This window comes from Brachycentrus maculatus, unplaced genomic scaffold, assembly GCF_059751285.1.
Source record: "Brachycentrus maculatus isolate JH-2025_06_01 unplaced genomic scaffold, ASM5975128v1 h1tg000124l, whole genome shotgun sequence".
NCBI classification, from domain to species: Eukaryota; Metazoa; Arthropoda; class Insecta; order Trichoptera; family Brachycentridae; genus Brachycentrus; species Brachycentrus maculatus.
Genome location: NW_028280877.1, coordinates 275,791 through 519,583, shown reverse-complemented (window position 1 = coordinate 519,583; position 243,793 = coordinate 275,791). Strand labels below are relative to the sequence as shown.

At 34.3% G+C, this 243,793-nt stretch overlaps 11 protein-coding genes across 13 annotated transcripts in view; 6 read left to right on the top strand and 5 right to left on the bottom strand.

Moving 5' to 3' along the window:
- Positions 1 to 347: 347 nt before the first annotated feature.
- On the top strand, positions 348 to 29,278 carry defl (Integrator complex subunit 7). Its single transcript, XM_088260106.1, has 18 exons — positions 348 to 528; positions 608 to 1,022; positions 5,641 to 5,887; positions 6,387 to 6,584; positions 7,627 to 7,772; positions 9,317 to 9,455; positions 10,670 to 10,869; positions 13,318 to 13,485; positions 14,229 to 14,430; positions 15,626 to 15,775; positions 16,547 to 16,695; positions 17,430 to 17,527; positions 18,827 to 18,942; positions 19,559 to 19,732; positions 20,427 to 20,531; positions 21,309 to 21,527; positions 23,157 to 23,213; positions 28,152 to 29,278. The coding sequence occupies exons 1-17, from the start codon at positions 438 to 440 to the stop codon at positions 23,211 to 23,213; spliced, it is 2,874 nt and encodes a 957-aa protein (XP_088116232.1). The 5' UTR covers positions 348 to 437; the 3' UTR covers positions 28,152 to 29,278.
- Positions 29,279 to 34,463: 5,185 nt separating this feature from the next.
- Positions 34,464 to 38,294, bottom strand: Vang (Strabismus domain-containing protein Vang). Of its 2 annotated transcripts, none has more exons than XM_088260108.1 (4): positions 38,079 to 38,294; positions 37,802 to 37,957; positions 35,857 to 36,807; positions 34,464 to 35,497 (listed from the first exon to the last, which is right to left on the bottom strand). In XM_088260108.1, exons 2-4 carry the CDS (start codon positions 37,891 to 37,893, stop codon positions 34,909 to 34,911), a joined length of 1,632 nt encoding a protein of 543 aa, XP_088116234.1. In that variant the 5' UTR covers positions 37,894 to 37,957; positions 38,079 to 38,294; the 3' UTR covers positions 34,464 to 34,908. The 2 variants fall into 2 exon arrangements, with proteins under 2 accessions (XP_088116234.1, XP_088116235.1); XM_088260109.1 differs by having other exon boundaries at positions 35,857 to 36,804; positions 38,079 to 38,234.
- A 633-nt stretch (positions 38,295 to 38,927) lies between these two features.
- On the top strand, positions 38,928 to 46,438 carry LOC148309416 (uncharacterized). The gene is made up of 10 exons (XM_088260120.1): positions 38,928 to 39,069; positions 40,287 to 40,367; positions 41,536 to 41,712; positions 42,621 to 42,783; positions 43,216 to 43,399; positions 43,474 to 43,652; positions 44,484 to 44,660; positions 45,111 to 45,323; positions 45,891 to 45,982; positions 46,078 to 46,438. Exons 1-10 carry the CDS (start codon positions 39,029 to 39,031, stop codon positions 46,187 to 46,189), a joined length of 1,419 nt encoding a protein of 472 aa, XP_088116246.1. The 5' UTR covers positions 38,928 to 39,028; the 3' UTR covers positions 46,190 to 46,438.
- Positions 46,439 to 47,013: 575 nt separating this feature from the next.
- LOC148309415 (beta-secretase 1-like) lies at positions 47,014 to 55,683 on the top strand. Its single transcript, XM_088260110.1, has 5 exons — positions 47,014 to 47,619; positions 48,194 to 48,466; positions 50,532 to 50,703; positions 52,126 to 52,592; positions 53,913 to 55,683. Exons 1-5 carry the CDS (start codon positions 47,485 to 47,487, stop codon positions 54,345 to 54,347), a joined length of 1,482 nt encoding a protein of 493 aa, XP_088116236.1. The 5' UTR covers positions 47,014 to 47,484; the 3' UTR covers positions 54,348 to 55,683.
- Positions 55,684 to 69,652: 13,969 nt separating this feature from the next.
- Positions 69,653 to 134,119, bottom strand: LOC148309414 (CD9 antigen-like). 2 transcript variants are annotated; one of them, XM_088260113.1, is made up of 6 exons: positions 133,926 to 134,119; positions 132,875 to 133,047; positions 76,417 to 76,611; positions 75,051 to 75,224; positions 73,698 to 73,952; positions 69,653 to 71,917 (listed from the first exon to the last, which is right to left on the bottom strand). In XM_088260113.1, exons 3-6 carry the CDS (start codon positions 76,609 to 76,611, stop codon positions 71,765 to 71,767), a joined length of 777 nt encoding a protein of 258 aa, XP_088116239.1. In that variant the 5' UTR covers positions 132,875 to 133,047; positions 133,926 to 134,119; the 3' UTR covers positions 69,653 to 71,764. The 2 variants fall into 2 exon arrangements, with proteins under 2 accessions (XP_088116239.1, XP_088116238.1); XM_088260112.1 differs by lacking the exons at positions 132,875 to 133,047; positions 133,926 to 134,119 and adding an exon at positions 121,473 to 121,829.
- On the top strand, positions 121,993 to 136,599 carry Cap-H2 (Chromosome associated protein H2). The gene is made up of 8 exons (XM_088260107.1): positions 121,993 to 122,157; positions 122,300 to 122,435; positions 122,510 to 122,694; positions 124,402 to 125,273; positions 129,534 to 129,578; positions 133,629 to 133,867; positions 135,083 to 135,316; positions 136,365 to 136,599. Exons 1-8 carry the CDS (start codon positions 122,129 to 122,131, stop codon positions 136,467 to 136,469), a joined length of 1,845 nt encoding a protein of 614 aa, XP_088116233.1. The 5' UTR covers positions 121,993 to 122,128; the 3' UTR covers positions 136,470 to 136,599.
- A 14,302-nt stretch (positions 136,600 to 150,901) lies between these two features.
- Positions 150,902 to 151,607, bottom strand: amrt (TM2 domain-containing protein 2 amaretto). Its single transcript, XM_088260114.1, has one exon. The coding sequence runs from the start codon at positions 151,556 to 151,558 to the stop codon at positions 151,016 to 151,018; it is 543 nt and encodes a 180-aa protein (XP_088116240.1). The 5' UTR covers positions 151,559 to 151,607; the 3' UTR covers positions 150,902 to 151,015.
- Positions 151,608 to 153,475: 1,868 nt separating this feature from the next.
- On the top strand, positions 153,476 to 159,446 carry S2P (membrane-bound transcription factor site-2 protease). Its single transcript, XM_088260117.1, has 2 exons — positions 153,476 to 153,646; positions 153,724 to 159,446. The coding sequence occupies exons 1-2, from the start codon at positions 153,572 to 153,574 to the stop codon at positions 155,122 to 155,124; spliced, it is 1,476 nt and encodes a 491-aa protein (XP_088116243.1). The 5' UTR covers positions 153,476 to 153,571; the 3' UTR covers positions 155,125 to 159,446.
- Positions 158,938 to 161,633, bottom strand: LOC148309410 (LYR motif-containing protein 2). The gene is made up of 2 exons (XM_088260118.1): positions 161,451 to 161,633; positions 158,938 to 159,652 (listed from the first exon to the last, which is right to left on the bottom strand). The coding sequence occupies exons 1-2, from the start codon at positions 161,487 to 161,489 to the stop codon at positions 159,434 to 159,436; spliced, it is 258 nt and encodes an 85-aa protein (XP_088116244.1). The 5' UTR covers positions 161,490 to 161,633; the 3' UTR covers positions 158,938 to 159,433.
- A 2,780-nt stretch (positions 161,634 to 164,413) lies between these two features.
- Sobp (Sine oculis-binding protein) lies at positions 164,414 to 229,966 on the top strand. The gene is made up of 3 exons (XM_088260102.1): positions 164,414 to 164,737; positions 212,965 to 213,094; positions 228,166 to 229,966. The coding sequence occupies exons 1-3, from the start codon at positions 164,636 to 164,638 to the stop codon at positions 229,752 to 229,754; spliced, it is 1,821 nt and encodes a 606-aa protein (XP_088116228.1). The 5' UTR covers positions 164,414 to 164,635; the 3' UTR covers positions 229,755 to 229,966.
- A 10,797-nt stretch (positions 229,967 to 240,763) lies between these two features.
- Positions 240,764 to 243,793, bottom strand: part of LOC148309408 (guanine nucleotide-binding protein subunit beta-like protein 1) — a 3,522-nt gene continuing 492 nt past the window's right edge. The window contains exon 2 of the mRNA XM_088260139.1: positions 240,764 to 243,588. Within this exon, the coding sequence (XP_088116265.1) occupies positions 242,785 to 243,588 (804 nt within the window). The 3' untranslated portion in view covers positions 240,764 to 242,784. The remainder of the gene's footprint in view (positions 243,589 to 243,793) is intronic.

The following is a 243,793-nucleotide window of genomic DNA, read 5'->3' as shown; positions in this document are numbered from 1 at the left end:
ACGGGTAATAAAATCCCGACTTGTATATCAACACAATTATGAATTTGTGACCCGCTTCTTAAAATGTAATTTTATTATCATATTTTCAATCAATTAATCTATTTTTGTAGCAAATGAGGTTATAAACATTAGCGTTTTGGCCTTTGTTTTTTTTTTTAATTTAGAATTCCTTATATTTGAAACTTGCTGAAAATTTTGTGTCACACATACTTTCGTTGTTTTCCGAATGGATAATATTTCAAATTCGCAGTTTTTGCACATTTCATACGGGAAAACATTCAAAATTAGCAAGCTAGGTACTAATCTGCCTTCTATGGTCTATGGTAACAATATTCTTTTTTCTGCTTGTCTATTATTATCTGTCAAATTTGAAGCGACGCAGTGTCAGTGTAGCGGTGTTTTGATATTAACTTTACTGTTCATGAACAAAATACACAATGTTTGGTGTCCGTTTAAATTCTTTCAATGACTCGGGAATAAGCGAACCCGAACAGGATGCTAATTCAGCCTTAACGGAACTAGATAAAGGTGAAATTCGTGATCTAACCTCACTTAACTTTTTTCTTCTGATTCATAAATAAACTTATAATTGTGATGATTATTTCAGGATTAAGGTCTGCGAAAGTTGGGGAGCAATGCGAAGCCATCGTGCGCTTTCCCCGGTTGTTCGAGAAGTATCCGTTTCCAATTTTGATCAATTCTTCGTTTTTAAAATTGGCCGATGTTTTTCGTATGGGTAATAATTTTCTGAGGCTTTGGGTGCTTAGAGTGTGCCAGCAAAGTGAGAAGCACTTGGATAAGATATTGAATGTGGATGAATTTGTGAGGAGAGTATTCAGTGTGACCCATTCTAACGACCCGGTCGCGAGAGCTCTTACTTTGAAGACTCTGGGAGCGGTGGCCGCCATCATACCGGAAAAACAACATGTCCACCATGCCATCAGGAGAGGCTTGGATAGCCACGACAGCGTGGAAGTCGAGGCTGCCATTTATTCTGCATCGCAGTTTGCTGCACAATCTAAGTAAGTACTTTTACAGTTTATTTATTTATTTCAAAACATATTACATACATAAATCATATCATCATCATCATCTTCTAAAGGCAGCGCCTTGTTGTGTCAGCCACTTGTCTCTGTCAGTCGCCATCCTCTTGAGCTGTGAATAGGAGGAGACGTCCATGAGCCGCTTCAAATCCTGGAAGTATGAAGTTCTTGGGCGGCCTCTTGTTCGTTTTCCCAAGATTCTTCCTTCGAAGATGTTGCTAAGAAAGGTGCTATGTCTAATTGAGTGCCCTATTAGCTTGGCCTTCCTCTTCAAAATATGATTTATAAGCTCTCTTCTTTCTTTTACGTCCTGCAACACCTTTTCGTTGGATTTCCTTACGACCCATGATGTTTTGGTCATCTTCCTCCAAACCCACATCTCAAATGCTTCAAGCCGGTCTTTTTCGTACTTTTGGATGGTCCAGGTTTCACACCCATACAACAAAACACTCCAAACAAAAACCTTTATGAATCCTTTTCTTACATCAATTTTTAAATGTTTGTTTGATAGGAGGCTGTACTTTTTCATAAAAGTTTGCTTGGCTAGCGTTATCCTCTTTTTTATGTCTAGGTAAATTTATAATGTGTACTTTACTTTTTTATTTACTTTGTTTATTTATAATGTTATTTATTTACTTTGTTTATTTTTATAGTTAATTATTTACTTTGTTTATTTTTATAGTTAATTATTTACTTTGTTTATTTATAATGTGTAATTTACAAAAGTGTATAATGTGTGCAAGGAAAGTGACTTATTGATGAATGTTAGCAAATCTAAGATTATGGTTTTTGAAAGAGAAGAATGCAGATCTGAATGTGAAATATTGGTAAACGGAGAGATTCTGGAACAGGTAGATGATTTCGTGTATTTGGGTAGTATGTTTTCTAGGGATGGAAAGATTGATAAAGATATAGAAAGGAGAGTGAATGCTGGGAACAAAGTGAACGGTGCACTGAAATCAGTTATAGCAAATAAAAACCTATCAGCGGAAGCTAAACTGGCAGTGCACAACGGAGTCCTGGTTCCAACTCTAATGTATGGAAGTGAAACATGGAGTTGGCAAAAGAAGGATGAAAGTAGACTGAATGCAGTCGAAATGCGATCTCTCAGAAGAATGTGTAACAAAACGATGTATGATAGATGTGCGAATAGTGAAATAAGGAAAGAATGCAAAGCTGAGATAAGCATTATCGATAAAATTAAGAAAGGTGTGTTGAGATGGTTTGGACATGTAGAACGAATGAGTGAGGAAAGAACGGTAAAACAAATTTATGAGGCGAATGTTAGCGGGAAAAGAAGCAGAGGAAGACCGAGAAAAACATGGCACGATCAGGTATGCCAAATACTTGAAAGTGGTCAGGTTAGGAGTCGTAACAATCGGCGGGTATGTATGAGGAGATGCATGAACGTGGAAGAGGCGAAGAATGTTTGCAAGGACAGAGTGGTGTGGCGCTCTATTCTCTCTGCCTACCCCTGCGGGGAAGCGGCGTGATGGTTAGTTAGTTAGTTAGGTAAATTTATGTGAATCATATATACATATAATATTCCCGATGAGTAATTTCCATTTCTCAGTTTTTATCAGTTTTGTCCGCCTCCATGGTGTAATGGTCAGCGTGTTTAGCTACCGTGCTGGAGGTTCGGGGTTCGATTCCCAGGCGGGGTGAAAATAAATATTAGTGATTTTACACTGTAATATTTGTTTAATATAACCCTGGATTGGTTCCTGAAGCGCAAGAGTGATCACCTTGCCTTCATGTTAGTAATGATCAAGATAACACTGCGTCAATTCGATGCAGTGCCCTATGCACCATTGGGTGCGGATAAGGGTTATAAGTAAGTAAGTTTTTTTTGTATTTGCTCAATTTACTCACCATTTCCTGCTTGTGAATTTTTCACAAAAATGTAACTGTTGTCGGGAATAGGGAAGGATGCAAGAGAACAAAGATTAACTATTCAATTGAGTTTATTTAATAACAAAATACACATGTTTTTCTAATTGACCGCCCACTGTCGTAGATCACCTTATTCGCTCTGCGCCGCTCTGCTGCTTACCTCTGCTTGCTTACATCCGACGCCCGCAGATGGCGCAATACAATATTTTCATTGCTTAAATCTAACAGTACCTACTACTACTACTACTACTACCATCACGCCGTTTCCCCGCAGGGGTAGGCAGAGAGGATGGAACGCCACACTCTTCTGTCCTGACATACACTCCTAGCCTCCTTCACATCCATACATCTAGTCATACATGCCCTCCGATTACGCAGACTTTTGACACCGCCAGATTTTAGGTTCTGATTGATCTGATCGTGCCAAGTCTTTTTCGGTCGTCCACGTTCTGTTTTCCCTCTCACATTCGCCACATATATTTTCTTTGTCATTCTCTCGCTATCCATTCGCTCCACATGTCCATACCACCGCAAAGAGCTCTTTCTAATCTTTTCAATTATTCCTCGTTCAGCCTTACATTCCTTTCTTATATCATCGTTTTTAATTCTGTCATACAATGATTTTCCACACATTCGTCTGAGGGAGCGCATTTCAACAGCATTCACTCTGCTTTCATCCTTCCTTTGCCAGTTCCATGTTTCGCTTCCATACATTAGTGTCGGTACTAGTACGCCGTTGTGAACCGCTAGCTTGGCTTCCATGGACATATTCTTATTCCCAATCACTCTGTTAAAAGCACCATTTATTCTATTCCCTGCATTCACTCTTCTCTCAATATCCTTATCCACTTTTCCATCCCTTGTGAACATGCTTCCTAGATATAAAAATTCTTGCACCTGTTCTAGGGATTCATTGTGCACGATAATCTTGCATTCTGTCAAATCTTTCTCTCTTTCAAACACCATGACCTTTGACTTACCTTCATTCATTGCCAGATCATTTTCCATACATACATCGTACATTCTTGACACTATTAGTTGCAAGTCCTCCGCGCTGCTCGCTAGCAGTACGGCGTCATCCGCATACAGCAAGCAACTAACAGTTATATTCATCATTTTCGCTCCAACTCCCATACTTTCAATCTCTTTCATACAATGGTCCATATAGAGATTAAACAACCATGGTGACATTACACATCCCTGCTTTACGCCTTTGGATATTGCAAACCATGATGTAATGTCCCCATTCACTCTTATACTAGCTGTGCTGCCCTCGTAGAGGGAAGCAACTGCTGCAAGTACTGCAAGCAACAGTACCTAACTTTAAATATAATAAAACAACAACTATATAGTTTTTTCCGACAAAAATAAATAAATAAATGTGCAGCAAATCGTATGATAGATGTGCAAATGATGATATCAGGAAAGAATGCAAGGCTGAAATAAGCCTTGCATTCTTATAAAATAATAGTAAATAATTATCGATAAAATTAAGAAAGATGTGTTGGGATGGTTTGGGCATGTGAATGGAATGAGTGAAGAAAGGATATATAATAAAAATAAAAACCCTTATCCGCACCCGAATGGTGCATAGGGCACTGTGTCATATAAACGCAGTGTTATCTTGATCGTTTTTACACATCGAAGAAAGGATAGTTTAACAAATTCACGAGGCGAATGTGGTTGGTAATCGAAGCAGAGGAAGACGGAGCAAAACACGGCATGAACAAGTATTTCAAATACTTGAAAACAATCAAGTCATGAGTCGGAATAATCAGCGTGTATATATGACAAGATGGACCCCAAGAATTCTACGATAGAGATCTTAGGAGAACAAAAGAGGTGTCGGAAGACCCCAAAAGAGATGGTCTGACGATATTGTCGCTGTGGGGGTAGAAACTGGCTGCAAGCAGCAACCGACCGAAGGAAATGGAAAGAAGGGGAAGAGGATATAGATCCAGCAGTGGAGGTCAGAAGGTTCATAAAGAAGATGTATAATAAGATGTATGAATGTGGAAGAGGCGAAGATTGATTGCAAAGACAGATTAGTGTCATGTTATTTATTAATGTTTGTCTCCAGAGCTTTGCGATCAAAGCAGAGGAAGACCGAGGAAAACTTGTCACGATTCAAGTATTTCAAATACTTGAAAGTGGCAGGTCAGGAGTCGGTATAATCGGTGTACTTGTATGACTTGTACTTGTACTTGTATGTCTGCCTCCGTGGTGTAATGGTCAGCGTGTTTAGCTACCGTGCTGGAGGTCCCGGGTTCCATTCCCAGGGGGGGAAGTGAAAATAAATATTTGTGATTTAACGCAAATATTTATTTAACATTACCCTGGACTGGTTCCTGACGCGCAAGAGTGATCACCTTGCCTTCATGTAAGTAATGATCGAGATAACACTGCGTCAATTTGATGCAGTGCCCTATGCACCATTAGGTGCGGATAAGGGTTATAACTTGTATGACAAGATGCATGAATGTGGAAGAGGCGAAGATTATGTGCAAAGGCAGATAGGTTACTTTATTAACCACTTCATACTTTTGAATGAGTCACGCTCGCGCGCTAAATGCATTTCAATTTTGAATTTGTTAATTTGTTTTTCGACGATGAATTAGTACAAAATATTGTAGAATAAAACATTTTTTTATAACCTGATTTTTTTAAAAAACCCTAGCATTAAGTGGTTAATGTCTGTCTGCAGGGCGTTCGCGATCTCGATGTGCAACAAGATCTCGGAGATGATCCGCGGGCAGGCGACGCCGGCCGGCATGAAGCTGCGGCTGCTGCCGGCGCTGCGCCACATGCACCACTCGGTGGAGGCCGCGGGGCCCGTGCGCGCGCTGCTCACCGACCTGCTGCCGCGCCTGCCCGCCGCGCCCTTCGTGCGCCTCATGCTGCACACGCTCACGCACCTCGCCGCCTCCACGCTCATACACATCCCCGACCAGGTCATAATCAAATTGGATGATTTATATAGTGCCATTTTCCTAAAATACTCATACATACTCGACGATTATTACGACTCCTGACCCGTCCGCTTTCAAGTATTTGACATACCTGATTGTGCCAAGTTTTCCTCGGTCTTCCTCTGCTTCTTTTTCCAACTACATTCGCTTCATAAATTTGTTTAACCGTCCTTTCCTCACTCATACGTTCCACATGTCAAAACCATCTCAACACACCTTTCTTAATTTTATCGATAATGCTTATTCAAATAATTATACTACGGATGATTACAAAAATTCAAATTCTGGGCCCCGTATCTATTATATTTTATAATGATATTCTCATTTTTATGGGATGGAAAGTTTAAGGGCGCGCTTCACTGTGATTGAATTGGGGAAAAGGAGATTGTGGAAATGATATAGCAAACAAATGCGTTTTTAGTTTATTAACTGTTGTTGTATTGTCATGTCATGACACTGACTATTGTGACCCGTCTCGCAGGTGACGCTGCTGCTGGAGCAGCTGGGCGCGCCGCGGGCGTCGGTGCGGGCCGCGGCCGTGAGCGGGCTGCGGCGCCTGGCGGGCGAGGGGCGCGCCAATCTGTGGCCGCCCGGCGCGCCCGCCACCCTGGCTGGCCGCGCCCTGACGCTCGTGCACTCGGACCCGCACACCCTGGCGCACTGCCTGGGAGTCACGCAGGTAAACTACTGTTGGCGCGACCCTGTTCTAGCTGACTGACTACTGGAACTAACTACCTAACACCCGTCCAACCCTAGTGTATGGAAGTAAAGCGTGGAATCGGCAATAATCTGTATTCTAACTAACTAACTAACCATAACGCCGCTTCTCCGCAGGGGTAGGTTTTACATTGTACATTTTTTTCATCATTAGTATTATTAATTTAAATTCCAAGCTTACATTTTTGTCACTCGTATCTATTACAACAGTATGTGGAGCAGAGGACAAAATATTTTTTTCCAATTAGATTGAAACTGTCTACCTAGATATTTTTTTTTAATTTTGGGGTACCGCGAAAAGTGTTAAACAAGTGTTTTCATTTACAATTTCATCATCTCTTACCACAAAGTGAATGCCGAAACAATAAATAAAATGGTTTGTATTTATATTATTTTTTGACATCTCATCAAAAAAGAAGAAGAATATGGAAGATTGGGCATTTACGGGGCTGACGACCATCATAGGCTGGTTTAAGTAATCACTTAACACACGTGTAACATTTACCAATTCTACCCATTATTGACAACCACACTACTCAAATTCTTGGAAGTTCCATATATATATGAACCAATTTAGAAACCTTGTTCTTGAATCACTAGAACTTCACTAGAGACATCTATTGGTGAGATGTAAAGAAGCTTTTTATTAAGCAGAAACTCTTATATTAGTATGTGAGGTCCGAATCCTGGATTATAATCACACACATGAGAAACGCCAGAAAATACCATTTTCATTTTTATTATTTAAGCTTATAATTTGACCAGATAATTTATTTACATATTCTTCTTCATCTTTGATGAGATGTCAAAAAATAATGTGAAAATAACTCCTGTAATTGGAGATAATCCAGATTTTGTGAACAAGTATTTGGACACACTCAACATGTTGTTGGTTTGTATTTATTTAGATTATCAGTGACAGGGACATCAAAAGCTATTAATTTAAATTCACAGTAAAATCGGGATACGATTTTTCCTACTTCATTCCCATTCTTGTGTTACAGACATTGATGAAGGAGCCACTTGTGGTGCAAGGAAACATGCATCCAGATTCTGCAGTCAGGGAACTGTGCCGCCAGAGCTTGTACAGCAGAAACCTAGAGGTGGCTTCCAAAGCAGCACATATCTTGACTATCATAGCTATTCATTGGTGAGTTCAAAGCACTCGCTACCATTGTTTTCCTCCAGAAAATTCACATCATTTCAAAAATTTACTATCATAGCACTGTTTCCCTGATATGTTTGTTGGACCGATATGGTCAGATGAATGTGCTCCAAAAAAGCAAGAGTAGGAAGACAGTTGCTGACTGATATCAAAGTCCGGATGGTGTCCTATCTGAGGCGTGTGGTTAGAGGAGAGAATTATGAGCTATTCCACCTAATCATAAAAGGCAAAATAGAAAGTTGACGAGGTGTGGGCTGAAGGCAGATCTCCTGGCTCCGGAATATACGAGATTGGACAGGGATCAGGACCGTCTAGGCGCTGTTTAGAACTCCTTCAATCCACAGTGTTTTAACCGGTTCGCTGCCACGGGCGCGTTAACTCGCTCTCCAATTCCGTGCTTGCCAGGCCGGCCATGCAAAATGAGCGCGTAAACGCGGCCTCCTTTGAGCTTGTCGCAAGCCAATATTAAATCCGATTATAATATTTTTTCAAGTAGGATATATAGAGACATCTATTAGAAATATCAAGAAACACTATAATATTTTAATTTACCGATATTACCAAAGTTACAGTAAACTTTCTAAAAGCTTTCACTGATAGTCTCCAATAAAAGGTTACCGACAATTTTTTTTAAATGACCATATTTTTGTGGAATTTTTACATTTATTTTAATAATTTTGTAATCAAAGTTAACATAAATTAATAAATGAATAAACATATTTTATACACAAAGTTACATTCTTATTATACATAAGTAAATGTGTTTTCTGTATCAAGTTAAAAAGTTAACCCTGAATATTAAAAATGTGTTTTTCTGAGTAAACGGCAGCTCAAATGCCACGCGGTATATATATTTGGTAAGTTTTCATAATATCGTTTATAACTATTTATATTATTTTTGACATCTCATCAAAGATGAAGAAGAATATGGAAGTCTGGGCATTTACGGGGCTTACGACCGTCATAGGCTGGTTTAAGTGATCACTTTACACACGTGTAACATTCACATTCACATTCATGAAAATAACTCCTGTAATTGGAGATAATCCAGATTTTGTGAACAAGTATTTGGACACACTCAAAATGTTGTATATAACTATTTACATTTTTTTTAGGTTTTATTTTTTGAAAAAATCACGGCCTGCTAGGCACGGCCATATTAATACCTTCCGGTGTTGAAAGGGTTAAGGATTCTTCTATGGCAGTACCATACACAATACAATCAACCTACATACCGTAGAATGGGGCTACTTGAACTCTGATGTGTTACTTGAGCCCAGTACAAAAAAAACATTTAGATCGTGGTATCGATCGAAGTATGGTGACAATAAGTGTCACCTGTCAGGGAAACAATGAATCATGTCGATACATTCATTATTGTAGACCAAATACAGATTTAATTTTTTCGTTGTACTGGGCTCAAGTAACACATCAAAGATCAAGTACCCCCTTATACGGTACTTTAAAATATTTCTATGATTGACTGCTTATTTTGCTTGGATATTATCAAATTTAGTGTTGTTTTACAGTTACCAAGAATCTCTACCGGTCCATGATATAGAGGAACTGATAGGAAGCCTGGAATCTCTCATCATTCTTCTCGGGCAAGGATCCGACCAGTCAACGGATGACCATTTTCCCCAACTCAAGTTGACTCTTAAATGTGTGGTAAGTACCGTCTATCCAATTATTATTAAATATCACAAAAATCATGATTTAACTTCTTCTCTCCTTCTGTGTTTTTCATCTCAGGTCCTCTTGATGTCAACTATCATCATATCAGCCCGTTGAGGTCCACTGCTGGACATAGGCCTCCCCCTTCCGCCTCCACTCCTTCCGATCCTGCGCCGTCCCCATCCACTGTCTTCCAGCAAACTTCCTGATGTCGTCCACCCATCTCATCGGTGGACGTCCTTGAGGCCTCTGGTTCCTCGGTCTCCACACCAGAACGCGTTTCCTCCATCTGTCGTCGGTCATTCTGGCTATGTGACCGGTCCATTTCCACTTCAGCCAAGCAATTCGCTCTACCACGTCACAGACCTGTGTCTGGCGTCGGATCCGATGTCAACTATCACTTGAGAGTAATTGTCCTAGTTTTTGGCAGCTCTAAAAAGCGCCCCGACTGTTCTGATCCCTGTCCAATCTCATATGTTGGAGCCAGGAGATCTGCCTTCTGCCCACACCTCATGAACCCTCTACATATTAGGTGCAATAGCTCTTACTTCTCTTCTCTAAGCACATACCTTCAGACAGGATACGTTCCGGATTTTGATATTGATGATTTAACTGCTTGTAGTTATTTTTTAGCTCTAATGAATTGTCCGCCTCCATTGTGTAGTAGTTAGCAGGCTAGGGTTCCATGCTGGTGGTCCCAGGTTTGATGCCCATGAGGGTCAAAATAAATATTAGTGATTTTTCAGTCTAATGTTTGTTTAATGTGACCTGGTACCTGAAGCGAAAGGCTGATCACCTTTCCTTTGTGTATTTAACAATCGAGATAACACTACTTCTATATGATGCAGTGCCCTATGCACCATTGGGTGCGGACAAGGGTTAGGAAGAAGAAGCATGAATTGACAAAAATTAAGAAACTTCATTATCTTATTCTTCTGCTTGGTGTAGACCTTGTGGCCTGTTTTTAAGAGGGATTAGGCTCCTGCGATGTCAATTCCCAGGTCTCAATCCATCTCTTTGGTGGTCTGCTTGGGAGTTATCTACCTTAGGTTTGGTTGTGCAGTGCAATGTGGGGGAGTCTGGATGGTTCCATTCTCCTCACATGCGTATACCATTATCTCCTTTATTGCCTTCCCCACCCAACAACATCTTCGATCTAGCATATTTCACTTTTTATTAAACTTCACATTGTTTTTATTTTGTTTCAGGTGCAGATTTGCGAGTGCAGCTCGGAGCAGTGCGCCCGCCTGGTGCACCTCCTCGGCACGGAGCTGGAGTCCAGCACTGGGAAGCGAGGGTCTGCTCTGGCCACCGCACTCGGGGCCATAGGATCTCGCAGGCCACAGCACGTCCGGGCGGTGCTCACCAACGTCATGAGGACCCTCAAGATGCGCTCCAAACTTATGCGGTAAGCTTGAATCAATTTCTCAATAAATTCAAATTATCATATTATTTTATACATCTCAACGCAAATGAAGAAGAATATGGAAGTTTGGGCATTTATAGGGCTTACGACCGTCATAGGCTGGTGTGGTAAAAGTTATCAAACACCCCCCTGCAACAATGATATGGTCATGTATTATTAACAATTTACCTGGGCCGTTGTTTTTCGTGGAAGGAACAATGAACCGAAATTCCTATAAGCAGGTCCTCGAACGAATTTTATTGCCCTTCTACCATACACTCGACCCGACAGAAGGTCCATACACCTTCATGCAGGATGGGGCACCTTGCCACCGGGCTAAATCAATAATAAAAATTTTGTCTAACAAAAATCTGCCTTTGCTCCCCTGGCCTGGAAATTCTCCGGACCTTAATCCTATAGAAAACGTATGGAGCATGTTAAAAAATAAGGTATACTCATTTCCAAATCCGAAGTAGACTGTCTAAAAAAAATATTCAAAAAATTTGGTCAGAAGACGAAGAAATAAAAAACATGATAAAACAGTGCATTTTAAGTATGCCAAAAAGAATTGAGGCAGTTATTTCTGCCAAAGGTGGAAATACTAAATACTAACTATATTTATATGAAAATATATGCATAATTTAAGCGTAATAAAGTGTTCATGTGTAAATAAAATTCAATGTTGTTTTATTCAAGGTTTTCTCCGAGTTATTCCTGTTTGAATTGAGAAATTGCGCGAAATTCTGCGTGGCCCTAATTCATTGAGTAGATACTGTATATATATATGTGATCCAATTTCGAAACATTGTACAAGAATCACTAAAATTTTCACTAGTGACATCTATTGGTGAGACGAAGATAATATGATAAAAACTCCCTATAATTGGAGATAATCCAGATTTGTGAACAAGTATTTGGACAAACTTAAAATGTTGAAAATTCAATTTCATATAAATTTGTGATTTCCTACTCTTGGTTGAATCTTCGCACTTATTTTAAAAAAATATATGTTTTCTTAAATATAGTTTTTTCAAACTTTTTATCCTTCCAATTATTTTTTTGGTTTTCAATTATTGCAATTAACTTCATACCATCATAAAAGATAAAATAGAGGGTCGGAAAGGTGTGGGCAGAAGGCAGATCTCCTGGCTCCGGAATATACGAGATTGGACGAGGATCAGAACCGTTGAGATACTGGTTAGAGCTGACCAAGACAAGAACAATTACCCTCATGTGATAGTCGACACACAAGTTATAGTGACACGCGCAGAAGAATGATTTCATACCTTATATATTGTATACTCACATGCCTCTATGCCTATGTGAGATTCTTTATGTTTAAATATATCGTAGTCGTACAGGAGAAAGTGACCAACTAACAAAACGTAAAATGTTCAGGAGGGCCATTTAAGTAACTTTTGCTTGGCATGAAAATAAACATCACTGCAGTTTGTCATTTTTAACAAGTCAATATATTATACTTCCAAGTTTAAAATCCTTTGGGATTTTTTTCAGGGCAATATTAAGCTAGTAAGATATCAAATAGTCGATGATCACGTTTTTGTAAAAAAAAGCACTTGGTCACTTTCTCCTGTATGACTACGATATATAAGGGATGCAAAGATGAGATGAGCGCTATCAAACACTACAAAAAAGTGTTTTGTGATGGTTTGGACACGTGGAACGAATGAGCAAGGAAATAACAATAAAATAAATATTTAAGGCAAATATAGTTTAAAATAAAAGCAGTGAGGTCTGTAAAATTTCGGCCTGATCGAGTACTTCAAATACTCAAAAATGGGCAGGTCAAGAGGTAGCTTGATATATTGTAGTCGTACAGGAGAAAGTGACCAACTAACAAAACGTAAAATGTTCTGGAAGGCCAATTAAGTCACTTTTGCTTGCCAAGAAAATAAACATCAATGCAGTTAGTCATTTTTACCAAGTCAATATATTATACTTTCAAGTTTAAAATCCTTTAGAATTTTTTCAGGGCAATATTAAGCTAGTAAGATATCAAATAGTCGATGATCACGTTTTTGTAAAAAATGCACTTGGTCACTTTCTCCTGTATGACTACAATATACATGTGTAGATAATTTAAACTTTACTCTAAGGCTTTGGCGTTTTTAAAGAGTTTGTCAATAAGTAAATTTAGGAAGTTATGTAGCATGTTCGTTACTGTAAGCTCTGTCACTTATATTACCTGTACAACAAATATATCCCATTTATGTACGAGAATCTGGAGGGCAAAACTAATCACCTCGCCGGAATAATCGGCAGGTATGTATGAAGAACAAACAATGAATTTTTGCAAAGACAGAGTGGTGTGGTGTTCTATTCTCTCTGCCTACCTCTGCGGTAAGCGGTGTGATGACTACTCAGTTAGTTAAAGTGGAGTAGTTTTACTATTTTATGATAAAAACTTTGTTTTTTATGGTTCCATTTCAGAACTGATGAATCCAACGTTGATGTGGACATAATAGTGTTCTTGTGCACCGTTGTGTTCCAATCTGTGGCCGGATACAGTGTTCCAGAAGAGGTGCTGAATACGGTCAACTCCGCCATCGCTGACACCAACCTCTGGGTGCAGTTCAGGGTCGCCAGGGCTGCTATGAGGTGACTTTGCACATTCAATATTTTAGTTCCAAATTTTTTGTTTGCAAATTAACATAAAAACGGACTCATTCTTAGCTCTTAAAGAGATTGTGACCTGTGTTTCGATGCATTCCGCATCATTTTCAAACACCGTATACGGTGCGAAAACATTGAAAAGCCAAGAAATTTAAAAACAAAAAGAATTTTTGCCAGGATAAATTATTTTATTATAATTTTGTCCGCCTCCGTAGTGTAATGGTCAGCACGCTCGGCTACCGTTCTGGAGGTCCCGGGTTCGATTCCCAAGGGGGGTAAAATAAATATAAGTGATTTTTTCACTGTCATATTTATTCAATATTACCCTGGACTGGTACCTGAAGCGGAGGGCTGATCACCTTTCCTTCATGTGGAAACGATCAAGATAACACTGCGTTTATATTACGCAGTGCCCTATGCACCATTGGGGTGCGGATAAGGGTTTTATTATTTTATTATTATAATTCTTCACACAAGAAAATACCTCTCCAAATAAACGAAATACTAATCACCAAAAACACACTACATAAAACATTCATAGAATCATATGATCAAAAATACGAAAACACATCAAACAAATACCAAGTTTGTCAAAGAAACTTTTAGTGTTTCGCAATAAAGCGCTATAACCGGCTGCCACTATCCTTAAAATCTTCAAATATCAGAAATATATATAAATCTGCTATTCATATGGTATATATGGTACATTGTACTCATCCCCATGGCAGGTACGGGCAGCACGCCGTGGCGGCGGATATCCTGTCGCAGGTGAGCGGGCGCGCGGGCAGCGAGCTGGCGCACCACTGGCTGGGGGCCCTGCAGCTGGTGGCGCGCGCGGAGGCCAGCACGCGGGACTCCTCGCCGCGCCTGCTGCAGCGGGACGTGCGCCACGCCGGCACGCTCTACCACCAGGCCATGGCCGCCCTCAAGGTGACCTGCTACCACTCTTCATACCTTTCATAGTATTTATGGTTTGCGAATCACATACAATTCATTTGTCAATTTATGGGTTATTGCTAACGAAACTTTATTTTGACAAACAACATTTTGAGTGCGTCCAAATACTTGTAATAGTATTTGGACACACTTAAAATGTTGTGAATAAATTAACTGGTCGAATTATAAGCTTAAATAATAAAAATGAAAATGATATTTTCTGGCGTTTCTCATGTGTGTGATTATAATCCAGGATTCGGACCTCACATGCTTATAAAAGAGTTTCTGCTCAATAAAAAAAGCTTCTTTTCATCTCACCAATAGATGTCTCTAATGAAGTTCTAGTGATTCAAGAACAATGTTTCTAAATTGGTTCATATACATGTATAGAACTTCCAAGAGTTTTTAGTAGTGTGGTTGTCAATAATGGGTAGAATTGGTGAATGTTACACGTGTGTAAAGTGATCACTTAAACCAGCCTATGACGGTCTTCAGCCCCGTAAATGCCCAGACTTCCATATCCTTCTTCATCTTTGATGAGATATCAAAAAATAAACTTTATTTTCTCTAAATCCAGGTAACATTTTACGTAAATGATTTTTTTCATAAAACATTGTTTTTGCATTGAAAAAAATAAGTTTTTCTTCGAAATAATTATATGGTTTTGAAAAGAAAAGAGTTATTAAAAAGTAAATAATTAAAAACAATTTATTAAAATATATTTCCCATATATATTCTAAAAAACAAAAAAGTGTCTAATATAAATTCTTTAAAAACATCAAGCTTAAGGTCAAGCCCTGAGTGCGGATCTGCGCATTCTGATTTGAACACTTGAGATCTGGGCCTTATGAATCATGTATTACATACATGCCTCCGTAGTGTAATGGTCAGCACGCTCGGCTACCGTTCTGGAGGTCCCGGGTTCGATTCCCAGGGGGGTCAAATAAATATAAGTGAATTTTTCACTGTAATATTTATTCAATATTACCCTGGACTGGTGGTACCTGAAGCGGAGGGCTGATCACCTTTCCTTCATGTGTAAATGATCAAGATAACACTGCGTTTATATAAAGCAGTACCCTATGCATGGGTGCGGATGAGGGTGTTATTATATTATTTTATTATTATTACATACTATGAACATATAACAATGATACATTTGACATTGATTATTTCTCTGTACTTCCAGGCGGGCTGGTCCGGCGGGCAGTGCTCCCCCTTCCAGTGGGAGTACGTGCGTCTGCGCGGGGAGCTGCTCGGCGCGCTGGGCAGGGTCCTGGCCGTGTGCCGCGCGTACTGCGCGCAACCCCCACCCGCCATCGCCCTGTCTCAAGCCCAAGTAATGCCACATTCCCTATTCAAGATTATTTTCTTTTTTTTTAGGAACAACCCGCAAAGCCTCTACTTTTAGAGGCTTGTCTGAAGGTAGGATAGTAAGGATAGGGAAGGTAAATGTGAAAAACACATAACAAACACTCAGACCAATTGAAAATAAATGTTTCTTGAATTAGCTGTAATTGAAGCTGCGACGCTAGTTTGGCAGTCGAGCGTCTACCCAACTACGCCACGGGGTAAACAGATTGATGTGGCATTCTATTCTCTTTTCCTACCTCTGCAGAGAAGCAGTATGATGATCCCGGCAACTTACACATGAAACAATGTGTGAATTATATGATAAATATGTATATATATATGTATATATATATATGTATATATATATATATATATATATATATATATATATATATATATATATATATATATATATATATATATATATATATATATATATAACATATATATATTAATATATATGAGTTCTGAATGTATGATGAGCTGAAGAGGGTTTCTTATAATAGACCGGATTGGCGAAGGAGGTGTCATTTGGTACTGCAGACCAATCCACAGGATTAAGACCACAGAAGATGAGTTAAAAATAATTGAGTGGTGCGGTTGTCCATCATGGGTAGAATGGTGAATGTTACATATGTGTAAAATGTTCACTCAAACCAGCCTATCATGGGTCGTAAGACCTGTAAATACTCAGGATTCCATATTCTTCTTCGCCTATGTTGATATGTCAAAATAGAACTTTGTCTGTTTTACTTAGACAAGTCGTGATGAGTTCCTCCGCTGTGGCCACATCACCCAGCAGCTTCGCAGAGCAGGAGCTGAACTCCGTACCCTGGCGGAAGGATATTGCAAGCTCTACCAACAGAGCTTCGACGCTGACCCCAATTCTCTGGAGCATCTACAGATGTGAGTGCCTGCTTTTTCTTGCTGTGAAATGCCCATCATGTAACAATTTTTTAATGTTACTGTGAAATACCCATCATGTAACAATATTTTAATGAGAGTGAATGCTGGGAACAAAGTGAATGGTGCACTGAAATCAGTAATAGCAAATAAAAACCTATCAGCGGAAGCTAAACTGGCAGTGCACAACGGAGTCCTGGTTCCAACTCTAATGTATGGAAGTGAAACATGGAGTTGGCAAAAGAAGGATGAAAGTAGACTGAATGCAGTCGAAATGCGATCTCTCAGAAGAATGTGCGACAAAACGATGTATGATAGATGTTCGAATAGTGAAATAAGGAAGGAATGCAAGATAAGCATAATCGATAAAATTAAGAAAGGTGTGTTGAGATGGTTTGGACATTTAGAACAAATGAGTGAAGAAAGAATGGTAAAACAAATTTATGAGGCGAATGTAATTGGAAAAAGGAGCAGAGGAAGACCGAGAAAAACATGGCACGATCAGGTATGCCAAATACTTGAAAGTGGTCAGGTTAGGAGTCATAACAATCGGCGGGTATGTATGAGGAAATGCATGAACGTGGAAGAGGCGAAGAATGTTTGCAAATACAGAATGGTGTGGCGTTCTATTTTCTCTGCCTACCCTTGCGGCGAAGCGCCGTGATGGTTAGTTCGTAATTTTTTTTTACTGTGAAATACCCATCATGTAACTATATTTTGATGTTTTGTGTTGCCAGCTTGCAGCAGATGTGCTCCCTGATGGCACAATCCCTGGAAAGGGTCTCCACTACCAGCCTACAGGATCTGGCTGTTCCGGACTTTATCTACTCTCAAGGTAATATTTATCCATTTTATTTATTTGTTTTACACATTTTTTTACCATACATATTATTACTTGGTCTTGCTGCAACATTTAACGCGATTGCAGTAGTCATTTTATTGTTTGGTAGACCCGTGTATTTACCGTTACAATAATCGAATCTGGATACTACAAACGCATTTATCAATTGACAGGCAGCTTGTTGATGCCAATTGTGATTCTTGTGCATGCTTTTAGGTATCACGTACGCTAACCAAACATTCTAACCCACATGCTCTATAATTGTGACGCATTCGCTCGCAAACAAAGCACATCCTTGGAGGACCTCTACTGGACTCCGAGAAGGTGAAGCTCCTACTACCAAGACAGGTCGTGAGTTACATGACTCACATATGTCTTGGGAGTGAGCTGTAATATAGAGGGAGGTCACAATAGACCTAATATGGTCACAGTGACAAGGGATGGAAGATCCCTTGACCTCAAAAAAGCAACAAAAGAAACATTGTTATCACTACACTGGAGGCCTTGCATAAAAGAATGTGTGTGTTTTAATGAATTTTATTAGAAAATTGCCCGTCATCAGGGCAACTGCATCATTTTAACTGCAAAATATTTCAAAAATTTTTGGATACAATACAGTTTTTCAAATAAAAACAAATGCTTTTGAGTTAATTCATTTAATTTTAATCTAACAGTACAATAAAGTACATTATTAGATTAAAACCAATATTTTTAGCTTTTCCACTTTTTTTATTTGACCAGCGACCGGGTTTCGTCGTTACCGACATCATCAGACTGTCGGTAACGACGAAACCCGGTCGCTGGTCAAATAAAAAAAGTGGAAAAGCTAAAAATATTGGTTTTAATCTAATAATATATTAAAAATGCAATTCCGTCACGAAGTGTCAGTGGATAATATAAATCTATTAAAAAGTACAATATAGTATAAAAGCACTTATTTTCTTTTTATGTTCAAATACTAGACAATGCTTTTTTGATATGACAAATATTTTTGTTATCATTACTAAACGAGTAAAGAAAATAGTACATATTCAGCAAATATTTTAGTTTTAGACTATGTTCGTAGGTCTGAGTGACCTATCATTAATACTATGAAACAATTTCTGGTAGGATGGCCTTGAGTCTAGAATAATATATCTTATTTTCTCTTAAACAAGCAAATTTTAAAACAGAGACATTTAAAAATGTCTAGGGAGAGTATGTCCCATCGGTCCACGTGTTCTTGACAAACAAATCCATTAAAAGATAAATACGTATTTATCTTGACAAAGAATTATCTCAATTGTGTTTTAGATCTGTCCAATTGCTGCCTGGAGTCTCAGCTCTTGATCTCAACCTGCCAAAAGATCAATGAGATATCTGCCAAGATGGTGGAAACCCAGGATATCAAGCCCATTATCACACACAAGGTAAAGGAACCAATAAAAATATGTACAGTGAAACCTCTATCTATCGTTCCTCGAATAATCGTTTTCCCGGATGTGTCGTTTATTTCTTCTACTACTAAAACCCTTATCCGCACACCAATGGTGCATAGGGCACTGTGTCTTATAAACGCAGTGTTATCATGATGGTTGTACACATGAAGGAAAGGTGATCAGCCCTCCGCTTCAGGTACCAGTCCATGGTAATATTATAATATTATAAATATTACAGTGAAAAAATCACATATATTTTATTTTTACCCCCCTTGGGAATCGAACCCGGGACCTCCAGAACGGTAGCCGAGCGTGCTGACCATTACACTACGGAGGCGGACTATTTCTTCCACCCTGAATTTATTTCATACAAAAATAGATCGCATTGATCGTTTCTATCCACCATTTTACCGCATTCATCGTTTGAATTTGATGATTTCATATTGGTTTAACACAGGATTGGTCACGTTTTGTCGCAACTTTGATTAAGATTTCGATAGAATGCAGTAAACAGAACAGATTTGCATTCAAAGGACTTTTTGTGCAATATTGGAAATGTAATATTATGGTGAGGACCTCCACATATGTACATGTGTATGTGTTACAGCAAGTGGAGGGGATATGGCGGCAGTCGGGGCTGATATGCCGCTCGCCGCTGCCGCTGCCGCGCTTCCTGTTCCAGGCGCTGCAGTCCACGAGCGTGCGGCTGGCCGTCAGCCCGCAGCCGCGCGCGCCCCAGGACCACCACTCCGTGCCGCACGGCCATCACCTCACCGTCAAGGTGAGACACTCTCCGTCAATCCTGCACTCCAATACTGATGAGCAACCCTTCCCGTACTGATCATTCAAAAATTACGCGTGATCCGGAGCGGGGTACCATAAGACCCCAGTATGGAAATTGTAGTACGCAGCTCGTAACTCGCCGCCAGCTGGGTTACAGATTCCACGTCCTTTCCAGAGCGCCGCCAAGAGATAAGAGAGAGGCTAGAAATTGGATCAAATGAAAGCGGATTAATCTAATTCTCCCGCTCTCTCTTTGTGGTACTACCACATTTATTAGAGTGAAATAGACAAGATGTCGCTAGCAGACAAAGAAATCCCTCTCTTACCCTTATCCGCACCCCAATAGTGCATAGGGCACTGCATCATAAAAACCCAGTGTTATCTTGATCGTAAACACATGAATGAAAGAGCGATCAGCCCTCCACTTCAGTCCAAGGTAATATTGAATAAATATTATAGTGAAAAAATCACTTATATTTATTTGACCCTTCCTGGTAATCGAACTCGGGACCTCCAGAACGGTAGCCGAGCGTACTGACCATTACACTACAGAGGTGGACAAAAAGAAATATTAAAAAATAAGTATGTAGATCTCACGGTAATACTGACTTATGCTTTTTATCAAAATTAATATTTTGAAACTTTTCACGATTTGAGATTATAAAAATAAGAAAGGTTATATTTTCTGTTAGGTTGAAGGAGTTATCCAAAGCGGACCCAAGGCGGGTCTTTTCAGAACAGCTTCAGCGGTGCAACTGACACTAACAGCTCACTTGCAACGTACCTCGGACGCCAAGGTAACCTACTCTCTTCATAGTTAAACAATATACATACGTCTTTTTTTGCATTTTCGATATCTCAACTTGTATGAAGAAGAATATGGAAATCTGAGTGTTTACAGGGCTTATGACCTGTCATAGGCTGGTTAAATGATCACTTTACACACATGCAACATTCACCAATGTACCCATAGTTGACAACCACACTATGTACTCAAATTTTAAGGTGTTTTCCAGTATTTAAAATAATCCGGTTAGTATCTTGCATACATCCAAATAAAAGCGTCTGCTAAATATTATCTTTTTCAATCCCACCATAAATGGTTCTTGTGAACTCACGCATACATTGTCATAAGAATTATGTTATATGTAGGAGTCCAAAAATAGGAGCAGTGTGGTTGTCAATCATGAGTAGAATGGTGAATGTTGCACGTGTGTAAAGTGACCCCTTAACCACTTAATGGTAGAGTTTTTTTATAAAAAGTTTATCCACTTTTTAAATAAAAAATAACAATTTAAACACATTTAATTTATAATTACGTCTACAATATTTTGTACTAATTTATCGTCAAAAAAGTAATTGTAAAATTCAAAATTGGAATGCATTTTGTGCGTAAGCAAAAAAAAAGTATGAAGCGGTTAACCAGCCTATGATAGATCATAAGCCCTGTAAATACCCAGATTTCCATATTCTTCTTCATCTATCTCAAAATTCTCAGCATTTTGGTGGTGGCTTCTAACAATTTTTAAGCATTACTCAGATTTTAAAATTCATTATGTTAATAATTTGGCCAGGGCGAGCCGGTGGCCCCGTTCCTGACCATCACGGAGCGCGTGAAGCCGGCGCACGACTTCTTCTCGTGCAAGCTGCTGGTGGGGCTGGCGGGGGCCTCCGCTAGCAGCCCCGCGGGCGCAGGCGGGCCGTGCCTCGTGCTGCTGGCCATCGAGGCCGCGCTGCTGGACCAGGCAGGGGCGCTCTGGAGGACCGGCCCCCGACACACGCTCAACATCAAGGTGAGACCAGTCTGATCCGATCAATTATTAAAGTGGAACACCCTAAGGGGAAACTAAGGCGTAACATCCAATCACTTCTCTTAGCGATCTCAACTTGAGATCTTATGAAGCAAGTGTGGGATTTTCCATGGCTGCTGGCTGAACTGAACTCACGTCTTGTGCTTGTTTCTTTCCGTTAAAGGAATTGGTGAAGGTATTTAACCTTACTAACTTGTAGAGCTGGATCCGGCACCGCTCCGCGTCTGGCGGCGCGTCGTTCCTCGACTCTCGGCGGTGGAATTGATAGAGCGGACGTTGTATTTGTCACTTCTAAATGATGATGTTTGATCTAAAGTGCTGCATCGTAAGGGTGTTATCTTTGTGTAAAGTACTGCGTTGTGTTATTGTTGTCTTTCAGTGTCGTGGTTAGGACTTTGTGCCAGCTTGTGAGATAGGGTTGTTCTTTATTATTATTATTTTTTTATGTCCATCGTTTGTTAGGATTGTGATAGGCGTGTATCAAGAAAAAATGTATGTGTATGTGTGTATATATGTATATATATCCGAAATAGTATATGTATATAGATCCGAAATAGTGTCGATGAATAATGGTTGAGTGGAAATACGATGACTGACCATTCTCTGTAAATTTCTTTGCACTGTTCCGTGTCTGTCTGCTGTGCTGGTCGGGGTTGTGGGCGTCTGTGTACCGGCCAACGTCGAGTCGGAATCGGATCTAGCTGACTAATTTAACTAAACACCAATTGCTTTCACTGCCTACACTGGGGTACTTCTAGAAAATTTGGTGATGGACTTACAATCTTGTATTTATTTAGATTGGCAGTGACAGGTATATTGAAAGCTTTTAAATGCAAATTCACAGTAAAATTGGGATACAATTTAAATTGTGTCACATTTTCAATGAATTTCGCAACTTAGTTAAAAAAAAATTGCTTAGCAAGAGCAGATCTGTCAGGAAGCCTAGATGCTTCTGTATCAGATCTGGGCATGCGGTGGGACAGCCAATGATCCAACCAATCACCCGCCGGGAGTACAGTAAGTTCTATATCGACCTCTTCTGCTGTCTCCGTCAACCTTGCATCTCACAAGCTATCGATAGTTTCTATCCCACACGTTGGAATATTGTCATTGAATGTAACAAAATTGAAAATAATGTAAAAAGCACAGACAAAATATATCAAATATGCAGCGTAATTCAAACAACGAATGCGGTAAAATCGTGATAGAGAAACGCTCGATGCGATATATTTTGTTAAAATGGTTAAAAACAAATAAAAATGTATGTAAAAAGAACTCCACCGACAAGACACACAAGGTGGCTTGGTGGGTCTCTGCAAAAAAAATTATATGTTTAAAATTGTTCTTGAAATAAATGTTTACAATTTATGTCCATATAAATTTAAAAAAAAAAAACAAAAATCCAACACAATGAATGCCGTATGCAATATCTAGTGTGGATTCTTATTATTCTTCTTCTTCTTCATACCCTCATCCGCATCCGATGGTGCATAGGGATAACTGGAGAATAGTCATTGCTTTGACCAGGGTCATAAACCTTCAGCAATGAGGAGTAAGACAGAGAAGAATCAAAAACACAAAATCGATACTTCTTTTTTAACATTTTTTCAGGTGTTAGAGGATCCCAGTGCGAAGAATGCGCAGTCACAGGCAGCAAGAAGATTTTAGGTATTATTTTATAACTAACTACATACCTAAATACCTGTATTTACAGGCCTTATGCCCTGTAAATACTTAGACTTCAAAATGTCCTAAGGGGAGAAACTCGAATTTGTGAACAAGGATTTAGACGCACCCAAAAGGTTGTGAATAATTTATTAATTAAATTATTTGTAACTTACTGTTAATATATCTGTTAATGCATCTTTTAAATAATGGTTTTTAACCTCTAAGCTGCTCGATTTCGAGTTTCAAACTTTCCGTCCCGTGCTGGATTATTTTACATTACAATATTTTTGACAAAAAAAAGCATATTTTTGCCTATTTTTTGTAGTGAAACTTTCGGATATCCATCATAGATGTTCACAGTACACAATGCACTTTACTTATTATGTTTTTATGGTGTATTTACACAAAAATATTAACATTTACGGACTCGCGGCCTAAAGTATGGCGGCTGTCGTATCTGCGGAGCACGAGCCGACCGGAAGTATTCACGATAAACTTGATACTAAATTAAAATAATTTTGATATTTTATGACAATCAATCAAAGAGAACTGATTCATCCATGCCTCGAACCAAATTTAAGTGCAAAAAATTATCCATAGGTGTTGATATAAGTACGTAAAGAAAAACGACTATGCATGCGATCCGCAGTCAACGGTACTTCTATAAAAAACGACAATAGATGCGATCCGCAGCTTACGGGTTAAGAAAAAAATATTAACATAATGGATGAAAGAATGTCACGACTGACAAAACAATTCAAAGTACCTACCTTCACAAATATTCTATAAATTGTTTATGGTTTATATCGTAGTCGTACAGGAGAAAGTGACCAACTAACGAAATATAAATAGTTCAGAAGGGCCATTTAAGTCACTTTTGTTTGGCAAGAAAATAAACATCAATGCAGTTTGTCATTTTTAACAAGTCAATATACTATACTTCCAAGTTTAAAATCGCTTTGGGATTTTTTCAGGGCAATATTAAGCTAGTAAGATATCAAATAGTCAATGATCACATTTTGTTAACAAATGCACTTGGTCACTTTCTCCTGTATGACTACGATATACAATAAAAAAATATGTTTAAACACGATTTATTGTTTAGATAATATCATAATAATTTATTAAATACCATGATTTATATTTGAGGCACTTTGTGATTTTCCATTTTATAATTAAAATGTAATTTTGTTTTAAAATCACCTTCTCCTTTTTAAAACAAAGTTACATTTTAATTATATTATTAAATACTATTTATCTACCTTTTTTCCATTATTAACTACATAATATAAATATGAAAAAATACAAAGAGTTATATTTGGGGGGTTTTTGCTACATTCAAATTTGAGAATTTCACTATGTAACCATTTAACAGTTCATCAGCTTCACAGTTTGATTAGCTAGGAAATAATTTGTCATTTTGATGAAATAGTACCCACAATCCACTTCACCTTATCAGCAGTTAGCTCAGGACAGGGGTATCTAACAATTTCTACATTTGGCAAAATCATTTTTATTTATTGCATATTGAATTGCTGATATCGCTCACTCCTTCCAACAACGTCATAAATCAAAAAACTTGATTTTTCAAGAGATTGTTTTTAAAGTTCAAAAATATAATACAATGTATTAAAAATAAATATCAAGCCACTAATTGAACTTTTTACTGTGCAACAGATCTTTTTATGTAAAACCTGAATGTTTTTTCTCCATTTGAAAAATATTATGTATATTTAAAAAAAATAATTAAACAAAACCTTTTCTTCAAAATGCAAAAACAACACTTTCTGCCCTGTAGCGGGTAAATATTAAGTTAAAAATATGCCGCTTTTGCTGGGATATAGTACATTTTCTGCGCATTCCGAAAACATGCACAACTGAAAATCGCCGATATTTGAACAGAATTATCTTCAACTGATCCCTGTTTGCATCCCAATGGTGCATAGGGCACGGCATCAAATTTGGCGTAGTATTAATCTCTTGAAGGCAATATGGTCGATCCTGTGCTTCGGGTATCAGTCCAATTTTATTTTAAATACATTTTTTGTATGTTTACCTCTATGACGAAGTTATTGATACGAGAATATGTATATAAGTCATTGTATTACAGGTCATTGACTGGTTTATGTGATCACTTGACTCGCATTTTCAATATTTTATACATTTCAATTGACAGAAACACTTCAACAAACTTCAGGGTGCCATCTATAGTTGTAAATTGTAAGTTAAGTAATTATAGCAGAGACATTTAAATTATGTATGTGAGATTTTCTTTCTGCATTATTTCATGTATTAGGAAAAAAATTATTAAATTTTCTACTATACCTATGTTTAGACCTGTTATTTCACTAATAATGTTTTCGGTATCTGATTATTTGGTTTACATTTGCCGGATTTTGCCAGATATTTATTTATTGTGATTCCAACATTCCAACCAAAACAGTGAAACAAAAAATAGAAGGAAGTTGATTGTAATTTTATTTTTTTAAAGTAATTTGATTAAATATTTGATCTGTTTTCATGAAGCAGTAGTTAGCACGTTTTGCTTACGATATCATGAGCTGAAGGTCCCAGTTTCAATTCCCAAGAATGGGTTGATTTGTGATTTTTCAATTAAATTCAGTACCCTATGCAACATTGGGTGTAGATAAGGGCCAGAAGAATAATATTTACAACATTTTGAGTGTGTCCAAATACTTGTAAAATAAGTGTTTCTGCTTAATAAAAAGCTTCTTTACATCTCACCAATAGATGTCTCTAGTGATTCAAGAACAAGGTTTCTAAATTGGTTCACAATAATGGGTAGAATTGGTGAATGTTACATGTGTGTAAAGTGATCACTTAAACCAGCCTATGACGGTCGTCAGCCCCGTAAATGCCCAGACTTCCATATTCTTCTTCATCTTTGATGATATGTCAAAAAATAACAGAAGAATAATAATTTGTATCTATCAATTATTTTATTATATCTGAATTCTGGCACATGTATCAGATGTTGACCACCCCTGTCATGGGACACTTCATGAGGTGAGGTAGTATATTTATTTGCAGATATCAAGAATTAATTATATTAACTGTAGGATATCAGGTATGTTGGAGTATCTTATCTCTAATTATATTGCCTGATAACATTTGACTCACTGCACTTACCATCTAATATGCTTAGTTAGCAATCTGAGATCGGATTTCTTACACCCAAGATGGTGACAAACACTTAAAAAATGTCACCTAAAATCGCATTTGTTTACGCCGCGTGTTTTGTTTTGTGTATTTTCTCAGTTAGCGGACAGGATGACAAAATCAACGTCTGTGATACAAATGCTCTCTATGCGTGTGGCTGCGATGAAGTCTCGGCACTTGGTAGCCATTATTTCATCGTCGGGGTGAGGTGTTCCTTCAGAAACATATCGGTTTTAAGCGATGACATGCTATTACCGGAATTCACCGACAGCCTGGACTTGTCAGTGAACGAATTAACCGAGATAAATTACAGTTCGGCGCTAGTCAGTCCGACAATGGCGTTTCTTTCCCTCAACCGAAACAAGATACGAAAAATCGAACCGGGATCGTTCCGAGACCTTCCAAACTTGAAAGAATTAGACTTGACCGAGAACGAGATCACTTTTCTGGAAGCGAACGTCTTTCACGGAGTATATAAGCTGGAAATTTTGCATGTACGGTCAAACAAAATGAAAAAACTCGCAGATCGTGCGTTTCAACATCTGCCCAAACTAGACCAGCTGTCTCTGGATCATAATGACTTGGGAGAATTTCTCGTCGGCGTACCGGACGTATTCTCTCTCGAAGGACTCTCGATCAATCCGAGCATAAGATATTTACATCTCAACTACTTGAACTTGTCTAATTTGCCCCCGGACTACTTCACATCCGCGTACAACATGAGAATGCTACGATTAGCCGGTAATCCTTTGACGCAGCTTCCAAAATTACCGTTTACCCTGGAAGCCCTCGACATATCGGACACTCGAATCGCTTCCCTGTCCGCGAAAGACTTTGTCAATAATCTCGCTCTGAAGGAGCTCTTTTTAAACGATTTAAAAAATTTAACAGAAATTGGAAACCATACGTTTCATCCCTTAAAATCTTTGATGAAGATCGAGTTACAATACTGTAAGAACTTGAAGTCCTTCAGCCCTTATGCGTTTGGCGTAAACACGGTGCACGAGGCGACAGAAGGGTATGATTTTCCGGTGCTGGATATAAGCTTCAAGGGCTCAGGATTGAGGAGCCTGGATGAAAAGCTACTGCCGGTGTTCTCTCGGCTAACCAATTTGGATCTCAGATTCAATCCTTGGAATTGCGACTGCAATTTGAAATGGCTGCTGCAGCTGAATATTAAAGAAAGTGACAAAGATTCTGTCAGGTGAATATTTCATCGTAACAACGTTTTGAGTGTATCCAATTCTCCGCTTAGGAATTATTTTTACATTTTGACATCTCAACATAGATGAAGAAGAATATGGATGTCTGGGTATTAATAGAGCTGCCTAGCTAGAATTAGTTAGACCTGCCATAGGCTGGTCCAACTAATCCTTTTATACACCTGTAATAGTCAGCACGCTCGGCTACCATACTGGAGGTCCTGGGTTCGATTCCCAGGGGGGGGGGGTTAAATAAATATAAGTGATTTTCTCACCCTTAATATTTATTGAATATCACCCTGGACTGGTACCTAAAGGGGAGGGCTGATCACCTTTCCTTCATGTGTTAACGGTCAAGATAACACTGCGTTCATATGATGCAGTGCCCTATGCACCATTGGGGTGCGGATAAGGGTTTGAAGAATGAGGAAGAACATTCACCATTCTACCCCTGTTTCTACCATTCTAAAAATATTTGCAACGTGTTCATTGTAGAAGCTGCAGTTGCTTGAAGCGCTGCTCGGGTGTTGTTTGTTTGATGGTTGTCTCCTTGCAGCTGCAGCCGCCCTCCGGCCATGCGCGGGCTGGCCCTGTGGGGGCTGAGCCCCTCGCTGCTGGAGTGCCGGCACTGGAGCGTGACGCTGGGCGGGCTGACGCGCCTGGCGCTGGTGGCGCTCTGCGTGCTGCTGGCCGGCCTGGCGCTGTGGCTGGTCGCGCTGTGGCCGGCGCCCCCCGACCCGCGCAGCCCCCGCACGCTTCCGGGACCCGACTCCCCCTACTCGAGGATCACCATACGCCCCAACACGGCTGAAGACTTGTGAATAGGACAACTCATTTAGACAATATAAAAAACATTTTTGTTCGTAGTAATCTACGGTTGAAAGTAATCCTTCGATTGCGTATGGGATGATTAACATATTTCGGATAGGTGTTTTTTACGCCTGCAAACCGCTGGCAACGGAATTCGTTAATTGTGTACAGTGGAACCTCGGTATACATCCTTAATCCGTTCCAGATCAAGAGACTTATACCAAATAGGACCTATACCAAGGAAAGTTTCAAACAAATTCAATTAATTATGCAGAAGGCAAAATACCCTTCCCGTCCTTAAGCATCAATCGACTCAACGGGTACATATACCTTTCCCGTCCTTAGGGCGCTTGTGCACTACACGAAATTGTATTGTCCGGCGTGTGTTAATACATCTATTCCGTCATACTTTCCTCATAGATCACTGTGAGGACTAATAAAAGACCACTAAAAACACAAGACAAGGGAGCCGGGTTTAATGTGCGGGATATGTTAATGTTATGTGAAATATTAATTTTTACAATTAAAATTTATTCATGTACATATTATACTTACTAACACATTGTTTGAGGGAAACTCAAAGCGTCTTTTACATACTTATAATATGTAAAAGATGCTTTTAAATACTGTAAGTCTTGATCTTGCTTATAAGCGTTGTATAAAGGTAAGCTTTGGTAGAGCGCAAGACACTAAAAAACATTGTACAGATTGAAATTGGGTTTGCGGTTACTTGTGATTAGTATATGACTTTAATTAGCACACTAATTAGGGCCAGTGTTAATTTTAAAAAATCCGCTCGCAAACAATGTGTTAAGATATTATTATAAACAAGTTTTGATAAGTATTTTTGAAATAAACAGACTGAAATATAAAGTGTTTATTTATTTTCACATTATAAAGGTGTATCACGGAAATTCCAGTAATTAGGGGACATTTTATAAATAAAAGATATGTAATCATTCTTGTATATTTTATTTGTAAATACGCAATATAAAAAGCTACACTTATCCACATTTATTTAGAATATTAGCTTTGGAATATGTTTTTCATAACCTATACAATGATATAATATGTTTGTATATAGCTGCGTCAATCCACCGCGCATTTTAAAATACTATTTATACATAGTGTCATAGGGCGGGTAAATAAAAGTCACATATGACAAAAGGAACCGCCTAAATGTGTCGATAAACATAATTTAGGTTAATTATAAGAGACATTTTTTCTTAGGAATATTAACCATTTTAGTGCCATACATTTTTGACAGCACTAAAATTTGAACTATCTAGAAACGTGATTGATCACTTTTTGTTACTAAAACGGTTAATGGCAAAAAATTCAATTAAGAATGGTTGGCTCTTTACAAACTCAAAATATATCCTAAACAGTATTTGAATTCAGTTGTACCATTTCTTCCCATATTAAAAGTACAAGCCTCGCTTCAGTGAATTAAGTGTCAGAAATGAAGACTCTAAGGGCGATTGTCCACTACCCGGAATTTGACCGTCCGGCAGTCCAGTTTTGAAAAATGAAAATGAATACGACAGTTTAGCGTGATGGAATTTACGCTCAACGTGTTGACGCACCGATCAAGAGCTCCGATCCGAAGAAAGATGGACAAAATCACAAGCCAATCGTCATTTTAAAACGCTAACTGACGTGCCGGACGGTAAAACACGGAATTCCGGGTAGTGGACAAGCGCCCTAAGAAGCATATCTGGCAAGAGTCTACGAGATAGAATAAGAAACACCAGGGTAAGAGAAATATGTCGTCAATTCTCAAATCTGAATGTAAACATGCATGTATATTCAACATGCTCCCATTTAGATTACTATAAAATTATATTCAAATATTACTGATGACTTAAAAAATTTATATCTAAAAATAGTATAATGCTCGCAGTACGGCATTGTATTTATAATATAGAAAGCACTGATAATTTTGAATTCTTTTATTGATATTGTTGATTAACAACGCCTACCTATATCGATTTATGGTTGCGTTTTACATTTTGTGCAAGTTTTATCGGATGAAAAATATCCAAAAAAGGCAGTCTTATAAGGTATTAGTTTATCAACCTAAAAATCATCACACCTCAGATGATAAAATGGTCCATGATCAGATTCAATACATTACAAACTTGACAACACCAGAAAACGATAAACGCAATTATCGAAATCTAAGACTTGTATGAATACAAAGAGATTCTTTTAAAATTATTTCATATGTAGAGTATGTTAAATTCCATGTTATCCCGAATAAAAATACCTCATTGGCAAGATAATTTTTTTCTTGTATTAATTTTAAGAATTTTAAACAGACTTCAATGATATAATATAACTGTATTAAACATTGCTCGAAATATTGTTCTAGAACGGACTGAATTGTGCTACGCTATGGCAAATTTCCACGGCCTTTGTTGTTCCTCAATGCCGCGTTATTATAATACTTGTTTGAAAACAAACATAATCATAATGTTCAGTGCATTAAAAATGTTATTTCTACTGTGAAAACACCCTATTGAGGCAAATGACACGATGATTTGAAGATAAAAAAATTAAAAAGCAAAGATAAATATGTTAAAAATGACATAAGAGAACCAACAACCTACAAAAGGATTAAAATTACCTCCACAACAGATTCACATTCGTATTGTGTAGCAACTAAAAAAGAAAAATAATCTGCGTTGCCACCATTTTCTCATAAACTAGTAAAATATAAGATATCCTTGTCTAACCATTGGTTTTATTATTTATTATAAATATAAACTTTAAGTACAAAATTTTATTAAATAATTACTCTACATACATGTACATCTGTGCTTGAAATTTTCTTAACAATTTAATACCTACGTAAAATAAATAAAATCATATTCTCAAATTTATTCTAACTAATACATAATTATAGCTAGAGATGGAAATTGTGAATCACTTTTCATTGACAGACACACAGCATTTTGTTAGTTTAGAAGTATTTTATGAGGTTAATTGTGAATCCTGGTGTATTTGAAATATATTTTTTTTACACACAAATATTTTAACTGGGATAAGCCGATTTTACGAGTAACTTCCTCATATGTAAATATAGGAAACAATTGTTTTGAGCTATATTGCACTTGGAGATCGAACATCTACATAAGTATGTGAAAATAATATATTTAAAAAACTTATCAACCAAATACTTGCATAAAACAAAAGAGGATTGCATCAAAATATTAAAACTTTTTTTTAAATTGTATTGACATTTTACATTAAAACTCGCCTCCTGCATAAGATGTGTTAAAATTGATTTTAAAAATGTTAAAAATCTTCTGCAAAATCGCATTTTGTGGCTCACGATTTTATACATATGATCGGTCAATATTTAGCCACAATTTTTCATTTTAACATTTATGCAAACAGCTAATGCCAGACAGTCAAAATTCCATCTCTAAAAAAATATAAAATTTCTGTTAATCACTACATACTAAAAATTAAGTCTTAAATTTAAATTATTTTAGTACGGTCACTGGGTAAAGTTAACAAAATCCTTTTTAATTTAAAAAAAATAGTTTTGGTATACAAAGATACCCAAATATAATTATGTTACAATTTACAAATGTAAAATTAAATACGCGTTCAATTAATTAATATAATTTCATATTTAGTTTAATTTTAAGTACATTTTAAATAAACATGTACGGAATTAAGTACACACCTTTTTTATTTAGGAAAAATGAACATTCTCAGTAATAATTGGCAAGTTCCCTTCAGAAAAGTATTGGACGAACCGGGAAATTTGAATCCAATGAGCAAATAACATGAAAATTCATATTAATTTTTTTTAAATGAAGTTTTATACATTTTTACCAGAAAAATTAACAGGCAGATATGATAATTATAATACGTAAGTTATAATACAAAGAAATCACATCTCTTTTGTATTATTTGCGGTAAATAGTGCACGGGGCATTGGATTGATGCTTTAATCAGTCTTGCGGTTCTTCGGCACTTATGATCTTTCTCATAGCAAGCGCAATATAATTTAGAATACTAATGTATTGTTTTTAATATGTATCCATATAAAAGTATTCACAAATACACCTTAATTTCTAAAACACACCCACATTGATATGCAAACATAGTAATATAATATAAGCCTATACACATAGCAGTCACACATGTATATTTAGTTAGTTTTAGGCAATCAACATTTATTAATTTAAAATAAATATTTTTTTGTCGTTGTTAGTAAATAATTGAAATGGAAACCCCAAAAATTGGTGCTTTGAACATAAGTTCGCTTTGTTCACACAAAATGTAAAGATCCTTATTTAATATATTTATAAATATAAAATTAGTTTATTTACAAAATGTATAAATCGTAATATCAAAATTGCAATACCATTGTGCGACATTTAAAAAACTTACAAAATGGCATTTTTAAAAATTGTAAAAATGTAAAATAGGCATTAAAATGTTGCCTGGATTAACCAATTTACTTTGTGACAGGTTTATGTAAAAAATATAAACCAGAGTTTAATTATAAAACTAAAAGAGTTTAATTAAAAAATAATTATAAAAGTTGGCAGCGTGGATATATTGAATTCCTTAATCCACAAAAAGGATAAATCCATCAGCGCATATAAAATATAATAGCTTTGGAGCTAAATGCAAAGAAATTATTTTGTCATCATTTGATGTCCAATACTGTCATAATCATAAATTAATAATGTCATTATGCAAAATAAAATTTGTACTAAATCACTGATCACTGAACTCCCTTTTTCCACGATTTCAAAATAAAATGGTGCAAAAAAAGGGAGAGAAAAGAACATTCATTTAATAATTTATTTTAACATCATCGTTACCTGAAATGCAGATCTGATCACCTTGCCTTTGTGCAATTAATTATCAAGGAAACACTGCATCGATACGATACAGCGCTCTATGCACCATTGAGTGCTGATTAGAATTAAAAGAAACGAGCTAAAATTACACCTTTTTACACATCGCTTACTCCTTTCAAGAACGTCATAAATCAAAAAACTTGATTTTTCAGGAGAGCGTTTTTAAAGTTTAAAAATATAATACAATGTATTAAAAATAAATATCAAGCCACTTATTGAACTTTTTACTGTGCAACAGATATTTTTAGGTAAAACCTGAAGGTTTTTTCTTCATTTGAAAAATATTTAGTATGTTTAAAAAAATAATTAAACAATACCTTTTCTTCAAAATGCAAAAACAACACTTTCTGCCCTGTAGCGGGTAAATATTAAGTTAAAAATATGCCTCTTTTGCTGGGATATAGTACATTTTCTGGGCATTCCGAAAACATGCACAACTGAAAAATGACGATTTTTGATTTATGACGTTCTTGAAAGGAGTGAGCGACATGTTGGACCCCAAATGACGCAATGTTGAATTTTTTTAAATTAATGATATATACGAAATAAAGAATTCTTAACGGGAATTGGGCTTTGATAATAATAATAATAATAAAATATTCTTAAACAGCTACACATTATTAGTTTGTACATAATTTGAACATAAAATAATTCATTTGTACAATTTTTACATAACTCGAAATAATAAAACGAAGAGGGGGAAAAAATTTGGAAATTAAATTGAGGAAGTCTTTTTTTATACCGCAGTCGTTTAAAAAGAAAAGGATATTAAAATAAATTGACATAATTATGCATCATCATTTGTGACAATAAAATAATGGAATGATAAGTGAAATGTGATGAAATACGGAATAAATAATAAAATTACCGTGCAAAATCTTTTGAGTATTTTTGAATGAGTCTCTCTTGGCCTGTGAAATATTGTTAATAATCTCAGATTGATCAGACATTTTGTATTACTACTCGACACAAAAAAATAATAGACAAAAAATCACGAGACATTTAAGAAAAAAATAATACCGTAATTAAGAGATTCTTCGTTAATTATTTATACTAAATCTATGATATGAGATTACAAATCCTTCACTGCTTCCTTAATATCTAGCGTAAAAAATGCACATAAATATAATATGTGGAATAACTCCTTTATGTTTTTTTATAAAACTTCGTTTATTGTTTTGTTTATTTTTAAGTACGTTGTTAATTGTTCTGTAATTTTACTCGCTGATGTTTGATTAGAAAGATCAGTATAGAAAAAACATGGCAAGCGTAGCGGTGTTCAAAGAGCGAGGTAAGGAAAGGGATATGTTTAAGTTTGTCATGTATATGTTAATTATTTAATAAATTGAATCGAGTTTAATTGAATATGATTATACAACAAAATAAACTGCTGAATATTACTCTCAAATTGATTTTCCACCCTACAGTTTATGCATCCTTACACTCGCAATGTTTTCTCTTGAGTAATTAAGAATTTGAAAAGTATAAAAGTGTATTAAAAGCAAATTCCGTACCCGCTCACTTTTTTAATTCAGAATTCCACAATTTAGTCTAGCCACTAAGTTGCGGAACCTTTGGTCAAACAAGGCGATGCGGGAGTACGGGGGGCGAAGGTCAGACGGACGTCTCCGAGTTGAGTCTCAGGACGAACCTCTCCGTGGCGGGGTCCGGTATCTCCTCGGATATGGTCAGCGGAGGCAGGCACCGGACGCTGCAGAGCAAGCAGACGTCGCCCTGCCGGAGCTGGAATATGTGGCCGTCCCTGAGGGGAGAAGTGGGCGGGGCGGATGTTTCGAGCGCCCACGATTGGGGCCCGCGGTTGTGCGGCAAGGCGACCGTGCCTCCGAGGAATGGCTCGAGGAACGCACGCGGCGACAGGTCCCTCGCCAGACAGCACGCCAGGTGGCCGAGTATCGAGTCCACGGAGTGCCTCGGCTGCTGGCGCGTCACTCTCAAGTACTTCTGCAGCGCCCGCGCCAGGGACGGGAACACGGCCTGCGCGGCCTCGTGCGCCTCCATGGGCCGCGCGGCCCCGCTCCCGTTCCCGCAGTTGCGGACTCGCTTGACGTGCGCGAAGGCCTCCTCGGCGGCCGAGAGCAGGCGCGCCCGGCGCTTCCTCACTCGCCTCTCGTACTCGTGCTCTTCGTAAAAGCGCTCGTTGTGGGCGGAATCGCGGCGGCGCGCAGAAGCGGTCAGCACAGATCTGAAATATTAAACAATTGAAATTGTACTTTCAACCAAATTTGGCTAAAGGTCTTAAAGACTTTTAGTTATTACCTATTTGTTTAAAAAATATAAAGCGTAAGCTGACAAAAATTCTCATTTTTTTTAAACAAAGCCTGCTGTATAGATAATGCTCAAATTTATTTTTATTGCAAACCAGGGAGAAATAAAACATATTGATTTTATTCATAAATGAATTGAAGAATGGATGGCTGAAAACAGCACCCGTCTAAATTAGAACAACTTTGGGTAGTTGCAGCCGGCTCAATACGAGGGAATACAGAATATGTTTATTAAATAACTAAATACATACTTTTAAAATAGTAACGAGACACAAACCTGGATTGACCGGATTGCACCGAAGTGCCGTTGGCTCCGTCCACATCGTAAAACTTGAAACTGGACTGCGCTTTCCTCTGCGATTTGGACAGCGGAATCTTCTCCAGGTACGGATTGTACACGGGAAACTCCGCGTAGTACCTCACGAGCAGGGCGGCTGCGGCCGACTGGATGCTGAGCCGACCGAGCGAGAAGGACTTGCTGGCGCCGTCGGGGGAGCGGATCACCTTGACGCAGTAGGCCTGCTGCAGCGGGCGGACCTCCCCGACCAGAGCTGTAGCCACGAGGACGCAGAGCAGCGTGTCGGCGAGCGCGCCGGCGGCGCTGACGTGCTGCCGATACTCCCCGCCGAAGTCTTCCCCTTCGGCAGCGGCGAGATAGAACAGCCAGTGGGTGAATGTGCATAGGGCGAGTAGCAGCAGCAAGGCTACACGGGCCAGGGGCGCCCGCGGGAGTCTCGCGGATGGAGAGCGGAACACGAGCGCCCAGCCGCCTGCCCCGAGAGCGGCGAGTCTACAAGCCAGGCCCGCCAGAGCCCCGCGACACTCGGCTCCGCATTCTCCTAACGCAGCGCGCTCTTGAACCGTAAGAATCGAGACATCCGAAGACCCGAGGATTCCAAGTTTGGGGAGTAAGACCATCACTATTGGGCTGACGAACGCTATGCAGCAGAGAACCAGCGTGACAGCCGTGGCCAGATGCCTCCGACACATGTAGGTCAACCCCTCGCCCTCGTCGGGCGGCCAGATGCTGACGTCCTCCAGGGACTGGGAGTTGTCGGAGGTGTTGCCGGTGATGGCGGTGGTGTTCTCGCCCCAGTTCTCGTCCTGCGGCAGGATCTGCACCTCGATGACCTCCTGCCCGTCGCGCCCGCTCTCCGGGTTGATGTTGACGCTGGTCTGGAAGGGAGCCATCGCGTCGTCGAATTCCTTGTTGCGCGATTTACAGCTTCTGAAACGAGGTTTTATAAAGACGTTTGCGCTAATGAGGATTTTCACAAAACTAATTGTGAAGAAATTTTGATTTTGATTTCTTATATTACAGATTTTTGATCTTAAAGTGAATATTTCTATTATATCGTAGTCGTACAGGAGAAAGCGACCAAGTGCACTTGTTTACAAAAATGTGATCATTGACTATTTGATATCTTACTAGCTTAATATTGCCCTGAAAAAATACCAAAGCGATTTTAAACATCGAAGTATAATATATTGACTTGTTAAAAATGACAAACTGCATTGATGTTTATTTTCTTGCCAAACAAAAGTGACTGGAAATGGCCCTCCTGAACTATTTATATTTCGTTAGTTGGTCACTTTCTCCTGTACGACTACGATATACATTTTAGACTTTTTGAGTATGTCCAAATACTCATTCACAAATCTGGATATACTCGACTTATTACAGGAGTTATTTTCACAGGAGAATTTTAACAGGAGTTATTTTTATATTTTTGACATCTCAACATGGAATAAGATGATGTACCGGGTCACAAGATTGATCAATATATATATAAGAGTTCCAAAAAATTGTAGTGTGGATGTCAATCATGAGTAGATTTAGTGAATGTTACATGTGCGTAAAGTATTTACTTAACCAGCCTTAATGACAGGTCATGAAGCCTGTAAATGCAGACTTCCATATTTTTCTTCATCTATGTTGAGATTTAAAAAATGTAATTTCTTTTATAAACCATGTATATTATTTATAAATAATTAGTTTTAAATTTATGCCAATAAGTTTAATAAAATACGTAACGCTATGTTAAATATAAGAATTATATGGAAATAATACGGATATGGAGTCATAAAACAATCCATACTTTGACAGTAGAGGGGAGGGTTAATGACTCGGCCGTTAGACGTGTTTACAATATATTAATATTTTTTTACAATTCAGGAATTGAAGGAAAGAAGCTGGAATAGTTAATTTAATAAGTAAACACCTGCTACTTCTGTGGGAATGTTGTCTGTCTCTATGTCCGCGAGATCGCCTCGAGCGAGCGCTTAGCTCTGATCTCACAGATTCAGTTTCCATATTCCAAATCACTGGCCCTGGGAACTCGTTCCATTAGGCCGCCCTGTCTATCTCCCGACACTTCCTTTAATTGAAAAAAAACACACCACAAACATAAATCATCCCTTATCAATACAAAAAAAAACTTATTTAAACATCGCGGATCACATGGAAACACGTAAAAAATATACCGGTTTGACACATACCAGAAACTGATCACCTTAAACACATTTTTGACAGGTTTAACTGTTAAATTAAACTCGGAACACTACACAACACGAAAGTTGATAGCGTTTTTAGGTAATATTTAGGATGCGAGACAATGCGAGCGTCTCCCAAAATAATTTAAGCAATTAAATTGCACACGAAATCAAAGCGCATTCCGCATTTACCGTTTTGTTACTAACTTCATATGAAAATATACCTATTTTGTTGGCGGCACTGATCCATTTTTAATTTATAATGTTGGGCACTTTATTTAAGTAGGTACTCTTATAATAATCGATATTATGTTGTACCTTAGTGTTGTAATTGCCATTGTACTTCACAAAATATTAAATCATATTGTAGACTCTCGATTATCCGTGGTATTTTAAGTCCGAATAAAAGTTCTAAAACGATCTACGCAAAAATTACGAAAATTACAAAACATTTTGAATTAATGGATTTTTTTATGTAATATTTTGTAAAAAAATGATATAAATTTACATAAAAAAATAATAATAGCACTGAATCCATGCAGTATTTTTATTTTCACTTCTATGTATTAGGGTAACATATTAAATAAATATCATGAAAATGAAACAAAAATATTGGTTGGTTGGCAAAATATTTCTCCTTAGCCTTCTAACGTACTAAATACAATATTTTTATGTTGACCTGATTGACCATATGCATGGTAGATGAACCACACCACACCACAGACGACACAACAGAGCTCCGTATTACAAAAATGGAGTTCTATCCTCTCTGCCTACCCATCGGATGGCATGGTGAAAGTTACTTAATAGTTCAATACGCGGGTAATTAAAGAAAAGTATAACATAACAACCGTTGCTATGATTACATCAATGTGAAAACTTTCAAACGACACTTCTTGTGTTGTAAAATTATTATATACTATTACAAATTTTCAATAAAAATATCCAGATAAAATATGGGAAGTAATGATATTGCAAGGGATATTTCACAAAAAAGGTTTCTTTTTTTATCTCTCTTATGCTTTTATAGAAATAGTAACTTATGGAATTACTAATGAATCATGAGTACTTATGAATCAATGTAGACATTATATTGTAATTTAAATAATAAATCTAATTGACTATAAAATAGAAACAAATATCTTGCCATTATGTTTTATTGGTACAAACTTCTTTGGTTCTTCACCATCCGTGCTTCTTCAATAAATTCAAAATGATTATTCAGATTCCTGACCATTTCTGCAAATTAGTAAATATCTGATCTCACCAAATTTTTCTGACCCTTCCTCGAAATCTAAACCAAACATCATTTTAACGATTCATCAGTTTTTCTGTTTAAACAACCTTTATTCAAATATAGCCATAAAATAAAATTCTGGTCACAATTTATCAAATAAAAATTTGTATATTTTGAAGAAATTGTTATCTTGAAACATAATCATAAACATTACATTATTTTTGTGTTTCTGTGTCTGAACATTTCATAAATTGTGTTACTTGATTGTATTGCACATTCAGCTAAGATAATTTTTACTTATTCAATCTTCTCAAATTATTTTCAAAATTTTATAGTTTACACTATTTACATATCGCTCACTCCTTTCAAGAACGTCATAAATCAAAAAACTTGATTTTTCAGGAGAATGTAAGTTTAAAAATATAATACAATATATTAAAAATAAATATCAAGCCACTTATTGAACTTTTTACTGTGCAACAGATCTTTTAAGGTGAAACCTGAAGGTTTTTTCTCCATTTGAAAAATATTTAGTATATTTAAAACAATAATTAAACAATACCTTTTCTTCAAAATGCAAAAACAACACTTTCTGCCCTGTAGCGGGTAAATGTTAAGTTAAAAATATGCCGCTTTTGCTGGGATATAGTACATTTTCTGGGCCTTCCTAAAACACTCACAAATGAAAATTGTCGATTTTTGACTGATGACGTTCTTGAAAGGAGTGACCGAAATATAATTATAATGATTGGAAAACTAGAAAAACGCCAAGGACCTGGCAGAAAGCAAACCTTGTGGCTTCGCAACATTTGCGACTGGACCGGGATGAGAGTAGTGGAGGAGTTGTTCCGGAAGATGCAGGACCAAGTCTTTGCCATAGTGATCGCCAACGTCGAGGGATCTAACAAGGCACACGAAGAAGAAGAAGACATACATATTAACATCATTAAATTCTCCTCATTAAATTTTCTTTTTAGATTCCTTGTAAAAAATATTGCTGCAAGGGTAACCCAGGGATTAGAAGCATATGAAGATTCCTTGAGATTAAGGCGGAAAAAGTAATTAAATGTTTTTTTTTATCTATAGCCATTAGTCCATAAGGAGCAACACATATTGAATGGGCGATTTTCAGCAATTTTTTTTTTTAATACTAGACAATCATACTATTCTTATTTTTTGACATCTCATCAAAGATGGAGAAGAATATGGAAGCTGGTTTAAGTGATTACTTAACACACGTGTAACATTTCCCAATTCTACCCATTATTGACAACCACAAATCTTGTTGAAATACTATTCTTGTTGAAATATATAGAAAAATAAATAATAATAAAAAAGATATGAAGAGATATAAGAAATAATGAAGTATTAAACTGTCTATATTTGATTGCATGAAAAACTAACTATCCCTCGTCATATGTTGTTTTGACAAAGTTGTCAAAATTTATCAACTTGTGACCCCTGTCACCGTGAAGTTACTGTGGAGTTTATGAACTCTGTTGACGGATTTCATACTGCAAGCGGGGAACTGACTGCTATGGGAACTTGTACACAATGGTTGTGAGCATTGCGATCAATTTTCCAAAACTATGCGTATGATGCAATATGTTGCCAACTTATCACATTACTTTATTTCGATAAGCGAGTTTCACAAATGGAAATAATGATTGAAATATGTAATTCGTATTTGTGATTTTATTATATAAAGAGAATCTTAAAAATCTTTTTATATATAAAGTATGTTAAATCCGATATTCCTCCTGAGTGAAAATAGCCCATTCGCTATTGTGTATATCTTTCTTCTTCTAAATCTTATCCGCACCCAAAAGTACATAGGGAACTGCATTGTGCTGACATAGTTTATCTTTATTGTCAAATACAATGCAAGGTAATCAATTCTGTGCTTCAACTATCAGTCCAGGGTGATATAATAAAAATAATGTGAAAAATCACTTTATTTTAATCCTTCTGGGAATCGAACCTTGTCCAAACTTGGTCTGCCTCCATAATGTAGTGGTTAACTCGTTTTCTTACCATGCTGGAGGTCTCAGGTTTATGTATTTTTAGGTATGTCTTGATTTTAAAATTATTAATATTACTATTATTAAAATTAAATAATATGTGTTTTCAAATAATGATAGGTTATCATTATCATTATAATTTGCTTATTTAATTTGATGTTTAATATGTTGTTTGACTTTATACATATATCAATTTTATTTTCAGATTAAAATTGTTGTTTGATGAAGAGGATAATGAATTATTTAGAGAGTTGAAGCAACACGAAAAACTAAAAATTGATCTAATCATCCAAATGCAGAAAGATGCTGTGGACGCCATTGAACAGCAGAAAGCTAAAGAAAAAGAGGAATTGATGGCCAAGAAAAAATTGCAGCTAGAACTGTGAGTATTTAAAAAATATAGGAATAAACTGACCTAGAATTATAGTGAAAAGATAACTTGATATATACATGTGTAGATAACTTGAACTTTACTCTTAGGCTTTAGCATTTTTAAACTGTTTTTCAATCAGTACATTTAGGAAGTCATGTAACTTGAGAGGATGGTAGCCTAACTAACTAACTAACCATCACACCGCTGCAGGGGTAGGCAGAGAGAATCGAACGCCACACCACTCTGTCTTTGCAAAAATTCTTCGCTTCTTCTACATTCATGCATCTCCTCATACATACTCGACGATTATTACGACTTCTGACCCGGCCGCTTTTAAGTATTTGACATACCTGATTGTGCCAAGTTTTCCTCGGTCTTCCTCTGCTTTTTTTTTCAAATATGTACATTCGCTTCATAAATTTGTTTAACAGTTCTTTCTTCACTCATACGTTCCACATGTCCAAACCATCTTAACACACCTTTCTTAATTTTATCGATAATTTTTATCTCAGCCTTGCATTCTTTCCTTATTTAATGATTTAATGGTTTTAATTTGATGGAAGCCTTTTACTGTAAAATCTGTCACTTATATTACCTTTACAACAAATATATCCCATATATGTATAAGAATCTGGAAGGCAGAACTAATCACCATGACGGAATAATCGGCGGGAATGTATGAGGAGATGAATATGGAACAAGCGAAGAATTTTTGCAAAGACATAGTGGTGTGGTATTTTATATACCCCTGTGAAGAAATGGCATGATGGTTAGTTAGTTAATTGATAGACTCTCTTATCTGTGTTGAGATAGTATTAAAAATCTTGATGGCAATTATTAGTTGGTGATGAACCATTTACTTATATCTGTGCGCATTGTAAGTTCAAGTTTATTAGAAATATTCTCTATTGTTTCAGAGCCAAGTGTAAAGACATTCAGCCTCTGCTGAGAAAACGCAGAGAGATGGAGACGCAGTACGTCCAACAGCAGCAAATGAAAGAAATACAAAATAAACGAAATCACGAGAGAGAAATTGATAATATGTGGTTTTATATAATGCAGAATGATTCCGAGGCAAAGGTATAATTCAAATACCAACTTGTTCTTTTTTTTTTAATCATTCACAATATACAATATAAATTAACGACAATGTGTCCTAACTGAATTTTTACAATTCTAGTTTAATAAATTATTTATTAGTTTCATTTATGTCTTGCGCCATGCAACTATGGATGATGAGATTGATGACATGATATATAACCTTTCTACCTACTTCCGTTATCCATTTATTGATATCACTTTTATAATAAGTCATAGGAAAAATAGAATAACAGCAAAAGCTAGGATATTCAGGGTTGCATACTCAAACATGTACTAGCTTCTAAGCTGTACATTGCTAATATGTACAGCTCCAAGTCCAAAAAATTGAGAATTAAAAGTGAAAATTTAAGATAAAATTATCTAAAATTGAGAAAACATTAATAATATTTTTTTCTAATTTTTTTTACCAAGCGAATGAAAGAAGAAAAAGAAAAAGCTGAGAGGGTTCAGAAAGAAATGGAGAGAAAGAAGTGCCTCGATGCCCAGGTACAAATAGCCAAAGAGACACAAAGACTGAAGGAGATAAAAGATAAAGAAGAAACAGATAGGATGATAGATGGAGTGAAGAAAAAAACTGAGCAAATAATCTCAACAGGTAATGTTTAGTGAGTGATTCAATTACAATGTATTATTGTAATGAAATACTGACTGGTATAACTGTGCCAACAGCCTCGCAGAAGTGCAACGAAGCCAAAATGTCACTGAAAGAATGCTTAAAACAACAGATCTGCACAAAAGAGGATACTATAAAGAAACAAAAAGAAGAAGAACAAGCCATGGAAAATTCTTTGGCTAAACTTTGTTTACAGAAGCAAGAAGAAGAAATGAGAAAAAAACTTGCAGAGAAGGTTTGTATATTTTCGCCCATTTGCGCCCACATAATGTATAAAGTACCACATTCAATGGACAGTGTTAAATCGATTGTGAATATATGAAAAATCACTCACATTTACTTTGATTTCCCTCCATTTCTCTTTTGATATAGCAATGTTCTTAATCCTGATTTCCTTAACCTGTTCGGGAGTGTGGCCGTACATGGTCGTCCAAACTAAACTTTCCTCAAAGGTGTATGGGCGTACATGAACGGCGTCACTTATAAATAAAGCCTGGTGACATTTATTTCTAAAATGGCATTTGAACTATCATATGTAGTTGTATTTAAACGTCAAAACCACACGGATTATTTTTCTGTTCTACCCATGACATTTTGCTTCAAACAAAGTTTGTGTGACCGTAATGACGCTGTTAAAGAAAGCCCATGAAATAAAGTGCTGAAAATTTTGATATAAATCACGTTTACTGGTGTTAATATTTTTTTCTTCAAGAAAATATGTGACCATGACAGAAAATTATAAAAAGAAAAGAATACTGTATATATAAAAAACTCACTCCCCAGATACAGTTTTGTCCGCAGAATCTCACTCTCGGGCAGGTTAAGGTATGTCATCTGTATATCTTCAAATATATTCTACTCATTTCTCCTAAGTAAACCTAAGTATCTAGTGTAGTGGTTATCATGCTTGGCTTCCGTGCTGAAAATTCCTAGTTTGATTTCCTGGGGCAAAATCTGATCCTTATAATTAAGATCAAGGTAACACTGCACTGATATGACGCAGTGTCCTATACACTATTGGGTATGGTTGAGGGTTAAAAAAAGAAATTATGTTTTTTTTTAACAGGAGCATCAGAAGCGTCAGTTGCAACTTTACGGAATGCACGCAACAGCTATAAAAGCGGAAAGACAAGCGAGGGAAAAGGCAGACGACTTGATGGTTGCGGAAGTAGCTCAAAAACAGATTGAAGAATGTGAAAAGCAAAGAATTCTCATAGCTAGAAAAAGCAAAGCCCTCTTAAACGTAAGTACATTCATTTGTAAAACATATTATTATAAAAAATAACATTGTTTTGTGGATGTCGAAATCTTTGTAAGCACACAAATGCTGGATTTATCTCTCGAGGGATTGTTATCCAGATATATTATAGATGTGATATAAAATCCATTTATACGATGCTTTTAATATATAAAATACAACATTTCTTGTATTGCACATGTTATGTTCAGCTATTTAAAACTAATTAAAGTGGTTTTATTAGTAATAATTTTAAACAATTTTGTGATTTTAATTCTCTTATCCGAAAACAACATATCTATAACCACGGCTTATAAAAAATGGAAAATACTGCTCCACACTATCAAGATGGTATTTTTTTGCCAGCATAATATACATCCTCAATTTATTGATTTGGTCATAATGCATAATTAAATGATAAATTGTCACTTTGAAAAAATGTATAATATGTTGCAGGATGCGTTGAAAGGAAGGGATGCACAAATGGAAGCTAAGAAAAAAGAAGCCGAAGCCGCAGCGAAGAAAGCAGCGGAAGAGATGGAAAATAGAAAGGAAAAGGAGAGACTGCTTGCTGAACAATGGAAAATGGATAAAGAAAAAGATGCCAAAGCGAAGGCTGCTTATAAGCAGTTTTTAGAAGAGCAAATGGAACTGCAAAAAATTGTTAAGGTATCTATTTATGAATTAGTCTATTTTTAAAGTCTTAGTTATTAACTGATCCCCACACCGATTCAATATAATCATGCGCATATGCAGACAAATTTTATGCTAAGGAATGTTGTATTATAAATCTTTCATTTTAAAGTATTGAATAATTTCTAAAGTTGGCCACTTTTGTTTTTCATATCACCTCACGTTTTTTTTTATCTAAATGGGAAAACGTTTATATGGGGTCCTCATATAAAAAAATTGTTGCAAGATTTTCCTCTCGAGGTTGTGGCAATTACTCTTCAATAATAAGCTGTTAGACAAATATGAATATATGATTCCATTCATTGTCTCTTAGGGTTCATGCTTCTCAATTAACTAATGTCATCGGGCCATGGTATGAGCCTCTCATTTAGAGAGGTTCTGTTTTTAAATTATGACGGAAAACTCAAATTAGTAAATATGAAAATACACCCATCAAATGAATACAAAAATGATTTTGGTCTGCGGTATTTAAAAAAAATGTATTCTTATCTTTTTATTGTTTGAAAATTCAAATCTTGTGTAAAAATGTGTTTTTTTTTACAGGAACAAGAGAAAACTAAACTCATTTCAGACTTTAAAAACAATTTGATAAAGGAAAAAGAATTCAATGATAAAATGCTACAACTTATGAAACAGTAAGAAAATTTAATATTTATTTTCAGTGGATGTTTATTTTTATTTTTATAAAATATGACTGTAGGTATTTAATTATTGTTTTATTATTTTTCAGTGAATTCAGTACGGAAGGTGTTCATCCATTTATGAGAGCGTTGAATGCAAAATCACATGTTGAAAAGCAATTTTGTCCCCGTGTGCCTGAAACAGCTTATTTAAAATATTGATTTTTGAAGCTAATAAGAAATTAAATAATACTCCAAAATCGCTTGAAATACTACACCATCAATTTTAAAGCCACTTATTATTGTATTGTTTGTAATGGCTGGTATTATAAAATATGGATATTAGTGTGCATTTTTATTTTTAATTTAAATTATCGACTCGTTTACTGTATTGTGCTGTGATTTTATACAATGTGTGATGTGTTCACATATATATTTTGACACCATTCTTTTAATAAATAATTTTTCTGACCAGGGTGTTAAATACTTTTTATTCTATGGTAACCTTAATCTGCAGTGTTCAAGTTACACAATGTAGGACGAATATGTACAACGGAGTCCTGGTTCCGACCCTAATGTATGGAAGTGAAACATGGAGTTGGCAAAAGAAGGTGAGGAGAGTGAGGAAAGAACGGTAAAACAAATTTATGAGGCGAATTAATTGGAAAAAAGAGCAGAGGAAGACCGAGAAAAACTTGGCACCATCAAGTATGCCAAATTCTTGAAAGTGGTCAGGTTAGGAGTCGAAGTCAATCGACGGGTATGTATGAGGAGATGCATGAACGTGGAAGAGGCGAAGAATGTTTGTAAGGACAGAGTGGTGTGGCGCTCTATTCTCTCTGCCTACCCCTGCGGGAAAGCGGCGTGATGGTTGGTTAGTTAGGACGAATATGAGTATCCAACCCCGAATACCCTAACTGATGGAGTGCCCTATGGACCATTTGGTTGTGAATAGGGATCAAAGCAAGTCCATTTTTGTTATTCATACGTAAAAATGTACATAGTTCTGTGCTATGAAAGTAATTTAAGAAATCAATAAAAAAAGTGTGTTGAAATAATATCGGAACCAATTGTTGTTGTGCAAATCGCTTTTCAACTCAAATTCACTTTTGTCGCATTATTAGTTCCACTCTACTGATCTCTGATTCCTACTTATTTCATAACCCCCCTTTTTTTACCTACCTTTTGAAGTAAATAGATACCTAACGAAAACGGTTTATTCTAATATTCTCTACGAAATAAATATAAAAGAAAATAAAAAGTACATCAACTTTTGTTTTGATATAAATATGTAATTATTTCATGGGTGTAAACAAAAGTATTATTTCTTATATTTAAAATTAAACCTTATAGCTCTTGTGTATTAGAACTATTTTAGTATGAAAAAGAATAATGGTTCGGACAGTTTCTAGCCAGTTATTATTTTTTTTTAAAAACAAACGCAAGTGACATTTACAAAATCGCTAATGGGTTTATTTGTTTTGCAAGCCTAGAAATGCCAGAAAGTGCACAAGAAAATGAAACTAAATTTCGGATTTTTATTTTATTTAGCATATTTTAACCTCTCGGTGTCGTGTGGTTTATACAATTTAGCAGGAAGGCCGGGAGAAGGCTATATTATCGAAGTTGCCATAGGAACTCCTCCACAAAAAGTATGTATGGTTATATTCTAAAGATATATCGAAGGCTCGCGAAAATAATTATTACTTTTTAATTACGTGGGCGCTTCACAAATTTTTTATAACTTTAAAAATGAATTAGTTTTTTCATGACATCACCACATGACTGATTCCGCATAACCAACCTTTTTTGCTTCATTAGAATAAACAAACATAAAAAAATAAGGATACGACTTTGCCTAGAAAAGAATTACGAATCCAAATTTTACTATTGGCTATCCGTGTCCCTTTCACAACTCCGTCGGCGGATGAGACTTTAAATGTTACGATTATTTAAGTAAACAGAAACATTTTTAGAAATTGGCTTTCTCTTGTTCCATATCTCCTTACAAACAGTTCAATGTCTTCATAGACACGGGCAGCGCTAATTTCTATATCTTCTAGGTTACAGTTCAATGTCCTCGTTGACACGGGCAGTTCTAATTTCTATATCATGATTACAGTACAATGTCCTCGTTGACACAGGCAGTACTAATTTCTAAGTCTTGGTTACAGTTCAATGTCCTCGTTGACACAGGCATTGCCAATTTCTATACCTTGGTTACAGTTCAATGTCCTCGTGGATACGGGCAGCACTAACTTCGCGATCGCCGGCGCCCCCCACCCCAACATCGACAAGTACTTTGTGCGGGAGAACTCGTCCAGCAATGCGGAGCTGGGGGAGCAGGTCCAGCTGCTGTACACGCAGGGCCGCTGGTCAGGCGACCTGGCCTCCGACCTCGTGTACTTCCCGACCCTGAACTCCGTCCCGCAGGTCACATGCGACATCACGTGCATCGTGGAGTCGCAGAGCTTCTTCATGAATGGGTCCAATTGGCAGGTATGATGACAAATCCAGCTTGGTCTGTACTTTTTTCAGCGTTTCCTCTCCTTGTTTTAATGGATAAATTTAAATTTATTTAAATTAATCAGTCTCGATGAAGAAGCGGTTAGCTTTGAAACCGATAGACATTATAATTAAGTTATTATAAAATATTTATAGTGATTTTAAAACAAAGTTACATTTTAATTAATATTTATAGTTATTTTAAAACAAAGTGCTTCAAATATAAATTATATTAAAATTTATTGTTTCGGCATTCACTGTGTGGTAAGACATGACGAAATTTTAAATGTAAAACACTCGTTTATTTACCACTTAGTTTTTATTTAGACCTGTGAGATGGAAGCAAACCTTCCGAAACTAGTTGTCATAAAATAAACTCAAGTGGTAAATAAACGAGTGTTTTTCATTTAAAATTTAATAAACTTAACATTGTTTTTTTTTTGTATTTTTAATTTTTATTTAATAAAGTTACATTATTTAATACAATTTCTATACATTTATACATATGGCAAACTTATAATTTTAGTTTCGCTGTGCCTCTCAGAAAATGAGACCTGAGCTCTTGTATTTCAGTATGTCTCGCCGCTCGCTGATAGCGATGATTTTGATTAGTGTATTCTAATATATTGATATTGTACATGTTTATATTGATCTTGTTAAAGGCATTAGCCGTTTTTAAAATAAAATATAATTTAGCATCATAGTATTTTGAATACGTAGGGTAATTTTTAAAAATATTTAGGGTAGAAAAACTTGGCAGGATCATGTATGTCAAGTACTTGAAAGTGGTCGGGTCAGGAGTCGAAATTACTCTTGTGAAAGAGGCGAGGAATGTTTGCAAAGACAGAGTGGTACGGCATTCTATTTTCTCTGCCTACCCCTGTGGAGAAGCGATTGTTAGTTACTTTATAAAATCTTAGTTAAATATATTTGAATATATGGTCAAACAGCCTACGCTACTGGTTCATGTGTGAATGTGACATCTTGGAATGGATTTCATAATTGGAATTTCTTAGCAGTCTGGCGTTCAATTGTTTGAACAACAGTTTTCATACCCATTTTACATTAATTCTTATTCCTAAATGAAATTTTAATCATACTCTAAATCAGTGGTTCTTAACTGGACAACCTCATATTTGTGTGTGCTAGGTTTTTCGACATTAATTGATATTAAAATAAAGAAACGCAAAAGGTTTAGCAATTCGGATGAAGGAATGAGAGATATTATATCAAATATTGGACCTAATATCGCTGAAATTTGTAAAAGCCGACAAGCTCAGATGTCACATTAAATCGTTTCACCGCAAATATTGTAGTTTAACTGGAGTATTTATGTTTTTATGTATTTTTTTTTAAATGAATTAATTTACAACTTGTCTGTAATAAAATAATGTGTTTTATTTTGAGTAAAAGATATCTTTGTAAAACTAACTAACTAACTAACCATCACGCCGCTTCCCCGCAGGGGTAGGCAGAGAGAATAGAGCGCCTCACCACTCTGTCCTTGCAAACATTCTTCGCCTCTTCCACGTTCATGCATCTCCTCATACATACCCGCCGATAGTTATGACTCCTAACCTGATCACTTTCAAGTATTTGGCATACCTGATCGTGCCATATATTTCTCGGTCTTCCTCTGCTTCTTTTCCCACTAACATGTATGTACTTTGTATGTTTTTTTTAATCTATTATTAGATTAAAACCAATATTTTTAGCTTTTCCACTTTTTTATTTGACCAGCGACCGGGTTTCGTCGTTACCGACATCATCAGACTGGTGTGATGTCGGTAACGACGAAACCCGGTCGCTGGTCAAATAAAAAAGTGGAAAAGCTAAAAATATTGGTTTTAATCTAATAATAAATTAAAAATGCAATTCCATCACGAAGTGTCAGTGGATAATATAAATTTTTTTTAATCTTTAGTTTTGGTGTATTGCGCATTTTCCTTGTGATCAAAAGTGCTCCCTGACTTCAAAAAGGTTCAGAACCACTGATACAAACACTTTTAGGCTCCCGGTATTCAATCAATTCATATATTTATGTGTCATTTTAAAACAGGGAATACTCGGCCTCGCTTACCCCACTATAGCGCAGCCGTCGTCCAGCGTGAAGTCCTGGATCGACTCCCTGCAGAGGAAGAACAAAGACAAGACCATCGCGTTCTCTCTCACTCTCTGCGGGTCCAAAACACCAAGAACCAACGAGCACTATGGGTCATTTGAAGTCCTGAGTAAGTAATTTGACATTGTTTATTTATTGGGAAAGATTGAGATTGTTTATTTATTTATTAATTAAGAAAGGTGTGTCGAGATAGTTTGGACATGTAGAACGAATGGGTGAGGAAAGAACGGTAAAACTAATTTATGAGGCGAATGCAATTGGAAAAAGGAGCAGAGGAAGACCGAGAAAAACTTGGCGCGATCAGGTATGCCAAATACTTGAAAGCGGTCAGGTTAGGAGTCGAAACAATCAGCGGATATGTATGAGGAGATGCATGAACGTGGAAGAGGCGAAGAATGTTTGCAAAGACAGAGTGGTGTGGTGTTCTATTCTCTCTGTCTACCCCTGCGGGGAAGCGGCGTGATGGTTGGTTTGTTAGTTAGTTAGTTATTTATTGGGGTTCTCAAACAATGTGAAAATAGGGATCATTGGTATACAATGTAATGAGTCAAGATATTTAACTTAAGTTATATGTGAAAATAGCATACATGTTCGTATTACTGAACTTCATCCAGTATATTTGTAGCGCATTTTGTTTCTACTAGGGTAATTTGTAAAGTAAGGTTACCTATGCTGTCAATGAAGATTTGCAGCGCGTTGTTAGAAATCTGGCAATACTGGCCGACTCATCAACTCCTTCACTCTCTATCCCTGCCGCTCCCGCCACGCTACACCGCTTAGTGCCGGTCTTGCAGTCATCGAAGATAGAGCTTCCTAACACTGTTTCCGCCAGTGGTGTGAGGCTTCTTTATGACAACGCTCGACCTCATGTCTCAAATGAAACTCTAGAACTGCTAACAGATTTAGCTGGAGCGTTTTGCCCCACCCACCCTACAGTCTGGACCTAGCCCCTAGTGATTACCACTTATTCCCAAAATGAAGTCAGGGAAGACGTTATTTGATTTCTCAGGGTAATGGCAGCACAATTTTATGACTTGGTGATACAAAAGTTGGAGCATCGTCTGCAAAAATGGTTAGAAAGAAATGGAGATTATGTTAAAAAATAGAATAAATTTTAAACTTTAAAATTATGTATAATGCCACGGAATACAAAAAATCTGTAAAAATTTTTAAAAATATATGGAACCTTATTTTTGAATGAATTGTACTTCGTGGATTACAATCTGTGCGATGATTGGTTTGCTTCTTTCATGGTCAGTCTCTGTCTCTATTCTCCACACGTCTTTTCAACTCGGCGTTCCGCTACAGCGCATGTCGGAGATAATTTGGTCCATGTAGTTTAAGCGGGGTTGTCCTCTACAGTAGACTACTACAGTTTGTGCCTTCGCACACGCCCTCCGCAATCCTCAGAAGCAGTTCTGGGTGTCTTGTATTATGGCCTATCCATTTGGATCACTGTTGTACTTAGTAAGGATTTAGACTCCCCAGCCCTGCTTAATTTTGTTATTCATTTATTTGCCGCTTATTACAGATAATATGAAAAATCCTTACATCGGAATACAGACAGCTAGAGTCGTGAGAGAATGGTTCTACGAGGTCATCATAACCGCACTTCTGATCGATGGCAACCCCGTCCAGGTGGACTGTCGGAACCTGAACACCATCAAGTCCATAGTGGACAGCGGCACCACCAACATCCGGCTGCCCACCGACGTCTTCGAGGCCCTGGTGAAGGACCTCATCCCGGCCACCAAGAAGGCCAACCTCGCCAGCAGGGAGAGGGAGGCCTCCATACGGAGGCTGTTCTCCCGGGATAACGGGACAGTCAGGATCTCGCAGGGCTACGAGATCCTGGAGTGGTCGCTGCCCGACGACTTCTTCTGGGTGCAGAAGACCGTCTGCTGGCCGGCGCCGCTCAACTGGGACGACATGCCCACCATCAACATAGAGTTGGCCAGCGGACCCGATCAGTATTTCCGCGTCAATTTACCGAGAGCTGTAAGTATTCCTAGATCTTATATTATATATAGCTCAAATTGTTTGAGATATCGAATATACGTAATGCAATTAAGATCCTTCTTCTCATTCATCTTGTTGTAGGCCTTGTGGCCGGTTTTTAAGAGGGATTAGTCTCTTACGATGTCGATTCCCAGCTATCGACCCATATCTTTGGTGGTCTGCCCGGGAATCGTCTACCATGGGGTTGGCCGTACAATACAATACATAGGCAAAAATTAGATTATTTGAATTTCAATAGAAATTACGTATGTACATACTTGGTTATAGACACACACGCAATTCGGATTTTAAGAATGTGCACTGAAATTTTTATCTGGGGTCGATGACTTGCAGTTCACGTTTGACACCCGACCTTTCTTTTGTTTTATCAATTTGATTACAGTAAATCGTCAAGTGTTGATTATAGTTATGGTATTTTGGTTCAATGACCCATTAGCGACTCTTGAATACGGCAAAACTTAGTTTTATGTCACCAAAGACTACGCAAAATGATATTTCTGGTTGCGTCAGGAGTCTCACTATATAAACATGTAAATAGCACTTGCTAACACCATACAAAATTTCTTCTTCTTCTTCTTTTTCTAGATCCTGAGGATCTGTTTGTGCCTCCGCTTGTAGCTCTTGGGATGTTGACTCCCAGCTGTCTTTCCACCTTTTTGGAGGTCTGCCTGGGGGTCTGCGTCCTTCAGGGATTCCTTGAAGGGCGATACGTGGAAGTCTGTCATCTGTCATTCTGTTTACATGATCATTCCAGTATTGCCTTCGTTGTCCTTCCCACCTCACAATATCCTCCGTCTTACACATGCTCCGGATGTTGGTATTTCTTACTCGGTCTCGCAATGTGTTTCCGGTTATGGATCGGAGAGTCTTCATCTCGGAGGTTCGAAGTCGAGATTTACTCTAGAAGTCTCTGCTTTTGCCTCAATCCCATAAGTGGCTATTGGTCGAACACATGTTTAGTATACTAACATGTGTTCGACCAATTTCATTTCACTTTCTATTCTCATGTGTTTGTTCCTCCACACTGAGTTTCTATGTTATAATAGGGTATTTTTACCTTCTGCGCCGGACTCATTTCAAAAGTAGAATAGAAGGAATTATCTAATGTTTTTATATGAATATTATATACCAATCTCTTTATTAACTATTTATAAATAATAATCGAATCCCGTTACCAGCGGTCCGCAGGCGTAAAAAATACCCATCCGAAATGTGTTGATTGGGTTATTTGATTTGGTCGCCCATCACTAGTCAGTATGCCAGACCGGATTTTCTAACATACTTTACTTCTTCTTTCAGTCGTACATCCATCAAGTGTTGGAGAAACCCGACAATCACTACTGCTACAAGTTTTCCATCGAGCCGTCTGAGACGGGTACCACCTTAGGGGTTGCGGCTTTGGAAGGATTCAAGGTCATATTCAACCGAACCGCTCGCACTGTCGGATTTCTGGAATCGGACTGCGGTCCCGAGGTGTCGTTGCAAGGTCCCTACGCCTCCACGGAGTTCTCGGATCTGGAGCTGGGCCTGCTGTCCAGGTGTTCGCACGTGGCTCCTGCGGGAACGAGCATGCTAAACGTAGCGGCGTACGTGGTGTGCGCCGTGCTGGTGCTGATCAGCTTAGTATTTGTGTACTGCTTAGGCCAGTGGCTGAAGAACAAGTACTTCAAGTACCACGTATCGAGCGCCGCCATTTCTATGAGTCACACTAGTCTCATCAATGAGGATTCCTAAGAAGTTATTCTATAAGTGTTGTGATATGATTCTGTGCCGTGTGGCCTCTATCGGAGCTAGCATTCTTCTCGGCAATGCTGTTTTCCTAACTGGTAACTGACACTGGCCAATGTTTTTTTGTGCCTTGGAAGCAAATCTTGATATTCAACCCTAGATCACAGGACTTGTTTCAATGTACCCACATTTAGGACGGGAAAGGTATTTCTACCCGTTCAGTCGATTGATGCTTAAGGACGGGAAGGGTATTTTTACCTTCTGCGCCAGCCTCATTTCAAAGTCAGAAATGAAGGAATTATTTAATGTTTTTATGTAAATATTATGTACCAATCTCTTTGTTAAAGTCTAAACTATAGTACACAATTATAAAATCCCATCGCCAGCGATCTGCAGGCCTAAAAAACACCCGTCTGAAATGTGTTAATACGGAACTAGTAGAATGTACGACAATAAGAAAAACTTAAATTTTCCAACCTTTAAAATATATAAGATAAGTGCAACATGCTTTTTGGGAACTTTAAATAAAAAAAAAATAAAAACAAATATAAAATATCGGTAAAAACTAAAATACACACCAGATGTCACTACATTCTTTATGTGTGTTGCCTCGCTGCTCCCAACAGATTGGATGTCCGTCTTAAATTTTACAAATGTCCCGTAATCTAGGGTTAGTAAATTTGGTGTACTGATCTTAAAAATGACTTACAATTAAAAGCCTTAATTCAAAAATTAAAAAACCAAACTTCGAAAAATGCTTCTAATTTCAAATTAGCAAATTTGAAAATTGTAAATAAATCACTAATTTTTCATATCTAAACAGACGCACAACGATTTTTCTAAAGCAATTCCTATTTTCAATATTCGAAAAACTTTGTTTATTCTCATTAATTCCTTGCATTTTCAATTTTCCCGAATCATCATTTGAATAATCTTAAAATATTTTTCCAATTACATCATAATTCAATTCCAGTTGCTTGAATTTTTGAGCTTTTACTGCAATAAACTCAGTATATAAATAAGTTTTATCAAGAACATTGTCTATAATTTTTATATATGACTGATTTTTTTTATAAAATTAAAATGGCAATTTAAAATATGGTATTTGAAAATAATCACCAAATTACATAGGTATGATTTCGCTCAAAAAGTAATGAAGCAAGGCAAAGGAAGTTATAATACTTACTAAAACATAATACCAATACAATACAATACATAATACATAAGTTTTGGGACCTTTTCTGGCAGTTTATAAATGAATTCCGGGATCTTATTTGTTGAAAAAAGCCCTGCATAATACTATTTTTTAATACATATTGGTTTCAAATAGTTTGTCAAAAAATTACATCTGGGAAAGTCTTTTGTAGTGGCATCTTCACTAGTGTTTTACTAAAATTCAAACATAAATTTATGAAAAAATTTTACAGTTTAAATTTCTTTTAACCTTTTAACCACGTTAACTTTGTTCCTAAGAGACGGCCCGTGCGCGGCGGTATTTCGCCGTTTTTTAAATGATTACTTTTATCATGTATTTAGTTAAGAAACGATTTATTTTCCTAAACAAAAATGTTCAATGGGATTCATTGTGCCTTTTTGGTACTCTGTAATACACGTGTGTCACATTATTCTTGAAATATATCGTAATATAAACAAATTAGATATGTAGTAACATAAATAAATCAAAGCACGCATCGTGTGTCACTCTTACCCACTGGCGATGCGTAGCGTCGAGAGTGAGACAGATATAGGGCATGATTATGGCGCGGACTAATTACCGACCGCAAGAAACATCAGGGATCTGTTCTTTTATTTATCCTTGTGATGTTACAAATTATTAGTCAGATATTTCAACAGATGTCATAAGACCAAGGAATGACGTATTATTTTATCCAAAGTTCCACACCATGAAAAAATCCCTCTAAGTTGAACTGAGGTTGGAAACTTGGAGCAATGTAAAAACACAAACGCTTATGTCAGCCGCGTATGGGGCATGTTTTGTTAGAACACATACGGTTATGCGAGCCGCGTGGATCCGGTTAAGATGGAATTTTTTTTTTTTTTTTTTTTCAAATATGAATATTATATATGTACAATGGCTCTTCACCTGACTGCCACAGTAGCAAAATGCAACATTTAATTAAGATGGGCAAGATATAGTCCGACACATCATATTCAAACTGCTAGCAAAATGGTGTTTAGTACTTTAATTCAATGCATTTTGATGTATTTTAATTCAAGTAGAGCCAAGAGAAGGAAGTAGGTATTGAGAGGCACATAAGTAGCTTCTTGACGCCTCTGCAGGCGATCTTCTACATGTTGGTGGTGTCGCAAATCAGATATACACTCACCACAATGCCATAAAGATGTCACTCCTACTAATATTTTAAACCCCTCGTATATAATATTACTATCTTACTAATTATAAGTTTTAAATATGTTTCTTATTTAAATATGAATATATTCCTACTTATACCAGAATTATTTGTAAAGTTGCATCTTGTAATGATTTATCATTTTGTATTACACAGGTGGATAACTTTATCTTATTATTTTACATAGATGTCTAATTAAGTACATAATTAAACAATATATCACTCACTTCTTTCAACAACGTCATATATCAAAAACTTGATTTGTCAGGAGATCGTTTTTGAGGTTTAAAAATATATTACAATGTATTAAAAATAAATATAAAGCCACTCATTGAACTTTTTACTGTGCAACAGATCTTTTGAGGTTTAAACTAACGGTTTTTTCTCCATTTGAAAAACATTTAGTAAATTTAAAAAAATAATTAAACAATACATTTTCTTCAAAATGCAAAAACTACACTTTCTGCCGTGTAGCGGGTAAATATAATGTTAAAAATATTCCGCTTTTGCTGGGATATAGTACATTTTCTGGGCATTCCGAAAACATAGACAACTGAAAATTGACGATTTTTGATATATTGAACGATGATATTTTGATATATGACGTTGAAAGGAGTGAGCGATATGTTTGTCAACTTTTGAGGTCACACAATGATAGAAATAATATAATCACCTCGTGTTATAGAATATGAAATTTATATCCCATTATTAACTTTTAGTTAAATTATTTAATAATATATCTCTCCTATTCTATTTTTACTACCAAAAAACAGCCAAATATAACTTTTGTTAGTAAAATATTGCATTAAACCAGACCATAGAACACGTAGAATATCGTATTCTGGACGGGGTCTTCAAATGGACCAAAGCAAACTGGAACGCCACTGTAGTTTGTGAGATTCTCATAAATATATAACTCTAGGATAAGATATTACTAACCATTCCAACTCACAATTTGAATGTGCATTTTGATCCCAGATTACAGCATGCCGTTATAACCGCCCTACTTTTGGGTTACTATTAGAAAAGTAGGTAAAAAATCCTCAGTCTTATGATTTCTTAATAATAACTTGCTTACAAAGTACGAGATTTGGAAAAAAAGCAATAGACCCACTTATAACCGTTTTTATATCCTTTGCAAGTCAGAAGTTCTCAACATAAGATATTACTCGATAATTTTTTGTAATAATATTCTATTGAATATTTTTACAAATATATTTTGTATTGAATGTAATATATCAATCAACTTAATCTCAGCATATTCTGCAAATGAGGTAGCCAGCGATATTGAACTTGAACATATTCATATATCAAAAATCGTCAATTTTCAGTTGTGAATGTCCAGAAAAAACGGCATATTTTTAACTTAATATTTACCCGCTACAAGGCAGAAAGTGTTGTTTTTCCATTTTGAAGAAAAGGTATTGTTCAATTATTTTTTTAAATATACTAAATATTTTTCAAATGGAGAAAAAACCATTCAGGTTTTACCTAAAAAGATCTGTTGCACAGTAAAAAGTTTAATAAGTGATTTTTAATACAGTTTATTATATTTTTTAACTTTTAAAACAATCTCCTGAAAAAATAAGTTTTTTTATATATGACGTTGTTGAAAGGAGTGAGCGATATCACAAATGTTTCTGTAGATGTGGGTATACTATTTTGTACCTGAACGTACGGGATACGGCTTGTTGCGTCCGTGCAATAATTAAGCAGATGTATCACATACGTTTGTATTGGGTAGGGTGGTTACGCGGCATCGCTCTATATTTTTTTACTATCAACTCTCTACTTAATAAATAAATTTATGATATTAGATCAAAAATAAATGTATACAAAATTTGACTACTGTAAATCATATTTTAAAATTTGTCATTTGCATAGTTCTTCATACTGTTAATATCTGTTTTTGTTAGTAGATACATCACTAAAATTTGTATCACGATAATCAAATTTTTTGCATATATTTTTTTTTAAATATACTATTTGAATGTAAAGAGTTTATTTTAAAATAAATAGATACATATCTACAGTACATCTGGATGTCCAGTAATCTTTTTTTTCAACAACAAAGAAAAATGTATTGAGTTTTTTGTGATTTCTTTTTCAAAAACAACCTCGGATTTTTCAGTGGCATATTATTTTCCATATTTTTATGCCGTGTTAGTTCATATCATTAACATTCTTAAATTTAAAAAATCATATAAAATCTTTAGGAATATAATAATAAACTATTTTAACAGATTTAAGAATTGAAATTAAATAAGAATAATATATTTTTTTAAATATATGATATTTATTAAAATTCAACAAAAATTCTCAGCGATCCCTACATAAATACCTCCTGATATAAATTTAATTAGTACGTTTTTCAGTTAGCAAGGCCGGAATAAACACTCGTTACTATTTTATATAACAGTGTCAACCCAGCTGATCACTCATTTGGTGCAAGAATAATGTAATTAAACTTTTAGAAATATTACAGGAGATGCCATTCAGACGTTGTAGCAACAGAAATGGCGCCATTTTACTCAATTCTACAATGACACTTTTGCTATCTCACAGCATTTTACCACAAAATCAATTCTGACCATGATTCCCGATGTAAATATAAATAGCCTTCTGCACATTTTGACATATTTAACTTGGTTTTAAAAGAATAAAGTAATTCCGTCATTGTTGCACCAAATAAGCATTGGAAGTCAAAAAGTTACCTATATTGAAATATGTACATATATCCTTTTTTAAATCCTTGTTTACTAGTCATTGTATGAAAATAATTTGAAAGGAAAGATTTCATCTCGAGCCTATTCCATATTTAGTTTGAATTTTATCAAACCTTTTTCAATTGATGTTTTTTACACTTATCGTATTTTTTATTATGTACATATTTTTAAATATTTTTTCCGGGCTTCCAATTTTCTAGGACCACCATTTTTTCTTCCTCTATATAAAACAGAAGTTCGTGAGCAATATTTATTGTGTTCAGATCTATGTACTCAAATGTTGGATTAATAATAAGGGTTTTTTTTTTTGTTTGCTGTCTTTTTAACCTTCTCTTTGTAAATATGCTATGCTCTTTTAAACTTGTTCAGTTTAACCCGATGGTTGCTCTGGCAACCATCGGGTTAAACTGAACGAGACTCTGAACGAGACTCTGGTTAAACTGAACGTCTCTGGACGAGATATCTCGGCAAATGGCGGAGTGCCCGTATGGCCAGAGACGAGATATCTCGGCAAATGGCGGAGTGCCCGTATGGCCAGAGACGAGATATCTCGTCAGTACTTTTGATGACGTATTACTCCGCAGTTTTAACTCATATTGACAATCTGTCAAAAACGGAACATACATTGCCATCAGTTGAAGTTGTCACAAAATATTTTATAAAGTTTTTAAATACTTTTAAGTGATTTATCGGTATCACTTTCAGCTGACAGTTGACAGATGTCATTAGGGCTACCACTCAAACCACTTGAAATATTGATTATTTTAATCGATTGTTTTGAACGCCAGGGGTTTTTATTTTGCTCAATTTTTTTGTGTTTTTCTTATTATTTTAAAATATTCCATTGATAAATAATAGTTGTGTGTTAATATTAAATTTAATAAAAACTTGCGTGTGCGACTTAGTGTGACAACCCTGAAAATTTGAAACTGGTTTAACTTCAAGAATAAAACTCTAACAATCGATGCGGGATATAATATTTGGTAAGTAAATTATAATTCAATAAAAACAACAAAAAAAAAATCTTTAGACAACTTTTTTTTTTCAAAAAAATACTTGGCCTGTTGAGCACTGCGGCGTAATTTATTTGCGGCTATGAAAAGGTTAAAAATATATTAATTCCCTATGACCATTTGATTATAATTGCAATTGTGTTTGAAACATAATTTTTTGGCTTTATCATCCTTTTAATACCATAATCTATTTCTGTTTTTTCGATTCCAAAAATTTAAAGCATTCAATTCTTTATTCTTCCAAAATACATAATATTATCATCAAAATTTGCACAATATATGTTACAATATTTTAATAATTCACCAACATACAACTTTTATTTCTCTCAAACAGTATGATCTTAATGGGTAACTATATTAAAGCAAGGTGGATTCAGTTGCCAGCCCGAGGTACCAACCGCACCAAAAAATACTAGCAGATAAAAGTCGGTTATCACCGACTGTTATATAGCCAATTCAGACCAATATTGGTCGGTTCTTCGGGCCAATATTTCTGTCCAAAATTAAAGTTGATCACATTTGTCATTTTTATAGAATCGCTGAGTGGTCACATTGATGACATTTTGTAGATATATCCTCATGGAATCGCATCTTGGCATCTTTTTTATGTTTTTTTATTTATGTACTACTAAATCTCGACTATTTTTATACTAAACTAGTTAAGTGTATATTAAATTCTAATAAATGTAATAAAATTATATATTATTAAGCTATTTATAATATTTTTCAAATAAAGAGTATTTTGAATATTGACTAACGTAAAAATGTGTACAAAACAGTTCTAATTTGATTATTGAATTTATCTAAAATATACTTCACATTTTTGCTGGAAAGGCAAAAGGTTTTAAATGAATCGTATTAATCAATCAGGGTAACAAATACTTTTTGTATTTGTTTTTTAATTACTTTGGTTTTTGTTTTGAACCTTATTTTTATGATTTTTACGATTTTTTTATGATTTTTACTTCAAATGCACTTTTTTCAATAAGAAATTCTAACAAAATCTTAGTTTTGTTAGTATATTAAAGACATAACTGTCTCTTGTTTAGGACATTCATTACACCAGCATGCAAATAACACTATCACCACACCATAGCCCTTGCTCACACATCTACATAAAATTCAGTCTTTTTTTCAAGTTTTTAAAAAAAATTTAATCTGGAACAAAAAATGTGATGTGTTATTAATCTTTCAACCCACATTTAATAGCCAAAACCTTTTACAAACTTTTTTTGTATCTGGTAATTCTTTTGATTATAATAATTTCTCTTTAAGCCTTTTGACTTTCCAGCGTCAATATTTTCCTCTTTTGTCAACTTTTCATTTCAGAAAATATATTTTGAAAATTCAGTTTTTAACATTTTGATTTATTGTACAGTATGAATATTAATTTATCATATAACGAGTACATAATGTGATTTATTTAAGTGATATTTTTGTGTTGTATAATATGTAATTTATTCATTAGTATATAGTTTGTTATTTTATATGTTCAAGTTGAAGTTTGCTATTTATTCTATTTTATTAATCTGCTTTTGTATTGTTTTGTAAATCCCTTGCTGCAGAGTGTCAGTTGGATTTCCCGATTTTGGATTTTGCTTATCAAGATTTAAATTCTAATATATCATTATAATTCAATATCTCATCTCAAATGATATAAGTCTCTTCCTTCCTTCCATGTTCGCTCCCTAGATGGAGCATATGGCCAACGCGAGATGTCTCCAAGTCACTCTGTCACGCGCCATCTCCTTGGCTTCCTCCCAGGTCAGTCCGGCATCTCGAAGTTCCGCCGAGTATAGTCGGTGAATGGTCGTCAGCGGCCTTCCGGGGCGCCGGAATCCTCGGGGTTGGAAGAAGAGACACGAGGGGTTGATGCTCTCAGGTGGCATTCTAAGGACATGTCCCAACCATGTCCACCTTCTCCTCTTTAGGACTTCCAGTATGAGGGGCTGTTGAGTTCTCAATGAGAACTCAGTGATATAAGTAGCAGAAACAATCCACAGCGTGGTCTGGTCACTTAAATCAGCCAATGATGGGTCGTAAGCCCCGTAAATACCCAGACTTCCATATTCCCATCTCAATAAACCTCTTCTTATTGGGGATATAATATCGCTATTATTAGCATAGGCTAATGATAGGGATTTTTGGTTCTACGTACGTTTTTGAGACTGTTTATTTTTTATGAAAATGGCTGTATATAAATAAACCATAATTATTATTATTATGTTTATCCTTATACAGCAATCGTTTCCTTTTCTACCTGCAAATAAATGTGTCAGTTCATACACAAGTTGGAAACAAATGTGTCAATTTATCAGATTATGAGAAAATATGTATCTTCCAAATTATCACAAAACTCTCGCAGTAAGGGATTAAGTACTTATCAGCCCAAGCAAATTAAGCATATTTTAGTTCAAACCTCAAAAAGTGTTCCTCAGGTCCCTAAGATATCACCTCCAAGTCTGCCTTCTGCTCTGTTATGCATCTCCTCACCAGGAGGAAGCAGACACCGGAGTGGTGGGGGATTTAGAGAGGATACCTAAATAACACTTATGCCAAAAATCAAAACTATATTTTCTTTTTGAGGTTGATGCTTAAATTGCCTGTACTATTATAACCATTGTGCATTTTTTTTATATAATAACCTGTTTTGTTTTACAGAGTAATTCCATTTGATTTGGCAATGCTGTATTTTATTCCAATGTTATTAATGTTAATAAAGATTTTCAATATAAAAAAAATGTTTTTTTTTATACCTCCTGTATATTTTTTATAGGAAAAAACATGTTATAATGATCGAATCCAGGATCTCAAACTAGATTGCTAAAAATGCTTTACACTACACTAAAGAAACAAACAAATAAGCCATTCTTTTTCATATTACGGTTGAGACTGACCGGAGTATTTCGTCGTAACATCGCTCGCGGCGAGCATCCGAAACTATGGACGGAGCGCTCGGCTCGCTGTACTGACTGCCTGAATGCTCGCATCGTAACGTGTTACGTTACGACCAAATGCTTTGGTCAGTCTCCACCTTTAGAATTCATAAAATTTTCCCAAATTTGTCACGTGTCCTACCCAGTATGCAGGAATGTCCACAAGTTTAAAAGGGCTTAAGTGTTTTCATTAATTTTTATAATTGAAGTTTTAATTGGTGAATTTCTTAAAATCTATTGTGACATGTGTTTCCATGCAGTTTGCATAATTTTATGACAATATATTCAGTAATATATATTCATTCATACGGTGTGAAAATTATGCGGAATCCATCGAAACACATGTCACAATAGGTTTTAAGAACCAGTGGTATTTACCTAGTAAAACTTAAATTAAAAATGGATAGATATTACCACAAAGTGACTGCCAAATCAATTAATGAGAAAATGTTTTCATGCTCTCTGTTGCGCACTATATTTATCTCGCTGCCTTATGGTGTATATGGTATGCCATACTTAATAGACTGGTAGAATACATAGTATCATTCACAATAGAATATGGGGACTATACCTACCTTAGAAGTCACGGATCGCCACTGTTATGTGCAGGAATGGGGAAAGGTTTTCATCGAATTAAAAAATGTAGCTCTTTGGTATATTAATTATATTTATTTCTTAAATTGTGTTTACAGTTTTGATTCTATTGTTAATAGATTGGTAGAATACACGTACATATAATATTTGTGGTAAATATAGTGTTTCGCAACACATTCTACATTCCTTAACCTAGAACACGAGACGATATAGAGTAACACACATACCTGAATACACTGGGGTGTCGAAAATACATTTTCACAATATAGACAAGCTTATCCTCTCATAGCTGAGATTACATATATAAAAATATGTATTTGCTTAGAAGTACACAGTATGAAGAAGCGAGAATCTTCCGCCTTATTAAATCCGGCCGTACCATATTCATAATATCATTTGAAAAATACAATTTTATTCAAAAATACACTCGTTTGTAAAATACATTTTAAATTTTCATAGACTCTAAAAAATAATTCCCCTTACTTTTAAGATTGCCAAATTAATTATTGTGAGTAGGTTTTTATTTATTACTTAAGTGATTTGTTTTTTTCAGTCCGTTTATTATTGATACTGAAGTAATTTTTAAATATATATTATTTATATTTTTTTTATTGCATGAACACTTAAGATTGCTATTTGTGACTCACAATTAACCAACTGGCAAGCTTCGCTGTTTAGGGCTTGGATGAAACCCGTTTGACATATTTTAACTGGGAAGAATCTCTCAGTTGGCAAAATACATCGGCCAAAACACATCAGTATTTGGCCATGCTTTGGCATGGCCAAATACCTCAAAAAAAATTACTTTAAATCAGCATCTGAATGGCTGTCCAAATAGTAGATATTAATCTTTCTGTTGTGATAGTGTCCCAGCAAAAAAAGAAGATAAATTAAAAATATTCCAAAATTTTATTGGAATAATAGCAGCTCTGCCTGCCAAGAATAAGTGTTTTTTTCTTCTTTCATTTATTTTTTTGAAACAGAAAAATATTGTTTGCACAACATTTGCACATTTATGACTCCACTGGGATGATATTTTGTGACAATTTAAAAAAATAAGTATCCTAATAGGGTGTTTTTATAAATCAAGGATACACTTAGAATATATTGTGACTATTACATATATTTTTATGATTTTAAATGTATAAAAATCACATTATCATTTACAATTTTCTGTTTTTAAAATACAAAATGTAATTGGATGGTTTGAAAAATGACAACACAACCGTTGCGTCGAGTGCATTCCGCACTCTACCCCTTCTCTTTGTGGAGAAATATAGTATCTGAAAGAGATGATTAGCTTCTCTTACAAAGGAGGGATGAGTGTTTAGTACAATTGTTTGAAGTATTGTGAAAAAACACAGTGTAAATGAATGTTGTAATTTTTTTTTAACATGTGAAAAGATCCTATTCCCAGTTAAAATATCAATTATAATACTTCCACATTTTTCGGTGGATTTTCGAGAGTTTATATTATAAATTTTATTTGTCCTGCAATCATTGTACCATTATCAATTCCACTCCAATTGTTAACAAAAAAAACACAAGACAATTATGAAAATGCGTGATTTTAAAGGGACAATGACAAAATGGTTTTACATAAAGCTGCGATTACATAGAACATTGCACATTTAAACTACTTTTGTGCAGAATGCTTATAACGAGGATAAGTACGAAACATTTAATGGTCAAGAAAACCCGAAAGACGTCAATCCAAAAGATTTATCAAAAATATTTGGCACTAGACAAATTATTACTTAGTTTATCGATTTTCTTCTACTTGGCAATGATGCAAGCATTGGACTTATTCAATTTGAAAAATATGCAATAAAATTGGGTGAAATGGAACGTGAAGTGTCTGGAAGTTAATGATATATAACATTGTATACCGAGTCTAGTCGAGTGAAGGGTATGAGAAGACTTTATTCAAGTTCAAGTAGAGTCCACGAGGGTTAAAAAACATTGTAAAAGGTTACAAAAAGTTTGGAAGAGATACCCTATTTATTAGTCAATATGGCAAGTCTCATTATTTCTTTATGGAAAAAATCTCAGATCAAACACATACACATACAGCTAGTTGCAAATGTCGAGAGATATGAATATAAACGTAAAGCAAACACCGGTATTATGTATTCTCCAAATACATCATAATTCACTTTCAACTGATTCATAGTTATTATTATTATTGTAGTACTAGTAAGATTAATGACTCGAGTTTCTAGCTATAGAAAACATACATTTTCTTCTCCTAAAAATAAATAATATTAATATACAGTATTCCCTTGTTATCGGTGATTTTGGTTATCCATTTAAAAAAATCATGATTAATTTGCTACTTAGAAATGCATAGCGGTATATATATTTTTATTTTTTGTATGTTAAAAGCATTGATAACTTTGTGGTGTGGTTATAAAACACTCTCCTTACCATCCATTGTTGTTTACTTTGAGTAATACCACTTTTTTTTTTACCAAAAAAGTGGTATTACACAAAGTAAACAATGGATGGTAAGGAGAGTGTTTTTTACATATATATTTGTCTAATTACAGTGACCGCCAAGATCAACATAGCCAAATTTTAATGTGTAACTGTACAAAAAGACATTTCTCATAGGATTGTTCCCACAAAAATCAATTGTATGAAGAATTTGCTATGTTTTAAGATAAAAATGATTAATATGTCGAAAGTCGGTTAGGAAAATTGAGATTTGAATGTTGGGTGCTACATCCTGTGTGCTACACAAACTGCGCTAGACCTGCAGTGGCCATTATCCCAAGGTGTGTGTAAGGAGCGGGTAAAGGTGTGTGTAAGGAGCGGGTAAAGGACTTAGTCTTCGATATTTATATGATGAAATAATGACAGAACGAAAAGAATTCTACACCAACTTGAATCAATAGAACAACCTTCTATTGTTTTTTGACATCTCATCAAAGATGAAGAAGAATATGGAAGTCTGGGCATTTACGGGGCTGACGACCGTCATAGGCTGGTTTAAGTGATCACTTTACACACGTGTAACATTCACCAATTCTAATTATTGACAACCACACTACTCAAATTCTTGGAAGTTCTATATATATGAACCAATTTTGAAACATTGTTCTTGAATCACTAGAACTTCACTAGAGACATCTACTGGTGAGATGAAAAGAAGCTTTTTATTGAGCAGAAACTCTTTTATTAGTGTGTGAGGTCTGAATCCTGGATTATAATCACACACATGAGAAACGCCAGAAAATACCATTTTCATTTTTATTATTTAAGCTTATAATTTGACCAGATAATTTATTTACAACATTTTGAGTGTGTCCAAATACTATTGAATAGTATCAAAATGTTGTAAACCTTCTATTGAATCAAAATAATCCATAGCGAGGGAATACTGTAATGCAGGCATTGTGAGGAATTAGTACATCCGCAATAATATAAAGTATCTTCTCTCTTACGCAACAAAAAAATAGAGATATATATATTAAATAAGTAAGCAAAAATATAAAAAAATCAATATAATGGTAACGAAGTAGCAATGTCAGTCGTTTGTCGAGAAATAAAACAAATCGGGGGCCAGTTTTGCCGCCGAACTTTGAATAATGGTCTGCGAATACGTAGTCCGCAGACTCGGCTTAGTAAATATATTATTTCTAACGAGTAAATTACGAAAAAACACCGAGAAGCGTAAGAATCCATTTCTTACCTACAACACCGATTAATAAAATACATAGAAACCTAATGCTACTTTCTGCGTCGTATAATACATATTCTTCTATGTTAGATAAAATATTCAGTTATATTACTTTTGGATCCAATATAATGTAAATACAAGAAACAACAGTTGGAACAGACTTTTTATGAGAAATACATTTTGAGGATGTGAGCGAGAACATGATCGTGCACCAAAAATGCCATCACTTAAATACATATCACTCACTCCTTTCAACAACGTCATATATCAAAAATCGTAATTTTTCAGTTGTTCATGTTTTCGGAATGCCCAGAAAATGTACTATATCCCAGCAAAAGCGGCATATTTTTAACTTAATATTTACCCGCTATAGGGCAGAAAGTGTTGTTTTGGCATTTTGAAGAAAAGGTATAGTTTAATTATTTTTTTTAATATGCTAAATATTTTTCAAATGGAGAAAAAACGTTCAGGTTTTACTCAAAAAGATCTGTTGCGCAGTAAAAAGTTCAATAAGTAGCTTGATATTTATTTTTAATACGTTTTATTATATTTTTAAACCTCAAAAACAATCTCCTGAAAAATCAAGTTTTTTGATATATGACGTTGTTGAAAGGCGTGAGCGATATGTATTTTTTGATAGAATGTTAGTTATGTTGGTAATAACCACTCCCGTTCATTGCACTCTTCGTTAGGACAATTAAAACATCAAAATACATACAACATGTAGTCTCCATTGCGTAGTGGAGGCACATTAAACTATAGGCCTGAACGTCTCAGTTTGATTTCAGATTTTAAAAAAATCTAATATTGATTCAATATTACCCTGGAAGCGCAGGACTGATCACCTTGCCTTCATATAAATAACTTTCACTAATCATTGTGTTGATCTGATGCAGTCCACAATGCGCCTTTGTGTGTAAATGAGGGTAAGAAAGAATAAGGCGGCCAGCGCACAGGCTAAATATTAAAGTGAATATTTGTTTTAACTCTTCGGGAATTGAACTCGGGGCCTCCAAAGCGTTAACCACTACATTACAAAGGCTGACATAAGACATATAACGTTGCCTTTTACCAAATAAGACATATGTATATCAAGCAGGACTTATTGCAAAGAGTATTGTACATACTTTCTGAATTTAGATCAATGGGAGATATTTTTTCTTATCCTAACACACTGACACACCCTCAAAAGACACTTCTCATAAACAATCCGCTCTATATTAACATTTTAATATGCCATCTTTTGTTTTCGTTAAAATATCAATATTAATAATGTTGTTATCATAAATTATCATAGTAAAATACTTAAAATTAATGGGTTTTGAACGTAACATTGATCCAAGTAAAAGGGCAACTTCGCGCCGGAAGTGTACCGGATCAAGCAACTTGCTTCCACATTCCCGTCATCACTTCGCCTGTCCCGCATTTCTGCACCTCACCTCACCTACACATCTATCACACCCTTAAACATATCAACCGGCTAGAAAAAAATGGTCTCATTGATGGAAGAAATAAAAATCCAATCCAAATTGCGATTAAATCAAGTTAAACACAATTGACATTTGAAGCGCTAACTCTGTGATCCTCCATTTTATCCCTTAAATGCATGATTTTTTATTGTTTTAATTTAAAAAAATCTTTGACAACAATAACTAAATGTCAACAAGGTACTCAAAGCGCCGTCTAGTTGTAAAAGGCTGACTTAATTCCAACACCTAGGTGTTTGCCACACACCTAGGTATGTGGCAAATATGCAACAGTGTGAATTATAACAATTTCAGGCGATGGAAGGATGTTTAAACTGATGTGAAATTGTTGTTGCATAATTGCAATGGTATGCATTTAAGAGTTAAAACTAACAAAATAAATTCATTATAAAATCACAATGTAACTTAATTACGATGTAGACCAGTTTCGAAGCAAACAGCTTCTTTCTCAAAACTATTCAATAGACTGAGTATAATAATTAAATATTATAAGATATTGAATGATTTTTAACAGATTTATTTTGTAAGTTCTAAAATTTAGATGTGATCACTGTAAACTATTAAAAGTCGCTTCAAATCTTTCCAAATAAAAAAAGCATAAAAAATAATAAATAAGTGATTTTAAAATAAAATTTCCTCATCGCCATAGATGACAAAGTTACATAATAATTTTAAAATAAAAAAAACAACACCAAACTGTGTTTTTTTTGTTGATCTTTAGGGCGAATAAGAATATCGTAAAAAAAAGTTTACTTAATGGACCTAATTAGATTTTCAACATTAATTTAATGGTAAATGCAATTATCATTTCTTAAATAAAAACAAAGTAATAACTTCATTATTTATATGATACTCGAGTGGATGATATTTTAAAATATCACGATACATATAAGTTATTTAAAAATGTTGCGCGCTTTTTTTGAACATTTTAATAAAATAAAATAAATAAGTAATCACAGAAAAATATGGTTATTGGGGTCGATTTTTTTTACGAGGTAGCTACGATCATTAGATAATTTAAAATGCAATGGATAATGAGAGCAATAATTGCAATGTAACATTGTAGGTTTTTTTTCTTTCGGTTTTTGTAACAGTTCTGCTCTTTTATAAATACAATTCAAGGACCAACGACAGGACCAATATCCATTGCATTTTCCTTTAAATAATAAAATCAGTGCCGAGTATAAAAACAACATATCGAGGAAATGGCAGTTAGCGTAGCGTAAATATTTTCGAGTCGAGTTAAAAAATTGAATAATATTTTAAAATATGCACTGAGTAAAAAATAAAAATATGCCGCTTAAAAAATTATCAATAAAGATGGCACACGTAGACTTTAAATATCTTAAGATAGAAATAAACACTTATCATTTAATTCTAAACTTATGTACTTCACAGTCAAGAAACAAGATTAATTTAAAACATAAAAAGATTTGTCATCCGTTAAAAAGGTAATTTTGATAAAATGGAATTCAATATAATTTTTTTGCTGTAATTTACAATGCGGAAGAGTATTATTATTTAAAAATTTACGGAAACATGTAGTGAGCAACTGCGAAAAATGACAAAGTCAATCCATGTAATTTTGAAGCCCTACCAAGTTGATCCATGCAAGTTTGACGCTTTACCGAGTCAATACATGTAACTTTGATGCCTCGCCAAGTCAATACATGTAATTCTGATGCCTTACCAAGTCAGTCCATGTAATTTGAATGCCTCGCCAAGTCAATCCTTGTAATTTTGATGCCTTACCAATTCAATCCAAGTAATTTTGATGCTTCACCAAGTCAATCCACATAATTTTTATGCTTAACCAATTCAAACCAATTAATTTTGACATTAACTCGTTTAAACGGTTAAAAACCCTGCGAGATTTGCAAAGTTGTTTATCAGATCCCACTATTATATTGCTCAAACATTTAAGGTTTAATATTGTTTTCTAAACTTAAGTACATGATTCAGGAGTAATGGAGTATGGAGTCGCATGGACCCGTTTTAATCTGGACTTGGTCAATTTTCGCAGGAGATTCAAGTAACGAGATTCGGTAATATGTAGTAAATTGAGTATTGGGATATGACGCATCGGGAGATTTTGGCTACGCAAATTAAAAACCTAGTAATGGAACGTGTTGAATCAATTTTAGGAATATAAAAATTCTTGCGAAAATTAATTTTAATCAAATTGCGACTTTAGTTTTAAACTATGACGAGTCGAAATTTTGGCATTTTAAGTGAGAAATATTTTGAGAATAATTTGAATGTGATAATAATTATTTTGGTACACAAATCAAATCTATTGATGTTGAAATAATATACTTTACTTGATAATAGAGAAGGGTTCGATTCCCGCCAATTGCAAAATGAATTCAAGAAAGGTTTATTTTCAATTGGTCTGGGTGTTTGTGACGTATTTTTCACATTTACCTTCCCCACCCTTACTATCCTACCTGCAGACAAGCATCTAAAATAGACGTTTTGCGGGTTATTCCTTTTAGAAAGAAAAAAAAGAAACCGATAGGTGGATAAGGAAGTTATTTTCATGTCTTGTACAGTTCCTTACTAGGTTTTAAGTTAAGCGGCCTTTTTAGTTTGGCAGTTGTCGGTGTTGAAGGCCTAGGCCTTGTAACGATCGGAGCGGACGATGGCGCAGCACAGGATGAGGGCGAAGGACAGGCCGAGGATCTCCAGAGCGACGAGGATCACTCCGGTTATGATGAAGATGTCCAGGTGGCTGGTGAGGTACTCCACAACTTTGTCGGCACAACCCTGGAAAGGGGGGAAATGTCATTATTGCATCGTCGCGTTTATTCGCAAATCATTGGCCTGTTTAAACTGTCCAGATCATACGATTGACAATAAGAAAGTCGGACTTGTTTTAACTCTTACCACTCTGTAGGCCAGACATTCTGGCCCGTATGATTCTAGTAGGCAGCTCCGTGAGCCACAATGTCTGGCCCGGCGCAGGTATAACTTTAATCACCGATTTCTCTATCACCCAAGTATATTCTACCAAAAAATATTTCAGATAAATACAGTTAATCTTAATTAACATGGTCATACGAATTGCCAGACAGAGTGTCCCAAAATTAGGGAATCAAAATTTTTATTTTAATGGTAGAAAAACGTCGCATTTTTTTATCAGAGTAGCTGATCAGTTATGAGAAAAAATGGTCAGAGTGGAAAGGGTTAAAGGGATGTGTTCGTGTTTATATTCGCTTATCTCAAATATAAGTAGTCAAGGGGACTAAAGCTGTGTTAACACTCGCAAATTATACATTCGTACATGAACATTAATTTATTTATTGATTTTTTTTATTTTATTTATTACATTAGATTACGCAACGATGTTTTTAACCTTTCTGGGAGTATGAAGGTAAATAAACATCGGTTCGAATTTTTTTCAAAGGAGTATCAAATTCAATGAACGTCAAAGTCATTCGATTAAATTCATTTTGTCAGAAACATTATATAAAATCATGGTTTTCAACTCCTGCCTCGTTGTGTATATAACATAATTTTTGTCAATTTTGAGATATTTGGTGTATGTTATCAACTGACCGTTATCTACAAATATGTATAAAAAAACAAAAAAAATATATAAAATAAATTACGCCTAGTTTTCAGGCTAAAAGACACTATCTACATCGAATTTTCGAAATGAACTGAACTCCTAAAATGCTAACTACTTAATTTTGACAAAGCATAAAGTTTTAAAACGATTTAATTCATCGTTTTATCGTGTTTTTGAATGAATAATAGTAGTTTAGAATTTCAGATAAAACCGTTAATTAATAAAAAAGAATACGTTGAAAAAATCTTCTAAGCTCTCTCCTGTAAAGTAACAGATTTGCAGATAGTGTACTTTACGTAGGGGCCGTCGACATGTGTGTAGAATTTTGTCGAGCCTCACGCCAGTCTTATTACTATTTATTTTTAGTCCTGCGGGAGAGTGATGTGGCAATGAAAATGTTTTAGGCGCCAACATTAACTTCCTAAAAATAATAATAGATCTAGCCAAAGAATGAATAATTTATTAGAAATCCCTTTTTGTAAATCCAGACTTGCGCAGACACTCATTTTTCATAGCTCCAAAACTGTTCAACTTATTCCACAAAGACTATTTATGTTAATTCCCTAAGTTTGTGTAAATTTAAAAATTTGCTTAGATTATTTATTGAAGAAACAGATTTAAGCTCCTTTTCTTGTAGTACATGCTTGCTAACTTGTTACTTTTTACTTTTCCATCCTTTTTATGTTTTTGAGTTTTTAACTTTATTTAAAAAAAAAAATGTTTTCTGATAGACAAGTATTTTTTTGTATTTTTTATTAACACTATTATTCTAGTTCTACTTATAATACCTATACCCTTATAACCTTTACTATGACCTAAATTATATTGTATACCCACACACAGGCCATGCCTTTGTGGGATCTTTTTTTGTGTTCATATTTTATATTTTATTCATATTTTTTTGTATTTGAATTTATGTTGTATATGCAAAAGAATTTAAAATAAAGAAAAAAATATATATGGCGGGGCACTTACGGATCCGTGTATGACGGGGTTGAACTGCGCGGTGAGCAGCGAGCGGCGGCTGACTTCGCACAGCTCCCCGGGGGCCGCGCAGCAGGAGGCGGGCAGCAGAAGCGCGGGCGCGGCGGGCAGGCCGGCGCCCAGCGCGAGGGTCTCCAGCGCCCCCGCCACCCCGCCGGCCCCCCCAGCGGCCTGCTCGCGCAGGGCCGCCTTGCTGTACTCGGAGCCCGCCCAGTCGGCCGGGCCGCGGGCGCCGCAGCACTGCAACTGTAACAGATATCAAATATTATATAGTAAACCATATACGCTCCGGCCGCCAACTCCCTTGCATCCTCCCAAGTCAGTGTGCGTTCTGAAGTTCAGACAAGAGCTGCCAACGAATTGTCAGCAGTATTTGTCCTGGGCGGCGGGAACCTGACGCCTTGTAAAAGAGGCAAGCTTGATTAAGAATCTCGGAAGTCATGCGGAATACATGGCCTAGCCAAGTGAATCGCATGTTCTTGATGACAATTATGATCAAGATTTGTTGGCCACTAATGAGCCCTGAGCCTATATGCGGACTGCCACTATCAAGTTCAGCCTAAAAAACTGGGCCATGGATCAGAGCCAATAAATCTGGTCCAAGAGCATAGGGATGAAACACGCGAAGGAACTGAGCATGGGGTACTCGTGGAAATTCACCACAGAAGCTCTAAGCTTAACAAGAAACAAATAAGGATCCTAGCCAGGACCTTGACAGGACAGTATGATTCCCCAGTCTGTAGATTTTGTATGGAGGATAGCAAAACACCCACATTCTCTATAATTGTGATGCACTCGCTTGCAATCGTAGTTATATCCTTGGAGGCCCACTACTGGACTCCGAGAAGGTGAAGCTCCTAACACCGAGACAGGTCGTAAGCTACATGACTCACGAAGGTCATGAGAGTGAGCTACAGAGGGAGGATACAGAGGGGGGTCGCAATAGACCTAATATGGTTGCAATGACACAAGGAACGTAAGATCCCTTGAATGTCTTCTTCTTTTTATAGATCCTCAGGATCTGTCTGTGCCTCCGCCTGTCACTCTTGGGAAGTTGACTAACAGCTATCTCTCACCTTTTGGAGGTCTGCCTGAGGGTTTACGTCCTTCAGATTTTCCTTAAAGGGCGATACGTGGAAGTCTGTCTTCTGATATTCTGTTTACATATTTATTCCAGTATTGCCTTCGTTGTCGTTCCCACCTAACAATATCTTCCGTCTTACACAAGCCTCGGATATCAGTGTTTCTTACGCGGTCTCGCAACGTGTTTCCGGTTATAGATGGGAAAGTTTTCATCTCAGAGATTCGAAGATTATTAAATGTGTGTATATTGAAAGCACTAACCTGGCTCTGGATGGCATCAAAGACGGCCGTCCGGGAGTTCTTGCCGTCGTACTCGGTGCGCACGGTGTTCTCGACGGTGGAGCGCACCTGCTGCACCAGGCGGCCGCTGTGCGCCGCGCCCCACCACACGGCCGCCGCCTCCCCCACCACCCCGATCAGCAGGATGCAGAAGAACTGGACAAGAGGAGTCGCCCTTATTTACTTATTGGACATTTTGTGCAGGGCCATCTTTGTGAGGAATCGCCTCAAGGGCTCTATTGTGGCGATTTCAACATTAAAAATGACATGACTAAAGGATTATTGTGGAGATCCTCACCAAAATGTTACATTTCCACTTTAAATGATTTTAAGTATCAGATCAGGAATTCTAGCTTGTGAAATTGTTACATTTTGGTGCGATTTAATGATTTCATATTGGTTTAACACAGGATTGACCACGTTTTTTCACAACTTGAACCCTTATACGACTGTCCAAACTTAAAACACAGTAAGGGACATTTTTTTTTGTAGTATGTTTTTTTTGCATTTTTGGACTAAGTAGAATCTACTTAGTCCAAAAATGCAAAAAAAAACGTACTACATAAAAAATGTTCCTTACTGTGTTTTGAGTTTGGACAGTCGTAAAGTGCTGAGCTTATTTTCCAATATTTTGCATGAATTGCTAATTGCTTTTCATCATCACTACTTGACGAATTTGACATTTTGTAGGTAGAAATAAAAAACTTTTACTTAAAAAAAATAAAAAAATCAATGTTAAATTAACAGCAAAATAATTTTAAATGGTTATTTGTAAATGTAATTAACTTGTTAAAAACGTTATACATGCGCGCACTAAGATATGTCCGTACAGGTCGATACCTAAATCAAACTGCGCAATAGTCGGTGTTCCGATGCTCCACACTTTATACGTAATAATAGAGTCGATCTATCGACAGTTCGCACTCTAAGGGTTAATTAAGATTTCGATAGAACATAGTAAACAGAACAGATTTGTATTTAAAGCATTTTTTCGTGCAATACTAGAAATGTAACTTTTTGGTGAGGACCTCCACATTTTCCCCACAACATACAAAATGACGATACATACATACACACACCCACATGGTTTTTAAGAGGGCCTTTATTGTGGCCTGTTTTTAAGAGAGATTAGTCTCCAGTGATTTTGATTCCCAGCTGTCAATGCATCATTTTGGTGGTCTGATTTTCAGCATGACCATCTTTACATGATGAATTTACTTTTATATGATTGCCGAGCAAGTGTGGTACTCACTCAAGTATGTAAGAGAGGGTTAAACACACATTAATATAAGCGTGATTCACATGACCATCTTTACACGATTGTCAAGCGAGTGCGGTAGGTACTCACGGAGACGAGCATGCACTGCGACTCCTTGATGGCGCCGCAGCAGCCGAGGTGCGAGATGATGACCAGCAGCGCCCCGGAGGCCAGCAGCGCGTACACGCCGGCGTGGTACTGCCACTCCTCCTGCGCCATGGACAGGTAGAACGTGGGGTCGGCCAGCATCCACGCCGCCAGCAGGACCACCAGCAGCCCCACCATCTGGAGAACAAATTATTTATTTATTCAAACTTCATGTACAGAAAATAAATAGGTACATTGGCGGGCTTATTGCTAAAAAGCAATATCTTCCAACCAATCAAAAACAGACTAGTGATATTGGTCAAAACGTTTGATATCATATACAGCACGCCTACCACATTAGGATGGCCTGTTAAGGCACTGAGTGTCAGGCTTCCGGGAGAGGCTGATGAGTTTCAACCTCATCATAAAGCGGCTTGTGGAGCACAGATGGGGGCTGGACATGTGGCGGCACTGGAGCACAGTGCTGACGCATGTCCAGCCAGCGAGCTAATGTTCATCTATATCTCTCCAAATTTTCTTTTTTTCTTTCACCGTTTCTTTTCATTATTTTTATTCTTATTTGTTTATTATTTTTAATGTCATTGTATAAAAAAAATGTTGTAAAACATTTGTGAGTATTGCACCCACCACTTAGTCAAGCTGGAATAAAGAGTTATTATTATTATATTATTATTATTATATATAGCTGTTTGCAATCAGAGGGTAGATAGTGCTTGAACATTAAAAAACATATTAAATTACAAATTGATGATAAAAAGGAAGGCAAAGGAAAAAGGGAGCTTAGGGAAGGAGGTAGAGTGAAAAACTAGGGGAGGAGGTTTGATGGACAGTTAGAAATCTAATGATAGATAGCTATGTCTCAGACGTTTCTTAAAAGTAATTAGAGAAGGTGCATTTTTTACAAGGAGAGGTAATTCATTCCATAGTCTGGCCGCTTGGACAGAGAAAGAATTACTGAAGAATGATGTGTTTGTGTCGAGGAATAGAAAGTGTTCTTTCTTGGGAAGAACGAAGTGATAGACCATGATCTGAGAGGTATATGAAGTTTTCAGCGAGATTAGGTGCATTGGGGTTGTAAAGAATATTATAACATAGTGTGAGAGATTAAAGATTTATGCGCTGCTTGAAGTGAAGCCATTTTAGTTCCGTGCGAGAAGGTGAAACATGGTCATATTTTATTAAAATTATATTAAGTAATCTAAAAATATAAGACCATGTCGCTCAATCCTTTCGAAAACGTCATAAATCAAAAAACTTGATTTTTCAGGAGAACGTTTTTAAAGTTTAAAAATATAATACAATGTTTTAAAAATAAATATCAAGACACTTACTGAACTTTTTACTGTGCAACAGATCTTTTTAGTATATTATTAGATTAAAACCAATATTTTTAGCTTTAACACTTTTTTTTTTTTTTTTTTTTTTAAAATGCAATTCCATCACGAAGTGTCAGTGGATAATATAGATCTTTTTAGGTAAAACCTGAAGGTTTTTTCTCCATTTGAAAAATATTTAGTATACTTAAAAAAGTAATTAAACATACCTTTTCTTCAAAATGCAAAAACAATACTTTCTGCCCTGTAGCGGGTAAATATTATGTTAAAAATATGCCTCTTTTGCTGGGATATAGTACATTTTCTGGGCATTCAGAAAACATGCACAACTGAAAATTGACGATTTTTGATTTATGACGTTCTTGAAAAGAGTGAGCGATGTATCACCTTCTCGCACTGTTCTAAAATGGCTTCACAATTATAATATTATACAATATTGCGGGACTAATCGAGGGTTAAATAAAAATCTCACACATTGCTGATGGAGTTAAATTTCAGTCGACACATTGCTGATGGAGTCATACGTATTTATGGTTAAGGATTTCCAGATGGCATTACATATGTTGATAAGATGGCTTCTATGAAATGAACTGTATATTAACCAATAAAATAAAAAACTACTACTACTACCATCACGCCGTTTCTCCGTATGGGTAGGCAGAGAGCTGGAACGCCACACTCTTCTGTCCTGACATACACTTCTCACCTCCTTCACATCCATACATCTAGTCATACATGCCCTCCGATTACGCAGACTTTTGAGAACACCATATTTTAGAGTCTTAATGATCTGATCGTGCCAAGTGTTTTTCGGCCATCCTCGTTCTGTTCTCCCACTCACATTCGCTATATTTATAAACAAATATTTATTATTATTATTTAGGAGTCGTATTTAAAATAAGGATTCGTAATCGGTTTTGTGTTTTGAAAACACAAATAAATACAACATTTTGAGTGTGTCCAAATACTTGTTCATAAATCTGGATTATATCAATTATGGGAATTATTATTTAAACAAATTATTTTTCATATGTTTTCTGGCGTTTCTGAAAAGAGTTTCTGCTCAATAAAAAGCTTCTTTTCATCTCACCAATAGATGTCTCTAGTGAGGTTCTAGTGATTCAAGAACAATGTTTCGAAATTGGATTATATATATATATATATATATATATATATATATATATATATATATATATATATATATATATATATATATATATATATATATATATATATATATATATATATATATATATATATATATATATATATATATATATATATATATATATATATATAAAATTCCAAAAATTTGAGTAGTGTGGTTGTGAATAATGAATAGAATAATTGGTGAATGTTACACGTGTGTAAAGTGATCACTTAAACCAGCCTATGACATTCGTCAGCCCCGTAAATGCTCAGACTTCCATATTATTCTTCATTTTCGATGAGATGTATAAAAATAAATAAATACATTTATTTATGATGTTTAAATGGAAAGTAGAATTTGATTTTAAACAAATGGATTTTGGAAAATTCGTGCTGCATGACATTATTCTATACGCATTGAACGTGTTAATAGCTCGCAACCGGCGCTCTAGTTTTGGCGACCGTGCCTTTGCTGTTGCGGGCCATGGAATGGATACGTTAAAAATTCACAACAGCAAGACAGACCCATTTTTCACGCCCCCCCTCCCTTCCTTTGACCCATTTGAAGGTCAAACAACGCCCGTAAGAAAATCAATCTCCTTTTATAAAAGCCTTTTGATCAAGGCTAGGCTTAATGGAATTAAAAATATACAGTTTGAATAAATAAATCAAATAATAAACAAAAGAACGCGTAGCCTTTCAAGGCCCAGCATTTGATAATTCGAAAGTTAATTCTTTAAACCCAGGTAACATTTAACGTTATTTTTTTATTTTTTTTTTAAACATCATTTTTGTATTGAAAAAATACGTTTTTCTTCGAAATTAATATTTGGTTTAGAAAATAATTATTGAAAGGTAAGAAGTTAAAAAATTATAAAAATATTTTTTCAATATATCGCTCACTCCTTTCAAGAACGTCATAAATCGAAAATCGTCAATTTTCAGTTGTGCATGTTTTCGGAATGCCCAGAAAATGCTTACTATAATTTCATGTAATTCGTGTGAGTGAAAATTCTAGGCAAAACCACTCGCAAAAAAATATGTTAAATTGACTAATCTTGACTAAGTGACAACAACCGGGGTTTATCCTACGTACTATTTTTAGTATAATATATCGTAAATATTAATATAAATATTAATGTCTATAATATATTTTCTCTTAAACATCCGGTTTTCGCGTCGCGGTGACTTGACGGTGACTGTTAAACAATTTGATCACGTTTCTCAGTAATTTATTTTTTAACCGAACGTAAGCAAATAGTCATCAAGCCGTTAGTGGCCATTTAGAAAAAAACTCCACATCTTATGTTGGAGATTACGAGGGTCTGCATTAAATCAGGGTTGCCACAATGCAATAATCTTGCAGTAAAACAGCAGTTAGAAGCAGCGAGAGTGAAATGATATTTAGCAACATTTTGAGTGTGTCGAAGTACTCCAATTACAGGATATCTCAACATAGATGAAGAAGAATATGGAATCATCTATTTATTATACCTGTTTGTCGTTTTTAAAGTTTGCCATGTATTAGTTTTGGTTATTTAAAAAAAATATTTTTTGTAACTTTATTATTTGTGTTAGTCAGTCTTGTTAACCTTAATCCCATGTCCCAAAATGAGAAATAGAAATTACTAACTAACTAACCATCACGCCGCTTCCCCGCAGGGGTAGGTAGAAAGAATAGAGCGCCACACCACTCTGTCCTTGCAAACATTCTTCGCCTCTTCCACGTTCATGCATCTCCTCATACATACCCGCCGATTGTTACGACTCCTAACCTGACCACTTTCAAGTATTTGGCATACCTGAGCGTGCCATGTTTTTCTCGGTCTTCCTCTGCTTCTTTTCCCACTAACATTCGCCTCATAAATTTGTTTTACCGTTCTTTCCTCACTCATTCGTTCTACATGTCCAAACCATCTCAACACACCTTTCTTAATTTTATCGATAATGCTTATCTCAGCTTTGCATTCCTTCCTTATTTCACTATTCGCACATCTATCATACATCGTTTTGTCGCACATTCTTCTGAGAGATCGCATTTCGACTGCATTCAGTCTACTTTCATCCTTCTTTTGCCAACTTCATGTTTCACTTCCATACATTAGATTTGGAACCAGGACTCCGTTGTGCACTGCCAGTTTAGCTTCCACTGATAGGTTTTTATTTGCCATAACTGATTTCAGTGCACCATTCGCTTTGTTCCCAGCATTCACTCTCCTTTCTATGTCTTTATCAATCTTTCCATCCCTAGAAAACATACTACCCAAATACACGAAATCATCTACCTGTTCCAAAATCTCTCCATTTACCAATATTTTACATTCAGATCTGCATTCTTCTCTTTCAAAAACCATTATCTTGGATTTGCTCAATAGAAATTACTCATCGGGAATATTATATTTATGACTTATGTATGTAATATGTTTTGAAAAATAAATAGATAAATAAATCTTTGCTGAGATGTCAAAAAATGATATAAAAATAACTCCTGTAATCGGAGATAATCCAGATTTGTGAACAAGTACTTGGACACAGTCAAAATGTTGTTAATAAATTGACTGGTCAAATTCTAAGCTAAAATAATAAAATGGAAAAGATATTTTCTAGTGTTTCTCATGTATGAGATTATAATCCAGGATTCGAACCTCACATACAAATGAAAGAGTTACACGAAAAATCACAGGTAGAATTGATGAATGTAACACGTGTGCAAAGTGATCACTTAAACCAGCCTATGATGATCGAAAGCCCCGTAAAAGCCCAGACAATCAAATTCTTCTTCATCTATGTTGAGATGTCAAGATGATATTTAGAAGAAATGATGTGGTAGAAAAAAAAAACAAAAATTGTATCTAAATCGTCAACATTTTCATATTAAAAAGACACTTATGATTCTAGCGTTAAAAATGTCCATTTCTAACGCTAGAATCATAGTCGTAATAATCGTCGGGTATGTATGAGGAGATGCATGAATGTAGAAGAGGCGAAAAATGTTTTCAAAGACAGAGTGGTGTGGCGTTCGATTCTCTCTGCCTACCCCTGCGGGGAAGCAGCGTGACGGTTAGTTAGTTAGTTAGTTAGAATCATGGGTGTATTTTTCGAATATGAAAATGTTGTGGATTTAGTTACAGAGATATAAAATAAATATAAAGAATAAAGAGATATAAAGAATAGTTTTGTTTTTTGCGTTGTGGCCCTTTGGCATTTAAACAGCGATACGTGAGATTCGCTCCGAATTAGTTAACTTTTTTTTTAATTCTATATAATTTAATATAGACAACGGTCGAATTAAAACCGCGTCGTTTCAACGCGGTGCCCTATGCTAGGGGCTAGAAAACGACGAAAATTCGTCCAAGTCTACGGTACTTTATTCACATATAATTTATAATATTTAAAAAAAACTTTGAGGCAACCCTGAGACCGGTAATTGACCACAATGGTCCAACTATTTGCCGGGCATTGCCCCGTTTTCTTAAACTTGAGCTGCGAGCGCACAGTACTGGGGCGGGGGTCGTCAGAGCGCGGCCCGCGAGCCGTATGTGTCTTTTTTTTTTTTTATAGGCATGTGTGGCTGACTAATCTCCAATACCTTCTATATTCTCCTACTACTGCAGTTTCACCTCCACTACGCAGAAGAAGAAAATCATTCATTAAAAAAAATTAAGTTACGAAATAAATTAACCGACGATAGTGCCTAAAATTGTAAATAAGTGGTTACTAGGCACGGGAAAATTTTCGAATGCGATTGTTGCCATTTAACTAGTAAATTTTACATAATTTAATAAGTGTTTTATATCTGTTGGAAGGTTATTGAAATATTTTGTTCCCAAATATTCGTTATTTTGTTGGAAATGTTTGATGATGCATTTTACTATTGTAAAATCATTTTGGAGAACTTTTTTCAGATTCAAATATCTATCACCCTTTAATTCTTGAAGAATTGCTGGTTTTTTGAATGGTTTCTACATTGAAATTGGACTTGAAAATTTTAAAATAATATATTTTTCTTCTCTGATCTATTTTCACAGAGTTCAATGCGTTGTATGTTCCCCCCATCCAACAATGTATGGTAAATTGAAGTTATGAATAAAAATAACAGTTTCTTGAATGTTTTTCGCAGATACTTTGTGGCACATTTTATAAATTTTATAAAATAAGACAATTTTGTTTTCACCACTTTTAATTGGTACACTTTATTCAACCGGTTTCAACAAGAACCTTGTCATCATCAGGGTTTATGTACTAAATTCTAAAACATTGAAATACTCATAGTTAGGTTATAGTTAATTACCCTTCCCTTACGATACCTAAAACTTCCAAGCACTCCGTACACCATATGAAAATATTTGCTTAGTTATTTATGTTATTTATAGACTTGGCGTTTGATTAGCAGAACTCCATTTTAATTTATATACTAAATATTAAAACAAAACACCGATTTTTAGAGTATACATAATGATATTTTATTATTAAAAATACAAAAAATACCTGGGTGGCTATATTAGCCACCTTCAATTTATTTATAGACTTGGCGTTTAATTTGTAGAATTCCATTTGAATTAATTTATTTATATATCAGTGTTTCATTTTAATATTTAATATATAAAATAGTTATTGATCATTATTAAATTTTATTTAGCTACATTGAAAGCTGTCCCACCGCATGCCCAGATCTGATACAGAAGCATCTAGGCTTCCTGGCTTTTTTTGGCTCTTGCAACGCAATTTTTTTTAACCAAGTTGCGAAATTTATTGAAAATGTGAAACAACATAAAATTGTATCCCGATTTTACTGTGAATTTACATTTAAAAGCTTTCAATATACCTGTCACTGCCAATCTAAATAAATACAAGTTTGAAAATCTGTCACCAAATTTTCTAGAAGTACCCCGGTGTAGGCAGTGAAAGGGATTAGTATTTAGTTCAGTTAGTCAGCTAGATCCGATTCCGACCCGACGTCGGTTTATTTAGCTACAGTAAAAATTTACGTTAAAACTCATTGAACATTTCGAGAATCTGTTTTCATCGATATGTGGCTCTTATCAGTAGAAAGATTGCCGATCCCTGTGCGAGGAAGGCCCCGAGTCATCCCGAAACATCAACACTATCTGGCGGTCTATGCGCTCCGGGTAGCGCGCACTCTAGTACCGGACAATAGTTGCCGGTTACTCGTTACCAAGTATTTATTCCAAATCAGCTTAGAGGATTACGGACTAAGCACTAAACATGTAACCCAATATTATGACAGGAATGCACGTTATCCCTCGATCCTGTAAATTGGGACGGTATTTTTTTAAACGCACGGCTACAATATGTAAATTCGAGGAATTTATTCTAGCAATGGATTTTCGTAGACGAAAATACATTAGGGTAAAACAATTAAAATAATTATTAATTTAAAATAAACGATTTATTAAGAGGTTAATGTTACATTAGTGCGCCTCCGTGGTGTAATGATTGGCGCGTTTAGATACCGTGCTCGAGGTCCCGGGTTCGATTTCCAAGGTGGGTAGGATGAAAATAAATATTAGTGATTTGACACTGTAATATTTATTTAATATAACCTTGGACTGGTCCCCGAAGCGCAGGAGTAATCACCTTGCCTTCATGTAAGCAACGATCGAGATAACACTGTGTCAATACGATGCAGTGCCCTATGCACTAATGGGTGAGGATAAGGTGTTACAAAAAATACTGTATGCACCCGGTCACACGTTTCTGTGGCTCAGTCTAGATAAACATTAAAAATTTTAAAAATATATTAAAAGTGAAAGCAGCTATCAAGAAGCGTGCTGTCCGTCATGAGTGTTTTGTATTGCATGTGTTATTTCTCATATTGTGTTGTGTATCTGTCATAATCTGACTTAGACTTAGAAAATAAATATAATTAACAGTGTCTTTAGCACATTCTGCGTTGGAAGACATTAAAAAAGATGGTCCGACGACGCTGAGGGGGGTGAAAACTGGCTGTGAGCAGCAACTGACCAAAAGAAATGGAAGGAACGGAAGAGGCTATATCCAGCAGTGGAGGACAGAAGGCTACAGAAGATAAAGAAGAAGCACTTTCTGCTGATGCTTCACCAGCAAAAAATATAATTTTTCAGAAACGATAAACCAATAAGACAAATGCAATAAGTATGTCAGATTTATCAACCATGGATAGATATGGGTAGCTATCTACCATTCATGATACCAGCGAGAAAAAAAAAACGAAATATTCTCAGCGATGCTAACGATGATAATCAAAAAATTGGACTCCATCCAGAAATCACGTGCAGTGAATGCATCACGAGCGAAATTAGAGAAAACGGATTCAGTTATAATTTAAATTTAATCCACAGTCATTTCATTCACACTCTCGACATTTGCACATAATATCAGTTGTGAGCTATTGAGATATGAACTCAATCACTTTCGCGTTCTTGGCTGTTCGCAGTGTATCCACTTTGGCAGCAATCGAAAAATAACATTTTATTTCGTAGAAAGATTGTTACTGTACAAATCGGCTGTCCAAACTTAAAACACAGTAAGAGTAATTTTTTTTAGTACGTTTTTTTGCATTTTTGGACTAAGTAGATTCTACTTAGTCCAAAAATGCAAAAAAAAAACGTACTACAAAAGAAATGTCCCTTACTGTGTTTTGAGTTTGGACAGCCGAAATCATGCAGCTATGCAGATCTATTATATACAGGTTGTTAACATAACGAAACATAGTCAAATAAAAATAAAACCCTTGTTTACTTGGTAAATACCGCTATTTCTTAAAATCTACTATGACACGTGTTTTGATGCATTCCGCATCATTTTCAAACACCGTAGAACTTAAATTAAAAATGGATAGATAACCACAAAGTGACTGCCGAATCCATTAATAAATTTTTAAAAACCCATTTTTTATGTCACTCGTCTTCAATCTATAATCGAACCTTCAATTTTTTGCATAGGTATCGAGTGTGTTTGCAGTTTTCGATGAGTAAAATGATACATTTTATCCATCTAACATTGATCAGAAATACAAAAAAAGAGCCATAAGAATCGAAAGAAAAATTAATACCAATTATAATAAATACCAACTACAGTGAATCTACAGTTATTTTACCGCTAGTTGTTATGTTTTTTATGTAAATATAAATCAGAGGTAAAATAAATATGAATATTAATAAAAATAAATACGTATGAAGTAAAATAAAAATGAACATAAATAAAACGAGTATGCATAGTATAAATATGTATAAAGTAAAAAAATATGAACGTAAATAAAATAAAATAAAATAAATATGAATGTCTGCCTCCGTAGTGTAATGGTCAACACGCTCGGCTACCGTTCTGGAGGTACCGGGTTGGATTCCCAGGGGGGGTCAAATAAATACAAGTGATTTTTTCACTGTAATATTTAATCAATATTACCCTGGACTGGTACCTGAAGCGGAGGGCTGATCACCTTTCCTTCATGTATAAACGATCAAGATAACACTGCGTTTATATGAAGCAGTGCCCTATGCGCCATTGGGGTGCGGATAATATAATTTGTAACTGTACTCAATATAATTTTAACTAAGTTGAGCCAAAATAAAAGTAGTATTATGACACGTGTCATCAAGATGTCAACTCGCACCCTACTTTCCATTTAAAGGTAGGGTCAAATTATATTATTTCAAATTCGGGTTAATTGGAATTCATTCTCGGACTCTAGGGGTTAAGAAATACTTACACAGAAACATAATGGATCATTTGCAGACGGGAGGAACATCTAACTTAACATACTCAATCTATAAAAGATTGTAATAGACTCGTTTTGTGTTTATAACAGCCGATATAATCAACATTTTCATTCATCATTTTCATTCGGAAAATTCGCCTCCGTAAAAACGTTGCATTCGTAAGTTGGTAATGAATGACGTCACAGAAACGATGGACTTATTTTAATATCGGTGACATTGTTAAATTATTGGCGGCTCTATTTGTTGATGTCTATGGTCCACCCTCCCCCACCCCCGTTCATATTATAACACAAATGGTAGTGTAGTGGTAAAACAATCCACACTACTACTATCATAGCTCTATAAAGAGACATTTTGGGATACGCCGCATAACACACCCGATGACGTATAGCGGTGTCCGTTTTTCGTTTTATGAAAATATCTAAATTTTAAACCTTCATATCTCCCTTAGTTCTCTACCGATTGCAATAAGAATGCTACCGATAGTCTTGTGATTTTTCATATTAATTTACTAGCCAATAATAACACATCATAAGAATGATCCATTATGTCACTCGGAAATATAATTATAATAATATTTAATATTTACAGAAAAAGGCAGGTTGCAGCGCCTACGAATACAATGAAGGACGCAGGATAAAAACGCGTCGGCGGAATATCATTATTCGTGATAAATAATTCAACAATAACGTAACGTTTGGTTATGCAACCATACATGTAGATAGATAATGCATATGGTTCAATGTCTATTTTTAAACGCGCCCTAATCCACAAAATTTAGAGCGCTCGCCTACTTGTGACATTTTAATTACAAAACTGAAACATACTGAGAGCCGATTATAATGTCACCATGTGTGCCTGCATTTATTTCCGCAATAGATTATGTTTTCAGGTATACGACGTACTAATCATGCTATCTTCATTATACAAGTACCTGGCGGATATACTTATATCTCTTTTTTCGTAAAATTCTGTATATTGTTCATCCCTCTATTGGACGAATTGAGAAAAATAAAATTCTAAAGAAAGGTCGATAGATGTCGTTAAGCTTTAGCGTCATTTATGAGAAAAAATGTTCAGAGTGGAAAGGCTTAAGGTAGTATTTTACGAAAATGTCGCTATATAAGTTATCCAAATTTATTAATATTATAACAATGAATCACGTAGAATTAGTAAGCAAGGAAAAATTCGGAAGATGTAAATTAAAAACGATAAGCGGAGGTACCATTTGGTGAGATGCCAAAAACTTGGCGAGAGTCCATAGTCTCATGGAGTGTGAAGTGCCAGTTCCTCGATCTCAATTGTGAGATTCTGTATTATATTAAGTGAGTCACAGATCGGGACTAAATGGCGAACGAATAAAGATGTCGTTTTTTATTATTTCAAAAAGAATTTCCTGTGTGGCGTCTGCCAATGAACGGTAACGCCTACTGTGAATTGGATAAATGTGAAGGAATCAAATGGAAAATCACGAAAGATTAAAAAATAGGTATATTTTGTATATTAAGAGCATTATATTCTCAATATTATTAACATTTAAAGCATTTACTTTGTGGTTGGTCATTTTTACTTTTTTTTTCAAAAATATTAATAATATTAATATATTACCACTCACCGACATTTTTATGTCTACCGGTATGTCCGATTTTTATGTCCGGTAGACATAAAAATCTCGGTGAATGGTTATATATTAATATTATTAACATTTTTGTAAAAAATAAATAAGTTAAAAGCATTGTTAACTTTGTGGTATGGTAATATAACACTATCCTTATCATTCATCGTTCACTTTGTGTAATACCACTTGATAAGGAGAGGTTAGTAAGGAGAAGTTAAAAATAGGTATGGCTGTGCGATAGCGGAAGCTGGACTGGGATTCCATAGGGAAGTTATCGATTTAACTACATAGTGTAGATTTAAAAAAGGAATAACCTGAAAAGCCCGTATTTAAGAGGTTTATCTATATAAAAATATATCTGTACATGTATAAAAAATACATCACTCTTACCCAAACCAATTGAAAAAAAAATTGATGATATATAGCGCTATTTTTTGTAAAAAAATAAACTACCTCAAGGGCGCTTTCAAGAAGAATATTGAATTCTGGGCATTTACGGGGCTTACGACCGTCATAGGCTGGTTTAAGTGATCACTTTACACACGTGTAACATTCACCAATTCTACCCATGATTAACAACCACACTACTCAAATTCTTGAAGTTCTATATATATGATTGTGTTATGATAACATTGTGCTCGAATCACTAGAATTTCACTAGAGACATCTAATGGTGAGATGAAAAATAACTCCAATAATTGGAGATAATGCAGATTTGTGAACAAGTATTTGGACACACTCAAAATGTTGTAATTTATTATTTTTATCGAAAAGAAATGGTTATCTACACTATGTAGTTAACGCGTTATCTTTTCACTGTGATTCCAGCTCAGGACGTGGACAATCATGTGATAAAACAAAGGTCGAAAGTTTCCAAAATGAAGCTCGGAAACCACATGCGAAAGACCGATAAACATTATTAAATTTCACGAATATCCTAATATTCACACACATAAACCCGCAAACTTTGACATTTCAGACTGTTCTCCCTTAGGATAATCCAGGAGCTTCCATGTTCCCTTTCAATTTTGCCCTTTACATTTTCCAGTGTACACGTGTGACGCATTAATGACCTAGATATAACATGCGAAATATTAACCCTTTGGTAACCAGGACTTTTGGGGTCACTAAGCTAGAAAACCACGATTTAAATAAAATTAATTGAAGAGTAAAATGTGTTTATAAATAAGTCTATCAAATTGTATTTAGTCTTAAAAACACATTAAAAAATTGTGACAAAATCAAACACTGACTTTTAGAGTCTACTAAATTTTATTTTATTGTTAAAAACACATAAAAATAATATTTGTAATTTTTTTTCGCCTTATTATGTCATTTTCAAAATAATGTTTGAAAATGACATAATAAGGTGAAAAAAAATTACAAATATTATTTTTATGTGTTTTTAACAATAAAAATAAAATTTAGTAGACTCTAAAAGTCAGTGTTTGATTTTTACATTTAATATATAAATTGGAATGGGGGTCTATAAATTAAAGATTTTGGTAGTCACAGGGTTAATCGAAGATGTTGGGTAGGTCGCACACACCTATTCTAGCACACATCGCCAAAATTCTAAATAAGATTTCACGTGCCAGTATAGCTACTTGCTTATAAATACGGAGATGAGTAGATATTACAGAATCCAGAACTATTTCTGTGGAAGCGGTCATGTAGCGTGGGTGAGAGTCGAATTTGTAACACCTCGCTTACATATCGAACTCATATCCGCATGCATACTATGGAATTATACAAATATTTCAACCTTAAGGCCCAGTATTCGATTAGTCGCAAAACAATTTTTTTTAATCCAAGTATAACTTCACGTAAATGATTTTTTGGTTAAAACACCGTTTTTGTATTTTAAAAATAAGTTTTTCTTGAAGTTTTGAAAAGAAGAGTCATTCAAAGGTAAGGAGTTAAAAAATATAGAATAATATTTTTCCACATACTTATATTCTAAAAAACAATAAAATATCCAATATACATTATTTTTTTTTAAATCGGGCGTGAAGAGTCCTGTTACCTCTCCGGCGGTTGGCCGCTGATTGAATTCTGTGTTTGCGAGTATGGCCTTAATCGGCTGGTATGTAACAGATGAGGGGATGCACGAATGTGGAAGAGGCGAAGAATGTTTGACAAGACAGATGGCGTGGCATTCTGTTCTCTCTGCCTACCCCTGTGGTAACGGTTAATTATTTAGAAATGTTAAAAGGGCCATGGCGTCATTTTCGTTGGTCGTTAAGACAGAAGAGAAAGAATGATGGTTGTCGGCAAACGAGAAAGTCGATTTCGTAATACGGCCGACTTTGTTATTAATGATAAGTTCGTTCGTTGACGTCAGCCTCCATCTAACAATGGCTCCAAATGTCCTCGGGCAAGCTGTCTCCTATTGAGCGAAAACAATGCGAGATGAGCTGGAAGCAGCCTTTCGAGAAAGGCAAACAATAATGATTGCTATTTATGACGAGCTACTGATTGAGAAAAATAAAAATAATAAATTTGAATAATCTATACTATATAGCACCATTTTCCTAAAATACTACCTCAAGGGCGCTTCGCTGTGATTGAATTGGGATAAAGAAGACAGTGGAAATGATTAACATATCAAACAAATGCATTTTTAGTTTTTTCCTAATGAATCATCTTACTCTCACTATCTTTCAATACTGGTGGAATAGCACTTAGTGCCAAATTTAGCAATTGTAGCCGATCGCAGCATGAGACGCATTTCAACTAATTCGTCTGGAATACACAGTTCTTTTAGATACTTAACTATATTTTTTTAATCCCTTTTTACATATTTTAAAAGAAAAATAAGTGTGTGATTATAATCCAGGATTCGGACCTCACATACTAATAAAAGAGTTTCTGCTCAGTAAAAAGCTTCTTTTCATCTCACCAATAGATGTCTCTAGTGAAGTTCTAGTGATTCAAGAATAATGTTTCAAAATTGGTTCATGTTTATAGAACTTCCAAGAATTTGAGTAGTGTGGTTGTCAATAATGGGTAGAACTGGTTAATGTTCCACGTGTAAAGTGATCAATGAAACCAGCATATGACGGTCGTGAGCCCCGTAAATTCCCAGACTTCCATATTCTTCTTCATCTATGTTGAGACGTCAAAAAGTAATATGAAAATAACTCCTGTAATTGGAGATAATCCAGATTTTGTGAACAAGTATTTGGACACACTCAAAATGTTGTAGAAAAATAAGTATTAAAAATGTTGACATAAATTTCCTAAGAGGACCAACCAATCAAATTAACTAGACCAAAACTAAGATTTTTCTGCTACCAGGAGCGCCGGAATGTCAGGAGGTAACATGAAAAACGATAAGTCGCTCATCAATTTATTACTCCTTGCACAGGCCAGCGGCGCCGAGTCCTCCGCACTCTCTCTACATGGCAAGATACCGACTGGCGGCCATGTGTTCGTCCTCCGCGCCTCCTTGTACGGGCAGCGCCCAGTCAGGGACCACGAGAGATATTCGGACATCATTTACATCTTTCAGCTTCCGATATAATTTATCTTGGAGGATTACAGCTACCAGGCTACCATAAATTAAGGCCAACGAGCGAGATTGTGGTATTGCTGTGGGCTATGCATAGCGCCGGAGAGTTCTAGGGCTGCAATTTCTGTGGTGGTCTTCTAGTCAATGATATCATAATTTTTTTTTATGTATTTGTGTGGAAGACCAGAGTTCAAAGTTCTTGTTAGCAAATAAATAAATACAAAAATCAGAAGCCAATCGGTACAATACATATTTTTCACATTTAACGTTTGTCAAATCAAATTGGACGTTTTAGAAAATAAATTGGACGTTATTTATAAAAGAGTTAGAATTGAAACAAAATGTAAAAATAACTCCTAAGTGAAGAAACCCAGATTTGTGAACAAGGATTTGGACATACTAAAAAATGTTGTGAATAGAAAAATATACATAAGTATTCAATATTAAAAAAAATATTCAATATTTATCATTCTTCTTCGTCAAACCCTTCTCATTTGTTTATTTTAAAGATGCGTCTTACTTTATGTTTTTCTCATTAATTTCTTTTAAATATGCTTCTTGTGCCTATTTATTATACCTGTTTATTGTTTTTATATTTTGCCATGTATTAGTTTTGGTTATTTAAAAAAATCTTTATTGTAACTGTATTATTTGTGTTCCAGTCTTGTTAACCTTAATCCCATGTCCCAAAATGAGAAATAGAAATTACTCATCGGGAATATTATATATACGACTTATGTATGTAATATGTTTTGAATAAATAAATAAATAAATATTCAATATTCCTCTCTACATAGGTTCAGAGTGAAAATATCCTACTCTGGATAAGATGTTCGCGAATATTGGGTTACCATTTTCTGGCAACAACACCCACAAGTTTGTGAGTTTTTTCATGGTCCCGTATAATATATACACTTTCGTAACATCATGTTTCCGTTACTGATACTACACTTCTCGAGCCAATGATTGATTGCCTTGGGAATCTAATAGTACCCGACGTTCAAAAGATGCAGTGGGTAGGATATTCGACTGATGGCAGAGGTGTAGCTCAACCGTGCTCATAATGGCGAATGGTAAACACGACAGAGATAAGAAAAGCTTCCGAGAAATATATATTTATAACAAATAACACTGTAATGCACCCATGCAGGAGTTGGCATCTTTGCCGCGCCAGTTGAAAGAATTGCGCAACAAAGGGTATTGTTATTTGAAGTAGGTACTTTCGAAATGAAGCCATTTTTTTAATTGAAGTTGGAATTGAAAAAATTGTAGGGATTTTACGAACAGGATGATGATAAATATAATTTTGGATAATTCGTACAGCGATAATTTTGCAGAACAATACATTAACGGGTTAAAGCTCACCGAAGACGTTCCAGAAATTGTCAAAGCTAACAATAAACACAATAACAATGTGTGCAAAATCATTGTATGACAGAATTAAAAACGAAGATATAAGACTGAACTAGGGATAATTGAAAAGATTAAGAAGAGTTCTTTCAGCTGGTATGGGCATGTGGAGCGAATGGATAACGAAAGAATGACAAAGAAAATACATGTGGCAAATGTGAGCAGGAGAATAGAACGAGGACGGTCCAAAAAGACTTGGCACGCTCAGATCAATCGGAACCTAAAATCTGTTGGTGTCAAAAGTCTGCGTAATCGGAGGGCATGTATGACTAGATGTATGGATGTGGAGGAAGCGAGGAGTGTTTGTCAGGACAGAAGAGTGTGGCGTTCCATCCTCTCTGCCTAACCTGCGGAGAAACCCTGGTAGTAGTAGTAGTAGTTTATAGTCCGCCTTCCTAGTGCAATAGTCAGCACGCTCGGCTACAGTTTTTTTTACCTAATGTCCAAGTGACTCTTAAACCTGGCTACGGCTTATGCAACACCGCTTATCATGTCCCTACATAGGCTTCAACATATGTTTTATAGCCTATGTCTACTCGTTAGTGGGTTTACTCTTTATGTTTATAGTTACTATAATTCTCTCTATAACTCTCTGCCTACCCTTGCGGGGGAAACGACGTGATGGTAGTAGTAGTAACAATAAACAGAATGACGCAAGAAATACGTTTTATCGGCAGTAAATTGTCAATTTTATTGAACATCTCCGCAACGTTTGAGACAATATTCTATCATTCAGCATGCATCTTAGTTAGAAAAAACAGAACTTTTGGTTAATTCTATTTATTTTATGAAACAACTAAAAGAAATTTTACAATTTACAACTGAAGTTCGCATGTAGTAATAAACCAGACATATTTTTATTATTACATTATTTTAATGATCAAACAAATGTTCAAATAAAAAAAAAAGCGCGGGAAACATAACTCAAGAAGTTTCAATTGAAAAACGTGCCTTATTTGAAAGGGCACAATATTTGAACAAAAAGTCGACATCTGGAAGGCATGGGGACATTGGTACAAAAGCCATAAGTCACGTGTTATTGCTCCGTATCTTGCTAGGACAAAGGAAGTAGCTCCTAGTCTCTCCTTCAGTCCTGGTAGTTCCCCGCACAGAGTAGACATTATTATGCATTGTGTCACGCGGTAAGCCCGTGGGACCCGCTTTCCGAGGTCTTATGGGCTGCCAACGGTTTTCGAAACCCCCCGAGATATAAAATGTAAAATCACAAAAACTGTGCGAATCAAACATGGCAAACTCCATTTGTTTTTGTTGTTGTTATATTAATGTAGTTGGAAAAAGAAGCAGAGGAAGCAGATGTAATAGGTTTTTCAAATAAAAAATTAATTTACAATATTTTGTGTGTCCAAATCTTCGTTTTGTCCGCCTCCGTGGTGTAATGGTTAGCGTGTTTAGCTACCGTGCTGGAGGTTCCAGGTTCGATTCCCAGGGTGGGGGGGTCAAATAAATATAAGTGATTTATTCATTCAAAGTGGGGGGTCAAATAAATATAAAAATCTACAAAAATGCCAGTTACGACAGTTAGTCGGGGAATTCGCGACACGGTGTCACCGTCTGACGACAAACATAAAACATAAAATTAAGGCAGCAGTTAATCAAAAAGAAAAAGACGACAAAAATTTTAACCTTGGACTGAGAGATATCGAATATGACCGCTCTAAGAGGTGACATTTTGAACTCGGTAGATAAACTTGTCGATTTTTAACGTCGCACATCGACGTTAGTACATAGTACATATTTTATTATTTTCTAACTAGCCTACCGGGCCGCGCGATGCTGCGGCTCAGTCTAGTGACGTAGGAAAAAAATACAAAGCACACATTTCTAATATGTTTAATTTCACAAATCAACGAAAATATGTATTGAAAATATATTAAACAACGATGCAATAAAAAACGTTGAAAGTAACTACGGCTGTCAAGAAGCACGCTGTCCGCCATGGGCAAATTTTAATATTGAGTGTGTTGTGGCGTTCAACAGATGTCACTGGCGGTCAAAGAAACTGTTTAAAATAAGCATTTATATTACCTGTCACAGATATAAATTTAATTTAAATAATGTTAACTTTTGATGATAAGGACTAAGGTAAAAAATGTATAATCGGTTGAGATTATCCATATTCATATATCGCTCACTCCTTTCAAGAACGTCATAAATCAAAAAACTTGATTATTCAACTTTTTAAAGTTTAAAAATATAATACAATGTATTAAAAATAAATATCAAGCCACTTATTGAACTTTTTACTGTGCAACAGATCTTTCTAAGTAAAATCTGAAGGTTTTTTTCTCCATTTGAAAAATATTTAGCGTATTTAAAAAAATTATTAAACAATACCTTTTTTTCAAAATGCAAAAACAACACTTTCTGCCCTGTAGCGGGTAAATATTAAGTTAAAAATATGCCTCTTTTGCTGGGATATAGTACATTTTCTGGGCATTCCGAAAACACGCACACCTGAAAATTGACGATTATTGATTTATGACCTTTTTTGAAAGGAGTGAGCGATATGTTTGTACGTAACATCACAAAAAAGCCAACAGATGGCACTAGGATGAGCTTAAGTCGAAATAGTATCTATCCATACCTTTTTTTTTTACGAAAAAGTTAATAATGTTATGTAGTATATAACCACTCACTGAGTTTTTAATCTACCGGTTTCGAGACGTACCCGTCCCTTCGTCGGGACAATCACAACACCGGCATACAGCAATACTACACGTCACTACCATAACAAAATATACAAATTACTAACATTTTTGTAAAAAAAGCATAAACGACTTACCACAAAGTACCATAAATGCTATAAATATTTTTTGATATCTTTTCACAGATGAAGAAGAATATGAAAGTCTGGGCATTTACTGGACTTACAACCGTCATAGGCTGGTTTAAGTAATCGCTTTACACACATGTAACATTCACCAATTCTACCCATTATTGAAAACCACACTACTCAAATTCTTGGAAGCTCTATATATATGAACCAATTTAGAAACCTTGTTCTTGAATCACTAGAACTTCACTAGAGACATCTATTGGTGAGATAAAAAGAAGCTTTTTATTGAGCACAAACTGTTATATTTGTATGTGAGGTCCGAATCATGGATTATAATCACACACATGAGAAACGCCAGAAAACATCATTTTCATTTTTATTATTTTAGCTTATAATTTGACCAGTTAATTTATTTACAACATTTTGAGTGTGTCCAAATACTTGTTCACAAATCTGGATTATCTCCAATTACAGGAGTTATTTACATATTATTTTTTGACATCTCACCAAAGATGAACTGGTGAATGTTACACGTGTGTAAAGTGATCACTTAAACCAGCCTATGACGGTCGTCAGCCCTGTAAATGCCCAGACTTTTATATTCTTCTTCATCTTTGATGAGATGCCAAAAAATAAACTGCTTTATATATCGTTTTAAAAATATTAATGATAAGTAAGTACTTAATCGTGACAAGTTTCACTCGGTCTTCCTCTACAAAAACGGGTGTGTAAACGCCGCCTTGCAGCTATAAAAAGTGCATAACCGAAATGGAAATGGAAAGGTCGCCATCGTAAAAACACCGCCGGTTACGGCACAGCGCCTTGTATGGCAAACAACAATCAATACATTAAAATGAGCGGTTGTATGAGTGTTATTTACGGGCGCATTGTTATTGCGTACCCGGTACCTACGCGAGTTGTACTGGGTACCTACTCTGTACCATGTCGGTGTCAACTTTACATAATGACTGATTTTTATAGTCCATACACAAGTCTTTCTTTAAGGTGGTATGGACAAGTGGAGCGAATGGATAGCGAGAAAATGACTAAGAAAATATATGTGGCGAATGTGAGCGGGAGAACAGAACGAGGACGGCCGAAAAAGACTTGGCACGATCAGATCAATCAGAACCTAAAATCTGGTGGTGTCAACAGTCTGCGTAATCGGGGGGCATGTATGACTAGATGTATGGGTGCGAAGGAGGAAGGAAACGTTTCTATGATGCACCCTATGCACCATTGGGTGAGGATGAGCGTTTGAAGTAGAAGAAATAATAAATGCAACTCTAAAAAAAACATTGTGTTCTTCATATTATTTTTTGACATCTCATCAAAGACGAAGAAGAATATGGAAGTCTGGGCATTTACGGGGCTTACGACCGTCATAGGCTGGTTTAAGTGATCACTTTACACACGTGTAACATTCACCAATTCTACCCATTATTGACAACCACACTACTCAAATTCTTGGAAGTTCTATATATATGAACCAATTTAGAATTGTGTTCTTCGTTGCCTTCCCCACCTAACGACATATTCGAACTTGCATATTTTTTGTCGCGAATGCGTTGAATGATAGCAAATACGTTTTTATTATGGCAAAATATTGTCATAAGTCAATTATAACTGTCAACGAGTGCACATTGTCAATCTTTATTGATCGTGCCGTGGGCATTCCGACAGGAGATACGATGAGTACTTATTATAATATTGCCGGTACATATTGATAATGCAATTCCTATTTCCACACCCAGTCAAGTTTCGCTCAGTGGATACGTTCGCCCACTCGTTCCCTCGGTGCAAGGTTCGAATACTGGTTGGCATAATATTGCGCATATTCACAGTTGCCTTTAATAGTTTACATTCTAACTAAAAGTCTTCCTGTATCCAGTGAAAAATCATCATTTTTTCTAATGAATTACCGGCGACCGTGCGTCGAAAACCGATAGCGAAGCAGTCGTCACTCGTTATGTTATTTAACTAGATTTGAATAACACAATGATTTTATTGTTAACTAAATGTCTAGTGGCTAGTTATATGCGTTCGCCTGCGTAGGGTAATGGTCCTTCGTTATTATTTTTATTATTATTTACACAAATATTTCGACCTCATACTATTTCTGTGAGCCTAAGCGGCTCACTATTAGAAATAGGTATCAAATTGTGGTAGAGTGGGTTCGAAACAACTAACCACGGCACCACAACCCGACACGTGTTCATGTGTTATCTTGATCGATAATAATAATAATAATAATAAAATTGGATAACTTATATAGCGCCATTTTCGTAAAAAAATACCTCAAGGGCGCTTCACTGTGAATGAATTGGGGAAAATATTATAACACATGAAGGAAAGGTAATCATCCTTCCGCTTCAGGAACCGGTCCAGGGTTTATTGAATAAATATTAGAGTGAAAAAATCACTATATTTATTTGACCCTCCCCCTGGGAATCGAACCCGGGACCTCCAGTACGGTAGGTAGCCGAGCGTGATGACCATTATACTACGGAGGCGACATTTATTATTTACCTTACTGAGTCAAAGTTGCATGTTGTCCGTAAAATACCGTAATAAAATCATCCGATCAGGGACTTTTGATGCATTTTTAAAACGAATTTCGAAGACAACGATGTTTCGCGATACGCCCTTTCGACTTGCGGCTCCCTGCACACTGTAGAATGTAGATTAAGTCATAATTATTTAACGCGGACGATGTCATGGCGTTAATTTGCATTCTTGCCCAAGTGTGCGTGTGTGTGGGGCGGCGTGGGCGGTCAATACTAAGATCACAGCTAAATATGCTAATGTCACGCTAGCCAATGTATCCGACATTCAACACGTTCAATTTGCATCCCCCATACGCGCGCAAATCGTTGCGCAAATGCATATGGCGGGCCATACGGTTTATTTATGATCCCCGGTGCCGGCGAAACGCTATACCTGTCAGTTTATTGTTTTTATCGGCATCGACGCTGTGACAATCGTAGCATCACTTTAAAAATATTTATTAGTTAATAAACCATATCCGCTCCCTAGGTGGAGCATATGGAGTCCACAAACTGTCTCCAGGCTTTTCTGTCGGCTGCCAGCTCCCTTGCATCCTCCCAAGTCAGATCCGCGTCCCGAAGTTCTGACGAGAACTGCCGACGAATTGTCAGCAGTGGTCGTCCTGGGCGGCGCGAACCTGATGCCTTGTAAAAGAGGCAAGCTTGATTAAGACTCTCAGGAGGCATGCGGAGTACATGGCCAAGCCAACTGAATCGCCTTTTCTTGACGACAGTTGTGACCAAGATTTGCTGCGTCCTACGCCCTATCTCTTCATTCCTCACAAAGTCAAACCACCGCACGCCTAAAATTCTCCGCAAACACCTATTCTCAAAGCTTAGTACTGTACACGGCTGCTCTGGGCCCTTGTAAGGTGCCATGTTTCACAGCCGTATAAGAGAACAGGAGCAATGCAGGCATTGTATAGGCGCCATTTAGTCTTCACCGTGTATAAATCCGATCTCCAGACAGCCTTCATACTGTTAAATGCCTAAAATTTATTAGTTGCCTTAGAAAATTCTCCTTGCTTATAATGTGCAAGGGTTTAAAGCATTTTTAGTTTATGAGTCTTAAAAATGATAGTTAATATCGTAGTCATACAGAAGAAAGTGACGAAGTGCATTTTTTTTTACAAAAACGAGATCATTGACTATTTGAAATCTTACTAGCTGAATATTGCCCTGAAAAAATCTTTAAGTGATTTTAAACTTGGAAGCATAATATATTGACTTGTTAAAAATGATTAACTGCATTGATGTTTTGATTTACATATCGTAGTCATACAGGAAAAAGTGACCAAGTGCATTTTTTACAAAAACGTGATCATTGACAATTTTGATATCTTACTAGCTTCATATTGCCCTGCAAAAAATCCCAAAGGATTTTAACTTGGAAGTATAATATATTGACTTGTTAAAAATGACTAACTGCATTGATGTTTATTTTCTTGCCAAGCAAAAGTGATTTGAATGGCCCTCCTGAACATTTTACGTTTTGTCAGTTGGTCACTTTCTCCTGTACGACTACGATATGTATTAAATTAATTGTATATTTTTTTCTGTGGTCTTTGTTCAAAATTGTGTAAATTATTTTGTCAGTATCTTTATTGACTGGTACGCACACGCAAACGCAGACCATCTGGTCAATCTATGATTTCCTGTGGCGTTGAAGTCCTAACTCTACAAGTATTAGGAAGTTTAGTCATTATTTGTGTCGGCAAGTAATGGTACGAATGTGCGAAAGAAGGTATGCAGTTGACAAGAAAAATTGTCAACTGCATAATTAGACTTAATATCGCTGAATCACTGAGACATCTTTGTTTTTTTTTTATTATTTAATTTATAGCCCGTAGAAATGGGAAAAATTTAAACCTATTATTCATAACATACTGCCTATTATTATTCTGTCAATAGTAGTATCCGTCCTGTCGATTCCATTCCCGCCCCCCAATTTCTCAATTCAACATTGTGATTTATTTAAATCGTCAGCCGTGCCTTCCCCGACGTCATAAAGGCAAAATAAAACAAAAAATAATATATCGCAGTTATATAATAATATCCTCCCCGATGTGAGCGGCCATCGACCCCGAACCGGGCACGATTATCACAGGTAGGTGCCTAGTGCCTACCCCACCTCTAAGATAAGCAGGCAGGTACTGGGTACCCTGCCTATCTAATTTGTAACCGGTGTTGTAGGACGATCGATTCGCCCCTCACTAAACGGCAATCGATTGGAAAACGAATTATTTTTAAATCCAGAACGTTTCCCTGTTTTCAACCGTGTCACGTTTGGATGGGTAGGTACCTGCCTACACAGAAGTATAACAATTATACTTAATTTAAATCGGGGAACGTTGTTCACATTATTGTGGAACAAGGGACAAAAGCTTTAAATTAAATAATAGTGTGTTTCTATCCGATTTGATCCAATTATGCATCCTTTCTTAAAATATTGCTCAATGAAATGAAATAATAAAATAATACGTTTATGTTAAATTTTATTATTCTTGTGTGTTATTGTGAAACTAAAATTAAAATCCTAAAATATGAAAAATTGAAAAAGTGGCACTCAAAAAACTGATCCAAGGCGTAGATGTTCGGAAAATTCATAAAAGTGGAAATATCTGGAAAACTAAGGCACTTTTACTGAGATCATATTTTCATTTTTTGGTTAGTCATAAGCTGGCCTAACACCCCTTAAAAGGAATACGTCGGATTATGGGACACGCTGTATACATATTGTATATCTCGAGTAGTGTCCAGATATAAGGTTGATACGGTTAGATGACTAGAATTGAAGGGACTACTTGATTAAGTATGTCAGGATAATGTACCAACATAGGATATATTACGTCGGTACATTATTCCAGTGAGATGAGGCACTCTGAGTAAAGTGGTGTCCACTAGAACAGGATACAAAGCGTTGACACGACGCGTGACAGGAAACAGAGGACGTTATTGTATTCGTGACGTCCTCGCTCAGTCTTACACACTTTACCGAATCGAGATTCGGAAGATCACAAAGCCAAAGAATATTTTATGGATTAATGTTAAATCAAACACAGATTTTTTGAGTCTACTATATTGTATTTTATTAACAAAAACACATAAAAAAAATTATATTGTGACAATTGCTTCGCCTTGTTAGGGCGTTATCAAACGAATGTTTGATTAATTTTTTATGTGTTTTTGTTAGTAAAATACAACTTAGTACTCAAAAAATCTGTGTTTAATTTAAAATTAATACATAAATTAAAATGGAGTTCTACCAATTAAACGCCAAATCAATAAATAAGTTTAAAAAAAAAAATAAATAAACAAAAGAATAATATTTTAAGGCCTTACTCGCAATAAAATAATTCATTGATAAGCGTCCGGCTACGCTAAGAGCCGGCAGTCAGTTTCACGATTTTTTTTTAGAATACATAAGTATATGTATACTTATATTGGATTTTTGTTTTCGCTTTTTAGAATAAACATTATATTTAAAAAAAAAAACCTTTTTATGTTATTTATTAACTCCTTACCTTTCAATGGGTCTTTTCTTTTCAAAATCGTTTATGTATTTATATAAAAAACGGTGTATTAAAAATATTTATTTACGTCAAATGTTAACTGAGTTTAAAGACAATTAAGTTGCGTTTTACCGAATACTAGGCCTTAAAGCTCAGATCTCAAACATATCAAATTAAAACTCGACCGGCCGTGCTAGGGGCCACACTTGTCTTCGGGAACAATATTTTTTTAGAATATAATATATTGAAAAAATATGATTCCATTTTTTTTAACTCATTACATTTCAATAACTATTTTCTTTTGAAAACGGTTTATTTATTTTGAATAAAAAAATATTTTTTCAATACCAAAACGGTGTTTAAAAAAAAAACAATTACGTTAAAAGTTACCTGGGTTTGAAGAAAATTAAGTTGCGGGCTATCGAATATCCCGCCTTAGCTCTGTCTTTACAGTGTTATTTAACTAACTAACCATCACGCCACTTCCCCGCAGGGGTAGGCAGAGAGAATCGAACGCCATACCACTCTGTCTTTGCAAACATTCTTTGCCTCTTCTACATTCATGCATCTCCTCATACATACCCGACGATTATTACGACTCCTGACCCGGCCTCTTTCAAGTATTTGACATACCTGATTGTGCCAAGTTTTCCTCGGTCGTCCTCTGCTTCTTTTTCCAACTACATTCGCTCCATAAATTTGTTTAACCGTTCTTTCTTCACTCATACGCTCCACATGTCCAAACCATCTCAACACACCTTTCTTAATTTTATCGATAATGCTTATCTCAGCCTTACATTCTTTCCTTATTTCATCATTCGAACATCTATCAAACATCGTTTTGCCACACATTCGTCTGAGCGATCGCATTTCGACTGCATTCAGTCTGCTTTCATCCTTCTTTTGCCAACTCCATGCTTCGCTTCCATACATAAGGGTTGGGACCAGAACTCCATTGTGTACTGTAAGTTTAGCTTCCGCTGATAGATTTTTATTTGCTAAAACTGATTTTAGTGCACCATTCACTCTGTTCCCAGCATTCACTCTCCTTTCTATGTCTTTATCAATCTTTCCATCCCTAGAAAACATACTACCCAAATATATGAAATCATCTACCTGTTCCAAAATCTCCCCATTTACCAATATTTCACACTCAGATCTACATTCATCTCTTTCAAAAACCATGATTTTGGCTAGGATTAAGAAATATACTATCGTAAAACAACGACATCAATGCTAAATTTCTGATTTATTAAAAAAATATAGTTTAGCAAACATTGTTAATTCCTCTATCCCTGTTTTATTTCAATCGAAGTTATTTTCATCGGATTCTTTTAACCCTTCCTTCCCGGTGCTGTGCACCTAGTACACATTGCTTCTAAAAAACATCCATATCTCTATAAATATAATACATACAAGGCTAAGATTTTGGGTATTCCTCCATAACATATTTACGCATTGATTTAAAAAAGAATATTAATAATAATCAGAATTTATCGAATACATCGGAGGTATTTTGTGGATATCGGAAACAAATTTAAACAGCGCGTGAAGAGTGTACGGGAACCGCGACACTATATTCGCATCTCACTCTTGCATACTTGTTCTGTGCAAGCGTGAGGAGCTCAAAGCTCAATGTTCTCCGGGTAGCGGCAGTAGCTTTTGGGCTTCCGACAAGAGTGGACCTATGCTTGTTCCGTGAACGTTGCCAGATGGTTTTATAATGTTTTCAGCAAATAAATCTATATTATTATAATTTTTGACTTAATTCTTTGTCCGCCTCCGTAGTGTAATGGTCAGCACACTCGGCTACCGTTCTGGAGGTCCCAGGTTCGATTTCCAAGGGGGGTAAAATAAATACGAGTGATTTTCTTCACTGTAATATTTATTCAATATTACCCTGGACTGGTGCCTGAAGCGGAGGGCTGATCACCTTTCCTTCATGTGTAAACGATCAAGATAACACTGCGTTTTTATGATGCAGTGCCCTATGCACCACTGGGTGCGGATAAGGGTTTTATTATTATTATTAATTCTTAATTAATTAAGGGGATTAGCTCTGAATGTCCGCATTTTTCTGATTTAATATCGCAATTTTTTTTATTGTGCACCCAACACCGGGACGCGCGTTTTATTTAAGCACCGGAAGGGAAAGGTTAAAAGCAAAGATTTATTTAAAGTTCAAGGAATTCACCGATACACGACGTTTCGACGAATAATATAGAGAACGGTGGTCGGATCACCTCGGGATATAAAAGCGTTATATCACATACAATACCCATTCGTTTCGCCGATAATGGAACCATTCAGGCGAGATTTTGGCAAATAGCGGATTTTATCCTCCGCCGCGCGTCTGAGTACTTCGGCAAACAAGCAATAAAGATAAGTGGGAACATAAATAAATAAATTTAAAAAAAACTTTATAGCCAGCAATCGCTTTTTAATCCGTACGAAATTATAGCGCGAATTCATACGGTGGACGCTAGCCGAGAGATTCTAAAATAGACGTTGGTAACTCCGGCAAATTTAAAGATGGACAACTTTATTTATTGATTTGGCGTTTAATTTGTAAAACTTCATTTTAATTTATGTATTAATTTTAAATCAAACACAGATTTTTTGAGTCTGCTAAGTTGTATTTTATTAACAAAAAACACATAAAAAATTAATGTTGCGACAATTGTTTCGCCCTAGGCTCCTTTCAATATCTTTATATGGTTTTTAAACTGGGTTTCCAAGAATAAGTGTAACAAAATATTGGTATTTCTAACCCTTATCCCTACCCTATGATGCATAGGGCACTGCATCGTATAGAAGCAGTGTTATTTTGATCGTTAAATACACGAAGGAAAGGTGATCAGCCTTCGGCTTCAGGTACCAGTCCAGGGTCATAGTAAATAAATATTAGGCTGAAAAATCACCTGAAATTGAACCTGGGACTTCCAGCATGGTAGCCTAGCGCGCTAACCACTACAATAGGCGGACATGAAATATTTGTATACAGGAATATTTATTATATTATGTGTTAGGGAGAAAAAAATGTAAAATTCTAAATCTTTTGTGCCGCGTGCGGTTGATAGAAGCCGCGTGCTCCCAATTTAAATCCGGACGCGCGGGAAACCGTAATTTGAGGGCTGGCAGCACCTAAAGGACTTCAGCCAACTGGCAGCTGGCAACACAGCTGTCTGGAACCAGCCAGTGAAGGGAAATCAAAGGCAAACTGACAGCCACCGCGAGAAAGTGGCGGGAACGGATTCTTAAAGCGAAAACACAAGTCGCTCACTCCTTTCAACAACGTAATATATCAAAAAACTTATTTTTTCAGGAGATCGTTTTTAAATTTAAAAAATATAATACAATGAATTAAAAATAAATATCAAGCCACTTATTGAACTTTTTACCGTGCAACAGATCTTTTTAGGTAAAACCTGAATGTTTTTTTCTCCATTTGAAAAATATTTGGTATATTTTAAAAAATAATTAAACAATACCTTTTCTTCAAAATGCAAAAACAACACTTTCTGTCCTATAGCGGGTAAAAATTAAGTTAATAATATGCCGCTTTTGCTGGGATATAGTACATTTTCTGGGCATTCCGAAAACATGCACAACTGAAAATTGACGATTTTTAATATATGACGTTGTTGATAGGAGTGAGCGAAGTGTGCGCGATATGAAGAATTCGTGGGATGAATAATAAAACATTTTTTAAGCAAATAATTACGGTGCATTGGAAACTCTACCAACCATATTCCCAGATCTGATACAGAAGCATCTAGACTTCCTGACAGACCTCTCGCAAAGTTATTTTATTTTACGAACTAAGTTGCTACAATTATTAAAAAATGTCTAGCAAAATTGTATACCTACCGATTTTACTGTGAATTTACATTCAATAGCTTACAATGTCCCTGTCACTGACAGTCTAAATAAAATACAATACAAGTGCCCCAGTATAGGCAGTGAAAGGGACCAGTAGTTAGTTAGTTCAGTCAGCTAGATCCGATTCTAACTCGACGTTGACCGGTAAACAGACGCCTCCACATCCTGACCAGCACAGCAGACAGATACGGAAGAGTGCCAAGGAGTTCGCAAAAAATGTTCAGTCATCGCATTTCAATACGAATAATTATGGTGTATTGAAAGCTGTCCTACTGCATGCCCAGATCTGATACAGAAGCATCTAGGCTTCCTGACAGATCTGCTCTTGCAAAGCAATTTTTTTAATTAAGTTGCGAAATTTATTAAAAATGTGAAACAATATAAAATTGTATCTCGATTTTACTGGGAATTTACATTTGAAAGCTTTCAATATACCTGTCACTGCCAATCTAAATAAATACAAGTTTGTAAATCCGTCACCAATTTTTCTAGAAGTACCCCGGTGTAGACAGTGAAAGGGATTAGTATTTAATTCAATTAGTCAGCTAGATCCGATTCCAAACCGACGTTGGCCGGTACACAGACGCCCACAACACCGACCAGCACAGCAGACAGACACGGAATAGTGCAAAGACAAAGACACAAAGACAAAGAATAATTATGGTGTATTAGAAACATCACTGAGTTGATGCATCGTTTATGTTAATCGTTAATCGTGTTCCAGACTCTCGAATAAGAGTTTCTAGGTCCGACGCCATCCTACCACATTTTAATTCCTATTTTTTTTTAATTATTTTTTAAAAATGGATGCCCTATTTTTTTATATTTTAAAGTTGGCATCCCTGTTTATCGCGGCGAAACGTTCCACGGGTTGACCGAGATCGCGCATTGGCCATGCAGCTCGCAAATTGCCAATTTGCACGAAAATACGGATGTGACGTCACGGAAAAGGCGCCATTGTGAAAAATTATTCTTCCAAAAATAGAAAGAAATCACAATGGAGGCGTGACGTCACGAGGAGCATCAAAACGGAGATCGAAATAGAATGCGTGACGTCATGAGGAGGATTTTACCTTACGGAGGGTTCGTTATTTTATCAGAAAATGACATCTCAACATAGATGAAGAAGAATAGCTGGTTAAGCGACCACTATACACACGTGTAACATTTACCAATTCTACCAATCACAGTACTCAATTTTTTGGTAATAGTGTAGTTGTCAATCATGGGTGGAATTGATGAATGTAAAACGTGTGTAAAGTTATCACTTAACCAGCCTTGACAGGTCGTAAGCCCTATAAATACTTAAACTTCCATATTTTCCTACATCTACATTGAGATGTTAAAAATTTAAGAATTCCTAAGTGTAGATAATCCAGATTTGTAAACAAAATATTGTAAATATATATTTAAAAAAATTTAGTTTTAGTAAAAAGTCACATTTTCTTCGATAATCTAAATATTTTTTTAGAAAAATCTTTCTTAAAACTGACCGTAAAGATATTGTTCAATCTAGAAGAATTTTTCAATAGCAGACAAAGTAAATAACCAGCTGAATATGGCCGGACCGTGTAAAATAAATATAAATGTTTACAAAATGCAGATGTTGCGTGCGCGATGCACAATGTGCATACAAAAATAAACTACAGCCAAAACCGAGTAAACGGAATATCAAGCAGCTCGCACGTGCGGTGGAAAATAAATATTAAAAAAAAACATCAAACTTAGGAGGTACTTTGAGATATCAAAGAGCGACGGAAATTAACGGGAGGCGGAAAAAAGATAACTAAGAATGAGTAGGAAAGAACAGTGCAACAAGTTTATGGGGCGAATGTAGTTAGAAATAGATGCAGAGGAAGACCGAGGAAAACTTAACACGATCAAGTGTTTCAAACACTTGGACGTGGTCAGATTAAGAGTCGGAATAATCGGCATGTATGTGCGAGAAGATGTATGTATTCTCTCTGCCTACCCCTGCGGAAAGCGGCGTGATGGTTAGTTATTTTTTAGTTTTTAGGGATACTAAAGATGCGACTTCCTTGAAAAAATCGGTGGGATGTATGAGGAGATAAATACTTTATAAAATAAAATAACCTTGTTTTAACCACTTTTTATTGGTACACTTTTTCCAACCGGTTTCGAAAAGAACCTTGTCATCCTCAGGGTTTATGTACTAATTCTAAAATATTACATTGAGTTTGGAAGCCAATGCTCTAGAGCCAAGTAGTGGGATGATGTGGCTGAATTTATAAATACAAAAAAAAGAGATGCCTAAATGTGGAAAAAGTTAAGATTGTTAGCAAATACTCTGCCGACTCCTGCAGGTATCGTATAAACATCGATAAAATGAATCGATATGTCGCTCACTCCTTTAAACAAAGTCATATATCTCAATTTTCAGCTGTGCATGTTTTCGGAATGCCTAGAAAATGTACTATATCCCAGCAAAAGCGGCATATTTTTAACTTAATATTTACTCGATACAGGGCAGAAAGTGTTGTTTTTGCATTTTGAAGAAAATGTATTGTTTTATTATTTTTTAAATATACTAAATATTTTTCAAATGGAGAAAAAACATTCAGGTTTTACCTAAAAAGATCTGTTGCACAGTAAAATGTTCAATAAGTGGCTAGATATTTATTTTTGATACATTTTATTTTATTTTGAAACTTTAAAAACGATCTCCTGAAAAATCAAGTTTATTGATATCTGACGTTGTTGAAAGGAGTGAGCGATGTGACCGTAGTAGCCATGTAAAGACGATATTAATGCGAGCAAACGCGCACAAACCCTTCTTTCTTTATGGGCGGGAAAGCAGGAAATCTAGGAAGTTTTGTCACTGCATTGTTGGATTGACGCGAAGTTCCTGCAGGTCGCGCTCCATTGAAAGGCCTTTATCCAGAGACCTGGACGAGCTTCACAGGGGTCACGTTCAGGAAATCACGTCGCCGAATCATCATTACTCGGCCGCGTCAAACACCGGAACGTGCCACACATTGACACGTCAGTCAGACGCCACAAAGAGAGGAAAAGCGAAGAGCGAGAGAACCTATTTATATTATTTATATAATGATAATAATAATTTTGGATAATTTACTTAGCATAACTAATACTGGCAGTACGCAATGAAGTGTACTAAGACTTCTAGAGAAGGATAAAAAATTCATGGATGCTACAGAAAGATAACATGATTCGAAGGCATGGTTAGGTGATGTTGTCCATGACAGAAGGACCCATAACCTGAGGACGAGGAGAGCTGACCCCAACAGTCTTCAAAGACGATAAGTTTGGATGGAGCCAGGAAGAAGAAGCGAAAGCTAAACTGGCAGTACATAATAGAGTTCTGGTTCCAACCCAAATGTATGGAAGTCCAGCACGGAGCTGGTAATAGATGGATGAAAGTAGACTGAATCCAGTCGGAATGCTTTCTCTTAGTGCGGTAAAACCATGCATGATAGATTTTCAAATAATGATACAAGGAAAGAACGCAAGGCTGAGATAGGTACTATCGATAAAATTAAGAAAAGTGTGTTGGGTATGTATATTCAATGAGCGAAAAGAGGATAGTAAAACAAATTTATGAGGCGAATATGGTTGGTATTAGAAGCAGAGAAAGGCCGAGGAAGTTTTGACACGATGAAGTATGTCAAATGCTTGGGCGTCGTTAGGTCAGATGTCGGAACAATCGGCGGGTACGTATGAGGAGATGCATGAATTTGAAAGAGGCGACGGATGTTTGCAAATACAGATGTGGCCTTCTATTCTCTCTACCCCTACGGAGAAGTAACGTTATGGTTAGTTAGTTAGCTTCTAGAAAATAGATAACATATGATTCTTGCAAAATTCATACGCGTTTGAGACCATATGGTTACCTCGTTATCAGAGTATTTAAAATGATCATTTTGTAACACAACTCACTGCTCGTTCACGATCGAATCCCCCAAGCCGGCAAAGGGTTTCGTGTCCCATATGCAATGACGACATAATAATATACAGGCGCACGTCGTCAAAAATACCCATGTTATGACTTCCGTTACTAGGGGTAACGTTGTGCCCCGTATTGAAAAAAAAACCTTGTTTACTAAAGCGAAAAAATAATAAAACAAAATGAGTTTTTACTCGGGAATATACTCGTACACAATGGCTGCCCTACTTTGTGACTTTTACGGGAAAATTTACACGCGTGTAAAAATGTCACAGGAAGCAGTATTTCCCTAACACGTAACGAGAGCAGTGAGTTTTACCCTTTTTACTATAAAAGAGTAGAATGTAATGAGTTTATTCATGGAACCGGGGCAAGGCAATATGTCGGGATAGCGCGGAGCGCGTGTAAAACCCATCAGACATTTGAACTAACCGACTAACCATCACGCTGCTTACTGCAGGGATAGGCAGAGAATAGAACGCCACACCAGTCTGTCTTTGCACACAATCTTCGCCACTTCCACGTTCATACATCTTCTCATACATACACGCCGATTATTCCGACTCCTGGCCTGACCACTTTCAAGTATTTGAAATACTTGATCATGCCAAGTTTTCCGCGGTCTTTTTTTATTTAATATGGTTACAAAACTTTTTTTTAAATAATTATAATTCATTTTCTAAACATTTCTACATACCTACAATCTTAAAATCAAAATGCAGTTCTCTCCAATAAAGAGATTGAGCTCTTGTGCCTGGAGAGGGACTTACACTGTTAGTTATCTTTGTTGGTAAAACAGTTTATTTTTATTGATTTTTTTTTTCATCTTGTCTTATCTGCTTCTATTACCAACCATATTCGGCTTATAAATTTGTTTAACTATACTTTCTTCACTCATTTGATTCACATGCCCAAACCATCTGAACACAGCTTTCTTAATTTTATCGATAGTGCTTATCTCAGCCTTGCATTCTTTCCTTATATCATTATTCAAACATCTATAATACAACGTTATCGGACATTTAGTGACTCTTAATTTTACTAAGATTTTTAATATTTATGAGGCGAATGTTAGTGGGAAAAGAAGCAGAGGAAGACCGAGAAAAACATGGCACGATCAGGTATGCCAAATACTTGAAAGTGGTTAGGTTAGGAGTCGTAACAATCGGCGGGTATGTATGAGGAGATGCATGAACGTGAAAGAGGCGAAGAATGTTTGCAAGGACAGAGTGGTGTGGCGCTCTATTCTCTCTGCCTACCCCTGCGGGGAAGCGGCGTGATGGTTAGTTAGTTAGTTAGTTAAAACCTAACACATACCTCTTTTGGTCAACAGAACTTTGATTATTATGCAATAAAATTATACAACCTGTTTCCAAATTTGATTATTACCATAAATTCAATATAACAGGTGTCTCGACTTGACATGAAACATATTTCATTTTATATGAAAGAAGATGACAGTCAGAGCATCACAGAGCTTACGACCTGGCATTTAGCTGGCTTAAGGCCCAGTATTCGTTAAGTCGCAACTTAATTTTCTCTAAAGGCTGGTAACATTTTACCCAATTAATTTTTTTTACTTAAAATACCGTTTTTGCATTGAAAAATATTTTTTATATTTTTTTAACTCCTTATCTTTCAATGACTCTTTTCTTTTCAAAACTATATGTTCATTCAGAAGAAAAACTTATTTTTTCAATACAAAAATGATGTTTAACGAAAAAACATTCAATTACGTCAGATGTTACCTGGGGTTAGAGAAAATCAAGTTGTTATTTAACGTACATTGGGCCATAAATCGCAGTGAAGCGCCCTTGAGGTAGTATTTTACAAAAATGGCGTTATATAAATTACCCAAAATTAATATTAGTATTAACGTAAAAAAAGGGCGATGAAATGTCAACTGGGTTTAATTTCCGGCGGGAACCAAGTAATCGATAATCCCGGGTGACGAAGGACGCCTCTTTTGTCTCATTCCCTCCCGCTATAAAACGGGAATAACAAATCTACCCTTCTCCCTCCCTTGTACTGGAAATCGGGATAGCTGTCTTGCTCCTGCGGCGTCAAGGCGCCATCGGGATACCGGCGTCCCCTTCGAACCCGCAGGAATAAAGGGCGTTTGGCTCGCTCGCACAAGGACGCAGTTTAACCGAAAACTATTAGAAAAAACTACCAAATTCTAACGGACTAATCCGTCAGTTATAGTTGATCGATTCTTGGACGCGTAATTGCGTTGTACCCAATGTCACCCTCATTTTAAATACGACTCACCGAGAAAAAAATTATATATATTGTATATTTGTATATAGATTGCTGATTCTTATATTTACCACTACATTCATCAATATTATATCCGTGATAGTTCATAAGGAACTGTCACGAGAGGTGGTATCATACATGATAAAAATAGCGAAGGACATTGGTAACATAAATCAAGCTAGGACACAAACTGCCGAACCCTCTTCTAGTGGAACGCAAGGCCTGTAGACGACAGCCAACAGTCCGGATTTTCCTGAGAAGTTTTTCATGGTTTTCTTCGAGCAATGAGCAGATGTTGACATGTTCCTAATTGACCCACACTGGGAAATCTTTCCTGATCTCAACACATTTAAAAGAAAAATAATAAATAGCTAGAAGAAACAAAAATATAATCAATGAAAGTGCAACGTGGTTTCCTCCCAGCAATGAGCAAATGCTGACAAGTTCCTGATAGGCCCACACTAGATTATCCCTCCTGTTCCCAACACATATTTAGATAAAAATATATTTATTTAACAACAAAAATCCACTTAATGGTCTATAAACCTTGTACATAATAAGCAAGGTAAAGAATAAATGCAATTCCCATCTAAAAGTCATCAATATAATGTACTGAAATAGTTTTTTTATATGCTTTTTATGGCATAAGATTTTTTTATAAAAACGCTTCGAATATGTATGATCTAATATCCAGTCTGGAATCACAAAGAAAAGATAACGTGTTAACTGAGTAGCTTGGTTTACTTTAATTTTACTCATATTAAGAAAAAAACAAACAAATATTAATCAATTTTCTTTATGGTATCGATAACTTCCTAAACAATACTAATCGAAGCCGGTTTCGAAATGTCAACTTCGCTAGAAATAAACGTTCAAAAGTATTACTAATATATTTAACATTTAAAGCATTTACTATGTATTATTTTTTGACATCTCATCAAAGATGAAGAAGAATATGAAGGCTGGGCATTTACGGGGCTGACGGCCGTCATGGGCTGGTTTAAGTGATCACTTTACACATGTGTAAAATTCACCAATTCTACCCATAATATGAAAATAACTCCTGTATTTGGAGATAATCCAGATTTTGTGAACAAGTATTTAGACATACTCAAAATGTGGTACATTTACCAAACTGCGAGAAGTCTAAGAATTAGAATAAGAGAACATCACCGTGGACTAATAAGTAATTATTTTTCGGAATTTGCAAATCATATCATGGAAACTAACCACTCATTTGACTCTCATACACTTAAATTATTACACTCTGCTACAAATAAAGGTCAAGTCATGAATAATTTAGAAATACATAAAAATTTAAATTCAGATAAAACAATAATTAATAATATACTGTTTCAAAATACGTCACCATTATTATCAATGTTTCCTTTTACAAAAAATCTTGTTCCTGAACCCCCCTACCTATATTTATTAACCTACAATATATACACCTAAATATATTTTTGTTCGTTAGTTTTAATTTGTACCAGAAGATGAAAACATCTGTCGTTTTCAAAACTAGTCGTAAATAAAAATAAAACTCATTAAAGTGGTATATTCAAGTGTTTGATTTTAATAAAAGACTTTGTGGTTAGTCATTTTTCCTTTTTTATTTATTTTTTACATAAATGTTAGTGATGTTAGTATACGAGTACGACCACTAATCGAGATTTTTGTAGAATCAGATTTAGTAGAGAATGTCGGGATAGATTTTTGAAAAATAAAAATACGTTATTGTCTCGAAATTTGAGATGACCAAGATGGTCCCATAGGGGTGGCAAACACATGTTGCTGTTGACCGCATTGATATTGGGAGGGTTGTTCAATCTGTACTGTAGACGAGACATAATTTTAATAAATTTATATAGCGCAATTTTCGTAAAATACTACTTCAAGGGCGCTGCACTGTGGTTTATTTGGGGAAAATGAGACTGTGAAAATGATTTAGCAAACAAACTATTGATGATTTTCAATGACATGATGATTTATTGTGAAGAAGACCGAGGAAAACTTGGCACGATCAGGTGTGTCAAATACTTGAAAAATAACGGACGGGTCAAGACGGCTGTTCAAGCTCAAAACACACTAAGGGACATTTTTTGTAGTACGTTTTTTTGCATTTTTGGACTAAGTAGATTCTACTTAGTCCAAAAATGTATAAAAAACGTACTACAAAAAAGGTCCCTTACTGTATTTTAAGTTTGGACAGCCGAGGAGTCGAAATAATCGGCGGGTATGTATGAGGAGATACATGAATGTGGAAGAGACGAAGAATGTTTGCAAAGACAGAGTGCTATAGCGTTTTTTTTATCTCTGCCTACCCCTGCCAAGAAGCAGCGTAACGATTAGTTCATTTCATTCAAACCCTTATCCGCACCCGAATGGTGCATAGGGCACTGCATCATCAAGGAAAGGTGATCAGCCCTCCGCTACAGATACCAGTCCAGGGTAATATTGAATTAATATTAGAGTGAAAAAAATCACTTATGATTAGTTAGATTTATCGGATATTGGGTCTTGGGACACAATTTGGCGTTGGCCAGCCCTACCCTGCCCGCATGTGTGCGTCTCGGCGGCTAGGGACTGGGGTTCTATTCCCGTCCACGTGTCGAGTTGCCATGGCGACCGGCAACCACACCAAATGTTCCAGAACGATTCACCCCATGCGACACATGAAGCAATAAAAGTCGTGTAGGCACATACGTACAATACCTACATACACATGTCACTTACTAAGGTCCGGTCGTAATACAACTAACTAACTAACCGCTTCCGAGAGAATGAATAGAACGCCACACCACTCCGTCTCTGTAAACATTCTTCGCCTCTTCCACATTCATCAACCATGGGCAGAATAGTGAATTTTATGGTGGTGACTGACCGGAGCATTTCGTCGTAACGTAACGTCGTAACATCGCTCGCGGCGAGCATCAGCGAGCATCCGAAACTATGGATGGAGCGCTCGGCTCGCTGTACTGACTATACGAATGCTCGCATCGTAACGTGTTACAAAATGGCTCCTGTCAGTCTCTACCATTACATGTGTATAAAGTGATCACTTAAACCAATCTACGACAGGTCAAAAGCCCTGTAAATACCCAGACTTCCATATTCTTCTTCATCTATGTTGAGATTATCAATGTTATTTTCGTATTTATTATCGTGTTATTCCACAAAGTTAATGCCAAATATAACAAAATAACAACTTCACAGTTTTTTCCCCATTCATTTTATTTGACCAGTGATCGGATTTCGTCGTAACCTACATCATCAGACTGGGATGTCGGTTACGAAACTCAGTGGCGACGAAACCCAACGACATTCGTTTGAAAATGCCATAACTAGGCGAAACAATTGTCATAATATTAATTTATGTGTGTTTTTTTAATACAATACAACTTAGTAGACTCAAAAAACCTGTGTTTTATTTAAAATTAATACATAAATTAAAATGGAGTTCTACAAATTAAACGCCAAATCAATAAATAAATAAATATATCCTTGGTTGTTATTTTATTCTACATATAAAATACAGTTCCACCAAAAAATGTCAGTACAAAACTTAAATTTAATAATTTTATTAAAATATAACACTTGAATAATCCACTTAATCGAGTTTTATTTTATTTACGACTAGTTTCGAAAACGACAATTGTTTTCAACTTCTGGTACAAATTAAAACATTTCAGTTTTAATTTGTACCAGAAGATGAAAACAATTGTCGTTTTCGAAACTAGTCGTTAATAAAATAAAACTCGATTAAGTGGATTATTCAAGTGTTTAATTTTAATAAAATAATCATGTCATTCCACAAAGTTAATGCCGAATCAATAAATAATATAAATTTAATAAAACAAAAAAATAACGCACTGGAATCTACGAACAGCGGGACACATCGCGCACTCCTTTCAAGAACGTCATTAATAAAAAATCGTCAATTTCTAGTTGTGCATGTTTTCGGAATGCCCAGAAAATGTTTTATATCCCAGCAAAAGAGGCATGTTTTTAGCTTAAAATTTACCCACTACAGGGCAGAAAGTGTTGTTTTTGCAGAAAAGGTATTGTTTAATTATTTTTTTAAATATACTAAATATTTTTCAAATGGACAAATAACCTTCAGGTTTTACCTAAAAAGATGTGTTGCACAGTAAAAAGTTCAATGAGTGGCTTGATATTTATTTTTAATACATTGTGTTATATTTTTAAACTTTAAAAACGTTCTCCTGAAAAATCAAGTTTTTTTTATTTATGACGTTCTTGAAAGGAGTGAGCGACATCGTTAAATTCAAAAGAACGGTTAAAAAGCACGTGTTGCGTGTAAAAATGCTAAGTTTGTAGCTGAAGATGGACTTTGTTATTCGTGTCAACATGGACACTGTATAAACACTCATCCAGCCACTTGACATTAAAAATATAAGTGGCTGTACATCAAACAAGGCGTATACTGGCTGATCGGACGATGTTACCCTCCAAATACCTACCTATATACTTGATAATTCATTATGTGCTACTACAACCATCACGCCGTTTCCCCGCAGGGGTAGGCAGAAAAAATGGAACGCCACACTCTTTTGCCCTGACACTCCTCGCCTCCTTCACATCCATACATCTAGTCATACATGCCCTCCGATTACGCAGACTTTTGACGCCACCAGATTTTAGGTTCCGTTTGATCTGATCGTGCCAAGTCTTTTTCGGCCGTCCTCGTTCTGTTTTCCATCTCACATTCGCCAAATATATTTTCTTAGTCATTCTCTCGCTATCCATTCGCTCCATATGTCCATACCACCGTAAAGAACTCTTCCTAATCTTTTCAATTATTCCTTGTTCAGCCTTACATTCCTTTCTTATATCTTCGTATAATAAATACGTTTTGAAAGTAATTAATTATTGTATTAGTAATAATCCTCGCCCCGTCGCCGTCCTCGTTCTGTTTTCCCGCTCACATTCGCCACATATATATTTTCTTACTCATTCTCTCGTTATCCATTCGCTCCACATGTCCATACTACATTAAAGAACTCTTCCTAATATTTTCAATTATTCCTTGTTCATAATTTAAAAATAATAATAATAAAACCCTTATCCGCACCCCAATGGTGCATAGGGCACTGCGTCATATAAATGCAGTGTTATCTAGATCGTTTACACATGAAGGAAGGTGATCAGCCCTCTGCTTCCGGTACCAGTCTAGGGTAATATTGAATAAATATTACAGCGAGAATATCACTTATATTTATTTTACCCCACTTGGGAATCGACCCGGGACCTCCAGAACGGTAGCCGAACGTGCTGACCATTACACTACGGAGGCGGACATGTTCATAATTTACGAAAATAAAATGACATTATTCCATCTATCGTTTATATCAAAGAAGGCCAAATCTTTAAACGAGTTTTTAAAAACCTAATATTGGAAAAACACCCACACAATTATAAAAAAAAACTAGTATTTTTAATAAATGACATTAATAGTGCATCTCAACATGTTGACGTAAGTTTGGTCGTGAAATGATGAGCCATTGTGAGTAATAGAATGAGCAAAACTAGTCAACGTGAGATGTGTTGCTTAAAATAAACATGAACACGCGTGGATGATGAATATATTTATTTATTTATTGAACGGCTGAAGCCTTTAAGATAATACATATATCGTAGTCGTACAGGAGAAAGTGACCAACTAACAAAACGTAAAATGTTCAGGACGGCCATTTAAGTCACTTTTGCTTGGCAACAAAATAAACATCAATGCAGTTAGTCATTTTAAACAAGTCAATATATTATACTTCAAAGATTAAAATCCTTTGGGATTTTTTTCAGGGCAATATTAAGCTAGTAAGATATCAAATAGTCAATGATCACGTTTTTGTAAGAAATGCACTTGGTCACTTTCTCCTGTATGACTTCGATATACAGTATCTAATATAAAAATACACTAATGAATACACTGATAGAGAAACAAAAAGTCTTATAACATAAAATCATAATAAAATAACAAATAGTAAGCACTGGTAAATACACGTCTCCTTCACACACTATCAGCGAGCAGCAAGAGAGAGTGAAACACAACGTTTAAATTTATCCATTTTAACATGGAGAAGAAATGCTGAGAAAGTACAGATTTCAAGGAAGGTAACAATATATTAAATAAATCTATACTTTCAAAAGCATTGGCTAACATGTGAAGCCGCATATGAAGATTTGCATATCGTCAGTTTAATGTCTTAAGGCCCAGTGTTCGATAAATCGCAACTCCAGTTTCATTAAACCCAGGCAACATGTGACGACATTTCTTTGTTTTTTAAAACACCATTTTTGTATTGAAAAAATAAGTTTGAAGATTTTTATTTCCGATGCTTGGTTCTGATTGTGTCGGCTGATTTTACTTTCTTTTCTCACATGCTTGTTGGTCCAGACGATATTCCTAAGGAAACCAGATGTGGTAACATCGTTTTCATCTGTTCTATAACTTCTGAATACAGATGACTATGGCTAGATATTTCTACTCACAAATATTTGAATATTGATAATTGCTCCATCGGGATGTCGTCTATGACCAGCTTGCATCTCCTAGGTTGTTTAGATACCGTTTTATTTTTATTTTTATAAGAGGCCAAGAGATCTCGCATCCCTTATCTCACTTCAACCTTATGTCTATTGTGACCTCGCTCAGTGTCATAGCTCACTTTCAAGACCTACGTGAGTCATATAACTCACGACCTGTCTTGGTGGTAGGAGCTTCATCTTATCGGAGTCTAGTAGTGGTCCTCCAAGGATGTGACTTCGTTTGCGAGCGAGTGCGTCACAATTATAGAGAGTGTGGATGGTGTTTCGCTATCCTCCATACGAAAGCTGCAGACTAGCGAAATCATGCAGTCCTAATTTTTGACATGTGCTTCCTTAGTGTGGAGTATCCTGTCTAGGTCTTGGTTAGGATCGCATTTACTTGTGGTATATACAGAAAATTATAATTGTCATTCAATTTTTGTTTTTTTTTATATATATATAAATATTGTATTTTTTTGGCTGATGTTTTCTTCCAAATAATATAATAAATAACAAGTACTGCCAATTTTAATTTTTAAAGCTTTCGAGAATCAAATTAAAGTAGACTTTGGTCCAAAAAACCGTAATTTACCCAACGCACAGTGTGCAATATGACCGATCTAGCTTTACTTTAATCGTTTTTTTTCATATTTTAATTTTACATATTTGAATATCAAAACTTCTTTATTAATAACCGGTGCAATCTTCTACATACCTATTTTATTTGTAGGGTCAAATATGTATTATGTATTAAGTCGCAAAGTTGATGAACAGCGTGACACCAGATTTCAACTCCTAGTCAGTTGCGGATCAACGCCCGGTTTGATTAGATATTTGTCGGATTTGGTGCTTTTAATATATATTTTTAAAATAGTTGTTATTAAACACAGTATTTTATTTATATTTATTCTAAAAAAATACTTAATATACTCGTATTAGTACGTAAATTCGTTCAATTTATAAAACGTAAAAAAAAATGGGCGAAAATATTTTAATTGTTTATTCACTTAGACCTACGAAAAAACCCCCCTCTTACCCCTCTTTGAAATAAATGTGTATAATAAGTTTCATTCCTTAGCATTTCAATACAGTAATCTACATTTCCCCAAATTTCCCCCGTTTAGGAGATATTTTTATTTTTCAGTGGGTCGTGCATTGATTTCGAGAAGAGAATTTTATGATGTATGGCGGAACAGCAATAAAAATAACCGTAATTTGCACCTCTGGAACTATATATCTGATAAATTTAATAAAAAAACTGTAATTTATTATTTTTTTAAATAATGTTATAAATAATATCGCGTCTGGGCCCTAAAATAAAATACCGACGAAAGAAAAAGCATTACAGTGAAGCAATATTTTTAACAGAAAATGCAAACAAGCTGGAGAAAGAGTTACTGCTTCCAACTGTATTTCATCCTTTTATTTTACCAATGATTAAATAAAATAAAGAAAATACTTAACGGAAAAGTCGTTTTTCTAAAGATTTTGATAATTGCAGAGCTGCAATTAAAAAAAAAAAGAATGTTAAAAATATTGATAAATATCAATCTTTACAAGAAACTACTTTAGTATTTGAGGTAACGTTGCGGGTATCGAGAAAGAGGGATGCAGCCAATATTTTAAACGAACTTTCAAGTGCATGACTTACACGTGCTACTATCATTAAAATTCATAGAAGTTTACAGATAAACAAATCAATTCCATGCACTGTGAAATAAATGTGGAATTATTCGCTGAATATGTCACTGAAACAAAAGATATGTACATTAAGTCATACCCGTGGTACTATATGCCAACAACTGTCCACAAAATATTATTGCATGGTGCAGATATAATCGCTTCCTGCATTTTACCAATAGGATAGCTCTCAGAGGAGGCACAGGAAGCTAGGAATGAAGATTGTAGGCAATATAGGGCTAAACACACGCGGAAAATGTCAATCATAATAAACAGAGATTTGATGTCGTTGTTATTTTTCTCAGATTCCCTTATTTTTTTAGAACATCCACCCCAAGAAGGTCGAAAGTTTTTGCAAATCTAAATTTACTCAAAAATCTATCAGAAAATACATATATTAAAGACAGTGAATTCGACTGCGAATAAAAAGCAATGTTTTATTAAATGGCCGTTTATGTTCCTATTTATTTTTTGATAACTTTAAGAATAATATTGTAGCAATATGCTTTGTTTGGTTTTACCACGTACATTAAAAAAAATATGTTTTATTTTTTTATTGCAACAAATTCAAATGTGTTTTGCATATAATTTTCTCGGCTTTCCTCGGCACTTTTTCCTAACTTTCACTACACGAAACTAAAGCCTACTATATGGACTAACTTGTTACCAAATATAATTTCAATTGTTCATTAAATCATTTTTTATGCCAATAATAATCTTATCAGCATTAAAGTAAAACCAGATCGGTCAAATTACACACTGTGCAACGGTGGAAAGTAAGGGTTATTGCAGATTTTTCTCTAGCGGTATAGACATAGTAAGTAACGTTCTTATTCCAATGATTCGTAGTATTTGTTAGAATATGTAGTACATATTTATTGATATGTGCTATTGATGTGAATGTATTCGTATTCAATTGAACGAATATCATTTAGCATCAGAAGCTATTGTTGAAAATAATTCTTTCGTGGGCGGTCTATAATGTACCGCCGCATTCGGCGGTGACAAGTATAGAAAATATTGCCTATAGTAGCATTAGAAGCTGCAATATTTAGATAGCTTGCCAAATCAATTACTTAAATCTCTACATTATGAACCGGACGTTTTTACGACAAAAATGAATTAAATTACACAAAAAAACTTACCCAAAATATAATGTTTATAAGTACGTATAAGTACTTTATCACGTTATAACATCCTGATAGAGCCATCGCGGATTTTATAGCACCTCACAGGCTAATAATAACAAATCAAAACCACAATATTTTCAAACGTCACAACACAAAACTAACACAAGACAACACTCTAAGTATAGTTAGGGCACAAAATGTAACTTAGGTAAAAACTTTTGAGGTGATTGCACGAAGTGCTGTGAATTATCGTATTCGTATTTTAAAGAGATTCCTTTTAAAATTTCAGATCAACAGAATATTTCGTATAGAAAAATTGGATGCGAATTGATAACCGCGACACACTCCCCGAGACGCTATATATTTCTGACTGAATTACTATGAACAACGTATGAACGCTCGGAAAACCAAAATTACAAATGTACGGGATAAATCAGAATCGACATGTACAAAACTTAACGAAGAAAAGAATGCTGCCATCTAAAAAAAATGCCCATCAAAAAATATATGTATATCAGTACTTACTCTTAATTTTGTTCCGCCTTTCGCAGTAGGCGGTTCCAAAACTCCTGTGAAGTGAAAGCGAACGATGCATACAAACAAAAATTAAATGGCCGCCGTGGATTTTACCGTCACATTGGCTATTTTTCTCATTGCATACAACATTTTAAATGGACGACGATCCTTCGATATTAGGCGGGTGGGTGTTTCATTTCTTATAATGTTTTACTATCAAATCAGTATTGTTATTTGATTTAAAGCGAAGAATGGTTTGTTTATGTCAGTGTTGACAATTTGTCTTGTGCTATATGTACAATTATTGTTTTGACATTTGTTTCTAGATACAATGTTTGTATGAGAACAACCCGCCAGGGTAGTGAATCCTCAATGAGTTCCCAACGCCTGGAAGAAATCGTCGCGGCTCTCATGAAACCAATGACAGACATCGAGCAACATTTTGATATGGACCTGAATTCGGTATGTACTTTTCCCGCTTTTTCCCTTTTTGTTTTTGCCTTTTGACATATTGTTAAAGTCTCAATTTGTTACAGCTATTGGAGGAATACATCACCGAGGCCGGTCTGCGTCAACTAAACGGCGACAGAGACGAAGTTGTCCCTAATTTTTGCGAGATAGCGCTGCTGCTTCAGCAATCTGCTGACATATACAGCAAGAAAGTTGACTTTTTGTGGATGCGAGTCCATACAGTAGTCTCAATTATCGAGAAACTTTTTTGGTAAGCCCTTAGTTTTGCACAAAATGTAACCCATAAGGCGCTGTTGCAAATCTAGGTTACACAAAGTTTGTAAACAAACTTTGTGTAACCTAGATTTGCTTATATGTTTATACGAATGTAAACTTATGCTATTTGCACAAATTGTATTGCAGAAAATGTGTGCTAATCATCTTATTAGAAATATATTTCATGTTTCAATACTAATGCTCTATTTTATCTATTATTTTTCTGTTTTTTGTGCAACTTATTTTGCCTATATGCAACATATTGCAGTAAAAGCCATACGTTTTTTTTGTAAAATGCTATTATTTTACACAATATACTGTAGTATAAGATTAATGTATATGTTTTCTATTCACTATATACACTTATACAGGGTCATTCATTTTGTGGTTTCATGTTGAAAGCGCTGGCATTTAACGCCTGCCAACTCAGCTGTCATCTGTGTCATAATATTAGTTAAATGTTTACCATTTACGATAATGCATCGCTCAACAAACGAACAATGAGTTGAAATTACTAAAACTTACTACAAAAGTTGTGATTCAAACGTAGCACGCTTTTTCGCGCATTACGCGCTGATTATTGTTGTCATAATCGACCAACTACGCAAACAATTGGTGAAATTGTGAAGATTTTTGAAGTGAAGTGGAAGCGTTACTGATGTCGTAAGGTTTTTGTAATGTCGTTACTGATGTTTGGTGTGCTCTATGATCTAAAGGTGTCATTGACCCGTATTTCTTCGAAGATACCAATGGGCAGACGGTTACAGTCAATTCGGAGCAATATGGTCGAATGATAACTGATTTTATTTGGCCGGTGATTCAAGATCATGACTTGGACGATATGTGGTTCCAACAAAACGGCGCAACAAGCCACACAACACGACCAATTATGGCTTTATTGTGTGAAAAGTTTCCTGGTTGCGTAATTTCATGTTTTGGCGACGTTAATTGGCCACCGAGATCATGCGATTTGACACCATTTTAATTTTTTCTGTGAGGCTATGCAAAAAACCGTGTTTATGCGAATAATCCCCGAGCTCTAGAGGCATTCAAAACCAACATTACTCAAATTATGGCCGAGATACCTCCCAAAATGTGCGAAAAAGTGGTTAAAAATTGCCTCAGAAGAATCGCATGCATCAAATCTTCTTGAGGTGGCATTTGAATGATATTGTTTCTCACGCATAATGGAAAAGTCCAAACTTTATAATGAAATAAAATTTTCATAAAAAATGTATCGTAGTGTTTTATTTAGCTTTTCTGTCGAAACCGAAAAATGAATGACCCTGTATTTAAGTTTTTAGCAAGTTTGAAATTTTTTTAAACAGTATATATTAGTGAATTTTTTATCCACAGTTTTGCATTGGAATATGATGTATTTTTAAATCTTTTAAACTTCATGAAGTTTTGCTTACATGATAAAATGAAAACATTTTGTTTAGAAATGCTATTTTTTCTATTTAAATATTTCTAAAATCCATGTCAACGATCAAGATAACACTGCGTCGCTACGATGCAGTGCCCTATGCACCATTGGGTGTGGATAAGGGTTAGAAGAATAGAAGAAGTATCAAACACTGACCTGGGTCAGTGTTTGATACTTCTATAAAAATGTTGTTTTCAGTCATTTCCTAGTATGCTAAATTCCATTTCCTATGCTAGATTCGTTAACATTATAAATGATGGACTTGTATTATTTCAGTAGGACAGCCGATCCCAACCAAGACGAGCCGGAAGTACGTAGGAGATCCGCATCTAATCGCACCAGACGGAAGACCGATATCTTGAATTTTGAATTCATAGAACTCGATGAAGCCACAAATATTACAATTAAAGAAGTCGCAGACCCGAAACCCCTTCCTGTTTTGCCAAAAACGTTTATTCAATTCGAACCCCGCATTCTCTCTGAAAATGATGTGCAGATCAAGGATCACGCTGGCGTATTCATCGGCGTCGCGACCGATTTCCGCTGCAACTGGAACACCGACCCGAGCGGCACGCTCTGCGAGGATCTGGACTTCTGTCCGGAGAAACCTCCGAGCGCGAATATCGCAGACGTGGACTTTGACCAATATTCCGACTCGGGAGCCGACGGCCTCGCTCAGATAGCATCGGAGACTGAATTCTTTCCGGAACCCGATGCTGCGGAAGGAACTCCGCCTGAGCGGGTAGCCATCATCGCACAAACACTCTCAGACCAGACAATTGCCGTCGAAGAGGTTGCCAAGCAGACCAAAAAAAGAAAGCTAACCGATAGCACCACACCGACGAAACCTAAGAATTCCAAATACGATATGACCAACCCGTTCTCCGGAACCGCCCCAGTTTTGAACCTTCAAACTTGTTGTTTTTCTCTTCCTACAAGCATGATCCAAAAGATTGTAGAGAGGAGAAAAAACAAACTCGTTAAGTTGAGAAGGAAAATGGATAAATTGGACATAGTCAACCGTCACATCAACACTGATTACCTTTTGGACACCCTCGTTCTGAAGTTGGAGTCCGACGCTGCCGTCAGTTGGCACAGAAAAGAAGTCCTCAGGTGCTTGAAGGTTCTGTCTACAGACTGGGAGAAGGGTAAATAACAATATTGCATTATTATTATTGTCATTTATGTATCCGCATAATCACATTATGTTCGGGAGAAAAATTGCAAGTTTCACGTAGTGAGGGCAATAGACGTTATCATGTTTATTATTTTACCATTAACCCCTAACCTCCAATGCGATCTCTGACAATCGCAACGTGTTTACCAAATATTTAAATATATGATATGATACATTGTCAAGGTAATAACTTACATATACGTTGCTGTTACTTTTGATTACCCAATTGGGGATATTATTCGTTACTTTTTCTCCGTTTATATTTCTTTCCAGCTTAAAATTTTTTATGTCAAATATATTAGAAGCTCAAAATACTCAACCAAAATTGGGCACTGATTGGCGTGATAAGCTCTAAATGATCTAATCCAATCTGATTGAATCTAAAAACCGAAATCAAGTAAAACTTTTTTTTTTAAATTACATTATTTAATTTGATCAACATTTTTAATTTGATTTTGAAAACCTTATTGGCTAATATATCAAAAATTAAACACGGTTATTGGATTGAATTCTACTTTTAGTTACATATATATATACATATGATAATATGTGAGGCGTTTCCTCTTATTAAGACATTATCAAACACTGATCTGGATCAGTGTTTGATAATATCATAATTATATGTAGATAAAAGTAGTAATTTGATCGTCGGTGTCTGTAATATAATAGGTAATGATCATTTTACGATATTTACTCTCATTCATTCCACATGTCCAAACCATCTCAACACACCTTTATTCGTGTTTTCATACAAATTTAGTATTCAGTATCAAGATGGCCTGGCCCTTCCTGGCCATTGGATATATTGGTCCTTGGAGTTAAATAGAACTTATTTAAATGTTGAAAAGAAAGAAATATATTTTAAGGTAAGAAATGTGCAAAAATATGAGAGGTTGAGAAAAATTATAATTGATTGCAAGTTATCAATTTGGAAAATGATTGCGCAATTCAATTTTATTCCACGTCAAACCGCTTAACCCATCCGCATATCAGTTTTTGAAAAAAATAATATTATACAAATACATATATCGCTCACTCCTTTCAACAACTTGTGAATTTTCAGCTTTGCATGTTTTCAGAATGCCCAGAAAATGTACTATATCCCAGCGAAAGCGGCATATTTTTAACTTGGTATGTACCCGCTACAGGGCAGAAAGTGTTGTTTTTGCATTTTGAAAAAAAGGTATGGTTTAATTTTTTTTTTTAAATATACTAAAAAAATTCAAATGGAGAAAAAACTTAAAATTCAGGTTATACCTAAAAAGATCTGTTGCACAGTAAAAAGTTCAATAAGTGGCTTAATATTTATTTTTAATACATTTTATTATATATTTAAACTTTAAAAACAATCTCCTGAAAAAGCAAGTTTTTTGGTATATGACGTTGTTGAAAGGAATGAGCGACATACTAATTGAGTGTATCCACGAAAGTAAAAAAGTTGCCCCGCCCGGATGGGAGGTGACATGGATTATCAAACAAAGATGCGCTAATATTTTGCCCTGATAAAACGAGAATAAACATAGAAATAATCTTTAAATGCAGGAAACGGTAGCATCTACTGAACAGATTGATTTTTGTGGTATATATCAGTTTAACAAATCATAACAGTGTATAACAACAAGTGTGACTCATACCTTTGAAAAGTCAAAGGCATTTAAATTCAACAGAGTTCAATCTCATAAAATTATAACTATTACTGTTTTACCAATAAACATGGTACATATAACTGTTACGCACATATTTTATCGATTGTTTAGATCAGAAATGTGATAAATTGACAAGAAAACTTGGAAAAATAACTCAGTAAAACATTACGCCTGGGATGTAAAGTTTTGAATTTTAACTGTTTTTAGTTGATATTTTAATGAAAAGGATAATTCTATCCTTACAGGGACATCTTTGGTCAAGTGGCGTAAATAAATTTGCATAAAAATAATAAGAAATAATGCATCACCAAATGTTTTCTTTACTGATTTCTTTCACTCCTTTTAAGAATGTCATAAATCAAAAAACTTGATTTTTCAGGAGAACGTTTTTAAAGTTCAGTAATAAAATACAATGTATTTAAAATAAATATCAAGCCACTTATTGAACTTTTTGCTGTGCAACAGATCTTTTTAGGTAAAACCTGAAAGTTTTTTCTCCATTTGAAAAAAAAAAAAACAATACCTTTTCTTAAAAATGCAAAAAAAAAACTTTCTGCCCTGTAGCGGGTAAATATTAAGTTAAAAATATGCCTCTTTTGCTGGGATATGGTACATTTTCTGGGCATTATGACGTTCTTGAAAGAAAGGAGTGAGCGATTTGTACATATCACACGAAAGTAACTTTATAATATGAACAACCTACGGACGTAGGTACGGCTTAAACTGTCAACGTTTGGTGGCTGATATGCGAACGTAAAATATTCTTAGCCGTCATATCTTGGTGGTTGGTATGCCAATGGGTTAAAAGAATCGCACCTATGTATTACATCGTTTATGTCAAGCAATATACGGCTTCCGAAAGCGTTTGTTCCTTAACCCGGGGTCATAGTGAATACATCAACTAGGTATTTGTACTTCGGCCAATAGTACGAGAAGAATTATCATATTTTTCCATTTTCTATGCTCTTATCCAGGGGTTGACAATTTTTCAATAAACAGCCAAATCGTAAAAGTTGTAGGCTCAACGGGCCAGGAAGCAAACTTGAAGATATTTATTGATTTGGCATTAACTTTGTGATGATTTCAATCATCACAAAGTATCACAATAACTTGTATGTATAAGACCACTTTTTGATTTATTTATGGATTGCGGGTTTAATTTGTAGAACTCCATTTTAATTTATATATTAAATGTTAAAAATCCAACACTGGTTTTTTGAGTCTACTAAGTTGTATTTTATTGTTAAAAAAACACATAAAACATAAATTTTGTGCCAATTGTTTCGCCTAGTTATGGCATTTTCAAACGTTTGAAAATAAGCCTGTAGGTAAAACAAATTGTTGAAATTGTGAGAAGCGGTCAAGTTAGGTTAGGTTAAGAGTTTAAATAAGCGGCAGGTATGTATGAGGAGATTGTGGAAGAGGCAAAGAATGTCTGCTAAGACAGAGTGGTGTGACGTTCTATTCTCTCTGCCTACCCCTGTGGATAAGCGGGGTGATGGTAAATTAGTTATAATTAGTTTGCGGGCCATAGTTTTGTGACCCCTGATCTAATATATGGTAATATTTGAATAAATTTCAAATCTATTTTTATGTACGTAATATTATTAAACATTTTTGAAAGCAAATATGTCTTGTTTGATGTAGAGATTGTTTCTGTAAAAATGTCACATCAATAACAGTATTATTTTTTATCACATTTTTTAATTGCTCAGTAATAATTTCTTTATCTGCATGCAGTCTGTTACCGAGATCATTTATAAACAACTGAACTGTCTGGCTACAAGAATCCATTATCTGTTTTGTTTATTTGAAGTGAGCCGAGTATTATCCAATTAGAGTTCTAATATAATGACAATGTAATAATTTTGGTTTCTTAGAATCCACCGACGAATTTGCTTTGTAATAAATGCAATGTTGTTGTGCTCCAGTTTTACATTTAAAATATTTCTAAGAATACTACAATGCAGCTACATTTTAGAAGTACAGTAGAACCCCGGAAATCCGAACTAATTGGGGCTGTGACCTGTTCAGTTTAGGAAGAGTTCGGATTAGCCGAGAAATTACCCTTAGAAATTAATATAAAATCCTAATAAATACTTTTTATAAATTATTTATCTCAGTGACCATTCATTTGATCATGTGTGGTCCTTGTGTGTCGCCCAATGGTATAAAAAACATGCAAATTGCGAGATCAGTCATAATAACGCTGCGTTTACACTTAAAACATATGTTTACGTTTAAACCAACTATAACATCAATAAGACGATTTCTCAGTTTGCTTTTAATAAGATTCGTGCTTCAAAAATATCGTTCGCATGAATATGTAGACTCGAAGAGCCTTCCCGCGGATATTTGTGCAGAGCCGCACTTGAAAGGTCAAAGAGTTGCCTGCGGCTCTCGAGCCATACTTTTCCGACCTATAGCTTTAGCTTTAATTGTTTTAAAATGCATATTTGGCATGCATATAAATGCAAGTTTGCCGACCACTGACTTAACCTAATCCAACCAATTTTGCTTCGTGCACAATTATTTAAAATTTAATCTACTACAATTTTTTTTAAATATACATTTTTTTTTTATAGATTTCAAAGGATTTTCGGGGGGGAAATCCGAACCAGATGCTGGAGGTTTGTAATAAAATATTTACATTTATTTTTACGATGATAAGTTTTTACTGTATGATGACAATTTTTTTAAATTTTATTTATTTCATAGATACATCCATTTTTTTATACTATATGTATTACGGCTCTTTAGGCATGGCCTGTGTTGAGCCGAAATACTTACATGTTAATACAACTTTTTATTTTTATTATTATTTGTTGCTTTAATTATTAGATTATATACATTACATACAACAGATACAAAAACAATTTACAGTATAAAGGTTTTACAATAAAATAATTACACCTGGACTTCAATTAAATCACTTTCTACCTTATCCTATCCAACGAGAAGCGACTATCGACGGACACTGTTCTTAAAGACATGATCACTACTGGAATTCTTAATAGTTTCGGGCAGCAAATTAAATATCTTTGGCACAAGTAATGAAAAGGATTTTTGCGCAAAACTTGTTTTAATAGATGGGCCACAATGTTCAATTAGAAAATTACATTTATTTATTATTAGATAAGACCTGCTGGAGCCGGTGTCAAAGGTACATAATGTGCGCAAAGAAAGGGATTTGCTGATGAAGTGCAGCAAATGATGGCCGGGTTAGAAGCAAACAGCTTCTTCATCAAGACTATTTAGTCTAAAATTACTTTACAACAAAGTTATTTTGTTTGTTTTAAAATGAAAATTTACAAAGTTAGTGCTTCAGATATTGATCACACTTATTTTTTTGAATTCATACGAATGAGATATATCGCTCACTCCTTTCAACAACGTCAAATATCAAAAAACTTAATACAATGTTTAAAAATATAATACAATGTATTAAAAATAATTATCAAGCCACTTATTGAACTTTTTACTGTGCAACAGATCTTTTTAGGTAAAACCTGAACGATTTTTCTCCATTTGAAAAATATTTTGTAAAAAATAATTGAACAATACATTTTCTTCAAAATGCAAAAACAACACTTTCTGCCCTGTAGCGGGTAAATATTAAGTTAAAAATATGCCGCTTTTGCTGGGATAAAGTACATTTTCTGAGCATTCCGAAAACATGCACAACTGAAAATTGTCAATTTTTTTATATGTGACGTTGTTGAAAGGAGTGAGCGATATATGTATTTTTATACTTAAAATGGTAAATGAAAATATGTACTTGTTTTTTACTACTTTAGTTATATATTTATTTTAACGACTAGTTTCGGAAGCTACAGATGCTTCCATCTTTGGGTCTGAATTTAAACACAAACATGAAGTTTATATTCAGACCAAAGATGGAAGCATCTGTAGCTTCCGAAAGTAGTCGTTAAAATAAATATAACTCAAGTGGTAAAAAACAAGTGTTTACATTTACAATTTCATCATGTCTTACCACAAAATGAATGCCGAAACAAGAAATAAAATATTTTTACACTAATTTGTCTGCTACTAATTTATCTAGTTTGTCCGCCTCCATAGTGTAATGGTCAACACGCTGGGCTACCGTACTGGAGGTCCTGGGCTCGATTTCCAGTCAAATAAATAAAAGTGATTTTTTTTCACTATATTATTTATTTAATATTACCCTGGACTGGTACCTAAAGTGGAGGGCTGATCACCTTTCCTTCATGGGTTAGCGATCAAGATAACACTGCGTTTTATATAATGCAGTGCCCTATGCACCATTGGGTGCGGATGAGGGTTCGAAGAATTTATCTTAATTCTTGAACCGCCTCGAAATCATTTCTTTACTTAAATGTTCATTTGTTGCCACTATTATTTGGCATTTTAAAAACAGGTGTACTCTTGTTTGTCTATCTTTGCATTTACCTAATTAATCTTCACAAACATGTATGTATAATACAATTTCAAATGGTGTCACTGAACTTTCACGCCTTGCGGGTCGTGTATTATACGAGTCGACATTTTACTTTCTCATATTATTTAATTTTATATATTCTATAGAAATATATAGGAATCCTAATTATTTTCAAATTATAATATTTCGAAAAATATTATTGACCCTGTTTTTTCATCAACCCTGACCCTAATTATACTCGGTCTGCCGCACGGCCCTCAGTACACTAATCACAAGTAACCACAAACTCAATTGCAAACTTTACAATGTTCTTTGTCATCTCTCCCGCTCTACCAAAAGTAAGCAAATAGAACGCTTGTAAGCGTCTCCTGCTCTCTACCAACAGTATTAAATTGTAGTAAATACATATCACTGGGAGGGAAAGGTTAAATGTGACTTTTTTATGTATTTAATACAGTTACAAGAGTTTTTTTCATATAATTTAATTCATTTTCTAGACATTTCTACTTTACAATCTTAAAATTGATTACGCTGTTCTCTCCAATAAAGAGACTAAGCCCCTGTGCTCGGAGAGGGACTAACACTTTATTTATTATTTATTATTGTTTATTATTTCTTTTTTTTACAACACTTTATATGTACCGTAGAACGGGGCTACTTAAACTTTGATGTGTTACTTGAGCCCAGTCCAAAAAATAATCGATCTGTATTTGGTCTACAATAATGAACGTATCAACATATCGTGACAATAAGTGTTACCTGTCAGGGAAACAATGAATCATGTTGATACGTTCATTATTGTAGACCAAATACAGATCGATTTTTTTTTTGTACTGGGCTCAAGTAACACATCAAAGTTCAAGTAGGCCCGTTCTACGGTACTGTAATATAATTTTTTACAATATTATATTTTTTTGATGAATGCTTCACTAAGCATAGCCGTGACAAGACGTTCATTTACATTATTTAAAAAAATAAAAGAGAATGAATATATCTCGATAATACAAGCAATACAACACTAAACAAAGTTAATTGATTTTTTGATTTTGTTTTTGTCGTTGTTTTAATTGTATTTAGCTTTAAAACATTAATTCTCAAAAAAATTGCCATGTCAATAAATTCTCCCGTTCCCAGAAAATAAATATAAGGGTCTCCCATAAACTATTGCTGCACATGTTTAAACTGTCACTTAGTATATACACTAAGGACCGTCAGTCCATTTGATCTTCACATTCGTTTGAAAATGCCATAACTAGGCGAAACAATTATCACAATATTATATATTTTTTATGTGTTTTTGTTAATAAAATACAACTTTGTAGACTCAAAAAATCTGTGTTTGATTTAAAAATTAATACAAAAAGTGAATTGATATAAACAAAATTATAAATGTTTATGGGAACAAAATACATATTGCAACAATAAATGTCCCATATCGAGAAGCCACTCTTTACTTGTTTCTTTAGATTATTAATATGTTAATAATATTAGTATATAACCACTCACCGAGATTTTTATGTCTACCGGTTTCGAGACGCACCCGTCTCTTCGTCAGGACAATCACTACCACAGCATGCAAACAACACCACCCTTCACCACCATAGCACCATTTACACACTCAAAACTACACAAAATGTCTAACACACGCGATTTTTGGTCGACCCGAAGACCAACATGCACTAATGTTTTCAACACAGACATGCGTTACGAGCCAAGGTTAAACATGCAAAAAATAAATAAGTAAAAATGTCTGACCACAAAGTAAATGCTTTAAATATAAATAATATTGAGAATATATTAATATGTATTTATTTATTATTTTATATAATGTGGCGCAACATTGTAAAGTTTGGGTGCCAGGTATACATGGCGTCTCTGGCCGAATATGACTAATTTATTTATTGATTTGGCGTTTAATTTGTAGAACTCCATTTTAATTTATGTATTAATTTTAAATCAAACACAGATTTTTTGAGTCTACTAAGTTGTATTTTATTAACAAAAAACACATAAAAAATTATACTGTGACAATTGTTTCGCCTTGTTAGGGCATTATCAAACGAATGTCTCAAATGAATCAAACATTCGTTTGATAATGCCCTAACAAGGCGAAACAATTGTCACAGTATAATTTTTTTTGTGTTTTTTGTTAATAAAGTACAACTTAGTAGACTCAAAAAAATCTGTGTTTGATTTAAAATTAATACATAAATTAGAATATGACTAACATTATTTATGTTTCATTCATGTGACATTCCAGGTTTCCGTGGGTTCTCGAGCGAGGAGTACGACGCCACGTACAAGAAGTACTCCTACCGCCGGCCGCTGTACAGCGCCATGCTCGGGACGGACATCTGCACGAGGACCTTCGAGGACGACTGCTACTCGGACGACGACGGGGACAACAGGGACTGCCTCGCCTCCTACGCCCAGCAGAAGGAGGAAACCATCATCGAGCGCCTCAACAGTAGGGCCAATGACACTCACGGTATTCCATGTGTAAGTTTCTTTTATTTTTTTAATCAATAAAAAATCACAAAAAAAATATTTGGCATACCTGATCGTATGCCCAAATACTTGAAAGAGGTCAGGTTAGAAGTCGTAACAATCGGCGGGTATGTATGAGGAGATGCATGAACGTGGAAGAGGCGAAGAATGTTTGCAAGACAGAGACAGAGTGTTAGTTAGTTATAAAAATCACTAAATAAACGACTATTTTTTTTTTTTTTCGGAGAAAAAATACAATTAACAAAAAAATACAGCAAACCCCCCTATGACATTGAGATAGGTACCGCGTTATCGGAGGGAAAGTTATAAGGGGTTAATGCTTTAAATTGTATTTTTATATTTTAACCAGCGGAAATGATTCATTAAGTAAAAATACAATTAAAAAACATTTTCCCTCCAAAACATTCTCTCCAGTAGACCAAATACAGATCTATTTTTTTTTGTACTGGGCTCAAGTAACACATCAAAGTTCAAGTAGCCCCGTTCTTTGGTACCACCGGGAAGAAAAGGTTAACACGTTGATCGCCAATAGGATTTTCGTACAATGTCCAAAAAATGTTTTCGTGTATGTCCCAACTCAACCACGTTATTGTATAAAATGTTTCAATAAAATAAATAAAAAATTTTGACCAAGTTCATTTTCTACTTTTAACATTCTTTAGATTTGTTTTTTTTTTCATCATACTAACAGTGTTAATTTTTATAAGTCAATAAAAGCACTTTAAATATAAACATACCTATCACATTTATGAGTATATATTTTAGAACCATGAAGATGCCTAAGGCCATATCGTAGTAAGATAGAAAAGGGCCATGTCGGTCAAGTTTAGTAGTAGTTTAATACAGAGCCGCCTCCGCAGTGTAATGGTCAGCACGCTCGGCTACCGTACTGGAGGTCCCGGGTTCGATTCCTAGGGGGGGCAAATAAATGTTAGTGATTTTTTCACTCTAATATTTATTCCATATTACCCTGGACTGGTACCTGAAGCGGAGGGCTGATCACCTTTCCTTCATGTGTTAACGATCAAGATAACACTGCGTTTGTATGATGCAGTGCCCTATGCACCATTGGGGTGCGGATAAGGGTTTGAATTAATACAGAGTGCGTAGCCGACGGATAGAATGACACTACAGTCACCGGTGGCTGACACGGCGATCAACGTGTTAATAAATGCGGCTTCTGAATTGCATTTGCGAATATTCCAGTCTGAAGAGCAGCTGGAGATCAGCCAGCGGGTGCAGAGGTGGCACAACTCCATTCAGGAGAAGCTGGCCAAGGCCGAGCGCCGCAACAACTTCGACGTATCGGCCTACGGCTCCCACGTCCTGATGGCCTTCAGGAAGGAGGAGGGCGCCTCCGCCACCGTCAGCTTCCGGGACGTGGTGCGCGACAAGCCGCAGGAAGACATAGCGCGGTACTTCCTCTCCACCTTGATGCTGGTGAGCTTGCGTAACCTCCACCAAATAACCTTAAACTACTTGTCATATCAATATCATATACTCCGAGGATTCCGGCGCCCCGGAAGGCCGCTGACGACCATTCACCGACTATTCTCAGCGGAACTTCGAGACGCCGGACTGACCTGGGAGGAAGCCAAGGAGATGGCGCGTGATAGAGTGACTTGGAGACGTCTCGTGTTGGTCATGTGCTTCACCTAGGGAGCGAACATGGAAAGAAGAAGAAGAAGACTTGTCATATTAAATTATAAATAAAACCCTTGTTTTTTTAACACTTTAGTCTTCTTCTTCTACTTTATTTAAGACTATGTCCTGTTATTCTCCGGTCCACTTCTGGGAGATGAAACACCAGCTATCTCTCCATCGTTTAGGTGGTCTTCCTGGGGGTCTGCTACCTCTTATGCTGCTGTCTGCTACTATTCTTACCACTCAATCCAACTTGTAATTACCATCACTTTAGTATTATATTTAAACGACTAGTTTCAGAAGCTACAATTGCTTCCATCTACGGGTTTGAATATTAACTTCATTTTCAAACCTGTAGATTGAAGCATCTGTAGCTTCCGAAACTGATTGTTGCAATATAATACTCAAGTGGTAATAAACAAGTGTGTTATTTATAATTTAATCATGTCTTACAACAAATTAAATGCTGAAACAATAAATAATATACTTATCATATATTTTGTATATTAACACATTGTTGTCGGGCGGTTTTTTTCATCAATTAATACAACCCTAATTATACTCGGGACAGTCTGCCGCCTGACCCTCAGTTCACTAATCATAAGTAACCGCAAACCCAATTCTGATCTGTAAAATGTTTTTTTTTCGTCTCTCGCGCTCTACCAAAAGTAAGCAAATAGAACGCTTGTAAGCGTCCCCCGCTCTCTACCAAAAGCATGTAAAATACGCTTTAAGCAAACAACGTGCTAAAAATATCTCTTCATTCCTCACAAAGTCAAACCATAATAGTAATGTATACATAATTTATATTCCTTTTTTTGTAACTGCGATGTTTTTTTTTCAGGCCAATTCACAAAATATTGACATCATCAAAACGGAACCGGAATGTGAAAATTTCGACATTCGGCTACTTTCCTTAGAAGCCAGCTGTAACGAAAAATTATTCTAAGGCAGAAATTATTGTAAATAAACTATTATATATTATCAACCTAACTTATGTTAGCTGGATTAACTGGTTGACTGGATTGTTCCCTACAAAAATTCTATGTACATATGTGATATGTCTACTAAATTCTTATTTATACCTCATTTGCGGAGGGTTTGCTTTAGCACAGCAATTTGAGAGATAAAATACATGTTAATAAATGTACCTTTTATATTGTTAAAACCGTCGCTTTGCTGACTGCCACCAAATACAGCAGGCCTCTTTAATCCGAACCTCTGCTAATCCGAACACCTTAGTAATCCGAACGCCTAGCATGGGAATATCAACTTGGTCAGACTATTCTAGGGATGAGTGAGAGTTCGTATTACAGAGATGTTCGGATAAGCAAGGGTTCGGATTAAAGAGGTTCTGCTGTATTTCGTAGCAGTCAGCAAAGCGACGGTTTTAACAATATAAAGGGTGCATTGTGTACACACATTTATTTCGCCCGGCTGAAAAAATTCAACCTTTTAAAATTATATTTTTTTATCAATAAAAAATTCATATTTGAATTTCAGTTCACTTTACATTCTTATTTATTAACTTTTGGTGTGCTAATTCAGACCCCTTTTTCTCAGTCTACCCTCGCACTGGTTTTCGGTAACTACTAAATAAATAACTAGTCACTTTATTTCAAATTAAAAAATATATTTTATAACAGTGTATTGAAGGGCTGTGCTCTAAAAAAATATATATTTACGTATATTTTATAAAACAAATATGGATGATGAAAAAAAAATGTATCCATATGATATTTTGATATTGGTTACTGCATTTTTGTTCGTTCAATATATTTAGAATCCATTATATAAAATTTATATAACACTTTTTCCATTTTTTTTTCAAATTGATAATAATATTTTCTTATAATTAAATATACTTTTTTTTAATGATTGTATCCTTGTACAATTTATTACTATCTGTACTTAGAAATCCTGTCAAGAGGTTGACCTTGTAATGAACTCAGATTTTTAACACGGCAAAATTTTAACATATCGCTCACTCCTTTCAACAATGTCATAAATCAAAAATCGTAAATTATCAGCTATGCATGTTTTCGGAATGCCCAGAAAATGTACTATATCCCAGCAAAAGAGGCATATTTTTAACATAATATTTACCCGCTACAGCGTAGAAAGTATTGTTAAAGCATTTTGAAGAAAAGGTATTGTTTAATAATTTTTTCAAATATATTTAATATTTTTCAAATGAAGAAAAAACATTCAGCTTTTACCTGAAAAGATCTGTTGCACAGTAAAAAGTTCAATAAGTGGCTTGATATTTATTTTTAATACATTGTATTATATTTTTAAACATTAAAAACGTTCTCCTGAAAAATCAAGTTTGTTGATTAATGACGTTCTTGAAAGGAGTGAGCGATATAACAAAAATACTTAAAATGATGTTATCTTAAATCAACCAATAGGATAACAAATATGCAAATGATTTACAAATCCATGCACACAAATTATTAGCATTGAGAATCTCTTTACATTACGTTCCTTATCGTTTTTTTTTAAACATTAGTCTCAAGTGCCGATTGCAAGAGAATATGGGTAGGATAAAGAGGGGTAACCATCAACCTCATATCTTTCTTTGGTATAGGCTTTTCGTTGCAAGGTCGAATTTTTGACAGGATTTCTTTTTAAATTTTGAAACAAAATTTTGCTATGTATTCTTGAATATCTTGATAATCTGATAATATTTTACTATTAAGAAAATATATATATTTCAGATATAAATTATTATATCTTAAAATAAGTGGTAGAACCAAATAATACTTAATATGTTAATACGTCAATCGCTGCAAATATACAGCGGATAACTTTGTAAACTTCTTGCCCGACGCTTTGGCATTATCTACTGACCTCACCCAGCCTCCGGTTGCAGCGCGTCGTAATGTTGGCAGATATTTCAGCATATTGAATATACTTATATTTAATGCAACAATGAGAACAAGTACAATTTTAATGTAATTTGAGAATAAACTAGTTTTTAAGGCCATATAAATATGAGTAATAAAGTGCAAATTCGGAAACGATGGGAATACAAACTGAGAGATGGCATACTACCGGATTGTCTCCATGCACTTTCTTACAAATGTTACGTACTAATATTAATGTATTATTAGAACGTCAATTTGTATGAATACAAATGAAACTGATGAGAATTGATGGTGTTTTATTATCATAAAAAATAAAATGCCATCCCGAGTTAATTTGTCGTTGCATGATGGAGGGATGTAAAATTACAATGTGCAACTGTTTCTTTTCAATCTTGAAAACCGTTTCGGGATTTCCAAAGATATTTTTATAGGAGGCTCACTTTTGTGCAATGTAAAATTGAAATTTATAAAGATTTATACAAGTTTATTCCTCTCACTCTGCAAAGAAGATATTTATACATATTACGTCTTATCGATGACCAAAGAATTTAATCTCTTACCGATTTCTGAACTTGTTTATAAAATTATCGTTTTTATATGCCAAACTTCATCTATCATCTGCAATAAATTTTTACATATAAATGTGTAATTTTTGTAAGGTTTAAGGTTTTTAGCTGGTAAATAATAATATAGTAGAGACATACAATATTATGTATTTTAACCTTATATATATATATATATATATATATATATATATATATATATATATATATATATATATATATATATATATATATATATATATATAAATATATAAATATTACGTTTGTAAGTTTTTGTGTCCAACTGTGAAATAATAATTCACATTGTTGTATAAAATAAAAAACTACCCAAGCAGATATTAGGGCCCCTACAGACAGGCGACAGATCCCTGGTATCTATCGGCCAATCTGACTTTTGTATTGTCTTGTGGTACGGGTGAAAGACTACTCGTTAAAGACGCATAATTTTTTTTAATGCAATATTTAGCGTCATCGGCAGATGTGAGCAGTAATAGTTGAAATCCATCGTCCGTACAGAGGGCGCTTAAAATATTTAACATTGAATTTTGGAAAAAATTTCACAAACGCCACGCACGTGCCGGGTAAATATCATTAGTTTCATCATTTACACCCAGGTGTATGCCAATGTCCCATTTCCACTTTTAGACTGTGGCAGCTCAAAAGTTTGGTGTTTCTATCCTGATAATGAAGGTTGTATCTATATTATTAATTTCACCTCCATAGCATAGTGGTTTACGCGTTTGACTACTGTCCCGGGTTCAAAATTAATACAGTGATGCCTCGTATAACATACTTAATTTGTTCCAGGAGCAAGTTCGTCATGTGAAACGCGTTTTCCGATAACAAAACCATGTTAAAAAATGTAATCTGGTCTGTAGCAAAAGATATGGTACTGTAATATAAAAAAGATAGTCATGTTTTTTATTTTATTTTTTAGTCAGACTCAGATTTAGAAAAGTCTACAAGGCTTGCAGGATCAAATCTTCTTGTTCCATCCTTTGCTTCTTAGCTGCTGGATTCTTGAAATGCTTTCCAATGGTTACTTTTCTCCCTCTTCTTCAACACCTGCCGGAAATAACGGGCAAGGGTGTCATTATAGAGATGGTTGATCCTGTTGGCATCAACTGAGTCTGGATAGTGAGTGTTGCTAAACTCCTGAACCTCTGCCCATTTGACCATGATGTCCTCGATGGCAGCAGTTGAGATTGGTCGATTTGTTTGCTCTTCGTTGTCAGATGAAGCTTCCCTTTGAGCTTCATCGTGCTGCCGAACTAGAAGTCATTTGTCAGCTCTTCAATAAGCTCCTCCACATTCTGGCTGTGCATTGCTGCACACGACCTCGGAGTGCCAAGATGAAATATGATACAGCCCGTTGTTTGAAGGGACGTTCGTTTGTGACTTGCATAATTGAAGAAAAGAATATTTGCTATGCGAGGCATTACTGTTAAAGAGATTTTACTCTTAATATTTATTTGATACTGCACGGACTTTGATTTGTACTGATGCGCAAAACTAATCCTCTTGTCTTTATGTAACTGACCACTTAAAAGATAAGTTAAGTATATATTTAGTGAATTAGTTTACTTTTGGACTTCTAGCCCCGGTAAAAATATCACAAATTTAAACAAACCTTACAATGAGGAGGCAAAAAGGCTTTATTTACACGCCGGACTCAAGTTTCTTAGTAAGATTGAAAATTTTAATTCAACCGTAAATCTCTAAATGATTTGAGTCGCCATAGTCTAAAAATGGATGTGCAATATGTGCTTTTTTTTCTTTAAGCAGTGCTTTTTTGTTTTGTTACCTTTTAATATATATTCCTCGAATGTTGTATTTTTTAAATTATTTATTGCTAAATATTTCATCAAGCATTACTTCAAATCCATATTTATACTATATATTGGTTGTGATTTAGATTACTTAATTGTTAATCATCAACATAAAATCATCTGTTAAAAAAAATATTTAAAAAAAAAATAAACAAAATATTCATCTGTAAATTTTAAAAAAAAAAACTCCATTGTAACTATGGTCAGTAGCTAAATTCATAAATTCAATGGTCAATATATATTTAAGAAAAACGGTAAAAAAATAATTAACAGACTGTAAAAATTATTACAATTTGAAATAAATTAATAAACGTACTGTAAAAATTTACACAATTTGTAATAATTTTTTTTTGGCTAGGTTATTTTTTTAAGAATGAAATTTAGAATCTTCAACACAGAAAATTGTACTAAAAATATGAATATTTTTCCGTCCAGCACCGATATTTATTTATATCTATTTATACTAATTTATTTTCCTTTCTTACAATGGCTGATTTAAAAAAAAAAACAGAAAAAAAAACATTTAAACAAAGTATTTAAACTAAATGAATGTCTTAAATAAAAATGAAACCAAGTCAGAGACATTAAACGAAACAATATATATAATACACAAACTTCCAATAAATACTGAATATAATAAAAAAAGTATCATTGATTAAAATTAAAGTTTGCTCTAAGAATGTATGCGAAAATTTCTTATTTTTTTATTATTTGGCTTCGCTTCTTCATTGAATCAGTGTGTTGATAGATAGAACTTAATGATACTTACTTCAGCCTTCTTCTTGCGTCTAGTACTGAACAAAGGCCCCCCTCTCGGACTTCCACAGTTCTCTATTGGATAAATCAATGATATCTCCAAGATACTCAATGATACCCATTCCAGAGAGATCTATTTGAATTTGGGGTACTGCATGTGTGCCAAGCATGCGTTAGCACTTTGTGTAATATCCCTTTAACCACCCTACCCTCGGGTTATTTTCTGAGGTAATTCTGTAGAATTTTTTTTTTGAAAATCTAAAGAATTATGTAAACAGATTTTTTTGCCCTGTACTGCTGATGTACTTTTTCGTTAGTGTTCCTTCTCTCTGTCTCGCATTAACTATTTTTGGGACAGGGTTTAGCGCAACGGTATGGAAAAAAGACGCGTATCACGTACGTTCGTATGTGTAGTGCGGTTAATAAAACTTAACGTAAACCACTTTATTAAAGTGGTATGTATTACACAAAGTGAATGATGAATGATAAGGAGAGTGTTATATATATTACCATACCACAAAGTTAACAATGCTTTTAATATACAAAATATATTATCAAAGGTGTCAGACTGTGTGCCAACTCCGGTCAAAGATTTAATTAGCATTTATCGTCGATGAAATTGTAAATGAGAACACTTGTTTTTTACCACTTGAGTTATATTTATTTTAACGACTAGTTTCGGAAGCTACAGATGCTTCCCTCATCAGGTCTGAATAAAAACTGTTTATCGTTGATTGTTTGAATTTTAAATATGTGGATTTTGATGTTTCTTGCTTGGTTCCATTTAAATGTTATTTAATAACGTATTTTGTATGTACTCGATGATAAGCAAAATGGTAACGGATATCGATGTGCATGCCTAATTTAATATTTTAATAATAAAAACTGTACTATAATATATTTTTATTGTTAATACTTATCTGTGCAAACAAAATGCATATCTATATTTAAGCAATTCATATAAATTATATACCTACTATAGCAATGTGTTAGTTTGTATATCGTGGGTGTACTGGCAAAATACGTTAACTCGAAAATATGCCATTTTGACTAATGATGCAATATTATAAAGTTTTCAACGTTCTATAAACTGGCAAAATACACTAAGTAGTTTGAAATGTCATATTTATGTGGTTTTACAAGTAAATTCAACTTTAAGTTTAATAGTGGGTATTTTATTCAGGCTAAAAATTTTAAGTAACAGGGATTATTCAAACAGGGATTTTAGAGTTAACGTTTTTTGCCAGTATATCCATGATATTATAAAAATAATGTATGTCTAAAATTTAATTATCATATAAATCTTGTAACACTCCACTCTACTCCATTTTAACAGATTCATCTGAAAATAATGTGATGATAAATATGTTAAAATCTATATGTTTAAATAACAATGTCGATGATAGGACCTCATTTAAGTTTCTATAGCTTGGGGGTTCAAACACCCGACCGTAACCCAGAGGACCTAGATTCGCATCCTCGCAGAGATCTGTTATTTTTTCTTGTGATTCATTATCATTTTAAAACACTCTCCCTATCACCCGTTGTTTACTTTGTGTAATATCACTTTTAACACTTATTTGAGACTACCGGTTTCGGAAAATTATTCTATTAACAGGTCATTAAAATAAAATTATTACGATTTGACATTTGTATAAAAATAAAAAATTTGAAAGAGAGAAAGATGACGAATGAATCATAATGGGAATATTTTCAGAAGTGGACTTGAAAATAAATTTAGTTGGTTATTTATTATGGGTAAGTCTTTATTGATTGCTTTACTTATTTCTAATTTTTCTAGATTATCTAAACAAGACCAGTTTATTTACATGTAAAATTTCTATACCTGTTGATTTATTAAAATTATGGTTTTCAGATATAAGTTGATAAGCAAATTCCGAAAAATTATTATTACTAACCCTTTCCGGTCCCCCAAAATCAAAAAACAAATCTAGGTAGACAGTTACATTCCAATTGGAAAAAAATCTTTTTCCTCTGCTCCACATACTGTTGTAATAAATACGAGTGACAAAAATGTAAGCTCGGAATTTAAATAAATAATACTAATGATGAAAAAAATGTCAAACAACATCCGACATGGGACCTAAGATCAAAAAATCAATGTCGAATGAGATTCGACATTGGACCAGTAAGGGTTAAGGCACCTTAGATGTTCTTTAACTCTGATATTAAATAAGTGTTTAAAAAAATAGTATTACACAAAGTAAACAATGGATGATATGGAGAGTGTTTTATTACCATACCACAAAGTTATAAATGCTTTTAATATACAAAATACATTATCATCATATTCATTCTGCATTCATATTGGCGTAGTGATTTTTCTCTCTTTGTTAAATGTAAAATTATTAATAAATATAAATTCTACGATTAAAACATAAGAAATTATCAATGTTCTCTCTGTCAAAGACGTATACAAGACATTACCAAATAACTCTGTACATACATAAAAAAAATTATTCAGTTTTTTTGATATATTCAATTTTTATCAAGATCTAATTGATAATTCAGCATAGATGAAGAAGTTTTTTATGCAATAATATAAAAACCAGGACATTTACAGGGCTTGCGACCTGTCATTGCCTGGTTTGAGTGATTAATTTATACAATTAGTAACTTACCAGAAACCTGCAATAATGCATGCAATATGTGATCTCGTATTTTCCGAAAATATATATAAGCATGTATCATATGTTTATGTATTCAACTTTGTGCCAGATCGGTGTTAGTACAGTACAGATATCGCTCATCCTTTCAAGAACGTCATAAATCAAAAAACTTAATTTTTCAGGAGAACGTTTTTAATGTTGAAAAATGTAATACAATGTATTAAAAATAAATATGAAGCTACTTACTGAACTTTTTACTATGCAATAGATCTTTTTAGGTAAAACCTGAAGGTTTTTTCTCCATTTGAAAAATATTTATTATATTTACAAAATGCCTCCTTTTGTCTGCCTCCGTAGTGTAATGGTCAGCACGCTGGGCTACCGTTCTGGAGGATCCGGGTTCGATTCCCAGGGGGGGTAAAATAAATATGAGTGATTTTTTCCCTGTAAAATTTATTCAATATTACCCTGGACTGGTACCTGAAGCGGAGGGTTGATCACCTTTCCTTCATGTGTAAACGATCAAGATAACACTGCGTTTATATGACGCAGTGCCCTATGCACCATTGGGGTGCGGATAAGGGTTTTATTATTATATTATTATTATTTACAAAAAATAATTAAACAATACATTTTCTTCAAAATGCAAAAACAACATTTTCTGCCCTGTAGCGGGTAAATATTAAATTAAAAATATTCCTCATTTGCTGGGATATAGTACATTTTCTGGGCATTCCGAAAACATGCACAACTGAAAATTGGCGATTTTTGATTTATGACGTTCTTGAAAGGAGTGAGCGATATGTACAAATTAAGATAAATACTTTCCCAATAGTCGTGTCTCTTCGATGTTATCGGTGTCACAATATTACGTATAAGTAAAGTTATACAAATTTATAATAATTGATAAATAAATAATTGATAAAATAATAAGTAACTTCCAGGATGTATTTCAAATTCATCTCGAATATGAGCTTAATATTAATAAAATCAATTTTTTTAGAAAATATCTGTCATTTAATTTTAAGTCATTGTGAATTTAATACCAATCAAAATGGCATATTTTGTTATGAAACATACGTACATAAACTTTATTTGTGTATACAATATTTAAAAGTCGGGCTCGGTGCAGCAGCTGATGGTAAATAATAATTCATGTTTCAAATTTTTTTTTTGCAAAAAGTAATTTTTTGAAACTTGAACTTGCATTCAGACAAAAATCGTCAACTTTTTGCAGCTCAATTTTGCCACTTCTAGTGTAGTTTTGTTTGTATGATAATGTTTATATTTCATGTATGATAATGTTCTTCATATTACTTTGTGTGCTGTTGCCCTTTAAATTTATGTATTAATTTTTAAATCAAACACAGATTTTTCGAGTCTACTAAGTTGTATTTTATTAAAAAAACTCAAAAATTAATATTGTGACAATTGTTTGGCCTAGTTATGGCATTTTCAAACGATTGTAAAGATTAAATGGACTGACCTTTAGATTTAACAGCTCTTGAGGTTAATTTCTGTCCCACCGTATACGTTACTTCTTCTCCGACTTAGTCCTCATTACGGAGGACTAAGACTGTTGTGACCCTTGTCGAAGCATTGACTCTTCTCCGGGTATCCCTTGACTGCGCTGCACGTAGCGCTCCAACCACCGAGGTGCCTGCTGCTGTTTTAACTTGATTGGTTCATTGTATGGGAATCTTCCTCTCCATCTCTTCCCCTCCGGGTTACCGATCACAGGCTATCCTCATTGCCACGCGCAATGTGTCCAAAGAACTAAAGAATCCGACATGTATAGACATTGGCCAGAGTCAAGCCATTCAAGGGCAACGGACTCGTTGGTGCGTCTAGCTGTCCATGGTATTCGGAGCATGCGCCTCCAACACCACATTTCGAAAGTGTCAATTTTTCTCCTTCCTATATACTACTAAAGCAGGAATAATTTCATTGTTTGAACGACCAAAATAAAACATCGTACTTGTCGTATTAGTCACACTATTACTATCATCAACATCAGAAACACGTACTAATACGTAGGATGACCACAAAGTGTTAAAAATTGTTACTTAGTATATCTTCAGCATGTTTCTATGTAAATTAAGTACCATATCCTTTATTTGATTCATTGTAAACCTGTCTATTTTTTTATCCACTTTAATTTGTATTTTTATTTAGCTTTGAATGTCGTAATTGTTTTTATTTCATAGCCAGTTATAAAAGGGTATTATTACATTTTTATAAGTAAATTAACTAAAGACAATCACAACTTCTCTCGCTGAAATTTGTAATAAAAAAAGGGAGATGTGATTGATCAAACTCTAGATATTTTAACTCCCACCGAGAAGGTTAGATTGCAACGGTATGTATCAGTTGCAACATCAATACAAGGTGGTGTAGCTTATACTCTTTTCCCTAGCTTTAGTTTTTCATTGGTATTGCCAGTGCTCAGAGTAGGATATGATGGGAATAAAATCTTTCTGCACTGGTTTGCTGCAATATGTTGCCAAATTACTAAAATGCCATATCACTCACTGCTTTCAACAACGTCACATATCAAAATATTTGATTTTTCAGGAGATCGTTTTTAAAGTTCAAGAATGTAATAAAATGTATTAAAAATAAATATCAAGCCACTTATTGATCTTTTTACTGTGCAACAGATCTTTTTAGGTAAAACCTGAAGGTTTTTTCTCCATTTGAAAAATATTTAGTATATTTAAAAAAATAATTAAACAATACCTTTTCTTCAAAATGCAAAAACAACACTTTTTGCCCTGTAGCGGGTAAATATTAAGTTAAAAATATGCCTCTTTTGCTGGGATGTAGTACATTTTCTGGGCATTCCGAAAACATGCACAACTGAAAATTGACGATTTTTTATTTATGATGTTCTTGAAAGGAGTGAGCGATATGTCAATGTACAATTTTCCAAAGAAAAATATTATGAAATCTTACATATAAATTTTTTAAACTTTTATTTAAAGTTCCAAGAGAATCTAAAGATATTATTTAGATTCTCTTTATTGATTATGTATTTTTCTTCTTAACCTTATTTGCACCCAATGGTGCATAGAGCGCTGCGTAATATCAACACAGCATTATCTTCACTATTAAGTGTGTACTCGCAAATATACAATAGTACCCAACCGGCTGCGCGAAGAGCCACACATGTACAGAGTGCACATTTTTTTAAGAGTATAAATTAGAATTTAACTTTTTTAAACATATTACTTATTGATTTTTTTTAACTCACTAGGTTTTAATAACCCTTTCCTTTTGAAAACCATGTATTTATTTCGAAGAAAATTTAATATTTTCAAAACAAAAACGGTCTTTGAAGAAAAAATTCTATTACATTAAATTTCAACTGGGTTTAAAGAAAATTAAGTTGCGTGCTATCGATTATCTCGCCTTGGTGAAGACAACGTAAACCAAACTGTGCTTTAGAGCATTAAATAATTATTACTGTGAAAAATCAAATAAATGTATTTTGATACACCCCTGGAGCCCCCAGCGCAGTAGCCAAACACTCTCACCACTACAAAACTAAGATGGAACATGTAGAGTATGCTAAAATCCATTTTTCCTCCCGAGCAATGATACCCTTTTGCTCAATTTGAATTTTTTTATTGATGTTACCCACAAATCAAAATGTTTATATCACTTTTATATAAAACCATGTCTAGTTTAGTTATTTACATACCATTTACATAGTGTATTGTTTGTATGATTTTAATTAGCATGATATGCGGTTATCTTTACACTATTAATTCCTTGATTTACAAAGCGATTCTCTTTATAAAAGAGAAAGCTAACTTAAAATGTATGTTTAAGAGAGGAGTCGGTGAACATTATTAATCTTTATTATTATTATTATTATTACGTGTGAAAAAGATAAATATTTTTTATAATACTGACATTATAAAAATAATAAAAAAAATGATTGTTAGACAGTATAGATGTTAAATGTTTTATTATTATAAAAACAAAATAAATACTTCACACTAACAGTTTGTTTTATTTCATTTATTCAAATGATAAAAAAAGGTTTTCGGTTCATTTACAGGTATAAAAATAATGTATTAAATAAATTATATGTACAGTTATACATTACTAAATTACAAAAAAAATATATAAAGAAGTTGATGCATTTAAAGCAATGGTACTCGACCTTTTATTTATTCGGGCCACATAGATATATTTTTGAAGTTACGCGGGCCGCAACACTACACTGGTATGACGAAAAAAAATCACAAAACCCCCCCCCTTTAGAAAACAATTTTGAGATTTAAAAATTGTAAACAAAAACAAAATAATAAGTGTACGTATCGCTTATCAGCGTACGGTTCCACAACAAAATTATTTGGGCGCGTACTTTGCCTGTCAAATATTTGTTTTTTTTTTAAATGTAGCATGTGCAATAGCAACACTCTTATACTAGATCTGATGTGGACAATGATGACAATCCTCATCGGGTGTTACTATTTGTGCATCAAAGTTGAAACGAATGTACGAAATTTAGAATGCCAGATTTTATTTAAATCATGCTCCTGATAATGAATGCGTTAAGGGCCGCACATAAAAGCTTGGTGGGCCGCAGGTTGAGTATCGATGATTTAAAGGGTTTATTTACATTTACTTTATGCACTGTGTAACATTCACAATTCTACCAATGACTGAATGACACTACTCAAATTTTGTATAGCTGCTACAATTGAAAACATCATTTGTTTTTTTGGGAAATCTGACAGTTGAAAATTACTAAGTTAGCAGAAATCCTACATTAAATGTATGTGAGATTCTTGAGCATTTGATAATAATAAAAATCTAAATATAGATAACTCCCAGGTGAAGGAAATACTTGAACAAAAATTTGGGTACACTTGAAATATACAAGGAAATAATTACAGAAGAAAAAAGTTTCAAAATATTAAAAAATTACTCGCATTAAAAATGTAATAATTTAACCATCAAGTGGGATTTGTCAAATATTTAAAAAATATTCATGTTTTATTTTTTTCAAAGGAATTAAAAGGCGTTAACGGATTGTTGCATTCCAATTATAAACGCACGGTTGAGAAGAAGCATGGGAAAATATATGAGAATTATATCGCAATCACTGAGACCAATTTGAAATATTTAAATTTTTAGCAATTGCCAGTTTCGAAGTTGAGTGTCTGTATACCATGGCGCCTTCCACATATCGCTCACTCCTTTCAACAATGTCATATATCAAAAAACTTGATTTTTCAGGAGGTCGTTTTTATAGTTTAAAAATATAATAAAATGTATTGAAAATAAATATCAAGCCACTTATTGAATTTTTTTCTGTGCAACAGATCTTTTTAGGTAAAACTTGAATGATTTTTCTCCATTTGAAAAATATTTACTTTATTTAAAAAATAATTAAACAATACTTTTCTTCAAAATGTGAAAACAAAACTTTCTGCCCTGTAGTATTTACTTTATTTAAAAAATAATTAAACAATACTTTTCTTCAAAATGTGAAAACAAAACTTTCTGCCCTGTAGTGGTTAAGTGTAAAATATTAAGTAAAATGTTAAGTAAATATTAAGTAAAATGTAAAATGTTAAGTGTAAAATATGCCGCTTTTGCTGGGATATAGTACATTTTCTGGGCATCCCGAAAACATGATTTTTAAAATATATATGACGTTGAAAGGAGTGAGCGATGTATGTAAGAACACCATACCCTTACCCTTTTACTCCCACCCTATTACACACACACACAAACACACATACACTCACACACACCCAACCTCTCTTCTCTTTTTTCTTTCTTAATATACAACAGAACTAACTAACTACCAACACGCCGCTTACCACAGGGGTAGGCAGAGAGAATAGAACGCTGCACCACTCTGTCTTTGTAAACATTCTTCGCCTCTTCCACGTTCATGCATCTCCTCAATATACAACAGTATTCATAAATATGTGGAATTATTTAATTGGCTTTTATCATTGTCGATCTAAGTATTTTTTTTATACAGGCTGTATAATTCCCAAACAAAATAAATAAAAAATAAAACTTTTTTAGTCTTTCCTGTAAATAAGCCCAGATGGAGTAAGCCACTTTACACATAAGATATGTAATTTCTACTTGTATTATATGATTTATTAGATTCTTTATGGTACCAAACTTTACACTGTAATTTAACAAATAACAACCAGAAATAAATAAACAAAGATAAAAATATTTTTACATTTATCTCGTAGAATATACTTCATAATCACTTCTTGCTTCATTACTAGTCTTAACCCTGGGCCACGGGACGTGTTTCAATGTACCTTAATACAAGACTATCTTAAAATGTATGACGATAAGAAAAACTCGAATTTTACCAAAAACTTAACATTTTTAAAATAAGTACAACGTGGTTTTTGAGAACTTTATATAAAATACAAACATAAAATATTGGTAAAAAATTAAGATACTTGCTAGTTGTCTCTTAATTCTTTGCATGTGTTGCCTCGGTGACCCTACAGATTGGATGTCCATCGTAAATTTAACGAGTGTTACTTAATCTAGGGTTAAAAAGATTGTAATGAAACCATAATCAAAAATAAAACGAAAGTCAATAATTATTCAGATTTTTTTTTTAAATTTAGCACTTGTATTATACCACTTAATGAGTTTTATTTCATTACACACTAGTTTCGAAAACAAACAGACGTTTTCATCTACAGGTAAAAAGTAAAACTAACGAATCATGAAGTGGTTTAATAAAAGTGTTTAATTAAAAAAAAAATAAACAACATGTTATTCCACAAAGCCGAATCAATAAATAATATAATTCACTGCACCAGAATGTCAATCCGAATTGTACTCAAACATATGGATTCCAATTACTGCCATCTTCAGGATGTAGACTGTTAGTTATAAGTAAAACAATATCCACGATCCACCAGATGCCCAATCCTCCCAGAGTTAACAGCTTTCCAACTGCCGTACCCGTCTGCCCGAGGCAGAACCGGTCCATACCCAAAAACCCGAGAAGTATGCTGTAGATCAGCGTCGTCGTGAAATACTGCTCGGAGTACTTGATGCAAGGAAACCCTTCTCTGAAGAAAGTTCTCGGCCCGTAACACTCGATGTCTGGCAACACAGTACATTGCACACTCGTCTTTTCAACATCTTCATATCTCACTCCGCCAAATTTGATGCACCCGTGGCCAGCCTCGTCCCTGGCAGTTTTATTTCCCTTATGGTCGACTGGAACATCGCACTGAATAAATTGCATTGGCAGAAAATTGCACTTGACTAGAGGCCCCGAGGGAACATATTCATTTTTGGTTGATTCGCTGAGGAGAGTTGCATGATTGACGACCAAGTTGGAAATAACTAACAATACAAAGTATGAAAAATTCATTTGTTTGTATTCGTAGATTCGTTTAAAAAAGGAGATAAATAAGTGATGTCAAAACCACAGACTAACTATTTTATATAAAGACCGCCAACTACCTCGATTTTTTATGGCTGGAAGTGATATTCGCCAGCGGCCGGAAGTGACGTAAACGGCTAGAAGTACCAAGCTCCCGGCTGGGCGTGACTTCGCCGCGGCTGAATGTCAAATCCACCCGCCGAAATATTTATCATTCATTTTTCAGGTTAAATGGTATTTATATTGAAATTTGTTGTAAAACATATTTTCAAAATTATAATATTAATATTACAAAGAAGATATTTCACTATCTAAATTTATTTATTTCAGTGTAAACAAAAATAGAAAGGTCACGGCTAAAACGCGACATTTATAAAAAGAGTTCAGGCGATTAATAATGGTTACTCAACTCAGCCTTACAATGGTAAATGGTAATGGTAATGGTGGTTTTGAAATTATTATCTCAAACTATGTATAAATATAAGGCTTTTCAACAAAAACAAAAACGATAGAATTTTCAAATTACTATATTATATTTAAAATTCTAGAAAATACAATATTTTAAAAGGGCGGAAGGAGTGCCCACCACTTTCTGAAGTTATGTTTCTTAACGGGGGTGCCAGCGCCCCTTTGTGGGCGTTTTGGAAGTCTGGCTAGGCGTTTTTAAATTTTTTGCATTTGGGGGGTGCTGCGGAAGTTCAAGGGAGCGTTGTGTTAAGTAAAAAAAACTACACTTTCATACGCAAAATTTAACTTTAACTTTGGCATAATACTCAATATTATGAAGTTCTTCATAGACGGATTTCTATTTTTCTATCGATAATTGTCTATAACCATAGTCTGTCCATATTTATTTGAAATATTTGAACAACTTGTTGGTATCTCGTATTTTTCGTTCCCGTTTTGGTGTTTTTGTTAGTGTATTAGTGTGTCTCGTCATTTTCTGGTCGTTTTTTGAACAATCTGACGTTTACGAGTCGACCCCCCCTGGTCAAAACACCGAAAACATGTCAAAATGAAGTGACATAAACCATAGACTAGAATAATTACTATTGCGTAGATATTGCAAAATAGATGCAAGCTATGAAACTGACTGGCTAAACCGGCTAAACCCTTTCATGTACCTATAATGTATTCAATATTTTTCCGAATAAATTAAAATAATTAAATTAAATATTTAAAAATGAATATTTCGTATCTAAATTAAAAAAAAAACTTCGATTGCGGAAAAACAAAATAGCTCCCAGCCAGAGATGGCTGGTGACGGCAATTGTCAGCAGTAGATTTCACTTAAAAAATGGTAGTATATAAGATAGGTCTAAATAATAATACAACTACATAGTTCATTTCACTTTTATTTTATTTGACCTGTGACCTGGTTTCGTCATTACCGACATCATGAGACTCATTTTCAATAACTATTTACTTTTGAATTGTCCAAGATAGCCGCGTCGACTTGTTACATTGATATACGTGGGGGTGTCTACTATCCGTTTTAAAAGTAAAAATAATACAGTGCAAGAAAAACTTTTAACGTAGTCAAGAATAATTTTATATCATCCTCTAAGACTCTTAAATATTGGTTTTAGATGTAGAAATTTTTTTTAATAGTAATTCTACAAGTTGATTATTTTGAATTTAATTTGCCGTTTTTAATGAAATTATTTTACACATACTGACTTCTTCTTCTTCACCAAAAAAATGTTAATGTAAATATCTGAATTGTTGAGATATTCATTCCCTTTCGATTTGTTCCCTTTCCAAATTCTTGTAGGTAATTTTTTTTACATGGGTAGGCACTGTAATATTTTTGTAGTCATTACTAATTTATATTTTTTACAAATAAATATCGATAGTTTCCGACCAACCTCATGAGAAATATCATAAAAATGTTTTACTTTCTTAATTGGTAACAGTGAGAATACCGATGGTGAACTGTCAAATGTTGATATGGATTGCATATAAATATTTCTGTGGAAATTTTTCTGTTAATACCAAAAAATGGATCTCGCAACATTATTCATTGTCGTCGGAATAATATACGGAGTTTTATTTTTCTTCGATTCTTTCTTTAAGGTGCGTATTGTTATATTTGGCCTTATTAACCTATCACCCGCCGCATTGGTGTAATCTCGATTGTTTTTTTTTTCCAGAGTTGTATGCATTATCCGTACCTCGCATTGCTAGAGGGAACCGGACTAAAGTTCGGGTTCCTGCATATGTCGTGGTATACGTCGGCGTTCAACAGGACGGTGTACAAGTGGGGCACGAACTCGCCGAGGTTCTTGCAGCAGTGGTTCAGTTTGGGGTGCTACACCACGCTCGTGCTGCTTCCGATCGCTATCGGGATCGTCCTGAAGTCTGGCGCCGACTACCTCACGCCGGATGACGGTAAATACGTGAGGAAAGGTCCGATTTTAGAGTCGGCCATACCGGGAGTCAATTTGCCTTCTGAAGATTTAGGTTATTACCTGTTCTCTCTTGTTTTGAGTAGCGTTATACACGAACTCGGACACGCCATGGCCGCAGTGAGAGAGGACGTACCTTTGATCAACTTCGGTTTCCACATTGTGTTTATAGTTCCTATCGCCTTTGTGGGTATGAGCATGGAACACTTGCATTCTTTGACCCCCTGGAGGAAGTTGAGAGTATATTCGGCCGGAATCTGGCACAACACTGTTTTGGCGATTATCGCTTACATTTTATTCTTAGGCATTCCAGTATTTTTCGGATATACTTATCGGATAAATGAAGGAGTTCAAGTAATCGAAATATCGCCGAAATCTCCTCTCTACGGCCCAAAGGGTTTAACCTACTTGGATACGATTACTCACATAAATGAGTGTCAGGTGAATAATAAGTTAGATTGGGAAGATTGTCTCATCGGTGTGTTATCTCAGCAGTGGGGAGTTTGCGTGTCGCCCGATTTCGTACACAAGTACGACGAATCCGTACAGATTAAACACTCTAGCAGCGGGCTGTTAGAATGCTGCGAAAAGAGCGAAGGGCAAAATCTTTGCTTCGAATACCTGGAACCCTCTCACGGAATCGTGGAGTTGCCGCAGCACATGTGCTTGCCGGTGCGGCGGATAATCGAGAGCGACTTTGAGAAGTGTTACCTGACGGAAGGGTTCAACTGTCCCATGGAATACCACTGCGTCAAACCCATCCTACAAAATACCACGACACTAATGGTGATCAAACGGATGAACAAACCCGATGTCCTTTACATCGGACACCCGTTCGACGTCCACCACACTGTAATCGTGTCTCAGTATATACCTAAATCTAAATTGTTTCCGACGAGCGTCCCGGAAGGTTTCGAGAAAGCCACCAAGTACATAATCATGTTCTCTATCGGTCTCGCGGTCGTCAACGTATTCCCGTGTTTTGTTTTCGACGGGCAGTACATTATTCAGACTTTTATCCACTTGATATTTATATCGAAGATGACTCACAACAGTATGAGAAATATGACATTTTGTATTACGTTGATCGGGACTATCACTCTAGTAGTTGTGTTTGCGGCCATGCTGTGGAAACAATTAATGTAATCGTGACTCCGGAAAGCGTCTAGTCCATTCTTTAATTAATTCTCAACTCCTCAACACTTAGGAATCGAGATAAATATAACTTTTTTAGTTTTCACAATTCTCGCATAATATGTAGATATCTGTGATACTAGATCTTCATTTCCATATCGTAAAAAAATGGTTATACTTAAATAATTATCAAATATATTATTTTTACTTCCTCCGTACTTTATTCGTACTGTCAAACTGTTTTTTTTTTCTTATTAAAAATATTTCGACATCTCTACATATTTAGATTAAACGTAACCAGAAATATAGAAATCTCATTTGCGTGCATTAAAACACAGAAAAAATATTTTTTTATTATTATTTCTGGATAGCGTCTATATAATGTAGTTTCATTGTTATTAAATAAAAACCCAATATTTTTAATAACAAAATTGGTAATAAATTTAATAAAATTCTTAACTGGTGCAATATGTAGTTACCAAACCTTTCATTAATATATTTTGCTCGGTGATAAAACATTTTAGCAAATTTTAGTTTGAAAAATATGATAAGGCATTAGCAATGTGTCTACGATGTCATTTGGATTAAGTTCTGTTCAAACAGACTAATTACACTCATTATTATTCTAATAGTTATACAAAGTCCATAAAAGTAGGCAATAATTTCACATGTGTTACGTTAATTATTTCATATCTCACCGTGAAATGCACACCTTGTTTTAAGCGTAAATTAACCTTGGTTCTGCATAATTTATTTCACCAATTATAAAACACTAAATGTGATTTGAGTTGTTTTTGATTTTCCGGTCAAATAACCAGTTGTAAAAGTTCCTAAGTTATATTTTTATAGTTTTCTTTCCGGGAGATATTCCTTCTGTAGAAATTTCCGTGTTAAAATTTATTCTAATAGATTATCGGGTAAGTTCTGTAATATTTAATTTGGTTGATAAATTTGACTTAAGTAAACTGTCTTTAGAGATATTAACACTTACTGATCTCTACTAAACTCTCTTCATGTGCAACTGGTGAATTGTTTGCATGTTGGAATTCATACAAAATACAATGTCTGAAATACACTATGTCTGCCGATATCTCATTCTAAATATTGTAAAAGTGATGATATTATTTTTATTCAGGTATTTTGTAATGTATGAGAAATAAATAAAACAATAAGACATTTATGGTGTCTGTCTACTCTGTTTCTGTTTGTATGAATCAGGATCATACTAATAATAATTTTGGATAATTTATATAGCGCCATTTTCGTAAAATACTACCTCAAGGATAATTCAGCATAACTTTTCCACACAATTAAATAAGACGCGAGTCTGTATTTTAAATATTTTTCAAGTTATAGAGTTATAGTTACGAGAGAAAATCGATAATTATTGTAGAATATAAAATAAAATAAAATCTTATGTGCTCAAACGTTTTTAAATTCCTAAAAATTCTTGTTTAAAAATAATCCAAATACACAAGACATGGCTATGTCAATTTACTTAAATATGAATGTAGTATTTCACGGTCACTGTTTATGATATAATCAATATTTTTAGGTAATATTAATACCGGGGTCGAACCATTGGTAGGAGGCAATGTTTTTTCGGATGATCTTTAAATCGTGTATATTCTTCCACACAATTGTAGTCTCATTTACATGGGTTAGTTAGGCGTCAGTTTTCTTTTCTTTATTTTATAAATTATTCACATTTCTTTGTAGAGGACGTGATTATGAAGCACCAAATAATTTTTACCATATTGACTGCATTTAAAAAATGTTTACATTCGAGTAATTCATTTGTACTAGTAATTATTATTAAATAAATAATTGTAATTATTATATTACTGATATTCAGTTAAGATTCTTAGATGCCTATTCCTAGAATATCCCAGGTGGTTAAATCTTGGAATAGGGAGTTATTTTTCTAGTGATTTTATTAAATACAATTGCAGTAGTATTAATTTATTAAACTTAAGCAATAAAAAATCTTCAATGACACTTTAACAAGCTTATCTGTATAATGGTGAAAAGAAATTAACTACTTTTTCATGCATTTGCATGTTCAAAACCATTTTTGCATTAAAAATGGCACTTTCACGAATTCTACAGTTAAGTTTGTCAAACTGTAGATAATTTTCTAGGTTCGAAATAAGTTTTCTGGTGTGTATATTGAAATTTATCAGAATTAACAATTCTAAAAGAAATAAGAGGTTTGGTAAATATTCAAGCGTACTTAATAAATGCGTGTAAAATATTTCTTTTATATCTTTGCTATTGATCTCATATTTTCGCTACATTCTTTTCGCCTGTTATTTATTAAAATAAGAGGTGTAGGAACAAAAATATATATTTCTTTCAAATATTTTGTTCGGCACTATAACTTTTTGATTAATTTTAGTAAAAAAACATCCTTATCATAAGGTACTTTTAAAATGTTTATTACATGAATGCACTTTTGATTATTTTATACACCCAATTATTAATTTACTTTATTTTTTGTTCTTTATTCTTCTGATATCAGTAAATATTTATATTGTTAAGTTAGAAAATAATTATTACTCGATATTATGAATTTAGAATAATACATTATTATTTTGGTAAACCAGTTTTTTGCTAAAAGCAAATTGTAAATATCAGCTATGTAAAATAATATTTCTTAGTTTCACTGTTTTAATATAGTGAGCCCTCATTTAACATGATTTTTTACACATAGTTTAAGAGAAATAAAATTAGAATAATTGTGTGTGTGACGTTTGCTTATCGCTCTTTGGTTCTGACTATATAATCTAGTAAAATTGAAATGGGAATTTGTGCAGGTATTTATTTGATTTTGTCTATGGGCCACCCATCGATGTTTTGATACTTCTTCTCCATCATCAACTCTCTACAAAAGAGGTACAAGGTTATTGTGAAAGAGTAATCCTACGTTTTTATTAGAGGTCTACAAAGACATTGAAAGAGGAAACAAAACTCAAAAATGAGTTTTTTTTTACCATGATAACCTTACTTAATTATTGTTTAATTCTTGTTAGCATTATCTTAAATTGTCATAAAAGTTTTACTATTCATTTCATCATCTTTTTTATGTACCTTATCCACAATCAATGTGGCATAGAGTATTTCACCGGATAATTCAATATTATCTCATATATCACAAATGATCAGTCTTAATTATCAAGTGCCAGTCCGGAGTAATTAAATGGCGATATATTATAGCATTAAATTAACAGTCCATCCAACTTCTTTTAACCCAATGAAAGAACAGGGGGTCACTATGACCTAGTACTCTATGAGCCATTAGATTCAAGTCAAATTGTTATAGTATTAACACTATTGTCGTGCCTAAAAGTGAAAATGCTTTCAATATACAAAATATTCAATTTTATATAATAAAATAACTAACTTTTCTTTTTCATAATTTTAACATTAAGTATTCGCGATATTAGTGTAAAAATACATAAAACTTTGCCTCCACAGTGTAGTGTTTAGAGCGTTTGGTTACCATATACATATGAGGCTCCAGGTTCGATTCTTGAGAGTATCAAAATAATCATGAAGTGATTTTTTTCCACCATGTTTATTTGATATTACTCACGATTGTACCCTATTTCTTTCACATAATTAACAATCAAGATAACACTGTTAATTTGACAGTAACATACATATGTAATAGCTGATGGTAACATTACTCATACTCCACACTGTGGAAGTATATTTGTAGTGGTTTATTACATAATTATTTATATGACTTTTAATATTATTATCTGGGTGGCAGATAGAAATGGATTACCATATTACATGCTCTTAAGTTGAGAAAAAGCAGCATTTAAAATGTAGTTCTCATTATTTTATATATTTATAAAATCACAAAAATGCCATAAATTAATTAATGTTGACCCTTTTCTGACAAAACACAAACTCCTTTTAGGTATATATTGCTTTGTTTTAGTATGTATGCAAGATTTATTAACAAATATAACATATAACTTCTCAGTTTTATAATAACTGTATTGATTTTAAAAGTAATTTTGCAAGTTATAAAATGAAATAAAAACACAAAGTTAGTGATTCAAACAGTTTACTTTGTCCTTGAATTGTTCCAGATTGCCTTTTTTCTTAGATCGTGCTTATGTTTATTTCGTGTGGATTTGTAAAACAAATCAATTGTCTTGGTTTACAATGTTTTTCCAGGAAAGGGTCGATACAATGTTATATAAAAGTATATAACGTTAGTGTTAATATTTAAACTAAAGTAATATTTGATTATAAAATGTTTGTAAACCTATTTAATTTTAATGGTTTTTGTACAATTTTTAATAAATTATTTACACAAATCTAAGCTCGTTTTTAATTCCTTCATCGCTTTCTGGCCGTGCTGAATCATCATTTTGATGACTAGTTCGTCCGTGTGGTGTTTGTTATTCTGGAAGTCTGTTCTGGCCCAAACTCTGAGTTCCTGTCGGCTCTTTTCATCTGGCACTTCTCGGATTGTTTTCAGTATTTGGCGGTACAATTTTTTCACTTCCGCTTTCAGCATAAACTGAAATCAAAACAGTTAAGTATATCAAAATAAAATAAGAATTGGTTATAAAGTGAAGACACGGTAAATATATGTTCTGGGTAGTATAGGTGGGTTGTCCGCCTCCGTGGTGTAATGGTCAGCAAAATATAATGGTCAGGTCAAAGGGTTCGATTCCCAGGGTGGTTGAAAATAAATATTAGTAATTTTACACTGTAATATTTATTTAATATTACCCTGGACTGGTTCCTGAAGCGCAAGAGTGATCATCTTGCCTTCATCTAAGTGATGATCAAGATAACACTGCGTCAATTCAATGCAGTGCCCTATGCACCATTGGGTTATAAGTAAGTAAGTAAGTATAGGTGAAGTGATAGGTCACCGTTTTAAATGTCAATCCAGGAAAATGCAGTGTTAAAATGAGAGAATCACTCATTCGTGGGATTTCATTCTTTGGGATTTGATCTTCGGGCTAAGCGCATTATGGAATGAAATATATTAATCATTGACCTGTCCAGGAGTATGATCATAAATGGTCGTCAAAACAAAACATTCCTCAAAGGAGTATGGGCGTACATGAACGCCCGCGCTTATAACTAAAGCCCGGTGACATTTATTTTTAAAGTGGCACTTGTACTGCCATCTGTGGTCATATTAGAACACCAAATCCATGCTTCAGATTATTTTTCTGTTGCCCAAGACATTTTACTTGACAAAGTTTGTGTGACATCATCGAAATCACACTGTCAAAGAAAACGCATAAAATAAAACATGAATAATTTTGATATAGATCATGTTTACTGGTGTAAATATATTTTTATTCAAGAAAATATATTGCTTATTGCTTTAAGCATTGGTATGATGTAAAACTATAAAAAGTTTAAAAAAAAATAGAAAAAAACTCACTCTCCAGATACAGTTTTGTCCGCAGAAACTCACTCCTGGACAGGTTGAGTACAAGAAAAAACAATATGAATTCATTTTATATTTCAACATTTTTTATGTTGATGAATTCATCGTAAGGTTTGTCAGAGACATGACAAGAAATTATAGCCATATCTGCCATATAGCCATATCAGAGAAATTATAGCCATATCTGCCATATAGCCATATCAGAGAAATTATAGCCATATTTGCTTTTTTTATAAAAAAAGTAAGTTTTTCTATAGACTAGCTACCAAATGATATTGGTGTGACTCGGTCAGAAATGAGAATGTGCGGAGAAGATAAACATGGCTTGAACATGCCCGAGAATGCCCTATGAGATCATCAACCCCTCATCTCATCTCTTGTGGATTTTGGTGTCTTAGATGTCTGTTGACGAACAGTCACTTAGCGGAAAGCTGGACCCTTTGGAAGCCAAGAAGATAGCATAGAACAAAGCAGCCTGGAAACGAATTTTGGCGGGCATTTGCTCTACATAGAGAATACGAACAGAAGAAAGTCCAAAACATAAACAAATTATTTCAAAATATTAAGAAACGTCATTTTAAGTGCGGCTTGTTGTGAAATGTAAAAAATCCCATTTTACAATTTGTTATGGAGTTTCAATATTTATAATTCGCCTGTGTAGTGGTTAATGCATTTAGCTACCGTCCTTGTGACCCAGGGTTTGAATCCCAGGGGGGTCAAAGTAAATACAAATAATTTTTCTAACTAATATTTATGTTATATTATCTCGGACTGGTACCTGAATCACAAGACTTATCACCTTTCCTTTATGTAATTAACGATCAAGACAACACTGCTTCTATATGCGATATAAAAATCTTTGCACCATTTGGTTTGGATAACATTTAGAAGAATTTATGATAGTTACCTGCTTCAAATTCAATGCAGTATTAGGAATTTTGTTCATGTCGTAGATAATATAACGGATCGATTTAACTAATGAATTTGAGTCATATTTGTTTTAATACTGTCAAAAGTGCTTTATGTTAAAATTGTTTAGGTTATGTAATTATTTCGCGGTGAACTGTCAGTGTCAAGTTGGTGGCAATAAATGTCAACAAAGATACCATATGAAAAAAATCAACTACTACTTTGGGGCGGTGTTTACTATATAACAAACATGATCACATTTTGACTCGGTAAAAAAAAACCTTTCAATTGATGCATGAACATTGATTAGGATACCTGCTGATTTTTTTTCGAGTCTGGTAAAGTAAGAAATTCCAAATATGTAATTTATTTGGATTAGTCTGAGTTTTCTCATTAAAAAAACAAAGAATATGCTTTTACATCGTCAATAATGGTAAATTATGAATTACCAAATAATATCTAAAAAAGAACACTACTTAAATGTCTACTTTATTTAGATGTAGAAAAAAGTTGTACTTTATTTCATTGTTTACATTATCTAATTATGTATGAGAAAATTAAGAAAAAATGCAATAATTCGAACCTTTTGGTAGAAGTTCTAAAATAGACATCGTCAAACATATTTCTATTTTTTAAAAAGCTTTTCGATCAATGGTAAAGGCATAATTTATTTTCAGCAAACTTTTAAAACAATAACTTCAAAACTAATACATATGTGCATCAACGGCATATCCATTAGTTATAATTTTTATTTTAATGTGTAGATTTAAACCAGGAAGTAAACATTTTTGTATATTTTTAAGAAAATGTAATAGGTGTTTAACTATATCTAGGATGCCTCCTAGCAAAAGCGTTAGCCATCTACGGGGTACATGGAAAGTAAGCGGATGAGCCAAACATGTGAAGATGGTTCTGTCAGGCTTCATTGTAACGAAATAACTTTTTCTATTACAGGGGTCTCAAAATCTGCATTTGGTCTCCAAGTACAAAAAACAACATTATTTAAAAGTTTGCTAGCTAAAATGTCTCGAAGATTTCGATCATGCTAAACTTTAGCAGTATCGAATTTACGCGCAACGTGTTCACGCACCGATCCGAAGAAAGATGGACATACGCACAAGCCAATCCAATCCAATCATCGTTTTAAAACGCTAACTGAAGTACCGGACGGTAAAATTCCATGTAGTGCACAAACGTCCTTAAGGTATATTTTTTTTGGAACATTAATTTTTACTTGTAAAAGCCCTCTGGGCATTTGTGTGAATAATAATAATTAAATAAATAAATTTATTAATTTGCATCTTTGATGTTTATAAATAGGTTTAAACTGTAGACATCTGTAGACGGTATCTTGGTAGCAAGTACGGACCATAGTTTAAAATATTATTGTATATATGGAGTGCAGAGTAGCGACAAGGAAGGAAAAGTAAAAATTGTTTTTTTTTTGCATTTGTTTCCAATAAAACATTTTACAAAAAATTCAAAGGTCATTTAATTGAAACGTCCGGTGCCTTGGCTTGGCTCCGACCACTAAAGGTAGATCTTTTCTTAGCATCTTTTCTTATGACAGTTGCTGAGGGTATAAATCACATTGAAATACTCCACAGAAAATAGTAATTCCGGTGACATTGTGATTCGTGGCACGGTAACATCTTCTGGCCCCTCTCCGAACCCAAGTGATGCATAGGGCACCGCATAAAATCGTCGCGGTGTCAACCAGATCAGGGGGATCAGTCCTACTTTATGGATATAGGCATGCATGGAATGCAGATGACGTATCTGAAGTTGTTCAGGTTGAAAGATATAACTGGTTTATGGGAAAGGAAATGGAGGAGGAAAAGGAGAATGACAATACTTAAGGCATTCGGGGTTGCATACCCGTACTCGTACTAGCTAGTGTTAGTTGAACACTTATAATGTAAGAATTCTTTAATAAGAGGATAAAGTATAAATAACATATAAAATAAATACATAGGAATGTTATTTGGTGTAAAATATATTTCTGTAAAATATCGCATATTTTCTACACCATACTTTAAAAAAATACAAGATTTTGAGTAGTATGGTTGTCAATAATGGGTAGAATTGGTAAATGTTACACGTATGTAAAGCGATCACTTAAACCAGCCTATGACGGTCGTCAGCCCCGTAAATGCCCAGACTTCCATATTCTTCTCCATCTTTGATGAGATGTCAAAAATAATATTTAAAAATATATTATTCTACTCTGATTTAAAATTTCTCTAAATTAAATAATTAATTTGTCCGCCTCCGTAGTGTAATGGTCAGCACGCTCGGCTACCGTTCTGGAGGTCCCGGGTTCGATTCTCAAGGGGGGTAAAATAAATATAAGTGATTTTTGCACTGTTACATATATTCAATATTACCCTGGACTGGTACCTGAAGCGGAGGGCTGATCACCTTTCCTTGATGTGTAAACGATCAAGATAACACTGCGTTTATATAACGCAGTGCCCTATGCACCATTGGGGTGCGGATAAGGGTTTTATTATTTAAATAATTAAAAATCCGTTCTCCGTTATTTGAAATATTGTATGAGTACATATTTTTTCACCAGTACTGAAGAAAACAAAAAAAATGTCATGATCAAATTCTTTTTAAATGAAAGAATTAAAGTTTGATTTTTTATCTCATACGACGTTTCCTGTCGAACCAAAGTACGAAAGGGATAACATATTCAAAATCTGAACTTGGAATGCTTTATCGAATACACGACTGCCCTTAATATCAATCTAAAAAATAGCAACAAAAAATATCTGTCCTTCACTTAAAAACGTGCACGTGTATGGCTTTGTTACGACATTTTTACAAAGTGCCATTTTACCAAATTTTTACAAAGTTTTATTTTACCAGCGCAATTTTCCATCGTACGTTTTGCGCGGATAATTTCAGAGTTTCCCGGCACTTACCGAATACACATGATTCAAAATTTCATTCTTCAGTCTCGTGAAAGCAGTCACGCGGAGCGTACGCACGGCGCGCGGAGCTCCCCGGTATAATATTACAGAATCGAAACATGACACACGTTTTCAAATGTGAAAACTTTTCACCGAGAATAGATTTGGAAATATGTCTATTTTCGCCCACCGCGCGGCGTCTGTGAAGTGAGTGCAGGCCAGTTTCTTTGTTTTGTAAATATTTTGTTGTATATTTCTGCCGGTTATGCATGTGATGATGAGCAAGAGTCCGAATTCTTCGACCACCAGCCCCCCGCTGCTGGACGCGAGGAATGTGAAGAAAGAAGCCCCAGACGATGAGATCAAGGTAAATATATATTCCTTTATTTATTTATATTAAAAAAAATATTACATTTATAAGTCATATTAGTAAGAAGAATTTCCTAGGGTAGGGAATGGTTTATTATTATTTAAAGCTTTATCTTTTAACATAGTTTTGGAAACCCTGCCCTTACAATCGTAATATAGGAATTTAAACATTTTCATATGGTAAAATAACATTTCAAAATACTATATCGCACACTCCTTTCAACGTCATATATAAAAAGTCGTCAATTTTCAGTTGTGCTTGTTTTCGGAATGCCCAGAAAATGTACTATATCCCAGCAAAGGCGGCATATTTTTAACTTAATATTTACCCGCTACAGGGCAAAAGGTGTTGTGTTTGCATTTTGAAGAACAGGTATTGTTTAATTATTTTTTTAATACACTAAATATTTTTCAAATGTAGCAAAAACCTTCAGGTTTTACCTAAAAAGATCTGTTGCACAGTAAAAAGTTCAATAAGTGGCTTGATATTTATTTTTAATACATTGTATTATATTTTTATTTTAAACTTTAATAACGATCCAATTACTATTTAAGACCGAGAAAAACATGGCACGATCAGGTATGCCAAATACTTGAAAGTGGTCAGGTTAGCAGTCGTAACAATCGGCGGGTATGTATGAGGAGATGCATGAACGTGGAAGAGGCGAAGAATGTTTGCAAAGACAGAGTGGTGTGGCGTTCTATTCTCTCTACCCTACCCTGCGGGCTTAGTTAGTTTTTTTTTAAATAACGATCTCCTGAAAAATCAAGTTTTTTTATGTTGTTGAAAGGATTGATCGATATGTGTAAAATTACAAATTATGACAAAAATTAATGTAAAACATTTAACAATTTTTTTTTAATTTAGAAAATATGTCATAAAAACACTGCGTAAACTCAAGTACGAGAAGTAGATTTTTTTGTTATACACAAAATTAAAAAATATGTAATATATAATATTGTATTACGAAATCAGCCGTGTCAATAACATTTACTGAAGGAAGGGGGGGGGGGTGACAATAATACTCTTATTTACCATATAAACACACAATAATAAAGTATGAACAAAAAAAGGTAACAATAATAAAAAATTATACCTGCCTTATGATTATTATATTATATAATATTATAAATATTAATTAATGCGTACCTATCATTTTCTATCATTCATGTTTTACATAAATATAATGTATTTTATTAAATTCTCGATATTTAAAAAAAGCCTTCGGTAATAGATTTACTCATCGACACATGTAATAAAACATGTTGTATTACGTTATTATGGACGGATTATATTCATATGCATGCCACAGAAGACATTTTTTTTATTAAAACTTCAAGTACAGAAAATAAATAAGTACATTAGCGGGCTTATTGCTAAAAAGCAATATCTTCCAACAAACCAAAAACAGACTGGTGATGTTGATCAAAACGTTTGATACCATATATATCTGTTTGCAATCAGAGGGTAGATATAGTACTTGAACATTTAAAAAACCATAAATTACAAATATGCATATTATTACACAATGATTTTTTTTATTGATGTAATAATTTTTTTAAAAACATCAGCTTTGAAACAATTTGATGTAGCCATTTCAAGGTATAAAGTATCCTGCCAATAAATATTATAGCATTATTGTAAAAAAAAATAAAAAGAGAAATATTTGTGTTTTCATTCTTTACAAAAATACTTCAATTTCAAACTATTTATGTGTGCCTAAGCGGCTCATTATTAGAAATAGGTATCATATTGTGGTAGAGTGGGTTCGAACAAGAAACTCCGCGACACTAACCACGGGACCATAACCCGACACTAAACTAGAAATATCAATATGATGAACTTTAAATATAAATTGTATTCAATAGGAAGAATAGAATTTATATTTGAAGCACTAACTTTGTGATTTTCCAATTTATAATTAAAATGTAACTTTGTTTTAAAATCACTATAAATTTATTATTATTATCATATTATTTTTTGACATCTCATCAAAGATGAAGAAGAATATGGAAGTCTGGGTGTTTACGGGGCTGATGACCGTCATAGGCTGGTTTAAGTGATCACTTTACACACGTGTAACATTCACCAATTCTACCCATTTTGTGAACAAGTATTTGGACACACTCAAAATGTTATAAATTGTATTATTACTTAATTATAATGTCTACCGGTTTCGAAGCTAACCGCTTGACCGCTAAAGTCTTGATAAAGAAGCGGTTAGGTTCGAAACCGGTAAACATTATAAATAAGTTATAATAAAATATTTATAGTGATTTTAAAACAAAGTTACATTTTAATTATACAATAGGAAGAAGACGTATACAAAAAAATAGTGTTTCTACTATATCACTAAGTCATTGCTTAGAGCGACTGCAGACAAAATAAAAATTACCGTGATGATTGCCAACCTTCAGCATGGCGTAAAAAAGGTAGAATGATTTCACAAGAAAATAATTTTATAAATTCAAGTTGTGAAATCAAACACAACAAACTCCAAACGAATATTTTTTCATTACGATATCTGAAAATCTAACACTGAAATGACACATCGCTAACTCTTTTCAACAACGTCATACTTATATAAAAAACTTGATTTTTCAGGAGATCGTTTTTAAAGTTTAAAGATATAATAAAATGTATTAAAAAATAAATATCAAGCCACATATTGAACTTTTTATTGTGCAACAGATATTTTTAAGGTTTTTTTCTCCATTTAAAAATATTTAGTTTATTCAAAATAAAAATAAAACAATCCTTTTCTTCAAAATGCAAAAACAACACTTTCTGCCCTGTAGCGGGTAAATATTATGTTTAAAATATGCCGCTTTTGCTGTGATATAGTACATTTTCTGGGCATTCCGAAAACATGCACAACTGAAAATTGACGATTTTGGATTTATGACGTTGTTGAAAGGAGTGAGTGACATATAGTATAACCTCGATATAACGGACTACTTGGGGGGAAGGGGTGGCCGAAAGTCCGTTACACAAAAACGGGTTTCAAATAAATCACAAAACTTTTTTTTAGAGGATGAACACTATTTAGATATAAATAAACAATACAAAACACAAAAATCTATGCATTGTCTTCGGATACTCGTCCAAGAAACTTCAGTATGACAATTTGTTTTATTATTGGAGGAAATATATGATATTTATTAAACTTTTTCGATTCCTGACCAATATCAAATGAAAACGTATCATTTTCTTCCCTGAAAACACACGCGAAACAATGCAAAAAATTGCGAAAGTTTAAGTTACAATGATAGATCTTTGATCTTTGGTTGAGTAACACGAGTGTAGGATTTTTAAAGTCAAAAGTTATAACTTTTATATAATATGCCTAAAATAATAATAAATAAATATATAATATTATTTGTTGACATCTCATCAAACATGAAGAAGAATATGGAATATAAATTGTATTTGACTATAGTCAGTTAAATCTCAATACCGGTGGCGTTCGCAAAATACAAGTATTTTCTCTTTGTCTCTATTTTGTGAACGTACTACCGTCCTTAGTTCCAACTCTCGAACTCGTGATATGGCCTCCTTCCAATATTATGTTTATATTTTGATAAGTTATATTTACGTCACCATTTTGTACAGTCCAGACCGCTTCTTAAACGATTTTCGAGATACTTTATGAGAGAATCTGCACGAAATGATGATTCTGACAGATTTAAAAGTAATTTTAGAATCGTTTCTAGACGGTAAATAACCAAAACACAACATATGTACATACATACATACGTACAACATACATTGACTATTATTTGATGAAATATTTAAATACAAAACAAAGAATGTTGCGTGCATTTTGATTAGAAAAATATTAAATGAAAGAAGAGATTTTTTATTCGCTTATTATATACGAGTATTTACAACATTTTGAGTGTGTCCAAGTACTTGTTCACAAATCTGGATTATCTCCAATTATAGGAGTTAATTTTCATATTATTTTTTGATACCTCACCAAAGATGAAGAAGGATATGGAAGTCTGGGCATTTAGGGCATTGGTTCATATATATAGAGCTTCCAAGAATTTGAGTAATGTGGTTGTCAATAATGGGTAGAATTGGTGAATGTTACACGTGTGTAAAGTGATCACTTAAACCAGCCTATGACGGTCGTCAGCCCCGTAAATGCCCAGACTTCTATATTCTTCTTCATCTTTGATGAGATGTCAAAAAATAACATAAAAATATTAGTTTTATATATTCTTCACTCAGAAACCAGGCGAGGCTGTATCAAATAATCAAATAAAATACCAACATACTCGGAAACACACGTACACAAGTGTATCTGTATACACATTGGTACATACACACGCGCTGGTAATACGAGAACAGGAGAGAAAGATCTGAAATCAGATATTTTACACTAAAATTATGTAAATGAATAATAAGTCTGTTGTTTCGACTCCAGGGGCGTAGTCTTGTTTTGCAGGATAGTGAATTATTTACTGATCTAACGCAGCTAATCTTACGCTTAGTGCCATTGTTTTTTTACTAATTTATAATTAAAAATGCCAAAGAAAACTCTTATTTTTTAAACCTTTATCTCGAAAAAATGTATCTCTGCCAAAAATAACCCAATTTTAAAAGTTAACTAACTAACTAACTAACCATCACGCCGCTTCCCCGCAGGGGTAGGCAGAGAGAATCGAACGCCACACCACTCTGTCTTTGCAAACATTCTTTGCCTCTTCTACATTCATGCATCTCCTCATACATACCCGACGATTATTACGACTCCTGACCCGGCCGCTTTCAAGTATTTGACATACCTGATTGTGCCAAGTTTTCCTCGGTCGTCCTCTGCTTCTTTTTCCAACTACATTCGCTCCATAAATTTGTTTAACCGTTCTTTCTTTACTCATACGCTCCACATGTCCAAACCATCTCAACACACCTTTCTTAATTTTATCGATAATGCTTATCTCAGCCTTACATTCTTTCCTTATTTCATCATTCGAACATCTATCAAACATCGTTTTGCCACACATTCGTCTGAGGGATCGCATTTCGACTGCATTCAGTCTGCTTTCATCCTTCTTTTGCCAACTCCATGCTTCGCTTCCATACATAAGGGTTGGAACCAGAACTCCATTGTGTACTGCCAGTTTAGCTTCCGCTGATAGATTTTTATTTGCTAAAACTGATTTTAGTGCACCATTCACTCTGTTCCCAGCATTCACTCTCCTTTCTATGTCTTTATCAATCTTTCCATCCCTAGAAAACATACTACCCAAATATATGAAATCATCTACCTGTTCCAATAGAGATGATTGTAGATCTGAGTGTGAAATATTTTAAAAGTTCTTTCGGTGTATTTAAAAAAACTTGTAGATGGATAATAAAACGAAAAAGAAAAGGGATGAAATATATATTGGGAACGAAAATTATTACAAAAACAGAAATCTAAGTAAAAAAAGTCAACATGTGTTCTTTCCCGCACAGACTCCATGGAGCCCTATAAACTGATTATGCATGTTTACCATTAATGGTTAATTTTTTATATGGATTCGTAATCTCCTCTCTTTTTTTGTGACAGTTACATTTGCCGTGTCGCTGTGCGTAGAAAGCAAGATAACCGGATTTTTTAAAACTTTTTTATCTTTGAAGGAACATGTTGGATCGTTGGTGAAATACTTGGGATAATAAATAATAATAATAAATTTGGATAACTTATATAGCGCCATTTTCGTAAAATAATACCTCAAGGGCGCTTAATAATAATAGTAATAATTTGAACCTTGTTTAATACGTAGTAAGTAAAAAAAATAACGATGCGTGCAAGCGCTTTTCCTCAGCGCACGCTAAACAGCAACGCTATCGCGCTCGTGGCACGTTTTACTTGTATGCACACGAGCGCGATGGCGCTCGTTGGCACTATAAGGGTTAAAAATATGGTCGAAACCCAATTAACAACACCAATTAACGTTATTGATTGTAATGTGATTGTCCTGACGAAGAGACGGGTACGTCTCAAAACCGGTAGACATAAAAATCTTGGTGAGTGGTTTTATACTAATATTACTTACATTTTAGTAAAAAAATATAAAGTTTACTGTACTAACTCAAGAAAGGTGTATTGAAATGGTTTGGACATGAAGATCGAATGAGTGAGGAAAGAACGGTAAAACGAATTTATGAGGCGAATCTAGTTGAAAAAGGAACAAAGGAAGACCGAGAAAAACTTGGCACGATTAGTTATGATGTCAGTTGGCGTGATGGTTAGTTAACTATGTAGTTAGTTACTTGTTCCTAGTTAGCTAGTTACTAGTTAGTTAGTTAGTTAGTTAGTTAGTTACTAGTTAGCTAGTTCGTTAGATGGTTAGTTAGCTAGTTAGTCACAGAATTAGTAGGTTATGCCAGCATTTTAATATAGAGTATCGCTAACTCGTTTACGAAGTACGTAACTCTGAATGGGAGGAAACTCGATATGGGAGCGCGATTCAATAAGTGTGCATAATACCTTTGTTATGCGCTCGGATAGTGATAACTATAAAACTCTAGCCTTATTACACGTTACGATAACCATGACAATATGCTTGTACAGTTTGAACACAAAGTCTATTATTTATTTATTTAAACTACAGAAACGAAATAAAAAGTTACATTGGCGGGCTTATTGCTAAAAAGCAATATCTTCCAATCAACCAAACACAGACTAGTGATATTGGTCAAAACGTTTGATACCATATATAAATACTAACTAACTAGCAGTTTGCAATCAGAGGGTAAATAGTGCTTAAACATTGAAAAAAACACAATTTACAAATTGATGATAATAAAAAAGGCAAAGGAAAAAGGGAGTTTAGGGAAGGAGATGAAAACTAAGGGAGGAGGTTTGTCTCGCATACTTTTCTTATCCTGGTGTTCCTTATTCTACCTCATAGACTATTTGTCGTTAAATCTCCACAGGATGCTGTACATCAGAAGAGCAAGCTCTCGTATACAGTCACAGTAATATACCGAGTGGGAGTTACAACGTTTATCTCATTTCGTGGCTTATTAACATAACACCGGTTAAAATATTAAGGATCCCTTAGATCTAAAATCAAATTAAATTATCTAGGGGTTATTCTATTAAATACACATCGGTAAAAAATTCAGAACAAAAATCGTCACTCAATCAAACCACGTGTCTTCTTCTTCTTGGCCTCATCCCAACTTATCATCTTTGTTGACTGTTGGGGTCAGCTCTCCTCGTCCTCAGGTTGTAGGTCCTTCTGTCATGGACAACATCATCTAGGCCATGCATTCGAATCACAATTTCTGCAGCATCCATGAATTCTTTAGTCTTCCTCTAGATCTCTTTTGAAGAAAATCCATTTCGATAATCAATAAATCATACGAGTTACGCATATTTCGTACTATCAGCAAATTTGTTTTATTGTTTTTCAGTTTTAAGATGTGATTCTGAGAATCTCTTTCAAGAACGAGGTGTTTTTTAAACATGCCTTTACGATGTTCACCGACGTTATCATGGACAACGTCACCTAGGCCATGCCTTCGAATCATGTTCTCTTTCTGCAGCATCCATGAATTTTTTGGTCTTCCTCTAGATGTCTTTCGAGGTAGATCCACGGCGAAAATCAATAAATAATGTACATAATATACGCATATCCCGTAATATCAGCTGCATATATAAGGTTTTTTTTTATTATTATTATTGTTTTTAGTTTTAACACATTGTTTGCGGGAAGCGCTTAAAAGCGTCTTTAACATACTGTTGGTAGAGAGCGGGAGACACTTCTATTGCTTACTTTTGGTAAAGCGCGACACGCCAAAAAACGTTGTACAGTTCGGAGTTGGGTTTTCAATTATTTGTGATCAGGTTCCTTGTGATTAGGTTACTTGTGATTAGTATACGACCCTAATTAGTACACAAATTAGGGTCGGGATTGATGGAAAACCGCCTGCAAACAATGTGTTAATATGTGATTCTGAGAATTTCTTTGATGAACAAGGTGTTTTTTTTAACATGCCTTTATGATGTTAACCGATGTTATGGAATAAGCGCCCAGAGCCGATAGCTGATAGCTGTAACGCGGAAACTCGACACCGCGACGTTAGGATCGTATTTTTAAGTCTGTTTGATATATACTCGAACGTATACACTGCCAAGCTTTTCAAAAATATCCTCTTGCATAGTTAGTTCCCCACACGCTTGTGCGTACTTCACACTACACACTACACACACATGCGGACGCATGCACGCACCGATCCCCAGTCTAGTCCAAATGCGTGCCATATTATTCACGACTATTTATAGGAACATAATAAATTATTAGTTTGTAATCCGAACGGCGAGCAACACTGCCGTAACGCGAGACGCGCGTTATTCTATATTTTTGTAAGGCATAGGTCGACAGAGTTTGGCTCGGGAACCACACTTTGCCGACTTTTTAATGCACTAAGGGCGTTTGTCCACTACACGGAATTTTACCGCCCGGCACGTCAGTTAGTGTTTTAAAACGATGTTTGGCTTGGATTGGCTTGTGCTTTTGTCCAACTTTCGGATCGCTTGACTTTCGGATCGGAGCTCTGATCGGTGCGTGAACACGTTGCGCGTAAATTCGATCACGCTAAACTGTCGTAGTCGCTTTCATTTTTAAAAATCGAACTACCGGGCGGTAAAATTTCGGGTAGTGGACAAGCGCCCTAAGGACGGGTGTTTTTTTAAGCCTGCAGACCGCTGGCGACGGGATGTGATAATAATGTATGTACATATAGTTAAGACCTTAACAAAGATTGGTACATAATTCGACTCCTAACCTGACCGCTTTAAAGTATTTGGCATACCTGATCGTGCCAAGTTTTTCTCGGTTGTCCTCTGCTCCTTTTTCCAATTACATTTGCCTCATAAATTTGTTTTACCGTTCTTTCCTCACTCATTCGTTCTACATGTCCAAACCATCTCAACACACCTTTCTTAATTTTATCGATAATGCTTGTCTCAGCTTTGCATTCCTTCCTTATTTAATAAAGGTCTAAAATTTACTAGAAAAGTTTACTAGAATTGCAAACAGATTTGATCGTAAGAAAAAAATTTCTTTGTAATGTAAATATTTGGCTCTACGACTAGTAAGTTTGCCGACCACTGATTGTAAGGGGATATTTTTCCGATTGGTGAGTACTTTTGTGCTTGCCTGTGCTTGCATGTGTGGGCTGGGGTTACCATATTTCAAAAACGAAAAAATATCGAAACGATGACGACGGAAATATAGCAACACCACATGTGCAAGTAGTAATCGTAATATTTGAAATGAAAAGAAGAAGAAAAAAAAGTAAATTGTAATAAAATATCTGGTCAAATTATATGCTGCATGATTTTTTTTAAAATCATGGTTATGGGGACGTTGCTTAAATTTAATAAAAAGGATATCTGCTAATCTTACTCAAATCAACCATAGATACTGCCGCGAACTCAAACATGAAGCGACGTGAGATTTATGATGATTATGTATGAGTTGATTAGATGAGACTTGTAAGTAAGATTCTTCTAAATTCCTAAATTATTATATTATGTTGCATCCTAGTTAGGAGACCCCTGAAAACATCCTTTTCACTTTTTATTAAAGTTATATTTTGAGCAGATACTTAATCACGATATTTTTAGTGTGTCCAAACCCTTGTTCACAAATCTGCTCATAAATTCCGAGTATACCTCCATTTCTTTTCGAAATTATCTCAAAAGCAACCACGTTCTCTGTCATTCTATATCAGCCGATACCAGCTTATATCTGTTATTGTATTTTATGGCAATCATTGTTCGACTTATCGAAGTGATATGTGGCCTAGTATCAATTACAAGGTCACATCATGAGAGCATTACTGAATACCGACAGAAAGTTAAAAATATATATTATATTAAACCATATCCGCTCCCTAGGTGGAGCATATGGAGTCCACAAACTGTCTCCAGGCTTTGTCGGCTGCCAGCTCCTTTGCATCCTCTCAAGTCAAATCCGCGTCTCGAAGTTCTGACGAGAACTGCCGATGAATTGTCAGCAGTGGTCGTCCTGGGCGGCGCAAATCTGATGCCTTGTAAAAGAGGCAAGCTTGATAGCGGCTCTCGGGAGGCATGCGGAGTACAACTGAATCGCCTTTTCTTGACGACAGTTGTGACCAAGATTTGCTGCGTCCTACGCCTTATCACTATATTCCTCACAAAGGCAAACCACCGCACGCCTAAAATTCTCAGCAGACATCTATTCTCAAAGCTCAGTACACGGCTGCTCTGGACCCTTGTAAGGTGCCATGTTTCACAGTCGTATAACAGGAGCAATGCAGGCATCGTGTAGGCGGCACTTTTCTTCACCGAGTATAAATCCGATCTCCAGACAGCCTTCATACTGTTAAATGCGGACCTGCGAGTCCTAAGCGCACTTCCAATTCCTTTCGAAGGCTTCCATTTTCAGTCACGCACTCTTTAAGTACCTACTTGAAACTCTCGACCCTTTCGATGAGCTGGTTACTCAACAGGGTTGTTGGGCATCTAGGCATGAGTTGTTGCACAACACATGGGCTTTTGCAACATTTATTGTAAGCCCCATGTGCGTAGAATACCTATTTACCCTGTCGACGATTAATTGCAGACCCTCGACGGAGTTAAAAATAGTGGAATATATTTCTGATTCTTTGACGGTCATCAAAAGAATATACAGATTAAATAATGCACCTGACACCTTGTGGTTTTATTTTTATAATACCGTCCATAAGAATAGCTCATTCAATTCGCATTCCAACCGCTTCCAGTTGAATGTATGGTTTAATATTATTATCTTAATGGCAGTTCCTTCTAAGAACTATTTACTTATCAGTCGTGACTCGTGTAACCTGGAGTAGACATTTAAAAGTTTTCATGTGATTATTTCTATATTTTTCTTCTTCTTCATTTAATTCCACTGTAATTCACAACGTTTTGAGTGTGTCCAAATACTTGTTCACAAATCTGGATTGTCCACAATTAGGAGTTATTTTCATTGTGTGTTAAGTGATCACATAAACCAGCATATCGCTCATTCCTTTCAAGAACGTCATAAAATAAAAAAAAACTTGATTTTTCAGGAGAACGTTTTTAAACTTTAAAAATATAACACAATGTATTAAAAATAAATATCAAGCCACTTATTGAACTTTTTACTGTGCAACAGATCTTTTTAGGTAAAACCTGAAGGTTTTTTCTCCATTCGAAAAATATTTAATATCTTTAAAAAAATAATTAAACAATACCTTTTCATCAAAATGCAAAAACAACACTATCTGCCCTGTAACGGGTAAATATTAAGTTAAAAATATGCTGCTTTCGCCGGAATATAATACATTTTCTGGGCATTCCGAAAACATGCACAACTGAAAATTGTCGATTTTTGATTTATGACGTTCTTGAAAGGAGTGAGCGATATGACGGCCGTAACCCTCGTAAATGCCCAGACTTCCATATTCTTCTTCATCTATGTTGAGATGTATTTTTTTTAATAACTCCTTATTGGAGATAATCCAGGTTTGTGAACAAGTATTTGGACACTACCAAAATGTTGTAAATAAATTAACTGGTCAAATTATAGGTTAAAAATTAAAATGAAAGGGGTGTTTTCTAGCGTTTCCCGGGTATGTGAATATAATCCAGGATTCGGACCCCATATACAAATGAAAGAGTTTCTGCCTACTAAAAAGCTTATCTCATCTCATCATACATGTCTCAAGTGAAATCTAGTTGATTCAAACAGTTGGTTTCAAAATTAATCAATATAATTAGAAGTTCAAAGAATATGAGTAGTGAGGTTGTCAATCATGGGTAGTATTGGTGAATGTTACACGTGTGTAAAGTGATCACTTAACCAGCCTATGATGGTCGTAAGCCCTGTAAATGCTCAAACTTTCATATACTTCTTCATCTATGTTGAGATGTCAATATATATATGTATAAATAGATAAATATATATATATATATATATATATATATATATATATATATATATATATATATATATATATATATATATATATATATATATATATATATATATATATATATATATATATATATATATATATATATATATATATATATATATATATATATTTATATATATATTTAAAATTATTTATTTGGTAGTCACCCAGTGAAAGGATGTTTCTGCCAGTTACAAGTATTATTTTTATTTACATAATAGAAAATAATAATAACAATTAATACAAAATTTCATAGTTTAAATGCGATATATTTATTTAAAAAAGTACATTGGCGGGCTTATTGCTAAAAAAACAATATCTTCCAACCAACCAAAAACAGGCTAGATATATATATATATATATATAATATATATATATATATATATATATATATATATATATATATATATATATATATATATATATATATATATATATATATATATATATATATATATATATATATATCTAAAATCAAATATATTTGATACGCTTCATACGAAAGTGCTGACAACACAACAATAAAGAAATACGAAATTGCAATGTCTGCCGTTTGCGTTTCGCTGCAGTTTCCCCACAGCGATTATTCACCCCTATTACACAATTAAAATGGCGTGCAGTTGTTAATTAATAATATTTGCGATGATGGCATTTCTGCCCGACGCGCGGCGCCAAATTAACCAAACGGATGCATTACTCACAACTTCCTGCCAGAACAACTTCTGTATTGATAATCCATTGCAAATATTCCTTCTGAATTCGCTTCCCAGCATTAAAACTCGGATTCGCTATTCTCGGTAATTGAAAACAATGATTTATGCGTCATTTGCACGAGGCCAATTTTGAGACATTACACCAGCTAAGCCAATGTATTGGCTCCGTGTAAATAGGCATTCCGAGACAACGGAATATCCTTCAGACGAAATTTCAGGACAATCCATTGAATTAGATTGCTTTGTGTTCGGTCGGTTTGTAGTGCTTTATCAACATTTTCGTTTGTCACTAAGCTTTCTATTTGTGTTCACGGGAGCCATCTATGGCTGTTTTCAGAAATATTTTATTTATCAGAGACCCTTTTATTTAGATGTAAGCAACATCCTAACCGTATTATTTTACATACTGCGGGACGCCTGAAAACATTATTAGATTTTCAGGAGTGTCCCAAAATGTAAAATAATCCTGTTAATAATAATAATATTTTTTTGTGGGATAATTCGAGATATTGTACAAATGTTATGAGAAAAAGCTGTTCTATTTTAGAAAAAAAATCATGAATTTATTTTCATTAATTGTCACTTAGTGGTAAAATCTATCCATGTTTAATATAAGTTTTACTTAGTAAATACCACTATTTATTAAAATCTATTATGACACGTGTTTCAATAAGTTTTTCATAAATGAAAATGATGCGGAATGTATCGAAACACGCGTCACAAGTCACAATAGATTTTAAGAAACAGTGGTGTCTATCAAGTAAAACACAATTAAACATAAAAAATGACTCACAACATAATGATGCTTTACAAGTTTTATACTTTAAACTTCGGTTGTTTAGACACAGTTTGATAATGTCCTCGTTAACTGAAACAGCTTTTTGCAAAAAATAAACAAATTCAGTCAAGGAATAACGTGTTTTGACTTATTATATCGCTCACTCCTTTCAAGAACGTCATAAATCAAAATACTTGAAATTTCAGGAGAACGTTTTTATAGTTAAAAAATATAGTGCAATGTATTAAAAATAAATATCAAGCCACTAACTGAACTTTATACTGTGCAACAGAACTTTTTAGTTAAAACCTGAAGGTTTTTTCTCCATTTGAAAAATATTTAGTGTATTTAAAAAAATTATTATACAATACCTTTTCTTCAAAATGCAAAAACAATACTTTCTGCCCTGTAGCGGGTAAATATTAAGTTTAAAATATGCCACTTTTGCTGAAATATAGGACATTTTCTGGGCATTCCGAAAACATGCAAAACTGAAAATTGACGATTTTTGATTTATGACGTTCTTGAAAGGAGTAAGCGATATGTATAATTAATAATTGTGAAATTCTACAAAGTAAATTCAACGATTTTTGAAACAATCTTTTCTTTATTTATGAATAAACGAAGTTATAAATATATATGTATTGATAAAATGTAAAATAGTTGTATGATGATTTAATATTTTTGATTAATATGCGAAAATATTTGGAAGACGACAGAAAGCAAATTGATATAATGTAGAGAACAATGCATACAAATTGCACTAAATTTGCAGTTTTCCAAATTGAATACAAATTTGCAACATTTCATCGCTGTAATGAATGTTTTCTGTAATAAATCTTGGATATTACGCCGGGCAATTTTGTTGTCTGATTGCAATAGTAGAGCTGCGAACTAAAGTGGCCTATATCTGAAATATTTCGATAATGGATAAATATCACGATGTTTGAATTTTAGCTAATAAATTAAAATGAAAAATCACAAGACTTTTGGTAGCATTTTTATTGAAATATGTAGAGAAATAAGGGATATATGAAGGTTTAAACTTTAGATATTTTTATAAAACGAAAAACGTGGTCTTTAAGGGGGTCTGTTACCTCTTATGCTGCTGTCTGCTGCTATCCTCATCACTCGATCAGAACATGATTTCTCCAGAAACGTCTTCTTACTCTTCCCCATCGAACAACATCTTCGACATCGCAGATTTGTCTTATTTCAGAGTTTCTTACTCTGTCGCGAAGTGTTTGGCCTACAATGGGTCGTAGAGTCTTCATTTCAGTAGTTCTTAGAAGGCTTTTCGTTCTCGTGGTATCAGCTTTTGTGTCCATACCGTATATTATACAAATTATCTTTATATAATATATGTGTTTTTCTATTGATCATTTTGATGTTGACGATTAAATTATAACGTTTTTACTCTCTCCTGTTAAGTAAGCCCAGATGGAGTTACAAACTTTTCAGACTAAGCCGACGATATGACCTCAGAACAGACAGATACAGACAGAGGATAAGAAGAAGTAGAAGATATATCTATATATATATATATATATATATATATATATATATATATATATATTAAATATAAATAAATATATATATATATATATATATATATATATATATATATATATATATATATATATATATATATATGTATATATATATAAATATATATACATATATATATATATATATATATATATATATATATATATATGTATATATATATATATATATATATATATATATATATATATATATATATATATATATATATATATATATATATATATATATATATATATATATATATATATATATATATATATATTGAAAGCTGTCCCACCGCATGCCCAGATCTGATACAGAAGCATCTAGGTTTCATGACATATCTGCTCATGCTAAGCAATTTTTTTAACTAAGTTGCGAAATTTATTGAAAATGTGAAACAATATAAAATTGTATCCCCATTTTACTGTGGATTTACATTTAAAAGCTTTCAATATACCTGTCACTGCCAATCTAAATAAATACAAGTTTTTTAAATCCGTCACCAAATTTTCTAGAAGTACGCCAGTGTAGGCAGTGAAAAGGATTAGTATTTAGTTCAATTAGTCAGCTAGACTGACTAATTGTACCAAAAGAAGTAGAAGAGGAAATCAAACGGTTGAATGTAATTCCCAATTAAATGCCAACTATTTCCGTTGATATCTGTTACCCAACATCTCCCATACCTCTAGCCATGGTGCTCTCCCATACAGCCGATGGGGTGGCGGCACTCCGAGTACTTGTGTTTACTTTACGCCGTGTAATACGAGCCGGGCAACTGGATATGTCGGTGTCCTATCGCCTATCCTACACTCCTCTCTTGGCGCAGAGATCTTGTTGTGTTCAGGGCTACCAATTTATTTTATTGTTTTTTTTGTTGAAAATTTGTCTGGATCAGCCGAAAGGCGCATTTTCAATTACATTTTAATAAATAAACTAGACATTTCTACTTACAAAATTTTACTTTATTCTATTTATGTTGTGCCTAGAGTATATATATATATTAGGTTGGGGAAACAGTAATTTCGTATTTTTCGCTTTATTTCAATGCTTTATAAAAAGTGTTACAATCATCCGATCAAAGTCAAATATGCGCCGTTTTGTTCGATAGTTTGTTGATGTCAGTCGTGGCGTGTTAAATATCGCTCGGCTCAGGACTCACGGGGTTCAGAGATACGAAGTATCACAGATATTCTGATATTAAATAATTTAGCGCACCGGGTACCAGGTCATAGTAAAGTTTTCTCTGCCAATCCTACCGAACACACAGCAGCAACTTACTGGACGTAGATACACCATTTACAACATTATGAAAAGTTGTTCTCATGTACCGACATAATCCGGAAATATTCGAGAAATATTCATTAACGCGGGGCCACACACTATCTAACCTGGTATTTCATGACCAGGGCGGTACGCACAGGTACAAATACTATGATACGCCAAGAGATCATTATATGATACTTGTATGGAGCTGTAATGCGTACAATATACTAGCCACTAGTGAAATCTCACAAATCTGTTTCAAACCAATATAACCAGCGATAGCATTGTCACTCATAAAACATAAAACTAATTTTAGCTTATCAATGACTTGCCGGTCAGTCGTTTTGCATTGTATATAGTAAAGCTATCTCTTTCTTAGTCTATTGGATTATTATTACACTTCTATTAACATTACGAAAAGTTGTTCTTATGTGCCGACATAATCCGGAAATATTCGAGAAATATTCACTAACGCGGGGCCACACACTATCTGACCTGGTATTTCACGGCCAGGGCGTGTGTGTAGACCCTGTTGATAGGTTAGGGTGGGTAGAATTCGGTTTCCACTTTCACAAGACGGGGTGTAATGTTAGGTGATGCTGCCATGGAGGTATACGGGGTAACTCGACTCCGGCGGGTAGCGGGCGACACGAGCCGCGGCCAACACGACGCGGCGCGGCGCTCGCCATTCAAAGGTCTCGGGGGTAAACTTACCGTTAGGGAGAACGTTCCGTGCGAAAACTTCGATTTAGTCACGCGACACCTGTAATCTGTACTCAAATCTGCATGGAAAGACACGGTTAGTTGTGTGCAACTGGTTGCCTCGGGTGTATGCAGATTAATTGTCACCTGACTCGTGAAAAAGATGTGAAAAAATGGTGTTTTTGCCAGAACACATCGCTCACTCCTTTCAAGAACGTCTTAAAAACATGTGATTTTTCAGGAGAACGTTTTTAAAGTTTAAAAATATAATACAATGTATTAAAAATAAATATCAAGCCACTTACTGAACTTTTTACTTTGCAACAGATCTTTTTAGGTAAAACCTGAAGGTTTTTTCTCCATTTGAAAAATATTTAGTATATTTAAAAAAATAATTAAACAATACCTTTTCTTCAAAATGCAATACAACACTTTCTGCCCTGTAGCGGGTAAATATTAAGTCAAAAATATGCTTTATATTATCCACTGACACTTCGTGATGGAATTGCATTTTTAATATATTATTAGATTAAAACCAATATTTTTAGCTTTTCCACTTTATTTTTATTTGACCAGCGACCGGGTTTCGTCGTTACCGACATCTGACCAGTCTGATGATGTCGGTAACGACGAAACCCGGTCGCTGGTCAAATAAAAAAAGTGGAAAAGCTAAAAATATTGGTTTTAATCCAATAATATATTAAAAATATGCCTCTTTTTCTGGGATATAGTACATTTTTTGGGCATTCCAAAAACATGCACAACTGAAAATCGACGATTTTTGATTAATGACGTTCTTGAAAGGAGTGAGCGACATGAATTACACGAAATTACAGTAACTTTGAACGCACAGAGTTAAACCACTCACAAGTAGAAATAGGCTATAAAACTTGTAATGTTGTAACCTAAGTAGGAACATGATAAGCGGTTTTGGATAAGTCATAAATTTCAGAGTCACTTCAGTAATTGATTTTTTTTCTTATTGAAACACCCTTTTTGTATTGAAAAAAAAAAAAATTTTTTCCCAAAATAAATATGTGGTTTTGAAACGATAGGAGTAATTGAAAGGTAAGGAGTAAAAAAGAATATGGATAAAAATATTTTCTAAAATATTCAAAAAAAATGAGCGTGAAGAGACGTGTGGCTTCTAGCGCTGCCGGACGCTTACTAAATTCTGATTGCGAATAAAGCCTTAACATACTTGTTGAAAATGTACACAGAACGCATATCCCTTTTGGTCAAGGGAACTTTGAATATTATGCCATATTGTTTTAAAACCTCCTTACGTTATCCATAAAGTCATTAAATAATGAAAATAAGTATAAAAGAGCTATTCATAAACGGATAATGGGAGTAGATAGGTCTGAATTAGATCACATCATTCGTCCACTTATTTGATTGCATGACTTAAACAATTTACTTTTCATATAATTTTATAAACAAGTATTGTAAAATGCGCCCTCGGCACGGGATAATAAAGGAAGGCACATTATTGTACATTTGTCTATCTAAAAAAGTTATAAAAAAACAATATGAATTAGCACAGTGAGAATTTTTTACTCTGTCAACTGAACAAGATGTCAAAAAGTAATATGAGGATAACTCCTGTAATTGGAGATAATCCAGATTTTGTGAACAAGTATTTGGACACACTCAAAATGTTGTAAATAAATTATCTGGTCAAATTATAAGCTTAATAATAAAAATGAAAATGGTATTTTCTGGCGTTTCTCATGTGTGTGATTATAATCCAGGATTCGGATCTCAAATACTAATATAAGAGTTTCTGCTTAATAAAAAGCTTCTTTACATCTCACCAATAGATGTCTCTAGTGAAGTTCTAGTGATTCATGAACAAGGTTTCTAAATTGGTTCATATATATAGAACTTCCAAGAATTTGAGTAGTGTGGTTGTCAATAATGGGCAGAATTGGTGAATGTTACACGTGTGTAAAGTGATTACTTAAACCAGCCTATGACGGTCGTAAGCCCCGTAAATGCCCAGACTTCCATATTCTTCTTCATCTTTGATGAGATGTCAAAAAGTAATATAAACAATGTAACAAAAATAATATTTTAGCTGTATACTCGTATTCACTCAGTTTGTCCCATCTCTGTTATTTATGTAAATACTAGGCTTCAGATAAATTTATAACATAGATGCAAAAATAAATAATTAACATTTTGAGTGCGTCCAAACACTTGTCCACAAATCTGGATTATCTCCAATTATAGGAGTTATTTATCATCATTCGACCACTTATTTGATTGCATGACCTAAACAATTTACTTTTTATATTTTGAAAACCCTTTTCCGCACTCCAATGGTGCATAGGGCACTGCATTATATAAACGCAGTCTCATCTTGAACGTTAACACACGAAGGAAAGGTGATCAGCCCTCCGCTTCTGGAATCAGTCCAGGGTGATATTGAATAAATATTAGAGTGAAAAAATCACTTATATTTATTTGACCCCCCTGAAAGTCGAACCCGGGACCTCCAGAACGGTAGCCGAGCGTGCTGACCACTACACTACGGAGGCGGGACAAACTTTTTATATAATTTTATAAATTTTATAAACTTTTTATATAATTTTACAAGCAAGTATGTTGAGATGTCAAAAAATAATATAAGTATAGAATAGCTATAAAATAACACGGCAAATGTTAATTTCCAATATGGATGCTGATATTTAGCTCGCAAGAATATTGATAAAATAATAATATCACTAAGTAATAAATAAAGGATCGAATATTGTTTTAGTATAGCAGAAAGCCACAGAAAATCCACGAGATATAAGACGAGGACTGGCTGCGGAGCGAGAAATTCCATATCATTTAGCGGTATTATGTTCCAAATTAATGGGAGATGGTGTGTATTTCTAACAAAACATTATAGGAACAACAGGAATATTCAATATGGACCGTCCATTATCGAAAACAACATTATCCGATTTGGGACCCCAGAGCGTCAAGTTACACAATCCAATCGCCTTTAGTTCAGTATCAATTTCTACCGGTCAACTATTTTTGAAACCAAAAGATAAACACGATATGGTTATGTTTCGGGGTAGCTCTTAATATTTAGAAATCGGTTGCCAAATTTTCACCGGCCAACTCGATGGCTCCAAATTAACCTCATTGCAAGTAGGCAAGTACGATACAAATCAGTAGAAGGTAGGTACGTAATGATCTTTCAGCAGACATTTTCATCGGATCACTCTTCTCTTCCACATAATTCATCGTCGTACAATAATAATCGTACCTACAGAATTCAATCATTTTTGGTAATTTTTGTACTCTCCAACCTTATTGCAACAATCCCAACACAGATCCCAATACAGATTTAAATAAAACCATATTTATTTAGTTAGAAGAAACAAAAATCCACTCAATGATCTTGTAAACCTTGTACATAATAAGCAAGGTAAATAATAAATGGTATTCCCATCTAAAAAAAAACTACTGTAGATTTTAAGAAATAGTGGTATTTACTAAGTAAAACGTTAATTAAAAATGGATAGATTTTACCACAAAGTGACTACTGAATCAATTAATAAAATTAAAAAAAAACCTTATTGCAAGTTGGCAACTATACAAATCAGTACAAGGAACGTGATGAGCTTTCGGCATACATTTTCATCGGTCCGCTCTTCTATTCGACATAATTCATCATTATACAACATAATTCAATCATTCTTTGGTAATTCCTGCACTGTCTAGCCTTATTTCATGTAGATAAGTACTACACAAATCAGTACAAGGCACGTGATTAGTTTTCGGCAGACATTTTCATCAGTCCGTTCTTCTCTTCGACATAATTCATAATCATATAACATAATTCAATCATTCTTTGGTAATTCCTGCACTGTCTAGCCTTATTTCAAGTAGGCAAGTACTATACAAATCAGTACAAGGCACGTAATGAGCTTCCGGTATATATTTTCATCGGTTCATTCTTCTCTTCGACATAATTCATCATCATACAACATAATTCAATCATTCTTCAGTAATTCTTGCATTGTCCAATATTATTGCAAGTAGGAAAGTACTACACAAATCAGTACAAGGCACGTGATTAGTTTTCGGCAGTCATTTTCATCGGTCCGCTCTTCTCTTCGACATAATTCATCATCGTGCAATAATAATCGTACATAATTCCATCATTCTTCGGTAATTTTAAGTTAGTAAGTATACGTACGTAGATAAGTTAGTTAGTATTTTGAGCAAGTAAGTATCCGTACCATACAAATCAGTACAAGGCACTTGATTAGCTTTCGGCAGACATTATCATCGGCGCATATATATATATACATATATTCTAACCCTTGTCCGCACCCAATGGTGCATAGGGCACTGCATCAAATAAACGTAGTGTTATCTTGATAGTTACTTACATGAAGACAATGATCACTCCTGCGCTTTAGTCACACCAATCGAGGGTAATATGAAATATATTTTTTAGTGTGAACTCACTAATATAATATTTATTTTCACCCCCCTTGGAATCAAACCCGGGACCTCCAGCGCGGCAGCTAAACACGCTAACCATTACACGGACGCGGTTTGGTTTAATGGGAATTAATTTAACTAAGCGTTTAATTTTTAATAATCAATTTGTCCACAAATCAATGACGTTAATGCCAAATTAATAAATAATTTAATAATTTTTCATAGCGCGGATGATCCCAATCTCTGTGGGAAATGTTTGACGCTCGTTTCCCCCGAATCAGCTGTTGGACTCCTTTGTCTCGAGTTACAGGTCTATTTTCATAAAATTTCATAATGTAAGCAGCACTACACTCGCGGATTCCTCCGTTTTCCCGACTTTTGGATACTTTCCAACGCGTAATACGTGCGGAGCGCGCACCGCGGACCGACCCGACGCCGTGCCACCGCCACCGTAAGGAGATACCAACGCGTACGAGTACTTACTCATTACAACGCGCTATTTCTTATTTCTTCAATGGAAAATGTATAGGATATGCAATATTCCATTGTATTCCACAAAAAAATTGTACCCTGTCATATATATATATAATCAAAGGGACAATCCAATCTTGATATATAAACAACATTTTGAGTGTGTCCAAATACTTGTTCACAAAATCTGGATTATCTCCAATTACAGGAGTTATTTTCATATTATTTTTTGACAACTCATCAAAGATGAAGAAGAATATGGAAGTCTGGGCATTTACGGGGCTGACGACCGTCATAGGCTGGTTTAAGTGATCACTTTACACACGTGTAACATTCACCAATTCTACCCATTATCGACAACCACACTTCTCAAATTCTTGGAAGTTCTATATATATGAACCAATTTAGAAACCTTGTTCTTGAATCACTAGAACTTCACTAGAGACATCTATTGGTGAGATGTAAAGAAGCTTTTTTATTAAGCAGAAACTCTTATATTAGTATGTGAGATCCGAATCCTGGATTATAATCACACACATGAGAAACGCCAGAAAATACCATTTTCATTTTTATTATTAAGCTTATAATTTGACCAGATAATTTATTTACAACATTTTGAGTGTGTCCAAATACTTGTTCACAAAATCTGGATTATCTCCAGTTACAGGAGTTATTTTCATATTATTTTTTGACAACTCATCAAAGATGAAGAAGGATATGGAAGTCTGGGCATTTACGCCCAAAAATGCCCAGACTTCCATATTCTTCTTCATCTTTGATGAGTTGTCAAAAAATAATATTGATATATAAACATTTAAAATTACTGCCGGTACGTGGAATATTGTGGATGAGTATCATCGTTGAACAACAAACTAGACAAAAATATCGAAATCCTTTAGTACACAACCATGATACACGATTTACACACAACGAAGGTTTGATAGTCCCAATAAATATGGGAGTCGAACACTGCAATATATCGTTCCGAACATTTTTAATTTGTTGCCGACGGATGTTAGAGGTCAAAATAAAATATGGAACAAAGGCAAAATAAAGGAATGGGTACATGATCAAGAGATAATTTTATGAAAATTGTAAAATGTTTATATTGTTAATTTTTTCTCTTTTTGTGTCTATATTAGGTTAAAATCGTTCAAAACAATAAAAAATGTATTCAAAATGAACTCCACCGACAAGACACACAAGGTGGGTCTCTGCAAAAAATAAAAAATGTTCTAAATATGTATAAATTGTGATTTAAATAAATGTATATAAATAAAAAAATAAAATATATAAAAAAATGCGTCGGAAACAACATTTTGAGTGTGTTATATTTACAATATTTTTGTAAATAAAATAACTGGTCAAATTGTAAGCTAGAAGTACATACAAATATATTGAAAATCATATTATTTATCGATTCGGCATTAACTTTGTGGAATGGCATAGCGATATTTTTTTAAAATTAAACACTTGAATATACCACTTTAATGAGTTTTATTTCTATATACGACTAGTTTCGAAAACTTACAGATGTTTTCATCTTCTGGTACAAGTTAAAACTAACGAACAAAAAATATATTTAGGGGTATATATAACTTAATAAATACAGGGAAGGGGGGGGGTTAAGGAACAAGATTTTTGTAAAAGAAAACATTGAAAATAATGGTGACGTATTTTGAAACAGTATATTATTAATTAACGTTTAATATGAATTTAAATTTATATGTATTTCTAAATTTTATGAGTTATTTATGACTTGACCTTTATTTGTAACAGAGTGTAATAATTTAAGTGAATGAGAGTCAAATGAGTGTAACATCTGTATGTTTTCGAAACTAGTCGTATATATAAATAAAACTTATTGAAGTGGTATATTACAGTGTTTAATTTAAAAATAATTAAAATCATATTTTCAAACGGGGCTCAATTATGTCAATATAATCCAAGAATCGGGACTTTGCATACAAGTAGAAAGATTCTATGCTTAATAAAAGCATTCCTCATTCCAACATAGATGGCTGTTGTGAACTCACTTGTACTAGGTCACGAGATTGATCAATATATCTAGAGGTTCCTTAAATTAAATAGTGAGGTTGAAAACAATCCCCAATTTATTTACATTCACCAATTCAACCCATAAGGGTAGAGTTGGTGAATGTTACACGTGTGTAAAATGATCACTTAACCAAGCCTATGACGGTCATAAGCCTTGTAAATGCCCAGACCTTGATATTCTTCATTATTATCTATGTTGAGATATAAAAAAAAATTAACGATATGCTAATTATACGCGGAAATATTATAGATGTCTCAACTTGAGTGTTTATATGAAAGAAGTTGGAAGTTTGAGCATCCCAGGGCTCACGACCTGCCATTTGGCTGGCTCAAGTGATCACTTTATACACTTGTGTAACGTTCACCATTCTACCCTTTATTGAACATACAAGTTGATCGTTATTTAAAAACATTTTTTATCTTTTTATTTTGCAGTCAACCAGTGTTAAAACAAAAGTTTTATTTATTTAACGTATTTGACATCTTAACATAAATGAAGAAGTCTGGGCATTACAACCATCATAGGCTTGTTTAAGTAATCACTTTACACACGTGTAACATATACCAATTCTACCCATGATTGACAACTTGTTTTTCTTTCTTTGTGACAGAAGTTTCTGGATGAAATCCATTGCAAGCAAAATAATGATTTTAATTCACTTTTGTACGATGGACCACTTGGTTTTCCATTTTTCACTACACTGAGCAAGCAGAGAGCTTGCTAGTTAACGACGTGTATATTGGAGTATTTGATTTGAGTATGCAACTAACATGCTTATTTGAAGCAAATGTATACATGTAGAGGTATGCTCGTCTTAAGCATACCATTCTTCTTCTTCTCCTTTTTAGTCTTCATCACTGAGGGTTGTGTGACCCTTGTGCAAGTAATGACCCTTCTCCAGTTATCCCTTGACTGCGTTGCACGTAGCGCTCCAACCACCGAGGTGCCTGCTGTTGACATAACTTGATCGGTCAATCTTCAAACCTTGATCTTTACCTCGTGCGGGGATCTTCCTCTCCCTCTCTTCTCCTCCAGGCTACCATAAGCATGTTTAATTAGTACGATGTGTGTCTGCACCTTTACAATTCGGTATTATACATACTGTTAGGTATTATACTATGTATTATGTTCGGTTTATCCAGAACGTTCCAGCCAGCGATACCCATATCCCGACCGCAGCGTAAATATCTGCCGAATTGGGATCGCTGAAACCAGAAACCTTCCTTGAAACTCGATACACTCGCGTCCACTCACTATAATGGACAGAGGATATGGTAATACATATTGCACAAATGTTTCTTTTTTGGTAAATCTCGCGTATGTTGGATGATATCATAAAAATAAATACGGTTTTTTGATGTCGGAGATCCTTTATGAAAAAATAACATTTTTTTCCTTTTTTGTCACAAAATATATAAAAAATAGAGTCTTCTAAGTTGCATTTTATTAATTTCATTAATTGATTCGGCAGTCACTTTGTGGTAAAATCTATCTATTTTTAATTAATGTTTTACTCAGTAAATACCACTATTTCTTAAAATCTACTGTGACATGTGTTTCGATGCATTTCGCATCATTTTCAAACACCATACGGTGTTTGAAAATAATGCGGAATGCATCGAAACACGTGTCACGGTAGATTTAAAGAAATAGTTGGATTTTATTGTAAAAAACACATTAAAATAAACAATAACATAGACATTCTTCTGATTACTGTATCAATTTGTTTTAATTATCCAAAATACATAGTAATTAAAAATAATAAAAAGTAGGTACTTAATATGCACATCAAGCGACAAAGTATAGATATCACTTTTTTATTATAGATTACTGATTTAATCAAAGAATTTTGATTTCTCTTAATTTAACAAGGGGCTCGCTGGCCTAAGTCAAATTTAACAAGGGCCTCGTGCGAGCCCCTCCTACCCCCTGCAGACCACCGCTGCTGCATGCAAGGCGCTTGTCGAAACCGGTTGGAAATAAATGCTAAATTTAAAAGTGTATCAAAACAATTGAGAGTGAGTTATTTTAAGTATTTAAATTACGTTGCGAATTCAGTTAAATGTCATACATAATTTAGTCATGGCACCCCCGCTGGATAAATTGTATTACCAACAAACATAAACAATAAATAATAAGTGTTAGTCCCTCTCCAAGCACAATAGCTCAGTCTTGGAGAGAACTGCGTTATTAATTTTAAGTGTATAAGAATATGAGTAGTGTGGTTGTCAATCATGGGTAGTATTGCTGAATGTTACACGTGTGTAAAGTTATCACTTAACCAGCCTATGATGGTCGTAAGCCCCGTAAATGCTCAGACTTTCATATACTTCTTCATCTTTGATGAGATGTCAAAAAATCACAAAAAAATATCTATTTAAAATTATTATTTGATATGTATTTATTTAAAATAATTTATTTGGTAGTCACCCAGTGAAAGGATGTTTCTGCCAGTTACAAGTATTATTTTTATTTACAAACAAAAAATAATAGAAAATAATAATAACAATTAATACAAAATTTCATAGTTTGAATGCGATTTATTTATTTAAACTTCATATACAGAAAACAAATAAGTACATTGGCGGGCTTATTGCTAAAAAAAACAATGTCTTCCAACCAACCAAAAACAGACTTGTGATATACATGTATAGCTGTTTGCAATCAGAGGGTAGATCGGCTGTCCAAATTTAAAACACAGTAGAGTCTACTTAGTCCATAAATGCAAAAAAAACCTACTACAAAAAAATGTCCCTTACTGTGTTTTAAATTTGGACAGCCGAGATGGTACTTGAACATTCAATATATTAAAATTTCGGGATATATATATATATATATATATATATATATATATATATATATATATATATATATATATATATATATATATATATATATATATATATATATATATATATATGTAATAAAATAACTAGGTACCTACCTATACATTTTATTAAGTACTTACAAATAGTACCTACATAAAACAGTTCTACCACCAGATGTCGCATGCGTCGCTCAGAAGAAAACAAAAGACTTCCGATAATATTATTAACTGTCAGAATCATATAGATATAAAAATTATTGTAAAGATTAATTAAGAATAAACTTTTATTGTCGTTTCTTTAATTACAAAGCAACACATTGTTTATTTTATTATTATACACCCACTTTACATATTATTTACACTTAATTTTCAAAAGGAAAATATTACCACGTTATAAAACGACAATTTTGTTAATCAAAAATAAAGAAACAAAATAAAAAAAATGGATACTGCTCCTCAAACATTAGAAAACTTACTAGAAAAATTAATACAAAATGCTCAGGTAAGCAAACATCAAAATTTAAAAGATATTTCAGAGAAGTTCATCATTGAAAAATTTACAAGCAAAAATCCTAATGCAAACCAGTGGATGGATATTTTTGAAAAAGAATGTACACGTTTTGAGGTGACAACGGATGAGAAAAAAATTGAAATATTAAGATTGTTTATGGATAAAAGTTGTGAAGATTGGTACAGTTCGATGATGATAAAATTTTCCATGAACTCAGAATGGATAGTATGGAAAAACAACTTTTGTAAAACATTTACAAACAAGGGATGGAACCATGTAATGTTTGCATTATCTTTTAAATATAACGACGGTTCCTTGTTAGACTATGCCATAAGGAAGGTTTCAGGTTAAAATTTACAAAATGCGCATTTGCGTCAGACTTGGTAAAATATCTAGGTCATATAATTCAAAATAATTCAATAAAACCAGTAAAGGATAATTTGATTTCAATAAAGAATTTTCCTGTTCCAAAAACGATAAAAAATGTAAGACAATTTCTGGGGAAAATAAACTTTTACCATGAATACATACCAAAGAGTGCAATAATACTAGATCCATTGCATAACTTACTAAGGAAAAATCAAAAATTTATTTGGTGTGATAAATGCCAAAAAGCATTTGAAATAACAAAAAGCATGCTTTGCTCACAGCCCGTTCTAGAAATTTTTGATCAGGATTTACCAATCAACATTTATACCGATGCTTCTTTAGAAGGTGTTGGGGCCATTTTGAAACAAAAGCAGCCCGATGGTAGAGAAAAACCAGTGGCATACTTTTCAAAAAAACTAAATGAAGCCCAGAAGAAAAAAAAAGCAATATATTTAGAATGTTTAGCAATTAAGGAAGCAGTAAGATACTGGCAATACTGGTTAATAGGTAAATCATTTACGGTTTATTCAGATCACAAACCTTTGGAAAATATGAATCTGAAATCTAGGACCGATGAAGAGTTAGGTGATTTAACATATTATTTATCGCAATATGAATTTGAAATAAAATATAATCCAGGAAAGAAGAATTTAGAAGCAGATTGTCTAAGCAGGAATCCAGTATTAGAATCGAGTGAAAATGCAGATGAACAATTAAAAGTTGTAAATTTGGTTAAATTAGAAGATATTTTAAGAGATCAGAATAAAAATGAAAGAATTCAACAGAAAAAAAACAAATGGATTGAAAAAAACAATGTCTATTTTAAAAAGGTCAAGAAAAAAGAAAAAATAATTCTTTCAGAACCGTTTAGCATCGAAATCATAAAAGACATACATGAAAACCTATGCCATATTGGAATTGGGCAAATGCAAAAGACTATAAGTCCACATTACACAGCCAAAAATTTGACGAAAAACATAAAAACAATTTGTAGAAATTGTGAAATTTGTATTAAAAATAAATCAAGAGGACAAAAGAAATTTGGATTTATGTCTCATCTAGGCCCGGCCACAAAGCCTTTTGAAATAATATCTTTAGACACAATTGGAGGTTTAGGAGGTTCAAGATCAACAAAAAAATATCTACATCTCTTAGTGGATCACTTTACAAGATACGCATTTATTTTAACCTCGAAAACTCAGAATGCAAATGATTTTATAAAACTAGTCATGAAAATAACAGAAACCGAGGATATTGGTATGCTTCTCACCGACCAATACCCAGGAATAAACTCGAAAGAATTCAAGGAATTCTTAAATGACAAGCAGATCCCAATAATCTTCACTGCAGTAAATGCACCATTCTCAAATGGCCTAAATGAAAGGCTGAATCAAACATTGGTGAACAAAATCAGATGCAAAATAAATGAAAAAGGGAAAAGAAGAGCATGGACCACAATAGCTCAAGAATGTGTTAATAAATATAATAATACTAATCACTCAGTCACTGACTTTTCCCCAAGTTATCTTTTATATGGTACAGATGTAAATATTTTACCCAACGAATTAAAACAAGGAAAATCTAATAATGACTGGATTAGAGACAGGAAAATAGCGCTTGAAAATACAATAAAATCACATAATTACAATAAAACATTATTTGACAAAAATAGAATAGGCTGCGAATTCAACGTAGGAGACATGGTGTATGTGGAAAATGGAAACAAGCTAAACAGAAAAAAATTGGATGAACTAAAAATTGGACCTTATAAAATTATTGAAAAAATTTCTAACTCAATATACAGAATTGATACAGGTCACAAAAAAATAAAATCAAACCTTTATCATATCACTAAACTTATACCAGTCCCTTCACTACAAGAAGATGATCCGGAGGACGAGTGAAAATTTTACTATGAATTTTCATCCCCAAGGGGGGAGATGTAATAAAATAACTAGGTACCTACCTATACATTTTATTAAGTACTTACAAATAGTACCTACATAAAACAGTTCTACCACCAGATGTCGCATGCGTCGCTCAGAAGAAAACAAAAGACTTCCGATAATATTATTAACTGTCAGAATCATATAGATATAAAAATTATTGTAAAGATTAATTAAGAATAAACTTTTATTGTCGTTTCTTTAATTACAAAGCAACACATTGTTTATTTTATTATTATACACCCACTTTACATATTATTTACACTTAATTTTCAAAAGGAAAATATTACCACGTTATATATATATATATATATATATATATATATATATATATATATATATATATATATATATATATATATATATAAACAATAATATTCGTTGGCACTTTGTGTACGAGCCTCGGGAGTCCTGCTGCGGATAATTTGGAGGTTATGTAACGCGAGAAGAGCGCCCTTGTAGATGTAACAGGGCTGTAACCCAAGAAGGCACACAACAACTTTCCGTAATGTTAATGGAGGTGTATCGTGTGTATCCACGCTCATATTTATTATATCAGTAAATACCCCCAACTTCGCATTGTGCTAGTCGCGTACCTGCTATAACACGGAGAGCCAGATAGGGTGTACTAACCTCATACTGCCCCAACCGTGGGGCCATGAAATACCAGGTCTGATAGCGTATAGTCCCACGTTTGGGGCGTAAAGATCATTTCAAATTGACAATATGTGTTGATTATGCGCGTGGCATGTTTAAAATGTTGATTTTCAATCTAAAAATTTAGTTTTTAAATTAAAAATTCGTATAAAGAAACTAACTCTGCATGGTAGAACCTTTTCATTAATATCTTACTACTAGAGAGGTTATAGGAATTATCCACAAAGCCTCCATTTTAAAGGCTTGTCTGCGGGTAGGATAGTTCTGAAGGTTCCCACCAAAACGTTACATTTTCATTATAAATGATTTTAAGTTATCAGGAATTCTAGCTTGTAAAATTGTTACGTTTTGGTACTATTTAATGATTTCATATTGGTTTAACACAGGATTGGTCACGTTTTGTCACAATTTTAATGAAGATTTCGAAATAATACAGTAAACACAACAGATTTGAGCTTAAAGGATTTTTGTGCTTGTAACTTTTTGATGAGGACCTCCACATATAGGAAACGAAACGTTGATGTGAAGATATCCCTAAAAAATCAGTAAATACCCCCAACATCATATTGCGCTATTCATGTACCTACTATTACACAGAGTCAGGTAGGGTGTACTAGCATCTCCTGCGTACCGCCCCAAATGTGGGGCAATTAAATACCAGTTTGGGGCATAGAGATTCTTCTTATTGGTCTTCGGATCTGCCTATTCCGTTGTCCATCTCTTGTGACGTGGACTGCCCCAGCTGTCACGCCATCGCTTTGAAGGTCTTCCAGGTGGTCTTCTTCAGTCTGGGTTCTCTGGAAGAGCAACTCGGGCCAGTCTATTTTCTTATCATTCTATTTACATGGGCATTCCAGAAACGTCTCGCTGTCTTCCTCATATGACTATATCCTTCGTACTGCACATTTTTTCTCCAAAATTTATTCCCAGATCATGTCAGGATTTTGACTACCAACACCGTCTATTGATGATGCAACACAATTGAATAATTTATCGTGTAGTTACATGTTTTACCGACTGAACAAACCATGTTTTAAAATGCCATTAATATCTTACTATTCTTACTAAATGAGAGGTTAATTGCCCAAAAGGCAACGGGAAAACCAGCGTGACGAGTGTTGCTTAGAGTGGGTGTTAGTGTTGCTAATCTTCTTATTCTTCTTCAAACTCTCATCCGCACCCAATGGTGCATAGGGTGCTATATCATATAAACGCAGTGTTATCTTAATCGCTAACACATGAAGGGAAGGTCGTCAGCCCTCCGCTTCAGGTACCAGTGTAACATTGAATAAACATTAGACTGAAAAATCACTAATGTTTATTTTACCCTCTTGGGAATCAAACCCTGGACCTACAGCGTGGTAACCTCTACACTATAGAGGCGGACAATTTTTTTATTCTAGATTGAAAAATCAGATTTTCTTTTGAACCAACGAACCTAACTGGTCTTCAAGGGCTACATCATGCATTCGTCTCAAAAACACCAATTCCTCAGAGTTCTGGATGACTTCTTTTGTTCACTTTTGATGACTATGTTGAAAGCTTTCACGGCCTTATATAACTATGATTTTTTTACATTTCCTACGCTAAGTTCAGACCTGGCGTAATGGGTATTGAAAGTTGCTTCGTAAAATAAACGATCTCGCACCTACCTGCGCGGCTGTGTGGATGTTATGTACACGGATGTGAGATTAATCGCAAACTACGCTTCTGTCACGCTCACTGAATGTAAAACTGGCAGGTATCGGGTATCAATTCAAATGAGTTACTAACTCTAATTCATCTGAAACATTATATCCCGATCTTTAAACAACCTTTCTATGATAATCTATGACAGTGATAGGCAAACTTTTAAGCTCGGCGTGTTAAATTTATTTTTAAAAAACCTGGCTGTATACGGGTGTCTTTTATAAAACGCTCACTCCTTTCAAGAACGTCATAAATAAAAAAACTTGATTTTTCAGGAGAACGTTTTTAAAGTTTAAAAATATAATACAATGTATTAAAAATAAATATTTAGGTAAAACCTGAATGTTTTTTGTCTATTTGAAAAATATTTAGTATATTTAAAAAAAAAAATTAAAGAATACCTTTTTTTCAAAATCAAAAACAACATTTTCTGCCCTGTAGTGGGTAAATATTAAGTTAAAAATATGCCGCTTTTGCTGGGATGTAGTACATTTTCTGGGCATTCCGAAAACATGGACAATTGAAAATAGAGGAGTTTTGATTTACGACTTTCTTGTAAGGCGTGAGCGAAATGTCATCTAAAAACGTGCCACATTTATAAATATCAATATTTTTCGCAGCCCTGGTATTTTTTTTATAGATTTTAGATTTTTCAAGTACCTTAGTAAAATGCTACCCATTTTATGGACCTATATGGTCAGCGGCGCAAATGTGGTCCAAAGAGTAAGAGCAGGGAGACAGTTGCCTGATATCAAGGTCCGGAAGGTGTCCTATCTGGGGCATGTCCTACTACATTTTCCATTTATTAATTTCTGCATTTTTAATTTTGAAGACGTTAAATCTTGTTACTTGGTATATGGGCGTTTGTGCACTCCACGGAATTTTACCGTCCGGCACTTCAGTTAGCGAATTAAAACGATGATTGGCTTGTGCTTTTGTCCATCTTTCTTCAGATCGGTGCTCTTGATCGGTGCGTGAACACGTTGCGCGTAAATTCGATCACGCTAAACTGTGGCAGTCGCTTTTATTTTTCAAAACCGGACTGCCGGACGGTAAAATTCAGTGTAGTGCACAAGCGCTCTATCTCAACTCCCAGCCCACGTGCGTAATTCAATAATATGTAATATTGATCTAGTCGTGATCAGTTTAATAATAAGCTTTGAAATTAAATATCATACAGGCATTCTTCAAAGATGATAATAATATATAAGTATTACCAATACTGATTAATGAGAAATAATATTATCTATTTTGAAATCAGATATTGCTACAAACATCTTCACCATGCGTATTATTTTCAAATATCTAACTTATTTAATTTTTTTATGATTTTATGCTCAATGGTGTATTTTAAAAATGACGTCAATAGCTAATACCTCAAACGGACAAATCCAATTTATCAGTTTTATGTTTTATTGTGATGTATGTACGAATTAGTAGAAAAAAGTAATAAAGGTGTGTTGGGACGGTTTGAGCGAAGAAATAACAGTATAACAAATTTATGAGGCGAACGCAGTTGGGATTAAGAGGAGAGGAAGACCAAAGAAAACTCAACACGATCAAGTATTTCGAATACTTTAAGCGATTAGGTCAAGAGTCGGAATAATCGGCGGAAATTATGAGGAGATGCATGAATGTGGAAGAGGGGAAAACATATTTGTAAAGATATATAGGTGTGGCGTTCTATTCTCTAAGTCTTTCCCTACGGGGAAGTGGCGTGATGGTTAGTATTTAATTCAATACTTTTTTCACCTATACCTAAGGGGCTTGTGCTTGAAAATGGGAATCAAGTTGTGGCAGAGTTGTGAACGAACAGCTTTTTTTATAAATAGCTATTGGTTCTGACCACGGGATCATAGCCCGTCTCTTCTTTTTTAAGCTTATTACTAAATTAAAATTAATTTCTTAAGTTAGATAATGTTAACTAAAATAACCCTCACGATTAGATACTAATATTCTCCATTTTGTCTCCTATTTTCGGATATTATTTTTCAAAGCTCAATTTTTTTCCATTAATTGATTCGACAGTAACTTTGTGGTAAAATCTATTAATTTTTAATTTAAATTTTACTTAGTGAATACCACTATTTCTTAAAATTTATTATGACACATATTTCGATGCATTCCGCATCATAGGGTGTTTGAAAATGATGCGGAATGCATAGAAACAAATGTCGCAATAACTTTTTAAAATATTTATATTTACTAAGTAAAACTAAAATTAATTTAAAAGCTATATTTTGTTGTTATTTAGTCAATATTACCCTGGACTGGTACATGAAGTGGAGGGCTGATCACCTTTCCTCCGTGTGTCAACGATCACGATAACACTGCGTTTATATAATGCAGTGTCCCATGCACCATTGGGGTGCGGATAAGAGTTTGAAAATTTTGATGAATATTTTGTGTATTAAAAGCATTTTTAACTTTGTGGTATGGTAATAATTTATTTGTGAAATGATTATTCCGAAACCGGTAGTCATGAATTAGTGTTTATTAAAGTGGTATTACACAAAGTGAACGATGAATGAAAAGGAGTGTTAATTTTTTGCTTCCCAGTAAATTTAAAACATTCTGAACATGCTGTTCTAATAAAACCACAATATATGTTAGTAGAATAGAAAATTGGCGATGCTTAATTAGTGTTTGAATATCAGTGAACGTTGTGCTTATTTCGGTTTAATCATTTAAATTTTTCGAACAGTGTTTTTTTAAAAGGTGGGAAACTGCGGCGGCTCCATGTTTCGCAACGCGTAAAAGAAATTTGATACCCACATCAGCGCAAGAAGCAAATCTGCGCCTTATTGCAAAAGTTCTTAAAGCCCACATTCCTTTATTGTATGAGACCTGAAATCCGAGACGAGTCGGATTTTAACCCTTTTGGACAGGTGATTTATGTAGGAATATGAACTGCATTTATTTTATTGCAATGCCGATTGAACGTTGACATTTGTGAAAATAAAGATGCGGCTTTCTATAATAATTAATGTTGTATGCCCGCAATTAATTCTCGCGTCGGATCCTGTTTCATTTTACTTTGTGTTCAGTGTAACGCGATATCCTTAGTTGGTGAAACGATGGTTCTTTTTTAGGATCGTTGCAATGATTCCAAAACTTGATGTTGGGATTCAGTTAACGGATATCAATATTACGGGCAAATCATAAAATATTTCAAACTTTATATTTTAATTGAAAAAAATCACCATTTGAATATAGATATACAGATATTTTATCAATAACAAATCAAATGCTGATTTTATAAGCAATAATCACATTGTTAATGTTTTGTTTTTTTCTCTCATATGTTTTTTTTTAATCTTCGTGGAATATGTTGTATACAAATCGCTCACTTCTCTCAACAACGTCATATATCGAAAAACTTGATTTTTCAGGAGATCGTTTTTAAAGTTTATAAATATAATAATATGTATTTAAAAAAATATCAAGCCACTTATTAAACTTTTTACTGTGTCCGTTGTTCGTTTTATTCAAATATTTAAAGTTTAAACCTTCATATCTCCCTTATTTATCTACAGATTTCAATAAGAATCATATCGATAGTCTTGTGATTTTTATATTAATTTATTAGCCAATCAACAACATCATGAAAAATTCCTATTCAAATGGCGAGGAAAAATAGATAATTTTATATAGTTTGTCAAATACGGATTATTATAGTTTGAAAGAGCTTAAACGTTTGACGTTACAGGCAATAAAAATGATATTTGATAACTCTTTGCTCATATTTCCGAGGAAACACATTAAAGTTTAGAGCGGACTCTATATTGCAGGGATATCGGATACTCGCGAAGGTATGTAGTACCTACTCGGGTAGCTGACTGCGTCTCCTTGGGTTGCTTTGGTATTCTTGAAATGTTCCACAACCATAGATAACACACAAAAAAAGAAAAACTATCATAAAAGTTTAAAAATTGCTTCTAATTTTAAAATAAAATATTGCGAATTTCGAACATTTTTGACTTGACCCTCTCGTACACATTAAAAAAATATATGTATAAAAATATCAAGTGTGAAATTTATGTAACAAAATACTCGTACTCGGTAAATATATTTTTTTCTTTACATATTTATACAATTTCTATATATTTCTACTTAATACAATTTTATAATTTTAGTTTAGTTTAGTTGCGCTAAGCCTCTCCACAAAAGAGACTGAGCTCTTGTGCTTGGAGAGGGACTTTTCTCTTCTAAATAAACAACTTTTGTGTACGTCAGACGAACAAACTGACGCAGTGTCAAATTCATACACCGCGTTCTGTTCGGTAGCGCCATCTCTTAGTGAAACCGGAAAAGACTTGCGCATACTTGTGAATTTTTAATTTAACATTTTTTAAATATTTAATATCAACATTTTAAACATATGACACGCACATAATCAATAAATATTGACGCTGTTAAAATAATCGCCATGCCTAAACATGAGGCCATACGCTAACTGACTGGTATTTTGTGGCCCCACGGTTGGGGCGGTGCGAAAGGAGAGGTTAAAACAAAAGAAGCTTTTTAACTGTTTTAATTGATGCAGTGCCCTATGCATCATTTTGGTAAATGCGAGGGTAAGAAGAAGAATGACCATATAAAACCAAATAATATTGCAAACCGATAACGAGCGTAGTCGGGATGTATTTATTTTATTTTATTTTATTTATTTAGAAATTTGACAGAACATTAACATAAATACATTTACAATAATGAATAGCAATAAAACAGGTAATTGTAACATTCCAATTACAAAATTTCACAAATGTTAAATGTAAACAGCAAGAATAAAATATAGCAAAAGTTAAGAAGAAGATTTATAATAAATTTTGTAGAATATGGCTAGCAGCAGTCATCAAAAACCCATCTGCATAATAACCAGCTTCTTAATTTGGAATTGTCGCATTATAAAAACCGCCTCTGTTAAATTGACTATAAACAGTTTAAAAGGTATTTTTTTATACCGTGTCTCGAGCGTCACCGCATTGAAATTGAGAAATGGTGTAATTAATACCCCGCCACCTCGCGGACTATTCCTAAGAAGCGGTCTACAAAACGATGAATTCGATATGTCGTTAATTTTATGGCATAAAGCAAGCATGCTGGTTATTCGATACCCCGACGGGCACCTACCTACCTCTGTACCCTTTATTTCATCCCATACCTAACACCGAATGCCTAACACCACTCTAATGGCTCGTATGTATGTACATATCGGCTGTCCAAACTCAAAACACAGTAAGGGACATTTGTTATGTGGTACGTTTTTTTTTTTGCATTTTTGGACTAAGTAGATTCTACTTAGTCCAAAAATGCAAAAAAAAGGTATTACAAAAAAAATGTCCCTTACTGTGTTTTAAGTTTGGACACCCGATATATCGGTAGCGTAAAGGCAAAGGGGTATATCTGTCAAATTTTTCATTTTCTAAGTTTGTTCCACAAAATGTCTAAAATAGTGTATTCCACAATCTGGCAAAAGGATAAAGCTGTATTTGCAATACTTATTTAGTTTTAATAAGATATGTACATAAAAAAATACATAAAACAAATGAGTTATTTAATTTCACCAGTTTGTTTTTGCTCTCATGTAAAATTTTGTCTGAGACAGATATTCCCCTTTGCATTTACACTACGTTTGCTTCGTTTAAAAATATTTATTTATTTTTAATTAAAAGATAAATATTTGTGTTTTTATTATTTACTCAAATATTTCAATTTCATACTATTTCTGTGAGCCTAAGCGGCTCGTTATTAGAAATAGGTATCAAATTGTGGTAGAGTGGGTTCGAACCCAGAAACTCTGACTTAAGAGTCCGCGACACTAACCACGAGACCACAACCCGACACTAATCAATATAAAAAAAATAATATTGATTTAAATATGTTAAAATAAATAATTGTAAGAGTATTTTTGAGTTTGTTGATGTAAACACGACCAGTTTCGAGAACTACAGATGTTCTCATCAACAAGTGAATATATAATACAAACGGGTTATACGAGTATACAATACATATTTATATACATACATTGATAAATTCAAAAGTGGTCTATTTTAAGTTTATTTTTACATTTAAATCATCATGTTTTTCTGAAAAGCTATTGCTAAATCAATAAACACATATCGCGCACTCCTTTCAAGAACGTCATAAATCAAAATACTTGATTTTTCAGGAGAACGTTTTTAAAGTTTAAAAATGTAATACAATGTATTAAAAATAAATATCAAGCCACTTTTTGAACTTTTTACTGTGCAACAGATCTTTTTAGATAAAATCTGAAGGTTTTTTCTCCATTTGAAAAATATTTAGTATATTTAAAAAAATAGCTAAACCATACCTTTTCTTCAAAATGCAAAAACAACACTTTCTGTCCTGTAGCGGGTAAATATTAAGTTTAAAATATGCCTCTTTTGCTGGGATATAGTACATTTTCTGGGCATTCCGAAAACACGCACAACTGAAAATTTACGATTTTCGATATATGACGTTCTTAAAAGGAGTGAGCGATATATGTACATATATTAAGATAATAAATAAATAAATAAATTTGAAGCGGAGGGCTGATCACCTTTCCTTCATGTTTTAATGATCAACATAACATTGCGTTTATATGATGCAGTGCCCTATGGGGTGGGGATAAGGGTTTTAAGAATTATGAATTATATTATTATTAAAAATATTACGTGTTTATGAGGTAAGGTGTAAAATAAGGGGTTTGTTACCTTCGTAGGAAGTACCTACATATCGCTCACTCCTTTCAACAACGTCATAATTCAAAAAACTTGATTTTTCAGGAGATCGTTTTTTAAGTTTAAAAATATAATACAATGTATTAAAAATAAATATCGATATAATACAATGTATTAAAAAAAGTTATTGAACTTTTTACTGTGCAACAGATCTTTTTAGGTTAAACCTGATTTTTTTTTTCATTTGAAAAATATGAAATATATTTTTAAAAAATAATTAAACAATACATTTTCTTTAAAATGCAAAAATAACACTTTCTGCCCTGTAGCGGGTAAATATTAAGTTAAAAATATGCCGCTTTTGCTGGGATATAGTACATTTTCTGGGCATTCCGAAAACACGCATAATTGAAAATTTACGATTTTTTAATGACGTTGTTGAAAGGAGTGAGCGAAATGCATATGTGTCCCATTAACAGTGTTTTAAACTATGAGTACGTATGTAGAAGATGCCATTGTCTATACAAGTTAAAAGGAAAGCGGAAATTAAAAAGGTCTGACGTGTCTGTCACAGGAAAATGTCAGCATGTCAAATTGGCAGTGACGTCACCTGCAATCATGTTTGTGCAAACATAATATTCCATATTCTTGCTAATAACCGACGCGGAAGTTTGTGTTGAAGAAGTGATTTTAGACTACCACATTAAAGGGAGAAAAACCCCGTATTCATATTTCACACCTTAGAAAACAATATTTGAAATCAGCTATATCCACGCGTTATTATGGCTCTCTTTGATTAAATGAAAAAAAAAGAAAATAGATAGCAATGAAATTATTAAAATCTAAGATACAACAATGCCATCGAAAATATTGCAAAAGCTAAATTATGTACTGTGAAAAAGCACGCTGTCCGGGAAGAGCAATGTTAAGCATTTGTGTGTTGCTGTAGCTTTCAACAGATGGAGCAAGATGCAAGATGCAAGATGCAATTGCGGAAAATCTGTGTTGAAAAGTCGAATGGTGACCATATTGTCCTCTAAGGATCTTTAAAAACTATGCTTCTCTGCACTGTATGTATGCTCCTACTAGAATCATTCAAACACACACACACACACACACACACACCCTCTTGCACAATGCTATATAGTTATACTCATACTTTACTTTTTTTTAAATTACTTTTAAGTGTAATTGGAATTTTATTTTATTTAATTATATTATATTTTGTTCTTTTTTGTAAATATTCTATTGGTTTTCCAATAAATAAATAAATAAATCATTGCGGTCAAAAAATCTGTTACAAAAAATATCACAATCTGATCTGCCCCTGATAAAATCAAATCATAAATGCTTTTAAGTTTAGTCAACGCCTTATCTATTTAACATTAATGTTTTATCTACTTCTTATCTAACATTAATGTTCAGCCCTAAGCCTAATCTAACATTAATCTTTAGTCGACATCTCATCTCACATCAATTTTTTGGGCACCTTTTCTAACATTAATATAACATAATGATTCGACGCTTCATCTAACATCGTATTAGTCACCTCCTCACCTAATATTAAAGTTTTATTGTACGTAACAACATACATTTAAAAAAAATATGTATAAGTATATATTTTTATTGTATCAATGACTGATAAATAATATTAAATATATTTATCTAGCTTGAAAAAATATTTATCGTAACATTTTGGTTGTGTACCAATTCTTGTTCACACATCTGGGTTTCTTTTTTTAATTTTTTTTTAAATTTATTTAATATGGTTACAATGTTTTTACAATTTAATTATTTTTCCAAACATTTCTAACAATCTTATAATTAAGGACGCAGTTCTCTCCAAAAAAGAGACTGAGCTCTTGTGCTTGGAGAGGGACTTACACTTGTTTTACAATTTATTTTTACTGGATTTTTTTTGTTTCTTAGAATAACATTTATGTTTTCTTAGATTATCATTTATTAAAAAAACATCAATATCAATGTTTCTAACATAAATGTTAAAAAAGTCTAGCATTGATGTATTATTAACGCCTTATCTATATTTAGTCAACGCTTCATCTAAGATTAATGTTTAGTCAACACCTCATCTAACATTAATGTTTGGTCAACACCTCATCTATCATTAACGTTTAGTCTACGGCTTATGTAACATTAATGCTTTTTGTGCGTGTAACTCGACCATGATTATACTTATGAAGGAAGGGTGCTGTGGCCTAGATAAAATGGAAAATGGAGTGGATTTTCTTCTGAGATGCAGATAATTAAGTATACAGTGACATTGCTGCTTTATGATAAAAGAAATGAAGGAGGAACATTATTAACTATATGTATGGAAATGGGGAAAAGCAGAAATCAAAGCGAAACAGATTTGCAGTTTGATAACTGATTGTAGTTTTGTCAGCTGGTCCGGTGACGTGTTGGTGTGTGTGTGTGTGTGTGTGAGCACGGATCAGCTCAGTACGTAGAAGAGTATGTAGGTAAGAGGATCCGCTCCGCCCTAATAAGCCGACAAACAGTACTAATGGATTGATCCGGCCTGCAGTATCGGGTGGCTCGCGGATCCAGGCCCAGTGGCGTGCCAATGGGTGAGCCGCCACACATGGGGCATAAATATATTTTTTTAAATGATCTTAGTTTACAAATCCTGGATTTGTCTCCACATATGAATTATTTATATTGATATCTCAACATAAACGAAGCATGAAATTATGGGTTTTTACAGGGCTTACGACCGTCATAGGCTGGTTTAAGCGATCATTTTACACACGTGTAACATTCACCAATTATATCCATTATTGACAATCACACTACTCAAATTCTTGGAAGTTCTACATATATATATGAACCAATTCAGAATTATTCTTCTTGAATCACTAGAACTTCACTAGAGACATCTATTCGTGAGATGAAAAGTATTTGGATACCTACACTTAAAATGTTGTATATATATATATATATATATATATATATATAAAAACATACACATATATACTGGCTTCCATATTCTTCTTCATCTTTGATGAGATGTCAAAAAATAATATGAATGTTTTTGTATGTCATGTATCTATTTGTAAAGACCTGTAATTGGCTTTGTATGAATTGTTTTGTTAATTGTTTTGTATTTGTAGCTGTTGGTTTTCCTAAAAAAAATCTCAAAGAAAAGGTATCCCTCACGTTACGCCACTGGGCGGGTAAGTCTCGTTTAACCTGTCGCGACACCCGCCACACACTCTTAATTACTACTGCAGCTTGTTTTACCCATTCCACTCTACTCGCTACTCGCTACTCTACTCGCTACACCGTATCATGTTAATTTTTCCGCCAATGAGCTTTGCGCAATATCACAGATCGGGGATCAGGTGTCGAAACTTAATAGTAATTTTTAATAAGCATCAGTAAAACAAATTTATGAAGCGAATGTATAATAGTCGGTAATAGAAGCAGAGGAAGATCGAGGGAACTTAACGTGATCAAGTATTTCAAATACTTTTATTTGTGAATAAGGATTTGGTCACACCGAAAATGTTGTGAATAAAATAACTGGTAAAAGTATAAGCCGCATAAAAAAATTTAGTCACACTTTCAGGCGTTTCCCAGTATGTAAAAATAATCCAGGGTAGGTAAGCTTTCTTAAATAGCTTTCTAAACTAATCATAGATACATGTTGTGAACTCAACCACGAAACGTCATAAGATGGGTCATATATACAATATCTATGACTTCCAAAATTTGAGTAGTGGCGTTGTCAATCATGGGTAGAATGTTGAATGTTACAGTGTGTAAAGTGATCGATTAACCAGCCTATGACATGTCGTTACCCTATAAATAATAGATAGATATTAAGTTGCCACCGGCATTGCTCTATTATCAGTTGAATTTGTATTTTGACTTGTGAATAAAATATATACATAAAGTTGCCATGCATTGCTGTATTCTCAGATGAATTTGTATTTTGATTTGTGAATAAAATACATACATATAGTTGCCATCAGCACTGCTGTATTCTCGGCATGGCTCCATTCTTAGTTGAATTTGTATTTTGACCTGTGAAGAAAAGATATATACATAGTTTACATCGGCATGGCTCCATTCTCAGTTGAATTTGTATTTTGACTTGTGAAGAAATGATATATACATAGTTAACATCGGCACGACTCCATTCTCAGTTGAATTTTGTACTTTAAAGAGGCTATATTGATCAGCTAAATTATTAATTATTGAATTTTAATATTTGATTTTGTTTAAGTTCTCAGGGTTGAAAGATGACACTGAAAAGCTAAATAAGGGTTGTATCCGGTAATATTAGGCTCGGACGTAGGAGGGACTTGGGACTTTCCACAGTTTGCTCGCTAACGAGGGACCCGAAGTGTCCAATATCAAAGAGGTTACACATTATATACACATATAATATAATGTCTATTTTATAATAATATTTTTGACAGTGTAGCTATTTTCAATACGTAATACATACCAGCTTTCAGTCAAGTATAGCAAAACCTCGATATAACGGGCCTCTATTTAACGACAAAAATCCGGTCACATGTAAACAAATTAAAAACGTCCTGTTTATATTATGCATGCTTGAATTTGTATCGCAATTTTTGTTATATAATATTTTTATAATGTAATATGTGCAAACAATTTTTATTATTATATCGATATATATATATATATATATATATATATATATATATATATATATATATATATATATATATATATATATATATATATATATATATATTATTATATTTATATATTATATTATTATATTTTTATTATATCGGACACTGGATTATTCACGTATGAGATGACATAGTTCAATACATTACAACTCTCACATACATTTCATGAAGGTTTCTGTAAATGTTCCTCAAACTTTTTCTATTCAAGGTTCACCTACCAAATTAAGAAATTTCAGAGGTGCATATTTACCATATTACGGTAACATATTTAATATATGTTTTAATATATTATTAGATTAAAACCAATATTTTTAGCTTTTCCACTTTATTTTTATTTGACCAGCGACCGGGTTTCGTCGTTACCGACATCATCAGACTGGTAAAGCTAAAAATATTGGTTTTAATCTTATAATATATTAAAAATCCAATTCTATCACGAAGTGTCAGTAGATAATATAAATCTATTAATATATGTTTAATACGAAATGTGAGCCTTCTTAAGCACAGGGAATTAAAATTTGAAGCGATTGTGCTATTTTCACAAAACTAGACTTTTTTCCACGGCACACCAACTAATCACCGCGGGGTACACCAGTGTGCCGCGGCACACACTTTGCGGGACAATGCACTAGAAGACGCCTAAAAATATCATTTAAAAAAAAAAACTAACTAACCATCACGCCGCTTCCCCGCAGGGGTAGGCAGAAAGAATAGAGCGCCACACCACTCTGTCCTTGTAAACATTCTTCGCCTCTTTCACGTTCATGCATCTCCTCATACATACCCGCCGATTGTTACGACTCCTAACCTGACCACTTTCAAGTATTTGGCATACCTGATCGTGCCATGTTTTTCTCGGTCTTCCTCTGCTTCTTTTCCCGTTAACATTCGCCTCGTAAATTTGTTTTACCGTTCTTTCCTCACTCATTCGTTCTACATGTCCAAACCATCTCAACACACCTTTCTTAATTTTATCGATTATGCTTATCTCAGCTTTGCATTCCTTCCTTATTTCACTATTCGTACATCTATCATACATCGTTTTGTCACACATTCTTCTGAGAGATTATCATTTTTAATATTTATTATAATTTTTTAGTCCAGTTTATATTCGTAATATTTTGAGTGTATCCTATTTTCTTATATTCAAAATCTGGAGTTGCTCACTTTAACTTATTTTAGTCGCAAGTTGGGTGTTCGCAAATCGAGACTGTCACGTCTGCGGGATGTTGTATTGTATTGTGTGTAAAATGATCAGTGGGTCTAGCGGCGGGCATGCTGATTAATTAGTGATAGTTTTAATGCTTTGTTTGTGAGAGGAAACGTGAGATCCTTCAGCTCACTCGACTAGACGCACAGGGGGCCGAGGGGTCACCACAGTCGGCCCCTCGGGGCTATTCGGGTCAAAATATGATCAAATCATAAATAGTATAAATTACAAGAAATCCTATCTTCGTTTCTGCTCGTATTTTAACGCACAAAGGAAAATCTTTTTTGATGTTTTGTGGAGCCGGTTGGCTCAGTATTATATTTTCCAGTAAAAGTTTAAAGATATTTAACGTACTCCTACCTTATTTTATGTTATATTAACAATGTATATATTTATTTAAATATACATAATAAAATAAAACCCTTACCGCACCCCAATGGTGCATAGGGCACTGCGTCATATAAACGCAGTGTTATCTCGATCGATTACACATGAAGGAAAGGTGATCAGCCCTCCACTTCAGGTACCAGTCCAGTGTAACACTAGGAGGGCGGAGTAAATTTATATATATATATATATATATATATATATATATATATATATATATATATATATATATATATATATACATATATATATATATATATATATATATATATATATATATATATATGTAATAAAATAACTAGGTACCTACCCATACATTTTATTAAGTACCTACAAATAGTACCTACATAAAACAGTTCTACCAACAGATGTCGCATGCGTCGCTCAGGAGAAAACAAAAGACTTACGATAATATTATTAACTGTCAGAATCAGATAGATAGATAGATAGATAGATATAAAAATTATTATAAAGATAAATTAAGAATAAACTTTAATTACAAAGCAACACATTGTTTATTTTATTATTATACACCCACTTTACATATTATTTACACTTAATTTTCAAAAGGAAAATATTACCACGTTATAAAACGACAATTTTGTTAATCAAAAATAAAGAAACAAAATTAAAAAAAAATGGATACTGCTCCTCAAACATTAGAAAACTTACTAGAAAAATTAATACAAAATGCTCAGGTAAGCAAACATCAAAATTTAAAAGATATTTCAGAGAAGTTCATCATTGAAAAATTTACAAGCAAAAATCCTAATGCAAACCAGTGGATGGATATTTTTGAAAAAGAATGTACACGTTTTGAGGTGACAACGGATGAGAAAAAAATTGAAATATTAAGATTGTTTATGGATAAAAGTTGTGAAGATTGGTACAGTTCGATGATGATAAAATTTTCCATGAACTCAGAATGGATAGTATGGAAAAATAACTTTTGTAAAACATTTACAAACAAGGGATGGAACCATGTAATGTTTGCATTATCTTTTAAATATAACGACGGTTCCTTGTTAGACTATGCCATAAGGAAGGAAAAACTTTTGTTGGAGATGAGAAGAACGATCGACATGGGTACCTTAGTAGATCTTATTGTGGCTGGTTTACCAGAATTTATAATTAATAAGATTGATAGAGAAAAATTAGAAGATACAGTCGATTTATTCAATGAAGTAAAAAAACACGAAAACATTGTAAATAAAAAAAGGTTTTCGGATCAAAGAAGATATGGAAATCTAAGAACTAGTGGTAAAATTAAAGATAAAAGTCCATGTAAGATTTGTGAAAAATTAAATAAGGGAACTCGATATCACCCTGAAGTAACGTGCTGGTTTAGAACAAAGGAGGATGATAAGTTTAATAATAAAAATACTATCAGACATGTAAACAATTCAGTTATAGAAGCTAAGTTAAACGAAACCGATCAAAAAAACGAATAATAACACCATTAATAAATGTCAAACTATTACTAAATGATCAAATTGAAATATTTGGAATTTACGATTCAGGTTCAAATGTTTCTCTAATAAATTCTAAGTTATTAAAACTAAAAGGAAAAGGAAACAATATGAATGAAGCAGATTTAGTAACAATTAATGGTGTTAAAAAGACAAACGGTTTGACGACTTTGAAAATAAAAATATTTGAATTGGAAAAAAACGTTGATGTATATATTATTGATGAAGAAAATTTCAAATATAATTTTTTGATAGGATTAGATATGATAAAAAAATTTAAACTAATCCAAAATGAAGACTTAAAAATAACACAAAGACAATGCTTGAAAAATAAAAATAAAAATAAAGTAGAAAAAACTTCTACGAAAGATAAAATAAAATATACTCCAGGAAAGAAGAATTTAGAAGTAGATTGTCTAAGCAGGATTCCAGTATTAAAATCGAATGAAAATGCAGATGAACAATTAAAAGTTATAAATTTGGTTAAATTAGAAGATACTTTAAGAGATCAGAATAAAAATGAAGGAATTCAAAAGAAAAAAACAAATGGATTGAAAAAAAACTGTGTCTACTTTAAAAGGGTCAAGAAGAAGAAAAAAAATACAAAAAAAATAAAGAAAAAAAGAACGGAAAAAAGAAAAAAAAAAAAGAAAGAAAGAAAAAAAAACAAGAAAGAAAAAAAAGAAAGAAAAAAAGAAGGAAAAAAGAAAGAAAAAAAAAAATTATCATATCACTAAACTTATACCAGTCCATTCACTACAAGAAGATGATCCGGAGGACGAGTGAAAATTTTACTATGAATTTTCATCCCCAAGGGGGGAGATGTAATAAAATAACTAGGTACCTACCCATACATTTTATTAAGTACCTACAAATAGTACCTACATAAAACAGTTCTACCAACAGATGTCGCATGCGTCGCTCAGGAGAAAACAAAAGACTTACGATAATATTATTAACTGTCAGAATCAGATAGATAGATAGATAGATAGATATAAAAATTATTATAAAGATAAATTAAGAATAAACTTTAATTACAAAGCAACACATTGTTTATTTTATTATTATACACCCACTTTACATATTATTTACACTTAATTTTCAAAAGGAAAATATTACCACGTTATATATATATATATATATATATATATATATATATATATATATATATATATATAAATGTATTATATACATATGAATTATATACATGTTAATCTAAGAAAGAAAATACACAAAAAATATAAACAATAAATAATAAGTGTAAGTCCCTCTCCAAGCACAATAGCTCAGTCTGTTTATTGGAGAGAACTGCGTCATTAATTTTAAGATTGTAAGTAGAAATGAGTAGAAAATTAATTAATTAAAATTAAAATTAAAAAAAAAACTTATGGAACTATAATAATGGTCCCGTGGTCCTTATGGAACTATAATAGTGTCGCGGACTCTTGAGTCAGAGTTTCTGGGTTCGAACGCACTCTACCACAATTTGATACCTATTTCTAATAATAAGCCGCTCAGGCTCACAGAAATAGTATGAAATGTAAGTATTTTTGTAAATAATAAAAAAAAACAACATTCTTTGGTATTTTGTAAATAATAAACGCAATTATATCTCTTAAAAAAATATGATACTATCGAAACGAGGATATTAGGTGGACCTGTGAGACCGAAGATGTCGTACGATGGAGTAGAGAAAGAAGAAGATTCTGGAGAGCCCATGCCAACAGGATGGATGAATTGAGGATTCCATACATACTAACGAGATACCACTGGGTCACCTCCCAGGTATTCCAGTTCGATAATGATATGCATTTTTTTAGGATTTCGCTGAAACGGCGATGAACGAGCTGTTGGGGTGGTACGGGTACGGGGGGCGCGGGAAGGGGGTGGCCAGCCCCTCGGCCCCCGCAGCTCCGCCCGCCAAGAGCCCCAGGAGCCCTAACGAGAGTGGTAAATACAATTTACTATCAACCCTTTATTTTTTTCAGTAATTAATAAAAAAAGTAGAGCCTATTTCACACAGTACACTGCGAAATGAACCAACGAAGTCTACATGTATTCATTCTAACTATAGGGCACTGCATCATATAAACGCAGTGTTATCTTGATCGTTAGCACATGAAGGAAAGGTGATCAGCCCTCAGCTTCAGGTACCAGTCCAGGGCAATATTGACCCCCTGGGAATCGAGCCCGGGACCTCTAGTACGGCAGCCGAGCGTGCTGTTCTACGGAGACCGACAACGGAGACCGACAACATGTACACTGGGATTTAAATTATAGTGAAAAAATAAAGATAATTAAATTATGTCTTTTTATTGATGTCTCAATATGTTGAATAAGAATATTGATTTATTTAATTCATTGCAAATTAATGAATAATTTGCTTTTCCAAAATTCATCAACATTATTGTATTCGTATGTTGTGTATGCTGTGGTCACATAAACCAGCGTATGACAAGTCGTACTACCTGTAAATACAGAGACTTCCATATTCTTCCTCATCTACAATATACTAAAATGTAAAAAATTAAATAACAAAAAAAAACTAATAAGTAGAAAAACTTAGATTTGTGAACAAGGATTTTTACATACTTAAAATGTTGTAAAAAATACAAAATATGTAAGTAAATTTATAATAAAACATCAAATGAATGTTGGTTTTAAAAGTAACTTAAACAATGGGAAATGTGGTGGATGTGTATGATTGAGGGTTCCATAAATACGCGGTCATATTTCTGAGAACGGCTATCGAAGGGAGAGAAGTTAGCAGTCCCTATTCCTGGTATCATGACGGGACCAAATTGTCTCCAGTATTCAGTTTCCGCGTCCCGATAAAACATCAAATACTCAATGTAATTGGAAAGTGGTTTAATTAAGTTAAATACGTTTAAAAAATGGCTTTCCTAATACATACAATACTGGTACCGGTTATTTCGATTTTTTTAAAGAGGAATATTTGTTTCATTAAAATTAACTCGGCAGACAGTTTGTGGTAATACCTATCCGTTTTTACTTTTAATTATACTTGGTAAATACCACTTTTTCTTATGTATGATCTTCAAATAGACTTCAAATATCGCTCACTCCTTTCAAGAACGTCATAAATCAAAAAACTTGATTTTTCAGGAGAACGTTTTTAATGTTTAAAAATATAACACAATATATTAAAAATAAATATCAAGCCACTTATTGAACTTTTTACTGTGCAACAGATCTTTTTAGGTAAAACCTGAAGGTTTTTTCTCCATTTGAAAAATATTTAGTGTATTTAAAAAATAATTAAACAATACATTTTCTTCAAAATGCAAAAACAACATTTTCTGCCCTGTAGCGGGTAAATATTAAGTTAAAAATATGCCTCTTTTGCTGGGATATAGTATATTTTCAGGGCATTCCGAAAACATGCACAACCGAAAATTGACGATTTTTGATTAATGACGTTCTTGAAAGGAGTGAGCGATATGTATAGTAATAAATTTTAGATGAGATAGAAATTATTAAATAGATCGCATCTCATCCAACCATAGATGGCTATTGTGAACTCGAACTATGTTACGAGTTCAATATATCTAGAAGATTAAAAAAATTGAATAGTGTGGTTGTCAATCATGGGTAGAATTGGTGAATGTTACACGTGTGCAAAGTGATCACTTAACCAGCGTATGACGATCGTAAGCCCCGTAAATGCCCAGACTTCCGTATTCTTCTTCATCTATGTTGACATGTCAATTTTTTTTTAGTTTTATCCTTGGAACGTTGAATGACGAAAAGGGGGTAGAACTACATATTTTTTATTTTTTATTATTTTTTTGTTTATTATTATTTTTACTAGTGGGAAAATAGTCAATAGGGGAGAGTTGCTTCTCATTGTCATAGTTTTAATTATGGATCTATTATTATTTATATTTTTATCAATTTCTATTATTTCAAAATGTTGCAGTTTATGACTTTTCGTAGTGATAATTTATAGGATCCGGTGTTTAAAAAATAATGCGGAATGCATCGAAACACGTGCCACAATAGATTTTTAGAAATACCGGTTAAATTAAAAATGGAACAAAATATTTGTATTCTACTTGTAATAAGGTTTAATTAATTTACAGAAATATTTCAATTTCACGCTGTTTTTATAAGTTTAAGCGGTCAGGCCTACCTGATACCTATATCAAATTCCGTGAAACTAATCAAAATATTCACGGAATGTATTAATTGTCGCATAATAGTTGGAATTCTTGTAAATCTGCAGGCGATATTCGTTAGTCAGTAGTCGTTTTAAAATGGAAATTTATTTTTTATTAACAAGTTAGCATCAATTCCTGTTTTCAAATATCAGGCGAAATAATCTGTATAAATAAATAAAATAGTGTTAGTTTGTCCGAAGCGTTAAATCTCCTAAAGCTTGACATTTAAATCTCCGATTGACATTTTGAATCAATTTTAACACTCATCTTCTTCTTCTCCTCTAGCCCTCGTTCTCCACTGCTGGATATAGGCGTCTTCCGTATCTTTCCATTTTTTCGGTTTGCAGCCAATTTCTACCCCCACAGCGGCTATGTAGTCGAACCATCTCTTTGGGGTTTCCTTCTCCCAATTTCTCTATCTTTTGAGATAGGGAAATTGGGAGAAGGAATTTCGGGGACCATCTCGTGGAGTACTGTCTTGCAATAAGTCCTGTTCATTGAGACATTCGTCTTGCCGCGCAATCCATGATATCCTATATTTTGGTTCTGTTCCTGATTTCTTCATTTCTTATAAAGGGTATTACACTCTTAAAGGGTAAATATAAATGGAGTATGACACATATAGGTTATTTTTTGACATCTCAACATAAACCTTCATCTAAGAATATGGAAGTCTGGGCATTTACAGGGCTTACGAACGTTAAAGGCATAACATTCACCAAATTCTACCCATGACTGACAACCATAATTCTCACTTGTACTCAATTTTTTTTATGTTATACGTGCGAGTGTTACACGAGTGAAAAGTAATAACCAAACCCATGACAATCGAATAAAACAACAACTATGTAATTTTTCCACTTGAATTTTATTTGACCAGCAACAGGGTTTCGTCGTAACCGGCTTCATCAGACAGTTCCACCAAGAAATGTCAGTATAAAACTATGTCAGTCGTGTTGGTCGTAGGCCCTGTAAATGCCCAGACTTCCATATTCTTCGTCATTTATGTTGAATAAATATTAAAAATAACTTCTATTTAGATTATCCAGATTTGTGTACAAGTATTTGGACACATTAAAAATATTGTAAATACCTGTAGGTACCTACCCTCTTCCGTGTATCACGATTCCGAGAAATTTAATTACACACTACATATTACACCTTTGTCCTTACCCTTCGCCTCCTGTTCTCGCGATACTTTTTAATAAAATGGGCAGGTGATAAGTCCAGTATTAGGTAGGTACTGATTGGAAATAATAGAGCGTGTCTTCGCAGCCTAGAAGCAGAGAACAGGATACCAACATTCCCCATTCAATGGGTTTTATTTTATCGAGATGTGGCAGTGAAATAGGAATGAGAAGTCTAGGTATTTAGAGGGTTTACAACCTGTTGTAAGTCCTTCTTTATTCGAATTTCAATCAACTTCTTCATATATCGCTCACTCCTTTCAAGAACGCCATAAAACAAAAATCGTCAATTTTCAGTTGTGCGTGTTTTCGGAATGCCCAGAAAATGTACTATATCCCAGCAAAAGCGGCATATTTTTAACTTAATATTTACCCGCTACAGGGCAGAAAGTATTATTTTTGCATTTTAAAGAAAATGTACTGTTTAATTATTTTTTAAAAATATATTTCATATTTTTCAAATGAAAAAAAAAATTCAGGTTTAACCTAAAGAGATCTGTTGCACAGTAAAAAGTTCAATAACTTTTTTTAATACATTGTATTATATCGATATTTATTTTTAATACATTGTATTATATTTTTAAACTTAAAAAACGATCTCCTGAAAAATCAAGTTTTTTTGAATTATGACGTTGTTGAAAGGAGTGAGCGATATGTAGGTACTTCCTACGAAGGTAACAAACCCCTTATTTTACACCTTACCTTATAAACACGTAATGTTTTTAATAAAAATATAATTTATAATTCTTAAAACCCTTATCCCCACCCCATAGGGCACTGCATCATATAAACGCAATGTTATGTTGATCATTATAACATGAAGGAAAGGTGATCAACCCTCCGCTTCAAATTTATTTATTTATTTATTATCTGAATATATGTACATATATCGCTCACTCCTTTCAAGAACGTCATATATCGAAAATCGTAAATTTTCAGTTGTGCGTGTATTCGGAATGCCCAGAAAGTGTACTATATCCCAGCAAAAGCGGCATATTTTTTAACTTAATATTTACCCGCTACAGGGCAGAAAGTGTAGTTTTTGCATTTTGAAGAAAAAGTATTGTTTAACTATTTTTTTAAATATACTTAATATTTTTCGAATGGAGAAAAAACCTTCAGGTTTTACCTTAAAAGATCTGTTCACAGTAAAAAGTTCAATAAGTGGCTTGATATTTATTTTTAGTACCTACATTGTATTATATTTTTTAACTTTCTCCTGAAAAATCAAGTTTTTTGATTTATGACGTTCTTGAAAGGAGTGAGTGATATGTACATACATATCGTAGTCATACAGGAGAAAGTGACCAAGTATATTTTTACAAAAATGTGATTATTGACTATTTGATATCTTACTAGCTTAATATTGCCTTGAAAAAATCCCATAACGATTTTAAACTTGGAGGTATAATATATTGACTTGTGAAAAATGACTAACTGCATTGATGTTTATTTTCTTGCCAAGCAAAAGTGACTTAAATGACCCTCCTGAACATTTTACGTTTTGTTATTTGGTCATATTCTCCTGTACGACTACGATATTTAAGAGTAATAAATAAATGTAATTGATTGAGTAATTCCCATATTTCTAGAATGTAAACACTTTTGAATTTGTGGATAGGGATTTGGATTTTTTTAAATGATTTATTTTACCATTTTCAATTTTGTTTTCGTTGAATGGCCCAATGATTTTTATTCATATCTTAAAATGGATTCTACCAACAAAGAATAGAAGTCTTACAAAGACAAAATATTTTCAAGAACAAGGCAATTTAAATTCTATCCCTTATCCGTACCCAATGGTGCATAGGGCACCGCATCTTCGATCGTCTCTTTAACTCGGCGTTAATCACTGATATTTATTTTTAACCTTGAATTGAACCTAGGACCTTCAGCACGGTAGCTAAACACGCTAACCATTACACTACGGAGGCAGACACTTCACTGTCACTTCATACTTACACGTACAAAAAATATTTTTTTGTGTTTTAATTTATTTTCTTATTTAAAATCGTTCTCAAACACCTCAAACATTAATAAAATGAGATTTTTTCATAAAATTAAACTTGATCTGCTAAAAGAGGCTGCCACTGTTCAGTTAAATTATTTGATATTTGATACAAATTACAATATTAATCGTCGAGAAGAGATTTTTCATGGACTTCCCATTACAAGAACGCTTCACCCCCCTCTGCCGGGAACAATGTTTTTACTTGGGTACCTACCTACCCGAGAGGGTGTTACATTACCCGCCGGCTCGTGTTACCTACCCAGCTTCTCTGACGAGCGGGTAGCGAGTAGGCGTTACGGGGTACCTACCCGGTAGAAATTAGACTGTCTGGTTATTTAATTATTTTCTCTACAGCTATATTTCCATAGATTTTTTGAATTTTTGAATATCGAAACAAACCAAAGGTCCGACTGTCTGGTTATATAATTATTTTCTACACAGCAATATTTCCATAGATTTTTGAATTTTTGAACAACGGAACAACCCAAAGGTCCGACTATCCGATTATTTAATTATTTTCCATAGCAATATTGTATACAGCAATATTTCCATAGGTTTTTTTTTGTTTGAGTTTTTAAATATCGAAACAATCCAGGGGTCCGACTGTCTGGTTATATAATTATTTTCTATACAGCAATATTTCCGTCGATTTATTTGTTTGAATTTTTGCATATACATAGAAGCAACCCAAAGGTCCAGGCGTTGCAATCGTTCCACAAATCTTGGGCCAGAAATCGAGTAAAATTATATATTACATACACCGTGGTCTCCCAATTGTAAAATGGTACTAGAGGCTTTAGAATACACGTTGGAGTGCTAGGAAATGGGGAATACACACACACACGCACACACACATATATATATATATATATATATATATACATACAGGGTGTCCCATAATCCGACGTATTCCTTTTAAGGAGTGTTAGGCCAGCTTATGACTCACCAAAAAATGAAAATATGACCTCAGTAAAAGTGCCTTAGTTTTCCAGATATTTCCATTTTTATGATTTTTCCGAACATCTACGCCTTAGATCAGTTTTTTGAGTGCCAATTTTTCAATTTTTCATATTTTAGGATTTCAATTTTTGTTTCATAATACTGAATAAGTATCCTGTTGATCACAGTCCAAAATATTACCAATACTGGCTTGCCTTGGCGGAAAAAATATTAATGCCCGGTCAACGATTTTAAAATAATTTTTTAGGTGACTTTGACTCACCCTGAAAAAAATATATATGACGCTAACCTGGCAAGTTATTTTATAAATTTGCTTAATTTATGTTATTTTAAAAACAGTATAACATTTACTTTATTTTACATTAGAAAAAAAGATATTCCTTTACTAATGCAAAATGAGTTAATTTTATAATTATTTCATTTATTAGGAATTCCGATATAAAGAATTGCTTTGGTTTAGTAAAGTGAAAAGTGTTTATGTTAAATTAAATTATTTTTGTGTGATATTGTGAAACAAAAATTAGAATCCTAAAATATAAAAATTTGAAGAAGTGGCATTCAAAAAACTGATCTAAGAGGTAGATTTTCGGAAAATTTCTAAAAGTGAAAATATCTCAAAAACTAAGACACTTTTACTGAGGTCATATTTTAATTTTTTGGTGAGTCATGAGGTGACCTAACACCCCTTAAAAGGAATATGGGACATCCGTAGATATATAGACACAGTCTCATAAGTGATATTCGACTCGACATGATAACATATGAATATAATCCAAGGTATTCCTTTTAAAGCGTGTTAGGCCAGCTCATAACTCACCATAAAATGGAAATATGACCTCAGTAAAAGTGCCTTAGTTTTCGAGATATACGAATACGAGTATTTGAACGAAAGTCCGTCTCGCCCTAGTATTATTAGAACGAATGTATGAATATGACTGATATACATGAATATAAAAACATCACATTACCAAACTCAAAGAAAATATCCAATTGGCGTGGGATGACAGTAAATGGTTTGAGAGAATGTGCGATGTAGGATCGAGTCGGCATAGTTTCCCCCTTGCAGGGTTTTCTCTCCTCCGCGCCGAGTTTCCAGCTTCCCGGAGTTTGGAGAGCGGAGGAGTCTGTCAAGTAACAGGATCCCAGCCTAGCTGAATAACGAGATGTATCGAGTGTCACTTTAATTAATTAGGTAGCAAGTAGCAACCGTATCGTCTGCCTCGTGTACATACAACACACAGGGTACACACGCTAATTCCTCACTCCCATTTTCTCATTATCAAAGAGACCTTGTAAATGAAAAAAAACACGCGTTTTTTACCACTTGCGTTTATTTCATTCATTCCACTCATTCCACTAACACAAACTAAAATTATTACACCCATAAAAAACACACACAAAAGCCAAATAATGAATATTCAGAAATCCAAATAAAACTTAATTCTAACAATAATTGAATAATTTTTCTTCTTCTTTATTTTAAATTCTTTTGCATTTCACAATACATTATAATTACAAGTATAAAAAGAAATAAAAATATTAATACAAAAAACATCCCTTAAAGGCATGGCCTGTGTGTGGGTATATATTATATTGTCTAACACAGGGGTTCCCAAAGTGTGCGCCGCGGCGCCCTGGTGCACCGTAGAAAGTAAAGAGGGGCGCCGTGAGTCGATCCTCTATCATTATCCGAAACCACAAATATTTTCTTTTTTGTTGTTCTCTGTTTCAATCCCGCATTCTTATAAATATAATAAAACTCAATTGCATACTGTGGATGTTTTCATTTTTGTGCCTATCTACCCAACTACTGTTATTGTAGGTACCTATTTCTTTCGACTTTAATATAAACAGGGTGTTTCAGTAAGTGCTTTCTATCTTTAAATTTTAATAAAACAAAGTGTGCGTCAGAGATGTATCATCAACAATATGGCCGCTTTTAACTGTGAAAGTTTGAAAGTCTTTATTGGAAGACCCTATATATAATAATAATAATAATAAAACCCTTATCCGCACCCCAATGGTGCATAGGGCACTGCGTCATATAAACGCAGTGATATCTTGATCGTTTACACATGAAGGAAAGGTGATCAGCCTTCCGCTTCAGGTACCAGTCCAGGGTAATATTGAATAAATATTACAGTGAAAAAATCACTTATATTTATTTTACCCCCCTTGGGAATCGAACCCGGGACCTCCAGAACGGTAGCCGAGCGTGCTGACCATTACACTACGGAGGCGGATATATATATTATATATATATATATATATATATATATATATATATATATATATATATATATATATATATACATATATATATATATATATATATATATATATATATATATATATATATATATATATATATATATATATATATATATATACTACTACTACTACTACTACTACCATCACGCCGTTTCCCCGCAGGGGTAGGCAGAGAGGATGGAACGCCACACTCTTCTGTCCTGACATACACTCCTAGCCTCCTTCACATCCATACATCTAGTCATACATGCCCTCCGATTACGCAGACTTTTGACACCGCCAGATTTTAGGTTCTGATTGATCTGATCGTGCCAAGTCTTTTTCGGTCGTCCACGTTCTGTTTTCCCTCTCACATTCGCCACATATATTTTCTTAGTCATTCTCTCGCTATCCATTCGCTCCACATGTCTATACCACCGCAAAGAGCTCTTTCTAATCTTTTCAATTATTCCTCGTTCAGCCTTACATTCCTTTCTTATATCGTCGTTTTTAATTCTGTCATACAATGATTTTCCACACATTCGTCTGAGGGAGCCCATTTCAACAGCATTCAGCAAAAGCAGACTTTCATCCTTCCTTTGCCAGTTCCATGTTTCGCTTCCATACATTAGTGTCGGTACTAGCACGCCGTTGTGAACCGCTATATATATATATATATATATATATATATATATATATATATATATATATATATATATATATATATATACATATATATATATATACGAGTATGTGTGTATATGTGTGGTGAATTGCATTTTGCTTCTAATCATGGGTAATTTTGTATGCTGGTATTGAAACTCAATAGGGAAAACATCCCTTGCACTTGGTATAGCAAGTTAGCTGAAATTTAGTCCCGTGTAAAGTTTCAAGGAAGAATCCCTACCAGTTTAGTATTGAATCTGCAGCGGAATATTGCGCTCACAGGATATTGTGTGAAGGTATATTTTTCTTATGGCATCTCACGGATACGCCAACTTTAGATTAAGTTGCTACACTTTGTAACTAAACTGCGGCGGAGCGAACGCCATTTACAGCTTTCGTGAAGGCTGTTGATTACCTAACTTATGGGTTGTTAGATTTCCCATGCTTGTATCCTCGACTAGTTTATAATAACGAGATCCTTTCTTTCTAAACGCAGCTTCTTTCTGAAGTCAGCTTTCATTTTCTATGTCATCGCTTGTGGCTATCGACTTTCGATGTACTTAAAGAATTCTTATTTTCATATCACTTTTTGACATCTCATCAAAGATGAAGAAGAATATGGAAGTATGGGCATTTACGGGGCTGACGACCGTCATAGGCTGGTTTGAGTGATCACTTTACACACGTGTAACATTCACCAATTCTACCCATTATTGACAACCACACTACTCAAATTATTGAAAGCTCTATATATATGAACCAATTTTATGAGATGTCAAAAAATGATATGAAAATAACTCCTGTAATTGGAGATAATTCAGATTTTGTGAACAAGTATTTGGACACACTCAAAATGTTGTGAATTCTTATTTCGTCTTATTCCTCATTACTGAGGGTTGTGACCCTTATGGAAGCAATGACTCTTCTCCAGCTATCCCTTGACTGCGCTGCACGTAGCGCTCCAACCACCGAGGTCTCTGCTGCTGCTTTAACTTGATCGGTCCATCGTGTAGGGATCTTCCTCATTTAATTTATTTTTTACCTCTCTGCCTTGCATTAACTCTTCTTTTCAAATATATAAATATATGATTTCGAAATAAATTTTGATGAAAAACTTATTTTTTCAATACAAAAATAGCGTTTTAAGAAAAAAATCAATTACCTGGGTTTTAAGAAAATTATGTTGCGATTTATCGAATACTCTGGGCTTCAATAATTGCTACAAGTATAGGAGAAGTATTATTAGTAGCGTCCCGAAATACTTGAAATTAATACAAGTCTCGAATGGTCGACTTCCCTGTACCCAGTCTCGTATCGGTTTCCCAATATCCCAATAAAGCGCCCATTTTAATATTTAACAGGGAGATATTACAAACCCGCACAGCTCCAATCGGCGGCGATCTTGTTACCGAATGAAAATTAATAACTTGAATTTTTAACGAAATAATTTCCCCGCAAAATAACGACCGAGTAATAATAATTCGTGTGTTCAATTAAGCTAGCCGGGATATTTATTAAAAGGTATTGTCTTCTCCGTGACTCGGGAAATGTTTCCAGAGAAAAATATAACGGAAGGCCGCTTTGTAATTATCCTGGAATGAATTGTGATACTAATGGACGTGGAATGATAAAAAACAAGGGTGAATTTTTTAAATTCTGTGTAATTTCTTGCACTGGTAGATTTTCATACATTCTGTATACAGTGGAACCCCGGAAATCCGAACTAATTGGGCTAAACTAATCTGGCAATTCGGATTTGGAAAAATTCGGATTGGTCGAATAATTTGTACTACACTTTACAATGCAGTTGTTACGTTTAACGCGCCTTTTAAATTAAAAAAAATAACTTACATTTAAATTTTAAAACATTAACTTACATTTAAATTTAATATAGTACCTACCTACTTAAGTAGGTACTAAAGGGGATATTTTGCAAACACAGAATTCCTTCCAACACATCCGACAAAGAAGTAACAAGTCTTTCCACGCTCGATTAAAAAATATTAATATATATATATATATATATATATATATATATATATATATATATATATATATATATATATATATATATATATATATATATATATATATATATATATATATATATATTTATATATATATATATATTTACATATATATATATATATATATATATTTACATATATATATATATATATATATATTTACATATATGTATATATATATATATATATATATATATATATATATGTATATATATATAAATAAATATATATATATATATATATATATATATATATATATATATATATATATATATATATATATATATATATATATATATATATACATATATGTAAATATATATATATATATATATGTAAATATATATATATATATGTAAATATATATATATATATATATATAAATATATATATATATATATATATATATATATATATATATATATATATATATATATATATATATGTATATATATATATATATATATATATATATATATATATATATATATATATATATATATATATATATATATATATATATATATTTATTTTTTTATTTTTTTTAACTCCTTACCTTTTAATGACTTTTCTTTTCACAACTATACAATTATTTCGCAGAAAAACTTAGTTTTTCAATGTAAAAAGGAGTTTCAAGAAAAAAAATCAACCATGTAAAATGTTACATGGGTTTAAAGAAAATTAAGTTGCGACTTAATGAATACTGGGCCCTAAGTAAAAATACGGGTACATTACAGCATACTTTATTAACTTTTCAATATATATTTTTTAGCACAATTATGCTTTATATAATAATTTGATCTAATGTAAAGACATACATATTTTTTAAATATATTTTTCAAAATCTTGTTCGGATTTTCCGGGCCCTTCTGATTTCCGGGGTTTAACCGTATGAATACATTCGTTAATTTTATTTCGGAAATGTTTTCACACACAGAAGTCATAAATTTTTAAGGAATATATAGAATAATAAGTGTTTCCAGCTTTCAACTTACAAACATGTCTACTCTATTGTTAAATTACTGATTTCTTCGATAAGGTCAATAAACATTAAATCAGAAATTATTATTTTGATTCGGGATTTTTCAGATTCATATAAATGAGAGGAGAAGCGAGCTTAGAATGATCCCCTGAAATCTTAAATGTAGTTATTGGTGCTAAAATAAATTTGCTATAATTGGTCTCATTCCAAATAATCATTCATTTAAAAAAAAATATTTAAATAAGAAAACTGAGTGAAAATTTCAACATTTATTTTTCAAAATGGTTGATAGTTTTTAAAAATATCTCAGAAACTCCTTCACTAAAGAATTTTAATTTTGCAACTTCCACCTTCAAAATAAATGAGTGAACAATTTATGTAGCAAACAATATTATTATTCTTTTAAAATGAACTAATATTTACAAGCAATACTTTTTCTTTATACATTTTCAAATTAGCGAATTATTTTTTTGTTTTTGTTTTTAACGAGACTCCGTGTAATTGAGACCCGGCATTATCATTTCACGGGGTGGCCAGTTGCGTATTTACTTTTTTATTATTTATTTTAAGTACTCGGCTTCCATTTCACGGTGCCTACCTATTAAAAACTCGTCTTAATGAGTGCCGGAAAGCCAGATGCATTTTTTGTTTAATTATTTCTTTTGGAGGGAAAATCTGACGGATTACGTGTATTTTGAAATAGTAATGGGGCAGGCTTGAATTACGGCTTGCATTTTGTTTTTTTTGCGCTTTTTATTTAATGAAGTGGGAGTGAAGTAAGTATCTACCTAAATAACGTTCTGGATTTAATTTCCTTTTATCGAACGAGGTTATTTTATTGTATTTCATGAATTGAAAAAAAAACTTAACTTTTGTCTTTGTGGAATAGAGTCGCCTAACAAAATTATTATGATTTATCTTCTTCTTCCTGGCTGGAGCCAGGGATGGAGATGGATCTAAACTTATCTTCTTTGAAGACTGTTGGGGTCAGCTCTCCTCGTCCTCTGGTTCTAGGTTCTTCTATATGAACAACGTCACCTAGGCCATGCCAATTTTATTGAATGAACTTGTTTCCTCTGGAATCTCGTAATATTTAATAAATGACATATTTTAAAACCACCTGGTGCAGTAAAACCCATCTCTATTTATTCGATTTATTTTCTATAGTTACATGCAATATTTTATGTATTCTGTTTTTTTTTGCTGTAGTCAGTACAAATATTTTTTGTACGAAGGAAAATTTTGCACGCGTATTATTTAATATTTTTAATTTGTTAAAGGATAAAAACACGACATAGTAAATATGATTAATTTACGCGGATATGTTTCAGCAAAAATATACAAAATATTCATCAATCATCTGTCGGTTGAAAATTGAGTAACTTCCAAAATTTTCTTAAACGGTAGGTACCCAAATATGCTTTCAAAATGGCGTCCAGAAAAAAATGATGACGAGCCTAAAAATGTAGGTTTTTGATCACCCCTGCGATAGACTATGACGGCAAAGGGCAGGGCAGGATGCAGATGATAAACTCCAGATAAGTTCAACTGCGGCCCGCGACCAATGCGGCTTGTGGGCGTGGCCAACCCCGCCAATACGCTGCTCCCTTTTGTTCATTTATCAGCAATATTTTCGGCATTAATTTCCGGCTTTGATTTATAGTAGGAAAATGGACCTCGCTGCATTAGATATTAGATTTCTAGTAAAGTTTACCCTTTTGGGGCCGATGTGGTGTGATCCAATGGAAATTAAACTTGTTTTAGCGATATCCAGGGCCGCGTTCTGCCGCCCTAGACGACAATTAGTAAATGCCGCCCTCTCGCTTTTTGCATCATCACACTCTCCCCACATCACCTAGGCTAGAAATTAATTCTAATACATTTATACGTTAGATATCAAAATTGAAAGTGCCTCAAACGTCATACAACTAATTGAGCACCATGACGTTTAATTTCGTTATTAAATTTTTCTTTTCCAACTTTAGTCACGTTTTGGGTTATTTTCTTGAGGGTTTACTCTTGACTATATGGTACAAGAGAAACCACACGTGTCGTTCGCGTACATTTAAAAAAAAAACATTATTGGAATTTGACGATTTTTAGAATGTGTGTATATCTATTGTAAAAATATTTTATCACTTTTTTAAAATTCTAACCTTTCAATTTTCTATTTTTGTCATAACCATTTACAGTGAAACCTCGCATAACGAGCATAATTCGTTCTAGAATCTTACTCGTTAAACGAAACATTTTTTTGTTTTAGATTGGCGCGGAAGTCCCGGCTCACAAGTGAATGTCGTGAAAATCGGACGTTTCCCTTTCTCTGTAACTTGTTATGTGAAATGTCGCTCGTTAAGAGAGCAACTTCTTTATTTTTTTTTGGCAATTATGCAAATTACTCGTTATGAGAGGTTCCACTGTATTTATTTCGAAAAAAACAGTTATTTTTTCAATACAAATACGATATATAAAGCGAAAAATTCAATTACGTCGAATGTTACCTGGGTTTAAAGAAAATTAAGTTGCGATTTGTCGTCCTATATTGGTCCTAAAAAATAAATTAATGTGTATTTTTAAACCCAGTAGACATTCGTGTATTTTTGAATTTTACTTTAAAAATTATCTTTATTCAATATAATTCATTTTTAATTTTTTGACAACCAAATATGGCGTCTCATTTTTGGCTACTGGTGAGGGACAACCTCGATTACTCTTATTATTTCAGTAAACTAATAAGGATTTTTTGTATTGTTTCAGACGACTGCGCGTGGTGCAATAATCCCATCACCCCGGACTCCAATCCTCTCAACCAATCCATAGGCGACAAGTTCTGTTCCGAGCTGTGCTTCAGCCAGTCACGGAGGGCCACCTTCAAGAGGGCGAAGACTTGCGATTGGTGTCGGCACATCCGCCATACTGTCTCCTACGTGGACTTCCAGGACGGAGCTACCCAGCTACAGTTCTGCTCTGACAAGTGCCTCAACCAATACAAGATGCACATCTTCTGCAGGGAAACGCAAGCGCACTTAGATTTGAACCCTCACCTAGTCAACGCCACCACATCCAACACAAACCTCATCACCCCGGAACTGTGGCTGAAAAACTGCAGGAGCCGGTCAGTGTCGCCAAATTCTGACCATTCCGGATCACCAAACGCAGATAAGACATTAGCGGATAATCCGACTCCTCCTTCAAAAAGAAATGCTACCAATTCCCCGGATTTAGTCGCAAACACTCCGCAGACCACTCCCAAGGCTTCCAACCATCCCATGATATCCGTGGCCCCACCTTCAAAGCTGATGAGACCTAAAACAGTGTTGGAAGAAAGAGTGAAAGTCCAAACTACGCCTGAAATGCGACGCGAACACAGAATCCAAAAAGCAAACTCAAAAAAGAGGAGGAATTCGAGATGCTCATCTACAGTCACCTCGCAAAATTTGCAAAAACATAACTCATCCGCGTCCATCAAGCCGCAAGACTTGACCATCAGAAGTCCGTCCTTGAGCCAGGACAGTTCTCCTAATTCTTCGTCACTTCTCCACACCCCTCATAATATAATTCCTTCACCTCCTATACACCCGAGAATACCAAACATGCAAATTCCTAGTTTTCCCAATCCTTTGCTAAACTTCCCGCAGCCTTCGCTTTCTGATTTAGGTCCGAATTCTTTTCAAAGTCCGAGAATGTTGAGACCGCCATTTTTCCCTCAAAACTATTTTCCACGTCCCTTTTACCAGAGTGAACACAACCGGCCCCCGATACCTCCTGCACTGCAGCAGATGGGCCTCGGGACTCCTCCGCCTCTTACGGTTCTAGTCCCCTACCCGGTCATATTACCGATTCCTTTGCCGATTCCCATCCCTATTCCGATAATGGACTTTGTGAAAGCTTACGAAAGTAAGAAATGGCCCAACGGTCCGCAGACTAACCCGAAACAAGATGGAGAACCAAACCCGTCTGACGAACCGTTAGATTTCACTATGAACCGACCGAGAATGGAAGACAATGCAAATAACAACATTGTCAATAACAAGTTACCCCATGAGGAACATATTCACCCTTTAAAGAGTACGCACAATGAAGCTGAATCCGAGAGAGAAAACTTGAACAATAATGAATTTTCCGGACAGTTGGAAAGCATCGATCCATCTAATCCGGAGCAAACACTTCCGCGTTTCAAAATAACAAGACTAGGAGCCAAAATGGCCAAAATCATAATACCTAAAACTAAAGAACTCTCCGAATCCACCAGACCTCTTAGGAAAAGAAGAAGATTAGTAGATGTTCCATCGGAAGAGGAATGTGGAACCGTGGTACCGAAAACTAGAAAACAAGTTCACGCGTAAAAAATACCAGCTATTGTTGCATTACAAACTTAATATAATTTGATGTACTTATATAAAATATATATTTATTCAGTATTCAACATTGTAGGTGCGTAGCTTAGTATTTATTGTTAGTAAAAATATTGTCAAGATAGCATACACATGCTTTATACATATACTATTAGTATTAGTTATTTATTTGACCAAAAATAGGAAAATACACACATTGAAAAGAACATATGTATATTATTTGTTATCCAGAAATACTATTTTATTAAAACTAAGTTTGCTTCACTGATTTAAAACCATCAATCTCCCCTTCTACCAACCCCATTCGCCTGATAAATTTGTTTTACCGTTCTTTCCTCACTCATTCGATTCACATTCCCAAACCATTACAACACACCCTTCTTTATTTTGTGAATAATGCTTATCTCTCAGCCTTGTATTCATTCATTATATCACCATTTGAACATCTATCATTACATTTTTTCCGCACATTCATCTGAAAGAACACATTTCAACTCCATTCAGTTTACTTTCATCCTTCTTTTGCCAACTCGATGCTTCAATTCCATACATTAGGGTTGGAACTAGGACTCCATTGTGTACTGCCAATTTACCTTTGGCTTACACGTTTATAATTGATAATTTTTATTTGCACAGCTTTTTAATGTTGATACCAAAACATTATAAACTGTGATCTGTGCACACGAAGGAAAAGAGGAATTTATTTATTTTTACATTACCAGCATACAATTTGGCTTTATTTTTTAAATTATAAATTGTAGCAAATAATGTCGAATCAATCTCAACACCTGTTGGTGATAACTTACTTATGCATATTCCTAAACAGATAGGCTATTCATTATTATAATTTATTTTTTATTCAAGAAAGGATAAGGTAGTCTTTGGTTTAGGAAAATTTCGATGAACAAGAAAGATATATCCACCATTTGTTGAATGAGGATGGAACATTGCTGTACGAGAGAGCACCTTGCGAAAATTGGTGTCTTTGACTCCCCCATTTGCGAGTGTCGTTTTGAAGAGGAAGACCTTAACCATATATTCTTTGTTTGCCCAATAAATGACCAAATGCCAATATTTTTTGAAACTCTGGCCCCGCTTATTCCCCTCCCTACAGATATCCATCTCATCCTGGCGAGCAGGAACCCAATTATCTACAGACTGTTTTTTTAAATTTAATGGAATTAATTTATAGTTTAATAATAATTTATATTATTTCGAGAAATAAAAATACTTTGTGTTCTGATCCACTCAGATTTTTATTAACCAACTAGTTTCGGCAACAACCTGTTGCCCTCTTCAGGGTTACATTTATTACTAAATATATATATATAAAAAGAAACAGTGTACAAGTTGTTGGGTTTCAAAAGGGTACCCCCACCCCCACCCCTACCTACAACTTGTACACTGTTTCTTTTTATATATATATTTAGTAATAAATGTAACCCTGAAGAGGGCAACAGGTTGTTGCCGAGACTAGTTGGTTAATAAAAATGTGAGTGGATCAGAACACAAAGTATTTTTATTTCTCGAAATAATATATCAATATGATCCACAAAGTTAATGCTTTCAATATTCAAAACATAATAATAATTTCATTAATACGGTGTTTGAAAATGAAGCGGAATGCATTGAAACACGTGTCACAGTAGATTTTAAGAAATAGTGGTATTTACTAAGTAAAACATTAATTTAAAATGTTTAATAATAAGTCCATCATATTTTAAAACTAAGTTTTATTATTTAATTAACTTGACATTGGCAAAAGCAATATATTTTATATGCAACGCCATTATATATTAAAAAAAAGGATAAGGTAGGAACACTTCACAGAGGAAAATAAATAAATAAACTCGCATAAACACAAAGTTTTATAACATTTATTATTCATAGACATACATATATTTTGCTAAGTATAAAAGTATAACGACATAATCGCTCTATAAGCCACATAATAAAAAGAATTGCTTAATTGAGAATCATTTTCAAAGTCTTATTTCATCTGTCAGCTGGAAAATAAAGAAGTCGTGGTGCCTATATATCTGGAGACTTGTAGCGCAAGACGGAGAGGAACGCCTGCAGAGGTCTCTGTCAAGATATTAAGATACCTCGCAATACCATCTCGTAGATTTTACATAATTGTCATTAAATTTTAACTTAAGTGATTTTGGTTCATAATAATTATTTGTGGTAAAATATATATAAATAATAAAATATTACTTTTTTCAAAGTAATTTTTTACTATAGGCTACCTCCAATTTTTGTATGTATACCCTTTTTGTCCGCCTTCGTAGTGTAATGGTCAGCACGCTCGGCTACCGTTCTGGAGGTCCCGGGTTCGATCCCCAAGCGGGGGTCAATTAAATATAAGTGATCTTTTCACTGTAATATTTATTCAATATTACCCTGGACTGGTACCTGAAGCGGAGGGCTGATCATCTTGCCTTCATGTGTTAATGATCAAGATAACACTGCTTTTATATGATGCAGTGCCCTATTCACCATAGGGTGCAGATAAGTGTTTTAATGAATGAATGATTGATTTTATAAGGAATTCATATCTGCAAATTCAGTCCAAACCCTCTAATCCATCATCTTTGGGTATGGTCTACTAAACTAATTAACCAAGATGCCGCTTCTCTGCAAGGGTAGGCAGAGAGAACAGAGCACCATACCAATCTGTCTTTGCAAACAATCTTTGCCTCTTCTACATTCATACATCTCCTTATACATACATACCCGCCGATTATTCTCATATTAGACTCCTGACCTGACCACTTTCAAGTATTTAAAATACTGGGAATCGAACCCGGGACCTCCAGTACGGTAGCCGAGCGTGCTGACCATTACACTACGGAGGCAGGCCTTATAAGATACATGAGCTAATTTCAAATAATTGTAGAATATATTTTTAAAGCTACCATAAGTATGTTTTCAAATTTGCAAGTTATTTAATTAAAATATTTTTAACATTCCCGTAGAATACATAAAATTAGGACCAATTAAACAAAAGTCAAAAACTTTTTTACAAACATGTATAATATAAATTTATACGGCACTTAAAAAATAATTAAGTAGAAATATAAATATATGTAAATTAAATACATAAACTATGCACACTAATTATAATCTATGGATATAAATATCCTTGATGGGTAGAGATAACGACTTCAGTGCAATTTTGGTCGTTTTTATGTTATAAAAAAAGTGGTCACCAACTTTTTTTGAGAAAAGAGCTGCATTGATCTTTTTTTAACAATCTGGGGGGCCTGATAAAAAAGTAAATTCTTATTAATATTACAATATTCATTTATATATGGTAATTTTATAACATATTGTGAACCAGGCAATCGCCATGGATCTTCCACGAAAGACATCTAGAGGACGACCAAAAAATATGTGGATGCTGCAGAAAGATAACATGATTCAAAGGTATGGCCTAGGTGACGTTGTCTATGATAGAAAGACCTACAACCTGAGGAGGACGAGGAGAACAGTCTACAAAGACGATAAGTTGGGATGGAGCCAGGAAGAAAATTATTATAATAAAGATATTTATTATAATGCGCGAATATCTAAATTATATTTACAGCTAATTAAAGAAGGAAAGAGTAATAATTTTGATGCACATTTCTCTGAGAGAATGCATTTCGACTACACTTTCATTATCTTCTGCCAACTACATGCTTCTCTTCCATACATTCCAAACGATGTATGATAGATGTTTGAATGGTGTAATAAGGAAAGAATGCAAGGCTGAGATAGGCATAATCGATAAAATTAAGAAAGGTTTGTTGAGATGGTTTGAGCATGTAAATCGAATGAGTGAAGGAAGAAGATTAAAACAAATTTATGAGGTGAATGAGACTTCGCCACCTAATTCGCAGATGATATTGTCCTTATATCCGAGAGCCTTGATGAGATGACTGGGGTGATTGAAGACCTAAAGGTAGAATCTGCCAAAATTGGACTCAGGATGAATGTAGCAAAGACTAAATTGATGACAAACATCAACATCAATGGGAATCTACCTATAGAAAAAGACGAAAGCTATGTTTATCTTGGTCACAAAATCACCATCGGCAGAGACAACCAGGCCAGCGAGGTGGATAGAAGGATAAATCTCTCTTGGGTGGTTTTTGGAAAGCTTAATTCCACATTCCGAAGCTCCGTTCCCAACTCACTCAAGACTTGAGTGTTTAAGCAATGCGAATGAATTGCAGAAATGAAATGCATTAACCAATGCGAAGTCATTGTTTCCGCACCATAGGTTAGGACGGGTAGAATTACCCGTCCTAACCTATGGTGCGGAAACAATGACTCTGACCAAGCAATCCTCCCATAAGTTGCAAGTTGCACAGAGGAGCATGGAGCGAATTATGCTTGGAATAACATTAAGAGACAGAAAAATGAACGATTGGATCCGACGCCAGACACAGGTCTGTGACGTGGTAGAGCGAATTGCTTGGCTGAAGTGGAAACGGGCCGGTCACATGGCCAGAATGACTGACGACAGATGGAGGAAACGCGTTCTGGTGTGGAGATCGAGGAACCAGAGGCCTCAAGGACGTCCACCGATGAGATGGGTGGACGACATCAGGAAGTTTGCTGAAAGACATTGGATGGGGACGGCGCAGGATCGGGAGGAGTGGAGGCGGAAGGGGGAGGCCTATGTCCAGCAGTGGACCCCAACGGGCTGATATGATGATGAGGTGAATGTGGTTGGTAATAGAAGCAGAGGAAGGCCGAGAAAAACTAGGCATAATCAAGTATTTGAAATGCTTGAAAGTGGTCAGATCAGGAGCTGGAATAATGGGCGGGTATGTATAAGGAGATGCATGAATGTACAAGAGGCAAAGATTGTTAACAAAGACAGATTTGTGTGGCATTTCATTCTCTTAAACAGCATGGTGGTTAGTGTAGAAAGGAATAATAAAGGTACATTTTAAATGACTGGATGAAAATCTTTGCCAGGCCGGATTCGGAACACATCCCGCATGTTGGTGACCACTGCTTTATAAAATACTCCCGTATCAGGTGTTAACAGGATAGGCCATATAATAAAATTATATTGCCATTCATGACATTGATACTGTGTGTCATCTACACCGAGTTACTTCTACCACAAAACTCGTAAAAATATTAAGTGATTTTTCAACATTTCCATGAATATTTTTTTTAAGAAGCAGAAACAAAATACAATATCAAAATGCAATACCAAACAATTCCAACAGAACTATAAATATTTGGGAACCAAATACATCAATTGCCCTTCCTACAGTTATAAAAAAAATTTGGAGACAACAAATTGCCAAAAAATTAATTAAATAAATTTTAATTACACAATTTTATTGGAAAAATTAAACACAATAAAAAATAATAATCATAATAATAATTCATGATTTCACCTACAATTATCAACAGTAAATAATAAGTGTAAGTCCCTCTCCAAGCACGAGAGCTTAGTTTCTTTATTGGAGAGAACAGCGTTATTAATTTTAAGATTGTAAAGTAAAAATGTCTAGAAAATGAATAAATTATTAAAAAATTATTTAAAAAAAATTATAAATAAAAAAATTGCCAATTAAAAAAAAGATTATATCCCACACAGGTATTTACAAGTGAAAATTCTAGGCAAAAACATGGATATTGGACAGTTCATGTGTAACATATGGAGAGAAAAATCACTATGGCAACATCAATTCACCATATCGCCATTAAAAGGAGGAAAAAATATCAGAGAAAATTACTTCCTTCTCAAGGATTCGAACCTGGGTCCCCCGATTGCTGGTCAGGTGCTTTATCTAGCTAAGCTTAGCAAGCGCTTATTGCGACTGTGAAACCAATGATAAGAATAAGTGTGCATTTTTTGTTTGGCACTCACTTTTCGTTTTAAGGTGGAGACTGACCGGAGCATTTCGTCGTAACGTAACACGTTACAATGCGAGCATTCAGGCAGTCCCATTTTTAAACTGACTATTCAAATATTTAATTAAATTACAAAATAGGTACATTTTTGTTTGTTTCACTATAATTTGTAAAACGAAAATCGATTTGGGTTTTTTTTTGTTGATAAAAAAATTTAGGCCTCCCCCACCCATTGGTACATAGTGCGCCGCACCGACGCAGTGATATCTTGATCGTAAATTATGTGAACGCAAGGTGATCCAGGAACTGGTTTAGGGAGATATTAAATAAATATTGATGTTAATGATATTTAATCAATATTAAATAAATATTAATGATGGTAAAAATCACTTCATATTTATTTAAAAGCCCCTGGGATTTTTTTTGTGTTTTTATTATTTACACAAATATTAAAATTTCATACTATTTCTGTGAGCCTAAGCTGCTCATTATTAGAAATAGGTATCACATTGTGGTAGAGTGGGTTCGAACCGAGAAACTCTGACTTAAGAGTCCGCGACACTAACCACAGGACCACAATCCGACAATCCCAGGACCTCCAGGATGGTAGCCAAACGTGGTAACCACCACAATCCCACAATAAAGGGTACATTTAAAATGCCATAACAAGGCGAAACAATTGTCACAAATTTTGATTTTGATGTGTTTTTAATAATAAAATATAATTTAGTAGACTCTAAAAATTAGTGTTTGATTTTAATATATAAAATAAAGGATACTGTAAGGTGTACAGTGGAGAGCGACAGTTTGGACAAGAGGTGTAGAACAACTAAGAGAGAGAGAGAAAATTAAACTTGGTAATAATTTTTTGGGAGCCTTTAATTTCTATATAGTTAACTGGGTGTTCTTCAACTGTAGTTTTTTTCCCAACTATATAGATCCTACAATAAAATTTCAATTATTGCCAGATCAATACAATATTCAGAATAACATTCATTAGGTTTATACATTTAGACACTACTACAACACCATAGATACTTAGATAATATACAGTGGAACCCCTCATAACGAGTAATTCGCATAACAAGTGAAAAATTTTCTCCCTTAACAAGCGACATTTCGCACAAGTTACAGAGAAAGGGCTAGTCCCCTTTTCACAACATGTGAGCCGGGACTTCCACGTTAGTCAAAACAAAAAATACTGACTTTTTTTACAAAAATGTTAATAATATTAGTATATAACCACTCACATTTGCATGCTGTGGTAGTAATTGTCCTGACGAAGAGACGGGTACGTCTCGAAACCGGTAGACATAAAAATCTCGGTGAGTGGTTATATACTAATATTATTAACATTTTTGTAAAAAAATAAATAAGTAAAAATGACGTAAATGCTTTAAATATGAATAATATTGAGAACATAAAAAATATTTCTTTTAACGAGTAAGATACTGGAACGAATTATGTTCATTATGAGAGGTTCCACTATATTATATTAACTGAAACTCTGCTGATTGTCAGAGTAAGATCCCTGTCGAATTTTAGTAAGATAAATTACACTAGTCTTTTATTAAACATTGTCTTCAACATGGCTATTCTGGGCTGGAATTACATATTATTCCAGTAGATAAATTTGACTTTATTTATATTTGGTAATACACAAATCCTTTTTTTATCTACAGAACTAGCTTTATGGCAATACGCATCAACAACCGGTTTCAAAATACCAAAAGTCGTTACAAATCCAAAATTCAAGTGTAATTCCAGCCCAGAAATAATTTTGCATTTAAGATGCTTTAAAAATAACATCCGTCATAAATTTAAGAAATGTCCTTCGACCAGGCTTTAAAATTTTGCCAGAGGAAGAACTTTTACAACACCAAACGTCTTTAGAATATGTTTTTTTCTTTATTTTTCTTTGGGCATCTGTCCAGTTTTCAAAATTCTACACAGATATTATTTTATATTTTATTATTATTATTACATCCATTAATAACTCACAGACACAGATCAAAGTGTACATCTACAAATGATATACGTATAGGGTTATGACATAGACACTGATATTACAATATTAAGAGGGCTCTACACAATACATTTGAAATTGTAAACGCGTACCTACAAAAGACCTTGGGATAAGGACAGGATTAAGTAACTCATTTCTTGAATGTTTTGCGCAGATACTTTGTGGCACATTTTATGAACTTTATAAAATAAAACAACTTTGTTTAAACCACTTTTTATTGGTACACTTTATCCAACCGGTTCCGTCAAGAACCTTGATGATGACAAGGTTCTTGTCGAAACCGGTTGGATAAAGTGTACCAATAAAAAGTGGTTAAAACAAAGTTGTTTTATTTTATAAAGTTTAAGTAACTCAGTTTGCCTTCGTAAGATTAATGATCAAGCAAACACTGCATTAATTTGAATGCATCGTAAAATGTGCCAAATGCCAGAAAAGTTTTGACAATATCTTTAGTTGTGAGTTTCTATTTGTGCAGATCTAAAAATTTAGAGTAGCACAATTTTGGTACTCGATTTATGATATGTTATAAAAAAAGAATACTATATAGCACATGTTACGACATATTGCGAGACAAGACGCCCCAAGATGGAGCACTAAAATCTTAAGATAGAGACCTTGGGAGAGTAAAAGAGGCATTGGAAGACCTCAAAAAAGATGATCCGACGACATAGCTGCTGTGGGGGGTAAAATCTGGCTGCAAGCAGCAACCAAGCAAAAAAAAATGGAAGAGGCCTGTATCCAGCAGTTGACGACAGAGGGCTAAAGAATATATAGCACATGTCATTATCTTTATTTCATTTGTGCCTTTGATGTTTGAGTAGCAACTCGATCGAGTGGAAGAAAAACAAGAAAATAAAAAAAAATTGTACCCGTCAATATTACAAACATTACAACAATCAATATTTTAATTCATCATCAATTAATACAATGTTATCTTAAAGTAATCTCTAAAACATTGAGATGTAATTTGACTTCTTCCTTCTTTTCAACAATAAAATACAAGTCACTACGAAGTCCAACAATTGAGATATCGCGCACTCCTTTCAAGAACGTCATAAATCAAAAACCTTGATTTTTCAGATCGTTTTTAAAATTTATAAATAAAATACAATGTATTAAAAATAAATGTCAAGCCACTAATTATACTTTTTACTGTGCAATAGATTTTTTTAGGTAGAACCTGAAGGTTTTTTCTCCATTTGAAAAATATTTAGTATATTTAAAAAAATAATTAAATAATACATTTTCTTAAAAATGCAAAAACCACACTTTCTGGTCTGTAGCGGGTAAATATTAAGTTAAAAATATGCCTCTTTTGCTGGGATATAGTACATTTTCTGGGCATTCCGAAAACATGCACAACTGAAAATTGATGATTTTTGATTTATAACGTTCTTGAAAGGAGTGAGCGATATGTCTCTTTATAAGATGAAGAATAAATTTACACCAATATTATTATCTTATTATTAGTGAAGGGGGGACATATATTTTTGACAGTATTTTAATACAGAGCGATCATTCCATCTGTATTATTTAGAAGATATAAGATTATTTTAACACTATTTTAACATTTTATTTGAACTAACTAACTAACTAACTAACCACCACGCTGCTTCCCGCAGGGGTAGGCAGAGAGAATAGAGCGCCACACCACTCTGTCCTTGCAAACATTCTTCGCCTCTTCCACGTTCATGCATCTCCTCATACATACCCGCCGATTGTTACGACTCCTAACTTGACCACTTTCAAGTATTTGGCATACCTGATCGTGCCATGTTTTTCTCGGTCTTCCTCTGCTTCTTTTCCCTTATTTGAACACCAATTATACATATTATCACAGAGCGCTTGTTTGTACAGTAAATATGTTCACAAAAAGCTCTCTGCAATCAAAAGATTTTGAATAATGATTTTAAAATATACACTTTTTAGTTTTTTATGCCATACAACAAAAAAATCAAAAGGGTCTTCCAGTTTTTGTTTAAATAAATAAATGAAGCAAAAAATTACAATGACAATGGAGATCTTTTAATTTATTTACAAATTTAAATGAATTCTTAGACGCATTTTTCACGTGGATATTTCAAATTTCTTTACAAAAGGACATTTTCACGCACAACGAATGTTATGTCACGACATTAGCTGGCATTATGCAGAGAGGACTCAGTCCATAAATTTTAAGAGTTAAAAAAAAATGATTATCACTTTTTTTTGGCTTTTTTATTTATAACAATAAAACATAGCCAGTCGGATTCTTTATTTTAATATTATTTTTACCTTATTGTTATTTCTTTTTATCATTTCATATTTTGCTTTCCATTAAATGTTTGCTATATAAACCTTATAGGCCTTAAATAAATAAACAATTCAGATACATCGTTTTATTCACAATTCTTAATGTGAACTTAAATAATAATAAATAAGTTTATATTATGGTCCAAACATTAAATCGCAGCATCTTAGAGCCGAATGTGAACTGGTTCCTTTTTGCAGGTCAGGCATTTATAATCGTACATATTCAAGCACTTTTGACAGTTAGCTATTATAGACTATATTTTTGTGTTTTCTTGACTTTTCTTCAATAAAGTACAAATGTGTTCAGCTTCTAATGTGTCCTTCTTGGGAATGAATTGGATTAGAATAATGAGGGATGTATTTGTCTGGATGGTACACACAAACGACAGATGCTATCGACTATTTTATCATATGTTATAAATCGATGAGGTGTCATTTTATATTTTTCTTATTTATAAAACAAAATTATAAAAGAAAACAGTGTAATTATTATTATTTCACTATATTCCATGATTATATTACTTTATATTTTTTATACATTATCCTTGATTTTTGAAAAGATCCTATTCTCTAAGATGCCTTTTAAAAAGGTGAATTCTCAGACAATTTTATAATAAAATATTGTATTTCATAAATATTAATTTCAACTATAATTTTACATTTAAAGTATATCCATTTTAAAGGCAAAATTATATTTTTAAGTATTGCTTTTGCTCAATATGATCATGTATAAATTTCTATACATTTATAAACAAAACAGTTTAATTAACCAGTGGATATATTACCAACATGGTATAAAATAAACTCATCAAAAAACTTTTATTTTTTTCTTCTTTTAACTACTTACACATCAAAGTAACAAATTAATTATACGTATTTTCACAAAATAAATAGATATAAAAAATGCTCAAATCACAAACGATAATAAATATACTAGAAAACACAGGAACACAATTATAACTTAACTTAGGATATTACATTAGCAGAAATGAATGTCGACTAAATTTTGTTAAAAAATTAGACGGTTAAAATGCATAACGCATTGGTTCAGCGATTACTGTAGTAGTTTCATATCAAATAGATCAAACCGTACAGTATCTGGCTATTTAAGGAGGTCCATTCACTATGATTTAGATTAATCCATATCACTCACTCCTTTCAACAACGTTATATATCAAAAAACCTGATTTTTCAGGAGATCGTTTTTAAAATTTAAGAATATAATGAGATTTATTAAAAATAAGTATCAAGCCACTTATCGAACTTTTTACTGTGCAACAGAACCTTTAAGGTAAAACCTGAAGGATTTTTCTCCATTTGAAAAATATTTAGAATATTTAAAAAAATAATTAAACAATACCTTTTCTTCAAAATGCAAAAACAACACTTTCTGCCCTGTGGCGGATAAATATTAAGTTAAAAATATGCCGCTTTTGCTGGGATATAGTACATTTTCTGGGCATTCCGAAAACACGCACAACTGAAAATGGATGATTTTTTATATATGACGTTGAAAGGAGTGAGCGATATGGTAAATGATGGACCGATCAAATTGAGCCAGCAGCAGGCACCTCAATTGTACAGCGCGGTCAAGGGATAACTGGAGAAGAGTCATTGCTTCCACAAAGGCCACAACCCTCGGTAATGAGGAACAAGACGGAGAATAAAAAAATATAGTAAATGGCTGTTCAAGGGAGTCCATTTACTGTGATTTAGATTTAACTCAACGTAAATAATGTGAGTTCTTCAAAACTCCATATAAATAAATAAAATATACATTTTTTTAAATGTATTTCATTCTCGTTAATTTAAATTGATATGCGAATCATATATTTTTTTTAGAAATACTTTTGTAAAGTAGATAAATAAATGGTTCAATCTATGAACATGTTTAATGGGCAAATATTGCTTTTTCGGCTACGCAATTAGGGTGAGATAATTTTTTTCTTCCATATATAAATAATTATATAATTTTGTGCTATTATTTTCACTTTAAAAAAAAAAAAAACAGTGGACAAACAATTCTGCATAATTATTTCACTAAAAATCGCCTTAAAGCGACACAGCATAAATTTTTCTTCACAGTCTAAAATCCTTTCAATTCTTATTCGGCAACCTCACCAATAAATTATATAATACATAAGACATATTATACATAAATATAATTATTGAAATTTGACACATATAGACATTCTTGACAGCAAATCACAATAGTAAATACCATCTTGAACGCAGTCAATTTAACATACATATTTTATATCAATGTCTTAAAATGTTGATAAGTTTAGATAAATATTTGAACTATGTAAAAAATAAAAGTTTTCTTTTCAATATAGTAGTAGAATAAATTATATCATCTTTGCTTTTAAGGAAGCATATTTTTTATCAAGATTACGTTAAACAAAATTATTTTTACTTTGAGTAATCGTTAGTTATGTATTTTTAAATATTTAGAAAAAATATCATACGTTGTGATAGTAAAATTTAGTTGAAATGTGTCGAACAAAGCTCTTTTCATTGTAATCACATTACGCTAGAGGAATAGCTACACATTTAATATTTAATTACCCACATATTAACAGTTAATTCTCCCATTATACATAGACATTTATTGCGATTATTATTACTTAAAATTTAGGGTAAAGTTCTCAAAAACCTCTACGGTGAAATAATTAAATCACGTATAAATTCAGTCCTTTTGTTAAATAACAATGCACAGTTTGAACACTGAGGAGTAAAAAAGCACCCGAATAATATTTGACTAATGGTCTTACCTTTGCGAAAAGGTTCAAATCATAAGATCTATCAGTTCAAATATAAATAGGCTTAACAACGCCATCAGTTGTATATGTCCCATAGAGTGATGGTGCAGTCGAGGCCCCCGGCCGCCATCACGGGAGACTCCCACAGCGAGACCGGGTTGCCCGAGTAGCAGATGTCCTGCAGGGAGGCCTTGTGCTCCGTCAGCACGGCCAGCGGGCGCAGGCTCTTCCACGAGAACACGCGCAGACGCCCGTCCCAGCCCGCGCTCATGAACACCTTCTTGTCTTGGCGGATGCGCAAGATATTCACGCCGGCGTTCCTGATTATTATCTCGCACTTTAATGACAAACTCAGATCGGTCCTCGACATGCTGAAGACCTGGATGTTCTCGGACGCGTTTCCGTAAACTCCGCGCCCTGTAGATAGGTCATAATCTAGGGAAATGGGGCAATCTCTCAGTTTGAGTTGGCTCACGGTTTTCAGCGTTTTGAGGTCCCACAAATATAAATCCCCGCTTTCGTAAGCCGCCAGAACGTAGTGACTGTGCGGCAGCTCTAAATATTTAAAGCACATCACTTCGCCTAGTTTTACATCTGCGGGAGGAGCGAGAGTCATCGTTTTTTCACCGGCCAAGGAAAATATTTCAATTTTCGAGTCCCGTTGCGGTCTGACTAAGACATTACTCGACTCGGATATTTCGCAGCGACAGAATCCGCAGTAATCCGAGACCATGGTATCCTGCAGCGTGTAGTCGCTCTCCGACATTGCCCACGTTTTGATTATCCCTTCCTTTTGTTGCGTATACAAATGGTTACTTGTGTGATGAATGCTGAGCACTGGAGTTTTGCCTACTGACATCTTCTTGTCGTGACGATTTGTCTGAAAATTCAACACAGAATTTGTAACAAAATTGAACATAGAATAATTAAAATTTTATGAAATTGAACATAGAACATTTGTTCCGCCCAAAAGGTTCAAAGCCCATGTTTAATTGAAGGAAAAGGTGATAGCCTACATTGCTATAATATGATGAATTTAGTTATGTATACTTTAGTTATGATTCTTTAGTTAGATGCATCATACT

Bases quoted from the DNA above. Each gene is read 5' to 3' on its own strand.
- defl (XM_088260106.1), top strand. From the start codon at position 438: ATGTTTGGTGTCCGTTTAAATTCTTTCAATGACTCGGGAATAAGCGAA. The intron at 6,585-7,626 runs GTAAACTACTGT...CTTGTGTTACAG, and splicing joins ACTGCCTGGGAGTCACGCAG to ACATTGATGAAGGAGCCACT. The intron at 20,532-21,308 runs GTAACCTACTCT...TAATTTGGCCAG, and splicing joins AACGTACCTCGGACGCCAAG to GGCGAGCCGGTGGCCCCGTT.
- Vang (XM_088260108.1), bottom strand. From the start codon at position 37,893: ATGGAAACTGAATCTGTGAGATCAGAGCTAAGCGCTCGCTCGAGGCGA. The intron at 36,808-37,801 runs GTGTTTACTTAT...ACCTCGTTTCAG, and splicing joins CATTCCCACAGAAGTAGCAG to AAGCTGTAAATCGCGCAACA. The intron at 35,498-35,856 runs GTTTGTGTCTCG...TTAATATTTCAG, and splicing joins GTGCAATCCGGTCAATCCAG to ATCTGTGCTGACCGCTTCTG.
- LOC148309416 (XM_088260120.1), top strand. From the start codon at position 39,029: ATGGGAAGTAATGATATTGCAAGGGATATTTCACAAAAAAG. The intron at 39,070-40,286 runs GTTTCTTTTTTT...TTTTCTTTTTAG, and splicing joins AGGGATATTTCACAAAAAAG to ATTCCTTGTAAAAAATATTG. The intron at 45,324-45,890 runs GTATCTATTTAT...TTTTTTTTACAG, and splicing joins AACTGCAAAAAATTGTTAAG to GAACAAGAGAAAACTAAACT.
- LOC148309415 (XM_088260110.1), top strand. From the start codon at position 47,485: ATGAAACTAAATTTCGGATTTTTATTTTATTTAGCATATTTTAACCTC. The intron at 47,620-48,193 runs GTATGTATGGTT...CCTTGGTTACAG, and splicing joins TAGGAACTCCTCCACAAAAA to TTCAATGTCCTCGTGGATAC. The intron at 50,704-52,125 runs GTAAGTAATTTG...CGCTTATTACAG, and splicing joins TGGGTCATTTGAAGTCCTGA to ATAATATGAAAAATCCTTAC.
- LOC148309414 (XM_088260112.1), bottom strand. From the start codon at position 121,538: ATGGCTCTATCAGGATGTTATAACGTGATAAAGTACTTATACGTACTT. The intron at 76,612-121,472 runs GTAAGTTTTTTT...TTTGTTCTCCAG, and splicing joins TTATAAACATTATATTTTGG to ATGGTGGGGCTGCTGGTGGT. The intron at 71,918-73,697 runs GTAAGTGCCCCG...CCCCCTTTCCAG, and splicing joins ACCCCGTCATACACGGATCC to GGTTGTGCCGACAAAGTTGT.
- Cap-H2 (XM_088260107.1), top strand. From the start codon at position 122,129: ATGGACGACGATCCTTCGATATTAGGCGG. The intron at 122,436-122,509 runs GTATGTACTTTT...AATTTGTTACAG, and splicing joins TTGATATGGACCTGAATTCG to CTATTGGAGGAATACATCAC. The intron at 133,868-135,082 runs GTAAGTTTCTTT...CGAATATTCCAG, and splicing joins ACACTCACGGTATTCCATGT to TCTGAAGAGCAGCTGGAGAT.
- amrt (XM_088260114.1), bottom strand. From the start codon at position 151,558: ATGAATTTTTCATACTTTGTATTGTTAGTTATTTCCAACTTGGTCGTC.
- S2P (XM_088260117.1), top strand. From the start codon at position 153,572: ATGGATCTCGCAACATTATTCATTGTCGTCGGAATAATATACGGAGTT. The intron at 153,647-153,723 runs GTGCGTATTGTT...TTTTTTTTCCAG, and splicing joins TCTTCGATTCTTTCTTTAAG to AGTTGTATGCATTATCCGTA.
- LOC148309410 (XM_088260118.1), bottom strand. From the start codon at position 161,489: ATGAACAAAATTCCTAATACTGCATTGAATTTGAAGCAG. The intron at 159,653-161,450 runs GTAACTATCATA...TTTTGATTTCAG, and splicing joins CTGCATTGAATTTGAAGCAG to TTTATGCTGAAAGCGGAAGT.
- Sobp (XM_088260102.1), top strand. From the start codon at position 164,636: ATGCATGTGATGATGAGCAAGAGTCCGAATTCTTCGACCACCAGCCCC. The intron at 164,738-212,964 runs GTAAATATATAT...GCATTTTTTTAG, and splicing joins CCCCAGACGATGAGATCAAG to GATTTCGCTGAAACGGCGAT. The intron at 213,095-228,165 runs GTAAATACAATT...GTATTGTTTCAG, and splicing joins CAGGAGCCCTAACGAGAGTG to ACGACTGCGCGTGGTGCAAT.